At 39.8% G+C, this 219269-nt stretch overlaps 3 protein-coding genes and 1 long non-coding RNA gene across 13 annotated transcripts; 2 read left to right on the top strand and 2 right to left on the bottom strand.

The window, feature by feature from the left end:
* The first annotated feature begins 1778 nt into the window (after positions 1-1778).
* Positions 1779-29226, top strand: Srsf4 (serine and arginine rich splicing factor 4). Of its 2 annotated transcripts, none has more exons than XM_026391670.2 (6): positions 1779-2353; positions 20280-20356; positions 21313-21425; positions 23998-24212; positions 27828-27917; positions 28164-29226. In XM_026391670.2, exons 1-6 carry the CDS (start codon positions 2247-2249, stop codon positions 28996-28998), a joined length of 1437 nt encoding a protein of 478 aa, XP_026247455.2. In that variant the 5' UTR covers positions 1779-2246; the 3' UTR covers positions 28999-29226. The 2 variants fall into 2 exon arrangements, with proteins under 2 accessions (XP_026247455.2, XP_026247454.2); XM_026391669.2 differs by having other exon boundaries at positions 1780-2353; positions 20280-20422.
* A 333-nt stretch (positions 29227-29559) lies between these two features.
* Positions 29560-38606, bottom strand: LOC144249096 (uncharacterized). Of its 2 annotated transcripts, none has more exons than XR_013342157.1 (3): positions 38146-38606; positions 35457-35519; positions 29560-30080 (listed from the first exon to the last, which is right to left on the bottom strand). It is a non-coding gene; the product is annotated as an uncharacterized LOC144249096 (long non-coding RNA). The 2 variants fall into 2 exon arrangements; XR_013342156.1 differs by lacking the exon at positions 38146-38606 and adding an exon at positions 35988-36266.
* An 8707-nt stretch (positions 38607-47313) lies between these two features.
* Positions 47314-54103, top strand: Tmem200b (transmembrane protein 200B). The gene is made up of 3 exons (XM_026391774.2): positions 47314-47587; positions 49378-49463; positions 49976-54103. The coding sequence occupies exon 3, from the start codon at positions 49996-49998 to the stop codon at positions 50914-50916; it is 921 nt and encodes a 306-aa protein (XP_026247559.1). The 5' UTR covers positions 47314-47587; positions 49378-49463; positions 49976-49995; the 3' UTR covers positions 50917-54103.
* Epb41 (erythrocyte membrane protein band 4.1) lies at positions 51794-206925 on the bottom strand. Of its 8 annotated transcripts, XM_077791123.1 has the most exons (22): positions 206721-206925; positions 148996-149473; positions 145329-145538; positions 142059-142163; positions 132626-132668; positions 123430-123505; positions 120877-121095; positions 116686-116773; positions 113796-113948; positions 111391-111488; positions 110547-110719; positions 101662-101855; positions 97496-97552; positions 97290-97331; positions 95926-95988; positions 90666-90842; positions 88495-88545; positions 67554-67682; positions 60143-60244; positions 58842-58922; positions 55690-55794; positions 51794-54751 (listed from the first exon to the last, which is right to left on the bottom strand). In XM_077791123.1, exons 2-21 carry the CDS (start codon positions 149464-149466, stop codon positions 55696-55698), a joined length of 2631 nt encoding a protein of 876 aa, XP_077647249.1. In that variant the 5' UTR covers positions 149467-149473; positions 206721-206925; the 3' UTR covers positions 51794-54751; positions 55690-55695. The 8 variants fall into 8 exon arrangements, with proteins under 8 accessions (XP_077647249.1, XP_077647250.1, XP_077647251.1 ...); XM_077791124.1 differs by lacking the exon at positions 97290-97331 and having other exon boundaries at positions 51796-54751; XM_077791125.1 differs by lacking the exons at positions 88495-88545; positions 97290-97331 and having other exon boundaries at positions 51797-54751; positions 206721-206924.
* Between the last annotated feature and the right edge of the window lie 12344 nt (positions 206926-219269).

Below are 219269 nucleotides of genomic sequence, written 5' to 3'. Positions count from 1 at the left end.
GAAAAAATATTGCAATATGAAAATAAGCTAAGTAACAGATTAAACTGAGGGTTTTTTGTTGTCGTTGATAATGTTTTTAAACTTCAGAGTGAGGAAGGCCTTTTGAAATACAATACAAAACTGGTACCAAAGAAAAACAAAGGATGGATAAATTTAATCCCCAAAATACCTAATGTTTTTGACTGGCAAAAACAAACAAACCTCTAGGCAAAGTCACAAGTCAAACAACAAACTGGGAAAAAATATTTGCAATTCATTTGACAAAGAGCTGATTTTCCTAGTATATAGTGACCTATAAATCAAGAAAAATGAGCAAAAGATATAAACAGACATGCAAAGGGAAACATAAATCCATCTTAACCATGAAGAGAGACTTGCTCCATTAAAAACAGTTGCCATTTGAACCCCCCAGAGATACCATTAATCAGGACTGACAAAAGGTAAAACATCTGATGACTTGGTATTGGGGAGAATATGGGAATCAGGCATTTAATGGAGTGTTGAGCAACATCTACCAAAACTACTTGTGCTCACACTCTAACCCAAATATTCCTACTTCCAGGAATAGATCTTACATATATGAATATACAAGGCTCCTCCTGTAGCAATTCTCATGAGGAAAGATGGGAAACCATCTCAATGTCCTTCACTAGAGGATTGGTTAAATTACCATGTACAAAACGTTATAAGCCATAATAATAGTCCCGAGGAAGTTCCTTTTGTACTCTTATGGAATGATTTTCAAATTACCTTAAGCCAAGAACTGTGTATGTACTACCCAGCTCTGCTTTATGTGGGTAAATTAACCTCTGGAAGGTTATTATTATTTTAATTTTTTAGTTTTCGGCAGACACAACATCTTTGTTTGTATGAGGTGCTGAGGATTGAACCTGGCTGCACGCATGCCAGGCGAGCACGGAACCACTTGAGCCACATCCCCACCCTCTGGAAGGACATTTGAGAAATTGCTTTTGAGGAGGGAAATAGCATCTGGGGGACAGAAAAAGGAAAACTTTGTTACATAGCATTTGAATTTTGAATTATCTTTCAAAATACAATTTAAAGAAATAAATACAAGCCAGACCTGGAGGCGTGTGCCTGTAATCCCAGTAACTCTGGGAGGCTGAGACAGGATTGCAAATTCAAGACCAACCTCAGCAATGTAGTGAGTCCCTGCCTCAAAATTAATAAGGGCTGGAGATGTGGCTCAGTGGCTAAGCACCCCTGGCCTGGGTTCAATTCCCGGTAACAAAAACTAAGTGAGTAAATAAATTAATAATAAAAAGCAGAGAAACAAAACCCTTTCGTGGTTCTAAGAAAATTCAGTTGGTGCGAAGGGAACCAATATTTATTGAGCTCCCCATCTTGTCCACCGACAAGACTTCACAGGTTAGAACACAGGTTCGATTGGCGGGGTGATTTGCTCCGGGTCACGCCTAGTCAAACGCCAACGCTGACTCCCACTTCTCACATTGCTTCTATTTAAACAGCTTCCTGTTCTTAAAATATTACAGAAGCTAAGGTTGTGAACCAAGGGTCGAGCTCTTGACTAGCATGACAGAGGCCCTGGGTTTGATCCCAGCACTGCAGAAATAATAATTTTAAAATAACATTGGTATAGTTTATTGAGCATTTTTGGTGTCTAGTCTCACAAAATTCTCAAGACAACTTTGAAAGGAAGTATTATCCCCCTCTGAAAGAGACGATAAAAGGATCAGAGACATCGCGCATTAAGAGCACAAGATCACAGATACGCAAGTTTGGAAGCCCGTTTAATTCCGATATACTGCGCTGATGCCGAAACCACTCCCGGTTCAAAGGACAAAAGCGATTTCGGTCCGCGCGGAGGTGCACACACTTCCGGGGGCGGCGCGAACCCACGAGCTGCAGAAAGTGGCGCAGGCGCCACAGCAAGCTCGCGAGAGAACGTGCCGGAGCCCGGGCGGCCGGCGCCAGCTGTCGATCATCTCGCTCCGCCCCCCGTCGGCGCGCCCCCGGGGAGGCCACGCCCCCGGCGCTGGCCGGGCGGGAAGCGAACGCGCGCTCCCTCCCGTTACCCTCCGCCTGGGGGGAGGGTGGGGGAAGCGGAGACGCGCGCTCTCGAGCTGCGTGCTCGCGTACGTCGCCGGGGTTCGGCTGCGTCCGTCCCGCCGCCCGCCCGTTGCCGCCGTCGCCGCGCTTTCGCTTCGCCGGCCGCCGCCTAAGGGGGGCCGGGGCCGGGGACAGCCGCCACCGCCGTTGCCGGGATGCCGCGGGTATACATCGGCCGCCTGAGCTACCAGGCCCGGGAGCGCGATGTGGAGCGCTTCTTTAAGGGCTACGGGAAGATCCTGGAGGTGGATCTGAAGAACGGGTGAGGAGGGCGGAAGAGGGGCCGACTGCGGGGGCCGGGGCCCGGGTGGTGACGGGGAGGCCGCGGGACCGGAGAGGGGCGCTTGCCTCGCGGGAGCCGCTGCCGGCCTGCTCCGGCTCCGCCATGGTCGCGGCGCCTCGGGGGCGCGGGTAGGCCCGCTCCCACTGCGCCTGCGCGGGCGGGGGTGGTGGAAGGATAATGGGAGCGCTGGCGAGGACCGGAGAGGGACCGGGAGAAGGAAGCCAGGTGGGGCTGGGGCTCCGAGCGCCCTGGAGGCCCGGCTTTTCCCTGCCCAGGCCCTGGGACTGGGACCTGGTTCGTCCTCGGGTGGATACCGGCCTTTCCCGCTCTGAGGACTGCTGGAAATAAACAAACAGGATTTCCTGCCCCTTTTTAACCTCTTTCCAGCCGAATGGACCAGGCGGTCACAACGCGTCTTTCCCGAGGACAGGATCTCTGGAGAGAGGCTCTTTTTAGACTTGCCATGTGCCACACTTTTTTTGGGCGGGAGATTGCAGTTTGAGTAGTCTAGTGACAGTTTCCAAAGTATCGTCTTGCCGCGATGAAAGCCCTGACCGTTCCCTGTATGAGGGCAAATTAAAGCTTTAACTTGAAGACTCGTGCAAAGTTTCCATACTGTGGTTTCCCTTGTCCAACTTGCCAAAAAATTGTCTTGCTGTTGTAGAATTTGTTAAGACTAGTGGCCACCCTGGCTAGTGTATGCGTCTACTAGTTAATACAAGTGGAGACACACATCTTGAAATTGCCAATTTACTACCTCCCAGGATGGTCTGTACTTGTATTATTAACGAGCTTTGGCAAAACAGGGCCAGCAGGAGTACAAGTGTCAGGGGGAAACAGGGGTTTGTCAGTCCTGTTCAGAAAGGAAAAACGGGGGACTAGAAAATGGTAGATTTGGAAGGCATGGATGTAAAAATTCATAAAGGACTGGGGGACTGTATTGGACCCCTCAACCTTGGCTTTAAAACAAAACTAAAAAGCCACTAGTATTTTGCAACAGGTCTACTATGACTACACTTTACTCCCCGATAATAACTGACACTTGGGAGCTAAGAAAGATAACTTAGTATAAATTGCATGTGGAAGGAAAAATTGGTAGTTAACATAATCTCAAATTGTGTAGCTTTAAAAAGCCCCTTCAAAATGATTGCTAGGAAGAATCACCTTGCTGCGGGTTATTGCTTTAACATACAAGGCTTAGAATATTATTCGTTTGGTACAATAGAATTTTCAGTTCTGAAGAAATATGCTAAAGTGGAGGGATTTGTTATTGAGATACATATATGTGAAAAAAAAAAAAAAACTCCCAGCTAAGTGGACAGAATAACTTTTGTGGGGAAATCATGGTTTTTGAAGCCAGATAGGCCGGAGTCAAATATTGATTCTACCACTTACATATGTATGGGTTTCACTGAACCTGTTTTCTCATTCATATGGAAAAGGAATATCAGATATAATAAATGTGAAGCCTTTGACTTATAGTAGTAATTCTTTCTATAATGAAAGAGATTTGGACTAAGGTGATAGTGAGCTGGAAATGATGTTAATAGGGAAACTGATTCGTCTACCAAGTGTATTGATAACCCACTAAGATACCCAGTACTCTGCTAAATGAACTGAGGACAATCAGAAGAGTTCTGGAGTAAATCAGGTATTGACATGTGCACTTTGAATTAAGGATGCTTGCTCTCCCTTTAAATTAAATTTAAGTAAAACTTAGAATAGTTTGCTTGAAAAGATTTTTTTGAAATGGGCTTTGAAGAATGAATTGACTTAGGGCTTAAAATGAAGAAAAATAAGTGTCTGGAAAAAGTATGTATTGTAATTGGCTATAAGGAAGTACTCCAATAAAGAGCAGTTGGTAATAATCCTCGTGAAGGATCTAGAAATTTAACAATAAACCAGAAACAATTATTAAGATTTTTAACACAAAAAGTTCAAAATCATGGGTAGGAATTCAAAGAAGGAGGGATTGCACAACCCAGAAAGCTTCCAGGGCCCTAATTACCTGAGTCCTTTTTTTTTTTTTTTTTTTTGAGGTAACTATTCCTGCTTACAATTATACTGCTAAACCATGATGAGCATGAAATCCATTATAAGTTCATGTTGAGGGCTGGTGTTATGGCTCCATTTGAGGTGCTGGGTTTGATCCTCACCACCACATAATAATAAAACTATTGTGTCCAACTAAAAAAAAATTGAAAAGAGATTAATAATAAGTCCATGTTGAAATAAAGAATGGGAAGTCAGGGATGTTGTTATGGCTCAGATGTAGAGCGCTCGTCTAGCATGCATGAGGCACTTGGTTCGATCTTAGCACCACATAAATATAAAAAATAAAAAGATATTGTGTCCACCCATAACTAAAAAATAAGCATTTAAAAAAAATGGGAAGTCATGTCAAGGATTCAAAAGACAGGTGTGACGATCCCCAAATGGCAATCACTAGCATCATTCAGGAATCATTGCAGAGGAAAATGATTTCTGGGAAGAGAACCAATGATTAAAATGTAGTTGAAGCAAGAATAGCCTGAACTTGATGGTAGAAATTCAGGGGAGTCTAAAGAGAAACAGCAGGTACAAAATGAAAAGATGGCACAATTTAACTATATGTTATAAGCTTATAATCCTGAACCTGAGAAGGATCTTGGAATATGTCTGGATTGTTGATTATTAGTAAATAGAATTCAAAACAGAATTTGGATGGATAGGGCTTTGAAGAATTGCAAATGGGTTCAAATTTGTGTTAGCTATGTCAAAAGGGTTAGGCTAAAGGGTTGTACAAAATTTTTAGAATTAAATAAGATGTGGGGCTGGGGATGTGGCTCAATCGGTAGCGCGCTCGCCTGGCATGCGTGCTGCCCGGGTTCGATCCTCAGCACCACATACCAACAAAGATGTTGTGTCCGCCGAGAACTAAAAAATAAATACTAAAAATTCTCTCTCTCTCTCTCTCTCTCTCTCTCTCTCTCTCTCTCTCTCTCTCTCTCCCTCCCTCCCTCCCTCCCTCCCTCTCTCTCCTCTCTCACTCTCTCCTCTCTCACTCTCTCTTTAAAAAAAAAAAAAAAAGAATTAAATAAGATGTGAAATACATGTATGATAGAAAGTTGACCAAACTAGGAAGCACATGAGCTCCAAAGGAGATTTGGTGCCCAGGAAAGGATTCTGTATACTTCTGATATGGAGAGAGGGTATGCATGCAGTAGTTGTTGTTTGTCATTATATGGAAACCAGGCAACTCTGGTGCAACTTGCCTCTGTTTTAGAGAACTTCTAGACAGATGGTTCACTTGAGGACTACAAACAGGATCTCCCAGGGTTTCATAGACCATTCCAGATCCCGCTGAGATCTCCTACATTCCTACCTTCTGCATTTATACCAGCAAGAGCCTCTGTCCGGAGGGACAGCCATAGGAAAGGCCCAGGGGAATCCTAGGAGTGGGTCATGGAAGCAACACTGTTAGCACCTGTTGATACCTTTCAGCTTTATGCTTTTACTGATTTTGATTATGTGTAGATTTGGTGGACTTTCTTTTTTCTTTTTCTTTTCTTTTTTTTTTACTTTCTTTTTTATTAATAAATCACTTTCTTGTAAAATGTGGAAGACTTTTTAGTAGTTTCTCTTCCACAGAATTTTGTGGTTTCAGATCTTTATAACTTAATTTTTCCATATTTTTATTAATTAGTATAGCTTTATTACATTTAAAATTATTTACCTGCTTAGCAGCTGAAAAAGTAAACTCACAAATTGGTGAGGTTTTCTTTTTCTCTTTTGTTTAGGTTTTTTTTTTTTTTTGCGGGGGTGGGGGGTGCATACCGGGAATTGAACTCAGGGGCACTGAGACACATCCCCATCCCTTTTTTGTATTTTATTTAGAGATAGAGTCCCATTGAGTTCCTTAGTACCTGGCCATTGCTGAGGCTAACTTTGGACTCTCAATCCTGCTGCCTCAGCTTGCTGAGCCTCTGGGATTACAGATGTGCACCACCATGCCCAGCTTTTTTAACTAATTAAAACTCAAGAGAAACTCAGCTGTAAATTTCAGCCTGTGTTTCATACTACAGTGAAGTGGTGCATAGCTAGAATTCTCAGTTCTTGTGGTGATCTGTTTGATTGGGTTTTTGATATCTGAGTATTGTTGGGAAATTTTATTTTCACCTTTAAAATTCCTTCAAGTAAAATACACCTTGACTTTTATTTTTTTTAATATGTAGAATCTTTCAGAGAGTAGGGTCATTGTTCTGTTCTGTATGTCCTTGATCACAGAACTGACATAGAGCCTACACTTCATTCTCCTGAACTTGTTCTTTTTTTCGTTTTTTCCTTTATAGAGAGAGTAAAGAAATAATGTTACATGATATGAGTTTCTGGTTTGTTGAGCCAATGGTAAATAAATGCTTTATCATTTTTATGGTAATGATGCAAAGCGAACACTAATCTTTTAGGGACCCCACCACCTTTTCATTCATAGGGCATTCTGCAAATCTCAGGAATAATGTTCCAAGTACAACAAGCATTTTGAGTCTGTGTTAAGAAAAGTAAAGCATTTGATTATGCATAAATTTTATGAATATCTAGAAAACTTTAAACATAGTTTTGTTTAAAGGAATGTTTGAACAACTCTGTTTATACATAGTTAAAATTAAACCCATTCATTTGTATTTTAACATTTCAAAACAGCACATATTTACTTTTGATTATTAAAAATTTACATGTTTATTTTAACTATTTTTTTAAGAGAGAGAATTTTTTAATATTTATTTTTCAGTTTTCAGTGGACACAACATCTTTATTTCATTTTTATGTGGTGCTGAGGATCGAACCCAGCACCCCGTGCATGCCAGGCGAGCGAGTTACCGCTTGAGCCACATCCCCAGCCCTATTGTAACTTTAAAAAAAAATTGTAGTTGTAGATGGACAGAATGCCTTTATTTTATTCATTTTTTATCTGGTGCTGAGGATCGAATCCAGTGCTTTGTGCATGCTAGGCAAGTGCTCTACCACTGAACTACAGCCCCAGCCCCTAACATTTTTTTTTAATATAGAGAAGGACAAAAAAAAAAATCACCGAAAGTTGACCCTCTCTGTATTTTGGGTATTTGGTTTTCTTTTTTTCTTTTTTTTTTTTTTTTTTTTTAAGTGAGAGAGGGAGAGAGAGAGAACTTTTTAATATTTACTTTTTAGTTTTTGGCAGACACAACATCTTTCTTTGTATGTGGTGCTGAGGATGGAACCTGGGCCACACACATGCCAGGCGAGAGCGCTACCGCTTGAGCCACATCCCCAGCCCCATTTGGTTTGTTTTCAACACATCACACACACACACACACTTTTTATGCCTGTCACCCTCAGCCTCTGCTCTTTTTTTTTTTTTTTGGTACCAGGGATTGAAACCAGGAGCACTTAACCACTGGGCCATATCCCCACCCCTTTTAGAGATAGGGTCTCACTGAGTACTTCACTAAGTTGCTGAGGCTGGCTTTGAACTCACAGTCCTCCTGCCTCAGCCTCCCGAATTGGTGGGATTACAGACATGTGCCACTGTGCCCGAACTCTCTACTCTTTTTGTTGTTGTTGTTAATAATATGTTCTCCAACAACCCTTTTATTTTTGAGGTGCTGGGGATTGGTCCCAGGACCTCATACATGTTAAGCAAATGCTCTGTGTTTGAGCTTCACACCCAGTCCCTAAAACCTGTTTCTTTTTTTTTTTTTTAAGTTGTAGTTGGACATAGTATCTTTATTTATTTTTATGTGGTGCTGAGAATTGAACCCTGAGCCTTACAGGTGTGAGGCAGGCACTCTACCACTGAGCTATAGCCCCAGCCCTACAACCTGTTTAATGGTTATGTAGAATTCCCATATAAATGCTACTTAACATATATAATTAAAAGCAGTGGTGCATGCCTGTTATCTCAAGCCCAGAAACACTGGTGGCTAAGGCAGGAGAACTGCAAGTTAGAGACTAGCCTCAGCAGTTCGGTGAGCCCATGTCTCAAAATAAAATTTTAAAAAATTTAAAGGGTTAATAATATAGCTCAGTGGTAGAGGCCCCTGGGTTCATTCAATCCCCAGTATTGAAATAGGAGGCAGGTGCATATTGGAAGACTTTTAGAGTATCTTTGGTTTTTCATTATTCTGTGCATATATAACACTGATAAATGTTTTTTATGTAACTCTTTGTAACATTTGTGATTACTCAGGGCATATTCCTGAAAGTAGACTTTTGGAGTCAGCATATCTATGTTTTTATTATGTCTTTTGCTAGCCATTGCTTTCCATCACCCTCTAGACAAATGGTATTTCTATTTTCTTCTGCCATATTTTAAGAACTCTATTTTTCTGAATTCTCCATTACCCTGTATTATAATTTTTTAAACATTTTTTCAATTAGAATATGAGGATGTCACCTTGCAGATTTTAAGACTTAGCCATTTAGCCTACCAAATATAACAAAGTTCAAGAAATTTTTTTTAAAAATTACTTTGATTCAAAAATGAATGTAGTTTTGTAGATACTTTAGTGTGAAAGCATGAATTGGAAAAGAGGTATCATTAAGAATTCTTTCACCATGTGTGCAATTTTATATCCCCCTCCTTTTTTTAAATTAGTTTATCTTATGTATTTTTTCTGTTACATTAACATTCCTTGTCAGCTGCCCAAAATCCATTGTATGACCGAATCATGGTTTACTTAACCATTCCTCCTAGGTTGACTCTTAATTCTTGCTATTACAAATAATGATGGTGGATATCACATGTATATGTCTTTGCATTCTTATTATGTATTAGGATACATTACATGGAGTAAAATTCATGTGTTACAGCAGAAATGAGCATATTCAAGGCTCACAGTTATATAACCAAATAAATTTCAGAAAAGCTGCTTCAGTTACATTTATGCCAGCAGTGTCTAAGCATGCACACATCATGGCTGCCTCACCAGCATTGAGCATCAGTATTATTTAACATTTTTGCTACTCTAGCCAGGTGTGTTATTGTGGGCCTCTAGTTCCAGCTGCTTTGGAGGATTGCTTGAGCCTAGGAGTTGGAGGCCAGTCTGCCAAACATATGGAGACTGTGTCTCCAAAAGGAAGGGGGGGGGAGCTTTGCTACTTTAACAGGTGAAAATGATCTTGTATGTTTTAATTAGGAACTTTTTCTTGAGTAATAAATAATGAGAAATAGGATTATAGATTAAGAAGCATTCTATCATTGCTTTATTAGTAGTATGACTATTACAAAATATGATCAAGTTAATAAACAAGTTTATTAGATGTTACTTTTTTGCCCTAAGACATGAGTGATTTAGAATTTCTTGTCATACTGAAAAATCAGTACTAAAAAACATGACCATATACTGTGACCAAATATTCTCAGCATAAATTTCCCAGTCTCCAAACCCCTTCTCCTTGGACCTGGAAACCTGGTCAACTTGGGGTATGAATAAACATCATTTGTAACTATTTGGTCAAATCATTTTAACCCCCCCCCCATTTCTCAGTTTAATAGCTTGTTCCTCTCTTCCTCATCAAGATACTGTATGAATAAAGGGGCCATGTGAAGTATTTATTCCTTCTTAAAAGATAGGAACAAAACTGGATGATAATGTATGGTTTAGGCTCCCTGTATTTTGGATGCTTCTAGGTAACCCAATTGTAGTTTGAGCTCTTCAGAAGAAAGATGTTCCCAAATCTGAGAGAATACTATTGGGGGTGGTATCTATAAATTTGTAAACTAACACTGAAATTTTAACAAAATTGTAGAAAATATTTACAGTGCAATTATACTATTTTTCAGCTGACTTTATCAAAGCACTTTACAAACAAGTGTTGTCCCTAGTTGGCGCTAAGAGGGAAACAGGCATAGAGTTATTAAGTGATTGGCCCAGGGTTACATAATGAATTGTTGACAGTTCTGAGAACTGAAGATCCCTCAGTCCCTTATTCACATCCCTCAGTATAGCATGGGCAGCCGCAGTCAGAGCCTTGCTAATGCTGTTTCCCTCTAAATGGTTCAGTCCTGTCCTTTCGGGACTTGCCTCCAAGAATGAGAGTATAGTTTAGGTTTCCTAGCCTGTTCAGCCTATAGTCTTTCTGTAGAGGCTTCCGGCTAGCTGATAAGTTATTGCCACAAGTGAGATTGGTGGCACTTATTTTATAATATTGGCCCTGGGTGGAGACTGCTAGTGATCCTTCTCTTGGGCTTCTTTTTGAAGAACCATAAGATGGCATCAGCTTTGTCAGTGCTGACTGGGGTAGGATATATACCAGCAAATGTTCCCTGTGTCCTCATCCTAGGGCTTCTGGCCTTAGAGTATCTCAAAAGTGAGCAGTCAGTGCTCTGAATTTTCATATTTTGAGGAAATGCCCTGCATGACTTTCCTCTGTGTAGATGAAAGTCTCTCAGGTCAGAAGTCTCCAAACTGCAGGTGATAATACCTGAGGAAGCATTTTAAAGACTTTTTATTCCTTCACCAGAGGACCCCCCACACACACACAGACAATGTCTTTAGGCCTGTATGCTAGAAAGGAGACGGACTGTCACAAGCAACTCCAAGACTAGAGAGAGAGGAGGAAGACAGAAGGTGGAACTTTGAAGTCAGCTTTGAGGAATAAAGAGGGGCAACAGGAGGCCTGGGCCAGATAATCAGGACTTGAGAATAGGTTTCATGTGGGTGCAATGAGACTCAACCCATTAATGTTAATAAAAGAATTTGAGAAGTTCATTAAAATGGTGAAATGGCCAATTTCAAGGAAATGACATCCCCAAGAAATAGCATGGGACTGGCATCTCTAACCAAAACTAAGAATGAAAAAGAAGAAACACACTGCAGTCCAGGGACAGTTAAGAGGGACGTGTGAACATCCAAGATGGTCCCAGAGGCATAACCTTATGAGACTTTAACACCTGGCAACCTGCTCTTTGTGTTGTTTTAGAGGTAAGTGTGAACTGCCTTCATTTGTAGCTGTGGTTTGGAATTGGGTAGTGGTATGGCTGAGCACAAGCCTTTATTTCACTTAGTAGTAACAATTTTGTTGATTCTATTTTATATCCCAAGGGTTATATTGTAGATTGGTAATGGGATTTTCATTTCTTCAGTTCTTTGTTTGGTGCTAGAAACTGAACCCAGGGGTGCTTTTATCATTGAGCCCCAACTTTTTTTTTTTTTTTTTTTTTTTTTTTTTTTTTTTTTTTTGAGACAGGGTCTTGTTATTAAATAGCTGAGGCTGGCCTAAAACTTTTGACTGTCCTCTAGCCTCAGCCTCCCAAGAAGCTGGGATTATAGGCCTACAACAACACACCCAGCTCTTTGAGTTCTTTAAACTTATTTTTAATTTGTCTTCATGAACTTTGGTGTGGTATTAGAGAATAGTTGAGCCCCTTTTTTTGTGAGAACTTTTAATTTCACTTATCCTTCATGTTGGTAAGTGTCAGAAAATTAAAATGGACACAGATGTGATTGTGTGCCCCTCTTTAAAGAAAGCAGCCATGTTGACTTTGAAAACATCAAAACAATATATTCAGTTGTGACTGGGAGGGGGTGGGGTTATGATTATGATAGTTTGATCTACAAACTATTCACAAGTGTGTTGCTTTCTGGGTAGTTCCATTTTGTAGGATAGAAATACGGTGACTGCCTAGTAAAAGTGAAATAGCCAGCAAATTTAGTTTTGCTTTTTTTTTTTTTTTTTTTTTTTTTATGGTAGTGGGGATGAAACCAGGGTAGGCAAGTGCTTTCACACTGAGCCATCCTCCAACTCTCCTAACTCATTTTTTAAACAGTTTTGGGTAATTTAAATAAGTTGGCAGATAGGCTTTTAGAGTGGTTACAAAATAATACTCAATCCAAATTATATACATTCCCCTCCACCTCCTATTCTGGAGCAATTTTTATTATTTACTTCTTAGGACACTGAATGTTTCTGTTTCCGTATCCCAAAATGTGATTATTCCTTTAGAGATGGGCCGGTATCTGCAATGTGAACTCAGCAGCATGGACTTGAGTTTGATTGTTTTTTCATCATTAGGGGGTTTTTCAACAAATAGTTTACTCCATGAGAAAGGAAGGAAAGTAAGTTTAATTTTCCAGCTAATATATTTGTGTTCTCCTTGCTAGGATACAGGTTTCTTAATGATGGTACATTTCTCTATTTCCCTGGACTGGTGTTAAAATTGTGATAGTTAAATTATAGGTTTGGTTCCACTAGTAGTTTATTAGAGAATAAACATTCACAACTCATTAGTAATCACATATATCAGATATGGAAATGGTGTTTCCTTGGCATTTAAAAGTTTTCATAAGCTGTGGTTAGACATGTAGGTATTTGTCTTACAGGCCACTACATATAACTTGATGAAATGGATTTTCTGTGCTGGCTGCCAGAGCTCTTGTTTCTCAAACTCTGGTCTTCTGGGCCACGTCTTTCTACTGGTGTATAGGGGGATAGCAGAGCATGATGAGAGTATAGGTTTTAGGTTAGGATCTGGATTTGAAGACTCCTGGGGTGTTTGAAGTAGCCTTGGCAAGTTACAAAACTGCTTCAAGTCAGTTTCTTCTGTGAGATTACAGTAAATATCAGAGTTGTGAAAATTGAATGATATAACGTGTGTAAAGCATTTAGTGGTGATACATTGTAAAATGTTAAAAAATAGGAGTTGTTATTACAAAGGAGTTCCAAGAAGGAAAGAGTCCAACTGGGCTGGAGTAGTCATGTTAGTAGTAGTTGGGATTAGTCAAAATTAAATCAGATCTTAGATGTGTATCATCTGGTTGCTGCTGTAATCTTCATAGTTGGAAGTTTGTAAGCCTTCTAGTATTCTTTGATTTCTGACCCATTTTTTTCTCCCATCATTCATATTTAACTATTTTGGTCCCAGTCGCCATTTATTGCAAAACTAAATGCATCTTAAAATATATAATATTGTTGATCTCCACTCACATCCACCACAACTAAGTCCAACCCTTATCCCCTCTACACTGGTCTAATTTTTGCTGAGCCTTAGAACCAAAGCCAGACTCCAGGGGTTGATGTGGGACCTCCAGGATGGGGATTGCACAGAATAATCTTATTTTTCCTCTATTCTTCTAGTCTATTATGTTCTGAACCCACACATGTTTTCGGAAGGACCAGATGGCTGACACTGGCTAATGGGAACCAAAAGACAAGAGTGAAAGTAACCTGGTTGTCACATATCCCCAGCTTAGAGGTGCTTTATCCTGCCCCCAGTTTTTTTGTTTTTTGTTTTTTCCTCTGGAGACTTCACCCCACTTAGAAGACTGTACTTCAACCTGGCTTATCTGAAGTTAGGTCATCATTAATCAAACAGCAGCATTTGTTAAATCAAAAAGGTTGTACTCAGGACTGGGAGAAAAGGAGAAGTTGATTGCCTTTAAAGGGTCCTGAGACCTTGTGGTTTTAGAGCTGGGGTATTAGTCATCAGTCTGGGTTCAAATTCAGTCCTGCCACCTATGAGCTTCTTGACAATAAGCAAGTTGCTCAGCCTTTCTAAGCCTCAGTTTTCTCATTGTAAAATGGAAAAAATAATAATACATTCTTCACATAAGTTATGAAATAGGAATGAAATAAATTATTTACTGTGTGCCACTCTGTTAAATACTCAAAAGATACTAGTCTTTTTTATTGAAGGGCTCATAATCAAATGAGAAGATAAGCACAAAGGAAAAAAGAACAAGGCTTGAAAAGCTACAAAATATTGCCATGTAAAATATGAAGGTGAAGTGCTAGAATAATTATGCAAGTTTCTGAGGCTTCATGAAAGACGTAATTCTCAAGCATAAGGAAGATTTGAAATGATTCACTTTGTGTAGTGAAGGTGTTTCAAGTTTAGAAAATGATATAAACAGAGATACTTAGGAGTCGTTATAGATCTCTAAGCAAAAGAATGCTTTAGCAATTAGTTTTCCCTACTACAATAAAGAGACAAGTTGATAAGTAAAAGTAGCTATAGCCTAGATATATGTAAATTGTTCAAACAGGTGGAGACAGTTCTGAAGGTCCAGTAAGATGAAAAAACTATAGAACTTGGCAATAAATCCAGTGGGGACCAGGGAGGAGTAGTCAAAAGTGATTGCAATGTTTTTGGGAGTGAATTAGATGATCAGGGGATCTGGAAGAGAGGAATCATGAGGTAGGTTTTCTTCTTTGAAGGTGGGGAAAGATCAAGTGCAGACTGAGCTGTGGCCAACCGTTTGCAGACCAGGAATCCACACTAGCTCTAATCAGAGAGCTCTTGGTGTGCGGGAACTGCCAGTTTGCCGACGTGAAAAGAGCCCCAGACTGGGTAATGGTGAGCCCTGAAGTCGCACCCCAGCTCTGCCACTCAGTGAGCACGGGTAAGTCATCCACCTTCTCCGGGTGGCCTTGATGGCCCTCCCTCCTCTGAGACTAAAGAAAGGGAGGCCAGAAAGTCCAGAGCAGCCTCCTTCCTGTCTCAGGATAGGAAAGGATCTCAGGAATCTATTCATGTGGTAGCAGCTTCCAGTTGTGGGTTAACACCCCTCTGTTACCAGGCAAGTCAGATTGCAACCATGATCATTGCTCCCAAGATGTATATGTGACACTGGTTAATTCTACTTTGAGGGCTTCACCGCTGGTTCCCTGGAATGTTGCAGAACTCTGGAATTGGGGGGCAGTCACACTATTCTTACAAGCTTTTCTCTGAGTTGGCCTCACGTGAGCACTAGTTGGTTGCAGAACTGCCTTTGTTCGACAGGTTTCCAAGCACTTTATGCAGTGAGAATTACTGTTTTTATTACTGTCCTGCCAATATGTCCTAACTTTTTTCACCTCATGAGACCAAGTTAGCTGAATCATAGGACCAACACTGAGTGCTTTGAAAGAAAGCTGTTCAATTCCTGTTCACTGAATGCCATTTCTTTCAGGGTAGATTAAGGGCTCTGCCCTTAAAATACAGTACTACTGGCTCTAGATTGAGGGTTCAAGCCACCCCGTGGGTTAACTTCAACAGATGAAAATTTTTCCTTGGCTACAGCAACATCCCTAATCCTGACCAGCCATGGAGAGGTTCGGTTCTTACAAGGAAATGAGTGAATGTGGGAATGGCTCACCACATTGGGAAAACAAAACTCACATCCTGCTGATGGTTGGCTGAGGACTGTCATGTCCACATACAAAGAAAAGCATGTGGCACAGTTTTAGGACAAAGGTGAGCGGAGATCCACCGTGGAAAGGGGCACATTTTCCTTATAGAAAGAACATCCAAGGCATGCCCCTCGGTAAGCAGTGTTGGTGGGTGACCATGGTCACGCATGGAGGCTTGCTTTCCCCGCTCCTCATGTCCACTGCCCTGCAGGTTTTGGTATCAAGCACCCCCTCAGTCACACCCTGCCCAATCAGCCATTGATGACCCATCTCCAGAGCAAACCCCATTCATCATTTCTTAGATGAGACTGTTCTCTAGGCTCCCTGTTTAGTGAAGATGGTTAGAAGCTAAGCCATTCTGGAGAGGGTGAGGTAAACTCCACATCCTCTTAAGTAGAACATATAGAGAAAAGGACAGGCCTGGTGGTGTCCGAGACCACTGGGATCAGGTATTAGGATAAGAGAAGGCCTGTTAGGCAATGATTCAGGGTAGAGTGACATTCACATTTCTAAAATGGAAGGCTTGGAGTTCCTTAGTTTGAAAATGTCGTTCCCGTTGTGCCTTCAGAGATCTGACTGATGACCTGACATCAGCTGTGGCATGAAGGGGAGTAGAGCATTGCACAGGGATAAGAATGGACTTGAGTTTAGAACAGCCCACATAAGGCATTGTGGCTTTGCTTTGTGGTATCAGGTACCTGTCTAGACTTGGTGAGAGTCACAAGAGAAAGTAACTCTTCCCTTCATTCTTTTGATTAAATTTGGCAGGATAGAACATGCCCAGAGGGAAGTTTGGGTGGTCAATGGAAAATGTTGAAGAAAGGAGGTTTTTGTTGTTGTTTGGTTTTTGTTTCATTTAATTGAAGAGTATTGTGCATTTAGTGGTAAGGCCCTGCTTTCTGTTCTTTTACATATGAAGGAGAATGATCGGAAGGCGTAGCATCTGAGTAAGGCGAGGCATATCACAGGGCTGTTTGTGCTTATGTCAGTTCCTTCTGTACAAGAGTTTTTTATTTTTGTCTAAGATTCATTCACCATTTCTTCATATCCTCTTCATTCTCCTGCTAGAATTATTGAAAGCTGTTCATTTTTAATAGAGCAGAAGAGGAAGGATGTCTGCAGTTAAACTTACCTTCAGGTTATTTTGTAAGGCATGTCCATAAGTCCCACCAGAGATTGGCATATGTGCAATACAGACACATGCATACATATGATAAAGTATGTGTAATCCACATATGTATTTTATATCCCTCCCTGCTTAGACAAAAGATTCAAAAAGAGTACTTTTTGAGAGAAGAGGTTAGTTTCATGTTATTTGCTACAAAGCACAAAGGGAGTAGTATTTAGGTTTTTTGTTTGTTTTAAGATTCTCTGAGGTTAGTTACTAGTATAAGCATTGTTTTTTGAAGGCACTAAAATTTAAATCAAAGATAGTTAAAATGTTTAAACTTGAGACCCATGATTTTTAAATATTTTTTAGATGATGACTAGATTTATCCTATCTGTTGCTTTTGTATGCCTCTGGTGCTACCATCTTGGTCCAGTCCAGTCAAATTTTAGAGCTTACATTGTCTATTCTTAATCCAAAGGAGTGTGCATTTTAACATTCCATCTATCATATTGTTAGGACAGTCCTTAGAAATATATAGTACAGTACTTTCATTTCACAAATAAACTAAGACCCAAAGAAGTGAAATGATTAAATATATGTTCAGAGTTGATTTCTAAAAGAACCAGGAGTAAAGCATAGACCAGTGCTTGCTGCTCTATTCTTAATGGTGATGAGTGTAAGCTCTGGTATCAGGCCACAAACTCTGAATTTGAATGCCAGCTCTGCTGGGATTTTTATGCAAGTTATTTAACTTTGTGCTTTAGTTTTCTCATCTGTGAAACAGGGATAATAATAATAGTACCTGGCTCTTAGGTGCTATTGATAATAAATAAGGTAACATTTTCTAGTGTAAGAGATTATTTAATAAGTGATAGGTAACATTTTATTGTTACTATGTAGTCTTCCTGCTTTATTTGGGGACCCGCTCATTGTACATTCAAGAAAAGCAGATCTAAATAAACAATTAATGTAGTAGACACAACCACATACTGATCTGGTGTTTGCTTTATTCTCAGAACAGGAGTCCCTCTTGGGTCTCATTTGTTGTGTGGGAGGATTTTTGTTTTACTCTTCTAAAGCCGTCCAACATGGCCAGTGGGCAGAGAGAGGTGGCAGTCAAGTACCTGATTTGATCCTTGGACTGGACTTTGACATTAAAATTTTTCATACATTTTGTGGCTTTTCACAGATTTTTCTGTGAAATAAGTTGGATCTTAAGTTAGCTATTTTAATAAGTGACTGGGATACTCACCAAAATATGGCTCCTAAGTGACCCACTTATTGGGACTTTTTAGAAAAATATATCACAGAAAGGTTGTAGGGGCTATTTTCCTCTAACATCACAAATTGTTCCTACAACTCAGGAAAGTTTTATTGGCAAATTGAGCCTTACTGCAGCTTCAGCCTCAACTTGTAGAGAGATGGATCTATCAGAGTATTAATTTTTATTTTTAAATAACTGCCTCCACTGAATAGATTGTCCTTACTTTCCCTGAAAGGTTGGAGTGAGTTCTGCCTGAAGCCTTGGAGCAGGATGGTTTTCAGGTCTGCGAATGTGCATTCTTGTGTGGGTCTGACGGAAGGATCACTTGACCTCCGCAATAGCTGGGTTTGCAGCTTGGGTTGCCCTGCAGAGATTAGGGTCTTGCATTCCAGGACCCCTGAATAGTTATAAACTTAACTCTTTGGAATAAAACAATTTAGATTTTTCTGTGATGTATTTGTTTAATCCTCAGGAGTCAGTGCTCTTCTGATCTTGGGCTAGATCTATTCTGGTCATTGAGTGGTACCCAGTGTCTTAAGGGAAGGAAGACCATTTCATCATGCCTGTGAGGAATGTTCTCTCATCCCTTGCTACATGGTGTCAGGCTCCCACATGGCATTGAACAGTGGATACTGCAGGCAGAGCAGACGCCAGACCCCAAGACTGGTCTTGGGAGGGCTTTTGGGGGGGGGCATTTTATGATCTAATTAGAGGGATTATAAATATCTTTTGATAAACCAGCATAGTTAAATTTAGTTTTTTATTGCTTTTAAAATTTTTTATCTTTGAAAATAATAGGGTAGCTTTCCTGTTGATTCATTTTACCTAGGAAAGGAGAAAGCAACCATAACATATTATCTATTATGGATTTTTAGTGACTAAAGCACTTTTGAGTATAGGAAGTCAGTGATTTGGAGAGGGTTTACTTGTCTTGTCAAATACAACAGCATGTTCCAATTATTCTTACTAAACTGCTCAGCAATTCCAGCCTATGGAAGTGTGATAAAGATTTTACATCCTGGAAATTGGGCCAGGTGTCTTCTGGATTGTCTTTATGCAGAACATTAGAACACTTATTAGATAAATGGGTGTGTCTGGTTTGATTTTTAATGGAGTTGAGATTGACTGACTCCTAAAGTTTCTACTCAGATATTTCAACATAAAGAACCCCCCAAAGCTGTGACCTATGCCTTGTAACCTAGCATTATCACCATGAGAGACTCTTATTTGAAATAGAAAATAACTCTTTAGTAAAAGATTTCAGCAATCTGAGTTCTCTCGGTTAATATGTTACCAATACAACATTACAGGTGGGAGAAACTGGAAACTGGAATTATTTTTTCTCCGTAGCAGGCTGGGTAACTCTCTGGCAAGTCTTGTAGCCTGTTTCTAGTATCAGCATGTTTATATGCAGAAGAACACTAGTCAGTGTCTGCCTGTGAACCTAGTCTTGTAACTTGCCTTTGTGATTAGGTAGGATCAGTAAGATTGTTTTTTGGTTTTTAAATAATAGGCAGCATTCACAAAGCAAGACTTCAGAGCTGTGTTAGGCCAAACTAAATGTTTAGTGTGTGTTTAACTTTGCCTTAAGTATCTTGCAAATTTTGTGCTTTAATTTACAAATTGTACTCTGTAGTAGGCATTAATAGGATTTGGGGGGGTTGTTTTCTTTTGGATATGTGCTAAACCACCATATCTCTTTGCTGGGAAATTCCTAGCTATACAATGTAAAGAAGTTTTCATGGTTGAATATAGATTTCAGAGAACTTCAGTCTGTCTAAAATTTCTAAAATGAATTTGGAGTCTCACAGGAAGTAAATAGCTCCAGATTTTTTTTTTCCCCACAAATAATTTGTAAAACAGTTAATTCGTAGGACTCTTGATTGTGACTTACTTGTTTGGATAGAGGAACAGGATTTTTTTTTTTTTTTCTTTCACTGAGATTAAGGTACTGTGATTTTTTTTTTTTTACCTGCTATGTTACTTCAGATAATTGTTCTCTTAGATATTGCTTTTAAAAATAAGAAAAGATGAGCTTTTATGTGATGTTTTGAAGAGCAAACATTCAATCTTGTGGAGTTCAATATTTTGTTGCCTTTTACCAAACATCCCTTCAAAGTCTTTACTCTTGTGTCCAACTACTTGGGGGAACAAAAGAAGTTTTCTCAGTACATTTAGCCAGCCTCCTGCTAGAAAAATAGGGGTCTACTTTGAGAAGTGTCCCTACCTATTGCAGTGCCTGTTGGCACAAAGCAAAGTGGGTTCATCTAAAGAGGAGATAAATTTGACCCTTAGTTTGCAAAACCCACCTAACCTTTGCTAAGCATGAACCTCATTGCTTTCTCTTGAATGTGAAGCTGGGTGTCAAACTGATGCCAACCGGAATTTTGTTTGCTCTCTTATAGATATGGTTTTGTGGAGTTTGATGATCTGCGTGATGCAGATGATGCTGTTTATGAACTGAATGGCAAAGACCTTTGTGGTGAGCGAGTAATTGTTGAGCATGCCCGCGGCCCTCGGCGAGACGGCAGTTACGGTTCTGGACGCAGTAAGCATTTAAAGGGCACATTTGTATCAATGACATGCTTTTGTTATTAAATGTTAATTTGTTACAGTAATTAATTAATTAATCTTATATTTAGTTGTATCAATGTTTAAAGCATTTGTTTCATAAGTTGTATATCTTTTTAAATATAGACTGCAAATAAACCTTTGATAATGTTTAATTTTAATTAAATTAATGAGATTTCTTGTTTTAATACTTTATAAATATGTTTAATGATGTATATTTGTGTTTTGTTTTGTTTTTTTCTCTGTAATGCAATTGTTTAACATAGATTTAACTAAGACCTCAATGTTTTAATTAAAAGAATCCTTTGAGGCTAAGATGACTGCCTGTTCCATTTGCTGACCTTGGGTTACCTTTCCATGCGTGGCTCTTTGAACCTTTGTGGCCCTTGGCTGACCAAAAACAGGAAGCCATGTGACGACCGCAACCTTTCCCCATTAGACCTGGGTGGTGAGGATCCCAAGGGTTAGACACAGATGAGATTAAACTGAAATAGGTGCCTGAAAATCTTTTTATATATATATATATATAAAATATTTTCAAAAACTTTAATCACTGTGAGTAACAATAGTAACTGTTTTAGTAGTTTGGTTACTTCTAAATTGTTAATAGTTTTTAGTTTATGCATGTTGATTTTAAATATAAATATTAATGAATATATGCTTACAACTTTGTAAATTAAGTTTTCAGATTTAACTTTTAGCTTTTCAAAAATCTAGTTCAGAATTAAGGGTGGGGCTAGGGTTAAAGTATATGTGCTATTGTTTGAGGTTGGGGGGGTAAATAATATATTTTAAGAGAAGTATGTGCTATGTCATCTTTTCCTTTTCCTCCATTGAAGTAATCCTATTTATTTGAACCTTCCAAAGGTGGATATGGGTATAGAAGAAGTGGCCGAGATAAATATGGCCCTCCTACCCGCACAGAGTACAGACTTATTGTGGAGAATTTGTCAAGTCGATGCAGCTGGCAAGACCTAAAGGTTTGGGCCTCACTAACTTTCTGGGGTAAAGTTAAGCAGACATTAAATTAGGAAACAGGTAAATTTTTGAGGGCCTAGGCATACACAGGTATAAGGGTGTTACAGGTTTGAAAGCTTCAGTAGATATTTGGAAATTCTCCAATTAAAGCTTCCATAGGAATATATCAGAATTTCACTCAAACTATTATTAGACCATTACTCTAAAGACAAATATGTTATGTGAAATGTTCCTCAGTAGACAGTATTACAGAGAGATTCTAGTGTGATTTCTCATCATAAAAAGAAAGGGCAGAATCCCCAATGCTTCTGGAGACATATAACATAGAAATTTATGTCAGTTTCCAGTATGGATCTGCGTAGGTGAAACTGACTATCTAACCTATGTTCTTTCATAAGGCTTATTCAATTTTTAGGGAATATTTATCTTGAAATAATTTTGGTATCAAAAATTAAGGTCTAGGGCTCAGCGCAGAGCGCCTGCCTCACATGTGTGAGGCACTGGGTGTGATCCTCAGCACCAAATAAATAAATAAACAAACAAACAAAATGAAGTTATTGTCCATCTACAACAAAATATTTTTAAAAATTAAGGTCTAACCAAGAACTGTGCACACTCCTATATCCCAGTTACTCCTGTTTCAGTTTTACTGGTTATGTTCAGGCCCCAGATCATTACTACCTGAATGACCTTGAGCAGTTTACTTAACTTCTCTGTATTTTATTTTCTACATATGTAAAATGGAGGTGATGATTATATACCTCATGTGGTTTAATTAGGACTGAGTTACCTAAAACGTACTTGCTGTACAGTATGGTAAGCATTTGATATGTTAGCTATTACTACTTTGGAGATATGGCAGGATAACTCAAAAGTAAGTGATTTTCTTCAGGTCTTTCACCAGAGTGACCCCATATCTCCCTTTGCCAGAGCAGCCCCAGTCTTGGTCTGTGACCAGCATCCTCATTTACCATCAGGTGTATCCCAGTCTGGATGGCTCCCTCCCTTTTGCCCAGAACCCCTTCTCCTGCAGATGATTCTGCTGAATAAAGACATTCTTGTATAGAGATGTTCTTGACTGGATTATGAATAATAGCAAAGAACTGGGTATAACCTAAAAGTATCAAAAAGTTGGGAAATCCTAGAAAATGTATTAGGCAGTTATGAAATTGTTTATATTGAAACATGTAAGCATGTTTGGAAATCCTAGAAAATGTATTAGGCAGTTATGAAACTGTTTATATTGAAACATGTAAGCATGTTTATGATGTAGTGAGCAAAGAATATATTAAAGTATATTCAGTGTTTGTAACTGTAATCAGGAAAGAAACATACAAAATGAAAGCATTGAATGTATTCATCCCACAAATACCTGTCAAGTGTGTATTACATATAAAGAAATGTGGGGAAAAGGCACAGTGGTGCAAGCCTGTAATCCCAGACTCGGAAGGCAGGAGGATCACAAGATTATTGACATCAGCCTTAGCAATTTAGCAAGTTCCTGTCTCAAAATTTTAAAAGTACTGGGGAAGTAGCTCAATAGTAAAGCACCCTTGGGTCCAATCCCTAGTACAAAAAAAATAGAAAAAAGAAATGAGGGAAAGCTAGCAGTAAGCTCAAGTTTACAATTTCACCCAAATTTTATATTCTTTTTTAAACACTAATTGTATCTTCCTTTATCTAGCCATTGGCCTGTATTTATTGCTTAGTTATATTCTCTCACTGGACCATATTGAGTCCTGAAAGAGAATGAGGAAAGAGACTTGTGGTCATGATGGGACATGGATGGTCATGCCACTTTCAACCAGAGAAGAAATAGAGTTCTGTTGCCTTTTAGACTTTCATTAAAAAGACAATGTAAGGGCTGGGAATGTGGCTCAAGCGGTAGCGTGCTCGCCTGGCATGCGTGCGGCCGCGTTCAGTCCTCAGCACCACATACAAACAAAGATGTTGTGTCCGCCGAAAACTAAAAAATAAATTTAAAAAAAAGACAATGTAACAGTTTTTATAATTCCTATGGATTTGCTTATATTTTGCCAATATCTGTACGTTTTCAAACATAGATATATGGTGAAATGTAAAAGACCTAACTTAAATATAGTGACATGAGCTTCTGTAAAGAAAGAACTTGCCATTATAAAATTTAGAAAATTATAGTTAAAGAAAATTTCTCTTAATTTATTTGTTTTTGGTGTTGGGGATTAAACTTAGGGATGCTTTACTACTGGGCTACATCCCCAACCCTTTTTATTTTTTATTTTTATAGTGAAACAGGATCTTGATTAAGCTTAAGTTGCTGGGGCTGGCCTCAAACTTGTGATCCTCCTGGGTCAGCCTTCTGAGTCGCTGGAATTATAGACATGTGCCACCATGCCCAGTTGAAAATTTTCATACTTATTTTTCTCTACCGACTACTTAATGCCTAGTGCTTAAATCTCAATGGGTATTTGGAGGTTAGATGGAAATATTTGTGGGAAGCTCATATTTCTTAAAAGAAAATTTCACTACAATGATTACATTAAGTATTTTGGCAAAATGTGTCCTAATACTCAAGAATTTTATTTTTTTCTTTAGGATTATATGCGTCAGGCAGGAGAAGTGACCTATGCAGATGCTCACAAGGGACGAAAAAATGAAGGGGTGATTGAATTTGTATCTTATTCTGATATGAAAAGAGCTTTGGAAAAGTTGGATGGAACTGAAGTCAATGGCAGAAAAATCAGATTAGTTGAAGACAAGCCAGGTTCTAGACGGCGCCGGTCTTACTCCAGGAGCCGTAGTCATTCAAGGTACTGTTGAGAATGTGTTTTGTGTGTTGGCTATCACATCTGTTCATTAATGAGCACACAGGTGATCCACTGATGTTCCCCCTGTGGGTCCTGAGCAGCATGATTACATGTGGTTCAATAACTAAGTACTTTGAACTGAACATTTATTTGTAAAACTCCTAAACTCTTCTTACATCATGAGTACAAACAGAAGTAAAGTCCCTTTTCTAAGGCAGGAAATCAGTGGCCTTTTACCTTTCTTCTGGGGGCCCCCATCATATGGTGACTGGGGGACATGCATGGCCCCTGGTTCCTTGGTTACAACAGCTACTCAAGAGTAGAGACTATTGTATTTGGCAGTTGCTCTGCCAACAGGCCAGGCATGGAACTAAGCATCTGGGAAACAGTGGTGAGCAAAACAAATCTGATCTCTGCCCTGGAGAGAAGACAGAAATTAAGCAAATAATTGCCATTGAGACGGGTTTTTTTGAAGGAAATATAGCACGCCAATCTGGAGAGTTGGCTGAGGCTTCCCTAAGGACATGTTATAGAAGCTGATCCGAAAAGATGGATTAGAGACAGTGGGTAGATGTGGTGGGGCAGAAGGGGGTTGTTCTAGCAGAAGTAAGGGTGTTCTTGAAGACCTGGGGTGGGACAGCATTTCTCCCAGGGCAGAAAGACTAATATGAGTAGTGAACAGGTGGGTGTGCCTTGGGACAAGGGTGGAGAGGGATCAGCTGGGTTTAGGATGTATCAGTATCACTAGAGACTTGCATGATATTTGGATTTTGTAATTTTTAAACTGTTTTTAAGGAAAATTTTTCAAATATATAAAACATTAGAGAAAAATTATTTAATGAACTTTGACTCCCACTACCATTCCCAGCTTCAATAATTGTTATTTTGACAATCTCGCCTCACCTACTCCTAATCTGTTGTTTTAACGCAAGTCTAGATAGCCCTTAATCCCATCGCGTTCTCTCGGCCCCTGTGCCCCCCAGCCCCACCGGCCCGACATTTCCTGTGAACTCATAGTTGGATAGTTGGATCCTTTTTTGGCTTTGTTTTGTGGTCTGGGGATTGAACCCAGTGGTGTTGTACCACTGGGCTATATCTGTGATCCTTTTTAACCTTGTTAAGTTGCTGGGGCTGTGGGGCTGACCTCAAACTTGAGGTTCTCCAACCTCAGCCTCCTGAGCAGGCTAGAATCTTAGTTGTGAACCACCATGCCCAGCGAAAATTATATCGAGGCATTAGAGAAAGGACATATTTTAGCAGGACCACTTTGTTGGTAACACTTTGTGTATACTCCCTGTCATACAGTTTATGGGATCTATTTTTACATCCTACTTTGAGTAGGATGAATTGTCAGTGAATTGTCATCCTGAGCCATCCTGACTTCACCAACTTGTAGAATGTTAGTGTCACCTAGCAGCTTCCAAAATTGATGAGGGTAATCACTTAGAATCATTAGGAATGAATTCTTACACGTGTGTTTGATGTTTCATCTTTTCATCATAATATTTTAATCCTCAGATTGTTCTGTCTATAGCCAGTGGAATCCTTCAGGTTGATTCCTGTGTCTTCAGCCATCCATGTCTTGTTTGATTTTTATGCACTTTATTATTTCCCCATACCTTTTTTGCAGGGCAGGGGTGCCAGAGATTGAACTCAGGGGCTCTGAGCCATATCCCCAGCCCTATTTTGTGTTTTATTTGGAAACAGGGTCTCACCAAGTTGCTTAGTGCCTCGCTAAAGACTGGTTTTGAACTCATGATCCTCCTCCTCTGGGATTATAGGCATGTGCCACTGTGCCAGGCTCCCGCAAAACTTTATTCTGACATAAAAGACTAGTTCACAAATACCTGTGTGCCCCTCCTTCTGGCTTTAACAGTATTTTTGCCTTTGTTTCCTTTCTCTCTCCTCCCCCCATATACATGCTTGTATATGTTTTGGGGGGTTTTTTTGGTACCAGGGATTGAACTCAGGGGCATTCAACCACTGAGCCATGTCCCTAGCCCTGTTTTATAATTTATTTAGAGACAGGATCTCACTGAGTTGCTTAGCACCTCACCAATGCTGAGGCTGGCATTGAACTTGGCAATCCTCTTGTCTCAGCTTCCTGAGCTGCTAGGATTGCAGGTATATGCCACCACACACAGCTTATATATGTATTTTTATACACAGTATACATTTTACATTTGAAAAAGCGCAGAAATTATAGCACTTTATACCTCATACATTTGTCTCTAAAGATGATGAACCACAGTTCTAGGTTCTTGGCTAAATACATGAACAGTGTGTAATTTCATCAGTCACCTAATATCCAAGTCATATTCATGCCTCCCTAGTTGCTCCATGGATGTTTTGTTATCCTGACCAGGATTCAATGCAGACACGTATTACAAAGGGTTAAATCTTTTTACCCTGGAACAGACCTACCATTTTTCCCCCAATAATCCTCCCCACCGTTTTTTTGTTTTGTTTTTTTCCCACCCCGGAACAGACCTTGTTTTGTGTTGCAGGGGATATGTATTTATTTTACAAAAAAAGTAAAGTTTTCTATTTATTTGATTGAACCCAGTGCCTCACAGATGGTAGGCAAGTGCTCTGCCACTGAGCCACAACCCTGGCCCCTTTCCTTTTATTTTTAAGCTTTTTAATACTGTCCCACATTCTGGATTGATCTGTTTCTTCCTGGTGTCATGGTACTAAGAGCTTCTTCCCTGAACTTCCTATACGCTGAGAGGGAGCTCTATAGAGGCTGGAGTAAGATACAACTTAAGACATTTTTGGCAAAAGTCCTTCATAGGTGATGGTGCCCAGGAGGCTCTGAACACTTTCCTGCCTGTCACAGTGAGATGTTCTAGGCCCATCTTGTGTGCTTCTTGCCCTGCACCTGGGATAAGTCATTTCCCTAAGGAACACTGGTCACCATCAGTAGAAATAGTGAAAGTCCACAGTCTGGACTTGCTAAAGGTTTTCTAAAGCTTTTGGAGAGTCTGTCTTTTTACAAGTGCTCTGTGGCCGAGCACAGTGGCACGTGCCTGTAATCCCAGCAGGTCAGGAGGCTGAGGCAGGAGGATTGTAAGTCCAAAGACAGCCTCAGCAATTTAGCAAGTCCCTGTTTAAAAATAAAAAGGGCTGAGGATGAGATGTGGCCCAGTAGTTAAGCACCACTGGGTTCAATCTCCAGAACCATATAAATAAACAAATAAATAAGTCACAGTGAGGCAGAGAGGGGCAGGTGAAGGGCAGAAGCATTTGCAGAAAGGCACATGGGAGGCCCTCATGGCGGCAGGGAAGGGTGATGCACACAGAGGCCACAGGTAGATGGCAGAAGGTGGAGGAGGCAAGACGTCAGGGTGTGAGAGTTGGGGTCAGGGATCACTGAGGCCTCTGGTGTGAGGAACTGGGCAAATCACAGTAGTGTTGGTGGAGATAAGGAACCCAGCAAAGGTGGGGGAGCTGTGGGCTCCGGATCAGAGGTGGGACAAGCTTTAGTGTTTTCAGGGGGACTGGGCCTGTGGGCCTAGACCACAATGGTGAATGTGCCCAGACGACTGAAAGAATGTCTTGGTTGAATCTAAATCAGCCCTTCAGCAATTTTAAGAACAGTTTTTTTTCTCCCCACAGGTCTCGCTCTCGGAGCAGACATTCCCGGAAGAGCAGAAGCCGAAGTGGCAGTAGCAAAAGCAGTCATTCTAAGAGCCGATCCCGGTCCAGGTAGGTCTGCCTGGGGCACGCGGGTGTCAGCAGGGAGCACTGCACCGTGTCTCCCTTGGGTTTTAGCTGAGTGGCCCTTCCCCCTCAGCCTGGCTTTTCCAGGTCCACGTTAGAATTGTGGGGGGTCCAGAAGACCGTCCTCCTCCCGGGCAGCTAGCTCTTATATTGGGGGGTGAGCTCCGCAGAGCCCCGGATCTGTTCCTCTCCTGATTACATGAGGAGTGACGTCACCCCGTGTCTCCTCAGGTCAGGCTCCCACTCCCGGAGCAAGAGCCGCAGCCGCAGCCAGAGCCGCAGCCGCAGCAAGAAGGAGAAAAGCAGGAGCCCCAGCAAGGATGACAAGAGCCGCAGCCGCAGCCGCAGCGCCGACAAGAGCCGCAGCAAGAGCAAAGACCACGCCGAAGACAAAGTCCAGAACAGCGACAGCACCGCGAAACCCAAGAGCCGGAGTCCCAGCCGCCATAAAAGTAAGAGCAAAAGCAGGAGCCGCAGCCAGGAGCGGAGGGTAGAGGAGGAGAAGCGCGGGAGCCGGAGCCGCAGCCAGGAGAAGGGCCGGAGCCAGGAGAAGAGCCTCCTCAAGAGCCGGAGCCACAGCAGGAGCAGGAGCAAAGGGGGCAGTCGCAGCCGGAGCCGCAGCAAAAGCAAAGACAAGAGGAAGGGCAGGAAGAGAAGCAGAGAGGAGAGCCGCAGCCGCAGTCGCAGCCGCAGCAAGAGCGAGCGGAGCAGGAAGCGCAGCAGCAAGCGCGACAGCAAGTCAGGCGGCAGCAGCAGCAAGAAAAAGAAGAAGGAAGAGGACCGTTCGCAGTCCAGGTCGCCGTCTCGCTCCGTGTCAAAGGAGCGGGAACATGCCAAGGCCGAGTCTGCCCAGAGGGAAGGCAGAGGAGAGGGTGAAGCTGCTGCCCCCAACCCCGAGACCCGGTCCAGGTCGAGATCCAATTCCAAATCGAAACCAAACCCGCCATCAGAATCACGCTCCAGATCAAAGTCAGCTTCAAAAACCCGATCTCGGTCCAAGTCTCGATCCAGGTCTGCTTCCAGGTCGCCCTCCCGGTCTCGATCTCGGTCCCACTCAAGGTCCTAACTGGCTACAACCACTGCTGGAACTACCCGGGAAGTCTTTTGTACATGTTTGGTAGCCGTAGCACAAGTGATTGAAGTAGAACCTACGTCACTGCTGTACATTTTTAACTCCCCTAATGGTGTGTCTATAATTGTTAAATCTAAGTGCTTCCTCTCAGTAAAGCCTCCTGGCGCCAGGCCTTCCTGCTCGACTGAAAAAAAAAAAAAAAATCTTTAAAACCCCCTTTCCTCATGGCCCACAGTAGAATATCCAAAATGCCTCGGCTCTCAGGCCTGGCCTTTCCCACAGGGAGCTCGGCACCTGGACGGCTTTAAGGCTGGAATGATGGCATAGGTAGGTATGGTGAGTTCAACCATTTTTGCCCTTGAATTGACTCCCTTTGATGTATGCCATTTAGTGAAAGTGCTAAGTCTTCAGTTTCCTACCATTTTGGTTTCATATTTTTGGACCTAACAAAGTTGTGAATAGCACAGTCGAGGAAAATTGATACCTGCAGTAACCCATAGGAAATAAACTGTAGAGTTCCATATTCTGGTATTGTGATTATATTGTTTTATATTAAAAAAAAAAAGAAAAGAAAAGAATTTTTTTTAATTTTATTTTTCCCCGTCTTGCAAAGTATAGTGACCCCTGTTTCCATTAAATTTGAATAAAGACTATTTTTGCTTGACAAAATTTCATGGTGCTTGAATCACAATTGCATTTCCTGAGGTAACTTAATTTCTCCTTCCTTAACAAAAAGTTTGTCATGGCTGTTTTGTTCCTTGGGCTAACCCATGGTCAGCACTTCCCAAGGATTTATCTTGCTCTGCAGAATAAAAACAAGTTTCCCAGAATTTATGGTTCTGGGATTCAAATTCCAAAGAAGCCATTTGGAAAATCAGCATCACCAGTGAGTTGTCGCATAGAGTTGTTTCTTTGGTGCTTTGGGTTGAACTTGCTATGAATCTTCACTTTCGTGATCAGCATACCATCCAGCCACCCCAATGTAAGATCAGCATTCGGAGTGCTTTCTGTAGGCTGGGTACCATTCCAGGCACTGGACAGGTGGGTTGAGCTTGGACCATATAAATACTGAGAACCTGTGGGCCAGATACTGACTGGTGACCACCAGTAGTGTTCATGTCTAAGCCAAGAGACTTCTGAACAAAACCCCTAGAGGTATTGTTTTACAGTGCTAGGAATTGAACCCAGGGCCTTGCACATATGATAGGCAAGTGCTCTACCACTGAAGTAGTTCCCAGGCTCCTTAGAGGGTTAAATGCAGTGCACTGCGTCCTCTAGACAACAAATCAAGTCAAGGATAATAATAACATTTGAGGCCAAAGTTAAGTAATTCTTGGCACCTCCTCATCCCGCATAGTCTAGTCAAACAAAGACCTTGAAAAACTAAAAGGAGAAAGTATAAGGTTGGTTCATTTGCCACCAACATCTATTATGAGCTAGGTGTTTTTAATGTACCTTATTACATAAGCCCATTTTAAATTATAAAGGAAAGCTCAGAGAGGGGATGTAGCACAGCCAGTGATAAAACTATGATTCTCTGGTTCTCCCTTGTAAAACATGATTTGTGATACTTACAGGAAGACATGACATTTGAATTTACAAAGAATGAACCCAGATCAAAGTCAAGCAGGATTTCTCTACTATCTGCTTTTCTTTAATAAAAAGTTCTAAATTGCTGCAGGACAATACCATTAACCCAAGAACACCCATTTGGCCAAGCCCAGGTCATCCCAGTACTGGATGCTAAAGAATAAAGAGAGTGGCTCATTTAGTTTCTTCAGTGGAAAACAATAAGCATTAATACCCACAAAAATACACACAGTAGGAAATTTCCCAAACAGGAAGCAGCCAAAAGCAATCCAAAGGTCCATCTGAGGTGACCCTTTCTGGATGCTTAGCTCTACACAGGCCTTTTTCACACATAACCTTTCACCATGTGGCGGAAAAAAGAACAAGCGCCACAGACAGAAAACAGTCACCAGCATGGTTGACTGAAATCACTTTAAATGCCAATGGCGTAAACAGACTGTCAGAGTGGGTTCTGAAAAGCAAGACCCAGCTTTATCCTGTTTACAAAACCCATTTAAGTACAAGGACAGAAGGGCAGCCAGGGCAGGGGCACATGCCTGTAATCCCAGCTGCTCTCTCCAGAGGCTGAAACAGGAGGATGGAAGTTCAAGGTCAGCCCAGCAATTTAGCAAGCCCTTAAGCAACCCTGCCTGAAAATGAAAAGGGCTGGTTCAGTGGTTAAACACCCCTCCCCAGTTCCACCCCCCAGTACCAAAAAAAAAAAAGTCCTTAGTGTTTATGCACCTATAGCAAAGCAAAGCCTCAAAGGAAAAGGGGGAAAAAAGACAGATCCATCATTAATTGGTAATTTCAGTCACCCAATATTAGAAACCAGTAGATCCAGCAGGCAGAAAATCAGTAAGGATGTATTTGAACTGGATAATGCCATCAACCAACTGGGTCTCACTGATGTTTATAAAACAGTTCATAGAACAGCAGAATACACCTTCTTCAATTCATACGGAACATTCATCAAGACCATTCTACCCCATGCACCTTAACAAATGTAAAGGAATAGAAATCACACAAAGGATGACCTCAGATTTCAATGGAATTAAACCACAAATCAATAACAAAGATAACTGGAAAGTTCCAGAACACTTGGAAATTAAACAACATGCTTTCAAAGGGGGATTCTCAAGAGATTAAATATTTTAAACTAAAACTTAACAAAATTATGGAATGCAGCAAAAGCAGAGCATAGAGGAAAATGTATAGTATTGGATGCACATACTAAAAAAAATGAACAGTTTAAGCTTCCTTTGAGAAACTACAAAAGGACAAATTCAAAGTAAGAAGCAGAAAAGAAATAAAATTAAGAGCAGAAATAAATGAAATTGAAAAAAGGAAACCAATAGAGAAAACCAAAAGCTGATTCTTCAAAATGATCCATAAAATTGATCTTCTAGCCAGGGTAAGGAAAAGGAGAGGAGAGGAAGGAGACACATTACTAGTATCAGAAATGAGTTAGGCCATCACTACGGATCCCAGGGACATTGAAAGGGTAATAAAGGAAGAGTATGAGAAACTCTATCCCCACAAGCTTGATATACTAGATGAACTGGACAAATTCTTTGATAGATACAATTTACCAAAACTAACATGAAGAAACAGATGATCTGAACAGGCCCATGTCAGTGTTAAATAAGATGAAGCAATAATTAATAAACTGAAACAGTACCAGACCAGACCACTGGGTTCTTCCAAACCCTTGATAAAGAAGAAATACACCAATTTTACAATCTCTTCCAGTAAACAGAAGCAGAGGACTCTTCCTAAGGAACTGAGATTGGCATTATCTGGTACCAGAACTAGCAAAGGCACCACAAGAAAGGAAAACTGCAGATGAATATCTCTGATGAACATGCATACACAAATCTTGAATAAAATGTCAGCAGATACAATCCAATGATATAAAAGAGGTATACATCATGAACAAGTGAGATTCCAGGCATTAAAGCTGGCTAAACATTCAAGTCAATTAATGTGGGCTGGGGCTGTAGCTCTGTGATAAAGCACTGTCGAAGCATGCACAAATCCCTGGGTTCTCTCCCCAATACTGTGTCCAAAGGGGAAAAACAAACAAACAAACAAAAAAAAAAACCTTAACAAAATCCAACAGCCACTCATGATTAAAAATAAAAAACAGGGCTGGGGATATGACTCAATTGGTAGAGTGCTTCCCTTGCATACCCAAAGGCCTGAGTTCGATCCCCAGCACCACAAACAAATAAAAAATAAAAAACAAACCTCTCACTACAGTTAACATACTTGATATTGGGAAACTAGATGCTCTTCACTCAAGATTAGGAACAAGGTTATCAGGTATGGATATCCTCTCTTTCCACTCCTACTCAACATCAAAATACAATAAAAAAAAGAAAAAACCAGAGGAGGGGAGAGTATATAGATTGGAAAGGAAGAAATAACAAGATGACAGAATCAATCATCTTTATAGAAAATGCCAAAGAAAACCCCCCTAGAATTAACAGCAAGTTTGCAGGACATAAGGTTAACATACAAAAGTCAATTGCTTTCCTAATATGCCAGCAATTAACAATTAGAAATTAAAATTCCTAAACTCAAAAACACATTAGCACCCCCCAAATTTAGCTATAAACCCAGTGAAATACGTACAAGATCCATATTAAAAAAAAAAAAAACTTTGATTAAAAAAAAAAAAGCAAATATCTAAATAAACAGGGTGACTTTTCATGTTCATGAATAGGAAAACTCCTTACTGTTAAAAGATTCTTTCCAACTTGAACTATAGAATGGATGTGTTCTCCATCCAAATCCTCGCAAGTTAATTTTGTGGCTATCAGCAAACAGATCTTAAAATTTATGGAAAGACAGGCCAGGCACGGTGGCACACGCCTGTAATCCCAGCAACTCTGGAGGCTGAGGCAGCCTCAGCAAGGCGAGGTGCTAAGAAACTCAGTGAGACCCTATCTCTAAATAAAATACAAAAAAGGGCTGGGGATGTGGCCCAGAGGTTGAGTGCCCCTGAGTTCAATCCCCAGTACCCCCCGCCAAAAAAAAAAAAAAAAATTAGGGAAAGGAAAAAAATCTATAGAGTTGCCAACCCAATATTAAAGGAGAAGAATGAAGTCAGAGGACTGATACTATCCAACCTCAAAACTTACCTAAAATCTATAACATTCAGAGCTCTGTTAGCCAGGCATGGTGGTGCACACCTGTAATCCCAGTGGCTGGGGGCGGGGCGCAGGGGGATGAGACAGGAGAATCCCAAGTTCAAAGCCAGCCTCAGCCACAGCGAGGTGCTAAGCCACTCAGTGAGACTCTGTCTCTAAATAAAATACAAAATAGGGCTGGGGATGTGGCTCAGTGGTTGAGTGCCCTGAGTTCAATTGCCAGTATCCCCACTACGGCCAAAAAAAAAAAAAAAAAAAGAGTCCTATTTCTAAAGAATAGATCAATGAGGGCTGGGGTTGTGGCTCAGTGGTAGAGTGCTTGCCTAACGTGTGAGGCACTGGGTTCGATTCTCAGCACCATGTATAAATAAATAAAGGCCCACCAACTACTAATAAAATATTTTTTTTTAAAAAAATAGATCAATGGAACAGAACAGAAAGCTCAGAAATGAACCTACACAGGAATAACCAACTGATCTTTGGCAAAGGAGCAAAAGCAATTCAATGGACAAAGATAAGTTTTCAACAACGTCGGAACAGGACATTGACATGTAGAAAAACATATACCTTTCACAAACTTAACTCAAAATTCATAGACCTAAATATAAAACACAAAACTGTAAAACTATTAGAAGAAAACAAGACCCAGGTGCAGTGGTGCCTGCCTGGAATCACCCAGCTGCTTTGGAGGCTGAGGCAGGAGATGGCAAGTTCTAGAGAACTTGAGACAGATTCTAGAGACCAGTCTCAGCAACGGGTTTGGCAATAATCTCTCAGATACAATACCAATAACACAATCCATGAAAGAAAAGTTGATGTCAGACTTCATTAAAACAAATTTTTACTTTGTAAAAGACATTGATAAGAGCAAAAAGGCAAGCCACAAACTGGGAAAAATATTTGTAAGTCACATGTCTGAAAAGAATTTATATCCAAAATATATAAAAAACTTTTTTTTTTTTTTTTGAACCAGGGATTGAACACAGGGGCACTTGACCACTGAGCCACATCCTCAGACCTTTTTGTATTTTATTTAGAGACAGGGTCTCACCAAGTTGCTTTGCACCTTGATAAGCTGCTGAGGCTAGCTTTGACTCATGATCCTCCATCCTCCTGCCTCAGCCTCCTGAGCCACTGGGATCACAAGCATGCACCACCATGCCTGGCAGAACTCTAAAACTCAACAAGAAACTGACCGACCTAATTTAAAAATGGGCAAAAATATGAATGAACACTAAAGAAGAGACAACTGACGGCAAATAAGCGTATGAAGAAAGCTCGACATTATGTGTGTCGTTAGTTAACTGCAAATTAAAATAATAATGAGATGACACCATACATGGATTTAGATTTTGGCTAAAATCCAAAACACTGACCACCCTAAATGCTGGTGAAGAGGTGGAAAAACAGGATGGGAACACAAAATGGTACAGCTGCTTTGGAAGACAGTCTGGCAGTTTCTTATTAAGTTAAACACTCCTCTTAGCATGACACAGCATCTCCTCCACCTGAGTGAACTGAAAACATCTACACAATAATGCATTCAAATACTAACATCAGCTTTATTCACAACTGTCGAAAGTTGGAAGCAACCAAGACGTCCTTAGATGAACAGATGAATGAATTAATCACCCGCAGCGCAGCGCCAATGCTATCCCCACCTTTCTCCCGGGGCCACCAGCGTGGTCCCATCCATCCATGACCCAGGTGTGTCTCTCACCTCCTTACCTGAGTCCCAGCAGCTCTCGGATGGGTCGTGCTCAGCATGTCGAGTGACGTGGCTCTCTTCACCTGCAAGGAGAGGCCAGAGAAACAAGTGAACCCCGGGTCTGGCTCTGCTGTGGGAAGCACCTCTCCAGCACTGTTTTTTATTTGTGTCACGGGAAATGGGAGCAGTGGAATATTCTTGAGCAGAATGAGGGGTGCTGAAGATTCTGCCAATATCAGGGCTGTTCCCCAACCTGCTCCAACACTACTCAGCTGCCGGCCACCACCTCAGGGTGGAAGGCCAGTTTCTCACCTCACACCGGGTAGGCACCTGGAACTTTGAGAATATGCTGCTCTGAAAAAAGACCAGACGAGGGCACCAGAGAGATGGTCAGTCCCCACCACCGAGGCCCACACAGTCCCCCTTGCCCACAGCCAAAGCAAAGTCCCTCGCCTGTTGTTCGTTACCAGCTGTGTCTGTGATGGGACCCCAGGAAAACCGAAGAGGGGCTCTGAGAAACCCCTTGGGAGGGAGCGAGAAAACAGGCTCACAAGAGGGTGGCCAGGTCCTCTTGCGGGGGTTTCTCTGCACCGTTCCAGCTGGCGGGCGCGGGTCTGTTTCAGGTGGGCTGAGCCTGCGGGGGAGTTGTAGCTCCGGTAACCTCTGCTCATCCAGTCCCATCATTCTAAAGTGCAAACCTGGCCATGTCCCTCTCTTGCTTTAGAACCTGTCGGCCCGGACTGGGTGGCGCACGCCTGTTATCCCAGCAGCAGCTTGGGAGGCTGAGGCAGGAGGATCGCGAGTTCAAAGCCAGCCTCAGCAATGGTGAGGCACTTTCCGCCCTTCAAAAAAAAAAAAAAAAAAAAAAACACAACTGACTGTAGGACTGGGAATGTAGCTTGGTGGCACAGCACCTGCCCAGCATATGCAAGGTCCAGGGTTCAGTCCCCAGCATCACAAACAACACTGGCTGTGCCTCCCGGGTCGCCTCAGCAGGAAGCGTGGCAGCCCTGCTTTGGAGCAACTCTGGCTGAGGGCAGATGACCACAGGATTCAGTCTATGCCGCTGTGGACCCACAGAGACTGTAGAAAGATGGGCAGTGACCAGAGCCCAGGGGAGAGAGGGAGGGATGACCAGAGAACATGGGAGCCGGAGAGCAGTGAAACGGTCTTTGGTGGTACATCATGACACACACATCACAGCCCCAGATGTCATTGTCAACATGAGTTTCCAAGACAACAAACGCACCACTGTAACTAACCAAGATGAGGCGGCAGGACTCTGCCTTCCCATTCAATTTTTCTTCAAAAAAGTCAAGTCTATTGTTTTATTTTAAAAGGTGCAAGGAGTGCATCTAACGACTCCTCAGTTTTCACAAAGTCCCCTGCCCTGCCTGTCCTTTCGGTGATCCCACTATATTCTGCAACCTGTGTACTAAATTAGGGCCGGTGAGCCAAGGCAGGTGGGCTGAATCCAGCCTGCTACCTGTTTTCATATGGCCCTTGAGCTAAGAATAGTTTTAACATTTTTAAATGAGTGAAAAAAAAATCAATAGAATGTTTCATATGTAAAGATGACATCAAGTTCCCAGTTCAGTGTGTGCCACAGCCCCGGCCATGCTCATTTGTTAGGGACGCTCTATGGCAGCAGAGTGGAGTCCCCACAACAGGGATTGAAAGCCTAAAATCTTTGCCAACCCCTGTATCAAACAATAAAGTTAGGCACAGATTACACACAATAATGAGGGCAAAGGAAAGGAAAGAGAATTACTTTAAAACATTAGTTAACCTGGTACAATGGGGCATGCCTATAATCCCAGTGATTTGGGAGGCTGAGGCAGGAAGAGCACAAGTTAGAGGCTGGCCTCAGCAACTTAGACCCCAAAATAAAAATAAAAAGGGTTGGGGCTATAGCTCTGTGGTAGACACCCCTAGATTCCATCCCCAGTGACCCCAAAAGTAAAATAAACATAACACACCAAAACACGAGTGCAGCAGAGGCTATGGTCCTATTTTTTTAATACTTTTTTTGGTTGTAGGTGGACACAATCCCTTTATTTTATATATTTATTTTTATGTTGTGCTGAGGATTGAACTCAGGGCCTCCTGTGTATGAGGCAAGCGCTCTACACCGAGCCACACCCCCAGCCCCCCAGGAGTGAATTTTAATGACATGCAGGTAAATAGCTCAGTGACCTGCGGAATCATCACTGTGTTCTTGGGGAAGGGGCTCCCTGGAAGCTGAAAGAGGTCCTTGGAAGATGGGCAGATGGAAGCTGTTCAAGAGGGCCGGAAGCAGGCTAGGGGTCAGGCCTTGGGCAGGAGGGTCCAACCTACTGGAGAGGGAGGCTCCAATTCCCTCAGCCTTAGTAAAAGGGTCACCGTCTCCCCCAAGCACACCAAGGCAGACTCCCTAAAGTAGAGGTTGGGAGAAGAAGTATCAAAAGGTCTGCTACACACCTGCAAAAGTTGGGGTCACATTCTAAGAATGACCCCAAGATAAACCAACATGGAATCAATTTTCTTCACAAGCTGCAGTCTCTCATTTTAAATGCTAAAATCCAAATAAATTAACTCAGGCTTGGTGCAGGGACACCAGCTACACAAAATCAAATCCCAGGATGGTACACACAATATGTCTTATTTCATCACCAAGATGCAAGGTAAGTCAAAGAAAAGCCACCCCAAACCCGGCCCAGTGGTACATACCTCTAAACCCTGGAGGCTGAGGCAGGAGGACAGATGGTAGGTTGAGGCCAGCCGCAGCAACTTAGCAAGACAGTGTCTCAAAATAAAATCAAAAGGGCTGGGGGATGTGGCTCAGTGGTAGAATGTTTGTCTGGCCTACGTGAGGACTTGCATTTGATCCCCAGCATTGAGGAGGGAGGAAGGGAGGGAGGGAGAAAGGGAGGGAGGGAGGAAGGAAGGAAGGATGGACAGAGGACAACTTTTAAAATGAGGGCTGGGGTGTACTCAGTGGCTTTGTCTAGCAGGTGAAAGGCTCCAGATTCAATGCCCAGCACTGGGGGCGGGGGGAGGGGAGTGGAGGGGAGAAAGGAGGGGGAAGGGGAGGGGAAGAAAGAAGAGCCACCCTGGCACTTGCACCTCTCGGTAGAGCCCTTCCAGGAGGGGGTGGCCTCCGGTGGGGGTCAAACAACATGGACAGTCAGGACAGCACATTTCTAGTGCCCAAACCGGAAACCAACCGAAGCCTTCCCGACACAGGGCGGCCCCGCCGCGCCGCGTCTCTGTGCCAAGTTCCGCGGAGGGGAGGGGCCGGCTACCACGGCTACGCGAAGCAACGTGGGCGAGTTTCACCAATATTGTTTAAAACACTCGGTGCCGCAAGAAAGCAAACACGCATTCGAAAGTGGGTGGGGGGAAAAAAGAAAAGAAAAAAAGTGGGTGGGCAAGGCAAACCCCGACTCCTGCCAGCAGCACGCTGCCCGAGCCCGGCTCGCGAGCGCACGTGGGCGGGCGGCCCCGGTTCTCCACCGGGCGGCGCTGCCCTCCGCCCTGATTGGAGGACTCGGGCGTACGGCCTACGCGATTGGCTGATTTCAGAATCAGGGTGGGCCAAAGGGAAGGGCTACAATTTAAACGACTACAATTGGATCCAATTAAGGCTGAGTACTGTTTTTTGAAAGTGAACCATCTTCAGACTCTATTTCTCACAATAGGAAGCAGCCAAACAAATGAGCCCACACTCCATCCCCACACACAGAAATCTTCAAAACAGGCCAAACTAAACGGTTGCTGTTTTTACACACTGCAGCTTTAGGCTCAGAAGAGTGCACACTTGGGTGCAGGGAAGAGGGGCGGGGGTGGGTGGGGCTTCCTGGGCAGCTTTCTAGTCCTCGCCGGGTCGAGACCCTACCTGGCATTTGTTTGATGAGTTTAAGGAGCTGGACGTTCAAGTTTATGCAGTTTCCCGGAGGTGTGGAATTCACAGTAAAACAGCCTTCCAAAAAGCAAGTGGAGATTTAATCTGATTCCAAAGAATCAAAATTCCTTTTTTTGTATAAAATATTTATCCTTAATTCACACTTCCCAGGCAACGTTGGTGTTTTTTAGAGAGTGATTATAGAACCCTGGGATATTCCTAAAGAAATGCAAATTGGAACAAGTCTGCAGCCTTGCCTAACACCTGGTCTCTATTAGGAACCCAGTGCAGCTGGCCTGACTGTGAACTTGAGCTGCTAGACTGCTGGTGCAGCTGGAAGTCACCTCAGGATCCAGAGGGAGATCTGCAGGAGCCCTAGTACTCCACTCCTGGCTCTTTATCCTGAGGTGACAACTCAAAGAAAAGTGCTGCAGTACAAAGGTGCTTACGCTGGGGCTCTTCACAACAGCAACTGGTGGAGCCCCAAAGGGCCGCTTCTCAATCCCCTCTGGGCACCCTTTTGCAGCCACCAGAGTTGATGGATTCCGTCACCATTCCAGAATATATTCCTGACCTCATGCTTCAGTGACTACAATGTGAACCAAAGAAGAAGAAGAAGAATCCACAACTGTACGTTAGCTACCATTAAAATCAACTGTAATTCTTTCGATGCTCTTTCATTCATCATTTTTCCCCCTCAAGTATCTCTTGGCAAAAAGAGTTAGCCAAGTAGTTCAAAAAACCTCTTGGGCATTATTGGTGATTCCTCCAAACCAGAGATTTGGGCCCGACCCAACAGCGGCCGGGCAGCATGGGCTGCTCCTCCAGGCAGGAGCGTGTTTGCCTAATGATCAGAGGTGCTGATGTCCCTCTGAAGGAAACCTTCAAGGACCCCCAGCCCTCTGAGAACACTCTCTCCTCTTCTGCTTGGCTAGCTTTCCTTGCTGTAATACGATTAGGGACGTGAAGTTCCTGGAAAGTATCTGAAAGAGACCAAGTAAATGATCTAATCCCGCCTGTGCCTCAGCAGGTCCAGGAGCAGGGGAGGAAGTTCTGTAAGTGGAGTTGCTCCGTCCTGGAAGTTCCCCCGTAAGGACATTTTACAGATGAGGATAAGAAATTCTAGGAGTGGTTGTGACAGTCTCTACCTTCTTGTCGTGTGACCTTGAACAAGTTACTTAAACTCGCTGGGCCCCTGTAAAGTGGGGATAATTATTCATCCCCCAACCCTGTGTGGAGAAGGCTTTGGAGTCAGGCAGACTTGGCTGGAAGTCCTGACACTTTCCCATACTCTGTTACTTGGGGTGGGGTCACTTCACCCCTGAGCCTGGAAGCAGGGAATAAGCTCTGTGCCTGCTTCACTTACAGGAGATAAAGTCAATCTCCTGCAGGGCTGACCTGGAGTTCCTGAGGGACAGCTCTGCCTGCTCCTGCCATTCCATGCCAGTCCTCCCCCTGGGCTGCCTTCTCCTCTTCCATCTCCCTCCTCCGGGTGTTTCCCACTGGGGAGAAGGCACCCTGTGAGGAACCCCACAGCAGCCTGCCATGTCCTGGGTCTCCTCCTCTAAAACGACTAGGAAAAAGGCACCCATGCAGATGCCCTCTGCACCTCCCCGCAGGGGTGAAGGAATGAGGGAGCTCCCTGAGCCTCCTGTCACCTTTCAGCAATGAAACAGTCACCACGAAATTTAAAGTCTGCATGTTCTGTCTGATAAAGAAGCAAACCTCTACCGGCCTTGGCTGATGCCCAACCTAGACTCCAGGCCAGGCAGCCCCGGGGTGTGGAGGGTAGGGGCAACTAATCCAAGGCCAGAAGGTGGGCTTAGACACAGACAGTCCTAGGTTAGGACCGAGCTCTATCGCTTACCTGCTGGGATTTTGTATCTGGGTCTCAGTTTTCCCATCTGTAGCGCAGGGGGAAGGGTAGCACTGCCCTCGCTGGTCGTTAGGGGAATCGCATGGGATCCTGTTAAACTGCACGTAGCAGGGACTCTGGCCAGAAAAAACAGACTGGAGCCCTGTCCCAGGCCCTGAAGAGCTGGGTCCCATTTGGTTCAGACACAAAGTTTTGCGTCTTCCTCCTCCTCTACTCCCAGCTCCCCAAGGGGAATCCTTCAGTCGTAGGCACCCGGCGGTTTGCAAGGGGGGGCTCATACAGGAGGCCAAAGGCCTGTGGCCTGGGTTCCGGGTGGGCGCCGGGGTCACTTCGTGGGGAGCCTGTGGGGAAGTCGGCTGGCCCAGCGATAGCGGTGCCCAGGGACAAGGGCGCAGCCCAGATGCTAGGGGGCGCCCCCGCACCTCCATCCCCGGGCCCGCCCAGCCCCTCCCGCCCACGGAAGGGTGCAGAGCCCTATAATCCGCAGGAGGCAGAGGGCAGCCCGCTGGAACTGAGGCCTGCCCTGGAGCCTCCCCACCTTGAATCCCTCGCGGAGGGGGTGGGGGAGCCTCTTCTTTTCCTCCCGAGTGACACAGAGCTCATCGCTGCATCGGCAATGTGATCTGTCACCAAATGGAGGTGCCACATCCAAGTGGTATCAATGTGGACTCCTAAGCTGTCTCCCAGGAGCCACCCGCCACCTCGGCCTCCCTTGGAGCCAGTTAAAAGACACGTGACTCAATCTGACAAACTGGGGAATGAACATTCTAGATGTGTGCACTGCCGGCCCATTCTCAGGGATGGTCTGCGTGCTGGGGAGGGAACAACGCGGCATCGTTAACCATAAAGACAAGGGGGGTGCCACGCCCCAGGGATGGTGGAGAAACCACAATAAAGCGGGGGAGGGAGCTCCCTGTCCACCCCGCACAGCTGTAAATGAAAGAGAAATACCTTCCATGCTGCCTCTTCTGCAGATCACTGTTTTTAAACTCTGTGGTGGCAACATCAACCAGGCCCATCGTTCTGAACCTGAAATAAAGCAATCACATGATTAACTATTATTTAACCAGCGCTTAGCACCGCAGGTGTATTAATCAGGTTTTGGTGGGTTGTGCTGCTGTAACAAATTACTCCCATCTCCTGGTCTACAGCAAACCCAGACTTCTAGGTGTTAAGGGCTGTCACTGTGGGTTGATTGTAGTCCTGCGCCTTCCTAAGGCAGGCCTCTCTGCACAGAAGTGCAGAGGAAAGAGAAACTTGTAGATATTCTCAAAAATATGTAATTTTCTCTCCTCTCTTTGTATTTTATTTTTCATTTTTTGGTACTGGGGACTGAACCTGGGACACTTTACCATTGAGTCACAACCCCAGCCCTATTTATTTATTTATTGGTGCCACTTTACCATTGAGTCACACCCCCAGCCCTATTTTTTTATTGGTGCCACTTAACCACTGCTATATCTTGTGTGTGTGTGTGTGTGGGGGGGGGTGCTGGGGATTGAACCCAGGGCCTTGTGCATGCCAGGAAAGAACTCTACCAACTGAGCTATATCCCCAGCCCCTGTCTTATTTTGAAACAGAGTTTTGCTTAGTTGCTTAGGGCCTTGCTAAATTACTGAGGCTAGCTTTGAATTCACAATCCTCCTGCCTCAGAGTCCCGAGTAACTGGTAGCACTTGTGCGCCCGGATCAAAAATATATAATTTCTCTGTTGAGGTTTTTCTTCCTGTGACCTGTCATCCATGAGCACCCATAGATGAGGGGGAGGCAAATCTTCACAGTGACCCTCCAGTCTCAACCCCTCAAGGGACACACATGTTATAGCTGAGACCATAAGTGACAGGCATGTGCCCATGGTCACTTTTCCAGCCAGTAGTCCTACTCCAAGCCCTTGTGAGATCACTCAGTTCCCAAGGTCCAACCTGCCCTCCCACCAAGGCTGGTGGAGACCTGTCATCCCTCCCAGGCTCTGAGAGAATCGACATTGCCAGCCCTTATGCCTTTGGACTTCCTAACCCTGTCCCCTCCCTCTGTTCCCCAGTTGATTGAACCAGAGGAAAAAGCCCGATCCAAGATGGGCGGATTGGAATGTTCAAAAATAAGAAACAGGATGCAGAAATGAGCTAGAACATAGGAGCGGGGTCAACAGCAGTAGAACAATATCAGCAGCTAAGTCTTACTGGGTCCTTCCAGGCGAGGCTTTTGATGACCCTCCAAGGCAGGTGACTGGCACGCTGTCTAATGAAGAAACAGATTCTGGGGTGAATCGACTGCCCTGGGGCTATCTGGGCATGACTCCCCATGTCTGCTGCTGCCAACTGTCATAACTTTTGGTGGACATGTCTGTTCCTGCCAACCCCTAAAGCCTCTGGATGAGGCCTGACTGGCCCCTCCTGGTCCCCAACAGCTAGCTCAGAGAAGATGGCTAAAAGGCTGTAATTATCAGCCTCCATTTCACATTTTACAGGTGAGGGAACCACAGCACCGCTGTGCTCCGCGTTCACTGTGCTCCAGGCTGAGGGGCTGGATCCTCACTGTAGCATTTTTGTGACACTGTTATTACCGTTGTCTCTGTTTTGCAGAGCAGGGAACAGGCCTGAAGAGGTGACCTGACTTGCCCACAGTCACAGAGCTGCTTAGAGCCTGGTTCTGTCTCTGGCTCTGCCATGGGTCAGCTGCAGGCCTGGAACTCACAGAAGCTGGGCTCCACAAGAGTGGCCCAGGAGGGAGCTCACCTCACGGGCGTTAAGTCAGGGTCTATACAGGGGCTGGTAGTTGGGCACAGCTCTGTAAGATGGTAACATGCCAGCTGCTGTCCCTCTAAGAACTTGCAGGGACCTGGCCTTGCCTTGTTCCCCACGAGGGTCTCATTCCCTTGACTGTCCCAGCTTCACCCAGGCTCTGCTTCCTTCTCTTTTCTGGGCTCAGAGAGTAATGGAGAGGGGGAGCTCGCTCTCCCTATGGCTTTGCCAGCAGCACAGAGACACCTGGGAAGAAGCCCAGAGCTGCCCAGCACAGAAGTCCCCCTTATGCTCTGCCATGCATAAGCTGGGTCACTCTGGACCCGTCACTGACCCCATCTGGGTGTTGGAGCACTGGGATTGGGATCCTGTATTCTATTTGCCAAACATTCCTCATCACATCCAGACACCAGTCCTGCCTGCAGAGGACACGTTACAGAGGCAGGAGCAGAGGGAAGTGCGTGACACTTCCAAGGCCACTCTGGGAATTACTGAGCAGTCCCGGCAAAGCTGGGACCCAGGCCATGTGCTCCCCTCTGTGCCAGAGAGGCCGAGGTCTCTCTGGGCAAGAGCCGTAAGGGGACATTGTGCCTAGGACACACCGGCATCAGCGGGGGCTGCAGGAGGAAATCAGAGGCTGTCTAGATGAGGCCAGCACATTGTTCTTAGAAAAGATAAATTTTGAGGCCCTGCTGAATTTCTGTGGCTCAGGCTGAGGTTGTGCATGCAGGAGGTGACAGCTGTTGGGCTTTCTCCCGACGGTGGATTCTGAAGAGGACGTGAGCCTTGAGTCACTCTGTCAGGTTCCTTGATCCCACAGAGAAGCTCGGAAGAGGAAATGTTCATCACCCTGGTCTCCAGGGGACATCTCATCCAGGGTCCTCCTGAGAGTCCAGGTCACACAGAGGCCAGGGAAGATTTGAGAGTGAACCAGGCCTCCTGGGGACATGGTCCCAGTACTGAGGCTGCTACATGTCCACAGGGTTAAGCCAGGCAGGCCCTGGGAGGCCCCTCCACAGTGGGAGAGACTTAGTTTGGCTGGGTCTGTGGGCAAGTCTGTCTGCCACAGTTTCTTATCCAAAAACTAGGCATAACATTGACCTCCCAGAGTTCTCAACAGAATTAAACAAGGTTATATCTGGGGAAAGGAACCCCTTCCCCGCCCTGCCACCCTGAACAACCCCACGCGCTGGCCTCTGTGTCTGAAACCCCATAGTTATAGGAAAGAGGGGCTGTTGGCTGGTGCCTGTCTGCGCCAGGCACAGAGCATGTGTACTCTTATTCAGCCTTCAAAACAACACCAGGAGGGAAATAGTTCCTTGTCCTTTTACAGATGAAGAAATTGAGCCTCTGCAGAATTCTTTCCTTCTGCTCCTGGGTCAGGGCCCTAGGGGTGGAGAGTAGGAAAGGGCCCCAGGGTAAGAGAGACAGGCCTAGCACACATTCCTCTAACAAGGGGGAGAGGGCCAGCGGTGAGCAGACACCATGCTGGGCACAGGGCTTCAGAGATAAGCAGGACCAACCCCATCATGGCCACTTGGGACACAGACAACAAATGGATTCAATTGAAAACGATGGTTTCAGTTCATCTGTGCTGTGCACAGGGAAGTTTCTGGTACATGAGGACATTTCATGAAGGGTGAAGGAGGGGCTGGCCTGGCCTGGGGGCTAGGAGAAGGCCCATAGCTCTGAAGGAGGAGGAGGTGGTGGCAAGGGAAATAGATGCTCCTGACAGCCAGAAACCTGCCAGGCCTGGAGGCCAGAGCACAGAGGGTCTGGGGACAGACAGAAAGAAGCTCAGCCACCCAGGAGGGAGCAGTGTGAGAGGTCCAAGGGCCAGTTTGTGAGACAAGAAGGAATTTTAAACTGTATCTGGACAACACAGGGAGCCACTGAGGGTTTTAAGTAGGTAATTACAGGGTCAGATTCAGGGTAGAAAGATGCTGGGTGCCTGTCTGCAGAAGGTTAGAAGGGATTAGGAGGTGGCAAGACTATGCCTTCTCCAGGCAGAGGAGGTTGATGGCCTGGACCAGATGGGTGGCCTGGACTAGGATCATGGCCATGGGGAAGGGATAAGAGGTTGATTCCAGATGAGAAAGGCAGTTTCCCAGACTTGATGGACTGCTGGATGAAGGGGTGGGGAAGAAGCAGCCTGATTCTAATAGGAATAAGTGATACTAACATGTCAGAACACACTCTACTGTCATGTACATGGAAAAACAGCAATAATAATTGAAAACTAAACAAAACAGCAGCAGCCTAAGGTGACCTAGTGTACCAGTGTACTCTGGTGACAGTGGGACTTTGTGAAGGGGAGACAGGGAAGGAGTGGGACAGGGGATGGTCACCACAGGGCCAGAGAGGTGTCTAGCTGCAGAGAGTGAAGCTGGGCTTGTGGCCCAGGTGGAAGATTGCCACCAGGTGGAAGATTCCCACCACCAGGGAGAGAGGAAACCAGCCAAGGTGCGAGCCCCAGGAGCGGGTGGAGGAGTAAGTGGTACAACCATCACCAGAGGAGAGGTCAGCAAGGGCGGGAGACGGTCCAGGCTCCCCGCCCCCCCCACCCCAGAACTGGCGTCCCTAGGAAGAGCAGTGAGCCCTGACAGGGCCGCGTGTGCGGAGGCAGGAGTGGGGGCGTGGTGGAGGCAGTGTGTGGGGAGTGGGTCGCTGGGGGTGGTCCAGAGCAAAGGAAAGCAAGGAGAGTAGGGAGGAGGCAGGAAGGAGGGAGGCCGTGCCTCTGCGAGCAAGCCAGAGAGCTCTTCGCAACTCAGTCTTCAGGAGGCAGGAACCGGACCCTAACCTGGCTCTTAGAGCCGCAGGGCGAAGCCGGGGAAGCGGGATTCGGCCTCACGCAGTGTGGCCACCTGGGGGCTGCTGGTGCTCCCTCGGTCCTCGGGAGGAACCTCCGTCCGGGGTTGGCCTGGGTCCCTCCCGAGGATGCCTGGTTCCCTGGGGCTCGGAAAGGCCTTCGGGGGCGCTGATGCTTTCGGTCGGCTGCACAAAGCCAGAGGCCGTGTTCGAGGCTGGCTGGGCTGAGCGGCTCGGGGACCCGGCCCCTCCCCATCACTTCCTCGAGTCGTGTCCCCGGCTGGGGCGCACAGCCGGGTCTCATTATTGCCCATCCCCCTCGCCTCGGCCCGCGTGCCGGGGGGTCCCGCGGCCAGGAGAGGGGCGGGTTATAATCAATCCCAGGCCGGAAATTCTTCCCGAGGGGCCCGGCCGGGCCGCTGGGCCTGGAAGCCGGCCCGCAGCGCCCCTCCTCGAGCCCGCCCCGCGCATCATGGAAACTGGCCGCCCGCCCGGCCCCCGCCGCTCCGCTCCGCGTTCTTCCTCCGGGCCGGCGGGCCAGGAGCCGGCCCGGAGCGTCGTCGGCGGGTGGCCGCGGCCCTCAGCACTGCCTCCTCAGCGGGGCCAGCGCAGCTCCCCGCCAGAAATGGGCGCGTCTGAGGCCGGACCCTCGACACCCCGCTTGATTTTCTCCTTCCCAGCCCGGTTGTCCCCGCTGCGGCCACCGTGGCTGACGTCCATCGAGGGCTCGGGTGGCCCAGGCTGCGCCCTGGGTGGTGGGCCCTGCTCCCAACGTCCGATTGTCGCCTCTCGGTGCCTTGAAAGGCAGACGACGTGGTGCCTGTTTGGCAGACGAAGGAGTGAGGTTCGCACGGCGGAAGGGCAGCTGGTCGGGCTCGGGCCGCCTCTCGGCGAAGAAAGGAGGGCTCTGGGGACAGGAGGGGCGGGCGTGGACTCCCCGGACTGAGGGTCTGGGCAGAGGCTCCGGTGGGGAAGGGGCACCCTCCAGGTCCCTGCGTGCTGCATGAGCTGGAGCCAGGGTGGGGGAGTCGGGCGCGGGCCCTCGGAGTCGCCAGGCGCGCACACAGCGCTTACCTGTCGCCCTCAGACCCAAACTGCGCCTTCCTGCAGCGCCGCGCGGATCGGAGGGTTCGGGGGGCTCCGGGGCCGGCGGGGCGGGGCCGAGCGGCGCGGGGCGGGGCCGGGGCGGAGCTCCGTGGAGATCTAGGAGGCGCCGGGAACCGCGGCGCGCGGACTCGGACCCGGACCTACTCTGGCGCGGCCGCTCCAGGTGAGCAGGACAGGAGCCACGGGCTCGCCACCCACTTTCCCTAACTTTCTTAGGCTCCTCCCTCGGGAGAGGAACAGGGGCGGGATCCTGGTCCTTCCTTTCCCCCAGGCCGCAGTAGCTACGCGGGAGGTGGCGGGACCCCGGAGTATGGGGGTGTGAACAACTTCCCGCGCCTTGGGATCATCCGGCTGTGACTCTAGTTTCCGCCTCCATGGGGTCCTCAGCGTCGTCCCAGGCCCACCAGTCTTGGGGTCTCTGAATGTGTCCATGAGTCTCTGATTTGCATGCTTTCGCCTCCTGGCAGGGACTGGCCGGGGCTCGGGAGTGACCTCTTAGGAGTTGGGGTTGGGGCGCCAGCTCTAGCTTGAGAAGAGGTGGCACTGCTGTCTTGGACTGGGAAAAGGGTTCCATATCCAGGGATAAAGGGGTAATGGGCTTCGCCTGCTCCCTGGACGCGCCTGTGGCTATGCCCAGAGGTGTGCCATGCCCAGGGGTAGGGTCAGGAGCCCGGCGTCGGCCGAGATGGAGCCCCCGCCTCGTGTGGCGGTGTGACCCCCGTCAGGCCGCAGTTTCCATCTATGAAAACCAGTCTTTGGACGCGGTAGACGCTACGACTCTATCTAGGCCTCGGACCTGGGGCAGTGCTGTCCGAGGCAGGAATGGTGTCCTGTTTTGGGCTTCGGGGTGCGGCTGGGGCGTGGGCAGGGTGGCAAATCCTCCTCCCTGAGGCTTGGCTATGCCTTCAGGGCTGCAGCTGCTTAGAAATCAGAGTGGGGGAGTAAGGACGCACTCCAGGACAGCGAGTCCTAACTCTCCTCTTTTGGGGCCTGGATGGGGGCTGCGTGTCGTTCCGCGCCCTCCCTTCGGTGGGGCCCACATCACCTATAGCCCTGCTGCTCCTGTCCCGGCCGGGATCTGGTCCTCAGGTCGCAGGCCCAGCACATCTAGTAGCTGGGAGGGGTTTAAGCGGTGCAGCCCGAACCCTCGGGCTCTGGGCGTTGCTGCTCTGGCTGGGACGCGGTCCACTGAGGCCTCGGGCGGAGGAGGCTGAAAAGGAGGCCAGGCGGCGGGAAAGGGGGATGATTCATCCCAAGCAGCCCGAATCGGAAACGCCGCAACCTAGGAATAGCCTTGCCTGGGCCGACGGGAGAGCCGAGAGCAGAGTCTGTCCGGTGAGGCCCTGCGCCCAGCACTGGCAGCCCCCTGCCTCCGGCCAAGGTCCCAGCCTGGCTGCTGGGGGAGGGGGAGGCCTCTTCTGGAGGAGTTGAAAGAGATCCTGGGCAAAGTCCGCCGCCGCCTCCTGACTGGCTGGTCTTGATCAGAGCGGTCTTCCCGGAGTCTATCTCAAGTCTCTCCTGCTACAGCTCCGGTGCTGACTGAGGAAGTCTGGAAGGAGGGGGCGGGCAAGGAGAGGCTGGAGTCGGTGACACCCCCTCCTTCCCACGCTGCGGTATGTAAAGCGCAGGGGGGGGGGTGGAGCGCGCGAGCGACCCCTGCGGACCCAGCGGTCTGAGCGCCCCCTCCCTCCGTTACTACGGCGCAGCCACGTGCGGGGGTGGGGTCGACCCCGGCGGTACTTACCCCCGAGACGCGGCTGCTGGGGGCCTCATGCCTTCCGAGGCCCGGGACCCGCGGGCAGGCAGAGAGGGCGCAGGCGGCCGGAGCCCCGCGACCCGGCCTGCGCCAGGTTGCAGCCCGCAGCCCCCGCCCTCCTCTCCGCCCGCGGGCCGGGCCAACTCGGGCTTCTGCCGCGCGTCCCTGGCTCCGAGCTCCGCTGCGGAAAACCCGAGCGGGGGCGGCTCCCTGCCTCGCAGCCCGGGAAAATCCGGGGGTGGCCGCCAGGGATCTCCAAGCGGCCAGGGCGAGGCGGCCCGAGCTCCCATCCCTGATTTGGACCCCGAGCCCGGAGCCCCGAACCTAGGCCCGTCGGTTCAGTCCCCGCCTCCTGTCTTCTCTCCGCAGAGCGCCCGGACGACAGCGAGATGACAGCCGGGAGCCCGGGAGACTGCGGGGAGATGCGGAGGAGCCCCGAGGGCCGCGTCTCCCGCCTGGGCCGCCGCCTGGGCCGCCGCCGGCGCCCGCGCTCTCCGCCCGAGCCTCTGCGGGTGCGGGCGCGGCTGCGGCTGCGCTCGCCGTCGGGGGCGTTCGCGGCCCTGGGGGCGCTCGTGGTGCTGGTGGGCATGGGCATCGCCGTGGCCGGCTACTGGCCGCACCGTGCCGGGGCCCCGGGGCCCCGAGCCGCCAATGCCAGCTCACCCCCTGTTAGTGAGCTGCGACGCGAGGGTCGCGGCGCGGGCCGGGGTCATGGCCCGCACGAGCGGCTGCGGCTGCTTGGGCCAGTGATCATGGGCGTCGGCTTGTTTGTATTCATCTGTGCCAACACGCTTCTCTATGAGAACCGAGACTTGGAGACGCGACGACTCCGCCAGGGGGTGCTACGGGACCAGGCCCTCCGGCCCCCCGACGGCCCCAGCTGGGACTGCGCTCTCCTTCCCAGCCCTGGCCCAAGGACTCCCCTAGCCATAGGCTGCGCTGAGCCAGAAGGTTGGGACCTGTCCCCGCGTCGGGGTACCTCACCCGTCCCGTCAGTGCGGAGTCTGCGTTCAGAGCCTGCTAATCCTCGCCTCGGGTTACCTGCCCTCCTCAACCGTTACCCGCTGAAGGGTCCAGGGCTGGCCCCTCCCTGGGCTCCACGAACCCAGACTGGCCACGTGATCATCACGGTGCAGCCCTCTGGCTCCTGCATTGAACATTCCAAGTCTCTGGATCTGGGCCTTGGGGAGCTCCTCCTTGGGACCCCAGCTGCTCGTGACTGTGCTCACAGAAGCTGGCCACGGCTGGACCGTCTCAGTCTGGGGGGGTATGCCAAATTGGGAGGAGAGAATTTGGGGGCCCGGGTCTGAGGAGTAGGGGGGACAACCCGCTATGAGGCTGCAGCATGAACCATGATAACAGGACCAGAGACCATTGCTGCTTCAGGCACATCTCAGGTTGGGATGGACCTCCGACCACAGCAGCTGTTAAGGCATCCTACCTGTGTGTGGTAGCTGCACTAAGGCTTGGTGAGCCAGCAGGAGTGGTTTAAAGTGGAGTGTGGAGACCAGCATGCCTCGGCCTCAGGAATTTCTTCAGCCTCCATATGTGGCCTTAGCCCTGGACAGGTACCTGAGGGGACTGGAAGTCCAGGCCAAAGGTGATGGGGAGATGCACCCGGTGTCTTAACAAACCCAAAGTGGTGGGCAAGGACCTCTAAGACTTGGAAGGTAGGTTGGGATGTTGCAGGCTGGGACAGACAGGCCTTCTCCAGAGTAGGGCTAGAGCTTGGGCTTCTGGGAAGATGGGCAATGGGAGGGTGCTGAGACCCTCCACTGCCATCTGGGATGGGGACTGAACCTTTAGCTCCCATCACCTCAAACCCTTTCTTTCTTCAGCCATGCAGGGTATATCCCACTAGGGCTAACTACTGCCAATGTCTTCATACTAAGGTCTGACCACTCCCCAGAGAGGTCTGAGAAGCCCTCCTCTTTTTATTTCTTATTTTTTTTTTATTGTGGCCTGTGCCGCAGTCTCCCTTCAGCTGGCAAAAAGCATTTGCCAGTTCTCAGAAACCCCTTTGTACAACACTGAAGCTGCATTTGGGCCAATGTGGGGAGCTTACTTTAGAAAATGTTTTCAGGTTAGGTCTCCCCCATCCAGCTTTAATTTTCCCCAAGTTACTGATAGAAGAGAATACAAAAGTAGATCAATCCTTAGAGTCAGTGGGCTTTTTTTTTTTTTTTGAAGTTTATTGAAAAATGCAATACAAGAAGCAAGACCAAATACATACCTAAACACTACAACCACTTCTCTTACTACAAAAGGCCAAAACAGCAGACCTAATTATTGCCTATTTAATCTAGGGATTTTGCCAATTTGATTCTGCTGCCATGGTTCCTATTTTGTCAAGAAATGTAAACAACTACTTGATATGATTCATAATTTTTTTAAAAAATTTACAAAGCTCCTTCATTTTTGTCACCAAAATAATACATTTGAGAGAGATTTGTAAAAACAACCAGCCTGGGGCTGAGCTCCTGGGCAGAGGTTTCCCATGAGCATCAAGGGGTGTTGGTCAAGCCATAGCTCTGGCTCCATTTCCCAAGGTAGATGGTGGTCTCCTCACCCCTGGCTGCTCAAGGTTCCCCCAGAATATAGTGATGGCCCCAGTGGGGGCGGGGAATGATGTCCCCTGCCGTTAGGCTTCCTGGGCCCTTGGTTGTGAGTGCAGACCTTGCTTCGTGGGTAGGTGGCAGAGCTCTCCTGTGGTTTGAAGGAAATCTTTAGTTCTGAAGTAAAAATAAAATGGCAGTGAGAGTTGTTACTGTGGTGTGTCTGAGTCACTTTAGGAATCGCTGTCTGGGACCCTGGAAGTGTGACTCTCCTCCCCACGCATTACCATTTCTACCTGGACAGTCTATTTTTTTCTTCTCACACATACACACAATTGCAGAATGAAAGAAAAAAAAAATCCAAACAATTGCCAAACTCCAAGATCTGTTGCCAGAATGGGAGGAAGGGGAAGCGGCCTGGGAGGAAGTTAGTGTAATTCTGGTTCAACTGACAGAGAAGGAGGGAGCTGGCGGCAGAGCTGAGGAAAGCTTAGGTCCCCAGATGCGAGGTCCTGTGCTATGAAGGCTGCCACACTGATCTGGAGAGCACAGAACATTGGGGATGCTGGAGACATGCATTCGACCCTCCGTTCGCCCATCCTCTTCCTCCCACAGGTCTCCAGTTTTTGTTTGTTTTGGAGATAGGGTCTTGCTCTGTTGCTAAGGCTGGATACAAACTTACAAAACTCCTGCCTCAGCCTCCCAAGCAGCCGGATCCTGGGTGCGTACCACTGCGCCCAGCTCTAGGTTTCCGCATCGTGAGCGCTGGTAGCTCCTTCGGCAGGACACCTGACCACTTGAAAGTAAGCTCATTATCCATCTGTTTGATGGGACAGGGGTTCAAACCTGACAACACAGTCCTGGCTTGGGCCCCCAGAAAGCCTCATCACGCCAGACCCTATGCCACAGCCTGTACATCTGCTCCTGAGACAGAACAACCCGCTGGCCCCCAGCCTGTCATAACTCCCCCGACTCTCCCCTCCCTCCTGAGCTGCCTGTTGGCAATAGTGGTCTCACGTGAGAACTAAAAGAAAAAAACGCACACACTCGCAATCAGTTCAAATCAGCTGAGTTTGTCTAAGTAACACTCGGCTAGTAGAGACTTTGGACACGTGCTGCTGGCTTCAGACTGTGCTCATGCTCAGTGTCCTTGAGCCCCGGTGATTGCTGTCAGTGACTCACTGACTAATCTCATGAAGTTCGCTTCTAGCCTAGAATTAGGATTCTAAGAAGCTTCCAGGCAGATCTGTTGTGGGAAGCAAGCTGGAGGATTAGAGAAGCCCTATTGAATAAAAATGCCCCAAATCCTTACCAGGAATTGGGGACATCAGTCCTCACTTTCAAAACCAAGGCAAATAAAAAACTTAAATCCAAAACCCACCACAAAATCAAGCCCACAAAACCTGACAGACCTCAGGTGGTGAGGGGGGATGAGCAGCCCTAGGGCTTATTCCCATCATGTGGTGTCCTGTGGGAGGGATGGTCCCTAGAAGCCGATAATCCCCTTGCTCCAGAAGGATGTCCTCAGGCAGGTGCCTCTCAGGAGGAAGGTTAGAGAACACAGCCTCCTGTCTGAGCTACATCCCTTGTGACAATAAATTAAGAAAGGCCCAGACCTGGTTACCTGAAACACTCCTTAGAAGACTGAGGTAAGCGCCACTCCTCAGCATGAAGTGCGCACTCCCAGAACTAGAACACCTTATTCTAAAAACCTCATTAGCTTTCCTTCCCCAAACCGCCACTGAAAACATTCCATTAGAGTAGAGCTTTTGGCCAAAGGTGCCTACTTTTCCGTGAGTTTTGGTCTCCTGAGACGGGAGCCTAGGGGAGTGCTTGGCAGAGCCACCGCTGCTGCTGAGGTACAAGGGCAACTGGGGAGGTGAAGGCCACGGGTATGTTCAAACATTCACAGTATCAGATCTACCTGAAGCAACTTCTTATGTCTCTGACCAAAAGAAGCTCCAAAACAGAGCGCGCGCGAGGGAGGGAGAACAGCACTACATTCTCAGCGGAGGTCTCTGCCTCACCAAAAACACTCTAACAGAGGGACAGGACATTTTTCTGGGGTCTGTGGATCAGGGCAGTCATGCTGCCTGACATTCTGGTAAAGTGGCATCTTAGCTCTGAGAAAGAGCTGGTTCATGAAGTTTCGCTGTCATCCAGAGGGCGTAAAACTAGGGCAGGAGCGGGGAGTCCCACTGAGCTGACTTTGGCCTCCAACACAGCTGACAGGGTCTCTGGAGGATTTCCTGAAGAATTCTGGGGACCCTGTTAGTATCTGGGCTGGAAATAAATGGGGAGAGGCTAGGTTGGAGGGGTTACAAACCACCCCGTAAAAAACTCTTTAGAAATAGTCCATAGAGTGAAAAGCTGAGCAATTTCTGGTATCACAATATAGAAAAAGGTCTTCAAAAGGATCAGTGATAGCTAGAAGAATCTCTTGGTATAAACTCCAAATAGAAAATGAAAACTTCCTGGTGGTTTAAAGTAATCTTGAAAGTCTGAAGTCTGACTATTGCAGGTTGGCTCTGTATCATTGCTGGTTTTTCTTGGATGGGAGAAGGGCAGGGAGTTGGGGACAGGACAGTTCCTAGAGGAAGGAAAGAAGCACATTGTTAAATTCTGTGAAGGAGACAGCTTCCCAGTCCCACTGCCAAGTTCTTGTGGCCCTAAGTGACCATTAGAACCTGAGCACTGGACATATCCTACCTTGTGATTGATAGTTTTCTCAAATCCTTTGTAAACTATGTTATTTGGCTCCCCAAAGTAGCTTCCTGTTTCTAGTTTTTGGCCCCAGAGTGTCACTGCCTTCTCCCACCTGTCCCAAATCCGTACACTTACAGATACCCTGATCTGGCTCTTTGTGACAGTTCTCTGATCCTTCCAGGCTTGGGCTTGGAAATTCCAGAGATGCCGGTGCCACACAGAGCAGAATAAAAGGGGGTGAGTTGAAGTGGAGAAGCAGGGGGGCAGGAGGAGTCAGGAGGTGAGACGTTATATCCAAATTTGGTGTCGCTCTTCCTACCCAAAACTGCTGGTACTGTTCAGGATGGGACACAACAGCAGCTTGCTTTGGCACTGTGAATTTTTTTTTTTTATGATTCTGAATCTTTATTTAGTTTTTAGTTTTCAGCAGACACAACATCTTTGTTTGTATGTGGTGCTGAGGATTGAACCCGGGCCACACACATGCCAGGTGAGTGCGCTACCGCTTGAGCCACATCCCCAGCCCATGAATTTTTTTTTTTTTTTTTTTACTTTTTTTAGTTGGAGTCAGACACTATATATTTATGTGTGAATGTATGTATGTATGTATGTATGTATGTAGTTATATATTGTGCTGAGGCTCAACCCCAGTGCTTCACACAAGGCAGGCAAGCACTCCACCACTGAGCTACAACCTCAGCCCCAGCAGCCTGCTTTGGTTAAAGTAAAATAATTCACTATCTCCTCTGGGTTCCAGAGTTCCTGCCAGAGCTCTCAGGCTGGGACAGTGGCATCTTCAACCCCAACAGGAAGACCTATTACCTGAGCTCAGTCCTCAGCGATCTCAGTCTCCTGATGGACAACCACCTTGGTCACAGACATGTCTGGGTGCTGTTCTTTTGCCTCCTTGATGGCTTGTACAAGGACCTATAAAAGAAACAATGCCCATCAGGGAAAAACAGGCTGGCTTGTGAAGGCCAGCAAGGGCCAGAGCTGACCCAGCTCAGGCTGCACCATGGCAGCATAAGCTAAGCTGATGACCACCTTCCCACCCTCTCCTGCCCAGGGAGGCTCCTGGACCAACAGGACGAGAAAGGGAAGGCAAGAGTTGTCTTCAGAGCATCAGAGAGGGACCTCAGGGGTGACCACACCTACCCGGGCGGGTCTCAGAGGAGCAAGCAGGGAATCTACAGGACAAAATCTGTTCAACACAGCTTTCTCCTTTGCAGGATTTAACAATGTGCTTCCTTCTTCCCTCAAGGAAATGTCCTATCCCCAAATCCCTGACCTTCTCCCACCCAAGAGGGTAACCAGGAAGTTCAGGACAGGACAGGAAAGAAGTGTGTGATAAAAAAAGGAAGAAATGTCAGGACTGAAGTAGAAGACAGGAAGGACCAGCAGATGGCCCATGATGCGCCAAACACTGGCCTGAGCCCATTACTTATTATTTAATCTTTTTGTTTGTACTGGAAACTGAACCCAGGGGTGCTTTACCTCTGAGTCACATTCCCAGCCCTTTTTATGTCTGATCTTGACACAGGGTCTCACTAAGTTGCTTAGGGCCTCACTAAGTTGCTGAAGCTGGCTTTGAACTCACAATCCTCCTGCTTTAGCCTCCAAACCAGCTGGGATTATAGTCGTGCACCACCATGCCAAGCTTTCCCAGCCCTTTTTATTTTGAGACAGGTTTTGCTAAGTTGTTTAGGGTATCACCAAGTTGCTGAGACTGGCCTCAAACTTTTGGTCCTCTTGCCTCAGACTCCTGAGTCACTAAGATTACAGGTGTGTGCTATCATGCCCTGCTATTGTTTACTTGATCTTCTCAAAGTGAGAAAAGTAGGATAGTATCATTATTTGTGTTTTATAGAATGGGAAGCTGAAGGTTAAATAAAGTGCTTATTGTTTCACAGGTAATAAGTAATGCAACAGGAAGTTTAAGTTTACCACCTTGTCTTTTAGTTTCTGAGGGGACCCTGTTTAAGCACCTGGAAGAGTTTGCATTACCATAGAAAAGCTAAAAAGAGAGAAAGTCAAAGGAGGGCAGTGGAATCCCTTCTGGCTGCCAGCTCTGAGAAGATCCCGTATCAGAAAGGACTCTGGGGGCTGGGGCTGTAGCTCAGTGACAGAGTGCTTGCCTCACGTGTGAGGCACTGGATTCGATTCTCGGTACCACATAAAAATAAAATAAAGGCATGCTGTTCATCTACAACAACAGCAACAAAAAAGGGACTCTGGCTAGAACTGACCAGCCGACTGCTCATGCTCACCCTAGGACCATCTCAGGACAGAAAAAGAGAAAATTCTCTTCTGGTCTCTTGGCTCCATGAAAGCCATTCTTAGACCTGCCACCTCCACGGGCCCCTGCTCACCATTCCTGCTTTTCTAACCCATCTGCTCATACTTTAGACCCAGCGCAAGCCCTCTCCTTGTGACTCTGCCTCCCCCTCTCCCTGAAAGGCTGTGCCACGCTGCTTTCCCTGCCTAAAGTCCTCCCTCCCCAGTCAGAGACCACGTCGTCGTACTCCTTCCACACGGTCCTCAGTTCCTAGAAGCAACGCTGCTCTGACGTTGGTTCATCGGAGCGTTTCTGAGCTCTCAGGTGTGCTTGCTCCCCTTTTTTATAATGACCCTAAAGAAACACGTGATGATCCTTATTCCAGGAAGGTCAAACTACAGCTCACAGAAGTAGTTACTGTAAGTTGCTCCAGGGCACTGGTAAGTTGAGAGCCAGGATGCAGCACGGTTTGTCTTCCTGCACACCATGATCGTCTTCTTTCTCATGCTTACTGTCTGGCACAGACCCAGCACAGCGAGGCTCGAATCACCCAGCTGCAGGCGGGGGAAGGCAGGGCCCACCGAGTTGGGCACAGGCCTGCAAGGTCTCCCGAAGGGCTTTTTTTAAATTGGTGCATTATAATGATACATAGTAGTGGGGGTCTTCATGCCATCTACATACAAGTGCAAATTCCACTGGAATCTGCAGTCTTGTTTCTGGGACCTTGAGCCCAGTTTCCCTGCTGTAAGTCTCAACCCTGCTACCGAGGGAACTGCCAGCACTGCAGCTCAGATCTTTTTTTCTTCTTCTTCTTCAGGCAGTCAGCATATCAGCATAAAGGCCACAGAATTACTGCTCTAGCAATCCTGTCAATGATTCCAGAAGCATTTGTATGCAGTCTCTTCCACCCCCTCTCCTCTGCAGCTTTACTGTGCTAACCTCATCCAGAAGAGAATTGGGAACATTAATTCTGACCTTATTATTTGCTAATTGCTTGCAGCACACAATTAGCACCTAATTAACATAAAAACATAGAATTTTAGCACCAGGAAGGGGCCCAGAATTTATTTAGATCAACCTCTTCTCTTTTAGAAGAGGTAAAACAGGGGTGCAGTGAATTGCCCAGTGTTACACAGCAAGTTAGTGTTAGATCTAGGACAGAAACCAAGTCCCAGCCTTCTGGTGTTTTGCCTACCGCGCTGCACTTGCCTAGTTGTCTCCTCAGCTATTACAGTGCCCTGAGGCAGGGACCGAGCCTTTCTATTGTTGCAATATAATCTAGCACAGATTTAGGACATTATTCCTCCTTCATAACATGGAGCCCACCATGGGTCTCAGGCTGCACATCCAGCATCTCACTAGATCTGCAGGCAACCCTGAGAGAGGGCACCATCATCCCTGGCTGACAGGTGAGGAATCAGAGGCTTGGGGAGTTGAGTGCTGAAATACAATGAGAGCCAGCATCTGAGCCCAATTCTTAGGTCCACGCACAGCCCAAGCTCTTCTGCTGCACCTCCTAGCTCCCCTTCTGCTGCCCCACCCACAGGCCTCTACCTTCTCAGTCCTGTTCTTCTTCTCAAAAGCTATGGCTGTGAAGCCTTTTGGAAATGAAGTTGGCAGAGATACCCTTTGTACACAGCACTCTCGTGTCCATTGATCTTCCTGCCCTCCCAAGTTCAGAATTTCCCTGCATTCCTACCTGGTCATGGTCAATATCAGCATCTCCTGTGATCACAATTCTCTTCTCAATCCGGGTCTCTGATATTCCACCTTTTACAGTCTGTAACCAAAGGAAAATGGTCATAGGAGATCAGCAATGTAACAATAAAGAAAAAACAAAATAGCAACGATTATTCTGAAAGCTGTGCTCCAAATTTTAACCTGCAGCTGGCCCTGCATAGGACAGCCTCTTACCCACATGTCCAAAATCTTGGCAGAACCTATTAAGATGAGCACATCTCCACCCTGGAGCTCACTGAGATTTTTAATAAGCTGAACAGAAAACCACGGTTCTCCATTTACTGTCTCCTTTTTTCTTCCTCCCAAACACCAGAGAAATTCAGCAAGTAAACAAAGCAAGTGTCTCTCTTTGTTCTTCTATATATTTCCATTTGATTACTTTTAGGAGGAAAAAAAATCAGAATACACTATGAATAAAAATGTCACACAGTTTGAAATTGGGATCTTTTATTTTAAAATTACTTTCATGTTATTGATGTCAAAAGATATTTCAGATAATCTCCTGAAGGCTGGTAGGTTTCCATGACAGATGAGGAAAACTGAAATCAGTCATCCGTATTAATGACAGAGATTGGTCAAGAACCTGAATTTATTACCCATGAGAAAATGCATTTTCCTCTAGTACTATAGCAACCTCTGATTTTCTGAGGGTAGTTCCAATTTTAGATGTTTGTCTCTACTGTTTCCTATAGACCATATCCTAGTAAGTTTAATATTTCAGCTCTCAAACTATAGCTCCCCTGACCCTAACCCTGGACATAACATAAAAATTCTTTGTTAGACCCAGAGTTCTGATTTTTGGCTTAGAAATAAAATATGAACACACTATTAAATCAACAATTCCTGCCTTTAAACTGACTTTTTTTTTGTGTGTGTGTATGTGTGTGTGTATGTGTGTGTGTGTGTATGTGTGTGTGTGCTGAGGACGGAACCCAGGGCCTTGAGTATGGTAGGTAAACACTCTGCCACAGAGCTGTACCCTCAGCCCAAGCTGATTTTTAAATTTACCTGCAACTGCACAGCTGGAAAGACAGACAGATTTGTAAAGAGTGACGACATGTGACTTTGTGAGAGTACCAAGTGGGCTGGGATACGCTCAGGGCCTTCCTTGATTTACTGCCAGGGAAAGCAACAGGGTCTTTCTATCTGGGACACTTGGAATAATTTGGTTCCATAGGAATATAGTCCTCCTTCCCCAGGGCCAACAGCAAGCTCGACAGGCCACTGGATTCCCTAGGGAAGCTCTAGCTGGCCTGTTACCTTGGTAATCTGAGTTGTGGTGGTGCTGCTTGTGGTCTCAGATGTGATGGTCTGGGCTGTCAGCAAGACTCCCGGGTCCAAGTCCCCATTGCTGTCCTCAGTCTGCAGAAGAAAGTACAACTCATCATCATGCCTCTCAGGAAGCTTGGCAAATATTGCAGGCTGCAACTGTGCTCTTCAATGGTACGTTCTAATGCAATAATCAAATTCCCTTATAGTGACCTTTTGTGGTGTGTATATGTTTCACTGGGGATTGAACCCAGGGCCTCAAGACAAGGCAAGAGTCCTACCACTAAGCTACATCCTAGTTCTACACAGAACTCTTAATTAACAAATAGAATAAATCCCAAGGAAGAAGGCACCTCTAACAATGTCAAATGTATGTGGTTTTCTTAGCACGTCAAGGATAGGAGTGGATCAGAAAGAGGAGGCAGGAGTGCAGTCACAGGTTCAACAAGAGTGACATACTGCACACAGGTCACAGGTACATTTTATAGTTCACAAATGACTTCCACAATTTTTTTTTTTTTTTTTTTTTTGCTGGGAATTGAACCCAGGACCTCACATATGCAGGCAAGCCCTCTAACTGGGCTACACTCCCAGCCCTGTAAGTAGTTTTTTTTTTTTAAAGTATATTTGTTTAAAGGCTGTCAGCTTTATTTTTCTTTTGAGATGTGGTGTTGCTATGTTGCCCTGGCTAGTTCTGAATTTTGATCTTGGATGATCCTCCTGCCTCAGCCTTCAGAATAGCTGGGACCACAGGTGTGTGCCACTACTTGGCATTATATTTAAGAACAGGACCACATTTAATTTACCCAAAAGCCCTGAGATATTGAGGGGAGCAGATGGAGGAGAAGAGAATAAGAAAGGAACAGAGTCCTTGGTTGGGTTCCTCTACAGATGGGCATCTGGATAAAAAATTAAAGAGAGAGACACTGTGACCCCTAAGTCATACCAGGTATAGAATTAGTTCAATAACATTTTCTTTAGCCCAGATTCAGATTCAACTAACATTTACTGCATTTCTACTATGTGTCAAGCACATCATGCAACTGTTGTCTCAATGATGCTTCTCAACATCATGAGAAGATACTATTATTATATTCACTATGCAGTTAAGAAAAGTATGACCCAGAGAGGTCAAATAGTTTGTCCAAGGTTCTACAGTAGAACCTAGTAGGTGTTTGAACTAGGATGCAGACCAGGCAAGAGACTTCTTGTGTGAAGACTGGAGTTTGAGTCCCAGCTCAGACAGTAACTAGCTGTGGGACAGGGAAAGTCGTTTGCCTTTCCTGAGCCTTAGTTTTCTCATTTATAGTTTTCATACATTATGCTGTAATATGTGCTCTGCAGATACCATATCACTGTTGTGAAAATCAAAAGAAATTATAGAAATAGAAGTTCTTTATAAACTAGTGTAAGAATATAAATTTTCATGCAAGGACTGCTGAAGCTTTGTGCAGAGCTTCTCCTCTATAAATCTGTCACTGTCCCCACCTCCCACCCACTCTTCTACTCTCTCTCTGAAGAAGGTGGAAATGGAGGCGACACTGTTACAGCTGACTATTTTCATTCTTCCCACACGGGGCCTCTTCCTTTCTTGATCCTCTAACCAATGTTTCTCAAAATGATATTGTGGCTTTGAGGCTGGGGTTATGGCTCAGTAGTACAGCACTTGCCTAGCATGCGTGAGGCACTGGATTGATCCCCAGCACTACATAAACAAATTAAATAAACAAAATAAAGGTATTGTGTCCATCTTCAACTAAGAAAAAAAAATGATACTGTGGCTTTGACAACAGCTTATAGACACCCACTTACCCTATAATCCAGGAATTCTACTCTTAGGTGTTCACCCAAGATATGTCCACACAAAGACTTGTACATGAATATTCACAGCAGTTTGATTCATATTTACCCCAAGCTGGGACTAACCCACTTGTTCATTACCAAATGAAAGGATAAAAAAAATTGAGATATATTAATACAATGGAGTACTATTCAGCCATAGATAAGCATGAACTATGGATTCACGTAATACAGATGAATCTAAGAAACACAGCACTCAAAGAAGCCAGACATAAAGTATGTAAATTTTACCACAAATGCATTCTTGTGGGCATAAATAAAAAACCTACCACAGCTCCCTATCTCATTTTACCACCTGTTCCAAAGTGTGGAGATTGTGAACAAATAAAAAAAATGATACTTGTGCTTACTTGTCAAGAAAGACAATTAAAAAAAAAAGCAGCAGAAATGGTTACAGTAAATGACAACAGCAGCAAATAGATACCTGGTGCTTATTATGTGCCAGATACTTTGGAAGCATGTTACATATATTAATTTATTCTTCTTAACAGTGCTGTGAGCTAGAACTATTAGTGACATTTTACAAACGAGGAAACTGAGGCACAGAGCAATTTAGTAACCTGATTACACACTAGGTAGGAAGTGATGAAGCAGGTTCAAACCTAGGAAATCTGACTCTATGGGCAACACTCTTTCCCACTGCACATCACTGTCTAACATGAATTCTAAAAAGCAATTTGTATCTTGGCTGACTGTTATGCATGGCTAAAACAAAAAAGGATCAATGTATGAAATGCAATATGCTAAGAACTACCATTTTTGAATAGTTACTATATATGTCTCAGGCAAACATGATATTTATTTCAATAACTCTATAAAAAGTAATTTCCAGAAGAGAAAACTAAGGTTCAAAAAGGTTAAGTGATCTGCCCAAGGTCAAAAAACTAGTAAGTGGGCTGGGGATGTGGCTCAAGCGGTAGCGCACTCGCCTGGCCTGCACGGGGCGCTGTGTTCCATCCTTAGCACCACATAAAATAAAATAAAGATGTTGTGTTCACCAAAAAACCTAAAAAATAAATATTAAAAAAAAGCCCTAGTAAGTGTTGAAATTAAGTATCCCTAACTCCAAAGCTGGTGTAATTTGTCCAGGCATCTTGCTCACTTTATATTTCTCTTACATTATTTTTTAAAACCATTTAAAAATATGTTTAACTGCATTTTTCTTTTGGGGGTGGGTGGGTACTAGGGATTGAACTCAGGGGCACTCGACCACTGAGCCACATCCCTGGCCCTGTTTTGTATTTAATTTAGAGACAGGGTCTCACTGAGTTGCCTAGGGCCTCGCCTTTGCTGAGGCTGGCTTTGAACTCATGATCCTTCTGCCTCAGCCTCTCGAGCTGCTGGGATTACAGGCGTGTGGCACTTGCGTCTGGCTAATAGCATTTTTTATGGTTAAAAAAAAAAGTTCAAATGTCCAACATTAATTATGTTTAACATTTGGCATACATATGAATAAAGATAAAAGGTGCTGAGTAAACACTACAGTTAAATAAAGACATCATACATACAATGAGCTATAACTTATTTCATGAATAAATAAGAAAAAGTCCCTGGCTGAAAGGATTTTTGTTTCCAATATTGTTTAATTTGGATGCCCCCAGCAAATCTCCACCATTAGACCAAAATGATAATTATCCCCACCAGGCAATCACAATCAACCACACCACTGGCCCCACAGGTTTGGAGGGAAATGTTTGGTGTGTGGTTCTACAACCCCCACCCCCCATTTTTTAAATTGATGCATTATAACTGTACACAGGATGGGATTTGTTGTTGCATATTTGCACATGCACACAATATAACAATATAATTTAGACACTGTCACTCCCTGACACTTCCCTCTTTCTTCCCTCCCGCTACCCCTTGGTCCCTTTCCTCTACTGATCTCCCTTTGATTTTCATGAGACCTGTTCCCTCCTTTCTCTTCCTTTTTCCTCTCTAGCTTATGTAGCATATGAGAGAAAACATACATCCCTTAACCTTCTAAGTTTGACTTATTTCACTTAGTACATTGTTTCTAGTTCCATCCATTTTCCTGCAAATGACAAAATTTCGTTTTTCTTTATGACTGAATAAAACTCTATTGGGTATACAGACCACATTTTCTTTATCTATTCATCTGTTTGCGGATACCTAGGCTGGTTCCATAGTGAATTGAGCTGCTATAAACGTGGGTATGCATGTATCACGGTAGTATGATGACTTCAATTCTTCAGGATAAATACTGAGGAGTGGTATAGCTGGGTCATATGGTGGCCATGCCTAGTTTTTTGAGGAATCTCCAAATTCTCATAGTGGTTGTACTAATTTACAATCCCAACAATAGTGTCAAGGTGTTCCTTTTCTCCACATCCTCTCCAGCAGTTGTTACTTGAACTCTTGATGCCTGCCATTCTGACGGGTGTAAGATAAAATCTCAGTGTAGTTTTGATTTGCATTTCCCTAATTGCTAATAATATTGAACATACTTAATTTGTTGGCCTTTTGTATTTCTTTCTTTTTTTTTTTTCCCCGAGAAGTATCTGTTTAACTCATTTGTCCATTATTAATTGGGTTACTTGATTTTTTGGCATTAAATTTGTGAGTTCTTTATATATTCTAGATATCAATCCTCTGTCAGAAGAATAGCTAGCAAAGATTTTCTCCCATTCTATAGTTTCTCTTTTCACATTCTTAATTGTTTCCTCTGCTGTGCAAAAACTTTTTAATTTGATGCCAACCCACTTATTAACTCTTGGCTTTATTTCCCAAGCTTTATGGGTTCTATTGAAAAAGTTATTGCCTGTGCTTACACACTGGAGTGTTAGTTTCTGGTCTAATTCCTAGATCTTTTTTTCCCTTTTCTTTTCTTTTTGGTACCGGGGATTGAACTCAGGGACACTCGACCACTGAGCCACATCTCCAGCCCTATTTTGTATTTTATTTAGAGACAGGGTCTCACTGAGCTGCTTGGTGCCTTGATTAGTACATGGTCTCTAGTTCCATGGGGCTGGCTTTGAACTTTCGATCCTCCTGCCTCTGCCTAGTGCCACTGGGATTAAGGCATGCACCACAGCACACAGCCTAATTCTTAGGTCTTTGATTCATTTTCAGTCGATTTTTATGCAAGTTGAAATATAAGGGTCTAGTTTCATTCTCTCTATATGGATAACCAGTTTTCCCAGTACCATTTGTTAAAAAGGCTCTCTTTTCTCCTATGAATGTTTTTGGCATGTGATTCTATAATCTGGTTCCAGCTTGAGGAGCAACCCCTTGCCTTTGGTCACCTGACTTTTAAACTGCACCAGCATTTCCAGCTGGCTTGAACTTAAAATGCTACCACCCAGAGACATTGCTCTCATTAGATTCTAAATCTTTTAAATTATTTTTCAATTAAAAAAATTTTTTTGAGGTACTGAGGATTGTACCCAGGGATGCTTTACCATTGAACTACATTCCTGCCTTTTTAAAAATTTTGAGAGAGAGACAGTCTCACAAAGTTGCTTAGGGCCTCCCTAGGTTGCTAAGGCTGGCCTTGAATTTGTGATCCTCCTGCCTCAGTCTGCCAAATTCTTGGAATTACAGGCTTGCCCCACTGTGCCCAGCTGACTTTTCAATTTCAAAGAGAGAGAGGGAGGGAAAGAAGAAACTGATCAGAATTAAGACCACCCTAGGAATGTTCTTAATCTCCTTTTTCCAGCTTTTGGCTGATATACGCAACTACAGAACAAATATAACCTTCCCCCACAGTATGAGACTAAACCAGCAGCTTCTGGTCTAGTGTTCAGAAAAGATGCACTGCCTAAAAGGTTGGGCTTGTGATGTGACTCCAGTGGCCTCTACAAAAAAACCAGTAGATGGTCACAGTATCAGCACTGTCCTTGGGTCCTTCCAAATTTCATAGGCAGGACCCCTGTGAGGAGAGCAGCCTGTACTTCTGTTCGAGGATGGCTGTGTGCTTTCCAGGGCACAGCCTGGATGAACGATCCTAAGCTTTCTAGGCATAGGTAAGTCAACCATGTTAGAGCTGAGGGGATACTGGTAAGAGCAAGAGGTCCCCCAAACATCTGGGCCAAGTCCTGCATGAAGGCACAGCTAGGAATCCAGACCCTTACAAGCTGTAGACCTTGGTCATGCTGCCCAAGCATACTGCAAGCAGTTTGGCCTTGCTGCAGCTCTTGAGGCGGTGTACACATCCAGTGCTGTTGAGCTGCTTGCTGAGCCATACACTGTGTCCATGCGGCCACTACAGTTCCAGCATGCAGCTCTGGGCTTTGGGCTTATATGGCCCCACTCCCTGGGAGCTTCAGCAAGCTGACTCCCTGGAGCAGGGCTCAGCGGATGGGCAGCCATGGGGCCCTCACCCAACCCCATCTCTCTCAGGTTATTTTGAAGTAACTGCTTTTTTATCGCATAGACTTCTGTGGGCAGTGTATGGCCCTAATTTTTAGAAAAATTTCTTTTGAACCATTACTTTTTCTGTGGGGGAGGGTGTGTATAGGCTACAAACTTCAAAAACTTCAAAATGTTGTAAAGTGAAAAGGCAGTCTCCCTCCTACTTCTGACCAGAAGTCCCACAGTTCCATTTTCATTCATCAGAGGCCAGCACACTTCTTGTTATTTTATTTTAGTTTTTTGTAGTATCCATTCAGAAAGAGTATACTGCTATCCAAGCCCACACACATAGCTCTTCCATACACAGCTATATATACTTCCCTTTTCCCTTCCACAAACAGTAGCATGTTATTCACACCATACCGCAGCATTCACAGATTTATCACGTAGCTCGTTCCCATGCAGAAGCCACATAGAATTACCTTAATTAGATGTTCCATAATGTACTTAACCAGCTCTCTACTGATGGACATTTAGGTTGTTTCCATGGTAGTGAGAGTTTAAAGGGATTCCTTCCCATATGTAAGTAATTCATTTTCTACATCCTCTGGCATAATAGCATACACAATCTTAAATTAATTTTTTATTCCTTCCTTTTCTCAGTCCTCTTCATTGCCAAGTCCTACTCATTCATTTTTCTTTCTCTCACTCTTATTTTTTTTTGAGGGGGAGGTATTGGGATTGAGCCCAGAGTCTCCTGCATGCTAGGCAAGTTCTCTACCATTGAGTTATACACAGAGCCCTTTTAAAAAATTTTTGTTTAAATAGGGTCTCACTAAATTGCCCGGCCATACCATGCATGAGGCCCTAGGTTGGATCCCCAATTTGTACACATATATGAATGAATGAATGAATACAAGAAGGAAGAAGAACCCCCACCAGAGAACTTTAAGCAACTTCTCATTTATCAAACTAAAATCCTACACTCTGGACTTTATTTCACCTAATCTTCCTCCAAATCTTACAGTGGGTAGATACATTATCCCCCATTTATAGCCAAAGAAACAAGTTTGGGAAGACTGGCTTTTTTTTTTTTTTTTTTTTTTTTTTTTGTAGGTACTGGGGATTGAACTGGGGGCCTTGCACATGCTAGACAAGCACCATCCTACATCCTACATTTATTGTATCTACTCTAGTCTTTGTTCTGAAGCATCATGAGGTGTCCTACCTGGGCAGCCTCATAAGTGATGGTCTTGGTCTCGGTGTGGACAATGGGGACGTCTTTGGTCGGGATTTCACTTTTCACAGCATTTGCAGTATCTGATATAGTGACAGTCTGAGTCTTCACCAGTGGGGGCTGTGAAGTAGTAAAGTAACAGAGTTATCAGAGTCTTGCTGAAGGCTTGAAGAACTAAACCTTCTGACATTGATCTGATCAAAGCTTTAGCTAGAATCAAGCAAAGGGTGAGCTGAATCTCCAAAGGTGTTTCCTCTGCCCAAGTCTTGGACTCTATTCCAAAGTCCTCCTGACAGGGTGTCACATCATGAGGGATATTAAAAAGCAGCATTACTGTAATCACTTTCATAAGCTTAATGGAAAACTTTAAGATCAGACAGTTATGACTTGTATTATAAAACACTTCAGACTGACCTTCAGAATTTGAATATAAAACTATTTGCCAAATAGCCATCACTTTCATTTGTCCTTGTGGATGTACCATTATAATTAAGAAAATCGGCCACATTTCCTCCACTAAATACAAAACGGTACAAGAAACAGCAGAGGCACTGGAATGCATTACCCTGGGATTCATTAACTTCTCTCAAATCAATGTCAGACATTCACACTGGGCTCACTGAAAAGAAGCAGAATTTGGAAAACTGGAAAGAAAAAAAATCAGTTCTACCACCACCTGGTGATTAATCTCAGAATTTCAGAAGAATGAACATTAGTGGAATATCAAAGGCCTTCTTGTCCATCTGCTCACCTTCCCCAGTCACCTTAAAACTACCACTGGACTGTGATTGGGTTAAGTGACCATCCACCTTGGCACAGGGAATTAGTGTCTACAATCATGGAATCCCCTAGGAGTAGGGTCAGTGGGTGTGGTGGACTACGCAGTGGGGCTATAGTATATCGATTATTATTTAGGGCCTGAAATCTCACCAAAAGATCAGCTGCCCCTGTAAGGAGTCCTGGAAATTTTTGAACATGGTCTCAGAACACTGAAGGTTCCTCACCACGGAAGTCTCCAAAATTCACCTCTTTCCTTCACCTATACTTACTTGAACAACTAATAGATGAACATACTTACACCAGCTTCATAAAGTAAATAGCTGGAATTTATTCCCAAGAGTTTTGTTAAGTTATCAGGGGAGAAGGTACCTAGTCATAGAGTTGATTCCTCTGAATTAATTTCTTTATTATAATCAAAGGCTTTAATTTTACTTTGTGATTTTGAAGAAAAAAAGAAGAGAAGCTGCTACCCTCACCACCACCACCACCACCACCTCCTCCTCCATAGGACAGATTCTGGCCCTCTCCCAGAGAGTCATTACACCTGAGTCATCCAATCAGTCACTACCTGGAAACTTCGAATGAGGGTGGGGAACTGGGTACCCACACGTAAGTCAAGAAATGATCCGTTTTGTTTTCCAAGTGGCTCTCCTGGGGTGACATGTTCTTCACTACTGTCTGCCTTTTTTTCACCAAGTTGCAGCTGACAGGAAGCTGGTGTTACTGAGGGTGTTAAGACACTGGCCTGTCCCTCCACTCCTGGACATTCCCCACCTGGGCCTCTTAGCATCTCCTTAGTATCTGGAGAGCCAGCTGCCCCCTGTTCCTTCTGCTCTGTCTCCTTGCTGCTTGTGGAGAGGGAGCCAAGGTTAAAGCTCTGTGGAGACGCTGATGGGGTGGTCATCTGGCTCTCACTAGGAACTACCAACTGCTTGGGGCCCTCCCATTCAGAGTCAGGGTTAGTAGATGACCCTTTTGTCACGACAGCCACCTCCTCGGTGCGAATGCCATTTATACTCTACAAATGAACGAACACATATAAAAACAAGAAGATTAGGAATAAGCGGTGGAACATAACGAACTTTGAGAATCAACAATGATTTTTAAGATGCCTCACCAATGTTAATATAAAGCAAGAATCTTGGCTCTGAGGTAATCAAAAGCAAGAACTGCTGCCATTTGCTACATTTATCTGCAGCTTAAGCAACTCCAATTCATTTTGGTCATATTTCTGTAACATTGTTAATTTGAGAATTAATTCCCATGCGCCTCACACAGTACACCTAGCACTTTGTAGTCTTATGATCTTGGCTGTATAACATATTCTCTTCAGGAGAATACTTACAGAAGTCACTTTGTCATTCCTAAATACCTAACTCATTACTATACACAGGACACAGTACAATTTATGAGTCAATCATAACATGTTCTTGAGAAGCTGATCAGGTTGAAAAATATCTCCGAGTTTCAGGCATCATCATGCTAACTCCAAACAGAGAAGCTAAAATCTAGATTTGATTGGCAGGAAGAGAGAGACACAGGTAGCAGACACTCTAATCATGGTCACAACATCAGACGTGCTATCCAAAATAGTGAAATGTTTCTCTGAAAACAATACAAATGACCAGCAGCTGAGATGTGTTTCTTCACAGATGAATGACAAAACACTTCAATTTATGAGAGAGATAAATTCTGGAAACACAGTTTCCTCCTGGGCTAAATGCTTCTCATCACAGAAAAAAAATAGTTTTTAAAAAGTACAGGGAGAAGATGATAGCACTACAGAAGATGCACCTATTCCTATAGGTTTAAAGAAACATCAAGTGCTCTAAGTGGAGGAGGAGGAGGAGGAATTCCCATCTGCAGGAATATGAACCTTTGGAAAAATGAACAATCTAAGTGAAGCCAAAGGCAGTGGCAAGCAATAGTCTACACGTGCTCGCTTGAAATGTGCATATGTAAAGAAGCCACTTAAGGCCTTAATTTCTGGTAAAGTCACTTTACCATATTACATGCCACAGAGGAACCTAATAATAGAAAGGGACTCTTTTAAGAAAGTATTCCTGGAATCAATGACTAAGCTTGAACCAGTGTACATATTTTAGTGCTCAAACCATGTTACATGTGTTTATTATATTTTTTTAAAATTACTGCTACTCCTAACTCTGTGAGCCAGCCTACTTGTGGTGAATATAAACCAGTGCTCTATTAAGGCAAGAAAAGACGCCCTGCACCAGGAACTCCGGGCCAACTTCACTCCTCCACCCTCTTGAAACATGTGACACAAGAGCATCTCAACAGGCACGAGCTGAGTCCAGAGTAAGTGGTGCTTTCATAATCACTGAGGATGCATACGACTTGGAACATGAAGAGCAGAACTGAGAAACTGACAATAGGGCTGTTTCTGTCTGCAGATCAGAGACACAAAAAACATTCTTGCCAATAGTATATTACCAATAGAATATTAATTTCCTCATACTTAAAATGAGAATGAAACTTGGACTTGTAGAGGTCTGAAGATCAAATACAATAACATGAAAGCTTTTTTTTTTTTTTTTTTTTTTTGTAAATTCTAATGCATCAGACTGATTCATTTAATTTAACCAAATGATTAGCAGGGCACCTCTAATATAAGAGGACCTGGAGCACAAAAGATTTAATTTGTTGTGACACACAGCATGCTGTACTACTTTTAGGGCACTTATCTCACCATTTCTTTTGAGGTTGTTCAAAAACAGATTAGCTAATAATAAACAAATAGGCTTTCTTGGATTGCTGTAGGCTAGCCCTAGCTCTGTGGAACAGGGTATCCAACCCCACTCACATGGAAAGGAACTTTAAGGCCTCTCCAAACCTGTCACAACTGGGAAGGCTGACTAATAATAAGAAAAATACCTAGGAAAATCAAATAAGAGCCAATTTGGTGCCAATCTGCTCAAATGATAAGCAACATCTGTCATCAAGAAGCTATTTGTGAGCGGGCATGGTGGTGTACACTTGTAAATCCACCAGCTAGGGATGCTGAAGCAGGAGGATTAGGAGTTCAAAACCAGCCTCAGCAACTGTGAGGCACTAAGCAACTCAGTGAAACCCTGTCTCTAAATAAAATACAATATAGTGTTGGGGATGTGGTTCCATGGTCAAGTGCCCCTGAGTTCAATACCCAGTGGGAGGAGGAGGAGGAGGGGGGAGGGGGAGGGGGACGGACAGGGGCAGCAGCAGCTATTTGTGAATTAATTACATTGCTTAGGCCAGCACCACTTGACCCACAGTTGTCAAGTGCCACAAAGTTGTCTACAACTAGATCAATCTCTTTATTCCCCCAAAGCATATATATAAGAGATCAGGGTTAAGGTTGTAGCCATTATACTTTCAACTCAACAAATATTTACTGAGCTCCACATATGTGCTAGATTAGAAATAAAAAGAAAACTGTTAACAGCTGGTTTGGATTATCATTTATAGCACTCTCACCTATGGTCAAATTCACCTCTTCAGTTGGCTCTGCTGACTGGATCTTTTGGACAATAGAGACCATGATTTCCCAACCATCCTCGAAGGCATGCCCTATACTAAACTCACCCAATCACGGCCTGCACCTCTCACCCCAGCTTCCTTCATTATCTCTATTACATTGGTAAATGGTACTGTCATCTATCCAGTGCTCCATGCCCGAGAGTCATTTTCAACGCCTTCCTTACTCAATCTACCGGAGATTATATAACCAAGTCATCTTTATTCTATTCTGATATTCCCCTTATCTGTCTGCCTGTTTCTATTACCACATTTGCTACCTCCATTCAAGCTTTTACAATGCCTCACCCAGATTATTACAGAAACTCTCAACAGTTTTTCTTTTTTTTTTCACCTCAAACCTTCTTTGAATATATCCTCCATTCTGTTGCTAAAGTGTTTATTTCTAACATGAAGCACTGAAACCTCCATTTTTCCAGCTTAAAACTCTTCAGATCTTCACTGCCTTTTGGTTGAAGTCCAAACACTTTAGTAAGATGGAAAATCCTTCAAAATCTGACCCCTACCTCTCCCTCTAGCTTCATACTGCTACACATCCACATATAGCTTTCACTCCATTAACTCAAAACTATTTGCAGTTTCTAGTACACAGCGAACTTTCTTCTGCCTCCATTATTTTGTGAATATTGTTCCTTCTGGTTGGAAGTCTATGCCTAGCTCAAGTATCAGTTCTTCTGGAAGTTTTCCTGAGTGTCCACAGTGTAGTTAGATACCACTCCTGTTCGATTCTCATTATACCCTCATTACTGGTATCACCTGTCTTTTCCGTTGGACTTTGGGGAATAAGAACATCCTTATCCTTACTATGTCTAACTTGGCTTCATATCTTTCTTATATAGTTTTTGGCACAAAACAGACATTCAGTAAAAACTTGTTAAAGGTATATTAAATCCAGGTTCTGCTTTGTCTCATGCTATTTAATAACTGAAACATTTAGAAAGGCATGTTTAGAAAGAACATAAACAGGGCTGGGGATGTGGCTCAAGCCGAAGCGCGCTCGCCTGGCATGCGTGTAGCCCGGGTTCGATCCTCAGCACCACATACAACAAAGATGTTGTGTCCACCGAAAACTAAAAAATAAATATTAAAATTCTCTCTCTCTCTCTTAAAAAAAAAAAAGAACATAAACAGTGGCTCACTTAACCAGACCCCATTGTCTAGTGTATTATCTTTTCTGTCAGTAAAATAAGAGAAAAACTAATATAACGCATGTTTACCATGCACTAATCACTTTAACATGTTTTCTCATTTAAATTCTCTACAATCTCACTGTGAAGGAGTCATTTTCCCAATTTTATAAAAACAAAGAAATGCACAAGTTAAGCAACTTAGAGCTAGGAAGTGACGGCACTAGGGCTTGGATTCTGGTCTGCTTCTAGTTCTAAAGCCCATCTTCTAATCAAGGCAGCAGAAGACATTTCACGTAGGACCAAAGGAAATGTCCTATTATGTTCAAAAGAATACACATCAAATCTGACTCTAATTTCAAGAAGTATAATGATTGTCCAAAGTCCACTTAACAAAGTCTGTTCTTAGTGGCTGATATTATATTTTTAAATATAAGGAGAAAGCTGAAAAGACAGAAGATAACTCTGGCCAAAAGAAGATATAAAGTCCTCCTGACATAAGACATCCAGAATTTGGTATATGATTATCAGTGAAGAACTTTAACTGACAGAGTTTTTGCTGCTGGCTATGACCATCAGCAAGGGCCACTGGTTGCATAAGACTCACAAATGTATAAACTAAATTAGCCAGGAAACTTTACAGGGATCTTGCCAGGAATACCAATTGATATATGGCTGTGTATGAACCATCCACAGTGACAGAAAGGCAAAACTGAGACTTAATGTGATTCAAAGGTATTAATCTAGGCATTGCTTATCCTAACTGATGGGGGGAATCTATAGGAAAAGAGATGCTTCAATAATAGACCTGCTATCTGCATGAGGTACTGCAGTGATACCCAGTTGGTTTCAAGAATATGAAAAGAAGGTCTAATGGAATTACAGGGGTACACCACCACACCAGGTTAGACAAATGTTTAATTAAACATGGGCACTAAAGATTTTCAATTTCATTTAAAAAGCTGATGGTTTCTACTAAGCATAATAACTCAGTATTTTCTGTTTTGTCAAAGGCTTTCTATTTACTCAAAGGGATTTATGTCTCAGACTCCTCAAACCCTGTGTATATACATGCCATGACGAGTTATAAATTACCCCTTCCTTGATGTACGGATCCCAGATACTGTTAACAACAGGTATTTTGCTGTCCTTCCATTAAACCTGCTTTTCAGGTTATTTTTGATTAAGAGATTTATTCATTTGAAGAGACTATCAAAGGAACCACAGTTATGTTTGTATGACTACCTTCTCCTACAAGAATCACAGTGAAAATACATCCTGAAAACCTTTCCAAAATTTTGCTACTTAAGCAAGAGCCATCTAGGTTGTTCAGGGGAATCTGTATAGTAATTTTCCCACATCCATTTGGTCACTTGTTCCTCACTTAGTGAAGATTAATTTTACCTTTGGGTGGTGATAAAAACAACAACTCCATTCTCTAAAGGAAGAAAAAAGGTCCATCTGCTTTTCTTTTTCTATATAACAAAATCTTGGGCAGACAGATAAGGACCAAATGAGGAACAGCAGCAGCAGCACTGCCAAGCTTGCAGGAAACTTCAGGGAAGCACTTTCGCCTCAGGGCCAGGATTAGATGTCACGAAGAAGCAAGGAGGCAGAACCTGCTAACTTTAAAGACCAAGCCTCCTCTTATAATGTGCCATGTTTCATTTCTCACGAATTTAAAAAATATTTTCCTGGGCTAGGGTTGTAGTTCAGTAGTAGAGCATTTGCCTAGCCTGGGTTTGATCCTCAGCACCACATAAAAAAATAAAATAAAATAAAGATATTAAAAATTGCTTAATTGAAAAATTATATTTTACTATGTGTGCCACTGTACATATGTAAAAGACCTTAAGGTATACTTAAGTGTTTTCTTATTATCTTCTTATACAACTTCTTGTATTTTGGTTTCAGTAGTGAATTGATCTTTAAAACCTGAAGAGACGGGTCAACAATTTATGAAGTAAGTGCAGAAAATTCCTTAATGTCCTGTACAACTTTAAGTAAAGTTTAAAGTAAATCTTAATAGGTTCCTAAAGGAAGAGAATTTAAAAGAAAGAATGGTAAGAAACATCAGCTGCTAAATAGTATAAAAATAATCTTATAAATACAATATCAAACCTTAGTAATTTGCCAAAGTTGGTTTTTAAAAAATCTTTCTTTCTCTTTTTCTTTTTGGAGCCATGATGGAACCTGGAGCCTCACACATGCTAGCCAAGTGCTCTACCACTAACCCCAGTCCACAAGTTGGTTTTTGAAAGTCAAAGTCAATGATGATGGTCTGAATACATCTATGTGGAAAAGAAATAGCTCAAATTGAAGTTGCATCTCATTATATTTTACCTAATGTTTTCTGATTTAGAGATGTCAGGGATATGCTTGAAAATGTGAATTTAAAATGTGGTTGTCTCTGTGATTTAATTCCTCAGTATAGTTCCCATTAGATGTCTGCCTCTGGAACAGTGAGGACAAGTACTGGGAATGGTCACTATCCTGCCAAAGTCGTGACAGCAACTGAGAGTTTGAATATTAATGATCAAATATCCCAACACTGATCTAAAAATGTTAGATTAGTGACATATACTGTGGATCAACACTATCTTACTTCACATCCATCACATATATGTATATATACACACACACAAGTAGAGGTGTGTGTGTGCGCGCGCACACTTAGAATTGAACCCAGAGCCTCTGAGTGGCTTTCCCAGCCCCTATTTATATTTCTTAAAGTATTACTTTTGGCAAAGATGCATGAACCAGAGCATTAAAGACATCTAGTCCCTACATGGAAATAAGTGGGCCAAGACTGCAGATTTAACTAAGGTTGGTCTTCCTTTTAGCTTTTGTTAGCAGGTTCTTAACCAGGTCCTCAGTGTGTGTATGTTTTATTTCTTTGATGTTAGTGCTGGGGATGGAACTGAAGGCCTTGTGCATGCTAGGAAGTACTCTACCATAGAGCAACACCCCCAGCCCTTGTCCTCGGTATGTTTTAGAGAACACTGGGAGCTAGAGCCTTGAAGAAAGAAATTGTGATAGAAGAACTAAAATAGTTATGAGGATATTTAATATGTATTCCTAGGTCAAGATTCTCAGGAAAGATACTGGATAGACTATTTTTAAAAAAATATTTATTTTTTAGTTATAGTTGGACACAATACCTTTCTTTTATTTATTTTTATGTGGTGCTAAGGATTGAACCCAGGGTCTTGCACTTGTTAGGCGAGTGCTCTACCACTGAGCCACAGCCCAGCCCTGGATAGGCTATTTTTAATGACTAGTTGAAATATACTGTTTATTAAGAAAGAAAATGGGGAGAAAACTTCTGAGTTAGTCACAAAATCTACAACTCCTTTAAAGCATAATAGTCTCACTGCTCTAAGCCTAGAAGTATATCTTTCTTTTTGTTATTACCCACATATTCACTTCCTGAAATCAATATATTTTCCTCAAGAAGAAAGCCTGAGATTTAGAATTTTACCTCTATAGTCACTTTACACAATGTTAACAAGTCTACCACATCTATTAAAACTACCACTGATTTTCATAATCGCTTCATTCTATTTTACATTTTATCAAATAAAAAGAAACTTAAGGCTGGCCTTGTATAATGGTATGATCAACTCTGAAGTGTTACCATCATCTTGGCCATGACCTTGCGGTTTGCTGAAACACAAATATCTCGGGGAAAGTTAGCACATGAAAGTTTGATGAGTGTTTCTATGTTTTAGGAAGAAGGGATCTGTTAGACTTTTAAATAAGATTTTTTACAAGTAAGTTTTGTTTTTGTTTTTGCAGTCCTGGGGATTGAACACAAGGAAACTCTACCACCAGGCTATCTCCTCAGACCTTTATGTTTTTTAAATTTTGAGACAGGGTCTCATTAAGTTGCCTAGGCTGACCTCAAACTTGAGATCCTCCTGCTTCAGCCTCCTGAATAGCTGAAATTACAGATATGAGCCCAATTGCCCAGCTGAAAATAAGTATTAATAAGAGAAAAGGGGTGAACTGGGGTGGCAGTGGAATTGGGGTTGGGGGAATGCACAGACAACATACACCCACAGAGCACATTACCCTTGCTTTGCAAACCCAGTAAGAAATGCTTTGAACTGCAAATGCCCACAGAACCAGCAGGAACCGAGGTTATCTTGCTAAGCACAGAAGGAAGAAACCCAGCAGAAGAGTCCAGCTCCTGGTTCTTAACTAAAGTAAACAATAAATATTACAGTCACTTAAATTGTCAACAATGTATTTAAATAATATCCCCAGATGGTCTGCAACATGCAAGCTAAAAAATGTAGAATCCAATCCTGATAAGATCAGTTAATTGCGAGTGCTCTGTTCCTACAATAAATTATTCTCTTTTAACCAAACAGGGCAAGTTTGGAAAGAATGGCTTTAAATGCCTATGGAAAGGGTCTAGAAAAACAAAACATATGTCTCTAGACATTATAAATTTATAAATGTTTATCATCTCTTTCCTATTTTGAAAAAAATATTATCAGTATTTCCATTGGTTGTATAATAATCAGTAGGAACATCAACTTGGAGGTTAAAAAAGAAACATTTCATTTAAAACAAATGCTTTTCAATGGGCACTTGCAATAAAAGATAAATCAGATGTGGTAATGGCTTCTTTTGTAAAAGCCATGTGTAAACAGCACATAAAGATGACAAGTCAAACAGCAGTAGCCCATTCTTCAGCCAAAAAAGGAAACAAATGAGGAAAGAACAAAAATTACTGAAAAGAAAAACATTCCCCGTCCCCCCACCCCCAAAGCTTGATAAATCATAGTTTTGGTACACTTTTCAGTGGAAAACTCAGGCCGCTAGCAGTTTCAAAAAGAACATTAGAATCACAAACAATCAAGATGGGGATAAACTAACAACAGAGTTACCATGTGGCTAGCAAAAGATGATTTCAAAATTCTGTCTTTCCCTTCTACTGTGCCATTCTGAATCACACAATATATTTTTACTCTTCCAATTTCCTCTCTCTTGGAGACACCCTCCCCCATTTTTTAAAAAAATATCTGTATGTGCAGGTCCCTAGCTAGAAATACATCCTTACAGGTGCTCACTAGTTTATCCATGAAGCTCAGAGTCACTTTCATAGTGCACTGCTATTCTTCAGTATATAAAGCTTACATCTGGATAGAATCTGGATAGAAGCTTACTCAGGAAGACACTGGCTTTTATTAGAATTGGTGAAATTGTTCATTACATGAAAATAACTCCATAATGCAGCCTTTCTTTAATGAATGCCAGTCAATGTCATTTGCTAATTATGAATATCCTTCAAACATTGTTTGTTTGTTTGTTTTTGTGGTGCTGGGGATGGAATCTGGCTTTGAGCATGCTAGACAACTTGATGCACCACTGAGCCATACCCCCAGCTCCTATAGATTTTACAATTTTCTAAAAAGTGCTGTTATTAGATTATCCCCAGAGTAGGTGAATGTAAAAGCAAACAGCTTAAAAAATCATGCCTGTGTGCAAAATTTTAACTATTAGGTAATAGAAAATTTTGCCTTTACACTGCACTCACCAGCAAGGACTCCACAGATCAAATGAACATTCTCACACCTGAACAGATCTGTAGAAGTCAAAGTGCTTGAGCAAATATTAAAGGTTATACTGAACATGTCTAGGAGACCAGAAATCTTTGGCAGTCAGTTGCATTTCATAATACTATGAAGGGCTGGGGTGCAGTGATGGAGATGGAGAGAAAGGAGCTATAACCAGCAGAAAAATTCTAGTTATTTCAGGTGGAACAAAATTAAAGTTGTCAGTAAGCTTTCACAGAAGTTCCAGTTCTAAAAATGATTAAAGTCTTAATAAGCATTTAAAAAATTATACCCCAATTTAATATCTAGAAAACAGTATCTCTATTCCACAGAAATAAAAGCAACAGAAAACTATATCTAGAAAACAGTATCTCTATTCCACAGAAATAAAAGCAACAGAAAACTATTCTTAGATATCAACGGTGTCTTCTCTTCCTGAAAAAACCTACATTAATGAAAATGGCTTTCTGTGCTAACGTTATCAACAAATTCCTTGAAGGAATGTGGCTTTGAAGAAACACTACAACATTTTCATATTACTCAGACATGGCCACAAGGTACATACTTGAAGCTAGTAAACAGGCCACTTCAAAATGTGGAGTGTTGATTTTAAGTAATGGCCTGAATGATACAATAACATCTGGAGCTGTGAAAGCAAGAGAAGGTTTACCTGAGGTGAAGTGAGAGGGAAAGCGGTATACCTTCCATGAATTCCACATCACAGGAACAAACTCTCCTTGCACCCACATACCCACACCCACTCCACTCTCAATCTTCAGTCTGATCAGAGTGGCAATATTGGATGGTTAATAACTACTAATTTGTACAACGCCTTAAAAAGCCACAAAAGGCAAATTCAGCACATTAAAATGTTTTTAACGGATGTGACAATTACACTTGTTGTAGTGACTGGTTAAATTGGTTAGGAAAAATTGTTTTTAAAATCTGACATAAATAAATCAAATGAGTTCCAAGCTGATTTAAAACAATATTTAGAGAACCGAATACACACAAAGAGGTTGTCTCTGTCTAGGACTAAGCAAAGGCAATTACTGGACCACAGAGAAGAGTGAAAATACACAAAAAGCAAGAGAACTTTCCTAGAAAACTTGGCTGACAGGCATCTCCTGCTTATCAGTGGAAGCAGCTGTTTGTTTCCCTCCCCACTCCTTTCTCCATAGTGGGGCTATGCATGGCATTACTGGCTCCTACTTCCCTAATGATTAGTAGCAAACAGAATCTGATTTGTAATAAGATTTATTCATGATAAATTTACATATTAACAGAACAATTAATGTGAGAAAAATATTTTAAAAATGTTGGAAAAGAGAAGTTCTTTAGCAGATTTCTGTAGGTTTAAAAGCCTTGTTGAACTGTTAATGGATAAATACTTTGTTCAACTGAGTATCAGAGCTAAAGGATCCTGGGTAACCCTTCAGATTTTACAACCATGTCAAATAGGGAACAATGCCACTTCCAAAAGAATCTTATTTTATTTTCTCCTGATTTACTGATCACTATTGACCAAACAGGCTCTCAGAAATGAGGAATTCCCCTCACAGAAGTATCTTTTTATTTTTTAAATAGTAAGATATAGAGGAACCTTTTAAAAAGTTATTGAAGATAATTGGGAAAGAGAAACTTTTCCAAAAATGTTTCTAACAGATAGCCAAACTTAAATTTATATATCTGCCTAGAACACTAAGAGTAAAAAAAAATAAAAATAAAAAAAAATCACATGCTAAGAATTAAAAAAAAAATATATATATATTTCACTGTCTTTACCATATTTATTATATATATCTAAAACATGGCTAAAGAGAGGGTAAATTTAGGGTGGTTATAGAATTTTAGATTCCACTCAAGGTGTACCCTAATATCAGATAAACAGAAATAAAAGCCTTGTCTTTTGGTTTCCATTTCTAATCATAAATAAGACAAGATTACTTTGATAGTGGATAAAGATGATAACAATTTCAGCTCTTCAAAGGTACAAAGGCAAAAAATGTAATTAATTAGTTTCCTGATCTGAATCAGAGGTCAGAAACTAAGCCCAACAGGCCAAATTCTACTTTCTCTTTGTTTTTGATGGCTCTGAGCTAAGAATGGTTTTACAATGTTAAATGATAGGGAAGAGTAATATTTAGTGATACATAAAAATTATATGCAATTCAAATTTCAGTGTTCATAAATAAACTTTGGAACATAGTCACGGTCATTCATATTCGGTAGCTTTTGCTGCTTTCACTCTACAATGCAAAGCTGAGTAGTTGTAAAACAGCCTGCAAACTTGAAAGTATTTACTATCTGGCCCTTTGTAGAAAACATTTGCAACCTCTGATCCATATGATGTACAAAACCCAGGATAGTTTGATACATTTGGTGTTTTTATATCATGTAAAACATTCCAAGATGAGTTTAAACAGACATGTATCCATCTTTTTGTGTATGTGGATATGTGTGTGTAGTACTGGGATTGAACCCAGGAGTTCTCTACCACTCAGCCATATCCTCAGCACTTTTAATTTTTTTTCTTTTTAATCTTTGAGAGAAGTTCTCCCTATGTTACCAGGTTGGCCTCAAACTTCTGCCTCAGCTTCCCAAGTTGCTGGGATTTCAGGTTTGCACCATCATCCTTCCTGGCCTGCTGTCTTGTATTCTAGAGTGAAAATAGTTGATTAGTAGCTGTGGTAAAGGATAAGGGCTTTTATTGAACCAAATTATAAGAGAGACTGACATTTACCATAGAGTCACACAGAGATTCAAAAATCCTTAAGTAAACCAGGGATCACATAGGATTCTTGGCGACGAGCCATATGGTATGTGGTAATTAATTTGGCACAGATTTATGTCTCAATACAAGAGATTCTATCCATTGCTATCTGTTATTAATCATTTAATTTAGTTTTTACAAATGTATGCCATATATGAGGCAACATGGTAGCCAGGATACAAAAGTGATAGATGGGGCAAAGAAAGGGAACATACCCAGACCTCTAAATCCTGAGAATCTTATAGGTTTGAGGAAACACAACTAAGAGATGGGTTAACTTTTCAAATATTTAATAGCACATTTTCTGGTGGGGATCTAAATCCTAATCAGAATATTAAACAGGAAGTATGTTTCCATAATCTTATCATAATACCCTAGTATAAACCCAATCACCTGGGGGCACTCAAGGTAGTCAGACTGTCCAAGAGGGAAAGCAGACCTTAGCACACAGGCTCTGGTAGTGTGCTTCCTCAAAACCTAACAGTGATACTGTCAACAGATTCTGGGCCATAAGAAGCTTCCAAGAATATTAAACTACTCCACCTCTACTCTTATCTATGAAAAACTAGGAACACTAGGAATTTCAAAATCTCTGAAGGAAGAGAGGGAGAAAGGAAGAGAGGGAAGGAGAGGGAGGTAGGGAAAGAGGGGCAAGCAAGCTTAATAAATTGCAGGGAAGCAATCTGTGGGCAACATAGCCAAGAGGAAAGGGCTGATAAAACAAGAAAGACTAGAAAAAGAGAGAGAGCGGAAGGACAACATGCTAGGAGGAAGGCTGAGATAGATCTGGAAAACTAAGTTACCTAAGGGCAAGAACTGGGATTAATTCCAGTATGAGAATTATCTTTACCTATGTGAAGAACTATCATGTGGAAGACAGAAAACTCCTTAAAATCCCTGCACTCAGATCAATAAGTAAAAGCTGGAGGAAAACTAATTTGACGTAATATAAAGGTGATTTATACACAGACTCAGATGTAATGTGTTATCTTGGGGGATGATGTAAGCATAAGCTGTAAGACTAGCCTCTAAATGGTCTCTAAATCTCGAAATGAGATGTAGAGAAGAGCCAAGCATAGGAGGGGAGAGAGGGAGAGAGGGATCTATGCCTCTGCATCCCTGCTAGTAGGCAAAGAATAAATGAATGGATGGCAGTAGCCATGTCCTTTTTTTTTTTTTTAATATTGGGGATTGAACTCAGGGGAACTTGACCACTGAGCCACATTCCCAGCTCTATTTTTATTTCTTTTTCTTTTCTTTCTGTCTTTTTAAACGGCAGTGCTTGGGATGGAGCCCAGCGCATTGAGAATGCTAAGCATACACTCTGCCACTCAGCTACATCCCCAGCCTGAAGACTCTGTTTTAAAAAAATGACAGGAGACAGTAGAGAAGAAAATGAGATGCTGAAATGCCTTCATTGATTTGGGGACCAGAAGAGAGAGTTCAGACTCTGTGCCTTTCCCTTCCTTTAATCTTTGGAATGCCTAATTCTATTATTCACCTGAAAGAGGATTCTAACTAAGGTAAAGGTCAGGGCACTGTGATCTTCTAGGATATCAACCACAGAGGATGGGAAAAGCACTCCTAAAGTATCTTTCCTCAACAGTCTGTCCTCTATACATTTAGTTAGGATATTATTAAAGTTTTTGTATTATAATCTGCTGCAGTAAAAAGAAGATCCTAAGGCAAGAGGGGTAACAGCATCAGAAAGAAAAGCAGGTTTTCTGATACTACAGACTATGGTGCAGAGGAGGCCAACGTGGTAATTCCACATGCCATGCACGATAGAGAATAAGGAGTTGTCTCAGTTTCTGGTACCAAAATTACAAGTAACGGGGTAGTAAAAAAAAAAAAAAAAAGTACTGAAAAAAAGTGAAATTTCTATGTATAATAAAACAGTCTTTTTCAAAGCTGTAGAAAATGCTGTAAAGAAGTCTTGGATTTTATAATTTCTATGAAGAGGAGCATGAGGGAAAGCAACTCTGTAGAGAAGTTCCATGTGTCTTTACTATGCTCAAAACCCTTGGAAGGGGAACAATGAGAAAGTGTTTCGTTTTGTTTTTACTTTTTCTATTTTCCTTTTGTGAATATCTGACCACTGTGTTGAAGCACAAGTATAAATTTTCATTGATTATACCTTTGAAAAAAGTCATTAAACATCTAGTGCCTAGCATGTTCTATAGGTTGATTCATAGGAATTATTTCAGAAATGACTTTGGAAAATAGAAGAAAGTAAATTGGTCTATATTCAAAGAAATTTCAGGGTAATATTTTTAATAGTATTTAATAGAAAGAAGTTTACTAGGTTCTAGGATGACAACTGAAAATCTCCTCCGCAGATAATCTGAAGTCTAGTTTTAGTCAACAAAGTAAGTATCTCCTCTCTTTAAATTTTTTTTTTTTTTTTTTTTTTTTTACTGAAGTTGTAAATAAGTAATAGAATTGACCCATGGAAATAGAATCTCCTGTATATTCCAAGTGTCTGCATATAAGAAAATGGCTAAAAGACAGGTCAAAATATAGATGTTGGTTTTATTTTTAAGTACGTGTTACTCTAAGAATATCACTTGGATAAAGATGAGTTTATTAAGAATAGGCTAAATTTGGAAAGACATTAAAATTACACTGTTGCTTAGGTTGGTCTTGAATTTGTTAACTTATAGGGTCCTCTCCTGCCTCAGCCACCTGAGCAGCTGGGACTACAGGTTTTGAAAAGAGATTTTTAACTTTAGTAGTTTTAGATGCTTGGTAAAATGTCAAAAGGAATAGATGGAAATAAAGATAGCTATTTTCTAATTCTGCCAAATTAGAAAATTCCAAGAAGTTAATGCATGCCTGTTTGTTTCTTAATTTCCATCTTCCCAGTCCTTCAAAGACCAAGAATTAAAAAACTCAAGCTTCTGGTTCCAGGAAAGAGCTATAGATTCATTCTTTTTCTTTTCTTTTTTTTCTTTTTTGCTCATCTTCTCTGTATCACTGCAATTTTAGTATATGTGCTGCTGAAGTGAACACTAGATTCATTCTTATGAGGTAGGTTTGTCTCCACATTACTAGGTGGAAATCTGGGCACCAAGTAGTTAAATGAACTTCTTGGAATTACCCTGGAAATGATCAATGACAAAACTAAGGTAAAATCCCACAACTGTACATTGGTCTGTGTTGATTAATTTAATCCAAATTTATTTTGTTTGTTTGCAGTGCCAGGGATTCAACCCAGGGCCTCAGCCCCCACATTGTTCTTTACATCTCTACCCACCATTAAGAAGCTGAACCAGGGTAAAGCCAACACAGTTATATGGAAATGCTTCTGGTACTGAGAATGGAATGATGTTGGGGGAAAGAAGCCAACACTATTTATAGCTTCATGTTACAAATATTGGCAGCATTAACTTTAGGCAATACAAAGCTGGAATGTCCAATATTTTTCCTGTGATAACTACGATGGGTCTAGCTTTTGAGACTGCATTAGCCAGCTTTGTCCAATACAAGGGCTTGGCCAGTCTCCTCTCAACCATTCTTAACCTATTTACGGAAGAAATGGCTTTTCCTTTGTCAATAAGAGTCTCTGAGGACTCTTGTACTTCAGAAAACTGAAAATTACTGTTGGCTCACACTAGACTTCTAATGGACTTGAAATAACTCCAATACAAAAAGAAACAAAATTCAGGGTTACATTTATAATAGTAATTAATAAAAAGCTGTGTACAAGGATGAAAACTAGAACTTCAGGAAATATAATCTGAAACAGTTATAAAAGTATCAATAAAATTCTAAGATAATTTCCTTTTTTTAAAAAAAAGACTTAATAGTATAACCAATGCGATAGTTTCATTTGTTATTTCACTAAGCAAACACCTTATATCTTATTTCACAAATAAAGGTGGGTACTCATGATTATCACTTTGTGTGTTATAAAATAGCTTTGCAGTATTTCAGGTTGATTTGAGAGCTCTCTTATTATGAATCAATAAATATGCTTGTTTATAAAATATTTGTTATAAATAGAAATAGCTTGTGACATGAAAGATATACAAGCACATCAATTTTTTTTTAACCTTGCCTGGTCCTTGCTTCTTTTCCCACTATTATGACAGTAGCAGTTTTCAAGAAATAGCAGAGAATTATGTCCACATGTCTCTAGAGACAGTAAGATAATACTTGTGGATGTTGAAGGACAAGATTCTTGGCTTTACTGCTTTTTTTTTTTTTTTTTTTGGTCTAAGAGGCCAGCTTTTCAAAATCAAAGTCTTGTTTAGAAGTTTCATCAACTGAAAAGCACTGAGAAGTTACACCAAATGCAATAATCCCAGTTTGATAACATTATAAACGCAAAGTTCAAAACAATATTTGACACATTAACCAAATCACCCATATTGGTACATTCCAGTGCCAAAAAAAGCAAGCTACATGCAAAGTTTCATTAATATTGAGGTTAAAAAAAAAAACAAGTTAGGCATCCAAGTTGTGTTCTGAGGAGAGAGTGCTCATATTTACTTCAGGGAAGCCTTATAAATTAACATGCAAACAGGAGACATATAACTTATCACAACAGAACTTTAGCTCACAAGCCCAGTGATTAAAAACAATCGATTTTCAACACAGGTATAGGAACAAACAGGTCCAAAGTATATTAGGAGAACAAAGTATATCTATATCTATATATCTCTCTCTATATGTTAAGCTTATCATAATGGCTAAATATTGCTTCTATAGCAATGTAATTATTTAAGCTATAACAAAGTAACACAGTATTTTAATTCAGAGAAGGGGCTGTTTATGTACAGATCTGAAATAAATCTGTATTCCAGGACATTTAAAGATAGGTAGAGTAATCTGAGATATTCAGCCCTGGCCAGAGGCCAGGGGACACCAGCACCATTTTCTTTAAACTAAATCAACACTCTGCTTATGAAAAGACAGCATGTAGCCTTTGCAGATCTTTTCTATACACCAGCAGGATAAAGTCATCTGTCCCTGTACAGCTCAGAAATACTCATAAAAAGGCCACAGATGCCAAAAGCCCTTTTCCAGAAAAAGGCCTTTGTATATACCGGCTTGATACTCTAAGAAAAGGAGTGGTTATGGATTTATAGATTAAAACTTTATCATTTTAAGGCTTTTGAAAGGTTAGCAAGTCAATTTTTTTTTTTCTTAAACTACGGAGCCCATGCCACACAAATGACTACAGGAGCCTGGGAAAGTTCCCATCAAATGTTTCTAGAGAGTATCCTGGTTTGTGTGAGACACTGGTGAGGACACAGCAACAGTCAACAGTGAGAACATGCAGGATAAAAGAGTTAAAGCTTTTGGGAAAAGTACCGACTTGCCATGTGCTTAAATCTGATTTGTCTAAATTTGTTAACTTCAGTACAGAAAAACTGGCTTGGGTAATCAATCCATTGCTACTCCTTTTACCCCACAATACATATTCTACAAAGTAACATATTATTGACAGAAAAATGATCACAAGAGCTTCCCTGGGACAGTGAACTATCAGAGGCATCATATAGGTGATAAAACATTTGAAGTCAACGACAAAAGTTCACTGGTATTAGTCTTGACATTTCAGATGAGCACCCTGTTTTCCCATCACAGAAAGACCAACCACCAAACAGCTAATGCAAGGACCACAAGAAAAGACATCATGAAGGGAATACGAGGAGATGGAAAAGTACTAGAGTAGAGGTGGCACTTTTTGAGAGACTTGTGATCCTCAGGGATTGGAATAGAAACCTTGGGAGGAATTTCTTCATTTTCTTGCTGGGGTAAGACTCTTTCAGCAGATCTCTCTTGCCTTTTAATTTTCTCTTCATCCTGTACTAACAGAGCACGTTCCTGTGTCTGCTTTCACGGTAGAAGATCAAGAAAGACAGAGAAAGATGAACAAAATGACAGATGGAAAGTGCTCAAAAATGATACTTGGGGATGTGCAAAGGATTTGAAAAGACCTTTTGGACACTCTTTGAGATTTACTTTGGCAATCTATCCTAGCAAAGTTTCTAGAACACAGTAGGGTGCTCTAATTGTTTGAATAAATGAATATTAGAATGCCTAATTCTAGTAATGCAAGGAATCAGTACTTTTCCTTACTTATATTATTTAGTCCTCCTTTGAGGATATTCACATATAATTTTTTTTCACATGTGAATTTTGGCCATTTTTCATTGCTTCAGTACTGTCCATCACCAATAAACTGAGCAATGCCAATAATAAAGTATTCTTCTTACCAGGAGAAGAGTTATTCTTATTACAAGTAAAATGGCAGAATATAAAAGTGATCCTTGTATCTCTTTACATAGTCTTTAAAAACTGCAATTATTCAATATGATAATTAGCTTTTGCTCAAGGGAATAAAAGTCTTATACATTTTAAAGATTTCAAAATAAAAACAAAGTATAAAAGTTTATAATGTACCTCCAGGGTCTACCAAAAAAAAATCAAAGAAAAAAAATTTTAAACCCACAATATCTCAACAATTGCACAGTTAGAATCACGATGAAAAAAAAACAGTGACCATGATGAAGGTGTAAGCAAGTACTTTTGACAATTTTAAGGAAAGTTCTTTGTCCCAATTGTCCAATTGAGAATTTTCCTGCCCAGCAATTTTTGTCCTCTGCTATCCATAGTCAAGATGGTTCTTATCTATGAAAGGAAAAACTTGGCTCTAAGTTCTTTCAGTTGGGCTAGCCTTCTCTGATCAGTTTGGAAGTTCAGCACTGGTTCTTTGCACACCCCTAAGTGACATGTATCAGGGAGAAAGTAGCTAGGGGACTGGTCAGCAAAAAGAAAAAAAACGGAAAAGAAAGGATGCAAAATTATAATGATTTTTAAAAGAAAATAAAGTGGGAGAAGAAAGACAACATAAAAAGAATAGGGTATAATTAAATTCATTTTCTCTCTGAATACATATTTACATCTTCATGCAGCTTTTCAACCAGCCATGCGCCGAAATAAGCAAATTGAAAGCTGCAATGCGGCAGCAGTGAAAGTGTAATATGTTAGGCCGAAGGCTGTGGGTGTGAATTTACTAGAATAGCCAAAAGAAAAAAATTATCCAGCAGCTGTTGTTCAGTTCTGGGGGGATTTTCTGCTTAGTGCCATGACAAGAGCAAATTCTGATTGAGAAGCATAAGTTGTAACAGCAGCTTTACCTCTGGCCCACCAACCTTTCTTTCCGAGGGGAGGATAGAGGTTTTCTTCACCTGGTCATACACAAATTATATAGAATTCAGTTGCCTTGCAATGCAACAACCATGCTATCAAAGGTGGAAGAGGTAAGCCCAGAGACAGAAATACTATCATAATTATGAAAGAAAAAGTAAGATATTCCAGAAAATGGAATTATCCTAATATAAAAAGTTATGATACCATTCTTATTCATTCCATTACTCATTTAGAGAGGTAAATATACGTAAGCATAGAGCCAAAATTATTCAAGTATTCCTCATGGGCCTCATTTATTTTATAAAAAGCCACTTCTTTAAAGTCCACAGAATGACATTGCCATTCCCAAAACCAGTCCTAAGATAATTTCTGAAGGGTTTCTATTAAAAGACTTAAGATATTTTCTGGAAATGGAGACTGATACAAATTTACCCAATATTATGGAAGACAGCACCAAGTTATTTTTTCAAAGTAGTTGAACTGTACAAAGTCAAAACTAAAACTTCTGGAAAATATGCAGTTTGGGTTTTCAGCTAGGGTTAGTAGGTAAGATAGCAACAAGCCATTTTCTCCTTCGTAAGATTTTAGAGTTACAAGGACATTACAGATCACCTATTCCATAAATGGGGGCCCAGCAAGATAAATGAATTGTTCAAAATCAGTTAGGCTTCAGTTGGCCAGAACCTCTCAATCAAATCAAGCCACAATTCCTGCTGGACATTTATGATTCTTATTATTAGGAATATATCTAAATGAAATATCTAACACTGAGAGGGGTAGTCTCATCCAGAAAGCAGGGTTATTGTCCCAGTTTAGGATATATGCCCTAGATTCAGAATATGACTAATGTCCCTTTAGATTAGGGAATGGAACTGAGGGGACAATGAGTAGGAATACCACTGTTCTATCATCCTTGGAAACTCTACTTTGACTGTTCATTATTCAAGTATTCTCCAGTCTTACTTGTAAAACTGTTTGGAGAATTGTTAGTCAATTTTAATCACATTTTGAAAAATACAAAAAGTACCCCCTTTGTGGATCAACTTTTCTCTCCTTCTCCAGTTCCAGAAACTAAACAATCAAACCAAGAATTCTGAAAATTAGAAAAACCCAGTTGTTTTTTTTTTTTTTTCCCTTTTCTCTCTCTCTCGGGTTTTCTGTTTATTTGGTTTTTGAGACAGGGTCTTACTATTTTGCAAAGACCTGCCTCAAACTTCTGGACTCAAGCACTCTCTTGCCTCAGCCCAAGTAGCTGAGACTATAGTTCACACCACTGCAGCTTGCTGAACTGCAGGTTTTTAATTAGGACAAATTTACAGTTCTTACTAGAATTGCTATTGTTCGCAGGGAAGAAAGCACATAATTTAAGAATAGTTCAACACTCATTATATAAATACCTAATGTGTACTGGCTGGAGATAAAGATTTTTTGGAGATATACCCAAGGTAATTTGCAAGATCTTTTCATTAAACAAATACATTTTTTTTTTCAGGTGTAGGAGTTCAAAAGTAACAACAATAATAACAGAGAAAGAAAATCCCCTGAACGGTATCTCTGACTTCTTCTAATTAACACTATCTTATAAAGCATATTAAAAGTTTGATGTTACTCGTAAAGATAAAATAAATCATCAGTTATTCTTCTAAAGTTGAAATACAATCATTGATACTTGGTGTTTTGCATTCTCTGGCTTAAAGGCCTCCTTGGCTTATTATATAATTGTGGGCAATCATTCCAGACATTTTTAAGTTGCACAAATGGTCAAATAAAGTTTTAAAAAAATGCTAATCCCTTTCCAATTTTGACTTTACTAAATTTAGTAAACTTTCTGGTCTTGGGAGGCACATTCTGAATATACACAAGGCTTTATTGGCTTATGGTCAATTTATAAACACACACTAGTCAGAAGCATGCAGCTGCAGAGATCATTCTCAGAGCCTAATCATCTACTAGTAAATCTAAATGACTTCCACAATTGAACTGGGTTGGCTTCATGACTTAAAAAATAAATGTCTGATTGCGAATGCTTTAAAACTAAAATGAACTGTTGAGGCAACAAAGCTAAATTTCAGCTCTAGACTTTCAGATGCAGACCACTAACACATGAAAACCTTACTCCATTCGTTCTCACAGTCAGTCATGTAGACACAGTACTCACTCCTTCTCCTGTGGGGATTTGCCCGTTGATGTTAAGTGTCCGGAACGGGGAATGAGTAGACAAGCGTTTATCCCATTCGCTGGGCCGTGGTTCTGGCACAGACTCCATGAAGTTCTTTTTCAGCTCACTAATGCTGGCATGATGTTTTTTGATCTCTTCTTGACTTTTGTCCAAATCCTACAGCAGGAAGGACAAAGATGCAAAACAATAAATAACTGGGACAAAAAAATACACCAAAGGCAACCCAACAGAGACTGGGCGCTGGTAGAAAACACACCACATCCAGGATAGATGTTACTAACCCACAAATGACATTCAAATTGTAAATATACAACATGGTATATTTGCTTGATTTTTTTTTTTAATTTAAAAGCAAGGTGCTTTTCTTAGAAGCAGTGAAGCATCACAACCCTACAACTTTAGCTATTTCATAACCCCAAGAGTTCACTCCTTCATTTTATGACTCTTCTTCCTAACATGATGTAAAACCAGATCTCCAGCTCCGCATCCCAAGAAGGTAATCCCACAATTCAGCTAGCCTCAGCTTGATAAGAAATGATTTAGGCTCAGCTCAGGCAGGATGGAGATAGCAACAGATAAACTGTTAAATGAAGGACAGGGTGAAAGATTCCACTTCCCACTAACAACTGTGCCCTGGCGAGTTACCATCAAATAGTATCCTATTTGTAATGGAGATAGTTTTACTACTGTACTACTAAAAAGCTGTTCTTTCTTTTTGATAAACTGGAATAGCCCTTTTTAAATATAAGAATTTATTACTAAAATTCCTAGTTAAAGCTTCCAAAATCGATTGTTATTACCTCTGAAAAATTGCTCAGGAGTATGAGCATAATGGTTTTTCTTCTTTATGAATATTATAAAGAATATTGGGGCTGGGATTGTGGCTCAGTGGTAGAGCACTCGCCTAGCACGGGCAGGACCCAGGTTCAATCCTCAGCACCACATAAAAAAATAAAGGCATTGTGTTGTGTCCATCTAAAAAATAAAAAATAAAAAAGAATATCAGCTTCCAGTTTCTTTTTTATTATTATTTTTATTTTTTGTAGTTGTAGATGGATAGCATGCCTTTTTAAAAAAATTTGCTTATTTTTAATGTGGTGCTAAGGATCTAACCCAGTGCCTCACACATGCCAGGCAAGTGCTCTGCCACTAGGCTACAGCTCCAGCCCTTATGTTTCCAGTTTCTAACAGTTTCACATCAATCCTTAGTATGATTTGAAATAGAGACATTCTAGGGCTGAGGACATAAGCTCAGTGGTAGGGCACTTGCCAGGCATGTGCAAGGTCCTGGGTTTGATCCTTAATACCTTACATACACACACAAAAAAAACCTTTCTTCCAATAACTTTCACTGGATTGGAAAGGACCATAAGAGTTTGTCAAATACCTTATATATCTCCTTGACAATTTAAAATAATTCAACTGTTCCAGCAGATTTGGATACTGGGCAACTAGAGGTAGAGGCAAGCTCTTTAAAGGAATATTCCAGGAAGAAATGATCAAAACTAATGTTAATAAAGCATGGGCTAGAAATATTCAGACTTATTTAAAATAAGTATATGATAACTTTCAAAAAGGACACTTCACCAAAAAATAGGTTGGTAAATATAACTTGAAGACAAAGACTCAAATGTTCTTTGTCCAAAAAACCTCAATAGTTTGAGCTTGAGATCACAATATTTGGAGCCCATCACTTTATGACTGTAAAAAATCCTGTGTTTATCAGGGCAGTTCTGTAGCCAAGGAAAGTATAATGCTAAATATATCTCATAATATGCTGTATGAATTTTGGGATTAGTCTTTCTTTTTTGGCTCTGTTGGAGATAGCTTCATTCTAAAAGAAAAAAGAAAACTAATTTAAATAAAAATTAGTTTTAAAATGTTCTTTCTAAGGGCAATATGTGCTTCAACTAAATAAAACTTTTTTCAAAAGCAATATAAGAGGAAAAAAAATAGCATAGGAAAAAGAACCAGTGAGACACATGAAAACAATTTTTGTTTGTTTATAGTACTGAGGTTGGAATGCAGGGGTTCTCTGTACCACTGTGGTACATCTCCAGTCCTAAGAAAACTTTTTTGGTGGTGCTGGGGATGAACAAATGGCCTTGAATATGCCAGGCAAGCACTCCACCACTGTGCTATACTCCCAGCCCACATGACAATTTTGATTCTGGATGTATTCATTCAAAAAATTCATTTTCTAGTTCCTTATTTTTGCAAGAATGACCTATGTATATTTGCTTTGAGATGAGCCAAAGAAAAAACTAAACAAAAAAGGCAACCCCGTAGTTTCCCTGTAGAGCCATCTCTTGCTTACTGGGATGAAATGAGAGTCTATTGTGTGAATATGGGTTGCACTAAGGGGAAACAGCAGTTTGCACTTTTGCTCTAGCTGAAAGGAAGGAAAGAGTGTTCACTAGCTAAAGAAAAGCTTAAACAAGCTCACTCAAAGATCAGGGTTGGGCCCTGTGTCCCGGCTCCTGAGTGGAAATTAAATCTGTTTGGGCCAAGAAAAACTCAGCACATTCGAGGGGTTAAACGTGTGAATGGAGCAAAATAAAAATGAGCAAGAGATGCGATGGTAAAATCACAACTCTCTGAGCTAGCTCTTAATATGAGTGACTGGTGATTTGTTACTCTTCTTGCCTAGCTTTTGATTGGCTTGCAACCTGAGAAAATAATTTTTTTTTTTATAAAACCAGGAGCTTCTGAGGAAGCTTTCTCCATCCTTCTTAGCTGGCTTTGCTGAAAACCTGTGGGGGCACAGAAGTATAAAATTAAGATCTCAAAGGGACCTGTTCCAAATAGAACCTGTCATAGATATTTGCTACAGGTTCTCTCTGGGAGATGGAGGAGGAGGCGGTAGATCTAAAAATGAACTCGACCTTATTTGTGCCAGAACAAAGCATTAGTGGGGGTGGGGTAGGAGAAGGGGGGAAGAGGGATGCTTAAAAAAAAAAATGCTAAGGTGACAGATAACTTGAGAGACCTTCCTTGTGGGGAGGCACTTTTTATAATAACTAAAGAATGATGGTCAGTCAAATTATTTTGGCTGTGTTTAGGTTAGACGATTTTTGATGCCTATCATCTTATCATTTTAGTAGCAATCAAACCAAACATTTCATTAAATATAAAATGTTCTCCAAAGTCAGTTAGTAGTTTTAATTTTCAAACACACTTATTTATAAATCCCCTCTCATGGCTGTCAGTGAAATGCCAGGGGAAAAAGCACACCACACACAGGGACTTCATGAGTCTCAGAAGCCATAACACACCTGATAGAATAGTTGACAAATATATGATTGGTACTGTAGGTTCCAGTTAAGAGGAAGCACCGAAGATGGACTAGTCAGGAAATATATTTAGGGTCTGGAGATGTCACATTGCTGAGCCAAGGACAGCAACTGCCATTTATTTTCCTTCCTAATCTCAGAAGACAGAATGTTTCAGGTGTAGTCTCAGATATGGGCTAAAATAAAGTGATCTAGTTTCCAAGTCTGAAATATCCAAGAGTCCTTGGAAAAATTCATGTTGTAAGAGACAAATGGATGTAAAGCACTCGGTACTATGCCTACCACACAGTATATGTTGAATGAAGGCTGACCATAATTTTCATTACTTTAATCAGAGTACCTTATAAATAGCAGGTGCTATATCAAAATATAGGTATTGGCAAAAAGTGGGATTAAATAATTATTAGAATCCCATATATTAAACAGAGATCTGTCTTTTAAAGTTACTTAAAACTTCCAGTTTAATAATATTTACATTTTTGTTCATCTTTTGGGTCCTAATTAAAATATTATCTTTAGAGAGACCTCCCCTGTCCATTGTTCCTTTGTTAGCACAGCATACTGTTTATTTCCTATGCAGAGTCTACAATAACTTATAATCATTTATTGCTATTTACTAACTTTTTGTTTCTTTCCTCACCAGTTTACACATTATAAGCTTCCTGAAGACAGGAATCATGTTTATTCATCTTCCTGTAATTTACAGTTCCTTTATAGTTAAGTTAAATACCCCTGATGTAAGAGTTCACACTCATCTCTCATGGTTCTGCACTGAGTGGAGCTGTAGAATAATCTGGTCATCTATACAAGAGTTTTTCTGAAGTATAAACTAACTTGATTTCAGGTTTTTCCACATGGAACAATCTAGTTTTCTAACTTTTTTCTCATAAACTTTCCTTTACCTAATTAGTTTTACATTTTCCTACCCAACATGGAGCCCAAAACTAGATAAAGTATAATAATACAGGTCTGGTAACAATCTGGCCAATGTGGAACATAGTAGGAAAATCACCTTATAATTCCTGTAGCAGACAGGAATTAAATAGTGCAATTTAATAGTTGTGTAATCCCTAATTCAGATCCTACCTTTTCCAATTTATCAGCTATGCTTGTTTTCACATCTTTATTTATTTATTTATTTTAAAAAAATATTTATATTTTTTTAGTTTTCTAGGTGGACACAATATATTTTATATTCATGTGGTGCTGAGGATCGAACCTAGTGCTTCATGCATGCTAGGCGAGCACTTTACCACTGACTCACAACCCTAGCCCCTTGTTTTCACATCTTAAATAAAAATCCCACACTTCCAGTCTTGTTTTTTCAAGATGAAATCATCTTATAGTAACTACATTAAATGTTAGGCTCCCTTCTGTCATCCTTATATTTTACTCCCCCACCTACATCCCTGGCCCATCCCATCTTCATTTTTTTTTTTTTTCTTTCGGTGCTGGAGATTGAACCTAGAGCCTCTCTCATGCTAGGTAAGTGCTCTGCCACTGGGCTACACTCCCAATATTTTAAGTCCATTCTGAATTGTGATAATTTTTCTTACTTTTTCACACTGCCTTGGTTCAGAAAATGAAAACTGCAATTTGCTTCTTGGAATATATAGAAATTTATACTCTTGGAAAATTCAAGGAACTTTAAGCAGTGATGTAGAACTTTCTGAAATATGGGTAAAATAATGGAACCATGACTACCAGAGGTAGTCCCAATCATATATTTTTTTTTAGATAGCATGAGAGATGGAAACTAAAAATAACCAGGAGAGACGGTTGCATATCTTCATGTTTACCAACATGCAAAAGCATTTTAAACCTAAAATCATTTCATGCAATGGCATGCAAAACCAAATGCAGCATAGAATGAAGAAAAGGGGGTCAGTAAAGAATGCAGAAGGTTCCAGGCAACCAACTGAAATAAGCTTCAAGTTCATACAAACCTCCAACATTAAATTGCTATGTCTGATATAAATGTTTTCACCATCTAGTCTCTCTCTCTTTTTCTGTGAAAATGAAAGGGGGGAAAAACAGAAAAGCATAAAAAATTAAAAAGTTGTTCTTGCAGGAAAAAACTGCAAATTGGCAAACCAAAAAAAATACGTAAATTAAATGTCTGCAGCACAGCATATGCCAACATGAAATGGTCACAGAACCACAAGGACACACGGAGAACATGATTACCACTGGAAGATGGATGACCTTATTGATGAATGATGAGAGACTGTGATGACGTTATTTAAATAGACAGTGTTCCTGGCTTCATTGGCTTCTTAGGTAATAAGCTGTTACATGTTCATTTTTGAAACTGAACTGTTTGAACATTACCCTAAAACAATATATAACTTTGAAAAGCTTTGAAATTCCAGGCACTATAGAGTGGAAAAATGATCTAAAACATTATTTAGCTTTTTGTAGGTATTTCATACTTAGTAATACTGTAGCATCTAGATCTCTAATATCTTTTATAAAAAAAGATCTAAGGGCATTTTATAATCAGCCAATAAATATATTCAGTAAGAACTGATTCATCTCTTCTGCAGCAGGGAGGAATGAGGCACACAACAGTCAAACATGTAGCTATTAACAACACTGGGAGCTGCTGCTATGATGCTTTTCATGATAAATATGTATAAAATATCACAAATGATTCCAAAAATGGGATGCCATTGTGGCATAGTTCTTATAAAGTTTGAATGTAAAAGATAGGTTTTATGAAATAACCTCACTGGTTATTTCATTTTGTTGAAAGAAAAAAGATATTTTAAGTTGAACAAAAATTTTTTTTTCCTGATACTGGGATTGAACCCAGGGATACTCTACCACTGAGCCACATCCCTACCCCTTTTTATTTTTTATTTTGAGACAGGATCTTGCTAAATTGTCCAGGCTGGGTTGAATTTGCCATAATCCTGCCTCTGCCTTGTAAATAGCTGGGATTACAGGTGTGCACCACCACATTGGACCAACAAAATCTTTAAAGAAAATAGTATAAGATTATAATTTCTTTGGTGGGTGTGTGTATGTTCTTTTTATTTTGTACTTTGAGATTAAGGTATCATCCCTAAGTTGTTTAGGGCTTCACTAAGTTGCTGAGGCTACCCTCAAACTTATGGTCCTCCTGCCTCAACTTCCCAAGCCATGGGAACTACAGGGTGTGTCACTACACTGGGCTATAACTGTCCTTTTAAAGTAAGTTCTGATTAAGAGAAATCAATGAAAAGAATGGATCACTGTCTTTTTAATGAATTGTAAGTCAGTACGGGTGAAATGGCAATGTAGCTTTGTGAAGGTGAACATGGCTAACCTTCCTCATTCTTATCAGATCTTCGGGTTTTTCTGCAAGCTTCTGTTTTGCCATAATTCAAAAAAGAAAAAAAATAACAAAATATTGGCTCATTGAAGTTTGTTTGAACCGTCAATCTATATTATTTTTAAGGAAAAGGGAGTGAGGGAGAAGAAAAAACTGAGGGAGTGGAGGGAAAAAGGAACAAGTGGCCTGTTGGCACAAACCTGTGTTTGGTCACCATTTGAGGTGGGTACTGTGACCTCGATGTGGGTTTTTTCCACCTACATTTAAGAAATAAAGTGGTAAAAACAGTATAGGTTAGTAGGTTTCCATGAATAGCATTGCTTCCAAACAAGCTGCATCGTTATGCTGGTTAGAAACAGGATGATGCAGTCTCAGGGCGGGTGTTAGGGGCACGTCTTCCTGGTGGTGGCAACGTGTTAGTTCACCACCATAGCTGTAAAGCTGACCAGGCCAAATGGACAATCAACCACATCACCAAAAGAGAAAATGCAGGTACTCACCCTATCAATGAAGGAAAACATTTTTGTACTATTTATTAAAAAAAACTACTCACTAAAAATAACTTAGGCTCATTTGATACTATAGTCATGTTTTTGTTTTGCCTTTTCTTTTTTATGATTAAAAAATAAATTTACAAATAAAAATATCATTTTATACATGATAGAAATAAAATTTTTATAGTTAAAACACATGTAATAACATGACACTGAACAGGTAATATGACGGATTTTGTTAGTTGATCAAAATATTTAAGGAGGCAATTTCACTCTTCAGTTTATTACACCACAAAACATCAAAATAAACATCCAAATTGTAACTGACACATGCAATTACTTCCAGGGTTGTTTTATAAATAACACACACAGGACTCAGCAGCAACACTCAGCTCTCCACCAGCTCTTCTCTAGGGGGTTATAGCTCATGTGTTTGGGGGAAGGGCAAGATTCATCCTCAATAGTGAAAAGAATAGTGAAGGTCTCCTGTGTAGCTTTGAAATACCTTTAGTAACAGTCATTTTATACACAGAAAATGAAGTACTTATTTAAAAAAAACACAGATACATTATTAAAAAGAAACATAATAGAGTGAGAACTGCCTAAAATATTGGATATTTCAAAATTAGAAAATGGATTTTTAATTAAAGGTTAAGTTAATCATTTTGTATCATTAAATTATTTTCTTTCTTCATCTTCTTCACCTACCACCCCCAATTCTGGGATTGTACCCAGGGATGCTCTACCTGAGCTACACTGCCAATCCTTTATTATTTTTGAGAAAGGGTCTTGCAAGGTGTCCAGGTTGGCCTCAACGTTTCTATCCTCCTGCCTCCTGGATGGCTGGGATCGAGGGTGTGTACCACAGAGCCCACCCGTGTCATTAAATTCTTTACAGAACCTCACCAACCTGTGGTTTTATATATTCTTTTTAATCATGCTAAGCAGCATTACCTTGGAATACAATGTCACTGTGTTACTTCCTCTAGGACTAAATGTAAAAATCAAAAGAATACCACACGTTGAAACATTGTCAAATCATAAGCACATCCAGCTATAGCACTTTTAAATTACCAGGGGTAATTAACAATTGGATTCTTTCTACTCTGAATATCAGCACACTTGCTATGTGGCTGTCAACAAGTTATTTCACTTGTCTGAACTTAAAGTTATCTTATTCACAAAATGAAGATAATGTCATCATAGAATTATATACACTTAGCAAAATAGCAGTATTAATTGTTTTATAAAGCATAAATTCCTCGTTTAAATATCTTTTTGTGTTCTCAGCAATCCAACAGCAGAAAATTGAGAGCTTCTACTTCAGTTTAAGAATTGAGGTCAAAAAACTAGGAGCAGTGGGACAACCTGTAGTTCCAGCTACTCAGGAGGCTGGCAGAAGGATCAACCTGAGCCCAGGAGTTTCAGGCTACCCTGGGCAACACCAGAAAAAGAATTGAGACCAAGTAGCAATAGTAGTTCTACTCATAACCCTATGGGGAACATTAAATGAGATAGAGATATACATGGGGGAGTGTTGCTTCCACAACTGCAGAACAGACTTTGTGGAAAGACTGGAAATGATAAAAAGCTAGCTCTGTCTGGCATCAAACTAGTGTTAGATAATGAAATTTTCACAAGTATAAAATTACTTTATTATTACTGTTGCTTTATATAATACATGTCTTCAAGTAACTGCCATAATTATTTTCTAACTGCTATAAATGAAATCAGCTCAGATTCACCCTTGATTCTGCCACTAGTACTGCAGTAATAGGCTATCAGAAGTGGTTTTCAGTTTCATTTCAACATTCCACACGAGCATTTTCAAAACACATATTTATATAGAATTAAGTGGAAATAAGACCCCCCTCGCCCTGGCCTTTAGCACTTAAAGTAATATACCATGGAGTGTTTTTGTCATTTTACTGGAGGTCCCAAGAGCAACAGGAACCTGTTTTTTTTTAATTAAAGCATTATAGTTATGCATAGGAGTTATATCATCATAGGAGTTATATATATCACTTTATATATGCATGGAATTTGATTTACTACATTTCAGTCCCCGTTCCCTCCACTTCTCTTCCCTTTCCCTCTTCTCTTTCCTCTACTATCTTCCTTTCACTCATTTATCTTTGTATTTTTTAGTTGTAAATTGACATAATACCTTTATTTTATTTATTTATTTTTATGTGGTGCTGAGGCTCAAACCCAGTGCCTCACATATGTCAGGCAAGTGCTTTGCCACTGAGCCACAACCCCAGTCTTCATTGGTTTATTTTTGATTGGTGCTTTCTACATATACAAAAGGGTGAAATTCCCTGTGTGTGTGTGTGTATATATGTACATAACGTGATTTTGTTAAATTCCTTCCACATTTCCTCCCCATTCCTGTTCCTTCTTCTGCTCCATTGATCTTCCCTATGTCTTTATGATATTTGATCCTCCAAAAAGAGAACCTATTTTTAAAGATAACTTGTCTCTCTTACAGACAAAAGGAGAACAGCAGGTCAGCAGAGAGCCAGAGAACAGTTAGCCAGATGGAAGAGTCCCCTGACTACTCCCACAACCCAACAGGTTCTAGTTAATGTAAGAACAGAGGCATAGTGAACAGTGCCAGGTGATATACCCTAACATTAAAAACTGAGCAGGTAGGCTAACATTAGAAAAGCATTGTTTACTTGGAACCTAATGACCAATAATGTCATGGACATTTGGCTAGCTACAAAAATGACAACACTCACCCTTCACTAGAGTTTTTATTCTCTCTGAACTCAGGATAGTCTTAAAAGTACAGTAAAGATGTATGTCATATTTTTTTAATATAGTTGAAACAGAATCAGATTGCCCACTGTTATATAGATAAATTAGATATTGATCTGGCTCCAAAAGAACAGGATTAATCCATATGCAATCAATGAAATCTTAGTTTAAAATTTTTAAACACTATCTAAAATGTAATTCTTCTCATGAATGACATTTTTCTTACGAGACTGCTTCTCATAATTTTTGTTGGTCACATTTAATTTTAGAAACCTGAACTAGCACCTCAACTCCATCACTGCTTAAATATGTTTAAAAACTTATAAACATGTATATATTTTTAAAGCCCAGTAACTATTACTTCTGGGAAAATTGCTAATTAAATTGTTGATTTTTCAACTTGGTGCACTGACTATGGGTACAATCAACTCAGAATTGAAGCAACTAGCAGCCTAACCTCTCCCACATAATGGATGTTCCCCTTCTTATTAGCTGCTTACAATTTAAACAACCACATAAATGTGCTTTCTGTAATACCCAGTCTTTTGAAATGTTGCACATACATCCATCTTAGGAATCAAATTATATTTTAATTACAATAGCAGAGCTCACTCCTAAGTAAGGTGGAGATTCCTTTTGAGTGAGTGAAAAATATTTTAAAAAGCAATCAACCAAGCTGGTGTGTTTTATAATCCCAATTTTCTAATATTAAATTGGGTCAAGGGGTGGATCACCTGAAAACTTCTGGGATAGCTTATAGTCTTTATAACATAATTTAGGAAAATATGTTATAGGTTCATGAGAGATGACATCTTTCAGAAAGACAAGACTCTGTTTCTTTTTTTTTTTTTTTTAAAGAGAGAGAGAGAGAGGAGAGAGAGAGAGAGAATTTTTAATATTTATTTTTTTTTAGTTCTCGGCGGACACAACATCTTTGTTGGTATGTGGTGCTGAGGATCGAACCCGGGTCGCACGCATGCCAGGTGAGCGCGCTACCGCTTGAGCCACATCCCCAGCCCAAGACTCTGTTTCTTTGAAAACTTTCCTGGTTAAGGAGTTGAGACCTCTAAATCAGAAAGTGAATTGGCTTGATATGTGGATTGACGTACCTTCCATGCTTCTGTGGGCTCTGGCTCAGCTTGCTCCGGTGGCTCCTCTTCTCTTTTCCCTTCAACCTTCACTGTTTCCTTCGGTGTTTTTTTGGCAGATGCCTCTGGGCCGTTGCCCTCAGTGACTTGACTCTGAGCAATGGCTGGTGCAGAGGTGGGCCGAGGACTTCGGTCTGCTGAATCAGCAGCTGCTGCTGTGTGAGAAGGGGAAAAGGGAAGAATAAGTGAGTCCAGAGCCACCATACTACTTTAAGGACACCGGGCCAAATAACTCTGCATCCAGGACAGTGTGTGAATGTTACAGTCTAGTGACCTACCGCACAGAAGGCAAACAATCATATCTCGTTCTGAGGGGCAAAAAGATAGCTGAAGATACCCTCACCAGAAATGTGAAAATGTATTCACAATCCTGTTTCACAAAAGCTAAATTCAAAAAGGAAAAAGATAAAGTAAGAAAAAAAATGGAAAACCTGTTAATCTTCAATGTTGTCTATGGAGGAGAAAAAAAGGATTAAGTCTAGTTTCCTCTATGAAGCCTTTTAAAAATACTGTTTATTTTTAGGTAGTTTCAGGAACCTAAAAAATACTGTATCTAGGAAAAAATATTGTGTCTGATTTTTTCTGTGAAGTCTCCCTGTAATGATAAATGGCTCTTCTGATAAGATATTACTACTTTTTTTTAAGAGAGAGAGAGAATTTTTTAATATTTATTGTTTGGTTTTTGGCAGATACAACATCTTTATTTGTACGTGGTGCTGAGGATCGAACCCAGGGCCACTCGCATGCCAAGTGAGCGTGCTACCGCTTGAGCCACATCCCCAGCCCAAAATTACTACTTTTTGATACTTGTAAGGGCAACTCTTTGAACTAGATGCTTTCCCTTTTAATAATAAATCATTTTACTAAAATAATATTGATTCAAAATGTATGGTCTTCAGTCATAAAAACAAAACAAACACCTTTTGCATTCTGTCCCACCCCATCCCAGAGTCCTATCAATGTGTGCTACAGCTTCTATTCTCTAAAACATTTAGAGCAGTGGTTCTCAACCAGGGCTTATTTTGTCCCCAGAGAACATCTGGCAATGTCTGCAGACATTCTAGGTCTTTACATCTTGGGAGAGCAGAGAAAGTAGGTACTGACATGTAGTGTATAGAGGCCAAGATTGAGAAACCTTGATTTAGGGAAAAGATGTATAGATTGTTTTAGAGAGAAAAAACAATATAAGTTAATGACAAACACTTGATCTTCTGTTGTATTGGTTTGGACTCTAACTTACTTCAGAGCAATCACTTGGGGTTGGGGATAGAGCTCAGTGGTAGAGCATTTGCCCCTGGGTTCGATCCCCAGGGAGAAGAAGAAAGAAAAGAAATAAAGAAATAGTCATTCATATACTATTTGTGGTTTTTATTTTCATTCTTTTAAGGATTAAAAAAAATTATCTCTGCATGTTACAGTAAACCTTACTAATCTGACATTGTCTAGGAATGAAGGTATTTGTTAACATGATTTAATATTTGTTCTTTTGTAGTACTCTGGGGATTGAACCCAGGGCCTCTCACATGTTAGGCGAGTGTTCCACCTCCGCTCAGCTATATCCCCAGCCCTTTATTTAATTTTATTTTGAGATTCTCTTGAATTATATTATATTCAGCTTAAGTAGCTGGGATTACAGGCATGCACCATTGAGCCCAGCTATGATTTAATAGTCTAATAATATCATTATTCTTTAAAAAATTTTTTAATTGTAGATGGACACAATACCTTTATTTATTTACTTATTTTTATGTGGTGCTGCGGATCAAATCTCATATGTGTGAGGCAAGCACTCTGCCACTAAGCCACAATCCCAGCCCTCATTATTCTTTCTTATACTGAAACTTTTTAATTTTATTTTTCATGGAAATCTTAAAATGTTTATTACACATTTTCTTTCCTTAAACTGACTATACTGTATATAACCTATTTTAACACATTTAGATTTATAAGATGCAAAATTTAAGTAAAACAAAGTACTTCCTTAAACCAGAATGAATTAATAAATTGAAATTTACAATTACTTCCTATATACAACACCAAGAAAGAAATGCTTATTACTCAATGAACAAACTGTGGCCTCTTGCAAGTCTCTGATACACATGGGTGCTCTAAACCAGTCAACGCAAGAATGGCAGATGGCAGACCAAGCCTAACAAAACAGGGGAATGTGACAAAATATTTTGCTCACAGTTGTGTTAAAGTATCATTATACATGTGTATTCACACCTCCTCTCAAAGAATTAATTCAACTCTGCTTGGCATCACAGAAACATAGCCCATGCTCTCACCATGTGTTATTTTGCCACTTGAATTTGGTTTTAATCCAATACTAATATTGCAGAGCCAAATGATTTGTCTTTAGCATTCCTAGCCTTGGAAATCTGTACTGTATGTGGAAGTGTAGGTATAAATGTAAAGACTGAGGGTTAGAAACAAAGGTGGAAACAGTTAAGAATAGGAAAAATAGAAGCATTACAATGAACAGCACTGATTGTGAAAAGGCAGTATGGAATAGGGCAAAGACCAAATCATGAGTCTTCAGCCCAAACTTATGTTAGTCACACACAGTAATGTGACCTAGATCAAGGAACCTAATTTTTCAAACCTCAGTATTAACATTCATAAAATGTGGAAGATATTAACTCTATAGGATAGTTGGGGAAGGGGTACTCAAGGGCTACAAACACATTTTATGAACTCTAAATATTAATAACTTCTAATATTATACTTGTCCTTATATTTCTCTTGTCATGGGTTAATGTTTTAAGAGTAAGTTGGGCAAAAACTATGCAAATACTGATATGAAATTCAAAGAAAAGATATCACCTGGGAGTCCTGAAGAGAGGCAAATTTCTTTCATTTTCTCAATAAGAAGATTGCAAACTATGGATCATGATAAAATATCATAGTGGTGATTTTTAAAACAGCTTTATTGAGATGTTTTGGTGTGAGACTAAGGATATGGCTCAGTAAAGTTCTTGCCCAGCATGTGTAAGGCCCTAGGTTCAATCCCCAGCACTGGAAAGGAAAAAAAAAAAAGAAGACATTTTGGCTCTTCAGTTTTATTAATTAATTTGTTACTATTCACGATTTTGGTACATATACAGAAAACCCTTAACTTTATTTTTTTCTATCTAATCAGTTTATATATGCGTGTAGAAAGCTCTTCGATTCACTGTACACAAATGGAGCAGAATTTTTAACCTCTCTGGTTGTACATGAAGTGGAGTAAGCCATTCATGCAATTATACATGTACCTAGGATAATGATATCCATCTCATTCCACCATCTTTCCTACCCCCATTGCCCTCTCCCCTCCTCCTTTGTCCCATCCAAAGTTATCCACTCATCCCAAGCTCCCCTCCCCCTTGTAATTAGCATTCACTTACCAGAGAAAACATTCACCCCGAGAAAACCCTTAAGTTAAAATATTCAATAGTTCCCATTTCTGAAGGTCTAGACAAAGAAAAGTACAATGTCGATACTCTTACAGACCCACTAACTTCAGTTATTATATTGTTCTTGGCTGAGAACAATAGAAACTTGGTTATATACCAGAGCAATCAAGAGTAAAACTCAAAACCATCACACGGAGTAAATGGAAGCTTCTAGCTGCTACTTACTGGCACTATTTCTGCCAGTATGATACAGGTTCAGCAGGTGTACAGGGGATCAATGGTCCCATTATCAGAGGGCCCACATGAATCATCTACAGATCTTGAACAACAAACAAAAAATGAGCTGATACTCAGGTCCACTGCAAACAGACTGGTCATCCAACAGAGAGGCTTGGACATATATTTTGTACTAAAGTACCAAAGATGAAAAGAATGTACTTCCCTGGCAAGTACCATTTGGCAAGAATGAACTATCTGGTGGTGTGACCCTAGTAAGTTACATAACTTTTTGGTGCTCTAGTTTTCTCATGAATAAAACAAGAGTTCCTAAATACCTCTTGTTCACTGGGTTGCTAATATTAAATAGGAATACATGGAAATGGTTGGAAAAGCAAAAAGTGCAACAAGCTGAAAAATCCTTGTCGTATTATTAGCTATCTTTATGACTTAATACTCTATCTTAAAACTGGGATCTGAACCAGTTTTGTTCTCCAGCTGGTGAAGCAGATGCTCTGAGTACCAGACAAAACAGAAGAGAAAGAGTGCTCATTTGTATCATAAATTGAGGCCCCTTATAAAGTAATTCTTCTTAATGTTTCCCTAATATATTGTTTCTACTATCGAGGGTTATATTTTTTTTTAAAGGAGGGTGGACCCAATAGGAAAAAATTTTTAAGGAAGATGGAGAAAGATCTAGGAAAAGGTATGAAAAATAGTTTCAAAACAGTTTCCAAGAAGATAGCACAGAAAAAAAGAATATCTATGAAAATAGAACCATAAAAATTTTCTGTAAGGTTGGGGTTGTGGCTCAGTGGTAGAGCACTTGCCTAGCATGCATGAGGCACTGGGTTCGATCCTTAGCACCACATAAAAAATAAATAAAATAAAGGTAGGGCTGGGGATGTGGCTCAAGCGGTAGCCTGCTCGCCTTGCATGCGTGCGGCCCGGGTCCAATCCTCAGCACCACAAAGATGTTGTGTCCGCTGAAAACTAAAAAATTATAAATAAATAAATATTTGAAAAAAAATAAAGGTATTGTGTCAATCTACAACTAAAAAATTTTAAAAAAAAATTTTTTCTCTACTGTTTATATGCAGTTCAAATACTTACAAGATATGTAAAGTGCTTAAAATAATGCCCATAACATACTGAATGCTCAATGAATACTATTAACAACTACTTACTTTCTCCTTTCTTCCTTTCTTTTTAATATTTTTTAGTCATTGATGGGCTTTATTTTGCTTATTTTTTTATGTGGTGCTAAGAGTCCAACCCAGGGCCTCGCACATGCTAGGCAAGTGCTCTTCCACTTAGCTGCAACCCCAGTCCACTTTCTCCCTTCTTAAAAGAAACAGTGTCACCATGGTGACAGAGTAAAAAGCACATGTTTGGGAGAATAGTCCTACCTCCTACTTCTAGTTCTGACTATCTTTGTGACCTTAGACAAGTCGCTTAAATTCTCAGGTTAAGTTGTAAGAACAACAAACATCAACAGATAAGTATTTCAAGAGATTAGAGGGGCTGGGGATGTGGCTCAAGCGGTAGTGCGCTCGCCTGGCATGCGTGCGGCCCTGGTTCGATCCTCAGCACCACATACCAACAAAGATGTTGTGTCCGCCCAGAACTAAAAAATAAATATTAAAAATTCTCTCCCCCCCCTCTCTCTCTTAAAAAAAAAAAGAGATTAGAGAAAGAACAGCTCAATGAAAATGTAATGCAAATAATAAAGGTATGAGCTGGCATAAATTAAACTTAAAATACACACTGAAATAAAACCTAATGTTAATTATTTGAAAAGGTTAACAAAATTAACGAATCTCTAGCAAGACTGTGGGGGAAGTGGAGAGAAAAAAGGAGCATAACTTTCTAATATCTAGAATGCAAAAACACTGCTACAGGTCATATAGATATTAAAGATATTCAACTTTGTGTCAATAAATTTGAAAATTAGATGGAATAGACAATCCCTAGAAAAACACAATTTACCAAAACTGAAATAAGAACCAGAACATTGTAATAGTCTCTTACCTAATAAAGACACTAAATCTGCCAGTAAAGAACCCTCCCACACAGAGAAAAAGAAAACAGAACTATAAAATTTTTCTCTACTGTTTATATGCAATTCAGATACTTAAAAGATATGTAAAGGACTAGGACTACATAGCTTCATTGGTGAATTCTTCCAAATATTAAAGAAGAAATAACACCAATCTTACACAAACTCTTTCAGAGAATAGGAAAAGTGGGAATCCATCCTCAGCTTATTTTATGAGGCCAGCATAAAAGTGATATTAAAACCTGATCATGAGCTAGGGCTGTAGCTCAGTGGCAGAGCACTTGCCTAGCATGCATGAGGCAATGGGTTCTATCCTCAGCACCACATAAAAATAAAAAACAAATAAAGGCATTCTAAAAAAATTTAAAAACCTGGTCATAACATTATAAGAAAGAAAAATTATATGCCCATTTCTCTTTTGAAAATATTATTATCTCTTAACATCCATATGAAATTGATTCTAGGACTCTCCTAGGAGAGTCAAGTCCCTTTTTTTTTTTTTTTTTTTAGAGAGAGTGAGAGAGGAGAGAGAGAGAGAGAATTTTTAATATTTATTTTTTTTAGTTCTCGGCGGACACAACATCTTTGTTGGTATGTGGTGCTGAGGATCGAACCCGGGCCGCACGCATGCCAGGCGAGTGCGCTACCGATTGAGCCACATCCCCAGCCCCTCCACCATATTCTTTAAATCATTCCTACATTATTTAAAATACATAATACAATTTAAGTATTATGTAATATATACTGTACTGTTTAGGGAATAATAAGAAAAAATCTGTAATACATTCAGCTTAGATAAAAAGTTGTTTTTGTTTTTTTCCCAAATAATTTCACAGATGCAGAACCTGAAGGTATGGAGAGCTGATTACAATTGTAAAAATTCTAAAATGATATAAAAACCATATCATGACCAAATTGAGTTTATTTTTTTAAAATATTTATTTTTTTAGCTTTAAGTGAACACAATATCTTTATTTTATTTTTATGTGGTGCTGAGGATCGAACCCAGTGCCTCATGCATGCCATGTTACTACTTGAGCCATATCCGCAGCCCCCCAAATTGAGTTTAATCCAAGAATGCTTGGTGGGTTTAAAGACTGAAAGTCAAGGCAATCCACATATATCATAAAAAGGAAAAAAATCACTTTATTATATCAATTAAGTAAAAAGTATCTGGTAAAAGTCAATACTAATTCATGGTAAAAACTTTTAGAAAACTAGGAATGAAAAAAAAAAAACTTCCTTATGTGATAGAGTATAGCTACTCAAAACCTAGAGCAAACATCATACTCGGTGATGAAATACTGCAACTCTCTCCCTGAGATTAGGAATGAGACAAGAATGCTAATCACTAATTTTTATTCAGCATTACGTTGGCTGTCCTAGCTAGCAACAAAGCAATTAAAGAAATTAAAAGAAGATTCCAGATAGATTATTTATCTAAATATGAAATGCAAACAGCATAAGTTTTAGAAGAAAATATTGGACAAGGTAACTTACTTGACAAGGAAGGAGATGCCTGATGGTGTTAGATGAGTATGGCAAAGACACCAAGACTGAGTGACTCCAAGCCAGAAATCTTGGATTTCTATATTCCCGACTCTGCTCCTCTACCAGTGTGTCCCATTCCATTAAATGATCAAGCCCAGGAATAAAACTCGATTTTCTTTTCCTTACCACGTCAAGTATTTATCAGCAATTCTGTCAGCCCTGCCTCCAAGGTGTATCCCTGACCACTTTTCTCTGTCTTTGTTCCCAGTACCAGGGCCAAGCTCTCAACTTCTCACCTAGATCCTGCATCAGCATTCACCCTGCTTCTGGATCTACTCTCACTTCCATGGAGTCTTCACCCCAAGTTCTGAGTAATCTTGTTCAAAAAGGATTTCAAATTATAACACTCCCTCTGGAAGCTTCCTTCTGCAAGTAAAATAAAATCGAAACTCCTACTGTGTGTGGCCCACGCCTACTTCTCTGACTATTCTTATCTTCTATTCCTTTTCCCTTTGTTCACTAGAATCTAGACCTGTGCTTGCAATATGAGAGCTACTAACCACATGTGGCTATTTAAATTTATATCTAATTAAAATTTGGTTCCTCAGTTGCATAATCACATTTCAAGTTCATATGTATTATACACACACACACACACACACACATACACACACACACACACACACTTTTTTTTTTGAGTTGTAGTTAGACATAGTACCTTTATTTTATTTATTTATTTTTAATGTGGTGCTGAGAATGGAACCCAGCGCCTCACATGTGCTAGGCCAAACCTTAGCCCCACATTTCAAGTTCTTAATGGCCACGTTGGACATCACAAAATAGAAGATTTCTGTTATGCTTTATATCAGGAATGTCCCCCAAAGGCCCAGGTATTGAAGCTCTGGTCTCCTGCTGGTTGGTACTAATGGAAGGTGATAGAAACTTGAGAAGGTAGGACCTAGGTTGGAGGAGGTGGGTCAATGGGGGCATGCCTTTGAAAGCTATATTTTGTCCCAGGCTCCCTTCTCTCTGCTCCAGGCTGCCATGAGGTGAGCAAGGCCACACATTCTCACCACCATGACAGTTTGCCTCACCTCAGGCCCAAAGTAATGGAGCCAGCCCACCCTTGGACTGAAACCTGAGCCAAAATACACCTTAGCCTCTCTGTCAGGTATTTTATCACAGGGACAGAAAGGTGACTAATAGAATTTTCATCAGCAAAAAAAGTTCTGTGGGGCATCACTGATCTAGACACACCAGCCTCATTCCTACTTGCAGCACTTTGTACTTGCCTCTCCTTTTTGTGGAATGCTCTTCCCCTAGATTTTGGGCAGGCTGGCTACTTCTCATAATTCAGGTCTCAAATGATACTCTTCAGGGGAACCTTCTAAATTTAGATTGGACTGCCCAATCTGAAATAGGTCCTCAATCCTCCCTGCCTTCACCCACTCTATCACTATCTAGCAGTGAAATCCTGATCTAGTCACTATTCTCTCTGAATTGCAGTCCCCTTTTCTTAAGATTCGTCCACTGAAATAGACGATTAGTAGGATACCTTCCATTCCACCACTAAGAATTTGTGCGCATCTGAGATAATTTGGTTCTCTTATAGATAACTGTGCTTCCTTTATCTCTCTCTAAGGAATTAGGATCACAAGAAATCATTAGTATTCAATACAGACCTCCATCGAGACTCCGGGATGCCCGTTTGCTTGCTGTGCGCTCGAAGTGTGGGGCAGGCCTGTCAATCAGAGCACTAGCTTGCCTGGTCTGAGCTTGAGTCCGGCCGCTATATCGAAATTTGGATCCCAGGGCAAGAAATTTGCTTTTGGGAATGGTGTCTGTAGATGTCAGTCTGAGAGAAAAATCATAACAATCACATATTATATAAATTATCTCATTCTGAAACTGTACAATTAAAAATAAGATCAAGAATAAAAAATGTTTCTCAATTTTAAGATGTAATTATAGTTATTAGGAGGTTTCAAATCATGCAATCGTTATTTCAGTTCCATGTCATGTCTCAAAGCAATCAGTATATTTAGTTGTTGCCTTCATTAATATCATCTTATATCTCTATAGATAGGGCCTTATGGTTTTCACTGCAATAATTTCACTATATCTTTGTAATATTGTCACCATTTTATAGATACAGGAAACTGAACCACCCAAAGGAAGTTATATGTATAAGGTCACATATCTGTTAAGGGACTGGGCAGTAACAAAGGCCAAGCCCAGGACTGTTAGCTACAGTTAGGGCAATCATAGAGCACCCAGTGAACACAGGATCCTATTCTCCACTTCCCTCCTCCTCCTACCACACAAAGAAAGGTGCTTTGGAAATGTTGAGGCACGCTTTTCAACCCAGAGCAGGGAAAGTGGATTCATTTTGTCTTGCTTAAGATGATCTCAGTAGAGCTAAACAAAAGTGCCAGTCATATAAAGGAGAGAATTTCAATAGCAGACTTAAAATAGAAACACACATACATAATTTATCCTTGAAAAATACTTAAGTGAGAACAATACCTGAAAAATGTGTGATGTTCTACACAGACTTTCCATAATTTCTTAGCTGCTCGGTAACTGGGAAGTTTGAATCCAATGGTACTTTCGTATTGTTCTTGCTATAGAAACACAAACAAGGAACATAAAGTATCATTTGACTATAGTAATACAGCACCAGAGAAATATGGTGCCACCAACGAGATCATTGTAAAATCAAATAATGTTATCAATTTAAGGACATAAAATATCATTTGAAATGTTTTCCTACTCACCAGAAGAAAGTCACTCCTGAGGATGTCCTTTTCCAAAGCAAGGAAGCCAAGAAATGCATATTATTCATGCATTTTATTTTTGTTCAGAAAACACACATGCATGCATATACACACAAACACAGGGCATTTTTCTGAGACATAATTAAGTCACATTTTGATTGTCTAGACATTGCTTTTCCTTAGTTATTATCTGTATTTGGGATATTAGATTATTCAAAGATAAGGGAATGAGATATAAAATAATTCTTCCATCAATCAATATTATTACCAATAATAATTAGTAATAATAACTAAAGATTTGGCTCAAATCAGATTAATTTAAAAAAATTAATTAAATTTTAGAATTGGCAAATAAAAATTGTATATATTTATTGTGTTCAGTATGCAAATATTGAACATGCTAAATCAGGCTATCAATATATGAATTAACACATAATTTTTTGTGATGAGAACCCTTAAAATCTAATCTATTAACAATATTTTAATTTTTTTGTTTGTGCTGGGTATTGAACCCAGGGCCTCATGCATGATAGTCATCTCTTAGCAATTTTCAAGAAGATAATACACTGAACTATAATGATTATGTTGTATAATTGGACTCTTAAGCTTATTCTCCAAATTCTCTAATTATTAAATGTTTATTCTTTTTCCCTTTTTCTGACCTTTAATTTATCTAGATACCTCTAACTGAAGCAAACCATATCCTACCAGGGCTACAAGAAACATGTTATTGGTCTCTTACTTCTCAGTTTCTCCCTTTAGCATACTTTATTAGATAGAAAAGGAAAGTGAAATTTGTTTTCAGTGCCTATCATTGCCAATAACACTATGATTAGACAGGATCAATTTTTACACTGAAGAAACTGAGTTCAGAGAAGTAATTTGCTCAGTCTCATAGTTATTAAATGGCAGAACCAGAATGTCACTTCTAAGTCAACAATAGTTATATTCCACTTCCAGAATCCCGTTTTTCCTGATTGCTTTCCTAAATAGGAATTCTGCATTTTTAGCACATAGTTGACAGAGACTGAGGCCTTCCTATTATCATATTTATTAATATATGTGTGTATTTAGTTTTGTTTTCCCACATTAAGATACAAGAATGTTGTCTTATTTACCATTAAATTGCAAAGAAAGCCCTAATAAATATTTGTTGGTTGACTGACTTTTGGATTTGAAACTTCAAGGGAAGACATTGGCTGCTTTGTGCTAGGCACAGATAAATAATTATAATACAAAATAAATGCTTCAATGATAATCCCTACCCAAGATTTTTAAGGCTGCATGTCTACAATTTCCAGGCTCAAAGAGTGAGCTATTTTTCGCCAGCAGATGGTGATATATAAACATACAAAAAGCGACCTTATGTCAGGCTGGTCCTTTTCTGTGTTGAGTTTTTACTGTTATCTCATTTGATGTTCAAATAAACTGGGACTGAGGAGGTATTATCCTTCTTGGATGATAAGGAAAGAGCCTTAGATTTATCCAGGGTCTTTTGTTAAGCAAGTGGAAGAGAAGGAACTAGAACTTTTTTTAAAAAAATTTAATTCCTACTTAAACAATTTGCTATTGCACCACGATAGCTCTTTTACAATTTAAAATTGGCCTGCATCAATCAGTACATCCTGAATTTTGGCTACCTATTATTAACTAAGTTGATCCAGTATTAAGCTGAACATACAACTCTATTAAAAAATCTAGGACTTATGCATCAGGCCCTGGGTTCAATCCCTAGTAGTAAATAAAAATAATCTAGAACTTGACCCTGGAACATATAGTAACATATGTATATATACACAAATAAATTGTAATTGTAGAAGGTAGGATATAAAACATTTAACTCCACCAAGTAATTTTAGAATCTCAAGCTACAGAATTTATAAATAGTTTCCCATGAAGTTCTTACCTGGAGTAAACAAGAAACAAGTTTACCAATCCAGGTTTTACTTTTGGCAATGGAATATTTACTTACAGGAATAAGAATGTCTGGAAAACCAGTAATAAGAAAAGAAGATTACAGGACTTAACAATTTAAGAAAACAGAAATATTGGCCCCCGACTAGTTAGTTAGACAGAGACTACTCACATGGCATAACAAGGAAAATGGCAATGAGGAGAAGTTTGGTTTAGGAAGAAAAAACATGAATTCTGTACCTCTCCAGGCCGGATCTTGATGAAAAAGCTGCTGCGTTTATAAGAAATCTTCAGTACTTTGGGCCAAGGAAAACGGTTAATTCTCAACTTATCTTTGTAAACCAAAAGGCCACTAGAGCAGACACCTAGGATGATATCCACTCCCTCCAAGTCCTGAAAAAGAAAAGTGTCAGCATTCAGTCTCGAGCAAAGTGTTCAGCACATCATTAACTATTATCAGATAATCGGAAGATATCAGCAACCAGAAACAGTTATGAAACATATCATGGAAAATAAAGTGTAACCTGACAATCATAATCCATATTGACAGATAAGAGTTCCCAGAGGCCAGAGTTTAGGGCTACGTGTACCACCTGGGGATATAACTCTCTCTCTTAACGACATGTTTGCACAATTCTAATTCTCTTTTGAAATGATACAGTGGTAATCCCTCCAGAAAATCAAGTTAAGATTTGACTCTATTCCTGTATAAACTCAACATATGAAAATCTCAGCTTCTTAAAATAACTGATGTTAAGTATATTAAATTATAAATATTATCCCTAAGGCTAGAAAGAACATTAAGGCAAAATGAAGTCATGTTTACATGCCTCTTTATTAAAGAAAAAATTTTAAATATTAATAATCAATGTAATTCAAGGAAAATGAATTTCATCTGAGTTAATTTCTACAGATGGCTATATTTAGCTAAATAATCAAAACCCAGGGTTAAATTCTTTTGAAAGGTGCGGGTAGGGGGTACCGGGCATTGAACGGGCATTGAACTCAGGGGCACTCCATCACTGAGCCACATTCCCGGCCCTATTTTTGTATTTTCTTTAGAGACAGGGTCTCACTGAGTTGCTTAGCGCCTCACTTTTGCTGAGGCTGGCTTTCGAACTCGTGATGCTCCTGCCTCAGCCTCTCAAGCCGCTGGGATTACAGGCGTGAGCCACTGCGCCTGGCCAGAGTTAAAGCTTTTTGACTCCTCTTTTTCCTACAATGAGTATAGAGAAAAATGTTAGTGCCTACATGTGTTATGTATAAGCATAACAGAGATGCAGAAATTGAATATAGTTTTAATTCAATGACTATGTGACTGAAAATTTACCTCAAGATGCCCTCTTAAGTTTTTAAAGCCTGGAGGTACAACTACCTTTCTCTCTCTTTTTTTTTTTTTTTAATATTTTTTTAGTTGTTGATAGACTTTTATTTTATTTATGTATATACAGTGCTGAGAATGGAACCCAGTGCCTCACACATGCCAGGCATGTGCACTACCGCTGAGCCCCAGCCCCAGCCCTATATCTCTCTTTTAATGACACGCTTTACAGAAACAGTTGCTTTACAACATTTGGAAAAGGAATTTGCTGCCTGACTTCTTCACACCTTGCTGACTGACACAAACCTTTTGCAGGAAATGAGAAGTTCTGGAAATATACCTTATCTGAAATACTGATATTTCCATTGTCTATTTTAGAAATTCACAGAAGTTATAGTACCCAGCCCCCCAAAAACCAGGACAACATCTGAATTTGAAATTAGAAGTAATTGAACTTAAGAAACTATCGATATTCAGGTTGAGAAAATCATGAAAGATTAGTCTAGTCAAATCACAGACCAGATGTCTGTCTCTTTTCTTAATTCCTACCAAGTGATTATTTGGCCTATCCTGGAATAACTTCAGTGACAGGGAACTCATCACTCTTTGAGTTAGCACATCTCATCTTTGAAAAGCTCTGCTAGATAATTTGTCAAACTGAACTGAACAACATATTTCCCTATAGTTTACATTTTACTATCTCTAGGCTTATATCTTAAAGCCATAGTAAAATCTATTTTACACATCACTCCTTTAAATTAACAGGAAGGTAGATATTATGTCTTCCCAGAACTTTCTCTTTTGTAGGATTAATATCCTTGTTCCTTTGTTTTTCATTGGACATGGTTTAGAGTCTCCTGATCATGCACACTAGTTAAGTTCCTCCAAAGGTGCATCTGAGCATCCCTTTGAGCCCTCTCCTTCATGATATCCTCAACCTCTCCAGCCATTTGAAGATGAGGGAAGTCAAGCGATTGCCTTAAGTAATCCCTCTCTTAGGCTGTATTAGGCAGAAGTAGGATTAAAGTTTAAGTTTCCAATGCCCTAACCTAGGGGTTTTCAATGAGCCACTGAAATGTATTCGGCGTACATTAGAATCCCCATCCCAGCTTCTGGTTCAATAAGTCTGGAATGGAACCCGAAAAATGCATCTGTGATGCTAAATGCTGCTGACTCAGGGACCACACTTTGAGAACCATTACCCTAAGCCAGTGGTTCTCAGGTTCAAGCTTGTATTAGATTCATTTGGAATGCTCATTAAATCTGGAGGTTCTAGAGCCTGTCCTCTGAAATAAGTCAGTAAACCTGAGAGAAGCTCTGGAATCTGTACAATTAGTAGACCTCTCAAGTGAGTTAGGTGATGTTGGCTGTGAGAAAAGCCTTGCTGCCACTGTGATTTTTCAAATGTAAATGCATTTTAGGAAAATATAATTTCTTTTTCTCTAGGTTGTATTTTTTTATTTTTTACAGTGCTTTAGTTGTAAAACTTTTTTCTGACAGTGGATTGCCAAGTGGCAATTCAACTGATATACTTAAAATTCAAAAAGAATTACTATTTGGGGCTAGGACTGGGGCTCAGCAGTAGCGCACTTGCCAGACATGTGTGAGGCACTGGGTTCAATTCTCAGCACTGCATATAAATAAATAAAATAAAGGTCTATCAACAACTTAAAAAAAAAGAATTACTATTTATTTTCAATGTTTTAAAATAGCCCAGATAAATGCTGGTGAAAAGTAACACAAGTGCAATTTACACATAGCAAACCTGCATCATCTAGTGCATATTAATAAAGGCCAGAGACACATTACCTTTGCTTTATGCAGATCGACACCATACATAGACAACTTTTTGGCATTCTCAAGAAATTCCAAGTCAGCCTGAGCTGGAGTCATGGATCTTTGATAAAATAAAAATAAAAATTCAGTGTCATAGTATCCACATTTACACTAATCACAGTTGTATCTTCATGATACTTCATATAAACACAATCATACACATGTCGACCAATATAATATGTATATAAAATAAATTTTATAGTCCATAAGTGGATTATTATAGAATGGAAATGTTTTCATAAAGAAAATGGTATCTTGAAAAAACAAAAAGACACTAAAAAAATACTGGAAAAAAAAATTGAAAACTCCCTACAATTTCCTTCAAATGACCTCATCCATCATTAGCTCTGTCCTCCCTCTCTTCATCCTTTTCTATCCCATACATAAATTCCTTCCACTAATTTTCTTGCCAAGGAGATGACCAAATTAAATCCTCAAGGGGCATGGGACAATTTACAAGATCCTCTTAGCTGCCTTTTTTCCCTCTATACTCCTGAATTGAGTTATTATGGAAATTAAACAAGAGGGCAGCTGATGTTACTTAACTGGGACTCTTAATGGGGCCAGGTTTAATGAAAAGAAAATTTCTGGTAACAGATGGTGTTCTGCCCACGGATCTAAACAAAATAAATTGGTTAATAGAAGCACACAGATAATGGGACTGTTTTCTGTTATTAAGATGTCTTCATTACCAGGCAAATAATGAATTAGATTTGTTTGAAAACAATCAGTCTCACGGTCTAAACATTCACTGTGTCGGTCTTTCCTTCTCTAGAAGTTTCTTTGCTTTTGGAAAGTGCTCACTGAGATTTGAAGACAAAGATATCATTCCCAACCCTGCACAATTCACACCAATCAAGAGTAACTTCTTAGTAACAATAATGCAGCCACATCTCAAAAAAAAAGAAAGAAAGAAAGAAAAGAAAAGAAAATGCCAGTTTCCCATAAGACTGCCTCAAGCTACAGAGAGCAGCAGGGGTCTCTTCATTTAACAAGGAAAAGTCTCTTCCAAACCCATCTGTCTTTACCCTCATTAAAAAGAACAAAGGATTCATTGGAACAACAACAACCAAAAAAGAAAACACACAGGAGAGAAGGATGCAGATTTGTTTTAACTCAGCCTCCCTAAATAAACTTTTTTCTACAAGCTCTAAAGCATCTCACCTAATTCTGTTTACTAATAGACTTAAAGTTGAAGATTAAAAAGGAAAAAAAAAAAAAAAAGGAAGAAAAATGGGAAAATTAACCCATATAAAAGTCTATATATTCAAGTAATTCAAAATATCTCAGGAAAGTTTTGTAATTGTAAATTACTTTTCCATATAAGTGATACACTTTTCTAGATAAGGTTACTCCCAGTTGTTTTATATTTTACTGTTATTATTAATACTAATGGGGTGAATTTTAGGAGTTTGAAGCTGGAAAGGAACTTGAAGGTAATGAGTTCAACATTTTCATTTTGCTGATAAAGAAAACAGACCCTGAAGGATTGCATGATTATGAATAGGCTGAAACACTTGGTTTGAAGCAGCAGGCTTAAGTCACACTACTTGGGCTAGAATCCTGGTTCCTGAACTTATGGGTGGTGAGCCATTGTCTCCCTCAATCTCCTCTATAAGGTAAGAATCACATTAATTTTGTTAGATAAATAAATGTGACTATTAGAATTAAATAATAGCTGTGAAACTGCTTTGTAAACTATTTATTTATTATTTTGCAACCTTAATTTTCTAATAGTATAGTATCCCATCTCTACATGGATTATAAAATTAAATTGAGAGAAATAATTTGGATCAGTTAAAGTTGAAGATCAATTTTAAACATTAAATGAAGCAATCATGACAAAAAATTCCCTATATTCACAATACCCCAGGGTTCAGTTTAATTTCTCTCTTTTCATAATTTGTATTTCTTTTTATCAACTCTCATTGCTGTCAGTAACCCCTTCCCCTTATAGATGCACCCCTTATTCTGTCTGGACAGAATTCCCCATTCTGGCCTGCTTCACACATATGGATTCCCTAAGACCTTTGAAAATCATAACAAGCTGGGAACTGAGTACTGTCCAGCTGAGTTCAGTGATACATGCCTATCCCAGCTACTCAGAAGGCTGAGACAGGAGGATCACAAATTCCAGGCCAGCCTGGGCAACTTAGCAAAACCCTTTCTGAAAACTAAAAATAAAAATGGCAACAGGTATAGCTGAGTGGTAGAGTGCACAAGTGCCCACATTCGATCCCAGTACCCAGTACCCCCTTCCACCCCACTTTAAAAAAAGTATTGTCCAGAGTTATTCAGTACCACCTAACAAGTTACTACTTATGAGTACTTCAGCTTAAAGTACCTACCCAGGGTGCTCTGGCACTTTAAAAAGATTACTCTTGCTCATTACAAAGAGAAGTTTCAGCACAGTTTCCCTGTATTTATTTATTTCAAGCAAGTGGGGTCAGGAGAGTCATGCAGTGAGTTCTGGTGTTAAGTGCCAGTCTTTTGATAATGTTTGTTGCATCTCCTAATTAAGTATTGTGATTTCAAATAATTAAGTGGGGACAATGAAGTGGAGGACAATTAATTTTAAAGCTTGATTTGCTAGTGTTAATTTAAAGAGTTAATTATAGCTTTAAAATCCCTGTCTGGGCAAAGGGCCACTACTACAGGTTCCACTTACAAGGCCTTCTTCTACTTGTCTGAGGAGCAGGCTGGTAATCGCTTCAATACACAGTAAAGTGCTTATGTCTCAGCAGAAGTTTCTTTGGAGTGGTTAAAGCACCATGTTGCTGGGCATAATTAAATTTCCCATTTGCGTTTCTGCTTGTGAGGGCTACGAAAATTTCCAAAATGGAGCAAGTAAATTCCATGACTTTTTTTCATATACCTAACTGAACATCAACTGATCATATCCACCTGTCCAGTGAGATTGTTCCATCTATTTGAGTTTAAAATTCTATTAAGTTCTGTGAGTGGTTCTCCAAACCCAGATGCACATTGCTTGTAAAATGGGGATAAGGATTATTATTTTTATTATCCTAGCAAATATATGACATGAGAGGTCTACTAATCACTGTGCTGAGTACTTCTCATGAATTTTCTGATTTAAACAATTATAAAATTTCTATTATCATTCTGGTTTCAGATGAGAAAACTGAAGCTTAGAAGGCTTAAGTAACTTACCAAGAGTCATAAACCTGATAAGGAATGGAATCCGAATCCAAAGTAAAACAGGCTCACTCCAGAGCTAGTGATTTTAACTATGTGCTCTACAGTCCAACTCAGTGGTTCTCAAACTTTTTTGGCATTAATAACTCTTTACTCTCTTAATTATTAAGGACTCTGAAATACTATTCTTTATGCGCTTATATCTATCAGTATTAACTATTACAAATTAACTATATTACAAAATTTTTATTAAATGTCTAAAGAATAATAAGTCCATTATTTTTAACATTAATAACCTTTGTGAAAAATGACAATGAAGGATTGAGAACTTAAAATTCTTCTTTTATGGTATATCAAAACTCACAATAGCAGTTTTTTGTAATTTTTTTTTAATGATACCAGGGATTGAACTGAGGTCCTGATACTCACTAGGCAAATAATTTCAACCTAGCTCAGATGAACTATAAGCCCTTGCTTTTGAGAGCTATGCTACAATACTTCCCAATGTTACACATTATTTTCATGAAAAAATAAATAGCAGAATAGTTGGTGAATTCAACGAAGACTTTTAAAGATAACTGCAGGAGTTTCATGGGCCCTCCACAATCTATCCACATATATACATTCCAAGTTTAAAACTCTTGCTCTAAGGAGCTACTACAGCATGGTAAGTTAAAATCTGAAGGAAAAAGAAAAAAACACCTGTAAGACTAATAGCTACCATTTATTGAGTACCTACTACACATCTAGCTCTGTGCTAAGTGCTTTACCTATGATACCTCATTTAGTTTTCATTCTGCAATACAGTGCCCATTACTATAGTAAGAAAACTGAGGTTCAGAGGACTTAAAGGGACTTGCTCAAAGTCAAACAGTAGAGGGAAATTAGCTCTTCACCAACTCTTTCTGTGGCAGCATGCTTCCTTTTAGGCAAACGCTGATTCAATACCAGGTCAAGGGTTTAAACTTATTACCAAACAAACAGAATAAACTCTGGAGACCCAGTCACCTGTATGATTTATGCAGTTCCATGACCTTCTCTTCAAGTTCCTTGGTCTGATTTGGGGCCAGATGAAAATCACTAACATAATCCACACCATGGAGTTCTGGATCGTAGTCTCCCAGCTCAGACTGGATGGTGTAAGAACCCAATAATGCTAAGGTTGCAAAGGAACAGGGCAGACGTCCTGCAACAATGTCCTGTCGAAGCTGAAGACATAAATAATATCTATAGCCAAAAGAGAAAAATGTTAATATGTCAGTCATGACAAAATATAGAGGGACAAAAAGGATAATAGGGAGAGGGAGAGAAGAAAAATAAGAGAGAAGAGATTAAGTAAATATGAGATCATATTAATAATTGTTCCATCTAAGTAGTGGGAAATCTAGGTAGTGTAGGATATGAAGTACCATACACGTAAACTATTTAATCTTCAAAGAATTTGTGAGGTGAGCATGACTGCAAGAGTATATAGAGAGAGGCAGCCTCAGAGGCTTAGCTGGCTCAATGTTAGTAATAAAATGTTTGGTCCAAACCCAGGTCCTTTCTTTTCTATCACTTTCCTTTGACAAATGTGTAGATACTGTTCTTCAAGAACAAAGATCTCAATATTGATACATTTTTGCTAGGATATGAACATTCTGGTGTGTTTTCGCTTCCAGATAGAATGTAGAAGGCTGCATGCCATCTAGCCTATCAGCCACCTTATAAGACCAATTCCCCCTGTGTGCTAAATTGTTGGTAATTCAAACTGCAGCTAAACAGCCAGTTCAACTAAACAACTGAGTGCCCTATCACATATAGACACTTGTTTCTATCAGTGTAATAGTCCTATCTGTGATCCTGACCTCCTTACCACATGTTAATTGAGTTAACCAATTCAGACAGTTCTATAGAACAAGAAGGTATGATGAAATTGACAACTCCTACATTAATTAGAACATATCCTTTTTTAAAACTATAATATTGAATAATATATGTATCAACAATAATTTTTGCTATCTACAATTAGTTGCTACATTTATGGGGGATTGTTTATTTTTCTGAAATGGAGTATCACCATGTTGTCCAGGCTGCCCTTGAATTTACAATCCTCCTGCCTTAGCCTATTATATAGTTAGAATTCCTGGTGTGGTGCACGACCATGCCTGACTTTTTTTTTTTTTTTAAGTCACAGAAACACTGAATAAGTCACAAGAATCTTAAACTCCTTTAAAGTGCAAGAAATTAGCAAAGGTTTTTAGGGATATATTCTGCTTTACAGAATAAGAATGGATGAAGAAAGATGATTAAGTAGCAACTCTAAGAGACAAACATTATCTGTGAAAAAGAAACAGTTTTATCGGGGAGAGAGATGGCATCTCAGCTTTAAGAATATACTAAAAGGGGCTGGGGTGGTGGCTCAGTGGTAGAGCACTTGCCCAGCACGTGTGAGGCACTGGGTTCAATTCTCAGCACCTCATGTAAATAAATAAAATAAAGGTCCATTGACAACTAAAAAATATTAAAAAAAAAAGAATGTACTAAAGGGGCTGAGGTTGCTGAGGTTGTACCTCAGTGGTAGAGCATGTGCCTAGCATGTGTGATGAGCATGTTGATCCTCAGCATCACATAAAATAAATAAATAAAATAAAAGGCATGTGTCTGTCTACAACTTAAAAAAAAAAAAGAATGTGTTAAAGATGAATGGACAACAAAGCCATCTTAAAAAATGATATAAACTTGCTGGTGTGGTGGCATCTGCCTGTAATCCTAGCAACTCAGGAGGCTGAGGTAGGAAGATTGCAAGTTTGAGACCTGCCTTAAACTTGTGATCCTCCTACCTCAGCCTCCTGAGAGGCTGGAATTACAGGCATATGCCATTGTGCTTGACAAAAGTAATTTTCTTAAAAGAAATCATTAGGTTGTTTTCAAAGAATAGAAGATTATTTTATAAATTAAGTAGGCCCAAAGGAGAATTCAATTCCCGAGGATCATGGGCCTAATCACATAGTCTAAACAGGAGATAGAAAGAATCTATAATAACCCTGAGATTTTAGTTTCTTTTTGATCCCTATAGGAAGGAACACAGTGGGAGATAAGTAAGAAGGGGAAGGAAAACAAAAAAGACACAGCGGAAGACATGAATTGGTATGAACATACTTTATATACAAACAGAGATAAGACAAATTGTGTTCTATATGTGTAAAAAGAATTGTGATGCATTCCACTGTCATGTATTTAAAAAATAAAAGCAATTAAAAAAAAAAAAAAAGACCCAGCTGAGCCACTCACCAGTCCATTCATTAACATGACTTACAGGAGCCCTGCCCACTGCTTGGCATATTGTCATAACAAGCAAGGCTACTAGTTCCTCTATCAGTTTCTTCTAAAGCAGATCAGAAACTTGAAGCTTTTTAGCTCCCTTATTTGCAAATCTGCCTTAAAGTGGCTAGAAACTTTTTATCTTAGGCTACTCATTTAACCTCTTATCACTTTTCTTCAATTCTGAGTAGGAAAATTTCCAGAGTTAATGATTATGACAATTACTGTTACAAATTTAACTATAGATTAATTATTTACCTTGTTATGTCTTCTGTTAACTGTGCTGGATCAGGTGGATAAAACTTTACGTTGAATGTAAAATTCCATGGGACACCTGCAAAAATGAACAAAAGAATTTTGTTTATGCCTAATTTTCTGATTGTTTTAAGTACCTCAAAATAATGAAAACAATTTTTTTTCTGAAATCTTTTAACATTTTCATGCTTTGTGGTAAGATAAACGTTTTCAGGAAGAAAATTGCTTATACATTATTTAGAACTATAGGATCTAATTTCTTTACCTAACTTAATAGCTTTGTTTACCAGGGATTATAAGTACATAGACAAAATAATATGAAGGAAACCATACTAAAGATCCTACGCCTCAGCTTGTTTATACCAATTTACTTATTTATTTAGTTTGTGGGGCTGGGAATTCAAACCTAGAGCCTCATGCAAGCCAGGTAAGTGCTCTAGTAGTGAGCCATAGCCCCCCGACCTCTGTAGCAGTGGCTTTCAAAGTGTGATTTAGATACTGCTCTGTGTCCTTAGAGATCATTCAGGTTACTAACATATATTCTTTTTTTACTTTCGGCATTATTTATTTGTGGTATTTGTTAATACCATCTTAAATAAACAAAAGCATTAGTCTCATAAATATGAGTGAAACTGGGAGATTATTTTAGAAGGAACAAGGGGCCCTAGGAAGGGTCCTTATTTTTCATTTTTTATCTTAAGGTAGGGTCATTAAATTGAGAACCTGTCTCAAAATTTTAAAAAAGGGCTGGGCACAGCAATCCTGAGTTCAATCCCAGTACTGAATAAAACAAAACAAAATCATAGCTCTGTTTAAAATAGGCATGGAAACTATAAAAATTAAATCCTGAAACAAACAAACAAAAAATGTTCTATTTTTTATCTACAATAAAAACCAGAGGATGAGTAAAGGTTAAATGGAGGATGCATTTCAATGTTTCCAGCTAGCTACATGCCAACCTTCAGGGTTTTCCTACTGTGGCTGTTGGCTTCCCATAAAGAAAGGCCTGATCTCAGCCAATAATCAGAATGCTTGGTTACGATCCTAGGACTCTCCATTTGTTTCAGTACTTACTGCATGCGAGGCACTAAGTCATTCTCTTACATACATTAACTTTTTTAATCCTCGGAAACCCAAGGATGTTAGGGACTAGTATTAATTTGTTTTATATGTGAAGAAACAGCAGCTTAGGAAAGAACACAGCTAGTGAATCCAGGGTTTTCTTACTCCAAATCCCATGCTTTTAACCACTGGGTTCTACTATCCCACTACAAACATCTATGTGTCAATCATACTTCTGTTTTACCTCCAAATACTATGTTTATTGCTAATAGCAACAAGGACAATATTGTAATAGTTTGAATGTCTTAATGAATGTGTGCTTTTAAGCATACTAAAACACTTGATATAGGATTTCCTTAGAAATAGTTAATACTTTCCTTCAACATTTGACCAGTATAACCAAAGCCTACTCAGGTCCTAATACTTACATTAACCCATTTCTAATGCTTCATATCTCAAAAACCTTAAATGGCACTTAGGTCAGAAAAACAAACTAGTAACTGTCTCTCAAAAAAGGGAGAGACAGCATTTACAGTATACAACAGACTAATACCATCTGTTGTTTCACTTTCTAATATGATAAAAACCTGTTAATCTAGCCATTGTTAATTCATAATTTCTCAAATATACTTTTTTTTTTAAGTCCTCTATACCACCTATAGAAAGGCCTTGGCTAGAGCAAATCAATATGGAAAAAAAAAGTAGTCAAAAACTGTTTTGCATATGCAAATTCAATATTTAAGAACTTTAAACATAAGTTATTTCTTAACACAGAAAAATGATAATATGCATAAGAATAACATTAAGAAAAATCAAGTAAACAATAGTTTATAAAGTGATTCTTTTTTAATCTCTTTAAGCCTTGTGTTAAGTAACTGATATAGAAAACTTAATAACACCTATGATTGGTAGGAGAAAATAAGCACTTTTACCTATTTCTGATAGGAGTATAAATTGGTACAATACTATGGAGAACAATTCCAGTATATCTATCAAAAAACAACACATATATGTACCCTTTCACTTTGCAATTTCATTTTCATAAAGGTATCTGAATAAATACTTGAATGTAGTCAAAATGCTACCTTTATAGGATATTTGTGAAACAGTAGAATTCTAAAAACAACCTAAATGTATATATTTAGCAAGAGAAGGTAAATCAAATTATGGGTCAGCTCTATGTTGGAAAACTAGGTAGCCATTAAAAAGAAAGAAGTAGCTTTATACAGAATAATCTTCAACATAATGTTCAGTGAGAAAAAAAAATCAAAGAACAGTATATATTGAAAGTTGCCATCCAAGTTTGGGGGGTGGGGAGAAAAAGTATAATTACAAGTATGATTATATATTTCTAGAATATCTCTATAAGGATATAAAATAAACTGGTAATAGTAGTTGGGAAACTTGGCAGGATATCTGTTAGGCAGGAAATCTGAGAGGATAGGGGAGAATAACAGTAGGGAGACCTGCTTTCACTACAGACTCTTTTTATGCCATTTTAATTTTGTTCTATGTATTTTCACTACTTGTTTTTATGCCTATAACTATAACTATATATATATATATATATGTATGTATGTATGTATATTTTTTTTGTGTGTGCATATATATATTTTTATTTTATTGTATTTTTTTTTGGTGGGGATTGACTCAGGGGCACTTAACTTAAGCCACATCCCCAGCCCTTTTCTGTATTTTGTTTAGAGACAGGGTCTTGCTGAGTTGCTTAGGGCTTAGCTAAATTGCTGAGGCTGGCTTTGAATCCACAATCCTCCAGCCACAGCCTCCCAAACTGCTGGGATTACAGGCATGCACCACCACACCTAATAAGATGCCTATAAAAATTTTTAAGGGATAATCTTTTGTTTCCTCCCACTAAAACAAATTCCTAAGGGCAAGAATGTTTTTTTCTGTTTTGTTTGGTGTGCATCCCTAGTACCTACAACAGCACTTGGCATGTCATGAATGCTCAAAAAATATATATTGAATGAATGAAATAAAGTCATCAACCTCACAGCATTGTTGTGAAAGTCATACAGGAATGATAATGCTTTGGGGGAAAATATATTTTTTAAAAGGATTATACAAGAAAAATAATACACACTAGTTTATTGAAATTATTTACCTATTCATTATCCCAGTTATCCAAATGACCTCAAGTTACTGAACATAATGAAATAAGAATATTTAAAAACTGACAAAAGCCTACAATTCTGTTTATATTTATTTGTGGGGTGGGTGGGATGTGGTAGTACTGGGAATTGAACCCAGGGCCTTGCACACTGAGCTACATCCTGAGCCTTTCTTATTTTTATTTTGAGTCAGGGTCTTACTAAATTGCCCAATTTGGCCTTGAACTCGAGATGCTCCTGCTTCAGGCAGCCAAGTAGCAGAAATTGCATGTGTGAACCACCCTGTCAGGCCCATTTAGATTTTTCTCTCCAGAATAAGGAATTTTAACTGCATTAGAAATAGCCATAACTGGGCTGGGGTTGTGGCTTAGCGGTAGAGCGCTCACCTAGCACGTGCGGGGCGCTGGGTTTGATCCTTAGCACCACATAAAAATAAAATAAAGGAATTGTGCCTAACTACAACTAAAACAAAATATTTTTTAAAGAAATAGCCATAACTAAATGGAAATGTCCCAGATATTAACAATTTTACTTTTGTTAATGGCACTCATCAGGCAAGGAACTCAAAACTTTTGGTTCCAGCCAGGCATGGTGGCACATGCGTGTAGACTGGCCACTGGGGAGGCTGAGGCCAGAGGATCACTTGTGTTTACCAGATGTCTGGGGAATACAGCAGATTCCAGCCTTAAATAGATAAAAACTTCTATTATTTTTCTATTATTCTATTTTCTATTATTTTCTGTTACAACTGTCCAGTTTCCTTGTAAGCAAGTTTAGGATTAAATACAATAGGGATGTTAAAAAAGTTGATCACTTGGAATTTAACACAATAAAGTTAAACTTTAGTTAGTGACTATTTCTAGAGCTTGATAAACATAATTAGCAATATTTTATGGAAAATATTTAGTGAAGAATAAAAATAGTGTCTAGAAAAAGCTTTAAAAATTGTCACCAATAAAATTTCTGCCTTCTAACCCAGCAACATTTCAATGACATTCTTAACAAAAGTACATAACCTGAATCTAACCATGTGGAAACATTAGACAAATTCAAACTGACCACTTATGAAATAGTTGGTCAATACTCCAAAACTACCAATGTTATGAAACACTTTAAAGACTCAGGAATTGTTCCAGATTAAAGAAAACTAAAAAGATGGGACAATGCTGTTTTACTTTCTCTTGCTCTATAGGATATCATTGGGATGACTAAAAATAATGTTTATATATTATAATATTGTTTCAATTTTAATTTTCTGCTTTTGATAATTGTACTGTGGTCTTGTAAGAAAGTTCCTGGTGTGGGGCTAGGCACCTGCCTACCACGGGTGAGAGCCTGGGTTCAATACCCAGCATGGGGGTTTGGGAGAAGGAAAGTCCTAGCTTTTAGGGTACACAAAATGAAGTAATTAGGGGCAGAAGGGCAGGACATCATGACTGCAACTGTTTTTAATTGAGGTGGAATTCACATAATGTTAACCACTTCAAAGTGTACATTGGGTGACACTTAGTACATTCACAGAGTTGTACAACCACCACCCCTACCTAGCTAAGACATTTTTATCATTCCCAAAGGAGACCCTGCATCCATTAAGCAGTCAATTCCTGTTCACCCTTTCCTCAACCCCTGCCAGCAACTAATCTGCTTTCTGTCACTGTGAATCTACCTATTTTGGATAGCTCATTTAAACTGAATTATACAATATGTGGCCTTTTGTGTCTAGTGTCTGGCACTTTTCCCCCTCTTTGAGACAGAGTCTCATTATGTTGCCAAGGCTGGCTTCAAATTCCTGGACTCAAGAATCCTCTGGCTTCAGGCTCCTAAGTAGTCGGGCCCCGGCGTGCCCTGTGGTGCTTAGCTTTCATCTGGTATAATGTTTTCAAGGCTCATCCACAGGTTGATTCATCTTCATTCCTTTTTGTGGTTTCATAATATGCCATTGTTTGAATATTCTGTATTTTCTTTATCTGTTAATGCACTTTTGAGCTGTTTCCACAACTTGGCCTCGTGGACAACGCTGCTGTGATGCAACTTATTTTTAAATGGTTCAGAAAAAAAGCCATGTGTGTGTTTGTGTGTGTGTGTGTATACATGCATGCCTACATGCACTTGTGCCCTTGCATGCACGCGTATAAGTAAATAGAAAAGAAAATAAAGCAAATGTAGTAAAATATTAACATTTGAGGAATTTGGGGGAAAGGTGTAAGGGTATCCAGGAATTCTTCATACCATTCTTTCCATTTCTGTAATTCTGAAATTATGTCCAAAATTTTAAAAAGTTAATAAAAAAGAAAGAAAAAAGAAAAGTCTGCCTTCTGAAAACATAGGAAACCAAGAACTCTTGTATAATACTGGTGGGGGTGTGAACTATTAGAATCAATTTAAGGGAGAACAATTTGGCAATATCATGTAATGAGGAAAATAAACATAGCCTATAAACTAGTAATTCCACTTCCAGATATATAAGTAGGTACTTTTTTAAACCATGGAATTATGAGCCACGTACAACAAATTTAGTGAGGGGGAAAAATCAGCGCTTAAAAATGTGAAGGGGAATAAGAAAGAAAAAAATCAGAATCTCACAGTGCAGATTAAGAATTATTTTGTGAAATCTTTTTTAACAGAGATGAATTTCAAAAACCCATGGGTGTGTTTCTGTATAGACTCAGAACATCTCTAAAAGGAAGACAAGAAATTAGTTACCATGGTTGTCTCTAAGAAAGGAAACTGCATGACTAAGACAGGGAAGAAGGGAGGTTCACCTTGTGCTGTACTCATTTGTGCCTTTCAATTTGATACACATACTAATAGCATCTATCTTAAAAAATAGTTTAAAAAACTATGTATGGAATACTATTTTTTTTTAAAAAAGAGAATTTTTTAATATTTATTTATTTTTTTAGTTTTTCGGTGGACACAACATCTTTATTTTACTTTTATATGGTGCTAAGGATGGAACCCAGCGCCCCGCGCATGCCAGGCGAGCGCACTACCGCTTGAGCCACATCCCCAGCCCTGGAATACTTATATTTTTGAAACACAAAATTTGTACATGCTTAACAGAAAATGTTACAGATTATATCAATTTGTGACTATATCCAATAATGTTTAAATTTTTCATCAGTATATATTATTTGTATAATGAAAAAGTTAAAAAAGAGAACATCTTCACAATAGATAAATGTGAAGGCTAAATAAGATGTTTACATTTTATTATTAAAGTTTTATTAGAAAAAATAATTTTTTCATGTTGTAGAAATAATTTGATATTTTATAATTTTTTAAATTTTGAAAATGTTAAAATTTATTAATAGTTAACATCATAGTTAATTCAACTGTTTCTCTATTGTATATAGTGACAATATCTTCACAAGTCTGCATGCTCATATTTTATAATTTTTTTTAAATGCCAAACATTTAAGTTCTTTTTCTTAGCAAGAGGTTTTTTTAATACTTAGGAATCTACTAAATATTCTTCTTAGCATACACTGTGTTAACTTTTCCTCCTAAAGAATCCTCTTATGAGTAATATTATTCCTGAGTAATATTGAATATTAAAAGCATATTCACTGAAAGAAGGTAGAATTTTTTTTCTAGTCATGTCTCAAATATTCTGAATATTTTTTGCTTTGACTTGCATTAAAAAAAAAAACAAGCTTTTATACATAAAAAGCAAATATGGAGAGCTGGCAGTCCAAAGGATTATCTTCTCTGTTTTTTTGGTTTGGGTACTGGGTATTGAACTCAGGGGTATTTGACCACTGAGCCACATCCCTGGCTCTATTTTGTATTTTATTTAGAGAGAGGTTCTCACAGAGTTGCTTAGCATCTCACAGTTGCTGAGGTTGGTTTTGAACTCGCAATTCTCATGTCTCAGCTTCCTGAGCCACTGGGATAACAGGCGTGTGCCATCATGCCTGGCATCTTCTCTCTTTTTATAAAATTAAAACAATTATAAATGGAGTCTAAAGGAAAACATTTCACCATAAGAGAAGTGTTTTAAGAAATGAATGGGGCTGGGGTTGTGGCTCAGAGGTAGAGTGCTTGCCTGACACACGTGAGGCACTGGGTTCAATCCTCAGCACCACATAAAAATAAAATAAAGACATTGCATCCATCTATAACTAAAAATTTTTTTAAAAATAAAATAAAATAAATGAATGGGATGGGTGTGCTGACACAGGCCTGAAATCCCAGTGACTCAGGAGGCTAAGGTAGGAGGATTGCAAGTTTAAGGTCAGCCTCAGCAATTTAGTGAGGACCTAAGCAACTTAACAAAAGCCTATCTCCAGATAAAACACAAAAAGGGTTGGGGATGTAGCTCAATCGTACTGCACCCATGGGTTCCATCCCAGAAAAAAATTAATCAAATAGACAAAAAAAGTCTTGATAATTCCTGAACTGTAAAATAGTTATGCTACAGAAACAGAGAAACTTTACAGTATAGGGTCTTAAATAAGCCTCTCTTGATTTCTGTCTATTTTCTGGAAGTAAAGTTTGCATTCAGGTGATAGTTAAAATTTATGATTAATAACTGCATTTCCTGGAAGTTTCTTCAAAAATAAACTAAACTCATAGGATAGCTATTGACCTTTAATCAGAACAAAACAAAACAAAACAAAAAGCATCTACCTCTTAGTTAATCTGTTGGGTCTGAGGCTACAAAATACTAACATATACTTTTCTTCATCCCGGGACACCAGTCTGAGCAGGGTATACAGCATGAGCTGTGTCGGAGGCCTTAAAGCTGACAGTGAAGCCACAATGTCAGAAGAGCCAGTGGCAAGCAATTCTTATTCCTGCATTCTGTTTATCTTCCATAGTCCCTTATACTTCAAGTTGGAAAAGACTGCTGGAAGAGATGAAAAGAACTACAGTGGTCCCTTATCCTAGGGAATATGTTCCACCTCAAAACCCCCAGTGGACGCCTGATATCTTAAATAGTACCAATCTCTATGTGTATGGTTTTCATATATATATATATATATATATATATATATATACACACACACATACATACATATATATCTCGTAAAGTTGAAAATTCACTTTTTCAAATAAAGGATACCGTTTACAGCTTCTCTTTGGTCTATTCAAATTGCCAGCATCACTACTCTTAAGCTCTATGGCCATTATCAAATAAAATAAAGCTTACTTGGACACAAGCACTGTGATACTGGGATTACCTGATAGCCCTAATGGCAACCAAGCAACTAATGGGTGGATAGCGACACAGCATGGTTACACACTGGACAAAAGGATGATTCATGTCCCAGGCAAGACTGGAGCAGGACTGCAAACGGCATGCAACTCAAAATGTATACATTATCTATTTCTGGAATTTTTTGTTCAAAATTTATAGATCACAGTTTGTTGTGGGTAACTGAAACTGTAGAAAGTGATAGCACAGATAAAGAGGGACAACTGTATAGGGAAGAAAACATGGAGAAAGTTAGAACACAGGGCTAGGGACGAGGCTCAAAGGTAGAGTGTGTAAGGACTTGAGATCAATCCTTGGCATCAAAAAAAAAAAAACAAAAAAACAAAAAAAAAAAACCCAGAAAGGAAAGAAATAAAGAAAGTTGTAATACAATAGTCCAGAACAACTTAAGAGGAGCAGACTCTAGCAGCAAACTCCCACTAGTGGGCTACTGCAGTTTTAATCACTACCATTTTGGGAACTGACTCCCATATCTTTTTTCTTGGCTCATCTTCGTTCTTTTCCACTTGTTACTCTTACCTGTTTCTATCTTCCCTAGCTTTGCCTAGTTGTTTAAAAAAAAAAAAAAAAAGGTCAAGATCTAACCTACATCTCAACAGTGTCCTCCTCTGCTTCATTTTTCTATTATGGAATCTCCTCCTTCCAGGGGAAGGCTTTATGTCGTTTCAAAGCAATCTGCAATGGTCAGTATTCTAAAGTGACTGACTCACAGCCAGACGTAGCTGGAAATCCTCTGACCTACTAAAAGAAAGGGAAAACTATAAAAAGGACTATATCTACTTACCTCGAACTTGCTTTTTGATTTCTTTGGCAGAATCCAGCCATGTCTGTAAAAAGAGAAAAGGCATTCACACAGAGCCACAATACACATAAACAACAGAGTCCTCGGAAGCAGGATCACTGACCATCTTGGAAGAGTGCCTCCACATCAGCCTGCATCTCCCCTGACAGGCTTTGCATTGATTTTACAAAACATAATGATGTTCAGCAAAGTAAGACTCAGAAGCTGGGCTTAAATCCAAGCTCCACCACATTCTAACTGAGTAACTTTACCATTTCCAGGCCTCATCCCCTCATTTGTAAAATGAGATATTAGAGTAACACCCACCTCACAGAGTTAGGAAGATTAAGTGAGCTAATATATGGAAATCTCTTAGTAAACATTAAGTATGAAATAAACACTTGCTATTTATATTATTCGGTCAAGTCTAGAGAAGATTCTACAACCAGAATCAATTCACATTATCCAAATCTTATTTTCCCTTCCAACCCTGACCTTTGTCTCGTTCAAGTTTTCTACATCAGCACAACATCTGGTACATGGTTCATACCCAGTTAATGTTCACAGGATAACAGGGCCATTAGGTTCCCCCTGACTACTCTTGCCCACACTAATCTTTCCCTCACTGTTCTCCCTGTCAAGGGTCCACACATCACCAGGACAGGCTCCATAGCCCATGGTAGACCATGTAAAATAGTAGCACTTGAAAAGAGCCTCACCATTAACATCTTTCATAGGAAACTTTGAAAAATGTTTAAAGACAAAAATCACTAAATTTCTAGAATTATTTAAAATATTTCTACAGAATGAAGATACAAATGAAAGAGTACGTTGGCTGAGGGTATAGTTCAGCTGGGTGTCATGGTATACATGTAATCTCAACTACTCAGCAACGTGTGGAAGGAGGATGACAAGTTTGAGGCCAGCCTGAGCAACTTAGATCCTGTATCAAAATAAAATTAAAAAGGACTGGGGAAGGCTGGGACTATACAGTGTCAGAGTGACTGCCTGTTATGTGTGAGGCACTGGGTTTGATCTTTAGCATCACATAAAAAAAAATAAAGGCATGCTGTCCATCTACAAGAGCAGTTATGCATGAGGCCCTGGGCTTGATCCCCAATACATACATACATATATACACACACGGGAAATGACCTAAAACTAAGTACATAGGTCAGTAAAATAACAAAGTGAACAATACAAATTATAGTATTATCAAAACCCCTCAGGAGCTCCACTTTTACTTCTACCTAATCCTTCCCCTTGCCTCATCCAAAAACTCTAAAAACGAATTTTAGTGATATTCAGAAAACAGAAGATGTCCCCTTTACGCCCTCTACCAACAAGGGTGACCAACTCATCTGCCTGCTCAAAGGAATGGGCTTGAATAACACAGTTTTATATTTGATTATATAGAAAGATAGTTACCACAACAGACAATAAGCACAAAGACTAAGGACTAGCTTCCTTTTATACTCCCTCACAATTAACACAGAAATATTTACTAATACCACTTAATAAAAAATTGACCTATAGTATAAAAATTAGGTACACAGTGGTATAAGCCCTGTCAGAAAGGGAGGACCTTAGTCTCTCATTTAGATTAAAAAACTTTAAGTTGTGGTAGATGCAAAAGCAAAGGAAATTTTTAAAAACACTAGTTGATAAATTTTGTGGCATCTCTGAGAACCTTGGTTTATACTATACAATCTGGGAAGCTTAAGGAAGACAACTTTTTACTGCTTTGGAGTGGATATAATCTACAATAATAAAGAACTCCACATTTTCTAATTTAAGATAATCTCTCAAGGTAACCTGAAGCTTCCAAGTTCCTTCCAGGGATTCCATGAGCCATTCTGACTCTAGAGCTAAAATGCCCACCAGTTTGACATTGAGATAGCAAATTCAGATTTGTCCCATGGGGACTCCAAGGGCTAAGATAATTTATACAACAAATTATTACTTTTCAGTATCTATACTTCCATAAAAACATTAAAATAATAATGAGCTGGGTGTCATGGTATACATGTAATCTCAACTACTCAGCAACCTGAGGAAGGAGGATGGCAAGTTTGAGGCCAGCCTGAGCAACTTAGATCCTGTATCAAAATAAAATTAAAAAGGGCTGTGGAAGGCTGGGACTATACAGTGGCAGAGTGACTGTCTGTTACGTGTGAGGCACTGGGTTTGATCTTTAGCATCACATAAAATAAAATAAAGGCACGCTGTCCATCTACAATCAAAGAAAACAAAACAAGCAAACAAAAAGAGGGCTGGGGGAGTAGTTTAGTAATAGGGTACTTGCCTAGCATGAGTGAAGACCCTGAGTTCAATCCCCAGCACCAGAAAAAAGCAAAATAAAACCTTCTGGAGATAACAAGAATTGACGTGAACAAGAACAGTTACTTTTTTGCTAAAATTATTTAACTCCCAGTATTTTATTTAGCAAACAAATATTGGAGGAATGATTCAATGTAGTAGGCAGTGTGGTTTCAAAAAAAAAAAAAAGATTATAAAAAAGAGTGCTTGTTCTTTAGGAGCCATCATTTTAATGTGAGACATGAACAATGAGCAATCGATTTGTTCCAGGTGTGGACACTACCATGACAGTGCCATGACAGAGCTGAGAGTACACTGAGATTACAGAGAACGCGCACCAGCATGGATTGCAAGGCAGTCAGGAAATGTTTCTCCAATAAAGTGTCTAGGGGATCTAAACTGAGTCTTGACAAACAGGAGGTATCCAGGCAAAAAAGAAAAAAAGGTAATGAAGTAACTGAAGGTAAAAGTAACTGAAGGGCTGGGGATGTGGCTCAAGCGGTGGCGCGCTCGCCTGGCATGCGTGCGGCCCAGGTTCGATCCTCAGCACCACATACCAACAAAGATGTTGTGTCCGCCGAGAACTAAAAAATAAATATTAAAATACTCTCTCAAAAAAAAAAAAAAAAAAAGAGAAAGTAACTGAAGTATAAAAAAAGAACATGATTATTTCTGAATTGCCATATGTAGTTCCCCACAGCTTGAGCTCAGAGGTAAAGAGACATGCAAAACTGAAAAGGAAAGTAAGGGCCAGATCAGGGAAGGCACCTTACTCCGTGCTAGGAATATGGACTCCATCAAGTTCTGGGCAAGCAGGAGCCATTAGAGGATTTAAAATAAAGGAGTAGCATGAATTAGAGGAAGCATGCCTAGAGACAGGGAGACCAAATAAGAGGCTGTTGTGCAGGATGTTAATTGTGGTCCAGCAGAGTATAATGGTCCAGGGAACATGCTTTGAAATCAGTCTTGAATTATAATCTTGCCTTAACCTCTCCACCATTTATTAGCTATATAAACCTTACCTAAGATAATCTTTCTGAGCCTCAATTTTTTCATATGTGTACTTGGTACCAACTACCCTCCTCATGGAGTTATTGTGGAATAAACTATAACACACACACACATATCAAATATATATACATATATATGACATAATCAATACTCTATAAATGGCACTGATACAGCTTAGCAAAATGGTGCGATGAGATCAAGTCTATGGGACAGAGAACAAAGAGTCCCTGAGTTCATCAAAAAAGAAGAAGAAAGAAAAGAAAAAAAGAAGAGAATGTTAGAGGAAAGAGACAGAACTTAATTTATAAAATTATGAAATATTAAGAAGACAGTTATAGAATTATATTTTACCAGGTATCTTAAGCTGTCCCTTAAAATAACAATTCTGGATAATCTGGTTTCTATTTAAATATTCATCCACACGGAAAATGGGAGGCAAAAGAAGAACAAATGCTATTAAATTGAATGTAGTCTTAATTTAAAATTTTCATTTTTTATAAGAAGAACTTAAGTTTTTTGTTTGTTATTGTTACTGGGGATTAACTGTGGGACATTTTACTACTGAGTTACAACCTCAATCCTTTGGCTCAAAGAGCTTTTGTTTTTTGCTTACAGACAGGATTAGGAGGAAGGGTAAATAATGTGAGTAATTTTCCCCCCAAGAGAAAAATCCTCAATTCATTCATAAATAATTTTAGGCAGAAATAAAATAATGGAAGTATCTATTTAACTCATATAACTTGATTCATAGTCACAAAAATCTCTCAGAGCAGAGTTTGCTTCCAGATCGCTTTTCCTTTTCTCTGCTCAGACTCAGTAGGGCAACTGGCCTATTATCATGCAGTAAGTAGGAAAGCAGCAAATTCAAACCACTCCCTGTGAGGAAAAAGCCACTTCAATAAACTTTCCGCCCAGCTCAAGGTACTAGATTGAAAACAAAACACAGACTCAGAAGCTTTTAAAGAAGAGAAGCTACATATCCAAGGATAAACCTTTTCATATACAAAAACAGGACATCAGAGATTAGAAATGAAAAGAGGATAACAGTATTTCTTCTCATTATAATAGTTCGAATTTTTTCCATAAGTGAACTAATTCTGTAGGAAGAAAGGAAGAAAGAACAAAGAAACAATAAAGTAATTTAAAATCAAGGAACAAAGAATAAAAAGAAAATCACTTAGGATGGGGGAGCAGGCAAAGAGCTGAAGGAGTAAACTGCAAGACAAAAGCCATTCTGATTTTATATGCTTCATTTTTCTCATTTGTAAAATTAGTGGGATGGTTAGGCATGGTGGTGCATGTCTGTAATCCAAGCTACTCCAAAGGCTAAGGCAGAGGATTGTGAGTTTAAGTCCAGCCTAGAGAACTTGGCAAGATCATCTAAAAAAAAGGGGTGGGGGGTGCTGGGGGTATAGCTCAGTGGTAAAGTGCCCCTGAGTTTCCTACAGCAAAAACAAAACTAGGGGGGTAAGACCAAAAGGCTTTATGGCTCTACTATCTTCTGTATTTCTAATGACCAAAAATTTAGATATAGTCTTACAAGACTACATACTTTACAGATTTAGTCACTTCGTTAATATGTATATTCTTCTAGAGAGGGTATTTTCTGGAAAGTTGGCTTATTGACGATAGATACAGGGAATGACAGTGTTAGACAAAAGTCATGTAGGGCATTTTTTGGAATGAGTTCCAGTACCATAGGCCCCCAAAGACCAGACCAAAATGGAGTCACTCCTGCTAAATGTCAGGTAATCAAACTGAAACCTGAAGAAAGAAGTTATATCCTCAAACAGATCAGTTTTTCTTGAAATCAAGATTCTAGTCTGAGTTCACTTAAAAAAAAAAAAGTCCCCTTGGTTTACACCCTTACAAAAGTAACCTGATGCCCACTGTTTCCCCCCCACTCACACACACACTGTTCTGTTTCCTTATCCCCCTACAAAACCCACTTCCCTGCCCAGTGGGAGCCCTCATTCTGTTCTGCAGGATGGGGCTGCCCTATTCATGAACTATACATCAAAGTCAATTCTATCTTTAAATTAACCAATTAAAGTCAATTAAATCTCTAAATTAGTCATAATTTTGTCTTTTTCCAATAGCTAAGACGAAGTCCCATAATCTGGCTAGACACCATCAATTTTAAGTAAGAAGCATAATATTCTTCAGTACACACCCTTCCTAAGAAAAGATTAGGTAGCTTATTCAACCTGAAGGGTGCTCCAGAATGCATTTCCAGATTAGGATCAACAAATTATTAAGCGGAGGCCTTGGTTTGTTGGTAATTTAATTGTGAAATAATACTACTATCATAATATCAATGGGAATGACAAGGCTCCCCGATTGCCTGGAAGCCTCACAGCCAGCCTGGTAATCTAGTGTTAGTACTAGTGCTAGTCAATAGTGTTAGTACCTTTCCAAACCCTAATTAATATAAATTTTGGACCAATAGCATTTACCCTATATAAACCCCTAGAATAGCACAATCAGGCAGCAACCCTAATTGGGTCCCCTCTCACCCAAAAGAGTTTTGTTTCTATACATACTTCAATAAATCCTACTCTTATTCTCACTTTTCTTGGTCTATGGATTTCACTCTTCAAATTCCTGACAAGAACCAGAAAGAATAAATTGGCAGTGAGCTTCTAGGGTCTGCTGCAACACTGGAGGTCATAGCCCACCATTAAAAGCTGCAATACCTTTGTCAGCACATAGACCCCACCTGTCAGCAGAAGTGGAGAAACTCCTTTTTTTTTATTGAGCACTTACTACATGCAAGGCCATTCTGCATGCTTTCATATAGATTATCTCATCATCATTCCTATTTTATCAATGAGAGGTATGAATAATTTACCTAACTCCCAACTAGTAAGTGACAAAGCTGTAGTCTAAAGTGTAACAATATGGGAATGGGATTGTGGCTCAGCAGTAGAGCCCTCGCCTAGCACAACCGGACTCAGGTTCAATCCTCAGCACCACATAAATATAAAGGCATTGTGTTGTGTCCGTCTACACCTAAAAAATAAACATTAAAAAAAATAAAGTGTAACAATATGTTTCAATTTTTTCAATTAATTTATTGAATGTCTCCCATATTCAGGGCAGGCAATGTTCTGGGCACCTATTTTCTTGAGATAATCACAACCTAGTGAAGAATGTAAACAACAGCCGAAACAATGGATGAAAACCGACCCACACTAAGATGCAGAAATGTGAAATCTCATAACTCTGGAGCAGGAGATCCTAGTAGCTTGGTTCTATAAGGGCTTGGGGGAAAAGGGACCAAAAGTTATCCAGAAGGATCAAGAAACAGAAAGGTTCTGACCATGGTTCTGCTGGATATCCTTTAAGGACCTGATTTACACCACAGACTGACAATGTCCTGACTATAATAAGCCCTTCATTCCTAGGATCACTTGCCCACAGATCTCCCTGGAAAGGTCTTCTTACAGCTGTCAGGGAAATTTAAGGTAGATTGTCCGCTGCGCGAACAGCACACTAGCTTCATACTAGAGGTTAGAAGCATAGAAGTTAACTAGTGAGATCAAAATAAACACACAAACTCAATTTACCTTTTTCTTTGACCAGGTCTGAGACGGCCCTCCCTCTGGCTCCTACCTCGAGCCACCCGGTGGGGCAGCAAGGCTTACTCAGGACTAGCAGGAGAGAGTGAGAGCACGCCAGGGAGTGGCCTTTTATTGGGGAACAAGAGATTCAGGGGAAAATTCCATCCAATGAAGGTCGAGGGGGATAGCATTCCAAGGTCAGGGTCAGTGATTGGTCTTAGGGTCAATGGTCAATCACACCCCCACACGGATTGGATTAGCTCTCGCACCTAGAGAGGGTGGGGATTAGTTCCCACACAGTTTAGCCAGAACACCTCACACCCAATCAGGGAGGTGCCCAATCATGTGCCAGAATGGCTTCCCACAAGATTGTGATTCAGAGATATCACCTTTCCTTTTCCAGAAATACTTTATGAGGGATATTTCCTTACATAGGCAGGTTTGCACTTTGCTCTTCAGCTTTTATATTCGATATTTTAAAAAAACACTTTACACATAAACATATAAATAAAATAATTTAATATTTGCTTATTAAAAACTAGGATAGTAGAAACTGCTATAAAGAAAACTTTCCACAGGACAGAGTATGGACAACACCAATAATGGTAAAAAGTTTTCAATGAAACTGAAAAATTTTATCCCAATATGGACTCCAGAAACTCAACAGCAGAGTTTCTTCTGCTGAAACCCTTAGATGAGCTAGCTTCTAGAAACATGATTCACAGAAAATTTATTTCCAGCAGTGACTTTATTTACTGGGCAAGTTATGGAATTCTTAATTATCCTCAAATGAACCTTTTTTTCCCCCTACAATATAACAATACTCAATTTCTAGATATCAAAATTCTCATTAAGCAAATGTAAGATAAATATTTTTCGGAGTATTTCCCCAGATTCTTGGTAGAATTTTTTAGCTTACAGCTGCAGAAAGTTTTTCACTATAGTTTTGGGATATTGTTTTATTTTTAAAATTAATTTCAATGTTCCTTTGCTAGTGAGAAATAGTTTTAATAAAAGCATGTTTGATCCTTTAGGGAGACAAAGTAAAGGTTAAGTCCTTAAGGAACAATATTAACCTAGTACTTGATGGTAGACACAATTCTTCTGCTAGAATCAACAGTTGTTCACAGGAGGAACAAACTTTTACAAATTTAGAGGGAGCTACTAGGACTAAATACTTTTACTTAGGCAAATTGTCATTCTACTTCTAGTTTGCACTAACCTAAATAACCTAATCAATAGGGTTTACAGTTGTTCAGTGCTGCTGCCCCTCAACTATTTTTTTTTTTTTTTGGTACCAGGGATGGAACCCAAGGACACTTAACCACTGAGCAACACCTCCAGCTTTTGTTTTTAGACAAGGTCTCAGCTAAGTTGCTGAGGCTGGCTTCGAACCTATAATCCTCCTGACTCAGCCTTCTGAGCCAATGGAATTACAGGAGTGCAGCACCATGCCTAGCTTCAATTTTTCTTAATAATTTGAAATCATCTTGGAAAAAGAACCAACATTTTATAAAAGCTGCTCTCCAGGACTCCTCCAACCCCTGAGCAGCTCTCTAGATTCTTCTATATTCCTTATCTCCAACGTTCAGCCAGCCTAGCTGGCTCTCAGTTCCTCAAACATCACTCTCGATCGTAGGTCTTTACGCAGCCATTCTGTCACTTCACTTGCCCATTTTATCTTTTAGATTTTGGCTCGAGTATCCTCTCCCCAGAGAAAACTTCCCCGGCCATAACTCCATGACATCCTGTATTTCCTTTAGTATAACAGTCATCACACCAGCACCAGGAATCAATGTCATCTTCATACTGAACTGGAAGCTCCAGAGGGCAGGGACTATGTCTTCCTTAATCACAGCTCTATTTACAGTATCCAGTACAGCACATGCAACCACTTGTTAAAAACTGGACTTAAGTTTTCATCAGTAGATTAAGCGAAAGATTTGCAACTTCAATTAATTGGCGCAGGAAATTCAAGCGTTCTGAGGTAAATAAATGCCTGCCTTTTATCCTTTCTTTCCTCCACCGTGAATGGGTGTTGTCACCCATTCTTCTCCTTTCAACACAAGTTAACAACTGGTTTTCTTTAAGATTGGGGAAAATGTCAGATTCGTTACATGATTCTTTTAATAATATTAGGAGTTTATTCTCTTCAATAACATTGCTTGTAAATTATGTATCATAATTACATCCATTCAACAAATATTTATTATAAACTTCCTATGTATCAGATACAATACTAACTGCATAATATATGAAGTTACTGGCATCTGTTTGCTTGCAAATTAGGGCATATACCTCTTTACTTTCCCTACCGTTTAAAAATATATGATAGATACTTTCTCTCAATGATTAAAGAACACACTAGCAATAGTATTTGCTTTGAAGGTAATTATAGAAGGAAAATAGCAGGAAAATCTGAGAAACCAGAACAGAGTAAGTGCACTTAGAGAGACAGGTGTAACTACATTCTTAACAACAGTAACAACAACAAAGAATTCAAATAATTTGTCAGCTTCTTACACTGCTCGTAGTCTCCTTACCTTAGAGCTTACACTGTCCCAAATGGCTAGACCAAAGTAGTCTTCCTCCAAAAGATTGAGGTGTTCACATACTCTTTTAAGCAAATCTTGTCCCTTAGCATGTTTCTGCAATAAACAACATATTTTAGTTGAGGTTTCTTTTTTCTTCTTCTTCTTCTTTTTTTTTTTTTTTTGCAGGGGGGCTACCAGGAATTGAACTCAGGGGCACTCGACCACTGAGCCACATCCTCAGCCCTATTTTGTATTTTATTTAGGGACAGGGTCTCACTGAGTTGCTTGGTGCCTCACTTTTGCTGAGGCTGGCTTTGGATTCACAATCCTCCTGTCTCAGCCTCCCGAGCAGCTGGGAGACTTGCCCGGCTGAGGTTTCCTCTTAACCTTGTTCTTATCATCAAATGAAATAAACTGTTACTTTTTACTTACCTCTTTTATCTTTGGTTATTAAATTTCAGGTGGCCACACAGTCTCATAGAACAGTATGATTTAAATTACTGTCTTTCAATTCATCAGCTTACATAGGCAACACAAGAATAGTACTTTGGACACAGTTTCAATGCAAATCTACCTTTCCTCTATCTCCCATCCCCCATCTCCATCAATAAACATACATTCTTTATTTGGGGAGCAATATTTCCTGTAACATACCGTGGGCCAGTGCCAGAACCTGCAACCAGCTGAATCAACTGTCAATGCTCACAATTAACTGTGGCTGTGGAAATCCTTAGACCATCATTTTCAGAACAAATGTCCCAAGAGAAATATATATAACATAAAATTCTAGATAGCCTACAGACACTACCTGTTGGAACAGCTCTTTCGGTAGTGCTACAAATCATTTTAATATTTATTTACCTTCAACGTCAAACAACTTCCAAGTTCTTGGTACTTATGCTCCCATTTATAGGAAGGAAAGGCCCTAACTTAGAGGCTGTGATTTAGAGGTAAAACGTCCTAACTCCTTCATTCACTAGCTTAAAAAACTAAGCAGCTTCAACTAACCTGAGCCATTGCAACTAATACCAGCTTTCTTATCTATAAAATTATAAGAATATTTATACCTGTCCTACCTATTCACAGAAATTGTTGAAAAAAATTGAACATGCTAATGCCTTCTGAGAAATATATAAAAATATTTCTAAAAATTAAAATCAGTATTGGGGATGGAACCCAGGGCTTTGTGAATGTTGGGCAACTGCTCTATCACTGAGCTACACTGCCAGTCCTAGGAATCTTTTTAGGCCACATAGATGACACATTGTCCACTTAATGAGTTATATCAAATGACTATTAGTAATTCATACAAATGTTCATTCACCTCATTCTTAACCCATTTCTATCTCATCATTCTTTTCTTTTTCCTCCTGCTTTCACTACAAATGACAGAAGATAAGTTGAGTATTCTTCATATACAGGTCCCTAATTCCCTTATTCTTAATTTTAAAATCCAGTTCTAAAAATTAAAAGTTTTTTTGGGAGGGAAGGGGGCACTAAAGTTCACTTGGAGGAAATTCTGACCGAAGCTATAAAGAAGCTACTTATGGTCTTCAGTTATCCGTCTTATGATGAATCTTCATGTATTTCACTATAGAAATACATTTAAGCCCCTGCAGACACAGCTACAGACCCTATTGGGTGTATTGAGAAATCTGTGAAATATGCAGAATACATACTTATCACCTTTCTAAATTTCAATCTATTCTGAATTCTGAAACACATCTGTTCCCAAGGGTTATAGATTCAAGGACCCATATCCAGATCTTGGACTGAATAAGAATGAATGAATGTGGAATAGCTTTCCTATCTCTGCGCTAGCTAGTGGCAAGAAGCAGAAAAAGTAAACTCTGGGTCTCTCCTAGGTTTCCCGGTGCAGTAGCTATCTTCCAAGGCAAAAGTACATTTTTCTTGATTTCCTTTTCAAAACTTAGAGAATACCTATTACTAAATATAACATAATATTTTAGAGTTTGTATTTGGATATATTTGCTTTTGCACAAAATTCAATTTAGAAATAATTTGTTGTATACATAAGATATAAGAAAATGTGAACAGCATGTTTTATTCATAAAAGCTATTAGTAACAATCACAATAATTGCTCATAGTTCAAGCATATCATAATTGGCAATTACTGCTCTAGTTTCAAAAGTTAGTTAATAGATGCTGTATTTTAACTTGTCCTGAAGGAGCAAAAGAGAAACTGAATAACTCTGACATTTTAATTCAATACTGATTCAATTAATTATTCTTTCATAAAATATTAGGGAATTTTAAGAAATGGTTTATTTGATCTACATTTTTATAAGCTATCTCATGGCACTAAAGACATACAATAGATAAAGATTAAGATTTAGGTCTGGAGGAACAGAAATGTTACAAACAGAATTTTTTTGACAAACATAGGGAGACCTGGATCTAATATCAGAAATTGAGGCTATCTTGGGAAATCTAGTCATCAAAAAGAACTCTATAATAACAAATACATCTATTTTAAAACCAAAAAATAGAGCACATTTTATTGCAAAAGTAACACATGCTTAAGTAACAAGACAGAGAAAGAAATTGGAGAAATAAAATTCACTCATAATCTTCTCACACCCTCATCTCCAGATAATCACTATTAACATTTCAATTCACAGAAATAGTCATCAGACCCAGCCACACTGATGTTTATAAGCAGGTCAATTCACAATAGCTAAGCTAAGGAACCAACCTAGGTCCCCTTCAACAGATGAATGGATAAAGAAAACATAGTATATAAACACAATGGAATATTACTCAGCCATAAAGAAGAATATTATGGTATTTGCCGGTAAATGGATGGAACTGGAGACTATCATGCTAAGTGAAATAAGCCAATCCCAAAAAACCAAAGGTTCTCTCTGATATGCGGATGCTAACACTCAATGGGGAGTGGGGCAAAGAATAGAAGTTCATCAGATTAGATAAAGAGGAATGAAGGGAAGGGAGGGGAGATAGGAATAAGAAAGACAGTGGAATGAATCAGACATAACTTTCCTATGTTCATATGTGAATACACAACCAGGGTAATTCCACATCATACACAACCACAGGAATGGGACATTATACTCCATGTATGAATAATATGTCAAAATGTATTCTACCTTCATGTATAACTAAAAAGAACAAATTTTATAAACAAGGAAAGAAACAGTCCTTAGAGTGGGCCTTGTCTCAGGCAAAGGCACCATTTATCCCAATGACATGAAACAATTTGTAAGAGTTCTGGCTACTGGACATTAAAAGGCACTCACCTCCAGGACACATTCATAAACTGTGTCATCCAACAAAGAAACCTTGCAGTGCATGTTTCTGTGTCGTCTGACTGATTTCTGGGAAGCTTTTAATTCTCTTTCTGTTTTTGACTCAGGATCTTCTTTTACTTCTGTTTTGGAGAACTCTTCAATTCCTTCTCCTTCCTTAGTTTCAAAATCTAGATCTTCTCTGTGTTCTTCCTGAGCTGGCTGCATGTCCATGGCATCATGAGGTAAGTAATAAAGACATTTTACAAAGTGTGTTGAATGAATATAGTTTTATCTGCAATAATTCTACCAATAAAAATACTAAGTGAAAAAATAAAAACTATTAAAGCAAATATGTGGACATTAATATTAAATGATTATTTTTATAAAATATATTATGATCCCCCAAAAGATCGACAGACTTCACTATTCTCAAAATTTCTCAGATAGAATTCCATCAAATTAATAAATGATGGTTTCAGGTAAATTGTAAGACATCAATCCCTTGCTCTCAGTGTTATATATTCTTTCTGACTATGACATTATATGATATTGTTAAAGTCTGTCAAAACTTCATCATCTTGCTAGGCACATGCCTGTAATTAGGAGGTCAAGGCAGGGGGAATCACAAGTTCAAGGTCAGCCTCAGCAACTTAGTGAGACCCTCAGCAACTTATCAAGACCCTGTCTCAAAGTAAAAAACTAAAAAGGGCTAGGGATGTGGCTTAGTGGCAAAGCACACCTGAGTTCAGTCCTCAGTACAAAGACAAAAAACTTTATCCTCTCTGTCCCATGCTCCTAAATTTTTACAAAATATGAAAAATTATGCTGTATATGTGTAATAAGAATTGTAATACATTCTGCTGTCATTTTTTAAAAATCAATTTAAAAAATTAAAACAGGGGCTGGAGTTGTGGCTCAATGGTAGAGTGCTCACCCCGCATATGTGAGACCCTGCGTTCGATCCTCGGCACCACATAAAAATAAACAAAATAAAGATATTGTGCCCATGTATAACTAAAAAAAATTTTTTAAATTAAAAATTAAAACAAAAAAAATACATAAAATATGACTTGCCACATATTCTCAATTTTACCAATGGGACCTATTTTAGCACATTGAACAAATATACATAATAGGTTAAAGACTACCTGTTAACTCCTTCCTACCAGGAACAATCATGCTAAATGTAAACAAGATTCAAAGACGGAAAATACATATTGAAATCTGGGTCACCTAGGGTAATCATTAAGTCATAACACAGGAGAATGGGACAATATTTTGGCAGCCTTTTTTTTTTTTTTTTTTACTTTCAACATAATATAACTGCTGAAAGATTTTAACTAAACCTAATTCTTCTCTTTAAAATAATACATGGTTGACATCTAGGAAAAAAGGACTTAATGACTTGGCTCCTGCATTAGATACTGGAGGTGGCATACAAGGCCCATACCCAACCTTCACAATATCTCATGCAGCCTCAGGGAGGCCTTCTTTAGCTATCATGTCGCCCTATCCCTGCTGTAGTACTTGTCACCTCAGCACCATTTGTTGCCTTCATAACACTTATTATAAATAAACTCTAATTTTATACTTAAAACTTGTCTCCTCCATTAGCGTACAAAACCCACAAGAGTAGGAACCATCTGTTTTATAATGAAAATAATGACCAACATTTACAGTGTTGTCATTTAGTTATTGTCCTAAGATCATTACTTACAGGAATTAATTTAATCCTCATAATAACCCTGTGGGGCAGGTACTATTATTATCTCCACTTGACAGATGAGAAACTGAGGTCACAGAAGTTAAAGAAACTTGACTAGGATAATATAAGTCACACACCAATTGGCTCCAGAATCCATGATCTTAAACCTCTTCGCTATAGTGTAGTTTTTAATTTATCAAGGTACATCCACCCTAAGGCTGGCACACATGGTAGGATTTCAATAGGTATTTATGGAATAAATAAATAAATAAACATTAAAAAATATTTTGGTTTCCCCCAAATCCAAGCTATCCTGAATGAAAACTGATACAATCCTATAATGCAAACTCACGTTATTCACACGTTCTGATCCACTAGGTTTTGATTGCAAATACTAGTTCCCAAAGGCCTAAAATAGTTTATTCCTTTAAATAATAACCACTTGAGATTTTATTAACACTACTAACTTATTTTGTTAATTTTTCTTCAAACATACATAAATACCTGCATACAATTTATCTTACTTCTGAATTAAGTCTTGATGAGATTTTAGTTAAATCTAAAATTAACTTTGTCTATCACCTGTTTCATACATTTAAATACAAATCTAGGGCTGGGGAGTGATAGTGGTCAAATTATATTGTTAAAGTGTGCACATGTCTGAATATGTAATAACAAATTGCATCATTATATACAATTCTAATGCACCAATAGAAATGTGAAAAAAAATACAAATCTATGATCTTTCGACAAAATAGACAAGTTCTGATTCAAATGCTAACTAAAACAAGATTTTTCCTTTCATAAAAGGAAGAGGGAGCAATTAAAATTCCTTTGAAAGTACCAGACTTCCTGAAAAGCAATGTAATTTAACTCTTTTGATATTCCAAAAATTAAAGTAGTGACATCATAATATGTGGGGTTTCTTTGTTTTCTGTCTTAAATTTTAAGGTGTTTATTTTATAATGCTTATATGGCAATACCTGAGAATACATATAGGGTTTCTTTGCCGTTACTGTGCATGTTTAAAAACTGAGTTATAATAGCTAACATTTATTGAGTGCTTATTATATTTCATGTTTTACAGGTTCATTTCTTTTAAACCTCACAAAAGTCCAGTGAGGTGGATATCACTGTCCCCACTGTGGGAAGGAGGAAAGTGATAAAATGAAAAGTGTCACTTCTCTATGATTTGAACTCCCTGGTCTGATTCTATTGTGTATATTCAAAGTGATTACACTATACAGTAAATCCTGTTTTCAACTTTGTTTCACTAATAGCAAATGCACAATTACCATCTTATCCTAATTTTCCCTTTAGCATTCTGAATATACAAATACTATTTCTAGAAATATATATAATCTTTTAAGAAAATTCTAATAAAACTGTATATATATAGTCCAAACTTTAGATTCAGGCCCTATACTAATAAATGCTACACAGTGATAGAAAGAGCTAGAGTTCCTCACCTACGTACGTCTTACATTCTGCAGTAATAGAATCTAGTTGAAGAATAAGGCAGACATGGCTCAAATCTATCTCATACTCTTGGATGGCTTGAATCTATCATACAGTTTTTCCAAAAAGTTCCATAAAAGGACAACATTGGGTGACAACTATTCCATTTCTAAGAATTTCACCAAAATGAACTCAAAACAACCTAACTTCTTTTTCACTTTCTCATTAAAATCCTGAACTTTTCCATTATGACAGCAAGATGATATATGGGCTGAACAAACTCACTTGATACTTTTCTTTCATTTCCTTTTCTTTGATTTACAGACTGTATCTTTTTAAAAATCAAGTTCCCACTGACTACATTAATTTCTTTAGAGTGCTAACTCCAAAGTTTCATCTTGTTTATCCTTACCAATGCCAAAGTTAAAAAAATGAAACCAAATGTTTTTCAGTGAAATGAAGTGTATAACCTGTCTCCACTACACGCCCTCTACCCGGTTGACACCTCCTTACCTGTGTTTCTGCACTGCTTAATGAATGAAGGTCCAAGGAAGGATCTGTTTTGAGCTCAGGTTCAGGTGCAGCAATTGGGGCCTTTAAAATAATTTCTTCATCAAGACTGGTTCCAAATTCTGTCTCTTTCTGACCTCCTTCACCTCTTTCTTTATCTGACTCTCCCTCTTTGACTTCTTCCTCAGAGACCTGAGATTTGGGCCTTTTGAGAAATGAGGAGAGCAGTCGCGAGAGGCCTCTGCTTTCTGATGTCCGATCCTTGTTCTTGTTCAGGTCTTCGTGAGTCGGAGTGTCTCCATTGGATGTCTTCAGCTTCTGCTCACACTGATTGTCCCCTTCAGCTGCTGCTTGAGAAGCCTCTTCCAGTTGAGCTTCCTGCTGTCCTGAGTTTGTGGCTCCCTCGCCCTCTTCCTTCTGTTGTTGGTGCTGAGAATTTTCAGCCTCGACCACTAAACTTTTCTCTGTTGTCATGATGTTGCTATGAAAAAGAAGATGGAAAAGAAGAGCTCTTTATAAGCAAAACATGAAAGTGTAGGCAAATACTTAAGCCCTAAAGAATTCATATGTTTAGGTATTTAATCACCAACAAACAGAACTCCAATCCATTAAACATGATACTTTCTATTGAAGTACAAAAATATTTTACCTATACATCCTGAATAAATTGTTAATGCCTTGAGTCACTAAAAATATGCACATAAGAAATTAGCTTAAAATAATACCTATTGCATCCATGTAGTGAACAACAGACATTAAGTTAAATGCTCAGAACTGCACATAGCAAATACCATTTTATCCCTCCTAAAAAAGGGATCTTGTTGCATATTGTCCCTTGAGGGTATCAATATGAAGGTACAGAATTTGCAGAAATTAACCTCTGCAAAATTCTCCATACCCCAAGAGATGATTAAGTTTAAAAGTTCCCCAAGTCTTTATTCTTCTTTTTTATATTCTTAGAATGAATACACGTCTCCATTGAGGACAGCAAATGTGCCAAATGTGGTGGTGCACCTATAATCCCATTGACCTGGGAGGCTGAGGGCAAGAGGATTGTAAATTTGAAGCCAGCCTCAGTAACTTAGTGAGCCCCTGGGGATGTAGCTCAATGGTAAGGCATGCATGGGTTCACTCCCCATTACAAACAAACCAACCAACAAAAAACAAACCAGCAAACAGAATTCTGATTGTTATTAGAGCAGACAATAGTGATGAGAGATACACAGTGAATCACAAGAGATTTCCTCTTTCAGGAATATCCTATTTTAAGCTCTTGCAAGCCATTTTTATTTCTAATATGATTTTGAAAGTTCAGCATTTTTGAGAGTAGGAGATGAAACTATTAAAACAGAGAAACAAGAGAGAAGAAAGCAAATATTGATTCACTTGTAGGGAAAGAGAAGAGGCATGCTGTAGAACTTTCAAACTTGATTTCTAGGCTTTTGAACTCAAAATCCCTATGTTATTAATCAAGCTTTATGATAAGAGCCAAAGAGCACTATCACACCTAGTTTAATAATAATAACCAACACACAGGGAGACTTTTAAAACACTAGGCTATGAACTTGACTATCAATGATCTTATATGATTCACTGTTACATCTTAAAGTACTCCCTGCCCATCAACAGCATGTTGTTAAACTGCCAATGAAACATTTCCATATGATTTAGACCAAGTAATTTTACTTAGATATTGATAATCTGAATTAATGAACTGTATTTAACTCATTCCCTCCTCAAGTCCTTCACATTTGCTGTTGTCTGTATTATGATGCTCTTCTCCTGCCTCTTTGAAGGTTGGTCCCCTTCTCATCCTTACTGCCCCGGCTCAGATGACACGCTTTTTATGATGTGTCTCCACACACCGTAGCTAAAGTGATGACTCTCACTGCCCCCATCATATTCTCACAAAAGTATTCTTTTGGAACATACTGAAACAATTTCAGGTAATATAATACATGAAATGATAGAAAACAATGACCAGGAATTCAAACAATTCAATAATCAACAGAAATGCTACAACTCAGTTTACAAAAGAAAAAATAAAAATGAATGCTGAAGGACAGTTTGTATGTGTGTTCTTTCTACACTTGGGTAGCAATGCTATTAGTAAGAATGAGAAGGGGGAGAGAATAAACATAAAAATATAAATTCAACTGATAAACCATATAAATGAAACTATCTTAGTTTAGCTCTAATGTTGATATTAATTCAACAAAAAGTTGGGTGGGGTGACAAACACCTACAATCCCAGCTACTTTGTAAACTGAGGCAAGAGGATCTCAAGTTCAAAGCCAGCCTCTGTAAGACCCTGTCTCAAATTTTAAAAGGGCTAGGGGTGTTGCTGAGTGGCAGTGCAACCCTGAGTTCAACTCTCAGTACAACAATAAATAAAAATATATTGCAAAAAAAAAAATCTATGGACCATTTACTAAAAGCTCCTGACAAATCAGTTACACAAACTATCAAATTCTTCATACTGCAAATGATAGGAGAGGTAACCAGAGGAAGACACAAAGAAGTCAAGCAGAAAAAACAGGATAAAGGTTCTACAAACAGGCCCTTCCTGTATAAATGATACTCTTTTCATTCTGGTTACAGAATCCAAAAGAAGATATCTATTTACTTGATGTCAGAAAGAAGCCTCCTGATAAAGAAAGAAAGAAAGAGAGAGAGAGAGAGAGAGAGAGAGAGAGAGAGAGAGAGAGAGACAAAGTTAGGAAGGAAAGATTAGTACAGCACTGAAGACAAAGTGATGAGTCCCATTTCATCTCAATCCTAATCCTCCAAATCCCTTCTGGTATCAAAGATACACTTGTTTTAATAATATGCATCTGCATATTCAAGCAAATCAGAAATGTTAGAACCCCAACTCCCAGGAGATTGAAAAGGTCAAATGAGAACTTTCTTTCTTTCTTTTTTTTTAATGTCTAACATTAGTACAGTCAATGCTCCATTAAAACTTCTTCAGTGGAAAACTTCATAAAAACACTAGTTTGGCAACATTAAGAAAATTTCCCTTGCCATCAACATTTAGGGATGAAATTTAATGACTTGATATTGGTAATACTCTTTAAATTAGCTCACAGAGAATCTATTAATGTTTAGTGGGTGCTAATCAGGTAAAAAAGGATTTACCTTGGCTGTCTGAGAGAGACCAAAAAAGAATACACAATTCTTAAGGAGATGAGAAATAAATACTGAAACACAAGGCAGTATCTTAATTAGATAAAAATTTATGAGAGAAATCAATGAAGTAACACAAAACTATAAATTAAGAACTTTAAACTAGAGTGATTAGCCATGCTGAAATGGTGGCTTTTAAATTAAGCTTTCAAAGATGAGAATAGATGTCAACCGAAAGAGACTTAAAGGGCAGTGGGCAAAAGGAATTCCATGCAGGGCAACTGGCATTAATGAGACCACTCTAGCTCCTCAGGAATTAGCAAGAATTTCAGAATGGTTGGAATAAGGTTACAATTAGGAAGTAGTGGGAAGTAAGGTTAGAATAGTTATCACTAACTAAACTAATTGCAATCAGAAGCATGCCTGTAAACCCAGCAGCTTGGGAAGCTGAGGCAGGAGGATCACAAGTTCAAAGCCAGCCTCTGCAAAAGTGAGGCACTAAGCAACTCAGTGAGACCCTGTCTCTAAATAAAATACAAAATAGGACTGGAGATGTGGCTCAGTGGTTAAGTGCCCTTGGGTTAAATCCCCAGTACCAAAAAAAAAAAAAAAAAAAAAGTGGGGGGAGAAGGTGAGAGAGGAGGAGAAATGGGAGCTACCATTTATGGAGAACCTACTAAATGCCACACACTATTCTAAATGTTTTACTATGTTATCTTACAACCATTCTGTAAGTAGACATTCTCATTTCCCCCCAATAAATAAACAGGCTCTGAGAAGTTAAAACATTTGCCTCAGTTCACACAGCTAAGCAATATTTTAATAAAACTATTAATATATTATAAAGTGGCAATTCCTTTGTAAATTCTCAGGTTGTATCTGTCTCAGAGGCTTCTGCCCCAGAGATACTTCTGTGTTAAATAAACCCCTATTGTTGAGAAATTATGGGCAGCCTCTTCAATACAGCCAAGATCACTGTGTTCTCATCAATTTCAGGTCCCACAACCATGTGCAGATTTTTCTTTCCAGAGAGTACATGTGAAGATGGAATGGGGAAACAGACACAGGCAAAAATGACAGCTTAGGAAAGGACATGAATATTATTTTAAATAATTTGGTCTTCATCCTGAAGGTGGTGGAGAGCCACTGGAGTTTTTTGGGGTTTTTTTTTTTGTTTTGTTTTGTTTTTTTAAGTTGTACATGGACACACAATATCTTTATTTTGCTGAGCATCGAAACCAGTGCCTAACACATGTGAGGCAAGCGCTCCACCACTGAGCAACAGCCCCGGCCCCACCACTGGAGTTTTTAAATAGGGAAGTGAATAAATAAAGTGGAAGCAGAGAGTAGGATACAAATTGGATAAATTCAGGTTATTGATGAACACTCACAATGGGAATCCCTGGGAAGCTGAAACCAATCCTGACTGGGCAGAGAAACTTGAAAAGCCTTGCAACCAAGGTTTCCGAATTACTACAGCCCTTGGTTTCTCTAGCTTGTTCTCATTAGAATGCTTCTCATTAACCCTAGCAGTTTCAGGTCTGACCTTAAAGGCATTTTCATAATACACCTCTTTTGGCCCACTCTGATAAATGGCTTAATGAAAAACATACAGCAATGGAACCAAAATAGAAGAGAGATGGGCATCTCACAACTCTCTCAAGACATTTTCAGAAATACTCTTAATTTTCTGTTTTTCTTATCCTAGTAAATGGCTCAATCATACCATCCAGACCTCAAACCACAGACCTCAACACTGTCTTTGCCTTCTCCATTTTCCTTCCCAACCAAATCCGTTAGTCCTATAGTCTACCTCCAACATATTTAGAGCCGATTCATGTTCCGCCTTCTCTGCCACTATCAGGTTTGTGCCGGTCTCCACTTCTCACTTGAACTACAGGTCCTTAATTAAATGACGTGACTTCTTCCTACCTCACCAGCCTCACTTACCTCCATCATTTTAGTCTACACAATGTGAAAACAGTTTACAAGAAAAACATTTTAAGGTCTTGATTGAACATGCCCCAATAGAAGTAAAATTCTAAATCAGCTAACAATTTTAGCTGCATTTCTAGAATTATAATGACCACATTTGACACTTCAACATAAATTTTGAGAATGTTACAATGTTCTAGGTGCTATAGTATGCAGGAGGCTACACTAGTGAGAAAGACAAAAGAGTCTCTGACGTCCTGGACTTCACTTTCCATCTAGAATACAGTGGAATGTAATAATCCCTCTGTTCACAGTATTTATATTGTATTGTAAATCTTACATTCAGTTCTAGGCAGTTTACCCTAAAGAGAACAGACTCCGTGAAAGAAGAGATAGAAGATAATGATGGAATTTAAGACTGTATCATAGGGTAAAGATATGGTGATGCTTAGCCTAGTAAAAAAAGAATCCAAAGAAGGAATGTGATTGGTACTCTCACAAATTTCAAGAGCTGCATGTGTTTCCTAAGGGCAAAAAATTACAGAGTTTTCATCTGCATAAAGTAAAAAGAAAAAAATCCTAATAATTAGAGATAACCAATGATTAAATAAATGGTGTACTTGGGAATTGAGTTGATCCCTAGGGAGCCATGGGGGACTAGATCTAGGACTCCCCCATATTAAAATCCACAGATATTCAGATCCCTTGTACAAAATGGCATGGTATTTGCATAAAACCTACTTGTGTCCTCCTATATGGTTTAAATCTCCTCTAGTTTACTTATAATACTAAACTCAATGTAAGTGTCGTAAAAAGCTGTTATGCTGTATTGTTTAGGGAATAATGACAAGGGAAAAAAGTTTGTGCTTGTTCAGTCAGATGCATATTTCTCTAGTATTTCCTATGTGCAGCTGGTGGAATCCACATATATGAAACCAACACATAGAACACATACTATTATCACCAAAAGTATTCACTCAGGCTGAATGCTAGAGAAAGATTTCTTCTATTAAGTGGGTCTTTACATTAACTGAACTCTAAAATCCTATCCAATGCTAAGATTTACAAATAGGAAGGAAGAAAAATAAATAAATAAAGGGACATTAGAATAGTAATACAAACAGGTTATTTTCTAAATTACTTTTTTATTACTTTGTGTGTGTTTGTGTGTGCATTATGATTAAAATGTTATGATTAAAGACAGTTGGATATAATCCAGGGTCTTGTACGTGCTAAGCAAATGCTCTACCACTGAGCAATATCTATACCCCTTTTTACTTCCACAGTACTTTCTTGAGATTTTTTTTTTTTTTAATCTCACTCAGTTGCCCAGGCTGACCTCAAACTTATATTCCTCCTGTCTCTGACTCCTGAGTACCTGGAATTATAGCCGTATACTACTCTACTATATCTGGTCAAATGGGTTATTTTCTTATGTTATAAATCCAGAGTTGCTATGTGAATTGGAAGAATAAGGAAGTGAAAAAATAAAGGATAAAAGGCCCTTTTACATTTCTAATCAGACAGAATCGAATGACATTCTTTCAGAGAAGAAGAAAAGGTGTTTAAGAATTGAAGATCATGCCAGAAAATAGCTTGTTTCCCAATAACACCAATCCTCCCAAACTCCAGGAAAGTGTCTTTCCTTTATGACATAATTTACATGCATTAATTTGCACTTCTAAAAAAATAGGATACCACCAATGTGGTTTTCAGAATAAAAATGGTAATTTTCCCTCTACTCTCCTGAAATTATTTGGACCTTAAACTATTCTCTATGAAAAATTATTTGCCATATTTAGTGAATCAGGAATGTCACCCAGCATGAACATGCTGTTTTCAACTACTTGGTTTTAATTTAAGTCATTTCTATGGTGACTAATATCGTTGAATCAACTCATTCAAAGATATTTTTAAATAAACAAACTTACTCATCTCCTTTTTCAAGGATCAATTTTTTTTTTAACTTTCTGTAGAATTTCAAGCTTACAGTTAGAAAACATCTAGATAGATATATTCTGTCTCTCCCAGAAGAACATACTACCTGATGATTACTGGCATTACTATGGAAGAAGTGAGATAAACTCACTTTCCATACCTTTATTTTTACTCTTTTTAAATGTCAAAGTGTGTTACTTTAGCCATTCTGGATGCAAATCCTTATGAAATAGATTATATGCCTGTTACATTTTCAAAATCTATAGAGCCTAATTAAACCTTTATTGATTTAGTCATCATTCTGAACTTCAATTACCGTATAGTGCTAATGTCCTCAAGGGCAACTGAAGTCCCTAGGGATGGTTAGCTCTGCCAGGATACCTGAGTACTAGGCTTTTCTTTCTTTTCTTTTCTTTCTTCTTCTTCTTTTTGTTTTTAATCTGACTTTAATAGTTTTCCTGTTTGTCCATTTGCAAAGTTAACTCACATTTCTTGCCTGCCACCTGACAGGGTGGCTTGCCAACAAATAGCATTCTACATCTCCTAATATTCTATTAGCTAATCTATCAATAAGTAGGAAACCAAATGACCATGTGTGTCAAAAATAAAACCAAATGCTAAAACTATTGCTTCACAACACTGGAATAACTCCAATACATGGATTTTATGAACTGTGTTTTAGTTCTTCAAATGCCACATAAGATTACTTTGAGGTTCCCATTTTAACTAGCCAAGCTTATTAGATAAATCACCCTCAGATAAATCACATCACTATAATGACCAATCTCTTTCTTTCCAAATAGAGACCAAAATTTTTAAATATTATTTATGTAAAGTATTGCATTCATAATATAAACTCTCTGTAAAACATAATACAAAGCACAGTAATAATTTAGCCTTAAAAAGGATCAGAAAGGGAAGAGAACCATATAGATAATGTTTAATAGCATTAAAAATCTCAAGGTAAGCATCAACAAAGCCTGAAGATTTCTAGCTCCGAAGAAGTTTTAGCTAGGACTATGAAATTTTTCTTACTTTTATTTTTATTATCTTTGAGCCAATCAGTCTAAACATATTTTAAAATTTCTCAACTCAGTTTGGGATGTAGCACAGTGGTAGAGCACTCACTGAATGTGTTCAAGTCCCTGGGCTCAATTCCCAGACTTCACAATAAATAAATGATTTTTAAACTCAAGAAATTCTTAAGATTTATTATATTGACAAATTTTACTTTAAATAGAAAGCTACAGGAAATTAATGTATCAGATATCATCTAATTAGAGTTCATGTATGAATCAGAAACTTCCTTTGGACTGTGGCTTGTTTTAGTAGATACTCTGGTGAGTGGAACAGATGTGGTGGTTATCTCCTGCCATAGTTAAATATGAAAAATATACTGTGGACTATCAGAAAATGTAATATTGGCAGAGGCAAAACTGAGTAATGGAGTATTTCAAATCTTAATTTGCTAAAAGCATCTAATAAAATTATTGACTAGCCTTGATGACAATTTTCTCTCAAAAGGGAAGGGTTCTCCTTATTGTGGATTTAATTCTGAGTGATAAAGAACAATGCATTGGTGATATGAACATATCAGGAACCATGTCAGAAAACAACAATTTCACAAAGTTTTTATGCGGAGAAAAGAGATAACAGTCAAACACATAAGCTTATTATAGATAAATTTTAAAAACATTTAAAGCAAAGTAAGATATGATTGGATGACCAAAGATTCTACAACAATATAGAACTTGTTTGGTCATTACAAAAGTAATGACCAAAAGATTAAGGCTAAGTAAAGGCAATTCTAGAAAGAGAAGTTCTACATTTCACTTCGCTTTACATATACATTCCAGGTGGCCGGTTCTTTGCTAAGACTTGAGAATCTGGCAGTGAAATTTTCTCAATACAATCAGAAAATTTTAGAAAAGCATGAGGGAAGCTGGGCATGGCCCACACCTGTAATCTCAGTGACTCAGAATGCTGAAGCAGGAGGAATCACAAGTTGGAGGCCACCCTGGGCAACTTAGCAAGACCCTGTCTCAAAATTAAAAAGGGCTGGGGATGTGGCTCAAGCGGTAGCGCGCTCTGGTATGCGTGTGGCCCGGGTTCGATCCTCAGCACCACATACAAACAAAGATGTTGTGTCCACCGAGAACTAAAAAATATTTAAAAAAAAATTCTCTCTCTCTCTCTCTCTCTCTCTCTCTCTCTCTCTCTCTCTCTCCTCTCTCACTCTCTCTTTAAAAAAAAATAAAAAATAAAAATAAAAATAAAAATGGCTAGGGATGTAACTCAGTGATACAGTACCCCTGGGTTAAATCCACAGTCCTCCAAAAAAAGAAAAGCATGAGAAAATTATTAAAGATAGTCATAAAAAACAGGGAGATTATGAAGAAATAAATATAAAATTGAAGTGTTTAAAGTAGCATTGCAAAGAAATACCTACAAAAGTAATGACCAAAAGATTAAGGCTAAATAAAACAATGGAGCTTAAAAAAAAAACTGATAAAAATGGCGGAGTATAGGAGGAAAGCAAAGGAGGAAAAAGGAAGGAAGAGGGAGGGAGGGAGGAGAGAGGGGGAAAGGAAGGTTAAATTCAGACTACACCTTGAGAGAAAAACCTGTGTTCTTTCAAACCAGTAATACAAAGAGGACTCTAACAACCAAAGATAGTTCAAACCAGTAGAAGTAAGCTTGAGAGTTAAAATATATTTTCAGTCCCAGAAAAATTATATTACAAAGTTCAGAAGTAACTAGTAAACTGGATTTCAGATTCACTACTATACCATGGACTTTTATCAAATATGCAGCTAATTGTGATTGAATCCTAGTTCAAAATCATTTGAAGCTGGAAAAATGGACCAAAATCAACAAGCTAGAATTTAAAGGAAATGTAGGTTTTCACATTGAGATTGAAAAACAATTATGAAGGAAAAAAGTAGTAGTAGTGAATGTCCACCAAAGAATGGATGAATAAATTAACAATAAATTCACAGGATAAAACCCATAGCAGCAAAAATGAGTAAGAACTACACGTATACAGGTACATATACACAACATAGATGACTCTCATGTTTGATGAAAAAACCAGGTCAAAGAATATAGTCCATGTAATGCTATTTACAAAGAATCGAAAGATATACAATATACAATGGATGATATAATGTATCCATTATATTATGTCTCAATTATAATGTATCTATTATATATTGTATGTCTTTCAATTCTCCATATATGTACATATATATTGCTTAGAGATACATATGTAGTAAAAGTGTGAATAAATGAATAATCACAAATTTCAAAACAGTTGTGTTCTCTAGCAATAGTAAGAAATGAGATTGGGGGAGGACCTGACAAGGCCTCTCAACTATATCAGTAATGCTTTATAAATTGGGTAATGTTTATCTTTTTCTATTTTTTAAATACTTTGTATTTTAAAATACTTTGTATTAAAAAGTATTTAAAAAGCTATTAGCAGCTTTTTAAATTACATGTGGGAAAGACCTAACTTGATAACATTATTTCCAGAAAAGTTCATATATGCCAAAAATACAATAGGCTTTCTAAAATGATTAACATCTTCATTTCTTTTAATATTTATTTGTTAGTTGTAGTTGGACACAATATCTTTATTTTACTTATTCATTTTTATGTGGTGCTGAGGATCGAACCCAGGGCCTCACACATGCTAGATGACTGCTCTACCACTTAGCTACAACCCCAGCCCTAACATCTTCTTGATAGAAATGTGGTATCCACATTGTGGGAAATAACGGAGACATTGTTACATTCTGAGCACTGCCTTCTTCTTTTTTTTTTTTTTTTTTTTTTTTTTTTAGGGGTGGGTACCAAGGACAAAACCCAGGGCACTTTATCACTGAGCTGCATCCTCAGCCCTTTTGTTGAGACATGTTCTCATTAAATCTGGCGTACAACTTGTCACTTTCCTGCCTCAGCCTCCTGAATCACTGGGATCACAGATGTGTGCCACCATACCCAGCAGAGCACTGCATCTTAAGCAGGACATGAGCAAAGCAATATATCCAATAACAAGAATGATGAGGTATCTAGAGACCATGACTTCAGATCATCCACAAAAAAGTAAGGACTTCTTTTTCAGAAGGATAATGAAACTGAAGGAAGAAACTATATGAAATGACATTTAAGATGAACAGATAAGCAAAATGCTGTATATACATCCAGCCTTTAAAAAGAGCTTTTAGGCCAGATGTGGTGATACATCCATATAAGCTCCAGCAACTTGGGAGGCTGAGACAGGAGGATCGGGAAATCAAAGCCAGCCTCAGCAACTTAGTGCAGCCCTAAGCAACCTGGCGAGACTCTACCTCTAAATAAAATAAAAAATGGCTGGGATGTGTCACAGTGGTTAAGTGCCCCTGTGTTTAATACCCCAGAGGAGGAGAAGGAGGAGGAGGAGGAGGAGGAGGAGGAGGGGGAGGAGGAGGGGGAGGAGGAGGGGGAGGAGGAGGGGGAGGAGGAGGGGGAGGAGGAGGGGGAGGAGGAGGGGGAGGAGGAGGGGGAGGAGGAGGGGGAGGAGGAGGGGGAGGAGGAGGGGGAGGAGGAGGGGGAGGAGGAGGGGGAGGAGGAGGGGGAGGAGGAGGGGGAGGAGGAGGGGGAGGAGGAGGGGGAGGAGGAGGGGGAGGAGGAGGGGGAGGAGGAGGGGGAGGAGGAGGGGGAGGAGGAGGGGGAGGAGGAGGGGGAGGAGGAGGGGGAGGAGGAGGGGGAGGAGGAGGGGGAGGAGGAGGGGAAGGAGGAGGGGAAGGAGGAGGGGAAGGAGGAGGGGAAGGAGGAGGGGAAGGAGGAGGGGAAGGAGGAGGGGAAGGAGGAGGGGAAGGAGGAGGGGAAGGAGGAGGGGAAGGAGGAGGGGAAGGAGGAGGGGAAGGAGGAGGGGAAGGAGGAGGGGAAGGAGGAGGGGAAGGAGGAGGGGAAGGAGGAGGGGAAGGAGGAGGGGAAGGAGGAGGGGAAGGAGGAGAGGAAGAAGAAGAGGAAGAAGAGGAAGAAGAGGAAGAAGAGGAAGAAGAGGAGGAGGAGGAGGAAGAAGAAGAGGAAGAGGAGGAGGAGGAGGAGGAGGAGGAGGAGGAGGAGGAGGAGGAAGGGAGGGAGGGAGGGAGGGAGGAAGGAAGGAAGAAAGAAAGCAAAGGACTGGGGATGTGGCTCAGTGATTAAACACCCCTGGTACCAAAAATAATTTTAAAATAAAAGAGCTTTAGCTAGGTCCAGAGATGCACACCCATAATCCTAGTCACTTGAGAGACTGAAGAAAGAGGATCTCTTGAACCCAGGAGTTTGGGGACAGTCTGGGCAACACAGAGAGACCCATCTCAAAAAAGAATCTTCACTTAAAGCTCTTTAGCCTTAAAGAATGAAATTCTGACAAATGCTACAAATTGGATGAACCCTGAAGACAGAACACTAAATGAAATAAGCCAGACACAAAATTACTTATACTGTGTGATTCCCCTTACATGAGTTATCAAGCAAGAATAGCCAAATTTGTGGAGATAGAATGTAGAATAGTGGCTACCAGAAACTGAGGGGAGAGGGTAATGGGAGTTATTGTTTGATGGATACAGTTTCAGTTTGGGATGATGCTTTCTCTACCGCCTTTAGATGTCATTCTTCCTACAGAGTCTGTTTTCTAGCACAGCATCATGAAATCCCAGACCAACACAGTGACCCAGCAGCTATCATTAGGAAGGGATATAAGTTAAAATGCTAATTATTTAAAAAATATTAGAAAACATAGTTTACAAGTATAGTAATAACAGCTCTAGGAAACAGTGAATAATGTGGCATGAGAAATACTTGAAAACAACAGACCAAAACCAAAACTCAACCACCTGGGGGAAAAAAAAAAGTTATCGTGTAGATGAAGGTCACATACTATAAAATTCAGTTCAAATTTTTAAATGATTTATAAATAGAAACTAAACTAGTTGTTTTTAAAATAACAATTTGGACTGGGGATATAGCTCAATGGTAGAGTGCTTGCCTAGCACCTGCCAGGAGCTGGGTCCCATCCCCAGCACTGGGGGTTTAAAAAAAAAAAAAAAAAAGGCCAGAAGCAATTTTCCTACAATAACTGGAATGGCTCTTTAAGAATTAAGTAAGAGGGGCTGGGGTTATGGCTCAGTGGTAGAGTGCTCGCCTCGTACGTGCAAGGCCCTGAATTCGATCCTCAGCACCACATAAAAAAATGTCCAACTAGAACTAAAAAATACATTTAAAAAAATAAAAAGAGAATTAAGTAAGAGTAACCAAATACCAAATATCTATTACATCTTTGATTTACAGCAATTCCAGGGCGGCTTAAAGGGTAGGAAAGGAGTAAAACGACTCTCCAAAAACATGATTCCTTTTGTGAGGGAAACAAAACAAAATCTTTGAGATGAAAATACCTCAATCCTTTTCATGCTTTTCAGCTTTCCTTCTATACTAAATGAAGATTCTAGACCTTAAGATGGAAAAGACTTTAATAAGCCATCTAGTCTAACTCCCTACTCCATGCCAGAATTGGTTCAGATACCTTGCTGACCACAGGGCTGCGCAGCCCTTGTTTGGACACTTCTGATGGCAGGGACACGTACTATAGCCCATTCCTGTCTTATGTAACTCGTGGAGAAAGATCTTCCCTGTCACATGGAGGCCATATCTGCCTCTCTATATACTTACACACACTGGTCCTCATTTGAGCCACTAAAACTTCCAAAATAACTCTACTTCTGTTTCCATATAAATAGTCTGCCAAAGCTTTAATACTTTTGTGTGGTTCAAATTAATACTAACAATATTTAACTATTTTTACCTAACAAAATGACCCATACTAGCTCAGCCCTCCCACTTGGTTTTCTCTAAGGTTAAATATCTCCAGATCCTTCAACTGTTTTTATGAAATGACTTACCACTTAGTTTCCTACCATCCCAGTATCTTTCTTTCAAATGAGGTACTCAGAGCCAAACATTTTCCTAAAACATGAAATCAGAAAATTTCTGGCAGGGGCTGGGGTAGTGGCTCAGCAGCAGAGTGTTCCCAAGCATGTTCAAGGCCCTGGGTTAGATCCTCAGCATCACATAAAACAATAAATAAATCAAATAAAGGTATTGTGTCCAACTACATCTAAAAAATAAATATTAAAAAAGAAAGAAAATTCCTGGCAGGAATTCATCCTTATAACCTAATTCTGAACTGAAAACTGAATGCCTCCAAACACCTCCAAAGACATTTCATGTCATTCAGAACAAAAGCCAAAGTCTGCTACAGCCACACTGTGTGCCTTGTCTCTGTTCCATCAGGCATGTCTCCACCAGGGCCTTGGTATTTGCTGTTCTCTCTTCCTCTGACAGCCACAGGACTCCCTCCCTTTGGGTTTTTCCTCAAAAGTCACTTTTTCAATGAGGTTTTCCATAGTTACCCATAAGACTGGAGCCCCCATTGCACTTTTCATTTTCTTGCTATATTTTTCTCTGCAGCATTTATTGCATTTTAATGACATACTATATAGTTTTTAAAAGTTAATTTTATTGTTCATCTACCCCATTGGAGCAAAGCAGTGTGCCTGTCTTGCTCATCCCTGGTGCTACAATGCTGTCCCCTAAATATCAATTGAACAAATAAATGAACAAATGAAAGAAACTGATTTTAATATGCCCAACGGCCCAAAACTACTTTCCTCATGATAAAAAATGTACATAGGGTGTTGGGGCTGTGGCTCAGCAGTAGAACGCTTGCCTGGCATTCGTGAGGCACTGGGTTCGATCCCCGGCACCACATAAAAATAAAAACAAATAAAATAAACATATTGTATCCATCTACAACTAAAAAGAAAAAATTAAAAAATTAAAATGTGCATAGGGATCACATGATAAAGGGTAAAGACAGAATCCAGATATACACAAGAAGAATACAAATGCCTGTTTACAGATGCAAGATATTGAGACACTTCGTATCAAGATATGCTAATTTCTTCTTTTAGAATAAACTGACAGTGGCCAATAATCAATAACAAAATTTTTGTATCCCTCATCTAAAGATTTTTTCTTACTTATATTCATTATTTTAAAAAAAACATGAGCTCATAGGAGAATGCTTTTTAATTTAATTATGAAAAAAACAATTTGAAAATCATTGTGTATCAGCAAAAGGAAATTAATATGCTGTCCCATGTAGAAGTACTTTCTTATGTAACCTAGATAGCCAAGGGCAGCACTGGAAAGGGATCAGAGTAATGAGCCTCACCTCAAATGGCAATACTCTGAATTCCCTAAGGGTACAGTTCTGGGTCAACTGCTCCCAATCTCAGTCCAGAAAGAGGCGGGCCAGCCATTCCCACCTAACCTTTAGGTCATCCTTCATTTATATGTGCTCTGAAAAAATTAGATTGTATTTCAATGCTGCTAAGAAGATTGTGAACCAAACTGGATACCCAGAAACCTTGTTACCTCATTCTACATCTAATTTATTCCCCTCTTTCTTTTTGATATACTCCAGACCAACACTTTATTCTCAACCTGAACTAAATCCCAGCAGAAAATAAGCTTTGAAAACTTCCTAAAAATTATAAAATGTTTTCCTAGGTTACTCAGGTTCTGTGAAAATGTTAAAACAGTAAAAATATTCTCACTAGAGCCCAGTGACAATTACAATATCAATAAAGGTTTTGCCCCTAACTAAGCAACTAAATATTTTTCTCTTTCCTCCTCGAGGGAAAAAGAAAATTAAAGTTTTGCCATAATTGTAAACAATACTTTAAATTGCATTCACTAATTGAATAAACAGTTACTGAACATATTCTAATATTCTAGGCATCATGCTGAGGGTCAAGATTAAAAAAAAAAAAAAAAACAAGATGTGGCTTCTGCCCTCAAAAAGTATACAGTCTATTTAAAAAGGCGAGAGCAAGCAATTGTGTAGTAATATATTCAGAAAATAAGCATAGCACAAAAGAAAAGGCATTTGAACCAGCTGTCAGTAAAGGCCTGTGAGAGACAACCTGCACTTCAAGGATGCATAGGAGAGAATGAGGCAGGAAGGTAGAGGGCAGGAAAGAGAGATGACCCAGACAAGTACCTAGGAAGAGCATGAGCACCTGAGAAGGAGAGGAAAGCAATTAGCTATAGCTGCAGTGATGAAATACAGTATGACATAAAATAATGGAGGGTATGACACGCTTAAGAATAGGTTGGGGTATCTAGCGTGCACAGGCCCTGGGTTCAGTACCAAAAAAAAAAAAAAAAAAACAGGTTGGGGTGGATTACAGAAAGCTGCCTTTTGCGATGTTCAAGAATTTATACCTCAACCTTTGTAAAATATGGAGCCATTAAAAGATTTTAAACCTGGTAATATCATAGTAAAACCTGCATTAAGAGAATTTTTTTGGTGAGAATTGTTTGAATGAGTAGATGTAGAAGATGAGAAGAAATAGAAACAATTAATAGAAACCTCATAACAGGTTTGATGAAATATCATTACAGCTTGAACCAAAGTTGCTTAGAAAAAGGATTTTTAAAACTACTTAAGAAAGACAATATGGATCATAGTACCAGAGTATATTATATAGTACCAGCTTCAGAGTCAGGAAAAAACACTTACCAGCAAATATTTAGGATCTCCAGTGGATTCTTTTAACTTTTTTTATTTTTTTATTTTTATTTTTTTTAACTTTTTTTAAACCTCAGTTTCTCTATATGTAAAATCATCCCTACTTCATGGTATTTTTGCAAGAATTAAGTGAGAAAATGTAAATCATTTAGTATATCAATTGGTATACTTGGTAAATACTTTATGTTAACAATCATTATTCATAAGATAAGGTAATAGGCTTTAGTGATTGGATGTAAGTCCTTAGAGAAAGGAAATCAGGATTGACTGGCATGTTCTTACTAAAATGGTAAGTGGATAAAAGATAGGCATGCATTTGATGGTGCTGGGATTGAACCCAGGACCCTGTCCACGCTAAGTAGGCACTCTACCACTGAGCTATACGCCTCCAGCCCCAAAACAGGTTTAAAGTGGAGAATAATTGTACTGATTTTTTGTTAAGGAGTCTAGAGAATATCCAAAAGCACTCATGTGTGCTAAACGTCAGTCTGTCTTCAAAAACAATGTTAAACATAAAACATAACCTTGGATATATGAAATGATCTAACCAAGGTTATAATGAAGTACCATAGAATGTTAAACTTCAATCAGATTCATAAATTATCTAGTCAGGTGGTTCTTTTTATTGTCATGAACCATCTAACAATCTGACTAAAGCTATAGACCCTCTCATCAGAAATGTTCAAAAATAAAATTTTGAGGGCTAGGGGGTGCAAGCTCAGTAATAAAGTACTTGCCTTGCATGTGGAGGGCCCTGGGTTGATCCCTAGCACCACAAAAAATAAAATAGATAAAATGTTGTCACGATCTATTAAGAACACCCTCATCTATTCCTCTCAAAGGCATTGAGATATAATTAGGTTGTGTTATTGCTAATTAGTGGCAGAGCCAAAACCCAGGCCTCGTAGCTATGAATTCTTTGTTCTTTCCTCCATTATTACCAGTAACTTAAAGGGATTCTTGTATGTTTTATTTAGTTAATCATGCAAGGCTACAGTTTCACAAAGATGACACAATTGCACACACCTATCACCCCAGCTACTCAAGAGGCTGAGGCAAGAGTATTTTAAGTCTGAGCCAACCTGAACAACTTAGCAAGACCCTGTCTCAAAAAATAAAAAGGGCTGGAGATGCAGCTCAGTGGTAGAGTACCCCTGGGTTCAACCTCAGTACAACTAACTAAATAAATAGATTACAACATCATACACACACACACACACACACACAATTCAGATTTTATTGATTGCATCTTGTGGCTATCATCAGGTTTTCTAGACCCCATAGCATTTCTCAAGAAGTCAATTGCTCCCCATTGATGTCAACAGAATCGGCACTCAAAATACGGAGAAGTTGGGCTGGGGTATGGCTCAGCGATAGGCTGCTTGCCTAGCTCCGGCCAGGCCCTGGGGTCAATCCTCAGCACCATATAAAAATAAATTAATTAATTAAATAAAGGTATTATATTCAACTTCAACTAAAAATATATATATTAAAAAATAAGTCGAAGTATTGGTTATGAGTTCTTTTTCTTTTTTGCTATTTTCTTTTTTTAAATAAAAAGTTGACTTGGGCTGGGTTTGTAGCTCAGAGGCAGAGCGCTTGTCTCGAATGTATGAGGTATTGGGTTCGATCCTCAGCACCACATAAAAATAAATAAATAAAATAGAGGTAGTGTGTCCAATTAAAATTTTTTTTTAAGGTTGGTTTACCTCTAAAAACTTTTCTTTCTAATGGCAATTGGTTTTAAGTGTAAAGAAAGCTATTCCAATTTGGTTCAACTGATACTACTGGCATCTACCAACTACACAACACTAAGAATGCAAAGACATCTAAAAAACCCCAAGGTCTTCCATTAAAAATAAATGCCTCAAACTTTAAGCAAAGGAAAAAAATACTTTTATTTGTGCTAATTCATTTAATTGTGCCTTATTTTAAAAATTAGAATCTGTAGCGTCTTCCCTTTTAATGAGAATATAAAATAAAGATTAATTGTCTGCCTTTGATTGTTTATGTTTAAAAAAACCTGTATTTTTAAAAGTCTTGGCATTAATAAAGAGAAAAGATGAAGAGAAGTTAATAGCATGCTAAAATGTATAGCCATTTTTCTCAAACACGTTTCTGGTAGATCTTAGAATTTAAAAACAATGTGAGTCCCACATGTGCAGTTATAAAACTGCTGCCACAAAAACAATAGTAGGGCATCTACATGCAAAAGAAATGAATTTGAGCCCCTACTTCTCATCACACATGAATATTAATTCAAATACAACGAATCCTAAATACAGAAGCTAAAACTACAAACTCTGAGAAGAAATATAGGTGTAAATCTTCATGATTTTGGACTAGTCAATAGTATTTTATCTCTGACAGCTAAAACACAAGTAACTGAGTAAAACGGAAAAATTAGACTTCCTGGAAATTTTACTTTTGTGTTACTTGATGGTAAGAATATTCAAGACAGTGAAAAGACTATCTACAAAATGGGAGAAAACATTTCAAATCGTTAATTTGATTAAGGTCTCATCTATAGAATATATAAAGAATTCTTAAAATTCGACAATAAAAAAAGACAAATAACCCTGTTTTAAAATGGGTAAAGAATTTGGCAGATAGTTTTCCAAGGAAGATACAAAATGGCCAATAAATATACAAAAAGATGCTAGGGCTGGGAGTATAATAACACGTAGAGTACTGACCTAGCATGTACAAGGTCCTGGATTTGATCCACCGAAAAGGGAGGAAAAAAAAGCTTAATATCATTAGTTCTTAGAAAAATGCAACTCAAAACCACAATGGAGCTAGGTGTGGTAGCACACACCTATAATCAAAGCAGCTTGGGAGGCTGAGGCAGGAGGAGCCAGAGTTCAAAGCCAGCCTCAGCAATGGTGAGGCGCTAAGCAACTCAGTGAGACACTGTCTCTAAATAAAATACAAAATAGGGCTGGGGATGTGGCTCAGTTGTCAGGTGCCCCTGAGTTCAATCCCCGGTACCCCCCCCCCCGCACACACACACAAAAAAAGTCTGATTATAATTTAAATAAACAAAAAAAAATAAGTGTTGAGGAGGATGTCATTAGAACCCCCATACACTGCTGGTGGAAAAATAAAGGTACAGCCACCACAGAAAACAGTGTATGGCCATTCTCAAAACTTAACTATATCATCCGGCAATTCCAAATGTGTATGTTCACATACAAAAAAAAAATGTACATAAATGTTCATAGCAGCATTATTCATGATAGACAAAATGCAGAAGTAATCCAAATGCCCATCAACTGACAAATGGATAAATAAAATGTGGCATACTTATAGTAATACAAAGAAAAAAAGTACTGATATACGCTACATCAATGAATCTTGAAAACATTATGCTATATGAAAGAAGCCAGACACAAAAGACCACATATTGCACAATTCCATTTGGAATTGTGCAAATCCATAGAAACAGAAGATAAGTGATTTCCAGGGGCTAGGGAAAAGGTGAATGGGAAGTGACTGCTAATGGGTACAGGGCTTCTTCTTGAGGTGATAAAAATGTGCTAGAATTAGATAGTAGTGATAGTTGTACAACTTTTGAGTATATTAAAAATCCCAGATTAGACACTTTAGCATACAATCAGTATGTAATTTACTATATATAATTATACCTCAATTTAAAAAAACTAAATATGAACTAGAGAAATCTACTTACAAATAAGAGCAAAAATCAACTTTAAAATTAACAGCATGTTTACTGAAGTCATTCTTACCAAAAAGTTATAAACCCATGAAGGGTTTTTTTTTATATAAAGGAAGAACCAGTCAGCTCTCATCACAGAAAAAATAAAAATTGATGGGAGTTTCCTCCAAAGCTTTAAAATGCACCCTAAAGATTTATTGCATTCCTGGATCTAGAATCAAACTTGAGTGATGATAGTAATTTGCTCTGGTACAAGTTGAATTTTCTCTCTCTCTCTCTCTCTCTCTCTCTCTCTCTCTCTCTCTCTCTCTCTCTCTCTCGTGTGTGTGTGTGTGTGTGTGTGTGTGTGTGTGTATGAGAGAGAGAGAGAAAGCATGAGCTACAGGTGCTAATTTGCATTCCTGGAGAAATGAATTACATATTACCACACTCATGTAAAGACATGATTTCCTCAACAGTGCTACCTTACTCTTGAGGGAGATAGAATAACTGCTATCTGTTCTGTCAGTAAGGATACAATTGCAGAAGTAACAAGCTAGTCAGGTCCTACCTTGGCAAGACTGGGACTATAAACCAAGTGGTTTTATTCCCAGCCAGGTTATTTGCATTAAATCAGTGTTCTCTAGCTTTAGTGAGTCATTTTCTCCTTTATTCAACATATCTGTCACTCAGCCACTTTATAAATATGTTGTTTATGGAAAAACAGCCAATCTACAAATTATAGTTTTATTAATTCTTAGTAAGTATAGCTTACAAACCAGGATACTCTCTAAATATGGAGAATACTTCAAGCACACTTAACACCTAATTCATTTAGGGTCATCTATCTTAAAACCTCAAATGTCATAGGAATTCAAATAAACAGCACTATAAATACTTTATATAGGAAAGCCCTCTTTGGCCCTCAGTCAATCCATTTACCTTTATTTTATGTCTTATTCTAGCTAGCTTTTTTGTCTAAGATAAATTTAAAGTAGAAGAGGTTATTATTCTATAAGAGACACATACGCAGTAAAGAAATAACAAGGAAGAAGACACAGAAACCCAAAGTTACAGCAATCTTGACCATTTATTATAGAAGTAATAAAACCTACACAGCTCAAAGTCTTTATTACAAGTTCATAATAACCCACTAGGCCCAATAAAAGTATGACTCAATTCCATATACTTCACTCAAGAAGGCCAAGAAGAGTGTAGTTTCCATTTCCCAAACTCAAAACCTTGAATTCTTCTATTTTCCTTTTTGTCCCAATTAAAATCTGTTGCCAAATCCTATTGATTTTACCTCTGCATCTAACTACTTATTTTCATTTTTAGTTTTTCTGTTCTAATCCATTGAAGTCAACTACAAATAACCTGCCAATGTTTCTACTCTCTCCAGTTACAAAAGCTGTCTTCCTAAAACAAAGATTTAACCATAGTTGAGGACAGCTCACAAAAATGTATATATTTTATAAAGAACTAGAAGAGGGGCTGGGGTTGTGGCTTAATGGTAAATCATTTGCTGAGCACATGTGAGCCACTGGGTTTGATCCTCAGCACTACATTAAAAAAATAAAAATATTAAAAAATAAATTAAATAAAGTTATTTTAAAAAAGAATTAGAAGAAAGGAGTTTGAAAGTTCCCAACAAAAATAAATGATAAATATTTAAAGAGACAGAAATGTTAATTATTTTGATTTCGTCATTACTCATTGCATGCAGATATTGAATTATCACACTGTGTCCCATAAGTGTGTACAATTATTATATAATTATTAACTCAATTAGAAAGGTTTTAGGTTTGGACATGGTACAGTGGTAGTGGTTGCTTCACTGTACAAGTCCCTGGGTTTGATCTCCAACATGGAAAAAAAAAATCTAACCTGAAAAAATATTTAATTATGTCACTTTTTTATTAAAAAAAATTATTAAAAGACAAATTTTAAAGGCTCTCTAGTAGATACAGCATGAAATCCCAACTCCTTCCACACTGCACCTGTGTGGCTGCTTTTTGTCTTCACTTTACTGGTCCAGTCTCTTCTCCACCAGTTCTACCTGGAACTACGTGCTACTTCCTACAAGAGCGTGCACCTTCCTATTCCTGTGCTTGGCACACTCTGTGCCGGCATCGACTCTCCTTCAAGGCCTGGCCAAAATGCCATGTCTTCCATGAAACCTTCCCTAACCCTTCCAGTCAGAATTAATCCTCCCACCTAAGTGTCTTTATTTACTTAAGATTTGTTGAACTTCATTTCATAAACATCCAGCTCATTTTTCAATAGTTGTGCCATATTCCACTATCTAAATGCCACAGGTTTTACTTGAAGGCCACACACAATTTTTTAAGAGCATCAATTTTTTTCAATATAGAGAATATAAAAATAATCCTATAATCAATCCCACTGACCAGATAATACCCATTGACGTTTGTGTAAAGTAAAAGTAATAGATGTCCATGATGACATAATCCAAACAGTGCAGAAAGGTATTTGCTAGAATTAGAAAAGTAACTTCAGGGGCTGGGGTTGTGGCTCAGCAGTAGAGCGCTCGCAGAGCATTGTGAGGCACTGGGTTTGATTTTCAGCACCACATAAAAATAAATAAATAAAATAAAGGTCTGGTGTTCGTCTACAACTAAAAAAAAATTAAAGAAAAGAAAAGTAACTTCAATGAAGAAAATGGTAAAGGGTCAAAGAGGAGTATGAAAAGGATATGAAGAACTGAGGGCGGGGAGCCCAAGTTCACAAAACTAAATATTCATTGAAATTACTTTTTTTTTCCCTAATAGCAAGATGGGCCCCTTTTAAATACCAGTTCTTAAAAACAATGGCCCAATATATAAAAAAAAAAAATATGCTATCTGTGTTTTTCTCAGGCAGATTAAGCAGTCTTTTTCCCCCCTATTTTGACAGTCTCTACATATAGGGGAGGGAAAATGATTCTCTAGAAGCAATCTATCATTGGAAAAAAAAAATCAATGAGCATCCCCATGAAGACATTTAAAAACTATTTCTTGCTGGGTGTAGCAGCACACACCTGTAATCCAACTCAGACACTGAGGCAGGCAGATCCCAAGTTCAAGGACAGCCTCAGCAAAAAAAGTGAGGCCTTAGGCAACTTAACTAAAACCCTATCTCAAAATAAAAAGGTCTGGAGATGCAGCTCAATGGTTAAGTGCCCCTGGGTTAAATCCACAGCACCCCCCCCAAAAAAAAAACCAACTATTTCCAACATTCCGAACTTCCCCTGCATAGTATTATTAAAGGGAAATGCTTTTATTACATAGTGTGGAACTATCCTGCCAAAATCAGATTTGAAAGATGTTAGCTTTTATCTGTGATACACTGTCCACACCAGTATAAGCTTTAAGGCAAAAATCCCCAAACAAGACCCATGCTATTCACAACCACATTCCTACTACCCATTCTTCACACTAATCTAGTCCCCCCCCTTTTTTTAATATAAGAGGAATCATCTGACATTTATTCCAATCAAGTACTCCCATCCTGACCAAAATAAAGGATGGTATGTGGAAATTTATCACCACAGTTATAATAAAAAGAAAAATATTTATATCCCCTACCCTCATCCCATAAAGCTCACACGATATATATAAGTGCTTACTGCCTTTCCAGAATGTGCCACTACAACTGTAATGAAAATCAAAACAGCAGTTGTTGAAAATGCCAAAAGCTAAAACTTTTGAGTCTAGTCCTTCTTTTTTCCTTTTTTTAAATATACATATATTTTTAAAGATGGACACAATATCTTTATTTATTTTATTTACTTATTTTTTATGTGGTGCTGAGGATCAAACCCAATACCTCACAAGTGCAAGGCAAGTGCTCAATCACTGAGCTATAATCCCAGTCCCTGAGTCCAGTCCTTCTTAGGGATCATTTTCATCATGTCTTAATTGCTATGGAATTCTTATTGCTATTGGAAAGCTAAACTCAAATTGCAGTTCACCCAAGAAGTCTTCCCTAAACTCAGTCTTCCCTAAACACTCAGTGACTTCTTTCCTTGTAATTTAAAGAGCACCTTTATACAATATTATCTAGCATTTCACTAAATACTACCTTGTCCTCTATTATTTCATGTGTGTTACTAAACTGCAAGATTCTTGAAGGCAGGGATTATCTATATGTAAATGTTTGTATCTTCCATAGTATCTAATCAGAGGAATTGCATAGTAGGTGCTCAATAAATAATATTTTAGAAGATTTCTACTGTGAATTATCTTGCACTGGGCTGGGGATGTGGCTCAAGCGGTAGCGCGCTCGCCTGGCATGCGTGCGGCCCGGGTTCGATCCTCAGCACCACATACCAACAAAGATGTTGTGTCCGCCGAGAACTAAAAAAAAATCAATATTAAAAAAATAAATAAAAATAAAATAAAATTCACTTTTTAAAAAAAAATTATCTTGCACTAATGTAAACATTAAAACTTTACATGAGCACAATGGCATACACCTTTAATACCATCTACTCGGGAGGTTGAGGCAAGAGAATTACAAGTTTGAGGTCAGCCTGGGTAACTTAACAAGACCCTGTCTCAAAATAAAAAATAAATAAGGCTGGGGATATAGGTAAGTGGTAAGTGCCCGAGTTCAATTCCACTACCACCAAGAAAAAAAAAAAAAAACCCAAAATTTTACATATAATTCTCTAATAGTGAAATTCCTGAAGTCTATTTGTGATTTTGTGTTAAATACAAGCATATTAGAAATACACAACACAAAAATGAAAGTAAATTTCCAAGAGACAAGTCAATTTGTGACAGTCAATTAGTTTCAAAAAAAAGTTCTTTTTCTTGGAGATGTGTAGTGTAGATCTGCTGAATGAGCTGGTAGTTATTTATTTTCAATTCTTCAAAACTAATTTTTCCATACAGCTGTGTTTACTCACAGCATGTCTCATTTATGCTAGAGGTGTAAAACAGCAAAGCCCAGATCTCTTCCTCTCTCCTCCATTTATTTTCCCTTGCCTTTGTTATTTGTCTTTCTGCAGTTTGCTAGCCAAAGCTGTAATTAGTACCCCACAGGGATCTATACTTTGCTAATAAAGAACGGCCTACTGCACAATGACATGTATACACACACAGCCATGTGTGTTCCTAACAAATTAGGAATATTTTACACATGCAAGCCTTCCAAAGATTTTAATAGCTAAATGGGAGCACTTTACTGTGGCAGCTGCAACTGGCTCACAACACTGACTGCAGATTGATTCATCCCTTTCTCATTCTGCATACTTATCTAATTGCAAGACAGGAAACAACTCATTTGAGACTAAGTCAAATTAGGAATATGGTCCTAAAGCAAACCTTTAGTAACTCACATTTGTCAAGAAAATTTTTTCTCAAGTTATTCCAAAAAATTATGATGTTTGCTACAAAACAATTTGCTATGCTTTTTCTATAAAGCCATAGTTTTTAGTCAGATTCATAGTGCTTCTGAAGGTAATTAAAACAAACAAGGCTGGGAACAGTTTAGCAGTAGAATTCTTGCTTAGCATGTGCGAGGCCCTGGGTTCCACCTCCAGCACCACAAAAATAAATAAATAACCCTGGGAAACACACACACACACACACACACACACACACACACACACACCCATCAGGTCCTCCATTCCCTTCGCTGTCCAGTCTCCTAATTCTCATGTAGCATCATTTCTTAGTCCATCTTCTCCACAACTTGTCATTAACCTTAAGTTCCCGCCTACATCCACTGAGTTAAATGGAAGACAAATAGAAATTAAATCATTAGATTGTAAAGCAAAAAATCAACAACTTACAAAATTACAAGTCCAATACAAATAGGAAGATAAGACTTGCCCTTTCTCACTAGGGCTCTTTGAAAATGCCTTCAGTCTTGTACAAATACCCATTATGACTGAACTGTGTGTTTGCATTAGCAAGAGTAGCACTAGTAACAATAACCAACCTACTTCATTGCAAGTAGACTATGGACCCTTCGAGAAGTTTATAACGAATGACTCAAAAAGTCATATTCAGGGCTGGAGATGTGGCTCAGCGGTAGCGCGCTCGCCTGGCATGCGTGAGGCCCGGGTTCGATCCTCAGCACCACATACCAACAAAGATGTTGTGTCTGCCGAGAACTAAAAAATAAATATTAAAAATTCTCTCTCTCTCTCCTCTCTCACTCTCTCTTTAAAAAAAAAAAAAAAAAAAAAAAAAAAAAAAAGTCATATTCATCAACACCACCTACAGACTGAGTAACAGCCCCAATATATACAGGTTGAGTATTCTTTATCTAAAATGCTTGGAACAGAAGTGCTCAGATTGCAGATTTTTCCCCCAGATTTTAGAATCTTTAAGCACACATAATGAGATATCTTGGGGCTAGAACCCGAGTATAAACAGTATGTTTCATACATACTTTATATACATAGCCTGAAGGTAATTTTACACAATATTTTTAGTGCTCCAGCATTTTGACTATGACATATTTGTGGTGTCATGTCAGCACTCAAAAAGTTTCAGATTTTGGAGCATTTCAGATTTTGGATTTTTGGATTAGGGATGCTCAACCTGTACTATTTTTCAAATACAAGCAGGAATTATGATTAATAAAAAAATTTTACTGCTTACCAATGTATAATAGTTTTAACATGCATGTGAAGATCCACTAAAATGCTTTATCTTACAAAGTACTCTACATAATTGTACTTTATCTTACAAAGTACTCTACATGGTTGAAAATCACTTCCTAAAGTTATACTCCATATATGAATGTCAAAATACATTCTACTATATGTATAACTAATAAGAACAAATAAAAATATATATTAAAAAAAGAAAATCACTTCATGAGACTGGGCTTCTTGAATTGGAACTGTGCCTAATTTGTCTTTTTGTTCTTAGTGACAGGTATAACTTAAAATTGTGCTTTTGAACTAAACTGAACACAGCCCTAAACACGAAGATGCTGAATTACACTTGTGCACGTTTTTCACATTGATAAAGTTTTTTAAGCTCTAAAACTGGGAGACGTGAAATATAAAGTAGAAGTACTAATATATGAAATTCAAGCCTTTCCTTAGAAACTGTAACTCGAGAACTTAAAATTTCTTAGCATACTAATTGGCATATCTCATCTGTAAAATTCTACTCTAAATATGACTAAAATGTCATCACTCAACATCGGCTCACACACCCCTTGGCCAAAGGAAAGTTCAGGATTTAATGTTAAACAAAGGGGTTTCCTGCTTTGAGGAACAATCTTGAAACAAACTATTTTCAATTTCCCTTTGAAAAAAATAATAATCTTAAAATAGCAATTATGCTTTGGAGCAAACAAGAACATGAATATTGACTGTCCAGAACAGGTGCCAATAGCCCTTTGTTATTTAGCACTTTTTTTTTTTAACTTTTCCTCCTACAACAATGAAAAATCACACAGTATAAAAAAACAACAAATCCTCCCTAATCTTCTGCCTCATTTATAACAATATCAAAAATCTGGGCTTTTTAAAATGAAAAATGAATGTGCATTTCTTGGAAACTGGAGGAACAAACTATAAACAGCAGCAGCAGTTGGTAACCTGGTGACACATATCATACTCACTGTAGAAATGTTAAAAATACAGATGCTAAGGCCCCAGCCTGGCATCTTCAAGAATTTTTCTTTAAAGCTCCAAACATGATTCTAATGCCAACCTTAAACTTGAGCCTCGTCACTCTCAAAGTCCCCTGAGCAGTAGCATCAACATCAACTGAAATGCAAATTTCAGACTATACCTAAAGACACTGAATCACAAAGTCCCCCAATTTATTTTTCACAAGTCCCCCAAGTGACTTCAATGCACGATAAGTTTTAAGAACCATGGCTTTAGACCGTAATGTCTACCCATTCTTCACGAATTCTACAAGATGAAAATGAGATTCAACTAATGCAAATGAACTTAAGTCATGTTTTTCATGTTGAAAAATATTTTTTAATTTTGCCTTTAATCATCAAATTAACACTAATGTGATCTTCATTGGGAAACTATTTAATTCAGTAAATTCCTGGATCAGGCTTCCTTTTGAAACAAAATTTATCTAGACAAGAGATTCCAAATTAGGCTATTTTGTCTATTCTTCATCCCTAGCAGCAGGGATTTCTGAAGTCAGCTGATTAACTGCAACCCTTTAGATGGCAAAAAACACCATGTGATTTTCCTTGGTTTTAAGAGTCCATAGTGTCTCAATTCAGTTATCATGTTCAACTCTATCATGGAACTGAAATCTGAAACATCCAAGCTGAGAAGAAATTCTACAAAATGTCCTATGTCTTCAACAAACACATAAGAAAAAGAGATAAAGAGATACCTGAAACTTAAAAGAAACTTAAGAGACATATCACTCATCTACAATGCATAGGCCTTATTTGAATTCTAATCCAATTACCAAAAAAAAAAAAAAAAATTACATTTGAACCAAGTACAGTGGTACCCACCTGTAATAACAGCTACTCAGGGAGCTGAGGCAGGAAGATTGCAAGTTCAAGGCCTGCTCTGGGCAACTTAACAAGAACCTGTCTCAAAATAAAATATCAAAAGGCCTGGGATGTAGCAATTTTAATTTTGAGACAGGTCTCATTAAATTGCTGAGGCTGGCCTCAAACTTATGATTCTCTTGCCTCAGCCTCCCAAGTAGCTGTGATTATAGGTGTGTGACACTGTGCCTAGCACAAAGTACCTTACTTAAACACGTGTTTTTAAGCTGCAACACACACACACACACACACACACACACACACACACACACAAATCACAGTTGAGACAAGGGGAAATTTGAACATCAAATAGATATTTGATACTAAATTACTAAATAATTATTTATTTTTTTAGATGTAATAACATTTTTGTTGTTTGCTTTCTGTGTGTGTGTGTGTGTGTGTGTGTATGTGTGTGTGTGTGTTTTACTGGGGATTGAATTCAAAGCCTCATGTGTTCCAGGAAAGCACTGTGCCACTCAGCTACATCCCCAGCCTGATATTATGGTTATTTTTTTTTAAAGTAATTATCTTTAGAGAAATAAAGCAAAATCAATAACAGCTAAAACAATATGATGTCTGGGATTTGCTTCAAAATAACTCAGGAGGTAGCTGGGATTGCAGTTCAGTGGTAGAGTGCTTTCCTAGCACGTGTGAGGCACTGGGTTTGATCCTTAGCACTATGTAAAAAGATAAACAAATAAAATTTAAAGTTTAAAAAGAAAAGGGTCAGGTTTTCAAAAAAATAACAACCCAGGAGGAAGAAAAGCAGGAAGATGTAAAAACAAAACAAGATCAACACGAGTTGATAATTGTCTAAGCTGGATAACAGATATATGGGGTTCATTATAGCATACAGTCAACTATTTATGTTTAAAAGTATCACAAATTTATTTACAGGTTTTAAACTGTGTGAAGTTAAAAGACTGGCAAAGTCATGACAATAACATGTATTATCTGAAAAACTGAGTCATGACAATAACATGTATTGTCATGGAATACAATACATGTCAGGAAAGTATTTAAAATTAGTCTATTTAAGACTTTGGAGCTTAAAAAACACGTCTAAATAAGGTACTTCATGCCAGGCACAGTATTACATGCCTGTAATTCCAGCTACTTGGGAGACTGAGGCAAGAGGATCCCAAGTTTGAGGCCTGCCTCAGCAACTTAATGAGACTTTGTCTCAAAATTAAAAACAAAAAGGGACTGGGAGTATAGTTCAGTGGCAGTGCCTCTGGGTCCAATCCTCAGTACCACTAAATAAATAAATAAATTGCTGCACTTTGAAATTTAAGAGCTGTGTAAAGTACATTTTTATGTGTGCTGTACAGTTTTTAATTCTCTGAGAAAACTAATGTATAATCAGTATTTTGCCATCCTAGTGTCTAGGCCCACATAGATAAATATATCAATGACCTCAGCTGCCCCAGGTGCCATTAAACAGTTCTGGAGTGTATACATATGTTCCCTCTTCCCTTGAGCCACTCTATCAACTTCTTCCTAAATGAGGTGATGGAGAAACCACAGCTGGGGTCCTGGGTAAAATTTCTCACACTGTTTCTAGGAAAATATATTTTTATCTCCATCTCAATTTACATAAGAAATTTACAAAAAAGAAGAAATGGGAATAAGGTAAAAACTACATTAGCAACTTTGTCTGGAAATACAGGTCTTCCAAAATGTACACAATACACAAATTGATAACCTAACACCATCATTATGAATATACGTTTTAAGATATACTACTTAGCAGGTGCTGTGTAGTGTAGTGCATGCTTAGGATAGTGTAGCAGTGTAGTACAGTGCATGCTTAGGATATAAAATGCCCTGGGTTCAATCCCTAGCACCCAACCTCCCCCAAAAAAATATACTGCTAAAAAAAAAATGCCAAGATTTAACAGAGGTTATCATCCTGTGTAATGATGTTTTCCTTTTTCCCCTTTTCTATATTTTCCAGACTTTACAACAATGAGCATGAATCACTTTGATAACAGAAGAAAAAAAAGTGAGGAAAAAACATTTATTTTACTCCATTAAATAGTAAGGATTCATTACATAATTCAATTTGACACAATTTAACTCAGACTTCAATTTTATTTTTTTCCCACCCTATCCTGGGTGGCATCTCCAATATGGACTAGACATCTTTTTCTCAGCTCCCTCTTGGAGTAAGGACACAAGGTCACCTGTTTGTTTCTTCAAGGAATAGGCAACTCTAAACCTCAAGTCGCTTCCTGGTGTTTTAAGCACAGGAACTCCTAATCTCCTGATTTCGAGAAATATTTGGTGTCTTTTTTCCTGACAATCACAGTCTGCCCAGATCAAATTCTTTTGGTAGCCTTCCTGTCATTTCAAGTCTTTTCCGATCAGTGTCTAAGCTATTGCTGTACTGTATTTCATCTCCTGCCACGCTCCCTCCAATACACCTCAAATCACTTTATTTGGAGGTATCTTTTTTTGCTCAATCCCTGCCTCTAAACACCCATATATCGGGATAATGTAAAAATAAATTAAAATTTCATATGGTTCAAACCTAATAACCTGATATACTGATATCAGGTTCAACCTGATTATTAATTACATGAAGAAGTAGGTATTTTTGTCTTTGTTTTGAAGTGCTGGGGATAGAACTCAAAACCCTGCATTAGAAATAGGTGTTTATAAACACGGTTTCTCAATAATTAAAAACCAACAATTATAATTCCATCCTTGGAAAATTGAAGAAGGTTATATTTCTTCTCCTGGCCTTGATATAATTGTGCAGAAACTGTGAGATGCCTATCCAAGATGCCTCTTTTTTTCCTCTTAACAAAATTAAGGGTGGAATGTTCCCAACTAAAAAGCTCTCCTTTCTGACAGAGGCAGCCAGTAGGATGTAAATGGAACTCATTGCCCTTTGGCCTCTGCCCTTCCCCCTGCTGTCTTCTTGCCCAGGACACAGATGGCTGGCTGGGTGTGAGCAGCCATCTTGTGACCTTCACAATAGAAGCCATATGTTAAGGTTCACAGAGCATAAATTTAGGAGACTGAACCCTAACTTCATGGAACCAAGAAAGTGTTTTGTTTATTAGTATACACATAGCTTTTACTCTCTAAAATAGATCTGTGACTTAAACATTCACACTAAAAAGCATCCCAATTATACTATATCTAATGCCTACTTATGGACACATAAAGAAAGGCAAAACAACTTACTAATCAAGAGTCTGGTCCTCAAGCAAACATGGGTCTGAACTTGTCCAGCCACTTGCTACCTATAGGGCTTCTTAGATACATAACATCTCTAAAGCTATATTTTCTTTAGTAAACTGTTCATATTTATGGGTTGTTCTGATTATTAAGTTAAATACTAATGTTTAGTACCCTAGCTGATATTATCTTGTAAGGCTGAACATGTACTCTATGACTCAGCAATACTACTTCAAAGTAGCAACCTTAAAGAAACTTTGAGATGCTTACACACTACACCTACACATTCAATAGGCACACACATGCAAGAAGACATGTGCAGGAATATTTATTACACCATTATAGTGTCTATCACCAGGAAAACGGATTAATAACACAATAGTCACATAATGGAATATTAATCCACAGTAAGTGGATCACTATTGCTACATACATAAGTGAATTTCTTAGAAAAAAAGATGTAGAATGAAAAGAACAAAGAATTTTAAGTATACCTTTGCTATAAAGCTCAAAAACAATCCAGGGGCCAGGGTTGTGGCTCAGTGGTAGAGAGCTTGCCTAGCATGTGTGAGGCACTGGGTTCGACCCCTGGCACCACATAAAAATAAGCAAATAAAGGTATTGTGTCCATCTACAACTAAAAAAATATTTTAAACAAACAATCCAAATGAGCTAATATATTTATAGAATCTTTTAGAGTATCTATACTTTTAAATGTACATATGTTACATTATGTACATATGCACATAGACAGTGAGATAGTAATTTGTTATGGGTACTGGGGATTGAACCCAGGGTATTTTACTACTGAGCTATATCCCTAGTCCTTTTGATTTTTGAGACAGGGTCTAAATTGCTGAGGCTGGCCTTGAACTTGTGATCCATCCTCCTGCCTCAGCATTGCTGGGACTACAGAGGCCACTATGCCCAGTTTTTTGGGTTTTGTTTTTGTTTTTAAGATAGGGTCTTACTTTGGCTAGCCTTGAACTCCTGGGCTCTAGTGATCCTTCTGACTCAAAAATTATTTTTTAAATAATTGTAAAATACAAAATGCTTTGCAGCAATGATCTCTAATAGGAGTTGCTAGAATAGTTAGGAGGGAACACTGGTAGCTTCAAAAGCACTGGTAATGTTTCTAGTGTTTTATTGTTCTTTTTTTGGACTCTTTTTTTTTTTTTTTAAGAATTTAACCTTTATTTGTTTTTATGTGGTACTGAGGATCAAACCCAATGCCTTACCCATGCTAGGCAAGCACTCTACCACTAAGCTAGAACCCCAGCCCTCTTTTATTATTATGCTTTCTAAATTACATTTCATTTTCCATATATTATTTTTTAATGTATCAAATGTTACATAATGATATAAAAGTAGTGGAAAAGATACAAAGTGCTAGTATCCTAGTGATAGGATACTAGTGATTAACATCCCTAAAAAAGAATATTCCAAGCCCGGTGCAGTGGCACAAGTTTACAATCCCTGAGACTAGGGAGATTGAGGCAGGAGGATCAGAAGTTTGAGACCAGCCTCAGCAACTCAGACCCTGTCTAAAAATGAAAAAAAAGGGGGGGAGGTGCTAGAGTTGTAGATCAGTGGTAAAGTGCCTGGAATCTGGATTTAATCCCCAACACACAAACACACACGCAAGAAATTCCAATCTTGCTTGGAATTTCATGTAGTTGTAGCTTTAGTGCTTCCATAACTCATTCTCAACACTGAGTACAAGTAAATACAGTACAATCCTCAGCAGCTTTCTAAGAACTATTGATTTGTTTTCTGAGTATGTGTTAAACTTTTTTATTGAAGGAACAAAATTCCCACATGATTTGAGATATATTAAATATAATTTCTACAGTATGAATAGTACTTATGAAAATTCACACAAGTATATTTGTAAGGCATCTGGAATGTTTAAAGAGAACAGGAAAAACACATTTCCATTTGGAGGGGACCAAAATGCTTCAATATGTAGCAAACCAAAACACATTCTACTCTGTGGGTTAATATAACTGAAACAATTTATCTCATTAACAAGAATATGAAATGTCCTAAAATTAAACCTTAAGGTGACCAATCTATTTTGTGGTACATCTACAGTAAGTGTATTTTTAATGGCATTCAAACACTGGAAGAATTCCCTAGTTGCATCTAACAAAAAGAAAGCCATTCATCCTTAAGGGATTAAGGAGGCCTATTTAAGATTCAATAATTAAGCAAAGTATTTAAAGTTACACTGACCAATTAATTTGGCTTCCTTTTTGCATGTCTGCAGCTGTGCCCTTCCAATTCCTGATTATGCACTCTCCCTTGTCCCTTTTTGTTGTCCACCATACTCTGCATATCCTCTGTATACACAGGCTTTTCTTTTAGCCACTCTTGTAGACTTCTGCACCTCATCTGATTCATTCCACATTAAAAATATAAAATACCTGAAGTATTGCTAACATCATATTTGCCCTCATAAATGTCTTTAATATAGCAAACATGTTGCATGAACTAGGACAGTTTACCCCAAGTCATCCTTTGAGATGTAAGCCAGTTGGCTATTTTCACGATTTTATTTTGATTGGTCAGAATTTCAGGCTCAGTATTGGGGGAGGGAGAAGGATAAGCATGAAACAAAATGCAGTTGCCACCAAAAGGAAAAGCAGAATTGCTCCTTCAAGTAATCAAGTTGCAATTATTTATGTATTACAGAAATTGCAAACTGTCATCAGTGGAAATCAATAGTCCAAAATAAAAAGTGGGGTCTAGGGGCTGGGATCATGGCTTAGTGGTTGAGTGCTTGCCTCCCATGCATGAGGCACTGGGTTTGATCCTCAGCACCACCTAAAAATAAAATAAAGATATTGTGTCCACCTATAACTAAAAAAAAAAAAAAAAAAAAGTGGGGTCTAAAATATCAAACAACCACAATTTTCACATCATGCCTAGTTATCCTAAGTTGTTTATTTTCACATTTTGTCCAGTCCTAATACAACTGGCTATAAATAAATATTATAGCAAAAGATTCCTGTTTTGAATGAGAAATCCATTATAAAAGTATAACTATTAGTAAAAAGCAACAAACAAAAAAGGAAAAAATTTTACACATTAACAAAAACTCAAATCTGTTGGGCCCATTTTTATTCTTACATTCATTCACAATATCTACCCCAAAAGCATAAACTCATCTTCTTCAAAGATGAATTTTCTATACATCATACAATGTCCATTCTCTGTCACAGTTGGGACATTCTGACTGATTCACAAATATAACAGCAGGCTGTGGCTACGTCAATCAGCACTACTACACTGATGCTGGCAAATCTTTTTCTTCTTTTAACAGGCAAAGTACAGATTTACTGAAGGTGAAGGTGGAAGTAGCACTCCATAAGGTAGAGCAGAATGGACTGAGCAAGAGAGAGGCTCGATTTTGACTAATTTTAAATGTCAATGTAATTCAGCAAGCCCAACAGGATTTTGTATCATTGAAAAGCAATTTATTTTCTAGTTTTGTTGCCAAATCTACTAAAGGAACCTCGGCCAAATCGACAATAATTTAACTGGAATATATTCAGCTGTTAACACAGAATATATCCTGGTATTAGCCTCATAATATATATCAATACAATAACCAGCCTGTTTTCTAACTTACAATAAAAGCGGGCATGGTGGTACACACCTGTAATTTTAGCTACTTGGGAGGCTGAGGAGGACGACCTCAAGTTCAAGGCCAGCCTGGGCAACTTAGACCCCGTCTCAAAATAAAAAATAAAAAGATCTGGGAATGTAGCTTAGTGGTAAAGTGCTCCTGGGTTCAATCCCCAGTACCAAAAGTTAAAAAAAGGGAAAAGCAGAGTATTAAATATCTATACTAATGTATTCATTCAATTGGACTGTGTACCTTTCTTCTTTTCAAGTTAAGAAACTCCTTTTCTCCTTTAGAGAGATGCTACTATGTTCAGTGTTAAAGATAGCATCTTACACCCACTCCCATTTACAATATTCTGGTTGATGACACAGCTCCTAAAAGTCACCAACTGAAAAATTCTAAACTGAAAATACCAAATAGATTATCATAAATTAACTTGTGACAAAGACATCCTTAAAGGAATACATATATCATTTTTATAAATACGACCCCCCCACACTCACACACACACGAATAATTATGTGCCAGATGCAATTTTTCTCAGGAACATATATTAAAAATTGTCCATCTATATCTGGCGAAGAAGTGTCTGCATGTGACTTTCACCACTGACCACTTACCAAGAAGAATTTCATGGTCATAAGCACAATTAGAGCCAATTCAGTTCATAACATGACTAGTAAGAACTATTTTAGATGATAAAGTATTAAACAGAAAGAAAGATTTATAAAATAAATTATATTCTGTGTTTTAACTTTGTTTTTTGTTTGTTTTGGTTTTTGGCAATATTGGGGACTGAACCCAGGCCCTTGCACATGCTAGGCAAGTACTCTACCACTGAGCTACATACCCCACCCTGGTTTCTAAAATTAGTTTTAAAACACTGATTTTCCTTCTTAGAATAAAAGGAACTGCTATTATCAAAAGCTCTTACCATAATAACATACTTTATGTTTGTTTATTCTACTGAAAGGAGTTGAAACATATACTTCTAGTAAACTAAGCTGATATTCCTATTAAAACTGAAAGAACAGATAAGATTTCCCAATAGAACTGAAGTGAGAGGGGGTTGGGGGAATAAAATTCATAAAGTTCCACGTCACCTCCTGTGATACTGAGATATAAAAAGAAATATATATTTGGTCTCTGCCCCAGCTCCTAAAGCCCTTGGAATCTCCAAAGTGATAAATGCATTTTTGTGTACTAATGAGATAACTGATGGCTAGGGCTCCTGGAAAACTCTCCTTGTCAGGGGAACCAAATGTGTGATTAGAGGGTTGGAACTTTCAGGCCCACACCAGGAGGGGAGAAGGGCTGAAGGCCAAGTTGATCACCAATAGCCAATGATGTGATCAATCATGCCCATGTAAAGAAGTCTCCATAAAACACAAAAGGAAGAGGATTCGGAAAGCTTCCAGACCACTGAGTGCAGAGGTTCCTGGACTGGAGGGTGCTATTCCCAGAGAGCACAAGGAAGCTTCATGTTCTTCGCCCAACAACTTGCCCTGCGCATCTCTTCGTCCGATTGTTCACCCGTATTCTTTGTCATATGCTTTATAATAACTGGCTAATCCCAATAAAGTGTTTCACTGAGTTCTGTGAGCCATACTAGCAAATTAATGGAACCTGAAGAGGGAGTTTGTAGGAATTCCAAGTCATAGCCAATTGGTCAGAAGGATAAGTCACAACCTGGAGCCTGGGACTGGCACCTGAAGTAAGGGGCAATCAAGAAATAGGGCCAGAACCTGTGGGGTCTGCCTGCTACCTCCAGATAGAGAGTGTCAGACTTAAATTATAGGACACCCAGCTGGTATCTCCTAGAGAATTACTTGGGCAGATTTAATGGTCCCACACATCTGGTGTCAGAAGAGCTGTGCTGACTATGTAAGCATAGGAAAAACACTGTTTTGTTTTGTTTTGCTATTCCTGTCCTTCATCAAGTGAGAAATTTATAAAAGATCAGAAAGGAATAACAAAAATGCTTTTACTATTATCATTTTTGATAGAATTGTAGGTAGTTTTTAGTTTTGTCTTTATTGCCTGAAATTTTTCTAAAACTCCACAGATTTTCTAAAATTTCATATTACTTGTAAAACCAAAGGAAATGGCATTTTAAGTCATTTGTTTCTATGGGTTTTTTCACAGGAAAACTATTTCTGCTAATTATTAGCACTACAGCTTAGGTAATTTTTGACAGGTAATTCCTGCAATTCAGCATGAATTCACTATAAACAGTTCTTCCAAGAGACGCTCATCAAATAAAATCCTCCTATGACCATTATACCTCACTGGACTTAAACCTTGTTCTTCCTCATTATTGACTCTACACTAAATGTTAATTTATTAGTCTGTCATATACTCTGAAGTATATTTGAAAGCCAAAATCATTATCTTGTGATTTTTCTGTGTGCTTTCCATTACCTCAGGGTAATAGATGATTAAGACCTCCAGACAGGAAAAGTCCCAAGTCAGAAAAGTAAATGTCATGCTTTCATCTTCTTATCAAGCAACACATGGACTATACTAACACTTATTTCCTGGTACATCATATGTCACACAGTTGCAAACATTTTATTTTGGTTATACAACATACAGCCAATCTCTGGATATTTTTGTTTCTCTACTTTAGAATAACTCACCTCAAAATTGAACATAATTGAAACCAGACTATAATAGTTTCTCCAGACTTGATTTCCAAGAAGTAGTAAATTTTGAACCAACCAAACATAACATCAAAACTGTTTTTGTTTTTCTGGTTTTTTTTTTTTTTTTTTTTTGATGCTGGTGATTGAACCCAGGGGTACACTATCACTGAGCTACATCCCAAGCCCCTTTTATTTTTTATTGTGAGATAAGGTCTCGCTAGGTTGCTGAGGCTAGCCTCAAATTTGTGATCCTCCTGCCTCAACCTCCCAAATTGCTGGGATCACAAGCAAGGGCCACCATGCCCAGCTCTCAAAACAAGTTACTTCAACCATTTTCTTTCTTTTTTTTTTTTTTTAGTTGTTGAGAGACCTTTATTTTATTTATATGTGGTGCTGAGAATCAAACCCAGTGCCTCACACATGCCAGGCAAGTACCCTACCAGTGAGCCAGAGCCACAGCCCCATTTTCAAAAAATACTTTATTATCTGATTTCACATGTTGTACTTTAATGTTAGTTGCCTTAGTTTCATCATGCCCCTACCAATAATTATTCTGAAAATAATATTCAAAACAGGAAAAAGTAGTTTAATTTCAAGATTTAAACTGTTCACCCAATGTAAGATTTCTTTTAGAGCTGTGGTAGTTTGGCTTAAAGATAACCACCAACTACTCTTCCTATCCAGTATTTATCTCAAGATGAGGCCAGCCCTCCCAGACAGCCCCCAGATGATTGAAGCATCTCAGCTGAGCCACTAGACAGGAAAGCCAGGCCGGCTTGGATTGTTCCTCACTGTAACTTGACACCACACAAAACAAACACACTGCCAGAGCCCACACCACATGGAGTAGAAATGAGCCATTTCCACAGAGCCCTCTCCCAAATCCTGACCCACAGAATCATGAAGAATAAAATAGTTATTATTTTAAATCACTAAGTTTTGGGGTGGTTAATTGTGTAGCAATAGATAACTGAGAATGGGACCTTTTGATTCAAAATTATACAAGAAATCTCTCCCTCCCCATATTATTCAAGAAATCTCAAGGTTTTTAAAAAGCACTCTACCACAAAAGAAGGCAGAAATAGAGGAACTGAGGAAGAAGAAAGACATAAGACAAAGAAAACATAGTAAAATGGCAGATGTAAATTAAATGTAGATAACATTGGGCTGGGGATATAGCTCAGTGGTAGAACACCTGCCTAGCATGCATAAGGCCCTGGGTTCCATTCCTACAACTGCAAAAGAAAAACAAGTGCAAACAGATTAAAGTCCTAAAATAAAGAGCAGATGTTGCCAGAATGAATTAAAAATAAAACCCACTATCTGCTGTTTATAAGAAATTCACTTTAGAGTCAAAGAATCTACTAAAATAGATTGAAAATAAAAAAGAGTCTAGCACAGTGGCGCACGCCTGTAATCCCATAGGCTCAGGAGGTTGACGCAGGAGGATCACGAGTTCAAAGCCAGCCGCAGCAAAAGTGAGGTGCTAAGCAACTCACTGAGACCCTGTCTCTAAATAAAAATACAAAAAAGGGCTGAGGATGTGGCTCAGTGGTTGAGGGCCCCTAAATTCAATCCCCAGTACCAAAAGCACGTACACACACACAGAAAAAAGACGTGCAAAAATTAACTAAATATCAGACAAAATACACTTTAAATAAAAAACTACAAAATGTATAAGGAAGAATTTATACCATTTACAAACTCAGAAGAAAAAGAAAAGGAAGAGGAAGAAGAGACAACAATTCCTTATTATTCTATATATTACTCAGACACCAAAACCACAGACATTTAAAAAGAGAAAGAAAGAAAGAAAGAAAGGAAGGAAGGAAGGAAGGAAGGAAGGAAGGAAGGAAGGAAGGAAGGAAGGAAGGAAAAAGCTGTGATGTAACTCAGTGGTACAGATGCAAGGCCCTGTGTTCAATCTTCAGCACCACTCCATTCCCCAAAAAAGGAATACAAAATGGCATTCCTTATAAATTTAGATGCAGAAATCCTCAATAAAAGGCTGCAAACCAAATCCATAAGCATATAAGGATTATACACCATGATCAAGTAGAATTTATCCTAGGAATGCAAAGTTGGTTCAACATTTAAATTGTTAGTATATGAAAATCAATCAATACACCACATCAATAGAGTAAAAAGACAAAAGCCACATGATTATTTCAATAGACATCAAAAAAAGCATTTGGAAAAAATTCAATATTTTTTCATGATAAAAATACTCAAGAAGCTAGAGACAGAAAGTAACTTCCTCAACCAACAGAGTCTAAGAAAACAGTACAGCCCAAATGTCAATAGGTCAAAATGTCATATATAATACATCCCAAATAGACATTCCTAACAACAGAAGTTTATTCATACAGGAAAAATACTAATCTATTACATTTTTAAAAGAAATTAATAAAACTGAGTCTCAAAATAAGTCATATCTACAGAAATAAATTGATCATACTAGACATTCTGGTCCCTTGCTGCCAGTTTTTTGTAAGTTTGTTTTTAAGATTTATTTATTTATGTATCTTTAGTTTTAGGCGGACACATTATTTTGTTTTTACCTGGTGCTGAGGATCGAACCCAGTACCTCATGCATGCTAGGCGAGCGTGCTACCACTGAGCCACATCCCCAGCCCCATGTTTGTTTGTTTTAATATTTTTAGTTGCAGATGGGCACAATACCTTTATTTATTTATTTTTTTATGTGGTGCTGAGGATCGAACCCAGTGCCTCACACATGCCAGGCAAGTGCTCCACCACTGAGCCACAATCCCAGCCCTTGATACCAGTTTTATAGGAAATATTTTGGTTTTGCTGCCGCTATCAAATATTTTAAACTCAATCTATGTTTTTTATCATCCTGGAAGACAATTTGAGTCAGACATGGTGGCACATGCCTATAATCCCAGTGACTTAGGAAGCTGAGGAACATGAATCATAAGTTTGAGGCCAGCCTCAACAACTAGGTGAGATCCTTTCTCAAAATAAGAAATAAGGGCTAGAGTTATAGCTCAGTAGTAGAACACCCCTATTAAAACAGTTCAACCAAAAAAATAGATTAAAAAAGATAATCTGAGATCATTTAATATAGATGTATAGTCCTTAAGTTTTAAGAAATCAAAATAAATCTTAGGCCAGGCACAGTGGCACATGCCTGTAAAGTGCAGTAGCTTAGGAGGCTGAGGGAGGAGGATTGCAAGTTCAAAGCCAGCCTCAGCAACAGTGAGGCGCTAAGCAACCTCGTGAGACCGTCTATAAATAAAATACAAAATAGGGCTCAGGGAACCAAACGTTTCATCTGATCACAACAGGTCGTGTTTATCACCAACAGCCCCTGCTTAACTTTGGTACTGATTAAGTACCAGGATCTCCTCAAACAAAAGTCTTCAGAGAGAAAGCTGTAACAAACTAACTATAGTCCATTAGGTATCAAATCATATTAAGAGTCAAAGAATCAAAGAGGGTATTTATTAAGAACCTTTTTTTTTCACTTTTAGTTGTAGATGGACACAATACACTTATTTTACTTATTTTTATGTGGTGCTGAGGATCAAACCCAGTGCCTCACACATGCTAGGCAATACTCTACCACTGACCAGTGTAGAGTATTAAGAACTATTTTTGTCAAATCGCTGAGCTACACATCAAAATTATATCTGGGATAAATAGCAAAAAGGAAAGCCTCCTTTAGTCCATTCCATTCCACACCAAGTTTTGTGTTTCTCTTCTACAAATGACAGTTAGATACTCTGCGGGCAACTAGCATTCTCCCTGAAGTGTTGTTGAGACCTGCTGTTCATCACATGCAAGAAACGGGTCCTCTCTCGGATACAACCATAAGCTGGCAGGAATGAGAATCCCCTTTTTCTCTGTGTTTAGATATGCCAGATTTACTCTCAGGTAGAAGAGTTAAAGGTGGCTTCTGCCACTGGAAGTCAGAGACGTGTATGGCAAGTCAAGGAAAGGAGATACCCAAATAGAAAACAAACTGAAGAGGAGTGAATTTGATTTGAGGAGCCATGTTATATATGAGCGTACTAGTACTCAGTACCTATTTCTTCAGTAAAGTATGAAATGCTCCAGGCTGGCCTCAGCTGTGTACTACAGGAGTATCAAGAGAAGACTCTTCTCTGGGACAGAAAATTAAAGAGAAAACAGCACTCCCTGAGGTCAGCAAGGGATTCTCCAGGGGAAGGGGAAGTTCTAGGAACAAGCATCTTTGCTGTGAGCTCCAATTACTCCACCCCATGTACAGGATCTCCTCTAAAGCCAACTTTGGAGGACCCTGGCATTTATTTTATTGAGATAGAAAACATTTTTTCCCTATCAAAAACATAACTTTGCTGGGCCGGGTGGCACACACCTGTAATCCCAGCAGCTCTGGAGGCTGAGACGGTAGAATCCGAGTTCAAAGCCAGCCTCAGCAAAAAAAGAGGTGCTAAGCAACTCAGTGAAATCCTGTCCCTAAATAAAATACAAAATAGGGGTGGGGATATGGTTCAGTGGTCGAGTGCCCCTGAGTTCAATCCCCAGTACCCCAAAAATATATATACATATATAACCTTATTATAAACCCAGGTCTGACTCCTAAAACCCATATCCTTACTGGCTGCTTTACCACACACACTGCCTCCAAAATACTACTAATAGGCAAAAGCATGGGAGAGAGTCATCAAAGAGGAGAAAGGAAAAAAGAAGAGGGGGCAGGGAGAAAATTTCACCAAAATAATAAATGTTCTTTGTGGATGGAGTGTCAAAGATGGAAATATTTAAATTTGTTAGCATATTTGAAAAGCAGTGCCTGATACATAGCTAGCGTTTGATATATGTTAGAGCCAAGTAGAAAAATGCAGTCTTACCAAGCACAGTGGTGTACACCTCTAATCCCAGATGCAAGGCCCTGTGTTCAATCTTCAGCACCACTCCATTCCCCAAAAAAGGAATACAAAATGGCATTCCTTATAAATTTAGATGCAGAAATCCTCAATAAAAGGCTGCAAGTTCAAAGGCAGGACGACGCAAGTTCAAACTAGCCTCAGCAACTTAGCGAGGCCCTAAGAAACTCCCTGAGACCCTATCTCTAAATAAAATACAAAAATGGGCTGGAGATGTGGCTCAGTTGTTGAGTTCAATCCCCAGTATCCCCCCCCGCCAAAAAAAATGCTGTCTTAAATTTTAACTTTTGAAAAAGTACAATAATATTAGAATAGATATCTAATAACAAAAAAACTCTACATTTCCTTGTTGAAAAATTACTCTAGCTAAAAATAACTCACAATTAGATTGAGGCTATAACTACTGGGGGGTGTAACTCAGTGGTAGAGAACTTGCCTAAGCATGTGCAAGGCCCTGGGTTTGAACCCCAGCACCACAAGGAAAAACAACATTATTATCAGTTACGCATTTTAATAAAAAACAGGAACAAAATAGTCATTTCTCCAAAATGCATAAAAATAAAACTACATGTACACTCATGAATTTTTTAAACTACAAAATCATTTGCTTTTTCATTTACAACAAGGTATAACATCTTTTTGTAACTGCTAAAAGTCATGAAGATTAAAGGCACTTCAGATCTCAGGTGGCTTGTGCACCAGAAGTTCCTTGCAAAAACACTCTACCAACTCAAACCCCTTCCTGTTTTCAACTGTGTATGTATACTTTCACATCTGCTGCAAATGAGAAAAGCAACAATGGGGACATCAACCACATGACTCGGTCCTACCAAACCGGAAATGAAGCTATGAAGGCATGCTGACTATGAAATGGGTCTTTAGAATACTCACAAAAAGTCTTAAAAACATTAGTATTAAGTCCAAATCAAATCCAAACCATTTGCTTTCTATATAACTATATCATGTATTTACATATAATAATCATATAGACACACAGATACCTACTTTTAGTAGAAAAAGTTATGGTTTAAGATGTAAAAAAAAAAAATCATTCTTCTTAATTAAAGATTATTCTACCCCCTCCCTCATCTCTAAGAAAAGATTTTTATCAAAGGAGGGAAAAAAAAGAACATAAGGATCTCTATGTGACAGGCACATTGCAAGGTTTGGTTTTGTTATTACTATGTACTTCTGTAATATGGGTATTATCCTCATTACAGAAAAGGAAACAGAAGCATAGGGAAAAAAAGTATTTTCACAAGATCACAATTATTAAGAAATCATTGGTCCTGATAGAAGGCCTAGATCAAAATCACTCATTCCCCACTTGCTCATGGACATATTGAGTAAGCAAAGGTAATGAATGTCAGCTTTGAAAACTAGTTGCATAACTTAAAAAATTACTTAATTTTTAACCTGTTACCTAAAATAGGAAATGGCATTAAGAATACCTAGATTAAAGAGCTGTGGTAAGGTTAAATGACTAATATTTATCTGTTGCCAGGTACTGAGCCACATCCCCAGCCCATTTTTGTATTTTATTTAGAGATAGGGTCTCAGGGAGTTTCTTAGGGCCTCGCTAAGTTGCTGAGGCTAGCTTTGAACTTTCGTCCTCCTACCTCAGCCTCTTGAGCCCCTGGAATTAGAGGTGTACACCACTGTGCCTGGTAAGACTGCATTTATTTGTGTATTTGTGTGTGTGTGTGTGTGTGTGTGTGTGTGTGTGTGTGTGTGTGTGTGTTGCAGGGGATTGAATCTGGGGCCTAGGCAAGCTCTCCTCTACCTCTAACTACATCCTCAGACTTTTTATTTTTACACAGGGTCTAAGTTGCCCAGGCTGGCCTCAAACTCTGAATTCTCCTGCCTCATTCTCTGTAGTAGCTATGTAGTAGCCTGCACCACCGTGCCCAGCTCATATATTTAACTTTTTAATCATCATAAAATGTTAAAAGATATAGAAATATCCCTATACTATAGAATAAGTAAACTGATTAGCCCAAAGTTATTAAAGAGTGATACAACCAGAATTTAAAACTAGGCACTCAAGCCTCAGAGCACAAACTCTTTAGCACCTATATCATATCTAAAAGCACACAACATAGAGCCTGGCTCATAATAAATCATCAATAAACACTAGCATCATTAGTTTACCTGGCACATAATAAGCACCCAAGAATGGCTGAAATGTGTGGAACCAAGTAGAAGAGCCAGAATCCCAACCCAGGTTTTATTCTGTGCTTGTTACATAACTGCATATTTTTCCATGACACAGAGCCTCTATTCCTAAGTTTTTGAGTACATGACCAATCTTTTTTTTCCCCAGTACTATGGCTAGAACCCAGGGCCTTGGATAAGTGCTCTAACACTGAACTACATACAGCCCAAGCCATTTAAAAAAATTTTTTTTTCCTCCGGGACTGAGGATTAAACAAACATAGGGCCTTTGAATGCTACGGCAAGGGCTCCACCATTGGGAGCCCTTTTCTTCTTCTTTTTTTTTTTTTCTTTTTAATTTTATTTTGAGGCAGATACCTCCTGCTGATTTATCCAGGCTGGCTTCAAATTTGCAATCCTCTTGTCTCAGCCTCCTGAATAGCTCAGATTACAGGCTTGCAACACCATCCCCAACTCAAATCATTTCTAATACTAGATCATGAAACTCCCTTAGGACAGGGATTAGTGATCACATATACCCACATCGTTCTCCTCATTGTGCATAATCAATATGCACTAAATGAATGATCATGTCATTCCTCTGTTCCCAAGAATTCCTGTATCAGAATAAAATGCACAGTCATTAATGTAACCAATAAGGCACTACATGACACGCTCCTTCTACGTACTGCATTTCTGAACTCAACTCCTACCATTTCCCCTCTATCATTTTTTTATCTTTTTTCTTCAGTACTTGGCTTTGAACTCAGGAGTGCTTTACCACTAAGCTACATTACCAGCCTTTTATTTATATATATATATATATATATATATATATATATATATATATATATTTTTTTTTTTTTTTTTTTTTTTTTTTTTTTTATTTTCATACAGGCTCTTGCTAAACTGCTGAGGCTGGCCTCAAACTGGTGATCCTTTTGCCTTGGCCTCCTCGTAGCTGAGATTACAGACGCATGCCATAGTATCTGGCTCCTCTAGATCTTCTCTTTTTTTTTTTCCTTTAATATTTTGTTTTAGTTGTAGTTGGACACAATACCTTTATTTTATTTTTATGTGGTGCTGAGGATTGAACCCAGCACCCCACACGTGCTAGGCGAGCACTCTACCACTGAGCCACAGGCTCAGCCCCTCCTCTAGATCATTTTGACCCATGATGCTGGCTTATTTAATGCTTCTCAAACACACCAAACATGGTAACCTTTGCACTTATGGTACCTTCTGCCTAAATCTTGTCCCCAGATACCTGCATGGCTCACTGTCTTATTCCATTCAGGACTCTGCTCAGATTTCACCTGGTCAAGAAAAATCATCTCTGACCACTATTTTCTATATCCATTCCACCTTTCTTATTCTGCTTCCCTGACCCTCATTAAAATCATAAGGTGCCTTATGTTTATCCTTGACTTGTGTATTTATTATTTGTCCTCTCCCACTAAAATATAAACTCTACGATAACAGTGTTATGTCCCAAGTTACTTAGAACAGTACATGATTAATAGTAGACAACCAATATTTATTAAATGAATAAATAATAGATGTAGCAGTCATCTATTGCTGTACAATGAATTACCCCAAAACTTGATGGGTTAAAACAACAAGCATTTATTATCTCTCAGTTTCCTTGGGTTACTAACCCAGGAATGACTTAGCTAAATGGCTCTGGCTCAGGATTTCCTGTGAAACTGCAGTTGAGTTGTCAATCAGGTTCACATTCATTTTAAGACTCATCTCTGCCCACAGAGGTTGCTTACAAGCTCGCTCACATGCCGATATCAGGCCTCAGGAGAGCCACTTTCAAGCTCACTGACAGACCTTGGTTTCTCACTGGGGGGGCCTCTCCACATACTGCCTAATATGTTCTCAGGATATGGCAGCTATAACGAGGGAGAGAGCCAGAGAGTGCCAACACAGTAGTAAGAGCCTATGATAACCTAATCTTGGAAGTGACATCCCACTACTTTTTCTGTATTCCATTCACAAGGAGTCACTAGGTCTCACCCAACTCAAGGGGAGGGGATCATACAAGGGTATGAATACCAGGAAGCAGGGATCATTCATGCCATCTTAAAGGCTACCCACCACAGTAGACACCCCCCAAAAAAATTTTTTAAGCCCTGCCCTTTGTCTATCTGACATATTCTTTAGTTATACAATCGTTCATCTCCATGCTAGTCTTTTCAATCTTACAAAATACCAGCAGGATTATGTGAACTATTAAACATTTCTCTTTAACCAGTGTTTATTACAGTCATTTTAGAGATCCAACAGTTAGCAAGGGTAAATCAAAAAAGTACCTTAAAGAAAAAAGCATTATTGGGTAAATCTTCTATGATCATATATACCCACAGCAAGCCCAGTAGATTGACACAAACCTTTTCATTTAATTACATAGGCATTGTCTTTAGGGGATGGGATGGCACTTAATAAAACATCAGCTTTTATTGTTAAAGAAATTGATAAAAATTCAAAAATTATTTAGTAAGTTAGAGGAAATATTAGGCACCATAGTTAAGAAATAAGGCTATTTATACATACCTAATGATGAGAATAAAAAAGTGTACCACCAAAAAATAAAACAAAAATTACCTTAACCAAGCACAAACCAAATCCCAAAATAATCCTTATTGTTATTATGTTCCACTGCCAAGTAAATTGCAACTCTGTAAATCTAATTTTAGGAACAAAAAATAATACAAGATATCAGACTTACCAAGAACTGAGGAAAGCCTATGAAATATACGAGCAAAAGGTACCTATTATCTTCCTTTTCTTCCCTAATTTAAATCTTCCAGGTTAATTTTTAAGAGCTGACTTTTTTTTGTAACCCCCAAGGATCAATGAATGCTAAAACCAATGGGAAATGGTGAATAGGATATTTACTAATTGGGGAACAGGATATTTACTATGTCCAAGTATCACCACAAATATTTAAAATCTACCTTTACCACAAAGAAATTTGGTGGTTATCATTTTAATTAGGTGACCAAAATTAGCATCACTAATTGTAGGAAAGCCTGACATGAACTTCCTGATGTGATGCAGAATGAAAATCATAGCATCATCTATGAAGAACTCGGGCCAAAAATGCTTAAGTCTAATCAAACCCACAGAGATTACTTCCAGTTTTCAGGAAACAAAGCAGATAGGGGAACAGATTAAAACTTAAGGGAACAATCAGACAAATCCAAAACAGGCCACCCTACAAGTCAACTGGCACCAGGACTCATCAAAGCTAACGACAATTAGAGATCACAAGTACTGTTCTAGACTAAAGGAAACGAAAGTGATATAATCAGCCTGTCTCAGTGGGCATTCCTGTAATCCCAGCTGAGGCAGGAGAATCGAAAGTTCAAGACCAGCCTGCACAATTTAATGAGACCCTGTCTCCATAAATGAAAAGGATTTGGGGATTAGCACAGTGGTAGAGTGCCCCTACATTCAACTCCAGTGCAAAAAAAAAAAAAAAAGTACAAATATTTAAACAAAACTAACTAGGAAATATACATATGAGTTGTATATTAGTTGAATATTGGTTGATATTATAGAAATGTTCATTTTCTTAGGTATGATAATAGTGTTGTGGTTATACAGCATAATAGCTTTATTCTTAGGAGATGCATACCAAGGCGTATGAGACCTTTAACTTATTTTCTAAGAAAATATCACACAGAGAGAGAGAGAGAGAGAGAAAGAAAAAAAGAGATTATCTGAAGCAGAGTCAGTATCAGAACCCAGGTATTAAATCTTAACTATCCTGGAGTTCACATTCTCACTAACACTATAGTGTGCCTTAAGTTATGGATTTAGCAAATGTACTAAACAATGTCTGCGTTTGGGGAAATATGAAGGGTAATTAAAGACATGATATTTATCCTCTGCCTTCTAGAAGCTAATACAATCTCATTGGGGAGTACCAGTTTTATATGACAAGTCTGCTATATAAAAAATGAGTACTGTCATTGCTGGTGGGACTGCAAATTGGTGCAACTGCTCTGGAAAGCAGTATGGAGATAAACTTGGAATGGAACCACCATTTGACCCAGCTATCCCACTCCTTGGTTTATACCCAAAGAAATTAAAATCAGAATACTACAGACATAGTCACAGACACGTCAATGTTTATAGCAGCTCAATTCACAATAGCTAAACTATGGAACCAACCTAGATGTCCTTCAATAGATATAAAGAAAATGTGATATTCTCTAAAATACAAAATAGGGCTGGGGATGTGGCTGAGTGGTCGAGTGCCCCTAAATTCAATCCCTAGTACAAAAATAAATAAGTAAATAAAAAAAGAAAATGGGGGTATATATGTGTGTGTGTATATATATATATATATATATATATATATATATTCAATAGAATATTACTCAACTTTAAAGAAGAATGAAATTATGGCTTTTGACAGTAAATGGATGGAGTTGGAGAATATCATGCTAAGCGAAATAAGCCAACCCCCAAAAACCAAAGGCAGGATGTTTTCTCTGATATGCAGATGCTAATTCACAATAAGGGCAGGGTGCAGCACTGGGAAGAACAGAGTTACCTTAGATTAGGTAGAGGAGAGTGAAGAGAGGGGAGGGGAGGAGACATGAGACATGGGATAGGAAGGACAATAGAATGAAACAGACATTATTACCTTTTGTAAATATTTGACTTCATGACCAATGTGATTCTACAACATGCACAATCAGAAAAATGAGAAATTATATTCCATCTATGTATGATATATCAAATTACATAAATGCAATGTACTGTCATGTATAACTAATCAAAACAATTTTTTAAAAATGAGTATTATAAGAGTTATTAAGAAGCCAGGCACAGTGGCACATACCTGTAATCCCAGCATCTCAGGAGGCTAAGGCAAGAGGATCATAAATCAAAGTCAGCCTCAACAATTTAATTGCCCTAAGCAACTGTGGCTCAGTGGTTAAGTGCCCTGGGTTTAATCCCCAGTACCAAAAAAGAAAAGAAAAAGAAAAGAAAAGAGAGAGTTCACAAGATGACACCAATAAAGCTTCAGAGAATAAGACATCTTTGAAATCTCTTCTCAAGCAGGCTTCTTATTCTTGGCCTCCTTTCTCTCAAGTACCTCTGTTTTACTTTTCCACTTGGCAACAACTGACAATTTTCTACCTAACAAAATTATCTGGAGACAACCTAAACATAAAATGCATGTTTTGCCTACTTGGAACACAGGATATAATTTTTTAAAATAAAGCACTATTTACATTTCCACTGGAAAAGCCACTAATATACTATGCAGATTTTCTTGCTTCCCAAAGCAATTGTTATTTCAAGTGTTAAGGATGCCAGAAAGCCTGAAGATTTAAAAATAACCTAACAAAGCGCTCAGTCCAATAGCAGATGGAAAGAAATTACTCTAAAGACACATGTGTAGGAGGACATATATACAATATCATATGACATCATGCAAAAGGTTTATATAATTACATAATACTATCAAGATTGGCAGAACGCTGCAGGGAGTAAGCCAGTTACTCTGTCAATTCTCTGAATCATTAAAAAAAGAGAGAAAAGGGCAAAAGACAGCAAGTGGGTGGTAGCAGAAAAAAAAAAAAAAGGCTTCACTTTAAGTAATCTTCCATGTGTCCCTCTTGCATGCTGAAATGGTTGGCAGGTAAAATTTGAGGGCTTAAATCATTGGAGCTCTCGACAGTTCTGCCTGTGTCCATATGGCCAAAAAATGGAGGGTTGGAGAGGGGTGAATTTCAACAATCTGTACCAAGTATTATCAAGGTGAAACACTCTTCACTTGAATATATGTGGAACTTTAAACCGGCAAATTATAATACACATTTGGCACATAAATTAAAATACCATTTCTTTACAAAATGATACACTGAAAGATAAATCATTAAGATCTCATTGTATTAAAATGATTCTAAGGGCTGGGGATGTGGCTCAAGCGGTAGCGCGCTGGCCTGGCATGCGTGCGGCCCGGGTTCGGTCCTCAGCACCACATACAAAGATGTTGTGTCCGCCGAGAACTAAAATAAATAAATAAATAAATTCTCTCTCCCTCTCTCTCCCCCCCCCTCTCTTAAAAAAAATAAAAATAAAATAAAATAAAATAAAATGATTCTAAGAGGATTACTCAAGAAGTTGTGTAAGCACTAGTAACTGTACATCAATAACTGATCCTTGACTTTGTATTGAATATTCTTTTTTTTAATATTTATTTTTTAGTTGTAGGTGGACATAATATCTTTATTTCATTTTTTTTTTTTTAATGTGGTGCTGAGGTTTGAACCCAGTGCCTCATGTGGGCTTGGCAAGCACTCTACCACTGAGCCACAACCCCAGCCCCCTGAATGTTCTTAAATATACATTTCTATTCCATTTGTGGGTTCTACTTTAAATTTAACCAATTCAAAATAACCTTATGGATCCCACACTGCCAAAAATAAATAAATAAATAAAACAACAATAACCCTATGCTTTAAGGTAGTTATATCACTAAGAGTTTCTCACTTGAAGCTTTTATATCATATTTTGTATGGCATAATTAAGACATTTTCAAAATATAATGCATAAATACAAGCTTTTAATATAATTAATATAAGTAAATCTCAGTCTATGTTGTAAATTACAATTCAGGCATATTGAGGATTTGCATTAGGATTTTTGTGGAGGATGGAAGATATGAGGAGGAAGTGGGGTTGCATTTATAAATCATAATTAGGGCTGGGGATGAAGCTCAGTGGCAGAGCACTTGCCTAGTATACGTAAGGCCCTGAGTTTAATCCCCAGCACCACAAAAAATAAAAATCACAATTAACTATTAAAACATATTTATCCTATTTTATTTTCACCTATTTTCCAAAAAATGTTCCTGTCCCTATTAATAGATATTATTAGATAACAGAATTATGTATACATATTGAATATAGAATTAGATCATATTAAAAGCACCTTATTTATCAATATAAACTCATAGTCATATTTCCCATCCAGTCCATCAATCTTGTCCCTTCCTACCCACTCTGCCAAGATTACTTAAACCCTTCCTGAGCTCCACTTCACATAGCTCAGAAACTACCTTAATCTCTACAAATAGAGCTCATGCTAGGAATCAAAAATAATAGGAGAGGGCTTAGATTAATTGAGTAGAAGTGACCCAAGAGTCCTCAGCCATGGAAGGGGAAGAGTAGTAATTTAATAAGTAATCACAGTTTAATCCATATGGATTTATATTGGAGATAACCAAGAGATAATTGAAAAAAGAGAACTTGTCTTCATAAATGCAATAATAAAATAATAAATGAACATAATGCCAGAAAGTCTATGTAGAATGGACTTTAAGGGATTATAATCTAATTGTAAAGAAAGAAAATATCTGCACATCAAGCTGTCAGTTTCCCTACTCAGATTGCACGTTTACTTTAGGCAACTGGGGGCTGATAAAGATTGGGGGTAGGAGATAGTAAAGTCCCTTCAAGCCATTCCTAAAATTATTTTGGCCACACATGGCATGCTGCTTTTCTCCAAAGGTCAAAGAGTATCATATACTTCAAGGTGGGAACAATTCATTTAAATAAAAATAACTAGCAAAAATAAGTATAACAGACTTTCATCACAATCAGATTTTCCTACTAAACTTTCCTGAAACCAACATTTGAAGTACAGTGTGACAGTTCTAAATGAGATCAGTACGTAACATAAAATACCCAAGTTCTCCTTTCTAATGCCTCCAATTTCTGAATACTGTTCATTGCTATAGTTTTCCCTTTATCCTTCTCGCAGTGTATTCATTAAATAGCAGCAGAGGAAACCAAAATACTAATCTAACCCAGTGTGTACACCAGAGTATTTGTTACACTGCATTTTACTGAACACACCATGAATCTCCTCACACACAAAAAAAGACACATAGTAAGCCACTAGTAACAAACCAAGAAATATAAATGAACAATAGAAAGTAACAAATATATTTGATATCTGCCTCTCCTCTAGCTAAAAGCTAAGTGCAATGAAGCTATACCTTCCCAAAATTCAGGATCCTGTGTAAGTAAGACCTATAACTGATCAATACACGGGCCTACTCTAAAATTTTCACCTTTGGGGGCTTTATTCAGAGAAAAAAACAAAGTTGTTCAAAAGAAAAAAAGATTAGAATTATTGTTGTTTAGCTGGCAAGCAAAATAAAGTGATTCTCTGCAAGCAAAATAAAGTGATTCTCTGCTCAAGCAATCAGGGAAAAAAACAAGTCCTTTATAGGTATCGATGAATGCACATCTGAATATGCATTTGACCAATCACAAACTTGATGAGACTCTTGGAAAATTACCCTGGCAGCACTGTCACCACTGGCCTGCTTCTCAGATAACAAGGAAACAGACTGTGATTTAAACGTATGCTACCCATGATTTCAAAAACAAACTCAGACCCTGATAGCCATTGATATTTTAGTTATGAAATCAGATCACCAATATTAAATTATATTTGAATATTCAAAAATAATGAGCAAACCCTAGCAATCACATCAAAAAATTACAGACCACATATTTTAGATCACAATCTGATGGTAAGCATATCAAAGTACCTGCAGAGAATTCAAGAATCCTGTGGCTTTTAGGCAATGCTTGTGATGAGCTTAACTCTGAAGGCTAGCTATGTAATTTTCAAAAATGTTAAACTCAAGCTATCTACAAGAAAATATCACACTGGTGAACTTCAAATGTGGGGCACAAACCTGACAAAAATAACAAGAAAAATATATAGGTCATAGCTCAACAAAATGCCACAACCACTTCTTTCAGAGGAAATAGTAATAATTTCAAATCATTTGTTAGGTATTGCTTAGAACTATTTCTTTTTTTAATATTTATTTTTAGTTATAGGTGTACATAATATCTTTATTTTATTTTCATGCAGTGCTGAGGATCGAACCCAGGGCCTTACGCATGGTAGGCAAGTGTTCCTCCTCTGAGCCACAACCCCAGCCCCTGCTAAGAACTATTTCTTAAGGAGAAAAGATGAAAGTACCTTCATCATTTCATAAATATGAAAAGATCTGAACATTTTTTGTTATTCTTACATAAAACACTGTATCACCTTTCTTCTTTCTTTCTTTCTTTTCTTTTTTTTTTTTTCCCCTGTGATACAGAATCTAGATATATTGCCCAGGTTGGCCTCAAACTCCTGGACTTAAGTGATCCTCCTTCCTCAGGCTCCCAAGTAGCTGGGATCATCTTCACACACCAGTGTCCCACCAGGATAACCATACCTCAAAACTTATATTTGAGGACTGGGGATGCAGCTCAATGGTCAAATACTTGCCCAGCATCCATGAGTCCCTGGGTTCAATGCCAAGCACCACAGGAAAAAAAAAAAAAAAGATAATAATAAAAACATGTTTGTTCCTAATATCTACTTCTTGAACACTATAAATACAACTTGGGTACTCAACAAACTTTAAAAAGATATTGGCCCTTAAAAGAGGCAGAAAAAGAACAGATACAGAAAGCAAGCAATGATCGACCTAAAAAATAAAACTTTTCATTAGCTTGGTCTATTTGCAGACAGCTAGAGTTTCCAAGTATTAAACCTGTCAGTCTGGGCTGGGATTGTGGCTCAGCAGTAGAGCTCCTGCCTAGCACAGGCGGGACCTGGGTTCGATCCTTAGCACCACATAAAAATAAAGGCATTGTGTTGTGTCCATCTACACCAAAAAATAAATATTAAAAAAAAAAAACTTGTCACTGGAGTTTTTAGCTCTGTGTAGCATAGAAGCCTAAAGGGTTTTCTTATTCTATCATCAGCTATTAATACATTGATGAGGCATTTAGAATTTAAATTCTTTAAACAAACATCTGTTAAAGAAAACTCAACTGGTTGGCCATAGTAATGAAGCTCAAAGAAAATACAAAGCAATCAATTAAAATAAAATTTGGGGGCTGGGGTTGTGGTTCAGCGGTAGAGCGCTTATCTAGCAGGTGTGAGGCACTGGGTTCAATCCTCAGCACCGCATAAAAAAAAAAAATGAAGGTATTGTGCCCATCTACAACTTAAAAAAAAATTAAACTTTGTCAAATATAAAAAAGAAAGAAAAGAAAATATGAAGCAAAACAAAAAAATCCATCGAGTTCCTTCTATATAGAGCACTTTTTTTTTTTTTTTAAGTTGGAGGTGGACACAATACCTTTATTTTATATATGTGGTGCTGAGGTTCGAACCCAGGGCCTCACACACTCTAGAAGAGTGCTCAACCGCTGAGCCACAGCCCCAGCCCCTACATAAAGCACTTTACCCCCATTTCAAATAACTGATATTTGGAACATTTTTAAGGTAAGAGAACTGAAAATATTCAAGAGGAATATATATGACAAGTGTGGATGGAACTGTATGACCAAAGGTACAGAAAGAAATTTGGTTAGAGAATAAAAGAATACAAGTGGAAAGGTTTTTGAGCATGGTGGTAGATGCGTGTAATCCCAGAGGTAGGAGGATCCCAAGTTCAAGGCCAGCCTCAGCAACTTAGCAACTCAGTGAGACACTGTCTCAAAATAAAAAGTAAAAATGGACTGGGTAGGTTGCTCAGTGATGAAGTACCCCTGGGTTCAATTCCTGGTACAAAAAAGAGAAAAGGTGGAAAGGTAGATTGGGCCATATTGTGCAAGAAATAACCTATAAGACACCTGGTACAAAACACTAGCATAATGTTGAATGAATTTTTGGCGAGTTCTGAAGATTAAAAACATTTATTTATAAACGCGAATACAATTATACAGGTGGGGGAATAAAGTTTTGAATAAAGTTTTATTAGAATCAGAAGACTAGTGTGTTGAACTTAGATCCAACAATGAATTTATTTTTAATAGTGGCAAAGATATAATAGTGTACTTGTTTCCCTGGGGATATGAATTATGCCTATCTTTACTTTAATTGTAAGTTTCTGGTAGAAAGCATTCTGAATTAGCACTTACATTCCAAGGCAATCTGATGTTCAGCTATTATATCCATTTTTTTTAATCTGCCATTTATTGAGTGCTTACTGTGTCCAGATATTCTGTCATGTCCAATACATGATGGTATTAATAAGAGACTAGCTTATAAAATCAAAAATTTTACAGCTGTCAAAGAATGTACCATCTTCAATTTACAGAAAAAGAAAACAAAGAATATGTGTTTCCTTAAAAAGGGTTAATTCTACATTAACAAAATTGGATGAGAATTACATAAAGGATATGCACATCCTGCTTGATTAACAGGATCAAACCAACTAAAAAATCTTTCCAGGACTGAGAATACAACAAACAGTACTGAGTACAGTATATCCTCAAGAGAGTATAAATCTACTATAATAATATCTAAGACACAAGACATAACCATTTCTTGCAATTTTCCCTAAAAACAGAAGGAACAAAATAGCAGCTGTGAAATCACCCAGAGTACTAAAAAAAGCTCAGCATCTAAAAAAAAAAAAAAAAAAAAGGAAGAAAAAAATCTCCTAATCAGCAACACATGCCAAAAGACATCTCCATAGACTAGTCATTTATGGTAGGGTACAGTTAGAGAAACAACAGGATGACAGTCGCTATCATGTGGTCAGAAACCAATCCGTCAGCAATTTGTTTCACGTGAGATCACTTTCTCTCTCAAGAGAATCCCTGTTCCTGGGGAAAACGACCCTGTTTTGGCAAAACCTCCCCAGGAATAATGGCCTGGTGATGAATCTCAGAGGGCGAGCCTAGATCCAGTCTCTCCACAGGTACAGCGGCCCAGCAAGCATGAGGAAATATTTCCAAGCCGACAGATGCGCGAACTGAAAAAGGAGGTCACGATGCTCAGAGAATAGATTTAACCCTTTGCTCACTGGGAACCTGAAGACGAAAGGGGAAAGCATTGGATCCCGAGGGTCTGGAGATTTTTTTTTTTTCTTTTTTTTTTTTTTTTTTAACGATGCAGGTGTCTGTGGCGGGAAGGCTCAGATTCTGCCCGACTCCCATCGCTCCGCAGCTGCACCCAACACCTTCGCCGTCGGAAACACGCGATTCCCCACACCTGGTTTCCTTCCACGGCTCCTGCCCACCGTGCAATGACTGACAGGCCCGAGGGGACCGAGTTCCCCGAGGCAGAAACGCAGCCCAAGCCTAACTTTGAAACGCCGCCCCGGCACACCACTGCCCCTTCCTCAGCAGCTCCCCGCCCGCCCCGCGCTCCTCGGGCCGCGTCCTGGCTCCAGCCCTCTGCGCTGGGGCGTGCGGACGAGGCCCCCCCCCCGGCGGTAGAGCCCGCGCCCCCAGCCCGGGGCCTGCTGGGGGCTGGAGACAAAGAGGCGGCGGTGCCGCCGCGGCCGCCAGGACCGTCCCCTCGGGGACAGCGCCGCGCCCCCGGACTCGCGCGCCGCCGCCGCCGTCTCGCCTCGCCTCACCGGTAGCTCCCGGGCCCGGGATCCCGCGCCTGCAGCTGCTACAGCCCGATGAACAATGGCAGGAGGCGGCGCCGGCGTCCGAGGCTCGGGTCCTCTGCGGCTCGCGGGCCCGCCGGCTGCTAGCTGCCTGGCTGGCTGACTAAACCCGCTGGCGGAGGGAGGGAGGGAGCGAGCGAGCGAGCTAGCAGCCCCGGCGCGCGCCCTCCCGCCTTTCCTCCGCGAGGCGAGGCCGGCCGGTCCCGCAGCCCGCCCGCCCGCGCGCGCCCCTCCCCCTCGGTTCGCCACAACATTGTAGTAAACTTCTATTGGACCACGAGGGAGGGAAGGAGGGGGCCGGGCCCGCGGCCCGCCAGCCCATTGGCTGAAGCCGAGTTCGGCCTCCTCTGGCCTCCCCCCGCCCCTAAGCCGGTTAGGAGAGGGGAGGGGAAAGAAAAAAAGGGGGTAAAGGCGAGGGGCTAGCTGCTGTGCGCACGCGCGAGTCGAACCCGGTCTGGTGTTCCGGGCTTCCAGCAGCACCCACGTGGGAAATGAGGCAGTTAGTATCCTGAACCAAGGTGAGGCCTTTTCCCCCTAGAGGAGGGCCGTGTTAAAGGTCGAGATTCGGAGGTCCCAGTTAAATCAGAACTCACTTAGAGACGCTGCCAGGCCACCCCAAGGGACTGCCCCCTAATGTACCTAGTAACCCTGGGTGGGTCACTCAGCTTCTCTGGGCCTCAGTTTCCCCATCTACTAGCTTGACCTCTCCAGGCGCCTCTCCAACCCAGACATTCGACAACACTCTACCTCTCTTGGCAGCTAAGCTGAAATGGAAGCGCAATGTTGAGAACGCGCCAAGATTCCACTTCTGGTGCATTCAAGATTCACCTAATTTCACCCTAGCACCCTCAGAATCATTAAGGAAAACAACAACAACAAAAAAAAAGCTAGCTTCCAAGGTCTGGTTTCCAAATGAGTTTAGGGTTTCTCTGACAATTGCCTGGTGTGCATTTATTTCCCTCCAGAAGTTTTAGAGGCCCCTTGACCCTTCATACTCCTTGCCAGGCAGGTCTCTAAACAGGCTGCAGCTCCACAGCAGAAAGAAGGCTCTGTTTTAGGCAGGATACCCAGGAGGTAAATAGGTTCTGGTATTTCATTTTAGAAATGGGGAAATTCAATCAGAGAGGCTTAGACCTCCCAGGATAAGAAACCAGGCAAACTGACATCAGAGCTGCATCTGCCAGCTACACTGTCTCTTGGTGTCTAATCACAACCCCTTCACAATCTCTGCTCTCTGTGGAATCAGACTGCCTCCGTGCAGTGCTAAGTCTCCAGCCCTCCCTAATTGTTTGGCCTTTTCTGTGCTTCAGTTTCTGACCCCCATAAAAGGGAGACAGTAATAGTTCCTGCCTCATAGTTATTGAAAGAACTCATTAAAATATGTAAAGGGTTTATAACATAGCGTATAGTAAGATCTTAATAAGTGTTGTTTATTATTTGGCATCTAAAATATGGACTGTGTGAAACTGGATGATATAATAGTATATTTGTGCCAGGCACACACCTGTAGTCCCAGCAACTCAGGAGGCTGAAGAAAGTGGATCACAAATTCAAGGGCAGCCTGGGCAACCTAGTAAGAACTTGTCTCAAAATAAAAGGGGCTGGAGATGTAGCTAAGTGGTAGAAAGCCCCAGGTTTCAATCTCTAGTACTGGAGGGTGGGGGGACAGTATATTTGTTAAGCACAATTGTCAGCTCTGAGCTGAGCATATTACATAATATCTATTTGAAACATCATAAAATTCCCTGAGGCCAGGCGCCATCCTGCACACCTGTAATCTCAGCAGGGAGGTTGAGGCATAAGGATCACAAGTTCAAAGCCAGCCTCAGCAATGGCGAGGCACTAAGCAACTCAGTGAGACCCTGTCTCTAAATAAAATACAAAAAAAAAGTCTGGGGATGTGTCTCAGTGGTTAAGTAGCCCTGAGTTCAATACCTGGTACCAAAAAAAAAGAACTCCCTGAGGATCACCTGGCCACTCTACCTAAAAAAGCCTCCATTCACATACTCTTTCCCCCTTTCCCTGTTTTAATCATAGCACTTACCCCTACCTGATTTTCTACTCTTTATTTTCCCTCTCATATAAATTGTTGCAGTCTACACCCATGAGAATACAAGAGAAGAGGATAGGGACTTTGTTCTTCTTGTTCATCTCCCAGAACAGTGCACACATAATAAATATTTGTTGAATGAGTGAATGAATTGTCCTCATCTTATAAGTAAGAAAATGGAGGCTTAGTAAGTTTAGGTGACTTTGGGTAGGATCATTCTGTGTACTTTGGGTGAAGCACCTGTTCTTAAACATTCTGATTCCCTGCTTCAAGTCTTCAGGTTCAACTATGCTTTGGATTTGGGAACTCTAATCCTACCATTTCCAGGTTGCAGAGGCTTCCTTTACCTATCAGACAGGGAAATCTGGTTCCATGAAGGATGAATATTGAAGATCAGTCACCAGACAGCTCACAATTCCACCACCACATTATCAACCAAATTCAGAGCTATGAAAGTATTCTCTGTGCTTTGAAGTGCTAGCCAATGGCATATCATATTTAAAGATACTTGTTTGAATTCATGGAATTTGTAGCATTTAATAATCATCACTCTGAAAATAAACCGAGGTCTCAGGCTAATAGAAAAAGACTAGACACAAGGCAGGTATAAATCACTCTTAGATTCAGAGTGCCCCAACACCAAGTTGGCCCAAGTTTTAGAATCTCAAAGTCCTCGTTTCTGTGCTGACTTTTAATTCTTAACGTGGAGGTGAAATGGCTTTGTTAACTGTAAAGTACTATCCACACATGAAGGACTTTTGTTATTAAATACACATCAGCACATGTAGCTCAGTGGTAGAGCACTTACCTAGCATGCATGAGGCCCTGGGTTATATCCCTAGCACCAAAAAAAAAAAAAAAGTCTCCAAGTGTAGCTGGACCCAACCCATAGTAGGAAGTGGGGATATAAGTACCACCCAATCTAAAACCACACTTACTCCTGTGCCCATCTGCCAAACCACACATTCAGTCCCAGCTCACTCACCCTGCAGAGACTGCCATTAGGTATCAAAGGTAAAGGTCCCAAGCACCATCTCTGAGGCTAATTTTCTAGTAAGAAACAGCTTGGCTCCCTGCTCACATCTGGGTGATGACTGTGCCATGCTCCAGGGCCCAGGATGAGATCTCTAGGGGCCAGCTCTATTCCGCCTGCCAGCTGAGCCCACCCACTCCCTCCCCCACCACTCTTCCTGTTCCTTCCTAGGGAATACAGGCCCTGATCGCTGTCTGTTAGCCCCTGGAGTGGTCAAGGGCACTAAGAAAAAAAAAAAAAAAACCAAGACAGCATGAAAGGGTCTTAATCCTTCCCCACTGCAAACTGAGCTCCAGCAACAGCAAACACCAGCTGCAGGGAAAAGGGTGAAATTAGCTGGTGAAATTAAGTGGGGAGGGACAGGAAGGGTAGATGAGGCCTCTGATGGCCTGCACAAGATGAGATTGGAAGAGGGCAAAGGGTGGGGGAACAGTTGGAGCCTAAACCATACCCAAATCTGGGACATGGGCGGATTAGGGACACAGCTGGCCCGAAGCCCAAGTGATGGGGCCCATGGAAAATGTTTGTCTGTTGTGGAGGGCAGTGAGAGATGAAGAGGGCTTTGAAAAACTGGATCCATCAGCAAAGTGTTCTGAACAGTCACTTCTGAGTAAAAAGCAGTCCTGGTATCGAAAGTACGTGAAGAGTAGCTTTCCATCCTCCCCGTGGTCATAAAGTTGCAGTCATTTAGACCTTGTAAACACAAATGATAAATCAAAAAAGCTCTAACAGGATGGAAATTACTGTTCATAGAGTGGAATGCCTTTCTGGGGATAGTTTTATTAGGAGTACCTGAGTTATAGAAATTTTAGAAAATATAGTTAAGTAAGAATATAGTTAAGGAGAGCTAGGTGCAGTGGCACATGCCTGTAATCCCAGCAACTTGGGAGGCTGAAGCAGGGTGATCACAAGTTCAAGGCCAGCCTCAGCAATCTATCGAGGCCTTAAGCAATTTAGTGAGACCTGTCTCAAAATAAAAAAAATAAAAATGGCTGGGAATATAATTATGTAGCTCAGTGGTAAAGTGTCCCTGTACCCACCTCCCCCCCTCAAAAAAAAGAATATACTTAAGGAAAAAGGCAAATCATCATAAAGTCACCAATTAGAAATAACTATAATCAGTATTTTGATGAGAGACTTTCCTTTCTAAATCAAATGAAATGAAATTGCTGATTTCTAGTTAATAATAATAGTCCAATATCAGCAATTTCATATCTAACCTAATGTTTTGTTGTTTTTTTTTTTAATTCAGACCACATTGTTTTGGAACTGACTTCTTTCTCTTGATATATTGTGAACATTTACATCATCATTTTTAAGAATGCTCTCGAGTGGGTGTTCCATAATTTAGTTGATCCTTATTGTTGGTCAGTTAGGTTGTTTCCCATTTTTATCTCTTATAAATGATACTCAACAAACAACTTTTACCTGAATCATACCCATGATTTTTTTTATAATGCATTGAATGTGCCATGTTTTGTTTTATTTATTTATTTATTTACTTACTTACTTACTTATTTGGTACCAGAGGTTGAACCCAGAGGCCTTCAACTTCTGAGCCATATCCCCAGTCCTTTTTTATATTTTATTTAGACACAAATATAGATAAAATATATATTTTATATTTTATTTATTTTTTATATTTTTTTAGTTGTTAACAATCCATTAGGCCTTGAAATTTAGAGACAAGGTCTTGCTGAGTTGCTTAGGGCCTCAATAAGTTGCCAAAGCCAACTTTGAACTTTTTTTTTTTTTTTTTAGGTGTAGATGGACACAACACAATGCCTTTATTTTTATGTGGTGCTGAGGATTCCAGGTCCCGCCCGCGCTAGGCGAGCGTTTTACCACTGAGCCACAATCCCAGCCCAACTTTGAACTCTTGATCCTCCTGCCTCAGCCTCCAGAGCTCCTGGGATTACATCATGAATCACCATACCAGGCTATTTTTTTTTTAAATTAAAGTGCACAATGCTGCCTGTTTGGGTCATTTTTGAGATAAAAGCAGAAGAAACTATCGAATGCAGTACATTTTGTACAATACCTTTTCTTACATATTTGAAAACACACAACATGTTTTGACTTATTTGATAGAATGCTCTCCTTTTTTTTGAAGGGATAGACAAAGGTTTATTAAGAAAGTAGATACATAGTCAAGGGAGAATGCAGGCTATCTCAAGAGCAAGAAGCCAGAATGCACTTTTCTTACAAATATTCTCTTAAAGAGTTTTCTGTGTACAATAAAAGAAAAAAAAATCTAAATAGGATTAAAATCTATACATTGGGGTTGCTAAGGAAACATACCAAGAAATAAGAGGCAGAGGGGAAAGGCAGTTGACTTTGTAAAAGAGGACCTGGTGGACAGTCGCCAATAATCCTTTAGGCCTTGAGATTCACCTAATGTTAAAATTGGTGAGTCCCTTAGAGATCATCAAGCCCAAGCTGCTTGGAAATTAGATCCAGAAACTGAAAGACACTTGCCCAGGGACACACAGCACAGTCTAGTGTTCATAGTTTCTTTCCAAGTACAACTACATTTACTTTTTAAAGCTGGAAGCCAAGCTAAATTCTACAGTCTTAAAACCTAGAACTATCTGAGCTGGAAGAGACCTTAGAGATAATTTATTAATAAAAATAGTAACAACTGGGACTGAGAAGCAGCTCAGTGGCTGGGATGTAGCTCAGTGGTAGAGAGCACTTTCCTAGCATGCACAAGGTCCTGGGCTTGATCCCCCAGGACTACAAAATAAAAAGGGAAATCTAAAAATAGTTAACACTACATTTATGAGATATTTCCTATGCGCTAGGCACATATTAAGTGTTTTATTTGCATTTTTGCATTTAGCTTCATAGCAACCTCCTTTTTTTTTTTTTTTTTTTTTTTTTTTTTGATGGTGCTGGGGATTGAACCCAGGGCCTTGTGCATGCAAGGCAAGCACTCTACCAATTGAGCTATATCCCCAGCCCTCTCCAGCATTTTTTTTTATTTTTTATTTTGAGACAGGGTCTCACTAAGTTGCTCAGGGCTCACCAAGTTGTTGAGGCTGGCCTTGAACTTGTGATCCTCCAGCCTCAGCCTCCTGAGCCTCTGGGATTACAGGTGTGTGCCACCATACCTGGCTTAGCCTCAATTACCTTTGAAGAAGTTATACAACTTAGAATGTGGAGTGAGTTCCCCAACATCAGTTTTAAACTAGGTTTGTCTGATGCCACCATCCTCTAGTCCATACTGCTTTCATATCACGCTAAGGAACACAGTTTAGAAATGATATGAATGGAAAATACCAACATCTATCCAACAACCCCAGGGAAAGGCTGTTGTGGCTGCTTCTGATGGTAGCCCTGGGATATCCAAGGAGGGACCCATCCCAAACCCCTTCTCTCACCAGCTGGAGAAAGCCCAGTAAAGCCTCCTGCTCACTCAAGCTTAACCCACTAAGTCTCTCTCCCTAGGACTCAAGTCCTAGAAGTTTTCCCAAGAAACAAGAGAGAGGCCTGGTGCCACCTGCTAAGTGAGGCCCTTCTAAAACAGGTAAAGGCAGCTTGGCCTAACCCTCCCCTGATAGAGTCAGGTCAGAGGAGGAGATACAGGGAAGCAGGGAGTGGGTTAGGTATACAGATATGGCCAGGTTTAATTTGCCCCAAGATCCTCCCAAACAGCTATGGCAAGACAGTTCCTGAGCCGCCCAGCCAATATTCAGCTGACCTCAATTTCCAAGTACATTTTAGTGAGGAAGAAAGAAATGAAAAGAAATACTACAAATAAGTTGCAACCTTCACTCTGGACCATAAATTTATTGGTGACTCTGGGCAAGTCACTTATCCTCCTTCAGCTCAGGCTGCCATAATACACGGCTGAGGTCGTATCTAATGGTAGAACTCTTGCCTAGCATGCTAAGGGCTTGGGTTTGATCCCTAGCAGCAACAACAACAACAACAGCAAAAATCATAATCTGTGTGCCTTAAACAACAGGATTTTTTTTCTCACAGTTCAGGGACTGGAAGTCCAAGATGCCAGCATGGTCAGGTTCTAGTGAGAACTCACTTCAGAGCTTGTAGAAAGCCATGTTCTTACTGCTGTGTCCTCACATGGCAAAAAGAAAGTGAGCTCTCAGGTGTCTCTTCTTCTAAGGGCACTAATTCATCACAAGGGCCCCACCTTCAAATTCTCATCTAGCCCTGATTACTACCCAAAAGCTCCTTCTCCAAATGCCATCACATCAGGGGTTGGCTTCAACATATGAATTTGGTGGCGGAGAGTCGGGGGGGGGGGGGGGGGTAGCACAAATATTCAGTCCATAACTGTGGGAGGCCAACCTTATACGTGACTGAGTTACACCCCCTGGCTGGGTGCTGAGGCTCTCAGTCGCAGAAATGTGGCACCCTTCTTGGGAGCGAGGGTCGGTGTCTCGTGCATGGGTGTGTCTTGCTACAGCCTCATGGGTGAAGCTATGCTCACCTGTTCCTTTATAATATAACCCCTTGCCCTGTTTAGGATCGAATCTTCCATGGAAGTGCCTTGTGTGTGTCCCCTTCTCTTACTGTGCCTTTGGGTATGGTTAACCCAGGTGTCAGTCAACCTGCTGACAGGGGACATCATCAAGATACTCAGCCCCCTGAAACCTGACCCCTTGCCTCATTTGAATAGCTTCTCCTCAATAAAAGGGGTCAGCTGTGCTCTCGCTCGCTCTCTCTCTCTCTCTCTCTCTCTCTCTCTCTCTCTCTCTCTCTCTCTCTCTCTCTCTCTCCCCTCTCTCCCCCTCTCTCCCCCCCCCCTCTGGACCCCTAAGATCAGAGGAGCCGTCACAGGGACCCCAAAGAAAAAGGTATTTGTGTCTCTTGTGTGGTTATTTCGTGCAGCCCAGTTAGCCCAGTTTAACTGGAGTAACCCCTGAGCCTTTTAGTCGCAAAAACAGAAACCCGGCACATAATACCCACTCTGACTTCCCATTTCCTCACATCAAACGGAGATGGTTGTGCCTACCCAGGCCGTCCCACAGGTTGACCAGAAGGATCAAAGTATGTCAGATGTCTAAAAAGGTTCTGCCGATTATAAAGCCCCTGTCCCAAGTGTGGTATATGTCACTAAGTCTCCCCACCAGCCCCCAGAGGAAGGTTTGGCTATCATTCCCATTTTACAGATGAGGAAGTAGAATCTCAGAAGAATGAAATTGTGCCCAAGATCACCCAGCTAATAAGTGTTCAATTTAGGATTCAAATCCACATCTGCCTAGCCCTATTGCTACTGGTCTTTTCACAGTTTACAGATTGTCTTCATTTCCATGATGAACACTATAATAATACCAGCAAAGATGTGCAAGGCACTGGCTGTGTGCCTAGGTACTTCACCCACATTCTCTAATGAAATCTTACAATGACACTACAGAGTAGGTATTGATATTTTAAGCCCATTTTCTAGCTTTGAGAACTGGAAACAGAGAAGTAAAGTCATCTACCCAAGGTCACACTGCTAGGAAGGAGTACAGCTGGGAAGCCAGGGAGGTCTAACTCCAGAACTCAATCCCTTGCCCACTCTGCTATCCTGTCTCTCCCCGTGGGGCCAAGCAGGCATCCTTATCTCTATTTGACAGATGATAGGGCTGAGGCCCAGCAAGAGGGACTGATGTACATAAGTCATCTAGTAAGCACCAAAGCAGGGACTAAACCAGGTTCCCAGTCTTAAACCCAGTGTTTTTTCCTCCACTTATAATACCTAAACCCTAAGCATCAGAAAACGTCCCTGTCAGATGGACATTTAGAAACCCTAAGCCTAGCTCCCCTGAGAGTAGGCTATACCCCACTACACCAGGCCAGGCAAAGAGGGCAGAAAGTGTAGGAAGAAACTTGGCAGGACATTGTCCTGGGAAGACAGCAGGTAGGGACAGCAGGGCATCACAGTCTTGGTCTTAAGTGCTCAGAGCTGGGAAGTGGGGAGTGCCAGAGGAAGCTGCTCCAGGCCTGCCCACCCCCCACCTGCTAGTGCAGCTCTCTGCTGTGATTTCTGCTGAAAAACAAAAAACTCAATAATCTGGGCCTAACTGCTAATTAACAATAATGACATAATCACCATTGTGGGCCCAACAGCAAACAGCCCCAACTAGAAATTCTGCATAGCTCAGGCTCAGGAACAAAAGATTCGGGCACTCTGACTGAAACTGATGCCCTGGCAGAAAACAGCAGAAGCAAAAGGGCCTCAGAGTTGAGCCAGCACTGTATTATCTGGCCACTGGAAGAGATGATGACCACTCACTTTCTCCTTACAATTCATACACTCTCATACAATCAGTTACTGAGAATCTACTAGGCGCTCAGCACGACACTAAACCCAGAGAGGGAAAGAGCCTTCGTTTATTCACTAATTCACTTACAATTATTTATTAAACACCTACTATTTGCCATACACACTGTTCTAGGTACAATGGGCATAACCCTGAATAAGACAGATGAAAATCACCACCACCACCATCACTGACCTTACATTCTAATGAGAGGGAGGGAGGATGATAAACAAATAGTTGATAGAATATAGTATATCAAAGAGTGATAAGTGCTATGGAGGAAAATAAGCCAGAAGAGCAGTTAGGGAGTGCCAGGGTTTGGAGAAGAAAGGGTGTTACAATTTTCAATAGGATGGTCCAAAAGGGCCTCACTAAGAAGGTAACATTTGAACAACAAAATTAAGGGAATAAGACAAGCCAAGAAAGTTCTTGTAGAAATTAGAATGTTCTAGGCCAAAGCCTCAGCAAGTGCAAAGGCCCCGGGGTGTAAGTTTGCTATGTATTTAAATGTCTTGCCTGAGATCATACCTCTAGTTATTAAAAGAGCTGGGGGTGGGGGGAGGTAGAGAATCAGCCACAGATTAATCACCCACTGTGTACTGAGACTCCCTTAAGGATTGGACAATTCTGGAGGTTTTGTTTTGCTCACTTTTCTCACATTTTCACATGAGCGAGTGAGACACAGAGAAGTAAATGACCACATCACACAACTAGAACGGGCAGGTCTGTCTGACTCCAGCTTTCGGCCACCTCCCTGCTCCTTGTGTCTCTGCCCTGTCTATGGAAATTCTAAATATTAATCGGGTGAATGACTGAACAAATGCAATCAAGTGGATGTGGCCTCAGTGAACTGTCTCCTGCAATTCCAATGTGTCAGCTAGGGGCTGAGCACTTACATCTAATTTAGCCCTTAAATAATCCCATGAGAAGGTGCTAATACTTTTCCCATTTTATAAGTGAGGAAACGGAAGCTTGCTAAAGTAGACGCCTGATGGAGGTCCCATAGCTGGAGAAGCTGGGAAATCGGTTCCCAAGTCCCTTTTTTTTTTTTTTTTTGGTACTGGGGATTGAACTCAGGGGCACTCACCCACTGAGCCACATCCCCAGCCCTGTTTTATATCTTATTTAGAGACAGGGTCTCACTGGGTTGCTTAGTGCCTCACTTTTGCTGAGGCTGGCTTTGAACTCGAAATCCTCTGCCTCAGCCTCCTGAGCCACCAGGATTACAGGTGTGTACCACGGTGCCCAGCCCAGGTCCCTATTTTTAATCCTAAAGTATCAGTAGAAACCTCTGCCATCCATCTTCCCCCTCCTTTTATAAACCAGAAAACAGAGCTCTGGGAGGCAGGGACTGGTCTAAGGTCTCCCAGAGGAGGTGCTGGCAGGGTCAGTATGCCCTTCCACTCTCCTGCATTTTGGGCTCTGAGCCAGGGTTTCTCTTTTAGGCCTATTTCCTGGCCTCTGCAGAAATCTTCGTGTTGTCCTAGTCCTGGCGGGCAGTTCCAAGGAGCTCCCTGTCCACCTCTGCCCCTCAGTCCAGGCCTGGGTGGTGCAGGAACCTTCCTCCTCTCCTTTCCAAAAGCTTACAGTTGCATCAATCAGAGGAGACCTTTCAGAAGGGAAGCTGTCTTGGGTGAGGACAGTGTCCCAGCCAACTGATAAAAGGGAAAAATGCTGAGCCTCTGTCTTTAAAACTGGTTCATCAGGTGTCATTTGTTGAATAAAATACCATATCAAACACTTTGAGGTCCTAGACTGGAAAAGAATAGGGCAGAAGTTTCTTAAGCAGCAGCAGTTGGAGTAGCAATGACAGTGAGGACTCACCGGCCGCTTTTCCTATGTGACTGCTGACCCTCACAGCAAAGTCAGCCCAGTTCCCCAGCCAAGGCAACCGACTCAGGTTAAGTGACAGCCAACATCCCCATACCACCCCATCCATGGGACAGAGCAAAAAGGGTCCAAAGAACTAGATTCTAACCGAATGACCTCCACCATCAGTCACCCACTCTGATTTGAGTTTCCTGCATCTGTGGGAAAGAGACTTGGTAGCCAGTATCTGTCATAGGCTCCAGGAAGTTCAGGGACCCTGTCCTGCCCTGACCACGGGACCTCCAGACATCTGGGATAGCCACACTTACTCTTCTCCCAAGCACCAGGAAAAAGAGCCTCGTTATCAACTTCCAGGGGAAGAAAAAAATGAAGTTACATATTTTACAAATATTTGTCCCTGTTTTGGGGCTGTTGTTGGCTTTGGCCTCCAGTTGGGGAGGGTCCTCTAGGTTAGGCGATTGGGAGGCTTCCCTGGCCTCAGGATTGAGGCCAAGGAGGCCAAGGGGCAGGAGGGGAGCCAGCTTGGCTGTGGGCCAGGACCCCTCTGGAGACTTGGGCTTGTTTCTTAATCTTTTCCTTCCTTTGTTGACCAGAGCAGGCTGCCAGGAGAGGCAGGGGAAGCAGTGGGAGGGGCCAAGGAGATGGAGGAATCCCAACACTGATGATTTCATTAGACTCCTATTTATGGGAGCACACTACACATACACACTGGGCCAGGAGATTTACAAGGATTACCTGAGAGAATCCTCTGCCCTTCCACATGAGGAAGGCCTGCTATCCCCATTTTACTGAGGGGGAAACTGAGGTGCAGAGAGGGTGACCGAGTAACTAAAGACCGCAGGACTTGCCAGTGGCAGGGCTGGCAGGGAACCCAGGCTGCTGACTCCTGGGAGTGGGAGCCACTGGATCTGACTGCAAGAGGGGTGAGAAGGGGAAGAGTGGGGAGATGGGGAAGGAGCAGGGCAGGAAGGGCCCTGGGGGTCTCCAGCAGCAGAGCAGGCAGCTGTGGAGATGCAGGAAGGAGAGGGGAGCCAATGGCCAAAGCCCTGCATGGAGCAGCCCGCTTCCTTGGTCAGCCTCGTCCCCCACCACTGCCTGCCTCTTCCTATCTACCAGCCACGGCTTCTCCACCTGAGCATGCTGCTCCATACCATTCTCGCCTAGAGAGCTATGTGCATCCTTCAAGTGCCAGCTTAGCGCTCTGTCCCAACCCCCCATGACTACAGAGTCAACCGCCAGCTCCCCTGGGCTCACTGAGCACCTGAGGAGCAGGAATCCTGTCTGAGTCACCTTTGTGTCCCGGAACCTAGGAACCTAGCCCCAGC

This window comes from Urocitellus parryii, chromosome 11 (genome assembly GCF_045843805.1).
Source record: "Urocitellus parryii isolate mUroPar1 chromosome 11, mUroPar1.hap1, whole genome shotgun sequence".
In the NCBI taxonomy this organism is placed as follows: Eukaryota; Metazoa; Chordata; class Mammalia; order Rodentia; family Sciuridae; genus Urocitellus; species Urocitellus parryii.
The sequence above is the reverse complement of the archived record's forward strand: the minus strand, read 5'-3'. Positions and strand labels throughout refer to the sequence as shown.

Bases quoted from the DNA above. Each gene is read 5' to 3' on its own strand.
- Tmem200b (XM_026391774.2), top strand. From the start codon at position 49,996: ATGACAGCCGGGAGCCCGGGAGACTGCGGGGAGATGCGGAGGAGCCCC.
- Epb41 (XM_077791123.1), bottom strand. From the start codon at position 149,466: ATGACAACAGAGAAAAGTTTAGTGGTCGAGGCTGAAAATTCTCAGCAC. The intron at 97,553-101,661 runs GTACGTCAATCC...TCTTAAATGTAG, and splicing joins AGCCCACAGAAGCATGGAAG to GTGGAAAAAACCCACATCGA. The intron at 67,683-88,494 runs GTAAAGCTGCTG...ACTACTTCACAG, and splicing joins GAAAGGTTGGTGGGCCAGAG to CCCCCACTGGTGAAGACTCA.
- Srsf4 (XM_026391669.2), top strand. From the start codon at position 2,247: ATGCCGCGGGTATACATCGGCCGCCTGAGCTACCAGGCCCGGGAGCGC. The intron at 21,426-23,997 runs GTTTGGGCCTCA...TTTTTTCTTTAG, and splicing joins GCAGCTGGCAAGACCTAAAG to GATTATATGCGTCAGGCAGG. The intron at 27,918-28,163 runs GTAGGTCTGCCT...GTGTCTCCTCAG, and splicing joins AAGAGCCGATCCCGGTCCAG to GTCAGGCTCCCACTCCCGGA.